This window comes from Meriones unguiculatus, chromosome 5 (genome assembly GCF_030254825.1).
Source record: "Meriones unguiculatus strain TT.TT164.6M chromosome 5, Bangor_MerUng_6.1, whole genome shotgun sequence".
NCBI lineage: Eukaryota > Metazoa > Chordata > Mammalia > Rodentia > Muridae > Meriones > Meriones unguiculatus.
In genome coordinates, this window is record NC_083353.1 from 66,851,385 (window position 1) to 67,139,742 (window position 288,358).

The window sequence follows — 288,358 nt, forward strand, 5'->3', positions numbered from 1 at the left end:
ATTTCCTTCGATCGAAAAAACCGGAGAACACAAAAAATTCTCTTCCATCGACATTACCCCGGAAGACAAAAAATTCTTTTCCAATGAAATCTCCTGAGAACACAAATATTCGCTTCCAAAGATATCGTCCCAGAGCACAAAAAAATCATTTCAACGAAATCACCCTAGAACTCAAAAATTCCCTTCCAACGAAATCACCTGAGAACACAAAAAATTCTCTTCCAATGAAATTACCCCAGAATACAAAAAATTCACTTGCAACGAAATCTCCTGAGAACACAAATATTCGCTTCCATCGAAATCATCCCAGAGCACAAAAAATTCTAATCCACCGAAATGAATCCAGAGGACAGAAAATATGCTTCCAACGAAATGACCACCTACTTCAAAAATTTGCTTCGATCGAAAAAACCGGAGAACACAAAAATTCTCTTCCAACGACATTACCCCAAAAGACAAAAAATTCTTTTCCAAAGAAATCTCCTGAGAACACAAATATTCGCTTCCAAAGATATCATCCCCGAGCACAAAAAATTTGCTTCCAAGGAAATCACCCTAGAACACAAAAATTCCCTTTCAACGATATCACCCGAGAACACAAAAAATTCGCTTCAAACGAAATCGCCCCAGAGCACAAAAAATTCGCTTCCAACGAAATGACCCCATACTTCAAAAAATTGCTTCCATCGAAAAAACCGGAGAACACAAACAATTCTTTACCAACAATATTACTCAGGAAGACAAAATATTCTTTTCCAAAGAAAACTCCTGAGAACACACATATTCACTTCCAAAGATATCATCCCAGAGCACAAAAAAATCAGTTCAATCAAATCACCCCAGAACACAAAAATTCCCTTTCAAAGAAATCACGTGAGAACACAAAAAATACGCTTCCAACGAACTTACCCCAGAACACAAAAAATTCACTTGCAACGAAATCTCCTGAGAACACAAATATTCGCTTCCAACTAAATCACCCCAGAGTACAAAAAATTTGCATCCAACGAAATGACTCCAGAGCACAGAAAACACGCTTCCAACGAAATGAAACACTACTTCAAAAATTTGCTTCCATCGAAAAAACAAGAGAACACAAAAAATTCTCTTCCAACGATATTACCCCAGAAGACAAAAATTCTTTTCCAACGAAATCTCCTGAGAACACAAATATTCGCTTCCAAAGATATCATCCCAGACCACAAAAAATTCGCTTCCAAAGAAATCACCCTAGAACACAAAAATTCCCTTTCAAGGAAATCACCCAAGAACACAAAAAATTCGCTTCCAACGAAATTACCCCAGAACACAAAACATTTGCTTGCAACGAATTCTCCTGAGAACACAAATATTTGCTTCCAAAGATATCATCCCAGAGCACAACAAATTCTCTTCCAACGAAATCACACTAGAACGCAAAAATTACCTTTCAACGATATCACGCGAGAACACAAAAAATTCGCTTCCAACGAAATGAGTCCAGAGCACCGAAAACATGCTTCCAACGAAATGACCCCCTACTTCAAAATTTGCTTCCATCGAAAAAACCGGAGAACACAAATAATTCTCTTCCAACGACATTACCCCAGAAGGCAAAAAATTCTTTTGCAACGAAATCTCCTGAGAACACAAATATTTGCTTCCAAAGTTATCATCCCAGAGCAAAAAAAATTCGCTTCCAACGAAATCACCCCAGAACACAAAAATTCCCTTTCAACGATATCACCCGAGAACACAAAAAATTCGCTTCCAACGAAATCACCCCAGAGCACAAAAAATTCGCTTACAACGAAATGACACCCTACTCCAAAAAATTGCTTCCATCGAAAAAACCGTAGATCACAAAAAATTCTCTTCCAACGTTATTACCCCAGAAGACAAAAAATTCTTTTCCAACGAAATCTCCTGAGAACACAAATATTTGCTTCCAAAAATATCATCCCAGAGCACAAAAAAATCGTTTCAACGAAATCACCCCAGAACACAAAAATTCCCTTCAAAAAATCACGTGAGAACACAAAAAATACGCTTCCAACGAAATTACCCCAGAACACAAAAAATTCACTTTCAAAGAAATCTCCTGAGAACACAAATATTCGCTTCAAATGAAATCACCCCAGAGTACAAAAAACTCGCTTCCAACAAAATGACTCCAGAGCACAGAAAACATGCTTCCAAAGAAATGACCCACAACTTCAAAAATTTGTTTCCATCAAAAAAAGCAGAGAACACAAAAAATTCTCTTCCAACGACATTACCCCAGAAGACAAAAAATTCTTTTCCAACGAAATCTCCTGAGAACACAAATATTTGCTTCCAAAGATATCATCCCAGAGCACAAAAAATTCGCTTCCAAAGAAATCACACTAGAACACAAAAATTCCCTTTCAAAGAAATCTCGCGAGAACACAAAAAATTAACTTCCAACGAAATGACTGCAAAGCACCGAAAACATGCTTCCAACGAAATGACCCCCTACTTAAAAAATTGCTTCCATCGAAAAAACCGGAGAACACAATAAATTCTCTTCCAACGACATTACACCATAAGACAAAACATTCTTTTCCAGCGAAATCTCCTAAGAACACAAATATTCGATTACAACCAAATCACCCCAGAGCACAAAAAATTCGCTTCAAACGAAATGACTCCAGAGCACAGAAAACATGCTTCCAATGAAATGACACCCTACTTCAAAATTTGCTTCCATCGAAAAAACAGGAGAACACAAAAAATTGTATCCAACGATATTACCCCAGAAGACAAAAAATTATTTTCCCAGAAATCTCCTGAGAACACAAAATTCGTTTCAAAAGATATCATCTTAGAGCACAAAAAATTCGCTTCCAACGAAATCACCCCAGAACACAAAAATTCCGTTTCAACGAAATCACGCTAGAACACAAAAAATTCGGTTCCAAAGAAATTACCCCAGAAAACAAAAAATTCGCTTGCAACGATATCACCCGAGAACACAAAAAATTCGCTTCCAACGAAATCACACGAGAACACAAAAAATTCGCTTCCAACGAAATGACTACAGAGCACAGAAAGCACGCTTCCAACGAAATGACCTCCTAATTCAAAAATTTCCTTCCATCGAAAAAACCAGAGAACACAAAAAATTCTCTTCCAACAATATTACCCCAGAAGAAAAAAAATTCTTTCCAACGAAATCTCCTGAGAACACAAATATTCGCTTCCAAAGATATCATCCCAGAGCTCAAAAAAATCATTTCAACAAAATCACCCTAGAAAGCAAAAATTCCTTTTCAACAAAATCACCCGAGAAACCAAAAAATTTGCTTCCAACGAAATTACCCTAGAACACAAAAATTCCCTTTCAATGAAATCACCCGAGAACACAAAAAATTCGCTTCCAACGAAATGACTCCAGAGCACAGAAAACATGCTTCCAACGTAATGACCCCCTACTTCAAAATTTTCTTCCATCGAAAAAACAGGAGAACACAAAAAATTGTATCCAACGATATTACCCCAGAAGACAAAAAATTCTTTTGCAACGAAATCTCCTGAGAACACAAATATTCGCTTCCAAACTTATCATCCCAGAGCAAAAAAAATTCGCTTCCATCGAAATCACCCCAGAACACAAAAATTCCCTTTCAACGATATCACCCGAGAACACAAAAAAGTCGCTTCCAACGATATGACCCCCTACTTCAAAAAATTGCTTCCATCGAAAAAACCGGAGATCACAAAAAATTCTCTTCCAACGATATTACCCCAGAAGACAAAAAATACTTTTCCAACGAAAACTCCTGAGAACACAAATATTCGCTTCCAAAGATATTATCCCAGAGCACAAAAAAATCATTTCAAAGAATTCACCCCAGAACACAAAAATTCCCTTTCAAGGAAATCACCCGAGAACACAAAAAATTCTCTTCCAACGACATTACCCCAGAAGACAAAAAATTCTTTTTCAACGAAATCTCCTGAGAAAACAAATATTCGCTTCCAAAAATGTCATCACAGAGCAAAAAAAAAATCATTTCAACAAAATCACCACTGAACACAAAAATTCCCTTTCAAAGAAATCACGTGAGAACGCAAAAAATACGCTTCCAACGAAATTACCCCCGAACACAAAAAATTCACTTGCAACGAAATCTCCTGAGAACACAAATATTCGCTTCCAACGAAATCACCCCAGAGTACAAAAAATTTGCTTCCCACGAAATGAGTCCAGAGCACCGAAAACATGCTTCCATCGAAATGACCCCCTACTTCAAAATTTGCTTCCATCGAAAAAATCGGAGAACACAAATAATTCTCTTCAAATGACATTACCCCAAAAGGCAAAAAATTCTTTTGAAACGAAATCTCCTGAGAACACAAATATTCGCTTCCAAAGTTATCAACCCAGAGCAAAAAACATTCGCTTCCAACGAAATCACCCCAGAGCACAAACAATTCGCTTACAACGAAATGACCCCCTACTTCAAAGAATTGCTTCCATCGAAAAAACCGGATATCACAAAAAATTCTCTTCCAACGATATTACCCCAGAAGACAAAAAATTCTTTTCCAACGAAATCTCCTGAGAACACAAATATTCGCTTCCAAATATATCATCCCAGAGCACAAAAAAATCATTTCAACGAAATCACCCCAGAACACAAAAATTCCCTTTCAAAGAAATCACGTGAGAACACAAAAAATACGCTTCCAACGAAATTACCCCAGAACACAAAAAATTCACTTGCAACGAAATCTCCTGAGAACACAAATATTCGCTTCAAATGAAATCACCCCAGAGTACAAAAAACTCGCTTCCAACAAAATGACTCCAGAGCACAGAAAACATGCTTCCAAAGAAATGACCCACTACTTCTAAAATTTGCTTCCATCGAAAAAAGCGGAGAACACAAAAAATTCTCTTCCAACGACATTACCCCAGAAGACAAAAAATTCTTTTCCAACGAAATCTCCTGAGAACACAAATATTTGCTTCCAAAGATATCATCTCAGAGCACAAAAAATTCGCTTCCAAAGAAATCACACTAGAACACAAAAATTCCCGTTCAACGGAATCACGCGAGAACACAAAAAATTAGCTTCCAACGAAATGACTCCAAAGCACCGAAAACATGCTTCCAACGAAATGACCCCCTACTTAAAAAATTGCTTCCATCGAAAAAACCGGAGAACACAAAAAATTCTCTTCCAACAACATTACCCCATAAGACAAAAAATTCTTTTCCAGCGCAATCTCCTGAGAACACAAATATTCGATTATAACGAAATCACCCCAGAGCACAAAAAATTCGCTTCCAACGAAATGACTCCAGAGCACAGAAAACATGCTACCAATGCAATGACACCCTACTTCAAAATTTGCTTCCATCGAAAAAACAGGAGAACACAAAAAATTGTATTCCAACGATATTACCCCAGAAGACAAAAAATTCTTTTCCAACGAAATATCCTGAGAACACAAATATTCGCTTCCAAAGATATCATCCCAGAGCACAAAAAAATCATTTCAACGAAATCACCCTAGAACTCAAAAATTCCCTTCCAACGAAATCACCCGAGAACACAAAAAATTCTCTTCCAATGAAATTACCCCAGAATACAAAAAATTGACTTGCAACGAAATCTCCTGGGAACACAAATATTCGCTTCCATCGAAATCATCCCAGAGCACAAAAAATTCGAATCCACCAAAATGACTCCAGAGGACAGAAAATACGCTTCCAACGAAATGACCACCTACTTCAAAAATTTGCTTCGATCAAAAAACCGGAGAACACAAAAATTCTCTTCCAACGACATTACCCCAAAAGACAAAAAATTCTTTTCCAAAGAAATCTCCTGAGAACACAAATATTCGCTTCCAAAGATATCATCCCAGAGCACAAAAAATTTGCTTCCAACGAAATCACCCTAGAACACAAAAAATTCGCTTCCAACGAAATGACTCCAGAGCACAGAAAACACGCTTCCAACGAAATGACCCCATACTTCAAAAAATTGCTTCCATCGAAAAAACCGGAGAACACAAACAATTCTCTTCCAACAATATTACCCCAGAAGACAAAATATTCTTTTCCAAAGAAAACTCCTGAGAACACACATATTCGCTTCCAAAGATATCATCCCAGAGCACAAAAAAATCATTTCAATGAAATAACCCCAGAATACAAAAATTCCCTTTCAAAGAAATCACGTGAGAACACAAAAAATACGCTTCCAACGAACTTACCCCAGAACACAAAAAATTCACTTGCAACGAAATCTCCTGAGAACACAAATATTCGCTTCCAACGAAATCACCACAGAACACAAAAAATTTGCTTCCAACGAAATGACTCCAGAGCACAGAAAACACGCTTCCAATGAAATGACCCCCTATTTCAAAAATTTGCTTCCATCGAAAAGTCCGGAGAACACAAAAAGTTCTCTTCCAACAATATTACCTCAGAACACAAAAAATTCGCTTCCAACGAAATCTCCTGAGAACACAAATGTTTGCTTACAAAAAATCATCCCAGAGCACAAAAAAATTTCCTTCCAACGAAATCACTCTAGAACACAAAAAATTCCCTTTCAACGAAATCTCCCGAGAACACAAAAAATTCGCTTCCAACGAAATCACCCCAGAGCACACAAAATTCGCTTCCAACGAAATGACTCCAGAGCACAGAAAACACGCTTCCAACGAAATGACCCCCTACTTCAAAAATTTGTTTCCATCGAAAAAACCGGCGAACACAAAAAATTCTCTTCCAACGACATTACCCCAAAAGACAAAAAATTCTTTTGCAACGAAATCTCCTGAAAACACAAATATTCGCTTCCAAATATATCATCCCAGAGCACAAAAAATTCGCTTCCAACGAAATCACCCTAGAACACAAAAATTCCCTTTAAACGAAATCACAAGAGAACACAAAAAATTTGCTTCCAACGATGTCTCCAGAGCACAGAAAACACGCTTCCAACGAACTGACCCCCTACTTCAAAAATTTGTTTCCATCGAAAAAACAGGAGAACACAAAAAATTCTCTTCCAACAATATTACCCCAGAAGACAAAAATTCTTTTCCCAAGAAATCTCATGAGAACACAAATATTCACTTCCAAAGATATCATCCCAGGGCACAAAAAATTCCCTTTCAACGAAATCTCCCGAGAACACAAAAAATTTCCTTCCTTCGAAATCACCCCAGAGCACAAAATATTCGCTTCCAACGACATCACCACAAAGCAGAAAAAATTTGCTTCCAACGAAATGACTCCAGAGCACAGAAAACACGCTTCCAACGAAAAGACCCCCTACTTCAAAAATTTGCTTCCATTGAAAAGTCCGGAGAACACAAAAAATTCTCTTTCAACAATGTTACCCCATAACACAAAAAATTCATTTCCAAAGAAATCCCCTGAAAACACAATAGTTTGCTTCCAAAAATCATCACAGAGCACAAAAAAATTCACTCCCGACAAAATCACCCTAGAACACAAAAAATTCCCATTCAAAGAATTCTCCCGAGAACACAAAAAATTCACGTGCAAAGAAATTACCACAGAACAGAAAAAATTTCCTTCCTTCGAAATCACCCCAGAACACAAAAAATTCGCTTCCAACGAAATAATGCTAGAACAGAAAAAAATAGTTTTCAACGAAATCACCCGAGAACACAAAAAATTCGCTTTCAACGAAATTACCCCAGAAGACAAAAAATTCGCTTCCAACGAAATCACCCCAGAACACAAAAAATTCACTTCCAACGATATGACTCCAGAGCACAGAAAACATGCTTTCAATGAAATGAAACCCTACTTCAAAAATTTGCTTCCATCGAAATCACCCGACAACACAAAAAATTCGCTTCCAACAATATTACCCCCGAAGACAAAAATTTCTTTTCCAACGAAATCTCCTGAGAACACAAATATTCGCTTCCAACGAACTCACCCCAGAGCACAAAAAATTCACTTCTAACGAAATCACCCTAGAACATAAAAATTCCCTTTCAACAAAATCACCCGAGAACACAAAAAATTCGCTTACAACGAAATGAACCCAGAACACAAAAAAATCGCTTGCAACGAAATCTCCTGAGAACACAAATATTCGCTTCCAACGAAATCACCCCAGAGCACAAAAAAATTTGCTTCCAACGAAATGAACGCCTACTTCAAAAATTTGCTTCCATCGAAAAAAAAGGAGAACACAAAAAATTCTCTTTCAACGATATTACCCCAGAAGACAAAAAATTTTTTCCAACGAAATCTCCTGAGAACACATATATTTGCTTCCAAAGATATCATCCCAGAGCACAAATAATTTGATTCCAACGAAATCACCATAGAACAAAAAAATTCCCTTTCAAAAAAATCACCTGAGAACACAAAAAATTCGCTTCCAACGAAATGACTTCAGAGCACAGAAAACATGCCTCCAACGAAATGATCACATACTTCAAAAATTTGCTTCCATGGAAATCACCCGAGAACACAAAAAATTAACTTCCAAAGAAATTACCCCAGAAGAGAAAAATTTCTTTTCCAACGAAAACTCCTGAGAACACAAATATTCACTTCCGAAGATATCATCCCAGACCACAAAAAAATTCGCTTCCAAAGAAATCACCCTAGAACACAAAAATTCCCTTTCAAGGAAATCACCCGAGAACATAAAAAATTTGCTTCTAACGAAATTACCCCAGAACACAAAACATTTGCTTGCAACGAATTCTCCTGAGAACACAAATATTTGCTTCCAAAGATATCATCCTAGAGCACAAAAAAATTCTCTTCCAACAAAATCACACTAGAACGCAAAAAATTCCCTTTCAACGATATCACGCGTGAACACAAAAATTTCGCTTCCAACGAAATGAGTCCACAGCACCCAAAGCATGTTTCCAACAAAATGACCCTCTACTTCAAAAAATTGCATCCATCGAAAAAAACGGAGAACACAAAAAATTCTCTTCCAACAACATTACCCCATAAGACAAAAAATACTTTTCCAGCGAAATCTCCTGAGAACACAAATATTCGATTACAACGAAATCACCCCAGAGCACAAAAAATTCGCTTCCATCGAAAAGACTCCAGAGCACAGAAAACGTGCTTCCAATGAAATGACCCCTACTTCAAAAATTTGCTTCGATCGAAAAAAACGGAGAACACAAAAAATTCTCTTCCAAGGACATTACCCCAGAAGACAAAAAATTCTTTTCCAACGAAATCTCCTGAGAACACAAATATTCGCTTCCAAAGATATCGTCCCAGAGCACAAAAAATCATTTCAACGAAATCACCCTAGAACTCAAAAATTCCCTTCCAACGAAATCACGTGAGAACACAAAAAATACGCTTCCAACGAACTTAACCCAGAACACAAAAAATTCACTTGCAACGAAATCTCCTGAGAACACAAATATTCGCTTCCAACTAAATCACCCCAGAGTACAAAAAATTTGCTTCCAACGAAATGACTCCAGAGCACAGAAAACACGCTTCCAACGAAATGACACACTACTTCAAAAATTTGCTTCCATCGAAAAAACCAGAGAACACAAAAAATTCTCTTCCAACGATATTACCCCAGAAGACAAAAATTCTTTTCCAACGAAATCTCCTGAGAACACAAATATTCGCTTCCAAAGATATCATCCCAGACCACAAAAAATTCGCTTCCAAAGAAATCACCCTAGAACACAAAAATTCCCTTTCAAGGAAATCACCCAAGAACACAAAAAATTCGCTTCCAACGAAATGACTCCAGAGCACAGAAAACACGCTTCCAACGAAATGACACACTACTTCAAAAATTTGCTTCCATCGAAAAAACCAGAGAACACAAAAAATTCTCTTCCAACGACATTACCCCAGAAGACAAAAAATTCTTTTGCAACGTAATCTCCTGAGAACACAAATATTCGCTTCCAAACTTATCATCCCAGAGCAAAAAATATTCGCTTCCATCGAAATCACCCCAGAACACAAAAATTCCCTTTCAACGATATCACCCGAGAACACAAAAAAGTCGCTTCCAACGATATGACCCCCTACTTCAAAAAATTGCTTCCATCGAAAAAACCGGAGATCACAAAAAATTCTCTTCCAACGATATTACCCCAGAAGACAAAAAATTCTTTTCCAACGAAAACTCCTGAGAACTCAAATATTCGCTTCCAAAGATATTATCCCACAGCACAAAAAAATCGTTTCAAAGAAATCACCCCAGAACACAAAAATTCCCTTTCAAGGAAATCACCCGAGAACACAAAAAATTCTCTTCCAACGACATTACCCCAGAAGACAAAAAATTCTTTTTCAACGAAATCTCCTGAGAACACAAATATTCACTTCCAAAGATATCATCACAGAGCACAAAAAATCATTTCAACGAAATCACCACTGAACACAAAAATTCCCTTTCAAAGAAATCACGTGAGAACGTAAAAAATACGCTTCCAACGAAATTACCCCAGAACATAAAAATTCGCTTGCAACGAAATATCCTGAGAACACAAATATTAGCTTCCAATCAAATGACCCCAGACAATAAAAAATTCGCTTCCAACGAAATTACCCCAGAACACAAAAAATTACTTCCATGAAAACACCCCAGAACACAAAAATACCCTTCCGATGAAATGACTCCAGAGCACAGAAAACACACTTCCAACGAAATGACCCCCTGCTTCAAAAATTTGCTTCCATCGAAAAAACCGGAGAAAACAAAATATTCGCTTCCAACGAAATTACCCCAGAACACAAAAAAATTCGCTTCCAACGAAATCTTCTGAGAACACGAATATTGGCTTCCAACGAAATCACCCCAGAACACAAAAAATTAGCTTCCAACATAATGACTCCAGAGCAGAGAAAACACGCTTCCAACGAAATGACCCCATATTTCAAAAATTTGCTTCCATCGAAATCACCCGAAAAAACAAAAAAATCGCTTCTAACGAAATTACCCCAGAACACAATAAATTCGCTTCCAACGAACCTCCTGAGAACACAAATATTTGCTTCCAAAGAAATCATCCCAGAGCACAAAAAAATTCGCTTCCAACGAAATCACCCTGGAACACAAAAAATTCCCTTTCAACCAAATCACCAGAGAACACAAAAAATTCACGTCCAACGAAATTACCACAGAACAGAAAAATTTTGCTTCCATCGAAATCACCCCTGAACACAAAAAATTCGCTGCCAACGAAATCACCCCAGAACACAAAAAATTTGCTACCCACGAAATCACCCCAGATCACAAAATATTCGCTTCCTACAAAATGACTCCAGAGCACAGAAAACATGCTTCCAACTAAAAGACCCCAGAACACTAAAAATTCGCGGCCAAAGAAATCACCCGAGAACACAAAAAATTCCCTTTCAACGAAATCATCCGAGAACAAAAAAATTTGCTTCCAACGAAATCATCCCAGAGAACAAAAAATTCCCTTCCAACGAAATGACTCCAGAGCACAGAAAACACGATTCCAACGAAATGACCTGCTACTTCAAAAATTTGCTTCGATCAAAAAAACCGGAGAACACAAAAAATTCACTTCCATCGAAATCACCCCAGGACACAGAAAATTCACTTTCAACGAAATCACCCTAGAACACAAAAAATTCCCTTTCAATGAAATCACCCGAGAACACAAAATATTCGCTTCCAGCGAAACCACCCCAGAGCACAAAAAATTCCCTTCCAACGAAATTACTCCAGAGCACAGAAAACACGCTTCCACCGAAATGAGCCCAGAACACAAAAAATTCCCTTTCAACAAAATTACCCGAGAACCCAAAAAATTTGCTTCCAACGAAATCACCCAAGAGCACCAAAAATTCGCTTCCAACGAAATGACTCCAGAGCACAGAAAACACGCTTCCAATGAAATGATGCCAGAACACTAAAAATTTCCTTTAAACAAAATCACCCGAGAACACAAAAAATTCGCTTCCAACGTAAATACCCCAGAAAACAAAAAATGTGCTTCCAACGAAATCACCCTAGAACACAAAAAATTCCCTTTAAATGAAATCACCCGAGAACACAAAAAATTCGCTTCCAACGAAATCAACCCAGAGCACCAAAAATTCTCTTCCAACTAAGTGACTCCAGAGCACAGAAAACACGCTTCCAACAAAATGACCCCCTACTTCAAAAATTTACTTCCATCGAAAAAACCGGAGAACACAAAATATTCGCTTCCAACAAAATTTCCACAGAACACAAAAAATTCGCTTCCAACGAAATGACTCGAGAGCACAGAAAACAGGCGTCCAAATAAATGACCCCAGAACACTAAAAATTCGCGGCCAACGAAATCACCCGAGAACACAAAAAATTCACTTGCAACGAAATATACACAGAGTACAAAAAATTGGCTTCCAACAAAATGACTCCATAGCACAGAAAACACGCTTCCAACGAAATGACCCCAGAACACTAAAAATTCACAGCCAACGAAATCACCCGAGAACACAAAAAAATTCGCTTCCAACGTAATTACCCCAGAACACAAAAAATTCGCTTCCAACGAAATCACCCCAGAGCACAAAAAATTCCCTTCCAACGAAATGACTCCAGAGCGCAGAAAACACGCTTCCAACGAAATGACCCCCTGCTTCAAAAATTTGCTTCCATCAAAAAAACCAGAGAAAACAAAAAATTCACGTCCAACGAAATTACCACAGAACAGAAAAAATTTGCTTCCAAAGAAATCACCACAGAACACAAAAAATTCGCTTCCAATGAAATCTCCTGTGAACACAAATAGTCGCTTCCAAAGAAATCATCCTAGAGCCCAAACAAGTTCGCTTACAATGAAATCACCCCAGAGCGCAAAAAATTCCCTTCCAACGAAATGACTCCAAAGCACAGAAAACACGATTATAACGAAATGACCCCCTACTTCAAAAATTTGCTTACATCGAAAAAACTGGAGAACACAAAAAATTCACTTCCATCGAAGTCACCCCAGAACAGAGAAAATACTCTTCCAACGAAATCACCCTCGAAAACAAAAACTTCCCTTTCAACGAAATCACCCGAGAACACAAAAAATTTGCTTCAAACGAAATTACCCCTGAACACAAGAAATTCGCTTCCAACGAAATCACCCCAAAGCACATAAAATAGCTTCCAACGAAATGTCCCCATACTTCAAAAATTTGCTTCCATCGAAATCACCTGAGAACACAAAATAATTCGCTTCCAACCAAATTACCCCAGAACACAAAACATTCGCTTCCAACGAAATAACCCCTGAACACAAAAAATTTCACTTCCAACGAGGTGACCCCCTACCATAAAAATTTGCTTCCATCAAAAAAACCAGAGAACACAAAAAAATTTGCTTCCAACGAAATTACCCCAGAACACAAAAAATTCACTTCCAACAAAATCTCCTGAGGACACAAATATTCGCTTCCATAGAAATCACCCCAGAGCACAAAAAATCTGCATCCAATGAAATCACCCTAAAGCAAAAAAAATTCACTTTCAACGAAATCACCTGAGAACAAAAAAAGTCACGTCCAACGAAATTACCCCAGAATAGAAAAAATTTACTTCCAACCAAATCAACCCAGAGCACAAAAAATTCCCTTCCAACAAAATCACCCGAGAACAAAAATATTGGCTTCTAAAGAAATTACCCCAGAAGAGAAAAAAATTGCTTCCAACAAAATCACCCCAGAGCACAAAAAATTCCCTTCCAATAAATCACCTGAGAACAAAAATATTGGCTTCAGACAAAATTACCCCAGAACGGAAAAAATTTCCTTCCATCGAAATCACCGCAGAACACAAAAAATTCGCTTCCAACGAAATGACTCCAGAGCACAGAAAACACGCTTCCAATGAAATCACCCCAGAATACAAAAAATTTGCTTCCAACGAAATTACCCCAGAACACAATAAATTCGCTTCCAAAGATATCTCCTGAGAACACAAATATTTGCTTCCAAAGAAATCATCCCAGAGCACAAAAAAATTCGCTGCCAACGAAATCACCCTAGAACACAAAACATTCCTTTTCAACGAAATCACCCGAGAACACAAAAAATTAGCTTCCAACGAAATCACCCCAGAACACAAAAAATTTGCTTCCTACGAAATGACTCCAGAGCACAGAAAACACGCTTCGAACGAAATGATACCATACTTCAAAAATTTGCTTCAATCGAAAAAACTGGAGAAAACAAAAAATTCTCTTCCAACGATATTACCCCAGAAGACAAAATATTTGCTTCCAACGAAATCTCCTAAGAACACAAATATTCGCTTCGAAAGAAATCATCACAGAGCACAAAAAAATTAGCTTCCAACGAAATCACAAAAGAACACAAAAAATTCTTTTTCAACGAAATCACCCAAGAACACAAAAAATTCATGTCCAAAGAAATTACCACAGAACAGAAAAAATTTGCTTCCATTGAAATCACCCCAGAACACAATAAATTCGCTTCCAACGAAATCACCCTAGAACAGAAAAACTCCCTTTAAACGAAATCACCCTAGAACACAAAAAATTCGCTCCAACGAAATGACTGCAGAGCACAGAAAACACGCTTCGAACGAATTGATACCATACTTCAAAAATTTGCTTCCATCGAAATCACCCGAGAACAAAAAAATTCGCTTCCAACGAAATTACCCCAGAACACAAAAAATTTGCTTCCAACAAAATCACCCAGAACACAAAAAATTTGCTTCCAACGAAATCACCCCAGAGCACAAAAAATTCGCTTCCATCGAAATGACTCCAAGCACAGAAAACACGCTTCCAACTAAATGACCCCAGAACACTAAAAATTCGCGGCCAAAGAAATCACCCGAGAACACAAAAATTCGCTTCCATCGAAATCTCTCCAGAGCACAGAAAACACGCTTCCAACTAAATGACCCCAGAACACTAAAAATTCGCGGCCAAAGAAATGACCCCAGAATACAAAAAATTCCCTTTCAACGAAATCACCCGAGAACACAAAAAATTCACTTCCAACGAAATCACCACAGAGTACCAAAAATTCGCTTCCAACAAAATGACTCCAGAATACAGAAAACATGCTTCCAATGAAATGACACACTATTTCAAAATTTGCTTCCATCGAAAAGACCGGAGAACAGAAAAAATTCTCTTCCAACGATATTACCCCTAGAAGACAAAAAAATTCTTTTCCAACGAAAACTCATGAGAACACAAATATTCGCTTCCAAAGATATCATGCCAGAGCACAAAAATATCTCTTTCACAAAAATATCGATTCCAATGAAATCACCCGAGAGCACAAAAAATTCGCTTCCAACGAAATGACTCCAGAGCACAGAAAACAATTTACCAATGAAATGACCCGAGAACACAAAAAATTCGCTTCAAAAGAAATCACCCTAGAACATAAAAAATTGGCTTCCATTGAAATAACCACAGAAGACAAAAAATTCCCTTCCAATAAATCACCTGAGAACAATAAAATTCACGTCCAACGAAATTACCCCAGAATAGAAAAAATTTGCTTCCAACGAAATCACCCCAGAGCACAAAAAATTCCCTTCCCATAAATCACCTGAGAACAAAAATATTGGCTTCCCACAAAATTACCCCAGAATGGAAAAAATTTCCTTCCATCGAAATCACCGCAGAACACAAAAAATTCGCTTCCAACGAAATGACTCCAGAGCACAGAAAACACCCTTCCAACGAAATCACCCCAGAACACAAAAAATTTGCTTCCAATGAAATCAACCCAGAACACAAAAAATTTGCTTCCAATGAAATGACTCCAGAGCACAGAAAACACGCTTTCAACAAAATCACCCCATACTTCCAAAAAATTCGCTTCCAACGAAATTGCCCCAGAACACAAAAAATTCTCTTCCAAAAAAAATCAACCCTGAACACAAAATATTCGCTTCCATCGAAATCATACCAGAACACAAAAAATTCGCTTCCAAAGAAATTACCCCAGAACAGAACAAATTCGCTTCCAAGGAAATCACCCCAGAACACAAAAAATTCGCTTCCAACAAAATGACTCCAGAGCACAGAAAACATGCTTCCAACGAAATGACCCCTACTTCAAAAATTTGCTTCCATCGAGAAAACCTGACAACAAAAAAAATACACTTCCAACGAAAATACCCTAGAACACGAAAAATTCGCCTCCACTGAAATCATCCCAGAACACAAAAAATTCGCTTCCAACGAAATCAACACAGAACACAAAAAATTTGCTTCCAACGAAATCACCCTAGAACACAAAACATTCCCTTTCAACGAAATCACCGGAGAACACAAAAAATTCGCTTCCAACGAAATGACTCCAGAGCACAGGAAACCCGCTTCGAACGAAATGATACCATATTTCAAAAATTTGCTTCCATCGAAATCACCCGAGAACACAAAAAATTCGCTTCCAACGAAATTACCCCCGAACACAAAAATTCGCTTCTAACGAAATCACCCCAGGACAGAAAAAATTCGCTTCCAACAAAATGACTCCAGAGCACAGAAAACACGCTTCCAACGAAATGACCCCAGAACACAAAAAATTCCCTTTCAACGAAATCACCCCAGACCACCAAAAATTCGCTTCCAACGAAATCACCCCAGAACACAAAAAATTTGCTTCCAAAGAAATGAATCCAGAGCACAGAATACACGCTTCCAACGAAATGACACCAGAACACTAAAAATTCCCTTTCAACGATATCACCCTAGAACACAAAAAATTCGCTTCCAACGTAATTACCCCAGAAAACAAAAAATTCGCTTCCAAAGAAATCACACCAAAGCACCAAAAATTCCCTTCCAATGAAGTGACTCCAGAGCACAGAAAACACGCTTCCAACGAAATGACCCCCTACATCAAAAATTTGCTTTCATCGAAAAAACCGGAGAACACAAAAAATTCGCTTCCAACGAAATTACCCCAGAACACAAAAAAAATTTGCTTGCAATGAAATCTTCTGAGAACATGAATATTCGCTTCCAACGAAATCACCCAATAACACAAAAAATTCGCTTCCAACGAAATCACCCAAGAACACAAAATATTCGCTTCCAACAAACTTGCCCCAGAGCACAAAAAATTAACTTCCAACGAAATGACTCCAGAGCACAGAAAACACGCTTCCAACAAAATGGCCCCCTACTTCAAAAATTTGCTTCCATCAAAATCACCATAGAACATAAAATAAATTTGCTTCCAACGAAATTACCCAAGAACACAAAAAATTCGCTTCCAACGAAATATCCTGAGAACACAAATATACGCTTCCAACGAAATCATCCCAGAGCACAAAAAAATTCACTTCCTCGAAATCACCCTGGAACACAAAAAATTCGCTTCCAACGAAATGACTCCTGAGCATAGAAAACACGCTACCAACGAAATGACCCCAGAACACAAAAAATTCGCTTCCATCAAAATCACCCTAGAACACAAATAGTTTGTTTCCAAAGAAATCACACCAGACCACAAAAAAATCGCTACCAACGAAATCACCCCAGATCACAAAATCTTCATTTCCAACGAAATCACACCAGAACAGAGAAAAATTCGCTTTTAACGAAATGACTCCAAAGGACATAAAACCCGCTTCCAACGAAATTACCCCAGATCACAAAAAATTCCCTTCCAATGAAATCACCCCAGAACACACACACAAAAAAAATTTGCTTCCAATGAAATTACCCCAGAACGCAAAACATTCTCTTACTACAAAAACATTCCAGAGCAAAAAAAAAAAAATGCGTTTCCAACAAAATCACACCAGAACAGAGAAAAATTCGCTTCCAATGAAATGACTACAAAGGACATAAAACCCTCTTCCAACAAAATTACCCCAGAACACCAAAAATTCGCTCCCACAGAAACCTCCCCAGAACACAAAAAAATCGCTTCGATAGAAATCAACCCAGAACACAAAAAATTCGCTTCCATCAAAATGACTCCAGAGCACAGGAAACACGCTTCCAAATAAATCACCCCATACTTCAAAAAATTCGCTAACAACAATATCATCCCAGACCACAAAAAATTCGCTTCCATCGAAATCACCCTAGAATACAAAAATTCCCTTTCAACGATATCACCCTAGAACACAAAAAATTCACGTCCGACGAAATTTCCCCAGAACACAAAAACTTCGCCTACAACGAAATCACCCCAGAACACAAAAAATTCGCTTCCAACGAAATGACTCCAGAGCACAGAAAACAGGCTTCCAACGAAATGACCATAGAACACAAAAATTCCCTTTTAACAAAATCACCCGAGAAAACAAAAAATTCGCTTCCAACGAAATGACTCCAGAGCACAGAAAACACGCTTCCAACGAAATGACTCCAGAGCACAGAAAACATGCTTCCAACGAAATGACCCCAGAACACAAAAAATTCCCTTTTAACGAAATCTCCCGAGAACACAAAAATTTCGCTTCCAACGAAATCACCCCAGAGCAACAAAAATTCCCTTCCAACGAAGTGAATCCAGAGCACAGAAAACACGCTTCCAACAAAATGACCCCCTACATCAAAAATTTGCTTCCATGGAAAAAACCTGAGAACACAAAAAATTCGCTTCCAACAACATTACCCCAGAACACAAAAAAATTCGCTTGCAACGAAATCTTCTTAGAACACAAATATTCGCTTCCAGGAAGTCACCCAAGAACACAAAAAATTTGCTTCCAACGAAATGACTCCAGAGCACAGAAAACACGCTTCGAACGAAATGATACCATACTTCAAAAATTTGTTTCCATTGAAATCACCCGAGAACACAAAATATTCGCTTCCAACGAAATCACCCCAGAACAAAAAAAATTCGCTTGCAAGGAAATCTTCTGAGAACACAAATATTCGCTTCCAAAGAAATCATCCCAGAGCACAAAAAAATTCGCTTCCAACAAAATCACCCTAGAACACAAAAAATTCACGTCCAACGAAATTACCCCAGAACACAAGAAAATCGCTTCCAACGAAATTACCCGAGAACACAAAAATTTCGCTTCCAACAAAATCACATCCAGAGCACAAAAAATTCGATTCCAACGAAATGACTCCAGAGCACAGAAAACACGCTTTCAAGGAAATGATCCATTACTTCAAAAATTGGCTTCCATCGAAATCACCCGAGAACACAAAAAATTCACTTTCAACGAAATTATCCCTGAACACAAAAAATGTGTCTCCAACGAAATCACCCCAGAGCACAAAAAATTTGTTTCCAAATTAGTGACTCCAGAGCACAGAAAACACGCTTCCAACGAAATGACTCCCTACTTCAAAAATTTGCTTCCATCGAAAAATCCTGAGAACACAAAAATTTCCATTCCAACGATATTACCCCAGAACAAAAAAAAATTGCTTCCAAAGAAATGCCTCTAGAGCACAGAAAACACACTTCCAACGAAATGACCCCATATTTCAAAAATTTTCTTCCATTGAAATAATATAAGAACACAGAAAATTCTCTTCCAAAGATATTACCCAAGAAGACCAAAAATTGTTTTCCCACGAAATCACTCGAGAACACAAAAAATTCGCTTCCAACGAAATCACCCTAGAACACAAAAAATTCTCTGTAAAATAAATCACCCGAGAACACAAAAAATGTGCTTCCAACGAAATCACACCTGAGCACCAAAAATTCCCTTCCCACGAAGTGACTCCAGAGCACAGAAAACACGCTTCCAACGAAATGAACCCCTACTTCAAAAATTTGCTTCCATCTAAGAAAAAGGAGAACAAAAAAATTCTCTTCCAACGATATTACCCCAGAAGAAAAAATTCTTTTCCAACGAAATCTCCTGAGAACACAAATATTCGCTTCCAAAGATATCATCCCAGAGCACAAAAAATTCGCTTCCAACGAAATCACCCTAAAACATAAAAAATTCGCTTCCATCGAAATTACCAGAGAAGACAAAAATTTCGCTTCCAACAAAATCACCCCATAGCACAAAAAATTGTCTTCCAACGAAATGACACCAGAGCACAGAAAACACGCTTCCAAGGAAATGATCCCATACTTCAAAAATTGGCTTCCATCGAAATCACCCGAGAACACAAAAAATTCACTTCCAACGAAATTATCCCAGAACACTAAAAATGTGCTTCCAACGAAATCACCCCAGAGCACAAAAAATTCGCTTCCATCGAAATGACTCCCTACTTCAAATATTTGCTTCCATCGAAAAATCCTGAGAGCACAAAAATTACTATTCCAACGAAATTACACCAGAACACAAAAAATTCGCTTCCAACGAAATCACCTGAGAACAAAAATATTCGCTTACAAAGAAAACATCCCAGAGCACAAAAAATTCGCTTCCAACGAAATCACCCTCGAACACAAAAAATTCCCTTTCAACGAAATCACCCGAGAATACAAAAAATTCGCTTCCAACATAATCAACACAGAGCACAAAAAATTCGATTCCGACAAAATGACTCCAGAGCACAGAAAATACCCTTCCAATGAAATGACCCCAGAACACCAAAAATTCGCTTTCAATGAAATCACCCTAGAACATAAAAAATTCGCTTCCATCGAAATCACCATAGAAGATAAAAAGTTCGCTTCCAACCAAATCACTCCAGAGTACAAAAAATTTGCTTCCAACGAAATCACCCTAGAACATAAAAAATTCGCTTTCAATGAAATTACCCCAGAACACAAAAAATTCGCTTCCAACGAAATCTCCTGAGAACACAAATATTCGCTTCCAAAGAAAACATCCCAGAGCACAAAAAATTCGCTTCCAACGAAATCACCCCAGAACACCAAAAATTTCTTTCAACGAAATGACCCCAGAACACAAAAAATTCCCTTTCATCGAAGTCACCCGAGAACACAAATATTCGCTTCCAAAGATATCATCCCAGAGCACAAAAAATTCGCTTCCAAAGAAATGTCTCCAGAGCTCCGAAAACATGCTTCCAATGAAATGACCTCCTACTTCAAAAATTTACTTCCGTCGAAAAAAACAGAGAACAGAAAAAATTCGCTTACAACGTAATCTTCTGAGAACACAAATATTCGCTTCCAACGAAATCTCCCCAGAACACAAAAAATTCGCTTCCAACAAAATGACACCAGAGCACAGAAAACAAGCTTCGAACGAAATGATACCATACTTCAAAAATTTGTTTCCATTGAAATCACCCGAGAACACAAAAAATTCGCTTCCAAAGAAATGACTCCAGAGCACAGAAAACACCCTTTCACGAAATGACCCCTTACTTCAAAAATTTGCTTCCATCGAAGAAACCGGAGAACACAAAAAATTCTCTTCCAACGATATTACCCCAAAACAGAAAAAATTCTTTTCCAACGAAATCTCCTGAGAACACATTTGCTTCCAAAGATATCATCCCAGAGCACAAAAAATTCGCTTCCAACGAAATCAAACTAGAACACAAAAAATTAGCTTACAACGAAATCTCCTGAGAATACAAATATTTGCTTTCAACGAAATCACCCCAGAGCACAAAAAATTCGCTTCCAATGAAAAGACTTCAGAGCACAGAAAACATGCTTACAACGATATGACCCCCTACTTCAAAAATTAGCTTCCATGGAAAAAAACGGAGAACACAAAAAATTCTCTTCCAACCATATTACCCCAGAAGACAAAAAATTCTTTTCCAATGAAATCTCCTGAGAACACAAATATTCGCTTCCAAAGTAAACACTCCAGACCACAGAAAACTTGCTTCCAACGAAATCACCCCAGACCACCAAAAATTCGCTTCCAACAAAAACACACCAAGACACAAAAAATTTGCTTCCCATGAAATTGCCACACGACACAAAAAATTTGCTTCCAACGAAATCACCCCATCCACAAAAAATTATCTTCCAAAGAAATGACTCCAGAGCACAGAAAACACGCTTCCAAGCAAATGATCCCATACTTCAAAAATTGCCTTCCATCGAAATCACCCGAGAACACAAATATTCACTTCCAACGAAATTATCCCAGAACACAGAAAATGCTCTACCAACGAAATCACATCAGAGCACAAAAAATTCGCTTCCAACGAAATGACTCCAGAGCACAGAAAACACGCTTCCAACGAAATGACTCCCTACTTCAAAAATTTGCTTCCATCGAAAAGTCCTGAGAGCACAAAAATTTATTTTCCATTGAAATTACCCCAGAACACAAAAAACTCGCTTCCAACGAAATCTCCTGAGAACAAAAATATTCGCTTCCAAAAAAAAGCATCCCAGGGCACAAAAAATTCGCTTCCAATGAAATGACTCCCTACTTCAAAAATTTGCTTCCATCAAAAAGTCCTGAGAGCACAAAAATTTCTATTCCATCGAAGTTACCCCAGAACAAAAAAAATTCGCTTCCAACGAAATCTCCTGAGAACACAAATATTCGCTTCCAAAGAAAACATCCCAGAACACAAAAAATTCTCTTCCAACAAAATGACTCCAGAGCACAGAAAACACGCTTCTAATGAAGTGACTCCAGAACACAAAACATTCGCTTTCAACGAAATCACCCTAGAACATAAAAAATTCGCTTCCATCGAAATCACCATAGAAGACAAAAAACTCGCTTCCAACCAAATCACTCCAGAGCACAAAATATTCGCTTCCAACAAAATCACCCCAGACCACAAAAAATTCTCTACCAACGAAATGACTCCAGAGCACAGAAAACATGCTTCTAAGGAAATGATCCCATACTTCAAAAATTGGCTTCCATCGAAATCACCCGAGAACACAAAAAATTCACTTCCAACGAAATTATCCCAGAACACAGAAAATGCGCTACCAACGAAATCACATCAGAGCACAAAAAAATCACTTCCAACGAAATGACTCCAGAGCACAGAAAACACGCTTCCAACGAAATTACTCCCTACTTCAAAACTTTGCTTCCATCGAAAAGTCCTAAGAGCACAAAAATTCTATTCCATCGAAATTACCACAGAACACAAAAAATTCGCTTCCAACGAAATCTCCTGAGAACAAAAATATTCGCTTCCAAAAAAAAGCATCCCAGAGCACAAAAAATTCGCTTCCAATGAAATGACTCCCTACTTCAAAAATTTGCTTCCATCAAAAAGTCCTGAGAGTACAAAAATTTTCGATTCCATTGAAATTACCCCAGAGCACAAAAAATTCGCTTCAAACAAAATGACTCCAGAGCACAGAAAACACGCTTCCAATGAAGTGACTCCAGAACACAAAACATTCGCTTCCAACGAAATCACCCCAGAACACAAAAAATTCGCTTCCAACTAAATGACCCCAGAACACAAAAAATTCCCTTTCAAGGAAATCACCCGAGAACACAAAAAATTCGCTTCCAACGAAATCTCTCCTGAGGAGAAAAAATTCACTTCTAATGAAATGACTCCAGAGCACAGAAAATATGCTTCCAATGAAATGACCCCCTCCTTCAAAAATTTGCTTCCATCAAACAAACCAGAGAAAACAAAAAATTCATTTCCAAAGAAATGACCCCAGAACACAAAAAAATTCGCTTCCAATGAAATCTTCTGAGAACACAAATATTCACTTCTAAAAAATTATCCCAGAGCACAAAAAATTCGCTTCCAACAACATCAACCTAGAACACAAAAAATTCTCTTTCAACGAAATCACCCGAGAATACAAAAAATTCGGTTCCAACATAATCAACCCAGAGCACAAAAAATTTACTTCCAACAAAATGACTCCAGAGCCCAGAAAACACGCTTCCAATGAAATGACCCCAGAACACAAAAAATTCGCTTTCAACGAAATCACCCTAGAACATCAAATATTCACTTCCATCGAAATCACCATAGAAGACAAAAAATTCCCTTTCAATTAAATTACCCAGAACACAAAAAATACGCTTGCAACGAAATGTCCTGAGAACACAAATATTCGCTTCCAAAGAAAACATCCCAGAGCACAAAAAATTCGCTGCCAACGAAATGACTCCAGAGCTCTGAAAACATGCTTCCAAAGAAATGACCTCCTACTTCAAAAATTTACTTCCATCGAAAAAACCGGAGAACACAAAAAATTCGCTTGCAACGAAATCTCCTGAGAACACAAAATATTCGCTTCCAACGAAATCACCCCAGAACACAAAAAATTCGCTTCCAATGAAATGACTAAAGAGCACAGAAAACACGATTCCAAGGAAATGATACAATACTTCAAAAATTGGCTCCCATCGAAATCACCCGAGAACACAAAAAATTCACTTCCAACGAAATTATCCCAGAACACAGAAAATGCGCTACCAACGAAATCACCCCAGAGCATAAAAAATTCGCTTCCAACGAAATTACTCCAGAGCACAGAAAACACGCTTCCAACGAAATGACTCCCTACTTCAACAATTTGCTTCCATCAAAAAATCTTGAGAGCATAAATATTTCTATTCCATCGAAATTACCCCAGAACACAACGAAATATCCTGAGAACACAAATATTCGCTTCCAAAGAAAACATCACAGAGCACAAAAAATTCGCTTCTAACAAAATGACTCCAGAGCACAGAAAACACGCTTCCAATGAAATGACCCCAGAGCACAAAAAATTTGCTTCCAACGAAATCACCCTAGAACATAAAAAATTCCCTTTCAATGAAATTACCCCAGAACACAAAACATTCGCTTCCAACGAAATCTCCTGAGAACACAAATATTCGCTTCCAAAGAAAACATCCCAGAGCACAAAAATTTCACTTCCAACGAAATCACCCCAGAACACCAAAATTTCCCTTTCAACGAAATCACCCCAGAACACAAAAAATTCGCTTCCAACGAAATTACTCCAGAGCTCTGAAAACATGCTTCCAACGAAATGACCTCCTACTTCAAAAATTTACTTCCATCGAAAAAACCGGAGAACAGAAAAAATTCGCTTGCAACGAAATCTTCTGAGAATACAAATATTCGCTTCCAACGAAATCTCCCCAGAACACAAAATATTCGCTTCCAACGAAATGACTCCAGAGCACAGAAAATACGCTTCGAACGAAATGATACCATACTTCAAAAATTTGTTTCCGTTGAAATCATCTGAGAACACAAAAAATTCGCTTCCAAAGAAATGACTCCAGAGCACAGAAAACTCGTTATGAATGAAATGACCCCTTATTTCAAAAATTTGCTTCCATTGAAGAAACCGGAGAACACAAAAAATTCTCTTCCAACGATATTACCCCAGAAGAGAAAAAAATCTTTTCCAACGAAATCTCCTGAGAACACAAATATTCGATTCCAAAGATATCATCCCAGAGCACAAAAAATTCGCTTCCAACGAAATCACCCCAGAACACAAAAATTCCCTTTTAGAGAAATCACCTGAGAAAACAAAAAATTCGCTTCCAACGAAATCACCCCATAGCACAAAAAATTTGCTTCCAATGAAATGACTTCAGAGCAAAGAAAACACGCTTCCAACGATATGACCCCCTACTTCAAAAATTTGCTTCCATCGAAAAAACCGGAGAACACAAAAAATTCTCTTCCAACCATATTACCTCAGAAGACAAAAAATTCTTTTCCAAAGAAATCTCCTGAGAACACAAATATTCGCTTCCAACGAAATCACCCTAGAACACAAAAAATTCCCTTTCAACTAAATCACCAGAGAACACAAAAAGGTTACGTCCAACGAAATTACTACAGAACAGAAAATATTTGCTTCCATTGAAATCAAAGCAGAACACAAAATATTCGATTCCAAAGAAATCACCCTAGAACACAAAAAAAATTCCCTTTCAACGAAATCACCGGAGAACACAAAAAATTCGCTTCCAACGAAATTACCCCAGAACACAAAAAATTCGCTTCCAACGAAATCACCAAAGAACACAAAAAATTTACTTCCAACGAAATGACTCCAGAGCACAGAAAACACGCTTCCAACGAAATGACCCCCTACTTCAAAAATTTGCTTCCATCGAAAAATCCTGAGCACACAAAAATTTCTATTCCAACGAAATCACCTCAGAACACAAATAAATTGCTTCCAACGAAATGACCCCATTCTTCAAAAATTTGCTACCATCTAAATCACCCGAGAACACAAAAAATTCGCTTCCTAAGAAATCAACCCAGAGCACAAAAAATTCGCATCCAACAAAATGACTCGAGGGCACAGAAAACAGGCTTCCAACGAAATGACTCCCTACTTCAAAAATTTGTTTCCATTGAAATCACCTGAGAACACCAAAAATTCGCACCAAAAAAATTAGCCCAGAAAACAAAAAATTCGCTTGCAACGAAATCTCCTGAGAACACCAATATTCGCTTCCAACAAAATCACCCCAGAGCACAAAAAATTCGCTTCCAAAGAAATGACTCCAGAGCATAGAAAACACGCGTCCAACAAAATGACCCCATACTTCAAAAATTTGCTACCATCGAAATCACCCCAGAACACAAACAATTTGCCTCCAACGAAATTTCCCCAGAAGACAAAATATTCTTTTGCAACGAAATCTCCTGAGAAAACAAATATTCGTTCTCAAAGATATCATCCCAGAGAACAAAAATTTCTCTTCCAAAGAAATCACCCTACAACACAAAAATTCCCTTTCATTGAAATCCCCCGAGAACACAAAAAATTCGCTTCCAAAGAAATCACCCCAGAACACAGAAAATTCGCTTGCAATGAAATCTCCTGAGAACACAAAAAATTCGCTTCCAACGAAATCACCCCAGAGCACAAAAAATTCGTTTCCAACGAAATGACTCCAGAGCACAGAAAACACGCTTCGAATGAAATGACCCGAGAACCCAAATTTTCCCTTCCAACGAAATCACCCTAGAACATAAAAAATCGCTTCCATCGAAATCAACACAGAGACAAAAAATTTGCTTCCAACGAAATCACCCCAGAGCACAATAAATTCGCTTCCAACAAAATCACCCCAAAGCAGAAAAAATTTGCTTCCAACGAAATGACCGTATACTTCAAAAATTTGCTTCCATTGAAATCACATGAGGACACAAAAAATTCGCTTCCAAACCAATTACCCCAGACTACAAAAAAGTCGCTTGCAAAGAAATCTTCTGAGAACACAAATATTTGCTTCCATCGAACTCACCCCAGAACACAAAAAATTCGCTTCAAAAGAAATGACTCCAGAGCACAGAAAACAAACTTCCAACGAAATGATCACATACTTCAAAAATTTCCTACAATCGAAATCACCCCAGAACACAAAAAATTCGCTTCCAACGAAATCACCCTAGAACACAAAAAATTCGCTTTCAACGCAATCTCCTGCGAACACATATATTCTCTACGAACGAAATCACCCCAGAGCACAAAATTTTGCTTCCAACAAAATGACTCTACAGCACAGAAAACACGCTTCCAACGAAATGACCCCCTATTTCAAAAATTTGCTTCCATCAAAAAAACCGGAGAACACAAAAAAATCTTCCAACAATATTACCCCAGAAGAGAAAAAATTCTTTTCCAACGAAATCTCCTGAGAACACAAATATTCGCTTCCAAAGATATCATCACAGAGTAGAAAAAAATCGCTTCCAAAGAAATCACCCTAGAACACAAAAATTCCCTTTCAACGAAATCCCCCGAGAACACAAAAAATTTGCTTCCAACGAAATCACCCCAGAGCACAAAAAATTCGCTTCCAAAAATATGTCTCCTGAGCACAGAAAGCATGCTTCCAATGAAATGACCCCTGAACACAAAAAAATTCGCCTCCAACGAAATCACCCTAAAACATAAAAAATTCGCTTCCATCGAAATCACCACAGAAGACAAAAAATTCGCTTCCAACCAAATCACCCCAGAGCACAAAAAATTCGTTTCCAACGAAATGACTCCAGAGCACAGAAAACACGCTTCGAATGAAATGACCCGAGAACCCAAATTTTCCCTTCCAACGAAATCACCCTAGAACATAAAAAATCGCTTCCATCGAAATCAACACAGAGACAAAAAATTTGCTTCCAACGAAATCACCCCAGAGCACAATAAATTCGCTTCCAACAAAATCACCCCAAAGCAGAAAAAATTTGCTTCCAACGAAATGACCGTATACTTCAAAAATTTGCTTCCATTGAAATCACATGAGGACACAAAAAATTCGCTTCCAAACCAATTACCCCAGACTACAAAAAAGTCGCTTGCAAAGAAATCTTCTGAGAACACAAATATTTGCTTCCATCGAACTCACCCCAGAACACAAAAAATTCGCTTCAAAAGAAATGACTCCAGAGCACAGAAAACAAACTTCCAACGAAATGATCACATACTTCAAAAATTTCCTACAATCGAAATCACCCCAGAACACAAAAAATTCGCTTCCAACGAAATCACCCTAGAACACAAAAAATTCGCTTTCAACGCAATCTCCTGCGAACACATATATTCTCTACGAACGAAATCACCCCAGAGCACAAAATTTTGCTTCCAACAAAATGACTCTACAGCACAGAAAACACGCTTCCAACGAAATGACCCCCTATTTCAAAAATTTGCTTCCATCAAAAAAACCGGAGAACACAAAAAAATCTTCCAACAATATTACCCCAGAAGAGAAAAAATTCTTTTCCAACGAAATCTCCTGAGAACACAAATATTCGCTTCCAAAGATATCATCACAGAGTAGAAAAAAATCGCTTCCAAAGAAATCACCCTAGAACACAAAAATTCCCTTTCAACGAAATCCCCCGAGAACACAAAAAATTTGCTTCCAACGAAATCACCCCAGAGCACAAAAAATTCGCTTCCAAAAATATGTCTCCTGAGCACAGAAAGCATGCTTCCAATGAAATGACCCCTGAACACAAAAAAAATTCGCCTCCAAAGAAATCACCCTAAAACATAAAAAATTCGCTTCCATCGAAATCACCACAGAAGACAAAAAATTCGCTTCCAACCAAATCACCCCAGAGCACAAAAAATTCGCTTCGAACGAAATGACTCCAGAGCACAGAAATCACGCTTCCAACGAAATGACCCAATATTTCAAAAATTTGCTTCCATTGAAATCACCCAAGAACACAAAAAATTTGCGTCCAAAGAAATTACCCCAGAACACAAAAAATTCGCTTCCAACGAAATCTCCTGAGAACACAAATATTCGCTTCCAAAGAAATCATCCCAGAGAACAAAAAAATTCGCTTCCAACAAAATCACCCTAGAACAAAAAAAATTCGCTTCCAACGAAATGACTCCAGAACACAGAAAACACGCTTCCAACGAAATGACCCCCTACTTCAAAAATTTGCTTCTATCGTAAAACCGGAGAACACAAAAAACTCTTTTTAACCGAAATCTCCTGAGAACACAAATATTCGCTTCCAAAGATATCATCCCAGAACACAAAAAATTCGCTTCCAACGAAATCACCCCAGAACACAAAAAATTCGCTTGCAACGAAATCTCCTGAGAACAAAAATATTCGCTTCCAAAGAAATCACCCCAGAGCACAAAAAAATTCGCTTCCAACGAAATGACCCCCTATTTCAAAAATTTGCTTCCATCGAAAAAAAACGGAGAACACAAAAAATTCTCTTCCAACAATATTACCCTAGAAGACAAAAAATTTTTTCCAACGAAATCTCCTGAGAACACATATATTCGCTTCCAAAGATATCATCCCAGAGAACAAAAAATTCGATTCCAACGAAATCACCCTAGAACAAAAAAATTCCCTTTCAAAAAAAATCACCTGAGAACACAAAAAATTCCCTTCCAACGAAATCACCCCAGAGCACACAAAATTCGCTTCCAACGGAATGACTCCAGAGCACAGAAAACACGCTTCCAACGAAGTGACCCCCTACTTCAAAAATTTGTTTCCATAGAAAAAACCGGAGAACACAAAAAATTCTCTTCCAACGACATTACACCAGAAGACAAATTCGCTTTCAACGAAATCACCCCGGAGCACAAAAAATTCGCTTCCAACGAAATCACCCTAGAACACAAAAATTCCCATTAAACGAAATCACAAGAGAACACAAAAAAATTCGCTTCCAACGAAATCAGCCCAGAACAAATAATTCGCTTGCAACGAAATCTTCTGAGAACACAAATATTCGCTTCCAAAGATATCATCCCAGAGCAGGAAAAATTCGCTACCAACGAAATCACCTCAGAAAACAAAATTTCCCTTTCAAAGAAATCACCCGAGAACAAAAAAAATTCGCTTCCAACGAAATCACCCCAGAACACAAAAATTTGCTTCCATCGAAATCACCCCAGAGTACAAAAAATTCGCTTCCAACGAAATGACTCCAGAGCACAGAAAACACGCTTCCAACGAAATCACCCGAGAACAGAAAAAATATGCTTTCAACCAAATCACCCGAGAACACAACAAATTCACTTCCAACGATATTACCCCAGAACACAAAAAATTCGCTTGCAACGATATCACCCTAGAACATAAAAAACTCGCTTCAAACGAAATCCCCCGAGAACACAAAAAATTCGCTTCCAACGAAATCACGCCAGAGCACAAAAAATTTGCTTCCAACGAAATGACTCCAGAGCACAGAAAACACGCTTCCAACGAAATCACCCGAGAACACAGAAAATTCGCTTCTATTGAAATCACCATAGAAGACAAAAAATTCGCTTCCAAACAAATCACCCTAGAGCACAAAAAATTCGCTTCCATCCGAATCACCCTAGAATATAAAAAATTTGCTTTCAACGAAATCACCTGAGAACACAACAAATTCGCTTCCAAAGAAATTACCGCAGAATACAAAAAAATTCGCTTCCAACGAAATCACCCCAGAACACAAAAATTCGCTTCCAACGAAATCTCCTGAGAACACAAATATTCGCTTCCAACGAAATCACCCCAGAGTACAAAAAATTCGCTTCCAACGAAATGACTCCAGAGCACAGAAAATACGCTTCCAACGAAATCACCCGAGAACAGAAAAAATTTGCTTTCAACGAAATCACCCGAGAACACAACAAATTCGCTTCCAAAGAAATTACCGCAGAATACAAAAAAATTCGCTTGCAACGAAATCACCCTAGACCATAAAAAACTCGTTTCAAACGAAATCACCCGAGAACACAAAAATTTCCTTTCAACGAAATCAGCCGAAAACACAAAAAATTCTCTTCCAACGAAATCACCTTAGAACACGAAAAATTTGCTTCCAACGAAATGATCCAATATTTCAAAAATTTGCTTCCATCGAAATCACCCGAGAACAGAAAAAAATTCCCTTCCAAAGAAATTACCTCAGAACACAAAAAATTCGCTTCCAAAGAAACGACTCCAGAGAACAGAAAACTCGCTTCCAACGAAATGACCCCCTACTTCAAAAATTTGCTTCCATCGAGAAGACTGGAGAACAAAAAAAAATTCTCTTCCAACGATATTACCCCAGAAGACAAAAAATTCTTTTCCAACGAAATCTCCTGATAACACAAATACTTGCTTCCAAAGATGTCATCCCAGCGCACAAAAACTTCGCTTCCAAAGAAATCACCCTAGAACACAAAAATTCCCATTCAAGGAAATCACCCGAGAACACAAAAAATTCGCTTCCAACGAAATCACCTCAGAAAACAAAAATTCCCTTTCAAAGAAATCACCCGAGAACAAAAAAATTCGCTTCCAACGAAATGACTCCAGAACACAGAAAACACGCTTCCAACGAAATGACACCCTACTTCAAAAATTTGTTTCTATCGTAAAATCGGAGAACACAAAAAACTCTTTTCCACCGAAATCTCCTGAGAACACAAATATTCGCTTCCAAAGATATCATCCCAGAACACAAAAAATTCGCTTCCAACGAAATCACCCTAGTACGCAAAAATTCCCTTTCAAGGAAATCACCCGAGAACACAAAAAATTCGCTTCCAACGAAATCACCCCAGAACACAAAAAATTCGCTTGCAACGAAATCTCCTGAGAACACAAATATTGGCTTCCAACGAAATGACTCCAGACCACAGAAAACACGCTTCCAAGGAAATGACCCCCTACTTCCAAAAATTGCTTGCATCGAAAAAACCAGAGAACACAAAAAATTCTCTTCCAACGACATTACCCCAGAAGACAAAAAATTCTTTTCCAACGAAATCTCCTGAGAACACAAATATTCGCTTCCAAAGATAACATCCCAGAGCACAAAAAATTCGCTTCCAACGATATTACCCCAGAAGACAAAAAATTCTTTTCCAACGAAATCTCCTGAGAACACAAATATTCACTTCCAAAGATATCATCCCAGAGCACAAAAAAATCATTTCAACAAAATCACCTTAGAACGCAAAAATTCCCTTTCAACGAAATCACCCGAGAACCCAAAAAATTCGCTTCCAACGAAATCACCCTAGAACACAAAAATTCCCTTTCAACGATATCACTCGAGAACACAAAAAATTCGCTTCCAACGAAATGACTCCTGAGCACAGAAAACATGCTTCCAACGAAATGACCCCCTACTTCAAAAAATTGCTTCCATCGAAAAAATCGGAGAACACAAAAAATTCTCTTCCAATGACATTACCCCAGAAGACAAAAAATTCTTTTCCAAGGAAATCACCTGACAACACAAATATTCGATTCCAAAGATATCATCCCAGAGCACAAATAATTCGCTTACTACGAAATGACTCCTGAGCACAGAAAACACACTTACAACGAAATGACCCCCTACTTCAAATATTTGCTTCCATCGAATAAACCAAAGAACACAAAAAATTCGCTTGCAACGAAATCTCCTGAGAACACAAATATTCGCTTCCAACGAAATGATTCCAGAGCACAGAAAACATGCTTCCAAAGAAATGACCCCCTACTTCAAAAAATTGCTTGCATCGAAAAAACCGGAGAACACAAAAAATTCTCTTCCAACGACATTACCCCAGAAGGCAAAAAATTCTTTTCCAACGAAATCTCCTGAGAACACAAATATTTGCTTCCAAAGATATCATCCCAGAGCACAAAAAATTCGCTTCCAACGAAATCACCCCAGAACGCAAAAATTCCCTTTTAAAGATATCACGCGAGAACACGAAAAATTCGCTTCCAAGGAAATTACTCCAGAACACAAAAAATTAGCTTGCAACGAAATCTCCTGAGAACACAAATATTCGATTCCAAAGAAATGAGCCCAGAGCACAAAAAATTCGCTTCCAACGACATGACTCCAGGAAACAGAAAACACGCTTCCAACGAAATGACCCCATAATTCAAAATTTGCTTCCATCGAAAAGACTGGAGAACACAAAAAATTCTCTTCTAACGATATTACCCCAGAAGATAAAAAATTCTTTTCCAACGAAATCTCCTGAGAACACAAATATTCGCTTCAAAGGATATCATCCCAGAGCACCAAAAATTCGCTTCCAATGAAATCACCCTAGTACACAAAAATTCCCTTTCAAAGAAATCACCCGAGAACACAAAAAATTCGCTTCCAACGAAATCACCCCAGAGCACAAAAAATTCGCTTCCAAAGAAATGACTACAGGACACAGAAAACACCCATCCAACGAAATGACCCCCTACTTCTAAAATTTGCTTCCATCGAAAAAATCGGAGAACACAAAAAATTCTCTTCCAACCATATTACCCCAGAAGACAAAAAATTCTTTTCCAATGAAATCTCCTGAGAACACAAATATGGGCTTCCAATCTTATCATCTCAGAGCACAAAAAATTCGCTTCCAAAGAAATCACCCTAGAACACAAAAATTCTCTTCCAACGAAATCACCCCAGAGTACCAAAAATTCGCTTGCAACGAAATCTCCTGAGAACACAAATGTTCGCTTCCAACGAAATTACCACAGAGTACAAAAAATTCGCTTCCAACAAAATGACTCCACAGCACAGAAAACATGATTCCAACGAAATGACCCCCTACTTCAAAAATTTGCTCCATCGAAAAGACTGGAAAACACAAAAAATTCGTTTCTAACGAAATTACACCAGAACACAAAAAATTCGCTTCCAACGAAATCTCCTGAGAACACAAATATTCGCTTCCAAAGATATCATCCCAGAGCACAAAAACTTCGCTTCCAAAGAAATCACCCTAGAACACAAAAATTCCCTTTCAACGAAATCACCAGAGAACACAAAAAATTCGATTCCAACAAAATCACCCCAGAACACAGAAAATTCGCTTGCAATGATATCTCCTGAGAGCACAAATATTCGCTTCCAACGAAATCACCCCAGAGCACAAAAAATTTGCTTCCAAAGAAATGACTCCAGAGCACAGAAAACAGGCTTCCAACGAAATGACCCCTTACTTCAAATATTTGCTTCCATCGAAAAGACGGGAGAACACAAAAAATTCTTTTCTAAGGATATTACACCAGAAGACAAAAAATTCTTTTCCAACAAAATCTCCTGAGAATACAAATATTCGCTTCCAAGGATATCATCCCAGAGCATAAAAAATTCGCTTCCAAAGAAATCACCCTAGAACACAAAAATTCCCTTCCAACGAAATCACCCCAGAACACCAAAAATTCGCATACAATGAATACTCCTGAGAACACAAATATTCGCTTCCAACGAAATCATCCCAGAGCACAAAAAATTCGCTTCCAACGAAATCACCCCAGAACACAAAAAATTCGCTTCCAACGAAATTACCCCCGAAGACAAAAATTTCTTTTCCAACGAAATCTCCTGAGAACACAAATATTCGCTTCCAAAGATATCATCCCTGAGCACAAAAAAATCATTTCAACCAAATTACCCTAGAACGCACAAATTCCTTTCAAAGAAATCACCCGAGAACACAAAAAATTCGCTTCCAACGAAATCACCCCAGAGTACAAAAAATTCGCTTCTAACAAAATGACTCCACAGAACAGAAAACACGCTTCCAATGAAATGACCCCATACTTCAAAAATTTCCTTCCTTCGAAAAGCCCAGAAAACACAAAAAATTCTTTTCCAACGAAATTACACGAGAACACATAAAATTCGTGTCCAACGAAATCTCCTGAGAACACAACTATTCTCTTCCAAAGAAATCACCCTAGAACACAAAAAATTCGTGTCCAACGAAATTGCCCCAGAACAGAAAATATGTACTTCCTACCAAATCAACCCCGAGCACAAAAAATTCCCTTCCAACAAAATCACCCGAGAACTAAAATATTGGCTTCCTAAGAAATTTCCCCAGAACGGAAGAAATTTGCTTCCATCTAAATCACTCAGGATCACAAATATGTGCTTCCAAAGAAATAACCCTAGAACATGAAAAATTCGCTTCCATCGAAATCACCCGAGAACACATTAAAAATCGCTTCCAACGAAATTACCCCAGTACACAAGAAATTCGCTTGCAACGAAATCTCCTGATAACACAAATATTCACTTCCAAAGAAATCACACCAGAGCACAAAAAATTCGCTTCTAACGAAATCACCCCAAAGCACAAAACATTTGCTTCCAACAAAATGTCCCCATACTTCAAAAATTGGCTTCCATCGAAATCACCTGAGAACACAAAAAATTCGCTTCCAAAGAAATTACCCAAGAACACAAAAAAAATCGCTTCCAAATAAATCACCCCAGAACACAAAAAATTCGCTTCCACCAAAATGACTCCAGAGCACCAAAACACGCTTCCAACAAAACAACCGCCTACTTCAAAAATTTGCTTCCATCGAAAAAATCAGAGAACACAATAATTTCGCTTCCAACGAAATTACCCCAGAACACAAAAAAATTCGCTTGCAACGAAATCTCCTGAGTACACAAATATTCGCTTCCACAGAAATCACCCCAGATCACAATAAATTCGCTCCCAATCAAATCACCCTAGAACACAAAAAATTCGCTTTCAACGAAATCACACGAAAACAAAAAAAATTCGCTTCCAACGTAATTACCCCAGAACACAAAAAAAATTGCTTCCAACAAAATCACCCAGGAACACAAATATTCGCTACCAAGGAAATCACCCCAGAGCACAAAAAATTAGCTTCCAACGAAATCACCCTAGAGCACAAAAAATTCCCTTACAACGAAATCACTCGAGAACACAAATATTGGCTTCCAACGAAATTACCCCATAAGAGAAAAAATTTGCTTCCAAAGATATCAACCAAGAGCACAAAAACTTCCCTTCCAACAAAATCACCCCAGAACACAAAAATTTGCTTCCAACGAAATCAACCGAGAATACAAATATTGGCTTCCAACGAAATTACCTCAGAACAGAAAAATTTTCTTCCAAAGAAATTACCCCAGAACACAAAAAAATTGCTTCCAACGAAATGATTCCAGAGCACAGAAAACACGCTTCCAACGAAATGAACCCCTACTTCAAAAATTTGCTTTCATCGAAAATACTGGAGAACACAAAAATTTCGCTTCCATCGAAATGACCCCAGACACAAAAAATTCGTTCCAACGAAATCTTCTGAGAACACAAATATTCGTTTCAAAAGAAATCACCCAGAGCACAAAAAATTCGCTTCCAACGAAATCACCCTAGAACACAAAAAATTCTCTTTCAACGAAATTACATGAAAAGACAAAAAAAATTTGCATCCTACGAAATTATCCCAGAATAGAAATAATTTACATCCAACCAAATTAACCCAGAGCACAAAAATTTCCCTTCCAACAAAATCACCCGAGAACACAAATATTGGCTTCCAAATAAATTACTCCAGAACAGAAAAAGTTTGCTTCCATCGAAATCACCCAAGAACACAAAAAATTCGCTTCCAAAGAAATTACACCAGAACACAAAAAATTTGCTTCCAAAAAATTACTCCAGAGAACAGAAGACACGTTTCCAACAAAATCACTCCATATTTAAAAAAAATTTTGCTTCCAACGAAATCAACCCAGGACACAAAATTTCGCTTCCAACGAAATGTCTCCAGAGCACAGAAAACACGCTTTCAAAGAAATGACCCGATATTTCAAAAATTTGCTTCCATCGAAATCACCCGAGAACACAAAAAAATCACTTTCAACAAAAATTACACCAGAACACAAAAAATTCGCTTCCAACGAAATCTCCTGAGAACACAAATATTCGCTTCCAAAGAAATCATCCCAGAGCACAAAAAAAATTTGCTTCCAATGAAATCACCCCAGAGCGCAAAAAATTCCCTTCCAACGAAATGACTCCAGAGCACAGAAAACACGATTCCAATGAAATGACCCCCTACTTCAACAATTTGCTTCCATTGAAAAAACCAGAGAACACAAAAAATTCGATTCCAACCAAATTACCCCAGAACACAAAAAATTCGCTTGCAACGTAATCTTCTGAGAACACAAATATTTGCTTCCAGCGAAATACCCTGAGAACACAAAAAATTCGCATCCAAAGAAATCGCCACAGAGCACAAAAAATTCGCTTCCAACGAAATGGCTCCAGAGCACAGAAAACACGCTTCCAACGCAATGACCTCGTATTTCAAAAATTTGCTTCCATCGAAATCACCCATGAACACAAAAAATTCGCTTCCAACGAAATTACCCCAGAACACAAAAAATTCGCTTCCAATGAAATCTCCTGATAACACAAATATGCGCTTCCAAAGAAATCATCCCAGAGAACAAACAAATTTGCTTCCAACAAAATCACCCGAGAACACAAAAAATTCACGTCAAACGAAATTACCACAAAACAGAAAAAATTGCTTCCATCGAAATCACCCCTGAACACAAAAAAAAATCGCTTACAACGACATCACCCCAACACACAAAAAATTTACTTCCAAAGAAATCAACCCAGAACACGAAAAATTTGCTTCTATCGAAATCACCCGAGAACAGAAAAAAATTTGCTTCCAACAAAAATACCCCAGAACATAAAAAATTAGGTTCCAACGAAATCACCAGGGAACACAAATATTTGCTTCCAACGAAATCACTCAGGAACATGAAAAATTCGCTTCCATCGAAATCACCCGAGAACACAAAAAATTCGCTTCCAACAAAATTACCCCAGAACACAAAAATTTCGCTTGCAAAGAAATCTCCTGAGGAGACAAATATTCGCTTCCAAAGAAATCACCCCAAAGCACAAAAAATTCGCTTCCAACGAAATCACCCCAAGCACAAAAAATTCGCTTTCAATGAAATTACCGCAGAACACAAAAATTCGCTTCCAAGGAAATCACCCCAGAACACAAAAAAATTGCTTCCAAAGAAATGACTCCAGAGCACAGAAAACACGCTTCCAATGAAATCACCCCATACTTCAGAAAAATTCACTTACAACTAAATTGCCCCAGAACACAAAATATTCTCTTCCAACGAAATCAACCCAGAACACAAAAAATTTGCTTCCATTGAAATCACCCGAGAACAGAAAAAATTCGCTTCTAACAAAATCACCCGGGAACACAAATATTAGCTTCCAATGAAATCACCCTAAAACCAAAAAATTCTTTCCAACGAAATCTCCTGAGAACACAAATATTCCCTTCCACAGAAATCACCCCAGAGCACCAAAAATTCGCTTCCAACGAAATTACCCTAAGGAAAAAAATTTCACTTTCAACGAAATCACCTGAGAACACAAAAAATTCGTGTCCAATGAAATCAACCCAGAACACAAAAAATTCGCATCCAAAGAAATCACTCAGAACACAAAAATTTCCCTTCCAACGAAATGACTCCAAAACACAGAAAACACGCTTCCAATGAAATCACCCCAGAGCACCAAAAATTCGCTTCCAACGAAATTACCCTAAGGAAAAAAATTTCACTTTCAACGAAATCACCTGAGAACACAAAAAATTCGTGTCCAATGAAATCAACCCAGAAAACAAAAAATTCGCATCCAAAGAAATCACTCAGAACACAAAAATTTCCCTTCCAACGAAATGACTCCAAAACACAGAAAACACGCTTCCAATGAAATCACCCCAGAGCACAAAAAATTCGCTTCCAACGAAATCAACCTAGAACACAAAAAATTTGCTTCTATCCAAATCACCTGAGAACAGAAAAAATTCGCTTCCAAAGAAATTACCCCAGAATACAAAAAATTCGCTTCCATCGAAATCCCCGCAGAGCACAAAAAATTGCTTCCAAAGAAATCACCTTAGAACACAAAAAATTTGCTTCCAACAAAATCACCCCAGAACACAAAAAATTTGCTTCCAAAGAAATGACTCCAATGCACAGAAAACACGCTTCCAACAAAATCACCCCATAATTAAAAAAAATTCGCTTTCAAAAAATTGCCCCAGAACACAAAAATTCTCTTCCAACGAAATCAACCCAGAACACAAAATATTCGCTTCCATCAAAATCACCCCAGAACACAAAAATTCACTTCCACGAAATTACCCCAGAACACAAAAAATTCGCTTGCAAAGAAATGTCCTGAGAAGACAAATATTCGCTTCCAATGAAATCACCCCAGAGCACAAAAAATTCGCTTCCAACAAAATCACACCAAGCACAAAAAATTCGCTTTCAACGAAATGAGCCCATACTTCAAAAATTTGCTTCCATCGAAATCACCTAAGAACACAAAAAATTCGCTTCCAACGAAATCACCCCAGAACACAAAAAAATGTGATTCCAAAGAAATGACTCCAGAGCACAGAAAATATGCTTCCAATGAAATCACCCCATACTTCAAAAAAATTCGCTTCCAACGAAATCAACCCAGAACACAAAAAATTTGCTTCCATCAAAATCACCCGAGAACAGAAAAAATTCGTTTCTAACGAAATCACCCGCGAACACAAATATTAGCTTCCAATGATCATCCTAAAGCACAAAAAATTCGCTTCCAACGAATTTAACCAAAGGCAAAAAAAAAAAAAAATCACTTTCAACGAAATCACCTGAGAACACAAAAAATTCGTATCCAACAAAATCAACCCAGAACACAAAAAATTCACATCCAAAGAAATCACCCAGAACACAAAAATTTCCCTTCCAACGAAATGACTCCAAAACACAGAAAACATGCTTCCAACAAAATCAACCCAGAACACAAAAAATGTGCTTCTACCCAAATCACCGGAGAACAGAAAAAATTCGCTTCCAAAGAAATTACCCCAGAATAGATAAACTTACTTCCACCCAAATCAAGCCAGAGCACAAAAAATTCCCTTCCAAAAAAATCACCCGAGAACACAAATATTGGCTTCCAACGAAATTAACCCAGAACGGAAAATTTTTACTTCCATCGAAATCACCCCAGAACAAAAAAAATTCGCTTCCAACGAAATTCCCGCAGAGCACAAAAAATTGCTTCCAAAGAAATCACCCTAGAACACAAAAAATTCGTTTCCAACAAAATCACCACAGAACACAAAAAATTTGCTTCCAAGGAAATGACTCCAATGCACAGAAAACATGCTTCCAACGAAATCACCCCATACTTCAAAAAAAAATCACTTTCAACAAAATTGCCCCAGAACACAAAAAATTCTCTTCCAACGAAATCAACCCAGAACACAAAATATTCTCTTCCATCAAAATCACCCAATTCGCTTCCATCAAAATCACCCCAGAAAACAAAAAATTCGATTCCAAAGTAATTACCCCAGAACACAAAAATTGCTTCTATTGAAATTACCCCAGAACACAAAAAAATTCGCTTCCAAAGAAATCAACACAGAACACAAAAATTTTGCATCCAACGAAATGACTCCAGAGCACAGAAAACACGCTTCCAACGAAATGACCCCCTACTTCAAAAACTTGCTTCCATCGAAAAAAAAAGGAGAAAACAAAAAATTCTCTTCCAACGATATTACCCCAGAAGACAAAAAATTCGCTTCCAACTAAATCTCCTGAGAACACAAATATTCGCTTCCAAAAATATCCCAGAGCACAAAAAATTCGCTTCCAACGAAATCACCATAGAACGCAAAAATTCCCTTTCAACGAAATCACCCGAGAACACAAAAAATTTGCTTCCAACGAAATCACCCCAGAGCACAAAAAATTGGCTTCCAACCAATGACTCCAGAGCATTGAAAACACGCTTCCAACGAAATGACCCCCTACTTCAAAAATTTGCTTCAATCGAAAAAACCAGAGAACACAAAAAATTCGCTTCCAACGAAATCACCCCAGAACACAAAAAATTTGCTTCCAACTAAATGACTCCAGAGCACAGAAAACACAATTCCAACGAAATGACCCCCTACTTCAAAAATTTGCTTCCATCGAAAAAACCGGAGAACACAAAAAATTCGCTTTCAACAAAATTACCCCAGAAGACAAAAAATTCTTTTCTAACAAAATCTCCTGAGAACACAAATATTCGCTTCCAACGAAATCACCCCAGAGCAGAAAAAACACGATTCCAGCGAAATGACTCCAGGGCACAGAAAACACGATTCTAATGATATGACCACCAACTTCAAAAATTTGCTTCAATCGAAAAAACCGGAGAACACAAAAACTTCGCTTCCACCGAAATTTACGCAGAACACAAAAAATTGCTTGCAATGAAATCTCCTGAGAACACCAATATTCGCTTCCAACGAAATCATCACAGCGCACAAAAAATTCGCTCTCATAGAAATGACTCCAGAGCACAGAAAACACACTTCCAACGAAATGACCCCATACTTCAAAAACTTGCTTCCATCGAAATCACCCGAGAACACAAAAAATTCGCTTCCAAAGGTATTAGCCCAGAAAAAAAAAATTCATTTTCAACGAAATCTCCTGAGAACACAAATATTCGCTTTCAAAGATATCATCCCAGAGCACAAATAATTCGCTTCCAACAAAATCACCCTAGAATACAAAAGATTCCCTTTCAACGAAATCACCTGAGAACACAAAAACTTCGTTTCCAACGAAATTATCCTAGAGCACAAAAAATTCGCTTCCAATGAAATGGCTCCAGAGCACAGAAAAAACGCTTCCAAAGAAATGACCCCCTACATCAAAATTTGCTTCCATCGAAAAAACCGGAGAACACAAAAAAGTCGCTTGCAATGAAATTGCCCCAGAAAAAAAAATTCGCTCGTAACGAAATCTTCTGAGAACACAAATATTCGCTTCCAACGAAATCACCCTAGAACACAAAAGATTCCCTTTCAACGAAATCACCTGAGAACACAAAAAATTCGCTTCCAACGAAATCACCCTAGAACACAAAAAATTCGCTTACAATGAAATCACCCGAGAACACAAAAAATTCGCGGCCAACGAAATTACCCGACAATAGAGAAAATTTACTTCCAACCATATCAACCCAGAGCACAAAAAATTCCCTTCCAATAAAATCACCCGAGTACGCAAATATTTGCTAACAACGAAATTACCCCAGAACAGAAAAAATTTGCTTCCATCGAAATCACCCCAGAACACAAAAATTTCACTTCCAACGAAATCACCCCAGAACACAAAAAATTCTCTTCCAACGCCATTACCCCAGAAGACAAAAAATTCGCTTCCAACGAAAGCTCCAGAAAACACAAATATTTGCTTCCAAAGAAATCACCCCAGAGCACAAAAAATTCGCTGCCAAAATAATCACCCTACAACACAAAACATTCGCTCTCAAAGAAATCACCCGTGAACACAAAAAATTTGCTTCCAACGTAATTACCACAGAATACAAAAAATTCGCTTCCAACAAAATCACCCGGAACACAAATATTCGCTTCCAACAAAATGACTTCAGAACACAGAAAACAAGCTACTAACGAAATCACCCCATACTTCAAAATCACTTCCAACGAAATTACCCCAGAACAGAAAAAAATTGCTTCCAACGAAATCAACCCAGAGCACAAAAAATTCCCTTCCAACGAAATCAACCTAGAGCACTCAAAATTCGCTTTCAACGAAATCACCCCAGAACAAAAAAATTCGTGTCCAACGAAATCAACCCAGAAAACAAAAAATTTCCTTCCAACGAAATTACCCCAGAACACAAAAAATTCGCTTCCAAGAAAATCACCCCAGAGCACAAAAAATTTGCTTCCAACGAAATGACTCCAGAGCACAGAAAACACGCTTCCAAATAAAGCCCTCCTGAGCACAAAAAATTCGCTTCCAACAAAATCACCCTAGAACATAAAAAATTCGCTTTCAAATAAATCACCCGAGAACACAAAAAATTCGCTTCCAACGAACTCACTCCAGAGCACAGAAAACACGTTTCGAACAAAATGATACCATACTTCAAAAATTTGCTTTCATCGAAATCACTTGAGAATACAAAATATTCTCTTCCAACGAAATTACCCCAGAACACAAAAAAATTCGCTTCCAACGAAATCACCATAGAACATAAAAAATTCGCTTTCAACGAAATCACCCGAGAACACAAAAAATTCGCTTCCAACGAAATTACCCCAGAACACAAAAAATTCGCTTGCAACGAAATCTTCTGAGCACACATATATTCGCTTCCACAGAAATCATCGCAGAGCACCAAAAAATTTGCTTCCAACGAAATCTCCCTAGAACACAAAAAATTCCGTTTCAACGAAATCACCCGAGAACACAAAAAATTCCCTTTCAACGAAATCACCTAAGAACACAAATAATTCGCTTGCAATGAAATCTCCTAAGAACACAAATATTCGCTTCAAACGAATTCACCCCAGAGCAAAAAGAATTCCCTTCCAACGAAATGACTCCAGAGCACAGAAAACATGCTTCAAAAGAAATGACCCCATACTTCAAAAATTTACTTCCATCCAAAAAACCGGAGAACACAAAAAATTCGCTTGCAACAAAATCTTCTGAGAACACAAATATTCGCTGCCAACGAAATGACCCGAGATCATAAAAAATTTGCTAGCAACGAAATCTCCTGAGAAGAAAATATTCGCTTCCAAGGAAATCACCCCAGAGCACAAAAAATTCGCTTCCAAAGGAATCACCCTTAAACATAAAAAATTCGGTGCCAACGAAATGACTCCAGAACACAGAAGACACGCTTCCAACAAAATGACCCCAAACTTCAAAAATTTGCTTCCATTGAAATCATCCGAGAACATGAAAAATTTGCTTCCAACGAAATTACCCCAGAACCCAAAAAATTCGCTTGCAACAAAATCGTCTGAGAACACATATATTCGCTTCCAACGGAATCACCCCAGAGCACAAAAAATTCGCTTCCAACCAAATGACTCCAGAGCACAGAAAACACGCTTCCAACGAAATGACCACATACTTCAAAAATTTGCTTCTATCGAAATCACCCCAGAACACAAAAAATTCGCTTCCAACGAAATCTCCTGAGAACACAAATATTCGCTTCCAACGAAATCACCCCAGAACACAAAAAATTCGCTTACAACGAAATCTCCTGAGAACACAAATATTCGCTTCCAACGAAATCATCGCAGAGCACAAAAAATTCGCTTCCAACGAAATGACTCCAGAGCACCGAAAACATGCTTCCAATGAAATGACCCCCTACTTCAAAAATTTGCTTCCATCGAAAAGACCGTAGTACACAAAAAATTCTCTTTTAAAGATATTACCCCAGAAGACAAAAAAATCTTTTCCAAGGAAATCTCCTGAGAACACCAATATTCACTTCCAAAGATATCCTCCCAGATCAGAAAAAAATTGCTTCCAATTAAATCACCCTAGAACACAAAAATTCCCTTCCAACGAAATCACCACAGAGCACAAAATATTCGCTTCCAAAGAAATGACTCCAGGGCACAGAAAACATGATTCCAACGAAATGACCCCATATTTCAAAAATTCGCTTCCATCGAAATCCCCAGAGAACACAAAAAATTCGCTTCAAACGAAATCACCCCAACACACAAAAAATTTACTTCCAAAGAAATCAACCCAGAACACGAAAAATTTGCTTCTATCGAAATCACCCGAGAACAGAAAAAAATTCGCTTCCAAGAAAAATACCCCAGAACATAAAAAATTAGCTTCAAACGAAATCACCAGGGAACACAAATATTTGCTTCCAACGACATCACCCAGGAACATAAAAAATTCGCTTCCATCGAAATCACCCGAGAACACAAAAAAATTCGCTTCCAACGAAATTACCCCAGAACACAAGAAATTCGCTTCCAATGAAATCACCCCAAAGGACAAAAAATTCGCTTCCAACAAAATGTCCCTATACTTCAAAAATTTGCTTCCATCGAAATTACCTGAGAAGACAAAAAATTCGCTTCCAACGAAATTACCCCAGAACACAAAAAAATTCGCTTGCAAAGAAATCTCCTGAGAAGACAAATATTCGCTTCCAAAGAAATCATCGCAGAGCACAAAAAATTCGCTTCCAACGAAATCACCCAAAGCAAAAAAAATTCGTTTTCAACGAAATGAGTCCATACTTGAAAAATTTGCTTCCATCGAAAAAACCAAAAACCGGAGAAAACAAAAATTTGATTCCAATGAAATTACCCCAGAACACAAAATTTCGCTTGCAACTAAATCTCCTGAGAGCACAAATATTCGCTTCCAAAGAAAACATCCCAGATCACAAAAAATTCACTTCCAACGAAATCACCCTAGAACACAAAAAAATCCCTTTCAACGAAATCACCCAAGAACACAAAATATTTGCTTCCAACGAAATCACCACAGAGCACAAAAAATTCGCTTCCAACGAAATGACTCCAGAGCACAGAAAAACGCTTCCAATGAAATGACCCCAGAACACAAAAAATTTGCCTCCAACGAAATCACCCTAGAACATAAAAAATTCACTTCCATCGAAATCACCACAGAAGACAAAAAATTCGCTTCTAACCAAATCACCCCAGAGCACAAAAAATTCGCTTCGAATGAAATCACCCTAGAACATAAAAAATTCCCTTTCAACGAAATCACCCGAGAACACAAAAAATTCGCTTGCAACAAAATCGTCTGAGAACACATATATTCGCTTCCAACGGAATCACACCACAACACAAAAAATTCGCTTCCAACGAACTGACTCGAGAGCACAGAAAACACGTTTCGAACGAAATGATACCATACTTCAAAAATTTGCTTTCATCGAAATCACTCGAGAATACAAAATATTCTCTTCCAACGAAATTACCCCAGAACACAAAAAAATTCGCTTCCAACGAAATCACCCCAGAACACAAAAAATTTGGTTCCAATGAAATGACTGCAGAGCACAGAAAACACGCTTCCAATGAAAGGACCCCAGAAGACAAAAAAAATCACTTCCAAAGAAATCACCATAGAACATAAAAAATTCGCTTTCAACAAAATCACCCGAGAACACATAAAATTCGCTTCCAACGAAATTACCCCAGAACACAAAAAGTTCGCTTGCAACGAAATCTCCTGAGAACACAAATATTCGCTTCAAACGAAATCACCGCGGAGCACAAAAAATTCGCTTCCAATGAAATGACTCCAGAGCACAGAAAAAATGCTTCCAACGAAATGACCCCCTACTTCAAAAGTTTGCATCCATCGAAAAAACCCGAGAACACAAAAAATTCGCTTCCAACCATATTACCCCAGAAGACAAAATATTCTTTTCCAACGAAATCTCCTGAGAACACAAATATTCTCTTCCAAAGATATCATCCCAGAGCACAAAATTTCGCTCCCAACGAAATCACCCTAGAACAAAAAAAATCCCTTCCAAAGAAATCACCCCAGAGCAGAAAAAATTTGCTTCCACCGAAATGACTCCAAAGCACAGAAAACACGCTTCCAGAAAAATGAATCCAGAACACAAAAATTATTCCAACGAAATCACCCTAGTACATAAAAAATTCGCTTCCATGGAAATCACCACAGAAGACAAAAAATTCGTTTCCAATGAAATCACCCCAGAGCACAAAGAATTCGCTTCCAACGAAATGACTCCAGAGCACAGAAAACAAGCTTCAAATGAAATTACCCCAGAACACAAAAAATTCGCTTCCAACGAAATCACCCTAGAACATTAAAAATTCGCTTCCTTCAAAATCACCACAGAAGATAAAAAATTCGCTTCCAACCAAATCAGCCCAGAGCTCAAAAAATTCGCTTTTACGAAATTACCCTAGAACATAAAAAATTTGCTTTCAACGAAATCACCCGAGAACACAAAATATTCGCTTCCAACGAAATCACCCGAGAGCACAAAAAATTCGCTGCCAACGAAATACTCCAGAGCACAGAAAACACGCTTCCAACGAAATGACCCCATACTTCAAAAATTTGCTTCCATCGAAATCACCCAAGAACACAAAAAATTCGCTTCCAACGAAATTACCCCAGAACACAAAGAATTCGCTTGCAACGAAATCTTCTGAGCACACATATATTCGCTTCCACAGAAATCATCGCAGAGCACCAAAAAATTTGCTTCCAACGAAATCTCCCTAGAACACAAAAAATTCCGTTTCAACGAAATCACCCGAGAACACAAAAAATTCCCTTTCAACGAAATCACCTAAGAACACAAATAATTCGCTTGCAATGAAATCTCCTAAGAACACAAATATTCGCTTCAAACGAATTCACCCCAGAGCAAAAAAAATTCCCTTCCAACGAAATTACTCCAGAGCACAGAGAACATGCTTCAAAAGAAATGACCCCATACTTCAAAAATTTACTTCCATCCAAAAAACCGGAGAACACAAAAAATTCGCTTGCAACGAAATCTTCTGAGAACACAAATATTCGCTGCCAACGAAATCACCCGAGAACACAAAGAATTTGCTAGCAACGAAATCTCCTGAGAAGAAAATATTCGCTTCCAACGAAATCACCCGAGAGCACAAAAAATTCGCTGCCAACGAAATGACTCCAGAGCACAGAAAACACGCTTCCAACGAAATGACCCCATACTTCAAAAATTTGCTTCCATCGAAATCACCCAAGAACACAAAAAATTCGCTTCCAACGAAATTACCCCAGAACACAAAGAATTCGCTTGCAACGAAATCTTCTGAGCACACATATATTCGCTTCCACAGAAATCATCGCAGAGCACCAAAAAATTTGCTTCCAACGAAATCTCCCTAGAACACAAAAAATTCCGTTTCAACGAAATCACCCGAGAACACAAAAAATTCCCTTTCAACGAAATCACCTAAGAACACAAATAATTCGCTTGCAATGAAATCTCCTAAGAACACAAATATTCGCTTCAAACGAATTCACCCCAGAGCAAAAAAAATTCCCTTCCAACGAAATTACTCCAGAGCACAGAGAACATGCTTCAAAAGAAATGACCCCATACTTCAAAAATTTACTTCCATCCAAAAAACCGGAGAACACAAAAAATTCGCTTGCAACGAAATCTTCTGAGAACACAAATATTCGCTGCCAACGAAATCACCCGAGAACACAAAGAATTTGCTAGCAACGAAATCTCCTGAGAAGAAAATATTCGCTTCCAAGGAAATCACCCCAGAGCACAAAAAATTCGCTTGCAAAGGAATCACCCTTAAACATAAAAAATTCGCTGCCAACGAAATGACTCCAGAGCACAGAAAACACTCTTCCAACAAAATGACCCCAAACTTCAAAAATTTGCTTCCATTGAAATCATCCGAGAACATAAAAAATTTGCTTCCAACGAAATTACCCCTGAACCCAAAAAATTGGCTTGCAACAAAATCGTCTGAGAACACATATATTCGCTTCCAACGGAATCACACCACAACACAAAAAAGTCGCTTCCAACGAAATGACTCCAGAGCACAGAAAACACGCTTCCAAAGAAAAGACCCCATACTTCAAAAATTTGCTTCCATCGCAATCACCCGAGAACACAAAAAATTCGCTTCCAAAGAAATCACCCCAGAGCACAAAAAATTCGCTTCCAACCAAATGACTCCAGAGCACAGAAAACACGCTTCCAACGAAATGACCACATACTTCAAAAATTTGCTTCCATCGAAATCACCCCAGAACACAAAAAATTCGCTTCCAACGAAATCTCCTGAGAACACAAATATTCGCTTCCAACGAAATCACCCCAGAACATAAAAAATTCGCTTGCAACGAAATCTCCTGAGAACACAAACATTCGCTTCCAACGAAATCACCGCAGAGCACAAAAAATTCGCTTCCAACGAAATGACTCCAGAGCACAGAAAACACGCTACAAACGAAATGACCCCCTACTTCAAAAATTTGCTTCGATCAAAAAAACCGGAGAACACAAAAAATTCTCTTCCAACGATATTACCCCAGAAGACAAAAAATTCTTTTCCAACGAAATCTCCTGAGAAAACAATTATTTGCTTCCAAAAATATCATCCCAGAGCACAAAATATTTGCTTCCAACGAAATCACCCTAGAACGCAAAAATTCCCTTTCAACGAAATCACGCGAGAACACAAAAAATTCGCTTCCAACGAAATCACCCCAGAGCACAAAAAATTTGCTTCCAACGAAGTGACTCCAGAGCACAGAAAACATGCTTCCAACGAAATGACCCCGTATTGCAAAAATTTGCTTCCATCGAAAAAACCGGAGAACAGAAAAAATTCTCTTCCAACGATATTACCCCAGAAGACAAAAAATTCGCTTCCAATGAAATCACCTGGGAACACAAATATTCGATTTCAACGAAATCACCAGAGAACACAAAAAATTTGCTTCCATAGAAATCACCCCAGAGCACAAAAAATTGGCTTCCAACAAATGACTCCAGAGCAATGAAAACACGCTTCCAACGAAAGACCCCCTACTTCAAAAATTTGCTTCAATTGAAAAAACCAGAGAACACAAAAAATTTGCTTCCAACAAAATCACCCCAGAGCACAAAAAATTTGCTTCCAAAGAAATGACTCCAGAGCACAGAAAACACGCTTCCAATGAAATGACCCCAGAAAACAAAAATTTCGCTTCCATCGAAATCACCACAAAACACAAAAATTCACATCCAATAAAAAGACTCCAGAGCACAGAAAACACGCTTCCAACGAAATGACCCCCTATTTCAAAAATTTGCTTCATTCGAAAAAACCGGAGACACAAAGAATTCGCCTCCAAAGAAATCACCCCAGAGCACAAAAAATTTGCTTCCAAAAAATTACTCTAGAGAACAGAAAACACCCTACCAACGAAAGAACCCCATACTTCAAAAAAATTCGCTTCCAACAAAATCACCCCAGAACAAAATCTTTTTCTTTCAACTAAATCACCCCAGAGCACAAAAAATTCGATTACAACAAAATTACCCCAGAACACAAGAAATACTCTTCCAAGAAAATCGCCCCAGAGCACAAAAAATTCGTTTCCAGCGAAATCACCCTGGAACACAAAAAACTGGCTTTCAACAAAATCACCCGAGAACACAAAAAATTTGCTTCCAATGAAATTACCCCAGAACACAAAAAATTCGCTTCCAACGAAATCAACTCAGAGCACAAAAAATTTGCTTCCAACGAAATGACTCCATAGCTAGAAAACACGCTTCGAACGAAATGACCCCCTACTTCAAACATTTGCTTCCATCGAAATCACCCGAGAACACAAAAAATTCGCTTCCAACGAAATCACCCCAGAACATAAAACATTCGCTTCCAACGAAATGACTCCTGAGCACAGAAAACACGCTTCTAACGAAATCACCCCATACTTAAAAATATTCTCGTCCAACGAAATTATCCCATAGCAGAAAACATTTGCTTCCAACGAAATCACCCCAAAGCACAAAAAATTCGCTTCCAACGAAATCACCCCAGAACATAAAACATTCGCTTCCAACGAAATGACTCCTGAGCACACAAAACACGCTTCTAACGAAATCACCCCATACTTAAAAATATTCTCGTCCAACGAAATTATCCCAGAGCAGAAAACATTTGCTTCCAACGAAATCACCCCAAAGCACAAAAAATTCGCTTCCAACGAAATCACCCTAAAGCACAAAAAATTCGATATCAACAAAATCATCCTAGAACACAAAAAATTCCCTTTCAACGAAATTACCCCAGGAGAGAAAAAATTTGCTTCTATCGTAGTCACCACAGGGCACGAAATATTCGTTCCCAATGTAATCACACCAGAACACAAAAAATTCGCTTCCAACGAAATCACGCTAGAACACAAAAAATTATCTTTTTCAACGAAATCACCCGAGAACACAAAAAATTCGCTTCCAATGAAATCACCCCAGAGCACAAAAAATTCGCTTGCAATGAAATCTCCTGAGAACATAAATGTTCGCTTCCAACGAAAGGACTCCAGAGCACAGAAAACACGCTTCCAACGAAATCACCGCAAAACACAAAACATTCTCTTCCAACGTAATTACATCAGAACACAAACATTCGCTTCCAAAGTTATAATCCCAGAGCACAAAAAATTCGCTTCCAACGAAATTACCCCAGAACACAAAAAATTCGTTTCAACGAAATCTCCTGAGAACACAAATATTCGCTTCCAAGGAAATCATCCCAGAGCACAAAAAAATTCGCTTCCTACGAAATCAACCAAGAACACATAAAATTCCCTTTCAACGAAATCATCCGATAACACAAAAAATTCATATCCAGCGAAATTATCACAGAACAGAAAAAATTCTCTTCCATCGAAAATTAGCTTTCAATGAAATCACCCCAGAGCACAAAAAATTCCCTTCGAACGAAATGACTTCAGAGCACATAAAACACGTTTCCAACGAAATGACACCCTACTTAAAAAATTTGCTTCCATCGAAAAACCGAACATAAAAAATTTGCTTCCCACGAAATTACCCCAGAACACAAAAAATTCGCTTGCAACGAAATCTTCTGAGAACACATATATTTGCTTCCAACGAAATCACCCCAGAGCACAAAAAAATCCCTTCGAATGAAATGACTCCATAGCACAGAAAACACGCTTCCAACGAAATGACCCCCTAACTCCAAAATTTGCTTCCATCGAAAAAACCGGAGAACATAAAAAATTCACTTCCAACGAAATGACTCCAGAGCACAGAAAACTTGCTTCCAATGAAATGAACCTGAAAACAAAAATTTCGCTTCCAACGAAATCACCCTAGAACATAAAAAATTCGCTTCCATCGAAATCACCACAAAACACAAAAATTCACCTCCAACGAAAAGACTCCAAAGCACAGAAAACAAGCTTCCAACGAAATGACCCCCTACTTGAAAAATATTCTTCCATCGAAAAAACCAGCGAACACAAAAAATTAGCTTCCAATGAAATTACCCCAAAACACAAAAAATTAGCTTGCAACGAAATCTCCTGAGAAAACAAATATTCGCTTCCGACGAAAACCAAAGAACACAAAAAATTCGCATCCAAAAAAATTAACCCAGAATAGAAAAAAATTACTTCCAACCGAATCAACCCAGAACACAAAAATTCCCTTCCAACAAAATCACACAAGAACACAAATATTTGCTAACAACGAAATTACCCCAGAACAGAAAAAATTTGCTTCCATCGAAATCACCCCAGAACACAAAAATTTCGCTTCCATCGAAATCACCCCAGAACACAAAACTTTGCTTCCAAAGAAATCACCCCAGAACACAAAAATTCGCTTCCAACAAAATCACCCCAGAACACAAAAAATTTGCTCCCAAAGAAATCACCGCAGAACACAAAAATTTCGCTTCCAATGAAATGACTCCAGAACACAGAAAAAACGCTACCAACAAAATCACTCGAGAAAACAAAAAATTCGCTTCCAACGAAATCATCCCAGAACACAAAAAATTCGCATCCAACGAAATGACTCCAGAGCACAGAAAACACACTTCCAATGAAATGACCCCAGAAAACAAATATTTCGCTTCCATCGAAATCACTGCAAACCACAAAAATTCACATCGAACGAAAAGACTCCAGAACAAAGAAAAAATGCTACCAACGAAATCACCTGAGAACACAAAAAATTCGATTCCAAAGAAATCATCCTAGAACACAAAAAATTCACATCCAACGAAATGACTCCAGATCACAGAAAACACGCTTCCAGTGAAATGACCCTAGAAAACAAAAATTTCGCTTCCATCGAAATCACCGCAAAACACTAAAATTCACGTCCAACGAAAAGACTCCAGAGCACGTAAAAAAACACGCTTCCAACGAAATGACCCCCTATTTCAAAAATTTGCTTCATTCGAAAAAACCGGAGACACAAAGAATTCGCCTTCCACGAAATCACCCCAGGACACAAAAAATTCGCTTCCAACGATATTACCCCAGAAGAAAAAAAATTTGCTTCCACGAAATCACCTAAGAACACAAATATTCACTTCCAAAGAAATCACCCTTAGCACAAAAAATTTGCTTCCAAAGAAATCACCCCAGAGTACAAAAATTCCCTTCCAACAAAATCAACCGAGAACACAAATATTGGCTTCCATTGAAATCACCCCAGAACACAAAAATTTCTCTTGCAACGAAATGACTCCAGAGCACAGAAAACACGCTTGCAATGAAATGACCCTTCTACTTCAAAAATTTCCTTCCATCAAAAAAACCGGAGAACACAAAAAATTCTCTTCCAACGATATTACCCCAGAAGACAAAAAATTCTTTTCCAATGAAATCTCCTGAAAACACAAATATTCGTTTCCAAAGATATCATCCCAGAGCACAAAAAAATTCGCTTCCAACAAAATCACCCGATGACACAAAAAATTCACGTCCAACGAAATTATCACAGAACAGAAAAATTTGCTTTCATCGAAATCACCCCATAATACAAAAAATTTGCTTCCAACCAAATCATGCTAGAACACAAAAAATTAGCTTTTTCAACGAAATCACCCGAGAACACAAAAAATTCACTTGCAATGAAATCACCCGAGAGCACAAAAAATTCCCTTGAAAGGAAATGACTCCAGAGCACAGAAAACACGCTTCCAACGAAATGACCCCCTACTTCAAAAATTTGTTTTCATCGAAATCACCTGAGAACACAAAAAATTCACTTCCAACGAAATCACCTCAGAACACAAAAAATTCGCTTGCAACGAAATCTCCTGAGAACACAAATATTCGCTTCCAGCGAAATCACACCAAAGCACAAAAAATTCGCATCCAACGAAGTGACTCCAGAGCACAGAAAACACGCTAGCAACGAAATGACCCCCTACTTCAAAAATTTGCTTCCATCGAATAAACCGGAGAACACAAAAAATTCTCTTCCAACGAGATTACCCCAGAAGACAAAAAATTCTTTTCCAATGAAATCTCCTGAGAACACAAATATTCGCTTCCAAAGAAATCATCCCCGAGTACAAAAAAATTCGCTTCCAACGAAAGCACCCGATAACACAAAAAATTCACGTCCAACGAAATTATCACAGAACAGAAAAAAATTTGCTTCCATCGAAATCACCCCAGAATAAAAAAAATTTGCTTCCAACGAAATCACGCTAGAACACAAAAAATTAGCTTTTTCAACGAAATCACCCGAAAACACAAAATTTCCTTTCAAAGAAATCACGTGAGAACACAAAAAAATTGCTTCCAATGAAATCACCCCAGAACACAAAAAATTCGCTTGCAATGAAATCTCCTGAGAACACAAAAATTCGCTTCCAACGAAATCGTCCCAGAGCACAAAAAATTCGCTTCCAACGAAATTACCCTAGAACACAAATATTCCCTTTCAATGAAATCACCCAAGAACACAAAAAATTCTCTTCCAATGAAAACACCATAGAACAAAAAAAAAAAATAGCTTCCATCGAAATCACCACAGAAGACAAAAAATTCTCTTCCAATGATATTACCCCAGAAGACAAAAACTTCTTTTCAAACGAAATCTCGTGAGAACACAAATATTCGCTTCCAAAGATATCATCCCAGAGCACAAAAAATTCCCTTCAAACGAAATCACCCAAGAGCACGAAAAATTCGCTTCCAAAGAAATGACTCCAGAGCACAGAAAATACGCTTCCAATGATATGACCCCATACTTCAAAAATTTGCTTCCATCGAAATCACCCCTGAACAGAAAAAATTAGCTGCCAACGAAATCACCCTAGAACACAAAACATTCCCTTTCAACGAAATCACCCGAGAACACAAAAAAATAGCTTCCAACGAAATGACTCCAGAGCACAGAAAATTCGCTTCCAAAGAATTCACCCTAGAACACAAAAAATTTCCTTTCAACAAAATCACCTGAGAACACAAAAAAGTCACGTCCAACGAAATTACCACAGAACAGAAAAAAATTGCATCCATCGAAATCACCCGAGAACACAAAAAATTCTCTTCCAAAGAAATTACGCTAGAACCCAAAAAATTAGCGTTCAATGAAATCACCCCTGAGCACAAAAAATTCTCTTCCAACGAAATGACTCCAGAGCACATAAAACACGAATCCAACGAAATGACCCCCTACTTAAAAAATTTGCTTCCATCGAAAAACCGGAGAACATAAAAAATTCGCTTTCAAAGAAATTACCCCAGAACACAAAAAATTCGCTTGCAACGAAATTTTCTGAGAACACAAATATTCGCTTCCAACGAAATCACCCCAGAACAAAAAAATTCGCTTGCAACGAAAATTTCTGAGAACACAAATATTCGCTTCCAACGAAATTACCCCAGAACACAAAAAATTCGCTTGCAACGAAATTTTCTGAGAACACAAAAATTTGCTTCCGACGAAATCACACCAGAACACAAAAAATTCGCTTCCAACGAAATTACTCCAGAGCACAGAAAACATGCTTTCAACAAAATGATCTTATACTTCAAAAATTTGCTTCCATCGAAATCACCAGAGAACACAAAAAATTTGCTTCCAACGAAATGACTCCAGAGCACAGAAAACACGCTTCAAACAAAATGACCCCCTACTTAAAAAATTCGCTTCCATCGAAAAAACCGGAGAACACAAAAATACGCTTCCAACGAAATTACCCCAGAACAGAAAAAATTCACTTGCAACGAAATCTCCTGAGAACACAAATATTCGCTTCCAAAGAAATCACCCCAGAGCACAAAAAATTCGCTTTCAACGAAATCTTCTGAGGACACATATATTCGCTTCCAACGAAAGCACCCGATAACACAAAAAATTCACGTCCAACGAAATTATCACAGAACAGAAAAAAATTTGCTTCCATCGAAATCACCCCAGAATAAAAAAAAATTTGCTTCCAACGAACTCACGCTACAACACAAAAAATTAGCTTTTTCAAATAAATCACCCGAAAACACAAAATTTCCTTTCAAAGAAATCACCCGAGAACACAAAAAATTCGCTTCCAATGAAATCACCCCAGAACACAAAAAATTCGCTTGCAATGAAATCTCCTGAGAACACAAATATTTGCTTCCAACGAAATCGTCCCAGAGCACAAAATATTCCCTTCCAACGAAAGGACTCCAGAGCACAGAAAACACGATTCCAACGAAATGTCCCCCATTTCATATATTTGCTTCCATCGAAATCACCCGAGAACACAAAAAATTCGCTTCCAACGAAATTACCCCAGAAGACAAAAAATTCTTTTCCAACGAAAACTCCTGAGAACACAAATATTCGCTTCCAAAGATATTATCCCAGAGCACAAAAAAATCATTTCAAAGAATTCACCCCAGAACACAAAAATTCCCTTTCAAGGAAATCACCCGAGAACACAAAAAATTCTCTTCCAACGACATTACCCCAGAAGACAAAAAATTCTTTTTCAACGAAATCTCCTGAAAACACAAATATTCGCTTCCAAAGATGTCATCACAGAGCACAAAAAAATCATTTCAACGAAATCACCACTGAACACAAAAATTCCCTTTCAAAGAAATCACGTGAGAATGCAAAAAATACGCTTCCAACGAAATTACCTCCGAACACAAAAAATTCACTTGCAACGAAATCTCCTGAGAACACAAATATTCGCTTCCAACGAAATCACCCCAGAGTACAAAAAATTTGCTTCCAACGAAATGAGTCCAGAGCACCGAAAACATGCTTCCAACGAAATGACCCCCTACTTCAAAATTTGCTTCCATCGAAAAAACCGGAGAACACAAATAATTCTCTTCAAACGACATTACCCCAAAAGGCAAAAAATTCTTTTGCAACGAAATCTCCTGAGAACACAAATATTCGCTTACAAAGTTATCATCCCAGAGCAAAAAAAAATTCGCTTCCAAAGAAATAACCCCAGAGCACAAAAAATTCGCTTACAACGAAATGACCCCCTACTTCAAAGAATTGCTTCCATCGAAAAAACCGGATATCACAAAAAATTCTCTTCCAACGATATTACCCCAGAAGACAAAAAATTCTTTTCCAACGAAATCTCCTGAGAACACAAATATTCGCTTCCAAATATATCATCCCAGAGCACAAAAAAATCATTTCAACGAAATCACCCCAGAACACAAAAATTCCCTTTCAAAGAAATCACGTGAGAACACAAAAAATACGCTTCCAACGAAATTACCCCAGAACACAAAAAATTCACTTGCAACGAAATCTCCTGAGAACACAAATATTCGCTTCAAATGAAATCATCCCAGAGTACAAAAACCTCGCTTCCAACAAAATGACTCCAGAGCACAGAAAACATGCTTCCAAAGAAATGACCCACTACTTCTAAAATTTGCTTCCATCGAAAAAACAGAACACAAAAAATTCTCTTCCAACGACATTACCCCAGAAGACAAAAAATTCTTTTCCAACGAAATCTCCTGAGAACACAAATATTCGCTTCCAAAGATATCATCCCAGAGCACAAAAAATTCGCTTCCAAAGAAATCACACTAGAACACAAAAATTCCCTTTCAACGGAATCACGCGAGAACACAAAAAATTAGCTTCCAACGAAATGACTCCAAAGCACCGAAAACATGCTTCCAACGAAATGACCCCCTACTTAAAAAATTGCTTCCATCGAAAAAACCGGAGAACACAAAAAATTCTCTTCCAACAACATTACCCCATAAGACAAAAAATTCTTTTCCAGCGCAATCTCCTGAGAACACAAATATTCGATTATAACGAAATCACCCCAGAGCACAAAAAATTCGCTTCCAAAGAAATGACTCCAGAGCACAGAAAACATGCTACCAATGAAATGACACCCTACTTCAAAATTTGCTTCCATCGAAAAAACAGGAGAACACAAAAAATTGTATTCCAACGATATTACCCCAGAAGACAAAAAATTCTTTTCCAACGAAATCTCCTGAGAACACAAATATTCGCTTCCAAAGATATCATCCCAGAGCACAAAAAAATCATTTCAACGAAATCACCCTAGAACTCAAAAATTCCCTTCCAACGAAATCACCTGAGAACACAAAAAATTCTCTTCCAATGAAATTACCCCAGAATACAAAAAATTGACTTGCAACGAAATCTCCTGGGAACACAAATATTCGCTTCCATCGAAATCATCCCAGAGCACAAAAAATTCGAATCCACCAAAATGACTCCAGAGGACAGAAAATACGCTTCCAACGAAATGACCACCTACTTCAAAAATTTGCTTCGATCAAAAAACCGGAGAACACAAAAATTCTCTTCCAACGACATTACCCCAAAAGACAAAAAATTCTTTTCAAAAGAAATCTCCTGAGAACACAAATATTCGCTTCCAAAGATATCATCCCAGAGCACAAAAAATTTGCTTCCAACGAAATCACCCTAGAACACAAAAATTCCCTTTCAATGATGTCACCCGAGAACACAAAAAATTCGCTTCCAACGAAATCACCCCAGAGCACAAAAAATTCGCTTCCAACGAAATGACTCCAGAGCACAGAAAACACGCTTCCAACGAAATGACCCCATACTTCAAAAAATTGCTTCCATCGAAAAACCCGGAGAACACAAACAATTCTCTTCCAACAATATTACCCCAGAAGACAAATTGTTCTTTTCCAAAGAAAACTCCTGAGAACACACATATTCGCTTCCAAAGATATCATCCCAGAGCACAAAAAAATCATTTCAATGAAATCACCCCAGAACACAAAAATTCCCTTTCAAAGAAATCACGTGAGAACACAAAAAATACGCTTCCAACGAACTTACCCCAGAACACAAAAAATTCACTTGCAACGAAATCTCCTGAGAACATAAATATTCGCTTCCAATGAAATCACCACAGAGCACAAAAAATTTGCTTCCAACGAAATGACCTCAGAGCACAGAAAACACGCTTCCAATGAAATGACCCCCTATTTCAAAAATTTGCTTCCATCGAAAAGTCCGGAGAACACAAAAAGTTCTCTTCCAACAATATTACCTCAGAACACAAAAAATTCGCTTCCAACGAAATCTCCTGAGAACACAAATGTTTGCTTCCAAAAAATCATCCCAGAGCACAAAAAAATTTCCTTCCAACGAAATCACTCTAGAACACAAAAAATTCCCTTTCAACGAAATCTCCCGAGAACACAAAAAATTCGCTTCCGACGAAATCACCCCAGAGCACAAAAAATTCGCTTCCAACGAAATGACTCCAGAGCACAGAAAACACGCTTCCAACGAAATGACCCCCTACTTCAAAAATTTGTTTCCATCGAAAAAACCGGCGAACACAAAAAATTCTCTTCCAACGACATTACCCCAGAAGACAAAAAATTCTTTTGCAACGAAATCTCCTGAAAACACAAATATTCGCTTCCAAAGATATCATCCCAGAGCACAAAAAATTCGCTTCCAACGAAATCACCCTAGAACACAAAAATTCCCTTTAAACGAAATCACAAGAGAACACAAAAAATTCGCTTCCAACGAAATCACCCCAGAACAAAAAATTCGCTTGCAACGAAATCTCCTGAGAACACAAATATTCGCTTCCAATGATATCATCCCAGAGCAGAAAAAATTCGCTTCCAACGAAATCACCTCAGAAAACAAAAATTCCCTTTCAAAGAAATCACCCGAGAACAAAAAAAATTCGCTTCCAACGAAATGACTCCAGAACACAGAAAACAGGCTTCCAACGAAATGACCCCCTACTTCAAAAATTTGCTCTTATCGTAAAACCGGAGAACACAAAAAACACTTTTACACCGAAATCTCCTGAGAACACAAATATTCGCTTCCAAAGATATCATCCCAGAGCACAAAAAATTCCCTTCCAACGAAATCACCCTAGAACACAAAAATTCGATTTCAAAGAAATCACCCGAGAACACAAAAAATTTGCTTCCAACGAAATCACCCCAGAGCACAGAAAATATGCTTCCAAAGAAATGACCCCATACTTCAAAAATTTGCTTCCATCGAAAAAACCGGAGAAATCAAAAAATTCTCTTCCAACGATATTACCCCAGAAGACAAAAATTCTTTTCCCAAGAAATCTCATGAGAACACAAATATTCACTTCCAAAGATATCATCCCAGAGCACAAAAAATTCCCTTTCAACGAAATCTCCCGAGAACACAAAAAATTTCCTTCCTTCGAAATCACCCCAGAACACAAAATATTCGCTTCCAACGACATCACCACAAAGCACAAAAAATTTGATTCCAACGAAATGACTCCAGAGCACAGAAAACACGCTTCCAACGAAATGACCCCCTACTTCAAAAATTTGCTTCCATTGAAAAGTCCGGAGAACACAAAAAATTCTCTTTCAACAATATTACCCCATAACACAAAAAATTCATTTCCAAAGAAATCTCCTGAGAACACAATAGTTTGCTTCCAAAAATCATCGCAGAGCACAAAAAAATTCACTCCCGAAAAAATCACCCTAGAACACAAAAAATTCCCATTCAACGAATTCTCCCAAGAACACAAAAAATTCACGTGCAAAGAAATTACCACAGAACAGAAAAAATTTCCTTCCTTCGAAATCACCCTAGAACACAAAAAATTCGCTTCCAACGAAATAATGCTAGAACAGAAAAAAATAATTTTCAACGAAATCACCCGAGAACACAAAAAATTCGCTTTCAACGAAATTACCCCAGAAGACAAAAAATTCGCTTCCAACGAAATCACCCCAGAACACAAAAAATTCACTTCCAACGATATGACTCCAGAGCACAGAAAACATGCTTTCAATGAAATGAAACCCTACTTCAAAAATTTGCTTCCATCGAAATCACCCGACAACACAAAAAATTCGCTTCCAACAATATTACCCCCGAAGACAAAAATTTCTTTTCCAACGAAATCTCCTGAGAACACAAATATTCGCTTCCAACGAACTCACCCCAGAGCACAAAAAATTCACTTCTAACGAAATCACCCTAGAACATAAAAATTCCCTTTCAACAAAATCACCCGAGAACACAAAAAATTCGCTTCCAACGAAATGAACCCAGAACACAAAAAAATCGCTTGCAACGAAATCTCCTGAGAACACAAATATTCGCTTCCAACGAAATCACCCCAGAGCACAAAAAAATTTGCTTCCAACGAAATGAACGCCTACTTCAAAAATTTGCTTCCATCGAAAAAAGGAGAACACAAAAAATTCTCTTTCAACGATATTACCCCAGAAGACAAAAAATTTTTTCCAACGAAATCTCCTGAGAACACATATATTTGCTTCCAAAGATATCATCCCAGAGCACAAATAATTTGATTCCAACGAAATCACCATAGAACAAAAAAATTCCCTTCAAAAAAAATCACCTGAGAACACAAAAAATTCGCTTCCAACGAAATGACTTCAGAGCACAGAAAACATGCCTCCAACGAAATGATCCCATACTTCAAAAATTTGCTTCCATGGAAATCACCCGAGAACACAAAAAATTAACTTCCAAAGAAATTACCCCAGAAGAGAAAAATTTCTTTTCCAACGAAATCTCCTGAGAACACAAATATTCACTTCCGAAGATATCATCCCAGACCACAAAAAAATTCGCTTCCAAAGAAATCACCCTAGAACACAAAAATTCCCTTTCAAGGAAATCACCCGAGAACATAAAAAATTTGCTTCTAACGAAATTACCCCAGAACACAAAACATTTGCTTGCAACGAATTCTCCTGAGAACACAAATATTTGCTTCCAAAGATATCATCCCAGAGCACAAAAAAATTCTCTTCCAACAAAATCACACTAGAACGCAAAAAATTCCCTTTCAACGATATCACGCGTGAACACAAAAAATTCGCTTCCAACGAAATGAGTCCACAGCACCCAAAACATGTTTCCAACGAAATGACCCTCTACTTCAAAAAATTGCATCCATCGAAAAAACCGGAGAACACAAAAAATTCTCTTCCAACAACATTACCCCATAAGACAAAAAATTCTTTTCCAGCGAAATCTCCTGAGAACACAAATATTCGATTACAACGAAATCACCCCAGAGCACAAAAAATTCGCTTCCATCGAAAAGACTCCAGAGCACAGAAAACGTGCTTCCAATGAAATGACCCCTACTTCAAAAATTTGCTTCGATCGAAAAAACCGGAGAACACAAAAAATTCTCTTCCAAGGACATTACCCCAGAAGACAAATATTCTTTTCCAACGAAATCTCCTGAGAACACAAATATTCGCTTCCAAAGATATCGTCCCAGAGCACAAAAAATCATTTCAACGAAATCACCCTAGAACTCAAAAATTCCCTTCCAACGAAATCACGTGAGAACACAAAAAATACGCTTCCAACGAACTTACCCCAGAACACAAAAAATTCACTTGCAACGAAATCTCCTGAGAACACAAATATTCGCTTCCAACTAAATCACCCCAGAGTACAAAAAATTTGCTTCCAACGAAATGACTCCAGAGCACAGAAAACACGCTTCCAACGAAATGACACACTACTTCAAAAATTTGCTTCCATCGAAAAAACCGGAGAACACAAAAAATTCTCTTCCAACGATATTACCCCAGAAGACAAAAATTCTTTTCCAACGAAATCTCCTGAGAACACAAATATTCGCTTCCAAAGATATCATCCCAGACCACAAAAAATTCGCTTCCAAAGAAATCACCCTAGAACACAAAAATTCCCTTTCAAGGAAATCACCCTAGAACACAAAAAATTCGCTTCCAACGAAATGACTCCTGAGCACAGAAAACATGCTTCCAACGTAATTACCCCCTACTTCAAAATTTTCTTCCATCGAAAAAACCGGAAAACACAAAAAATTCTCTTCCAACGACATTACCCCAGAAGACAAAAAATTCTTTTGCAACGAAATCTCCTGAGAACACAAATATTCGCTTCCAAACTTATCATCCCAGAGCAAAAAATATTCGCTTCCATCGAAATCACCCCAGAACACAAAAATTCCCTTTCAACGATATCACCCGAGAACACAAAAAAGTCGCTTCCAACGATATGACCCCCTACTTCAAAAAATTGCTTCCATCGAAAAACCGGAGATCACAAAAAATTCTCTTCCAACGATATTACCCCAGAAGACAAAAAATTCTTTTCCAACGAAAACTCCTGAGAACTCAAATATTCGCTTCCAAAGATATTATCCCACAGCACAAAAAAATCATTTCAAAGAAATCACCCCAGAACACAAAAGTTCCCTTTCAAGGAAATCACCCGAGAACACAAAAAATTCTCTTCCAACGACATTACCCCAGAAGACAAAAAATTCTTTTTCAACGAAATCTCCTGAGAACACAAATATTCGCTTCCAAAGATATCATCACAGAGCACAAAAAAATCATTTCAACGAAATCACCACTGAACACAAAAATTCCCTTTCAAAGAAATCACGTGAGAACGCAAAAAATACGCTTCCAACGAAATTACCCCAGAACATAAAAATTCGCTTGCAACGAAATATCCTGAGAACACAAATATTAGCTTCCAATCAAATGACCCCAGACAATAAAAAATTCGCTTCCAACGAAATTACCCCAGAACACAAAAAATTGCTTCCATGAAAACACCCCAGAACACAAAAATACCCTTCCGACGAAATGACTCCAGAGCACAGAAAACACACTTCCAACGAAATGACCCCCTGCTTCAAAAATTTGCTTCCATCGAAAAAACCGGAGAAAACAAAATATTCGCTTCCAACGAAATTACCCCAGAACACAAAAAAATTCGCTTCCAACGAAATCTTCTGAGAACACGAATATTGGCTTCCAACGAAATCACCCCAGAACACAAAAAATTAGCTTCCAACATAATGACTCCAGAGCACAGAAAACACACTTCCAACGAAATGACCCCCTGCTTCAAAAATTTGCTTCCATCGAAATCACCCGAGAACACAAAAAAATCGCTTCCAACGAATTCACCCCAGAACACAAAAAATCGCTTGTAACGAAATCTCCTGAGAACACAAATATTCGCTTCCAAAGATATCATCCCATAACACAAAAAATTCGCTTCCAACGAAATCACCCTATACGCAAAAATTCCCTTTCAAGGAAATCACCCCAGAACACAAAAAATTAGCTTCCAACATAATGACTCCAGAGCAGAGAAAACACGCTTCCAACGAAATGACCCCATATTTCAAAAATTTGCTTCCATCGAAATCACCCGAAAAAACAAAAAAATCGCTTCTAACGAAATTACCCCAGAACACAATAAATTCGCTTCCAACGAACCTCCTGAGAACACAAATATTTGCTTCCAAAGAAATCATCCCAGAGCACAAAAAAATTCGCTTCCAACGAAATCACCCTGGAACACAAAAAATTCCCTTTCAACCAAATCACCAGAGAACACAGAAAATTCACGTCCAACGAAATTACCACAGAACAGAAAAATTTTGCTTCCATTGAAATCACCCCTGAACACAAAAAATTCACTGCCAACGAAATCACCCCAGAACACAAAAAATTTGCTACCCACGAAATCACCCCAGATCACAAAATATTCGCTTCCTACAAAATGACTCCAGAGCACAGAAAACATGCTTCCAACTAAAAGACCCCAGAACACTAAAAATTCGCGGACAAAGAAATCACCCGAGAACACAAAAAATTCGCTTCCAATGTAATTACCCCAGAACACAAAAAATGTGCTTCCAACGAAATCAACCTTGAACACAAAAAATTCCCTTTCAACGAAATCACCTGAGAACAAAAAAATTCGCTTCCAACGAAATCATCCCAGAGAAAAAAAAATTCCCTTCCAACGAAAAGACTCCAGAGCACAGAAAACACGATTCCAACGAAATGACCTGCTACTTCAAAAATTTGCTTCGATCAAAAAAACCGGAGAACACAAAAAATTCACTTCCATCGAAATCACCCCAGGACACAGAAAATTCACTTTCAACGAAATCACCCTAGAACACAAAAAATTCCCTTTCAATGAAATCACCCGAGAACACAAAATATTCGCTTCCAACGAAATCACCCCAGAGCACTAAAAATTCCCTTCCAACGAAATTACTCCAGAGCACAGAAAACACGCTTCCACCGAAATGAGCCCAGAACACAAAAAATTCCCTTTCAACGAAATCACCCGAGAACCCAAAAAATTTGCTTCCAACGAAATCACCCAAGAGCACCAAAAATTCGCTTCCAACGAAATGAGTCCAGAGCACAGAAAACACGCTTCCAATGAAATGATGCCAGAACACTAAAAATTTCCTTTAAACAAAATCACCCGAGAACACAAAAAATTCGCTTCCAACGTAAATACCCCAGAAAACAAAAAATGCGCTTCCAACGAAATCACCCTAGAACACAAAAAATTCCCTTTAAATGAAATCACCCGAGAACACAAAAAATTCGCTTCCAACGAAATCAACCCAGAGCACCAAAAATTCTCTTCCAACTAAGTGACTCCAGAGCACAGAAAACACGCTTCCAACAAAATGACCCCCTACTTCAAAAATTTACTTCCATCGAAAAAACCGGAGAACACAAAATATTCGCTTCCAACGAAATTTTCACAGAACACAAAAAATTCGCTTCCAACGAAATCACCCCGGAACACAAAAAATTCACTTCCAATGAAATGACTCCAGAGCACAGAAAACAGGCGTCCAAAGAAATGACCCCAGAACACTAAAAATTCGCGGCCAACGAAATCACCCGAGAACACAAAAAATTCACTTGCAACGAAATATACACAGAGTACAAAAAAATTGGCTTCCAACAAAATGACTCCATAGCACAGAAAACACGCTTCCAACGAAATGACCCCAGAACACTAAAAATTCACAGCCAACGAAATCACCCGAGAACACAAAAAATTCGCTTCCAACGTAATTACCCCAGAACACAAAAAATTCGCTTCCAACGAAATCACCCCAGAGCACAAAAAATTCCCTTCCAACGAAATGACTCCAGAGCGCAGAAAACACGCTTCCAAAGAAATGAACCCCTGCTTCAAAAATTTGCTTCCATCAAAAAAACCAGAGAAAACAAAAAATTCACGTCCAACGAAATTACCACAGAACAGAAAAAATTGGCTTCCAAAGAAATCACCACAGAATACAAAAAATTCGCTTCCAATGAAATCTCCTGAGAACACAAATAGTCGCTTCCAAAGAAATCATCCTAGAGCCCAAACAAGTTCGCTTACAATGAAATCACCCCAGAGCGCAAAAAATTCCCTTCCAACGAAATTACTCCAAAGCACAGAAAACACGATTATAACGAAATGACCCCCTACTTCAAAAATTTGCTTACATCGAAAAAACTGGAGAACACAAAAAATTCACTTCCATCGAAGTCACCCCAGAACACAGAAAATTCTCTTCCAACGAAATCACCCTCGAAAACAAAAACTTCCCTTTCAACGAAATCACCCGAGAACACAAAAAATTTGCTTCAAACGAAATTACCCCTGAACACAAGAAATTCGCTTCCAACGAAATCACCCCAAAGCACATAAAATAGCTTCCAACGAAATGTCCCCATACTTCAAAAATTTGCTTCCATCGAAATCACCTGAGAACACAAAATAATTCGCTTCCAACCAAATTACCCCAGAACACAAAACATTCACTTCCAAAGAAATCACCCCTGAACACAAAAAATTTCGCTTCCAATGAGGTGACCCCCTACCATAAAAATTTGCTTCCATCAAAAAAACCAGAGAACACAAAAAAATTTGCTTCCAACGAAATTACCCCAGAACACAAAAAATTCACTTCCAACAAAATCTCCTGAGGACACAAATATTCGCTTCCATAGAAATCACCCCAGAGCACAAAAAATCCGCGTCCAATGAAATCACCCTAAAGCAAAAAAAATTCACTTTCAACGAAATCACCTGAGAACAAAAAAAGTCACGTCCAACGAAATTACCCCAGAATAGAAAAAATTTACTTCCAACCAAATCAACCCAGAGCACAAAAAATTCCCTTCCAACAAAATCACCCGAGAACAAAAATATTGGCTTCTAAAGAAATTACCCCAGAAGAGAAAAAAAATTGCTTCCAACAAAATCACCCCAGAGCACAAAAAATTCCCTTCCAATAAATCACCTGAGAACAAAAATATTGGCTTCCCACAAAATTACCCCAGAACGGAAAAAATTTCCTTCCATCGAAATCACCGCAGAACACAAAAAATTCTTTTGCAACGAAATCTCCTGAGAAAACAAATATTCGTTCTCAAAGATATCATCCCAGAGCTCAAAAATTTCCCTTCCAACGAAATCACCCTAGAACATAAAAAATCGCTTCCATCGAAATCAACACAGAGACAAAAAATTTGCTTCCAACGAAATCACCCCAGAGCACAATAAATTCGCTTCCAACAAAATCACCCCAAAGCAGAAAAAATTTGCTTCCAACGAAATGACCGTATACTTCAAAAATTTGCTGCCATTGAAATCACATGAGGACACAAAAAATTCGCTTCCAAACCAATTACCCCAGACTACAAAAAAGTCGCTTGCAAAGAAATCTTCTGAGAACACAAATATTTGCTTCCATCGAACTCACCCCAGAACACAAAAAATTCGCTTCAAAAGAAATGACTCCAGAGCACAGAAAACAAACTTCCAACGAAATGATCACATACTTCAAAAATTTCCTACAATCGAAATCACCCCAGAACACAAAAAATTCGCTTCCAACGAAATCACCCTAGAACACAAAAAATTCGCTTTCAACGAAATCTCCTGAGAACACATATATTCTCTACGAACGAAATCACCCCAGAGCACAAAAAATTTGCTTCCAACAAAATGACTCTACAACACAGAAAACACGCTTCCAACGAAATGACCCCCTATTTCAAAAATTTGCTTCCATCAAAAAAACCGGAGAACACAAAAAAATCTTCCAACAATATTACCCCAGAAGACAAAAAATTCTTTTCCAACGAAATCTCCTGAGAACACAAATATTCGCTTCCAAAGATATCATCACAGAGTAGAAAAAAATCGCTTCCAAAGAAATCACCCTAGAACACAAAAATTCCCTTTCAACGAAATCCCCCGAGAACACAAAAAATTTGCTTCCAACGAAATCACCCCAGAGCACAAAAAATTCGCTTCCAAAAATATGACTCCTGAGCACAGAAAGCATGCTTCCAATGAAATGACCCCTGAACACAAAAAAATTCGCCTCCAACGAAATCACCCTAAAACATGAAAAATTCGCTTCCATCGAAATCACCACAGAAGACAAAAAATTTGCTTCCAACCAAATCACCCCAGAGCACAAAAAATTCGCTTCCAACGAAATCACCCCAGAGCACAAAAAATTCGCTTCCAACGAAATGACTCCAGAGCACAGAAATCACGCTTCCAACGAAATGACCCAATATTTCAAAAATTTGCTTCCATTGAAATCACCCAAGAACACAAAAAATTTGCGTCCAAAGAAATTACCCCAGAACACAAAAAATTCGCTTCCAACGAAATCTCCTGAGAACACAAATATTCGCTTGCAAAGAAATCATCCCAGAGAACAAAAAAATTCGCTTCCAAAAAAATCACCCTAGAACAAAAAAAAATTCGCTTCCAACGAAATGACTAGAACACAGAAAACACGCTTCCAACGAAATGACCCCCTACTTCAAAAATTTGCTTCTATCGTAAAACCGGAGAACACAAAAAACTCTTTTTCACCGAAATCTCCTGAGAACACAAATATTCGCTTCCAAAGATATCATCCCAGAACACAAAAAATTCGCTTCCAACGAAATCACCCCAGAACACAAAAAATTCGCTTGCAACGAAATCTCCTGAGAACACAAATATTCGCTTCCAACGAAATCACCCCAGAGCACAAAAAAATTCGCTTCCAACGAAATGACCCCCTATTTCAAAAATTTGCTTCCATCGAAAAAAAACGGAGAACACAAAAAATTCTCTTCCAACAATATTACCCTAGAAGACAAAAAATTTTTTCCAACGAAATCTCCTGAGAACACATATATTCGCTTCCAAAGATATCATCCCAGAGAACAAAAAATTCGATTCCAATGAAATCACCCTAGAACAAAAAAATTCCCTTTCAAAAAAAATCACCTGAGAACACAAAAAATTCCCTTCCAACGAAATCACCCCAGAGCACACAAAATTCGCTTCCAACGAAATGACTCCACAGCACAGAAAACACGCTTCCAACGAAGTGACCCCCTACTTCAAAAATTTGTTTCCATAGAAAAAACCGGAGAACACAAAAAATTCTCTTCCAACGACATTATCCCAGAAGACAAATTCGCTTCCAACGAAATCACCCCGGAGCACAAAAAATTCGCTTCCAACGAAATGACTCCAGACCACAGAAAACATGCTTCCAATGAAATGACACCGTACTTCAAAATTTGCTTCCATCGAAAAAACCGGAGAACACAAAAAATTCGCTTTCAACGATATTACCCCAGAAGACAAAAAATTCTTTTCCAACGAAATCTCCTGAGAACAGAAATATTCGCTTCCAAAGATATCATCCCAGAGCACAAAAAATTCGCTTCCAACGAAATCACCCTAGAACACAAAAATTCCCTTTAAACAAAATCACAAGAGAACACAAAAAAATTCGCTTCCAACGAAATCAGCCCAGAACAAATAATTCGCTTGCAACGAAATCTTCTGAGAACACAAATATTCGCTTCCAAAGATATCATCCCAGAGCAGGAAAAATTCGCTACCAACGAAATCACCTCAGAAAACAAAATTTCCCTTTCAAAGAAATCACCCGGGAAGAAAAAAAATTCGCTTCCAACGAAATCACCCCAGAACACAAAAATTCGCTTCCATCGAAATCTCCTGAGAACACAAATATTCGCTTCCAACGAAATCACCCCAGAGTACAAAAAATTCGCTTCCAACGAAATGACTCCAGAGCACAGAAAACACGCTTCCAACGAAATCACCCGAGAACAGAAAAAATTTGCTTTCAACCAAATCACCCGAGAACACAACAAATTCACTTCCAACGATATTACCCCAGAACACAAAAAATTCGCTTGCAACGATATCACCCTAGAACATAAAAAACTCGCTTCAAACGAAATCCCCCGAGAACACAAAAAATTCGCTTCCAACGAAATCACGCCAGAGCACAAAAAATTTGCTTCCAACGAAATGACTCCAGAGCACAGAAAACACGCTTCCAACGAAATCACCCGAGAACACAGAAAATTCGCTTCTATTGAAATCACCATAGAAGACAAAAAATTCGCTTCCAAACAAATCACCCTAGAGCACAAAAAATTCGCTTCCATCCGAATCACCCTAGAATATAAAAATTTGCTTTTAACGAAATCACCTGAGAACACAACAAATTCGCTTCCAAAGAAATTACCGCAGAATACAAAAAAATTCGCTTCCAACGAAATCACCCCAGAACACAAAAATTCGCTTCCAACGAAATCTCCTGAGAACACAAATAATCGCTTCCAACGAAATCACCCCAGAGTACAAAAAATTTGCTTCCAACGAAATGACTCCAGAGCACAGAAAATACGCTTCCAATGAAATCATCCGAGAACAGAAAAAATTTGCTTTCAAAGAAATCACCCGAGAACACAACAAATTCACTTCCAAATAATTAAAGCAGAATACAAAAAAATTCGCTTGCAACGAAATCACCCTAGACCATAAAAAACTCGTTTCAAACGAAATCACCCGAGAACACAAAAAATTCTCTTCCAACGAAATCACCTTAGAACACGAAAAATTTGCTTCCAACGAAATGATCCAATATTTCAAAAATTTGCTTCCATCAAAATCACCCGAGAACAGAAAAAATTCCCTTCCAAAGAAATTACCCCAGAACACAAAAAATTCGCTTCCAAAGAAATGACTCCAGAGAACAGAAAACTCGCTTCCAACGAAATGAACCCCTACTTCAAAAATTTGCTTCCATCGAGAAGACTGGAGAACACAAAAAATTCTCTTCCAACGATATTACCCCAGAAGACAAAAAATTCTTTTCCAACGAAATCTCCTGATAACACAAGTACTTGCTTCCAAAGATGTCATCCCAGCGCACAAAAACTTCGCTTCCAAAGAAATCATCCTAGAACACAAAAATTCCCATTCAAGGAAATCACCCGAGAACACAAAAAATTCGCTTCCAACGAAATCACCTCAGAAAACAAAAATTCCCTTTCAAAGAAATCACCCGAGAACAAAAAAATTCGCTTCCAACGAAATGACTCCAGAACACAGAAAACACGCTTCCAACGAAATGACACCCTACTTCAGAAAATTGCTTCCATCGAAAAAACCAGAGAACACAAAAAATTCTCTTCCAACGACATTACCCCAGAAGACAAAAAATTCTTTTCCAACGAAATCTCCTGAGAACACAAATATTCGCTTCCAAAGATAACATCCCAGAGCACAAAAAATTCGCTTCCAACGATATTACCCCAGAAGACAAAAAATTCTTTTCCATGAAATCTCCTGAGAACACAAATATTCACTTCCAAAGATATCATCCCAGAGCACAAAAAAATCATTTCAACAAAATCACCTTAGAACGCAAAAATTCCCTTTCAACGAAATCACCCGAGAACCCAAAAAATTCGCTTCCAACGAAATCACCCTAGAACACAAAAATTCCCTTTCAACGATATCACTCGAGAACACAAAAAATTCGCTTCCAACGAAATGACTCCTGAGCACAGAAAACATGCTTCCAACGAAATGACCCCCTACTTCAAAAAATTGCTTCCATCGAAAAAATCGGAGAACACAAAAAATTCTCTTCCAATGACATTACCCCAGAAGACAAAAAATTCTTTTCCAAGGAAATCACCTGACAACACAAATATTCGATTCCAAAGATATCATCCCAGAGCACAAAAAATTCGCTTACTACGAAATGACTCCTGAGCACAGAAAACACACTTACAACGAAATGACCCCCTACTTCAAATATTTGCTTCCATCGAATAAACCAAAGAACACAAAAAATTCGCTTGCAACGAAATCTCCTGAGAACACAAATATTCGCTTCCAACGAAATGATTCCAGAGCACAGAAAACATGCTTCCAAAGAAATGACCCCCTACTTCAAAAAATTGCTTGCATCGAAAAAACCGGAGAACACAAAAAATTCTCTTCCAACGACATTACCCCAGAAGACAAAAAATTCTTATCCAACGAAATCTCCTGAGAACACAAATATTCACTTGCAAAGATATCATCCCAGAGCACAAAAAAATCATTTCAACAAAATCACCTTAGAACGCAAAAATTCCCTTTCAACGAAATCACCCGAGAACCCAAAAAATTCGCTTCCAACGAAATCACCCCAGAGCACAAAATATTCGCTTCCAACGAAATGACTCCTGAGCACAGAAAACACGCTTCCAACGAAATGACCCCGTACTTCAAAAATTTGCTTCCATCGAAAAAACCGAAGAACACAAAAAATTCGCTTGCAACGAAATGTCCTGAGAACGGAAATATTCGCTAGCACCAATCACCCCAGAGCACAAAAAATTCGCTTCCAACGAAATGACTCCAGAGCACATAAAACACGCTTCCAACGAAATGACCCCATACTTCAAAAAATTGCTTCCATCGAAAAAAACGGAGAACACAAAAATTCTCTTCCAACGACATTACCCCAGAGGACAAAAAATTCTTTTCCAACGAAATCTCCTGAGAACACAAATATTTGCTTCCAAAGATATCATCACAGAGCACAAAAAATTCGCTTCCAACGAAATCACCCAAGAACGCAAAAATTCCCTTTTAAAGATATCACGCGAGAACACGAAAAATTCGCTTCCAAGGAAATTACTCCAGAACACAAAAAATTAGCTTGCAACGAAATCTCCTGAGAACACAAATATTTGATTCCAAAGAAATGAGCCCAGAGCACAAAAAATTCGCTTCCAACGACATGACTCCAGGAAACAGAAAACACGCTTCCAACGAAATGACCCCATAATTCAAAATTTGCTTCCATCGAAAAGACCGGAGAACACAAAAAATTCTCTTCTAACGATATTACCCCAGAAGATAAAAAATTCTTTTCCAACGAAATCTCCTGAGAACACAAATATTCGCTTCAAAGGATATCATCCCAGAGCACAAAAAATTCGCTTCCAATGAAATCACCCTAGTACACAAAAATTCCCTTTCAAAGAAATCACCCGAGAACACAAAAAATTCGCTTCCAACGAAATCACCCCAGAGCACAAAAAATTCGCTTCCAAAGAAATGACTACAGGACACAGAAAACACCCATCCAACGAAATGACCCCCTACTTCTAAAATTTGCTTCCATCGAAAAAATCGGAGAACACAAAAAATTCTCTTCCAACCATATTACCCCAGAAGACAAAAAATTCTTTTCCAATGAAATCTCCTGAGAACACAAATATTGGCTTCCAATCTTATCATCCCGGAGCACAAAAAATTCGCTTCCAAAGAAATCACCCTAGAACACAAAAATTCTCTTCCAACGAAATCACCCCAGAATACCAAAAATTCGCTTGCAACGAAATCTCCTGAGAACACAAATGTTCGCTTCCAAAGAAATTACCACAGAGTACAAAAAATTCGCTTCCAACAAAATGACTCCACAGCACAGAAAACATGATTCCAACGAAATGACCCCCTACTTCAAAAATTTGCTCCATCGAAAAGACTGGAAAACACAAAAAATTCGTTTCTAACGAAATTACACCAGAACACAAAAAATTCGCTTCCAACGAAATGTCCCGAGAACACAAATATTCGCTTCCAAAGATATCATCCCAGAGCACAAAAACTTCGCTTCCAAAGAAATCACCCTAGAACACAAAAATTCCCTTTCAACGAAATCACCAGAGAACACAAAAAATTCGATTCCAACAAAATCACCCCAGAACACAGAAAATTCGCTTGCAATGAAATCTCCTGAGAGCACAAATATTCGCTTCCAATGAAATCACCCCAGAGCACAAAAAATTTGCTTCCAAAGAAATGACTCCAGAGCACAGAAAACAGGCTTCCAACGAAATGACCCCTTACTTCAAATATTTGCTTCCATCGAAAAGACGGGAGAACACAAAAAATTCTTTTCTAAGGATATTACACCAGAAGACAAAAAATTCTTTTCCAACAAAATCTCCTGAGAATACAAATATTCGCTTCCAAGGATATCATCCCAGAGCACAAAAAATTCGCTTCCAAAGAAATCACCCTAGAACACAAAAATTCCCTTCCAACGAAATCACCCCAGAACACCAAAAATTCGCATACAACGAATACTCCTGAGAACACAAATATTCGCTTCCAACGAAATCATCCCAGAGCACAAAAAATTCGCTTCCATCGAAATCACCCCATAACAGAAAAAATTCGCTTCCAACGAAATTACCCCCGAAGACAAAAATTTCTTTTCCAACGAAATCTCCTGAGAACACAAATATTCGCTTCCAAAGATATCATCCACGAGCACAAAAAAATCATTTCAACCAAATCACCCTAGAACGCACAAATTCCTTTCAAAGAAATCACCCGAGAACACAAAAAATTCGCTTCCAACGAAATCACCCCAGAGTACAAAAAATTCGCTTCTAACAAAATGACTCCACAGAACAGAAAACACGCTTCCAATGAAATGACCCCATACTTCAAAAATTTCCTTCCTTCGAAAAGCCCAGAAAACACAAAAAATTCTTTTCCAACGAAATTACACGAGAACACATAAAATTCGTGTCCAACGAAATCTCCTGAGAACACAACTATTCTCTTCCAAAGAAATCACCCTAGAACACAAAAAATTCGTGTCCAACGAAATTGCCCCAGAACAGAAAATATGTACTTCCTACCAAATCAAACCCGAGCACAAAAAATTCCCTTCCAACAAAATCACCCGAGAACTAAAATATTGGCTTCCTAAGAAATTTCCCCAGAACGGAAGAAATTTGCTTCCATCTAAATCACTCAGGATCACAAATATGTGCTTCCAAAGAAATAACCCTAGAACATGAAAAATTCGCTTCCATCGAAATCACCCGAGAACACATTAAAAATCGCTTCCAACGAAATTACCCCAGTACACAAGAAATTCACTTGCAACGAAATCTCCTGATAACACAAATATTCACTTCCAAAGAAATCACACCAGAGCACAAAAAATTCGCTTCTAACGAAATCACCCCAAAGCACAAAACATTTGCTTCCAACAAAATGTCCCCATACTTCAAAAATTGGCTTCCATCGAAATCACCTGAGAACACAAAAAATTCGCTTCCAAAGAAATTACCCAAGAACACAAAAAATTCGCTTCCAAATAAATCACCCCAGAACACAAAAAATTCGCTTCCACCAAAATGACTCCAGAGCACCAAAACACGCTTCCAACGAAACAACCGCCTACTTCAAAAATTTGCTTCCGTCGAAAAAACCAGAGAACACAATAATTTCGCTTCCAACGAAATTACCCCAGAACACAAAAAAATTCGCTTGCAACGAAATCTCCTGAGTACACAAATATTCGCTTCCACAGAAATCACCCCAGATCACAATAAATTCGCTCCCAATCAAATCACCCTAGAACACAAAAAAATTCGCTTTCAACGAAATCACACGAAAACAAAAAAAATTCGCTTCCAACGTAATTACCCCAGAACACAAAAAAAATTGCTTCCAACAAAATCACCCAGGAACACAAATATTTGCTACCAAGGAAATCACCCCAGAGCACAAAAAATTAGCTTCCAACGAAATCACCCTAGAGCACAAAAAATTCCCTTACAACGAAATCACTCGAGAACACAAATATTGGCTTCCAACGAAATTACCCCATAAGAGAAAAAATTTGCTTCCAAAGATATCAACCAAGAGCACAAAACTTCCCTTCCAACAAAATCACCCCAGAACACAAAAATTTGCTTCCAACGAAATCAACCGAGAATACAAATATTGGCTTCCAACGAAATTACCTCAGAACAGAAAAATTTTCTTCCAAAGAAATTACCCCAGAACACAAAAAAATTGCTTCCAACGAAATGATTCCAGAGCACAGAAAACACGCTTCCAACGAAATGAACCCCTACTTCAAAAATTTGCTTTCATCGAAAATACTGGAGAACACAAAAAATTCGCTTCCATCGAAATGACCCCAGACACAAAAAATTCGTTCCAACGAAATCTTCTGAGAACACAAATATTCGTTTCAAAAGAAATCACCCCAGAGCACAAAAAATTCGCTTCCAACGAAATCACCCTAGAACACAAAAAATTCTCTTTCAACGAAATTACATGAAAAGACAAAAAAAATTTGCATCCAACGAAATTATCCCAAAATAGAAATAATTTACATCCAACCAAATTAACCCAGAGCACAAAAATTTCCCTTCCAACAAAATCACCCGAGAACACAAATATTGGCTTCCAAATAAATTACCCCAGAACAGAAAAAGTTTGCTTCCATCGAAATCACCCAAGAACACAAAAAATTCGCTTCCAAAGAAATTACACCAGAACACAAAAAATTTGCTTCCAAAAAATTACTCCAGAGAACAGAAGACACGCTTCCAACAAAATCACCCCATATTTAAAAAAAATTTTGCTTCCAATGAAATCAACCCAGGACACAAAATTTCGCTTCCAACGAAATGTCTCCAGAGCACAGAAAACACGCTTTCAAAGAAATGACCCGATATTTCAAAAATTTGCTTCCATTGAAATCACCCGAGAACAGAAAAAAATCACTTTCAACAAAAATTACCCCAGAACACAAAAAATTCGCTTCCAACGAAATCTCCTGAGAACACAAATATTCGCTTCCAAAGAAATCATCCCAGAGCACAAAAAAATTTGCTTCCAATGAAATCACCCCAGAGCGCAAAAAATTCCCTTCCAACGAAATGACTCCAGTGCACAGAAAACACGATTCCAATGAAATGACCCCCTACTTCAACAATTTGCTTCCATTGAAAAAACCAGAGAACACAAAAAATTCGATTCCAACCAAATTACCTCAGAACACAAAAAATTCGCTTGCAACGTAATCTTCTGAGAACACAAATATTTGCTTCCAGCGAAATAACCTGAGAACACAAAAAATTCGCATCCAAAGAAATCGCCACAGAGCACAAAAAATTCGCTTCCAACGAAATGACTCCAGAGCACAGAAAACACGCTTCCAACGCAATGACCTCGTATTTCAAAAATTTGCTTCCATCGAAATCACCCAAGAACACAAAAAATTCGCTTCCAACGAAATTACCCCAGAACACAAAAAATTCGCTTCCAATGAAATCTCCTGATAACACAAATATGCGCTTCCAAAGAAATCATCCCAGAGAACAAACAAATTCGCTTCCAACAAAATCACCCGAGAACACAAAAAATTCACGTCAAACGAAATTACCACAAAACAGAAAAAAATTGCTTCCATCGAAATCACCCCTTAACACAAAAAAAAATCGTTTCCAACGACATCACCCCAACACACAAAAAATTTACTTCCAAAGAAATCAACCCAGAACAAGAAAAATTTGCTTCTATCGAAATCACCCGAGAACAGAAAAAAATTCGCTTCCAACAAAAAAACCCCAGAACATAAAAAATTAGGTTCCAACGAAATCACCAGGGAACACAAATATTTGCTTCCAACGAAATCATTCAGGAACATGAAAAATTCGCTTCCATCGAAATCACCCGAGAACACAAAAAATTCGCTTCCAACAAAATTACCCCAGAACACAAAAATTTCGCTTGCAAAGAAATCTCCTGAGAAGACAAATATTCGCTTCCAAAGAAATCACCCCAAAGCACAAAAAATTCGCTTCCAACGAAATCACCCCAAGCACAAAAAATTCACTTTCAATGAAATTACCGCAGAACACAAAAATTCGCTTCCAAAAAATCACCCCAGAACACAAAAAAATTGCTTCCAAAGAAATGACTCCAGAGCACAGAAAACACGCTTCCAATGAAATCACCCCATACTTCAGAAAAATTCACATACAACTAAATTGCCCCAGAACACAAAATATTCTCTTCCAACGAAATCAACCCAGAACACAAAAAATTTGCTTCCATTGAAATCACTCGAGAACAGAAAAAATTCGCTTCTAACGAAATCACCCGGGAACACAAATATTAGCTTCCAATGAAATCACCCTAAAACCAAAAAATTCTTTTCCAACGAAATCTCCCGAGAACACAAATATTCCCTTCCACAGAAATCACCCCAGAGCACCAAAAATTCGCTTCCAACAAAATTACCCTAAGGAAAAAAATTTCACTTTCAACGAAATCACCTGAGAACACAAAAAATTCGTGTCCAATGAAATCAACCCAGAACACAAAAAATTCGCATCCAAAGAAATCACTCAGAACACAAAAATTTCCCTTCCAACGAAATGACTCCAAAACACAGAAAACACGCTTCCAATGAAATCACCCCAGAGCACAAAAAATTTGCTTCCAACGAAATCAACCTAGAACACAAAAAATTTGCTTCTATCCAAATCACCTGAGAACAGAAAAAAATCGCTTCCAAAGAAATTACCCCAGAATACAAAAAATTCGCTTCCATCGAAATCCCCGCAGAGCACAAAAAATTGCTTCCAAAGAAATCACCTTAGAACACAAAAAATTTGCTTCCAACAAAATCACCCCAGAACACAAAAAATTTGCTTCCAAAGAAATGACTCCAATGCACAGAAAACACGCTTCCAACAAAATCACCCCATAATTAAAAAAAATTCGCTTTCAAAAAATTGCCCCAGAACACAAAAATTCTCTTCCAACGAAATCAACCCAGAACACAAAATATTCGCTTCCATCAAAATCACCCCAGAACACAAAAAATTCACTTCCACGAAATCACCCCAGAGCACAAAAAATTCGCTTCCAACAAAATCACACCAAGCACAAAAAATTCGCTTTCAACGAAATGAGCCCATACTTCAAAAATTTGCTTCCATCGAAATCACCTAAGAACACAAAAAATTCGCTTCCAACGAAATTACCCCAGAACACAAAAATTCCCTTCCAACGAAATCACCCCAGAACACAAAAAATGTGATTCCAAAGAAATGACTCCAGAGCACAGAAAACACGCTTCCAATGAAATCACCCCATACTTCAAAAAAATTCGCTTCCAACTAAATTGCCCCAGAACACAAAAAATTCGCTTCCAACAAAATCAACCCAGAACACAAAAAATTTGCTTCCATCAAAATCACCCGAGAACAGAAAAAATTCGTTTCTAACGAAATCACCCGCGAACACAAATATTAGCTTCCAATGATCATCCTAAAGCACAAAAAATTCGCTTCCAACGAATTTACCCAAAGGCAAAAAAAAAAAAATTCACTTTCAACGAAATCACCTGAGAACACAAAAAATTCGTATCCAACGAAATCAACCCAGAGCACAAAAAATTCGCATCCAAAGAAATCACCCAGAACACAAAAATTTCCCTTCCAACGAAATGACTCCAAAACACAGAAAACATGCTTCCAACAAAATCAACCCAGAACACAAAAAATGTGCTTCTACCCAAATCACCGGAGAACAGAAAAAATTCGCTTCCAAAGAAATTACCCCAGAATAGATAAACTTACTTCCACCCAAATCAAGCCAGAGCACAAAAAATTCCCTTCCAAAAAAATCACCCGAGAACACAAATATTGGCTTCCAACGAAATTACCCCAGAACGGAAAATTTTTACTTCCATCGAAATCACCCCAGAACAAAAAAAATTCGCTTCCAACGAAATTCCCGCAGAGCACAAAAAATTGCTTCCAAAGAAATCACCCTAGAACACAAAAAATTCGTTTCCAACAAAATCACCACAGAACACAAAAAATTTGCTTCCAAGGAAATGACTCCAATGCACAGAAAACATGCTTCAAACGAAATCACCCCATACTTCAAAAAAAATCACTTTCAACAAAATTGCCCCAGAACACAAAAAATTCTCTTCCAACGAAATCAACCCAGAACACAAAATATTCGCTTCCATCAAAATCACCCAATTCACTTCCATCAAAATCACCCCAGAAAACAAAAAATTCGATTCCAAAGTAATTACCCCAGAACACAAAAATTGCTTCTATTGAAATTACCCCAGAACACAAAAAATTTGCTTCCAAAGAAATCACAACAGAACACAAAAATTTTGCATCCAACGAAATGACTCCAGAGCACAGAAAACACGCTTCCAACGAAATGACCCCCTACTTCAAAAACTTGCTTCCATCGAAAAAAAAAGGAGAAAACAGAAAATTCTCTTCCAACGATATTACCCCAGAAGACAAAAAATTCGCTTCCAACTAAATCTCCTGAGAACACAAATATTCGCTTCCAAAAATATCCCAGAGCACAAAAAATTCGCTTCCAACGAAATCACCCTAGAACGCAAAAATTCCCTTTCAACGAAATCACCCGAGAACACAAAAAATTTGCTTCCAACGAAATCACCCCAGAGCACAAAAAATTGGCTTCCAACCAATGACTCCAGAGCATTGAAAACACGCTTCCAACGAAATGACCCCTACTTCAAAAATTTGCTTCAATCGAAAAAACCAGAGAACACAAAAAATTCGCTTCCAACGAAATCACCCCAGAACACAAAAAATTCGCTTCCAACTAAATGACTCCAGAGCACAGAAAACACAATTCCAACGAAATGACCCCCTACTTCAAAAATTTGCTTCCATCGAAAAAACCGGAGAACACAAAAAATTCGCTTTCAACGAAATTACCCCAGAAGACAAAAAATTCTTTTCTAACAAAATCTCCTGAGAACACAAATATTCGCTTCCAACGAAATCACCCCAGAGCACAAAAAACACGATTCCAGCGAAATGACTCCAGGGCACAGAAAACACGATTCTAATGATATGACCACCAACTTCAAAAATTTGCTTCAATCGAAAAAACCGGAGAACACAAAAACTTCGCTTCCACCGAAATTTACGCAGAACACAAAAAATTGCTTGCAATGAAATCTCCTGAGAACACCAATATTCGCTTCCAACGAAATCATCACAGCGCACAAAAAATTTGCTCTCATAGAAATGACTCCAGAGCACAGAAAACACGCTTCCAACGAAATGACCCCATACTTCAAAAACTTGCTTCCATCGAAATCACCCGAGAACACAAAAAATTCGCTTCCAAAGATATTACCCCAGAACAAAAAAATTCATTTTCAACGAAATCTCCTGAGAACACAAATATTCGCTTTCAAAGATATCATCCCAGAGCACAAAAAATTCGCTTCCAACGAAATCACCCTAGAATACAAAAGATTCCCTTTCAACGAAATCACCTGAGAACACAAAAACTTCGTTTCCAACGAAATTATCCTAGAGCACAAAAAATTCGCTTCCAATGAAATGGCTCCAGAGCACAGAAAAAACGCTTCCAAAGAAATGACCCCCTACATCAAAATTTGCTTCCATCGAAAAAACCGGAGAACACAAAAAAGTCGCTTGCAATGAAATTGCCCCAGAAAAAAAAATTCGCTCGTAACGAAATCTTCTGAGAACACAAATATTCGCTTCCAACGAAATCACCCTAGAACACAAAAGATTCCCTTTCAACGAAATCACCTGAGAACACAAAAAATTCGCTTCCAACGAAATCACCCTAGAACACAAAAAATTCGCTTACAATGAAATCACCTGAGAACACAAAAAATTCGCGGCCAACGAAATTACCCCACAATAGAGAAAATTTACTTCCAACCATATCAACCCAGAGCACAAAAAATTCCCTTCCAATAAAATCACCCGAGTACGCAAATATTTGCTAACAACGAAATTACCCCAGAACAGAAAAAATTTGCTTCCATCGAAATCACCCCAGAACACAAAAATTTCACTTCCAATGAAATCACCCCAGAACACAAAAAATTCTCTTCCAACGATATTACCCCAGAAGACAAAAAATTCGCTTCCAACGAAAGCTCCAGAAAACACAAATATTTGCTTCCAAAGAAATCACCCCAGAGCACAAAAAATTTGCTTTCAACGAAATGACTCCTTAACACAGAAAACACACTTCAAAAAGTCACCCAGGAACACAAAAAATTCGCTTCCAATGAAACAACTCCAGAGCACAAAATATTCTCTACCAACGAAATGACTCCAGAGCACAGAAAACACGCTTCCAAGGAAATAACCCCAGAACACAAAAAATTCGCTGCCAAAAAAATCACCGTACAACACAAAAAAATCGCTCTCAAAGAAATCACCCGTGAACACAAAAAATTTGCTTCCAACGTAATTACCACAGAACACAAAAAATTCGCTTCCAACAAAATCACCCGGAACACAAATATTCGCTTCCAACAAAATGACTTCAGAACACAGAAAACAAGCTACTAACGAAATCACCCCATACTTCAAAATCACTTCCAACGAAATTACCCCAGAACAGAAAAAAATTGCTTCCAACGAAATCAACCCAGAGCACAAAAAATTCCCTTCCAACGAAATCAACCTAGAGCACTCAAAATTCGCTTTCAACGAAATCACCCCAGAACAAAAAAATTCGTGTCCAACGAAATCAACCCAGAAAACAAAAAAATTTCCTTCCAACGAAATTACCCCAGAACACAAAAAATTCGCTTCCAACAAAATCACCCCAGAGCACAAAAAATTTGCTTCCAACGAAATGACTCCAGAGCACAGAAAACACGCTTCCAACTAAAGCCCTCCTGAGCACAAAAAATTCGCTTCCAACAAAATCACCCTAGAACATAAAAAATTCGCTTTCAAATAAATCACCCAAGAACACAAAAAATTCGCTTCCAACGAACTCACTCCAGAGCACAGAAAACACGTTTCGAACAAAATGATACCATACTTCAAAAATTTGCTTCCATCGAAATCACTTGAGAATACAAAATATTCTCTTCCAACGAAATTACCTCAGAACACAAAAAAATTCGCTTCCAACGAAATCACCATAGAACATAAAAAATTCGCTTTCAACGAAATCACCCGAGAACACAAAAAATTCGCTTCCAACGAAATTACCCCAGAACACAAAAAATTCGCTTGCAACGAAATCTTCTGAGCACACATATATTCGCTTTCACAGAAATCATCGCAGAGCACAAAAAAATTCGCTTCCAACGAAATCTCCCTAGAACACAAAAAATTCCCTTTCAACGAAATCACCCGAGAACACAAAAAATTCCCTTTCAACGAAATCACCTTAGAACACAAATAATTCGCTTGCAATGAAATCTCCTAAGAACACAAATATTCGCTTCAAACGAATTCACCCCAGAGCAAAAAGAATTCCCTTCCAACGAAATGACTCCAGAGCACAGAAAACATGCTTCAAAAGAAATGACCCCATACTTCAAAAATTTACTTCCATCCAAAAAACCGGAGAACACAAAAACTTCGCTTGCAACAAAATCTTCTGAGAACACAAATATTCGCTGCCAACGAAATCACCCGAGATCATAAAAAATTTGCTAGCAACTAAATGTCCTGAGAAGAAAATATTCGCTTCCAAGGAAATCACCCCAGAGCACAAAAAATTCGCTTCCAAAGGAATCACCCTTAAACATAAAAAATTCGCTGCCAACGAAATGACTCCAGAACACAGAAGACACGCTTCCAACAAAATGACCCCAAACTTCAAAAATTTGCTTCCATTGAAATCATCCGAGAACATGAAAAATTTGCTTCCAACGAAATTACCCCAGAACCCAAAAAATTCGCTTGCAACAAAATCGTCTGAGAACACATATATTCGCTTCCAACGGAATCACCCCAGAGCACAAAAAATTCGCTTCCAACCAAATGACTCCAGAGCACAGAAAACACGCTTCCAACGAAATGACCACATACTTCAAAAATTTGCTTCTATCGAAATCACCCCAGAACACAAAAAATTCGCTTCCAACGAAATCTCCTGAGAACACAAAAATTCGCTTCCATCGAAATCCCCAGAGAACACAAAAAATTCGCTTCCAACGAAATCACACCAACACACAAAAAATTTACTTCCAAAGAAATCAACCCAGAACACGAAAAATTTGCTTCCATTGAAATCACTCGAGAACAGAAAAAATTCGCTTCTAACGAAATCACCCGGGAACACAAATATTAGCTTCCAATGAAATCACCCTAAAACCAAAAAATTCTTTTCCAACGAAATCTCCCGAGAACACAAATATTCCCTTCCACAGAAATCACCCCAGAGCACCAAAAATTCGCTTCCAACAAAATTACCCTAAGGAAAAAAATTTCACTTTCAACGAAATCACCTGAGAACACAAAAAATTCGTGTCCAATGAAATCAACCCAGAACACAAAAAATTCGCATCCAAAGAAATCACTCAGAACACAAAAATTTCCCTTCCAACGAAATGACTCCAAAACACAGAAAACACGCTTCCAATGAAATCACCCCAGAGCACCAAAAATTCGCTTCCAACGAAATTACCCTAAGGAAAAAAATTTCACTTTCAACGAAATCACCTGAGAACACAAAAAATTCGTGTCCAATGAAATCAACCCAGAAAACAAAAAATTCGCATCCAAAGAAATCACTCAGAACACAAAAATTTCACTTCCAACGAAATGACTCCAAAACACAGAAAACACGCTTCCAATGAAATCACCCCAGAGCACAAAAAATTTGCTTCCAACGAAATCAACCTAGAACACAAAAAATTTGCTTCTATCCAAATCACCTGAGAACAGAAAAAAATCGCTTCCAAAGAAATTACCCCAGAATACAAAAAATTCGCTTCCATCGAAATCCCCGCAGAGCACAAAAAATTGCTTCCAAAGAAATCACCTTAGAACACAAAAAATTTGCTTCCAACAAAATCACCCCAGAACACAAAAAATTTGCTTCCAAAGAAATGACTCCAATGCACAGAAAACACGCTTCCAACAAAATCACCCCATAATTAAAAAAAATTCGCTTTCAAAAAATTGCCCCAGAACACAAAAATTCTCTTCCAACGAAATCAACCCAGAACACAAAATATTCGCTTCCATCAAAATCACCCCAGAACACAAAAAATTCACTTCCACGAAATCACCCCAGAGCACAAAAAATTCGCTTCCAACAAAATCACACCAAGCACAAAAAATTCGCTTTCAACGAAATGAGCCCATACTTCAAAAATTTGCTTCCATCGAAATCACCTAAGAACACAAAAAATTCGCTTCCAACGAAATTACCCCAGAACACAAAAATTCCCTTCCAACGAAATCACCCCAGAACACAAAAAATGTGATTCCAAAGAAATGACTCCAGAGCACAGAAAACACGCTTCCAATGAAATCACCCCATACTTCAAAAAAATTCGCTTCCAACTAAATTGCCCCAGAACACAAAAAATTCGCTTCCAACAAAATCAACCCAGAACACAAAAAATTTGCTTCCATCAAAATCACCCGAGAACAGAAAAAATTCGTTTCTAACGAAATCACCCGCGAACACAAATATTAGCTTCCAATGATCATCCTAAAGCACAAAAAATTCGCTTCCAACGAATTTACCCAAAGGCAAAAAAAAAAAAAAATTCACTTTCAACGAAATCACCTGAGAACACAAAAAATTCGTATCCAACGAAATCAACCCAGAGCACAAAAAATTCGCATCCAAAGAAATCACCCAGAACACAAAAATTTCCCTTCCAACGAAATGACTCCAAAACACAGAAAACATTCTTCCAACAAAATCAACCCAGAACACAAAAAATGTGCTTCTACCCAAATCACCGGAGAACAGAAAAAATTCGCTTCCAAAGAAATTACCCCAGAATAGATAAACTTACTTCCACCCAAATCAAGCCAGAGCACAAAAAATTCCCTTCCAAAAAAATCACCCGAGAACACAAATATTGGCTTCCAACGAAATTACCCCAGAACGGAAAATTTTTACTTCCATCGAAATCACCCCAGAACAAAAAAAATTCGCTTCCAACGAAATTCCCGCAGAGCACAAAAAATTGCTTCCAAAGAAATCACCCTAGAACACAAAAAATTCGTTTCCAACAAAATCACCACAGAACACAAAAAATTTGCTTCCAAGGAAATGACTCCAATGCACAGAAAACATGCTTCAAACGAAATCACCCCATACTTCAAAAAAAATCACTTTCAACAAAATTGCCCCAGAACACAAAAAATTCTCTTCCAACGAAATCAACCCAGAACACAAAATATTCGCTTCCATCAAAATCACCCAATTCACTTCCATCAAAATCACCCCAGAAAACAAAAAATTCGATTCCAAAGTAATTACCCCAGAACACAAAAATTGCTTCTATTGAAATTACCCCAGAACACAAAAAATTTGCTTCCAAAGAAATCACAACAGAACACAAAAATTTTGCATCCAACGAAATGACTCCAGAGCACAGAAAACACGCTTCCAACGAAATGACCCCCTACTTCAAAAACTTGCTTCCATCGAAAAAAAAAGGAGAAAACAGAAAATTCTCTTCCAACGATATTACCCCAGAAGACAAAAAATTCGCTTCCAACTAAATCTCCTGAGAACACAAATATTCGCTTCCAAAAATATCCCAGAGCACAAAAAATTCGCTTCCAACGAAATCACCCTAGAACGCAAAAATTCCCTTTCAACGAAATCACCCGAGAACACAAAAAATTTGCTTCCAACGAAATCACCCCAGAGCACAAAAAATTGGCTTCCAACCAATGACTCCAGAGCATTGAAAACACGCTTCCAACGAAATGACCCCTACTTCAAAAATTTGCTTCAATCGAAAAAACCAGAGAACACAAAAAATTCGCTTCCAACGAAATCACCCCAGAACACAAAAAATTCGCTTCCAACTAAATGACTCCAGAGCACAGAAAACACAATTCCAACGAAATGACCCCCTACTTCAAAAATTTGCTTCCATCGAAAAAACCGGAGAACACAAAAAATTCGCTTTCAACGAAATTACCCCAGAAGACAAAAAATTCTTTTCTAACAAAATCTCCTGAGAACACAAATATTCGCTTCCAACGAAATCACCCCAGAGCACAAAAAACACGATTCCAGCGAAATGACTCCAGGGCACAGAAAACACGATTCTAATGATATGACCACCAACTTCAAAAATTTGCTTCAATCGAAAAAACCGGAGAACACAAAAACTTCGCTTCCACCGAAATTTACGCAGAACACAAAAAATTGCTTGCAATGAAATCTCCTGAGAACACCAATATTCGCTTCCAACGAAATCATCACAGCGCACAAAAAATTTGCTCTCATAGAAATGACTCCAGAGCACAGAAAACACGCTTCCAACGAAATGACCCCATACTTCAAAAACTTGCTTCCATCGAAATCACCCGAGAACACAAAAAATTCGCTTCCAAAGATATTACCCCAGAACAAAAAAATTCATTTTCAACGAAATCTCCTGAGAACACAAATATTCGCTTTCAAAGATATCATCCCAGAGCACAAAAAATTCGCTTCCAACGAAATCACCCTAGAATACAAAAGATTCCCTTTCAACGAAATCACCTGAGAACACAAAAACTTCGTTTCCAACGAAATTATCCTAGAGCACAAAAAATTCGCTTCCAATGAAATGGCTCCAGAGCACAGAAAAAACGCTTCCAAAGAAATGACCCCCTACATCAAAATTTGCTTCCATCGAAAAAACCGGAGAACACAAAAAAGTCGCTTGCAATGAAATTGCCCCAGAAAAAAAAATTCGCTCGTAACGAAATCTTCTGAGAACACAAATATTCGCTTCCAACGAAATCACCCTAGAACACAAAAGATTCCCTTTCAACGAAATCACCTGAGAACACAAAAAATTCGCTTCCAACGAAATCACCCTAGAACACAAAAAATTCGCTTACAATGAAATCACCTGAGAACACAAAAAATTCGCGGCCAACGAAATTACCCCACAATAGAGAAAATTTACTTCCAACCATATCAACCCAGAGCACAAAAAATTCCCTTCCAATAAAATCACCCGAGTACGCAAATATTTGCTAACAACGAAATTACCCCAGAACAGAAAAAATTTGCTTCCATCGAAATCACCCCAGAACACAAAAATTTCACTTCCAATGAAATCACCCCAGAACACAAAAAATTCTCTTCCAACGATATTACCCCAGAAGACAAAAAATTCGCTTCCAACGAAAGCTCCAGAAAACACAAATATTTGCTTCCAAAGAAATCACCCCAGAGCACAAAAAATTTGCTTTCAACGAAATGACTCCTTAACACAGAAAACACACTTCAAAAAGTCACCCAGGAACACAAAAAATTCGCTTCCAATGAAACAACTCCAGAGCACAAAATATTCTCTACCAACGAAATGACTCCAGAGCACAGAAAACACGCTTCCAAGGAAATAACCCCAGAACACAAAAAATTCGCTGCCAAAAAAATCACCGTACAACACAAAAAAATCGCTCTCAAAGAAATCACCCGTGAACACAAAAAATTTGCTTCCAACGTAATTACCACAGAACACAAAAAATTCGCTTCCAACAAAATCACCCGGAACACAAATATTCGCTTCCAACAAAATGACTTCAGAACACAGAAAACAAGCTACTAACGAAATCACCCCATACTTCAAAATCACTTCCAACGAAATTACCCCAGAACAGAAAAAAATTGCTTCCAACGAAATCAACCCAGAGCACAAAAAATTCCCTTCCAACGAAATCAACCTAGAGCACTCAAAATTCGCTTTCAACGAAATCACCCCAGAACAAAAAAATTCGTGTCCAACGAAATCAACCCAGAAAACAAAAAAATTTCCTTCCAACGAAATTACCCCAGAACACAAAAAATTCGCTTCCAACAAAATCACCCCAGAGCACAAAAAATTTGCTTCCAACGAAATGACTCCAGAGCACAGAAAACACGCTTCCAACTAAAGCCCTCCTGAGCACAAAAAATTCGCTTCCAACAAAATCACCCTAGAACATAAAAAATTCGCTTTCAAATAAATCACCCAAGAACACAAAAAATTCGCTTCCAACGAACTCACTCCAGAGCACAGAAAACACGTTTCGAACAAAATGATACCATACTTCAAAAATTTGCTTCCATCGAAATCACTTGAGAATACAAAATATTCTCTTCCAACGAAATTACCTCAGAACACAAAAAAATTCGCTTCCAACGAAATCACCATAGAACATAAAAAATTCGCTTTCAACGAAATCACCCGAGAACACAAAAAATTCGCTTCCAACGAAATTACCCCAGAACACAAAAAATTCGCTTGCAACGAAATCTTCTGAGCACACATATATTCGCTTTCACAGAAATCATCGCAGAGCACAAAAAAATTCGCTTCCAACGAAATCTCCCTAGAACACAAAAAATTCCCTTTCAACGAAATCACCCGAGAACACAAAAAATTCCCTTTCAACGAAATCACCTTAGAACACAAATAATTCGCTTGCAATGAAATCTCCTAAGAACACAAATATTCGCTTCAAACGAATTCACCCCAGAGCAAAAAGAATTCCCTTCCAACGAAATGACTCCAGAGCACAGAAAACATGCTTCAAAAGAAATGACCCCATACTTCAAAAATTTACTTCCATCCAAAAAACCGGAGAACACAAAAACTTCGCTTGCAACAAAATCTTCTGAGAACACAAATATTCGCTGCCAACGAAATCACCCGAGATCATAAAAAATTTGCTAGCAACTAAATGTCCTGAGAAGAAAATATTCGCTTCCAAGGAAATCACCCCAGAGCACAAAAAATTCGCTTCCAAAGGAATCACCCTTAAACATAAAAAATTCGCTGCCAACGAAATGACTCCAGAACACAGAAGACACGCTTCCAACAAAATGACCCCAAACTTCAAAAATTTGCTTCCATTGAAATCATCCGAGAACATGAAAAATTTGCTTCCAACGAAATTACCCCAGAACCCAAAAAATTCGCTTGCAACAAAATCGTCTGAGAACACATATATTCGCTTCCAACGGAATCACCCCAGAGCACAAAAAATTCGCTTCCAACCAAATGACTCCAGAGCACAGAAAACACGCTTCCAACGAAATGACCACATACTTCAAAAATTTGCTTCTATCGAAATCACCCCAGAACACAAAAAATTCGCTTCCAACGAAATCTCCTGAGAACACAAAAATTCGCTTCCATCGAAATCCACAGAGAACACAAAAAATTCGCTTCCAACGAAATCACACCAACACACAAAAAATTTACTTCCAAAGAAATCAACCCAGAACACGAAAAATTTGCTTCTATCGAAATCACCCGAGAACAGAAAAAAATTAGCTTCCAAGAAAAATACCCCAGAACATAAAAAATTAGCTTCAAACGAAATCACCAGGGAACACAAATATTTGCTTCCAACGACATCACCCAGGAACATAAAAAATTCGCTTCCATCGAAATCACCCGAGAACACAAAAAAATTCGCTTCCAACGAAATTACCCCAGAACACAAGAAATTCGCTTCCAATGAAATCACCCCAAAGGACAAAAAATTCGCTTCCAACAAAATGTCCCTATACTTCAAAAATTTGCTTCCATCGAAATTACCTGAGAAGACAAAAAATTCACTTCCAACGAAATTACCCCAGAACACAAAAAATTCGCTTGCAAAGAAATCTCCTGAGAAGACAAATATTCGCTTCCAAAGAAATCACCGCAGAGCACAAAAAATTCGCTTCCAACGAAATCACCCAAAGCAAAAAAAATTCGTTTTCAACGAAATGAGTCCATACTTGAAAAATTTGCTTCCATCGAAAAAACCGGAGAAAACAAAAATTTGATTCCAATGAAATTACCCCAGAACACAAAATTTCGCTTGCAACTAAATCTCCTGAGAGCACAAATATTCGCTTCCAAAGAAAACATCCCAGATCACAAAAAATTCACTTCCAACGAAATCACCCTAGAACTCAAAAAATCCCTTTCAACGAAATCACCCAAGAACACAAAATATTTGCTTCCAACGAAATCACCACAGAGCACAAAAAATTCGCTTCCAACGAAATGACTCCAGAGCACAGAAAAAACGCTTCCAATGAAATGACCCCAGAACACAAAAAATTTGCCTCCAATGAAATCACCCTAGAACATAAAAAATTCACTTCCATCGAAATCACCACAGAAGACAAAAAATTCGCTTCTAACCAAATCACCCCAGAGCACAAAAAATTCGCTTCGCATGAAATCACCCTAGAACATAAAAAATTCCCTTTCAACGAAATCACCCGAGAACACAAAAAATTCGCTTGCAACAAAATCGTCTGAGAACACATATATTCGCTTCCAACGGAATCACACCACAACACAAAAAATTCGCTTCCAAAGAACTGACTCCAGAGCACAGAAAACACGTTTCGAACGAAATGATACCATACTTCAAAAATTTGCTTTCATCGAAATCACTCGAGAATACAAAATATTCTCTTCCAACGAAATTACCCCAGAACACAAAAAAATTCGCTTCCAACGAAATCACCCCAGAACACAAAAAATTTGGTTCCAATGAAATGACTGCAGAGCACAGAAAACACGCTTCCAATGAAAGGACCCCAGAAGACAAAAAAAATCACTTCCAAAGAAATCACCATAGAACATAAAAAATTCGCTTTCAACGAAATCACCCGAGAACACATAAAATTCGCTTCCAACGAAATTACCCCAAAACACAAAAAGTTCGCTTGCAACGAAATCTCCTGAGAACACAAATATTCGCTTCAAACGAAATCACCGCGGAGCACAAAAAATTCGCTTCCAATGAAATGACTCCAGAGCACAGAAAAAATGCTTCCAACGAAATGACCCCCTACTTCAAAAGTTTGCATCCATCGAAAAAACCCGAGAACACAAAAAATTCGCTTCCAACCATATTACCCCAGAAGACAAAATATTCTTTTCCAACGAAATCTCCTGAGAACACAAATATTCTCTTCCAAAGATATCATCCCAGAGCACAAAATTTCGCTCCCAACGAAATCACCCTAGAACAAAAAAAATCCCTTCCAAAGAAATCACCCCAGAGCAGAAAAAATTTGCTTCCACCGAAATGACTCCAAAGCACAGAAAACACGCTTCCAGAAAAATGAATCCAGAACACAAAAATTATTCCAACGAAATCACCCTAGTACATAAAAAATTCGCTTCCATGGAAATCACCACAGAAGACAAAAAATTTGTTTCCGATGAAATCACCCCAGAGCACAAAGAATTCGCTTCCAACGAAATGACTCCAGAGCACAGAAAACAAGCTTCAAATGAATTTACCCCAGAACACAAAAAATTCGCTTCCAACGAAATCACCTTAGAACATTAAAAATTCGCTTCCTTCGAAATCACCACAGAAAATAAAAAATTCGCTTCCAACCAAATCAGCCCAGAGCTCAAAAAATTCGCTTTTACGAAATTACCCTAGAACATAAAAAATTTGCTTTCAACGAAATCACCCGAGAACACAAAATATTCGCTTCCAACGAAATCACCCGAGAGCACAAAAAATTCGCTGCCAACGAAATGACTCCAGAGCACAGAAAACACGCTTCCAACGAAATGACCCCATACTTCAAAAATTTGCTTCCATCGAAATCACCCAAGAACACAAAAAATTCGCTTCCAACGAAATTACCCCAGAACACAAAGAATTCGCTTGCAACGAAATCTTCTGAGCACACATATATTCGCTTCCACAGAAATCATCGCAGAGCACCAAAAAATTTGCTTCCAACGAAATCTCCCTAGAACACAAAAAATTCCGTTTCAACGAAATCACCCGAGAACACAAAAAATTCCCTTTCAACGAAATCACCTAAGAACACAAATAATTCGCTTGCAATGAAATCTCCTAAGAACACAAATATTCGCTTCAAACGAATTCACCCCAGAGCAAAAAAAATTCCCTTCCAACGAAATTACTCCAGAGCACAGAGAACATGCTTCAAAAGAAATGACCCCATACTTCAAAAATTTACTTCCATCCAAAAAACCGGAGAACACAAAAAATTCGCTTGCAACGAAATCTTCTGAGAACACAAATATTCGCTGCCAACGAAATCACCCGAGAACACAAAGAATTTGCTAGCAACGAAATCTCCTGGGAAGAAAATATTCGCTTCCAAGGAAATCACCCCAGAGCACAAAAAATTCGCTTGCAAAGGAATCACCCTTAAACATAAAAAATTCGCTGCCAACGAAATGACTCCAGAGCACAGAAAACACGCTTCCAACAAAATGACCCCAAACTTCAAAAATTTGCTTCCATTAAAATCATCCGAGAACATAAAAAATTTGCTTCCAACGAAATTACCCCTGAACCCAAAAAATTGGCTTGCAACAAAATCGTCTGAGAACACATATATTCGCTTCCAACGGAATCACACCACAACACAAAAAAGTCGCTTCCAACGAAATGACTCCAGAGCACAGAAAACACGCTTCCAAAGAAAAGACCCCATACTTCAAAAATTTGCTTCCATCGAAATCACCCGAGAACACAAAAAATTCGCTTCCAAAGAAATCACCCCAGAGCACAAAAAATTCGTTTCCAACCAAATGACTCCAGAGCACAGAAAACACGCTTCCAACGAAATGACCACATACTTCAAAAATTTGCTTCCATCGAAATCACCCAAGAACACAAAAAATTCGCTTCCAACGAAATCTCCTGAGAACACAAATATTCGCTTCCAACGAAATCACCCCAGAACATAAAAAATTCGCTTGCAACGAAATCTCCTGAGAACACAAACATTCGCTTCCAACGAAATCACCGCAGAGCACAAAAAATTCGCTTCCAACGAAATGACTCCAGAGCACCGAAAACACGCTTCCAATGAAATGACCCCCTACTTCAAAAATTTGCTTCCATCGAAAAGACCGTAGTACACAAAAAATTCTCTTTTAAAGATATTACCCCAGAAGACAAAAAAATCTTTTCCAAGGAAATCCCCTGAGAACACCATTATTCACTTCCAAAGATATCATCCTAGATCAGAAAAAAATTGCTTCCAATTAAATCACCCTAGAACACAAAAATTCCCTTTCAACGAAATCACCCGAGAACACAAAAAATTCGCTTCCAACGAAATCACCACAGAACACAAAAAATTCGCTTCCAAAGAAAAGACTCCAGGGCACAGAAAACATGATTCCAAAGAAATGACCCCATATTTCAAAAATTTGCTTCCATCGAAATCCCCAGAGAACACAAAAAATTCGCTTCCAACGAAATCACCCCAACACACAAAAAATTTACTTCCAAAGAAATCAACCCAGAACACGAAAAATTTGCTTCTATCGAAATCACCCGAGAACAGAAAAAAATTCGCTTCCAACAAAAATACCCCAGAACATAAAAAATTAGGTTCCAACGAAATCACCAGGGAACACAAATATTTGCTTCCAACGAAATCACCCAGGAACATAAAAAATTCGCTTCTATCGAAATCACCCGAGAACACAAAAAAATTCGCTTTCAACCAAATTACCCCAGAACACAAGAAATTCGATTCCAATGAAATCACCCCAAAGGACAAAAAATTCGCTTCCAACAAAATGTCCCTATACTTCAAAAATTTGCTTCCATCGAAATTACCTGAGAAGACAAAAAATTTGCTTCCAACGAAATTACCACAAAACACAAAAAATTCGCTTGCAAAGAAATCTCCTGAGAAGACAATATTCGCTTCCAATGAAATCACCCCAGAGCACAAAAAATTCGCTTCCAACGAAATCACCCCAAGCACAAAAAATTCGTTTTCAACAAAATGAGTCCATACTTGAAAAATTTGCTTCCATCGAAAGAACCGGAGAAAACAAAAATTTGATTCCAACGAAATTACCCCAGAACACAAAATTTCGCTTGCAACTAAATCTCCTGAGAACACAAATATTCGCATCCAAAGAAAACATCCCAGATCACAAAAAATTCGCTTCCAACGAAATCACCCTAGAACACAAAAAATTCTCTTTCAACGAAATCACCCAAGAACACAAAATATTTGCTTCCAACGAAATCACCCTAGAACATAAAAAATTCACTTCCATCGAAATCACCACAGAAGACAAAAAATTCGCTTCTAACCAAATCACCCCAGAGCACAAAAAATTCGCTTCGAATGAAATCACCCTAGAACATAAAAAATTCCCTTTCAACGAAATGACCCGAGAACACAAAAATGCACGTCCAACGAAATTACCACAGTACAGAAAAAACTTGCTCCCATCGAAATCATCCCAGAACACAAAAAATTCGCTTCCAACGAAATCACGCTAGAACACAAAAAAATTAGCTTTTAAGGAAATCACCTGAGAAAACAAAAAATTCGCATCCAACGAAATCACACCAGAGCACAAAAAATTCACTTCCAACGAACTGACTCCAGAGCACAGAAAACACGTTTCGAACGAAATGATACCATACTTCAAAAATTTGCTTCCATCGAAATTACCCGAGAATACAAAATATTCTCTTCCAACGTAATTACCCCAGAACACAAAAAAATTCGCTTCCAAAGAAATCAACCCAGAACACAAAAAATTTGGTTCCAATGAAATGACTGCAGAGCACAGAAAACACGCTTCCAATGAAAGGACCCCAGAAGACAAAAAAAATCACTTCCAAAGAAATCACCATAGAACATAAAAAATTCGCTTTCAACGAAATCACCCGAGAACACAAAAAATTCGCTTCCAACGAAATTACCCCAGAACACAAAAAGTTCGCTTGCAACGAAATCTCCTGAGAACACAAATATTCGCTTCAAACGAAATCACCGCGGAGCACAAAAAAATCGCTTCCAATGAAATGACTCCAGAGCACAGAAAACATGCTTCCAACGAAATGACCCCCTACTTCAAGAATTAGCATCCATCGAAAAAACCCGAGAACACAAAAAATTCGCTTCCAACCATATTACCCCAGAAGACAAAATATTCTTTTCCAACGAAATCTCCTGAGAACACAAATATTCTCTTCCAAAGATATCATCCCAGAGCACAAAATTTCGCTCCCAACGAAATCACCCTAGAACAAAAAAAATCCCTTCCAAAGAAATCACCCCAGAGCAGAAAAATTTGCTTCCACCAAAATGACTCCGAAGCACAGAAAACACGCTTCCAAAAAAATGAATCCAGAACACAAAAATTATTCCAACGAAATCACCCTAGTACATAAAAAATTCGCTTCCATGGAAATCACCACAGAAGACAAAAAATTCGTTTCCAATGAAATCTCCCCAGTGCACAAAGAATTCGCTTCCAACGAAATGACTCCAGAGCACAGAAAACAAGCTTCAAATGAAATTACCCCAGAACACAAAAAATTCGCTTCCAACGAAATCACCCTAGAACATTAAAAATTCGCTTCCTTCAAAATCACCACAGAAGATAAAAAAATTCGATTCCAACCAAATCACCCCAGAGCTCAAAAAATTCACTTTTACGAAATTACCCTAGAACATAAAAAATTCGCTTTCAACGAAATCACCCGAGAACACAAAATATTCGCTTCCAACGAAATCACCCGAGAGCACAAAAAATTCGCTGCCAACGAAATACTCCAGAGCACAGAAAACACGCTTCCAACGAAATGACTCCCTACTTTAAAAATTTGCTTCCATCGAAAAATCCTGAGCACACAAAAATTTCTCTTCCAACGAAATTACCCCAGAACACAAAAAATTTGCTTCCAACGAAATTTCCTGAGAACACAAATATTCGCTTCCAAAGAAAACATCCTGGAGCACAAAAAATTTGCTTCCAACGAAATCACCCCAGACACAAAAAATTCCATTTCAACGACATCACCCCAGAACACAAAAAATTCGCTTCCAACGAAACCAACCCAGAGCACAAAAAATTCGCTTCCAACGAAAAAACTCCAGAGCACAGAAAACATGCTTCCAACGAAATGACCACCTACTTCAAAAATTTACTCCCATTGAAAAAACCGGAGAACACAAAAGTTCTCTTCCAACGATATTACCCCAGAACACAAAAAATTCACTTGCAACGAAATCTCCTGAGAACACCAATATTCGCTTCCAACGAAATCACCCCAGAGCACAAAAAATTCGCTTCCAACGAAATGACTCCAGAGCACAGAAAACACACTTCTAACGAAATGACCCCCTACTTCAAAAATTTGCTTCCATCGAAAAAACTGGAGAACACAAAAATTTCTCTTCCAATGATATTACCCCAGAAGACAAAAATTCTTTTCCAACGAAATCTCCTGAGAACACAAACATTCGCTTCCAAAGATATCATCCCAGAGCACAAAAAATTCCCTTCCAACGAAATCACCCTATAGCACAAAAATTCCCTTCCAACGAAATCACCCGAGAACAAAAAAATTCGCTTCCAACGAAATCACCCCAGAACACAAAAAATTCGCATGCAACGTAATCTCCTGAGAACACAAATATTCGATTCCAACGAAATCACCCCAGAGCACAAAAAATTTGCTTCCAACGAAATGACTCGAGAGCACGGAAAACGAAATATCGTTGAGAACACAAATATTTGCTTCAAAAGATATCATTCCAGAGTAGAAAAAATTCGCTTCCAACGAAATCACCCTAGAACATAAAAAATTCGCTTCCATCGAAATCACCACAGAAGACAAAAAATTCGCTTCCAACCAAATCACCCCAGAACACAAAAAATAAGCTTGGAACGAAATCAGCCTAGAACATAAAAAATTCGCTTTCAACGAAATCACCCGAGAACACAAAAAATTCGCTTCCAACGAAATCACCCCAGAGCACAAAAAATTCCCTTCCAACGAAATGACTCCAGAGCACAGAAAACACATTCCAATGAAATGACCCCAGAACACAAAAAATTCCCTTCCAACGAAATCACCCTAGAACATAAAAAAATCGCTTCCATCGAAATCACCACAGAGACAAAAAATTCGCTTCCAACCATATCACCCCAGAGCACAATAAATTCGCTTCCAACAAAATCACCCCACAGCAGAAAAAATTTGCTTCCAACGAAATGACCTTAAACTTCAAAAATTTGCTTCCATCGAAATCACATGAGGACACAAAAAATTCGCTTCCAAATCAATTTCCCCAGACCACAAATAAGTCTCTAGCAACGAAATCTTCTGAGAACACAAATATTTGCTTCCATCGAACTCACCCCAGAACACAAAAAATTCGCTTCAAACGAAATGACTCTAGAGCACAGAAAACACACTTCCAACGAAATGATCCCATACTTCAAAAATTTCCTACAATCGAAATCACCCCAGAACACAAAAAATTCGCTTCCAACGAAATGACTCCAGAGCACAAAAACACGCTTCCAAGGCAATGACCCCATATTTTAAAAATTTGCTTCCATCGAAATACCGGAGAACACAAAAAATTCTCTTCCAACAAGATTACCCCAGAAGACAAAAAATTCTTTTCCAACGAAATCTCCTGAGAACAAAAATATTCGCTTCCAAAGATATCATGCCAGAGCACAAAAAAATCGCTTCCAACGAAAGCACCCTTGAATACAAAAATTCCCTTTCAAAGAAATCATCCGAGAACAAAAAAAATTCGCTTCCAACGAAATTACCCCAGAACACAAAAAATTCGCTTGCAACGAAATCACCCGAGAACACAATAAATTCGCTTCCAACGAAATTACCCCAGAACACAAAAAATTCGCTTCCAACGAAATGACTCCAGAGCACAGAAAACATGCTTCCAACGCAATGACCCCCTACTTCAAAATTTGCTTCCATCGAAATACCGGAAAACACAAAAAAAATTCTTTTCTAATGATATTACCCCAGAAGACAAAAAATTCTTTTCCAACGAAATCTCCTGAGAGCACAAATATTTGCTTCCAACGATATCATCCCAAAGCACAAAAAATTCGCTTCCGACGAAATCACCCTAGAACACAAAAAATTCGCTTGCAACGAAATCTCCTGAGAACACATATATTCGCTTCCAACGAAATCACCCCAGAGCACAAAAAAATTCGCTTCCAACAAAATGACTCTAGAGCACAAAAAACAGGCTTCCAACGAAATGACCCCCTACTTCCAAAATTTGCTTCCATCGAAAAAACCGGAGAATACAAAAATTCGCTTCCAAAGAAATTACCCCAGAACACAAAAAATTCGCAACCAACCCAATGACCCCGGAAAACAAAAAATTCGCTTGCAACGAAATCTTCTGAGAACACATATTCACTTCCCAAGACATCATCCCAGAGCACAAAAAATGAGCTTCCAACGAAATCACCCTAGTACACAAAAATTCCCTTTTAACGAAATTACCCCAGAACACAAAAAATTCGCTTCCAACGAAATTACCCCAGAACACAAAAAATTTGATTCCAACGAAATTACCCCAGAACACAAAAAATTCGCATGCAACGTAATCTCCTGAGAACACAAATATTCGATTCCAACGAAATCACCCCAGAGCGCAAAAAATTTGCTTCCAACGAAATGACTCGAGAGCACGGAAAATGAAATATCGTGAGAACACAAATATTTGCTTCAAAGATATCATTCCAGAGTAGAAAAAATTCGCTTCCAACGAAATCACCCCAGAACATAATAAATTCGCTTCCATCGAAATCACCACAGAAGAAAAAAAATTCGCTTCCAACCAAATCACCCCAGAGCACAAAAAATAAGCTTGGAACGAAATCAGCCTAGAACATAAAAAATTCGCTTTCAACGAAATCACCCGAGAACACAAAAAATTCCCTTCCAACGAAATGACTCCAGAGCACAGAAAACACACTTCCAATGAAATGACCCCAGAACACAAAAAATTCCCTTCCAACGAAATCACCCTAGAACATAAAAAAATCGCTTCCATCGAAATCACCACAGAGACAAAAAATTCGCTTCCAACCAAATCACCCCAGAGCACAATAAATTCGCTTTCAACAAAATCACCCCACAGCAGAAAAAATTTGCTTCCAACGAAATGACCATATACTTCAAAAATTTGCTTCCATCGAAATCACATGAGGACACAAAAAATTCGCTTCCAAATCAATTTCCCCAGACCACAAAAAAGTCGCTAGCAACGAAATCTTCTGAGAACACAAATATTTGCTTCCATCGAACTCACCCCAGAACACAAAAAATTCGCTTCAAACGAAATGACTACAGAGCACAGAAAACACACTTCCAACGAAATGATCCCATACTTCAAAAATTTCCTACAATCGAAATCACCCCAGAACACAAAAAATTCGCTTCCAACGAAGTTACCCCAGAACACAAAAAATTTGCTTGCAACGAAATCACCCGAGAACACAATAAATTCGCTTCTAACGAAATTACCCCAGAACACAAAAAATTCGCTTCCAACGAAATGACTCCAGAGCACAGAAAACATGCTTCCAACGCAATGACCCCCTACTTCAAAAATTTGCTTCCATCGAAATACCGGAAAACACAAAAAAATTCTTTTCTAATGATATTACCCCAGAAAACAAAAAATTCTTTTCCAACGAAATCTCCTGAGAGCACAAATATTTGCTTCCAAAATTATCATCCCAAAGCACAAAAAATTCGCTTCCGACGAAATCACCCTAGAACACAAAAAATTCGCTTGCAACGAAATCTCCTGAGAACACATATATTCGCTTCCAACGAAATCACCCCAGAGCACAAAAAAATTCGCTTCCAACAAAATGACTCTAGAGCACAGAAAACAGGCTTCCAACGAAATGAACCCCTACTTCAAAAATTTGCTTCCATCGAAAAAACCGGAGAACACAAAAAAATCTTCCAACAATATTACACAAGAAGACAAAAAATTCTTTTCCAACAACATCTCCTGAGAACACGAATATTTGTTTCCAAAGATATCATCACAGAGCAGAAAAGAATCGCTTCCAAAAAAATCACCCTAGAACACAAAAATTCCCTTTCAACAAAATCCCCCGAGAACACAAAAAATTTCCTTCCAACGAAATCACCCCAGAGCACAAAAGTTCGCTTCCAAAGATATGACTCCAGATCACAGAAAGCACGCTTCCAATGAAATGACCCCTGAACACAAAAAATTCGCTTCCAACGAAATCACCCTAAAACATAAAAACTTCGCTTCCACCGAAATCACCACAGAAGACAAAAAATTCGCTTCCAACCAAATCACACCAGAGCACAAAATTCGCTTCGAACGAAATCACCCCAGAGCATGAAAAATTTGCTTCCAACGAAATGACTCCAGAGCACAGAAAACACGCTTCCAATGAAAAGACCATCTACTTCAAAAATTTGCTTCCATTGAAAAAACAGGAGAACACAAAAAATTCTCTTCCAAAGATATTACCCCTGAAGACAAAAATTCTTTTCCTACAAAATCTCCTGAGAACACAAATATTCACTTCCAAAGATATCATCCCAAAGCACAAAATATTTGCTTCCAACAAAATCACCCTAGAACAAAAAAATTCCCTTTCATGAAATCACCCGAGAACACAAAAAATTCACGTCCAACGAAATTACCACAGAACAGAAAATATTTGCTTCCATCGAAATCACCTGAGATCACAAAAAAATTGCTTTCAACGGAATCAAGACAGAGCACAAAATATTCGCTTCCAATGAAATTACTCCAAAGCACAGCAAACACGCTTCCAATGAGAGGACCCCAGAACACAAAAAATTCGCTTGCAACGAAATCTTCTGAGAACACATATATTCACTTCCAACCAAATCACCCCAGAAAACAAAAAATTCACTTCCCACAAAATGACTCTAGATCACAGAAAACACGCTTCCAACGAAATGACCCCCTACTTCAAAAATTTGCTACCATCGAAAAAACCGGAGAACACAAAAAAATCTTCCAACAATATTACCCCAGAAGACAAAAAATTCCTTTCCAACGAAATCTCCTGACAACAAAAATATTCACTTCCAATGATATCATCACAGAATAGAAAAAAATCGCTTCCAACGAAATCACCTTAGAACACAAAAATTCCCTTTCAATGAAATCCCCCAAGAACACAAAAAATTACTTCGAAAGAAATCACCCCAGAACAGAAAAAATTTGCTACCATGGAAATCACCCCAGAACACAAAAAATTCGCTTCCAACGAAATTACCCCAAAACACAAAAAATTCGATTCCAACCAAATCACCGCAGAACACAAAAAATTCATTTCGAACGGAATGACTCCAGAGCAGAGAAAACACGCGTCCAACGAAATGACCCTTAACTTCAAAAATTTGCTTCCATCGAAAAGACCGGAGAACACAAAAATGTCTCTTCCAACGATATTACCCCAGAAGAAAAAAAAATTCTTTTCCAACGTAATCTCCAGAAAACACAAATATTCGCTTCCAAAGATATCATCCCAGAGTGCAAAAAATTCGCTTCCAACGAAATCACCCTAGAACACAAAAATTCCCTTTCAAGAAAATCACCCGAGAACAAAAAAATTCGCTTCCAACGAAATCTCCCCAGAACACAAAAAATTCGCTTTCAACAAAATCAACCCAGAACACAAAAAATACGCTTGCAATGAAATCTCCGGAGAACACAAAAATTCGCTTCCAACGAAATCACCACAGAGCACAAAAAATTCGCTTCCAACGCAATCACGCTAGAGCACAAAAAATTAATTTTAAACGAAATCACCTGAGAACACAAAAAATTCGCTTCCAACGGAATCACCACAGAGCACAAAAAAATTCACTTCCTCGAAATCACCCTGGAACACAAAAAATTTGCTTCCAATGAAATGACTCCATAGCACAGAAAACATGCTTCCAACGAAATGACCCCCTACTTCAAAAATTTGCTTCCATCGAAAAGACCGGAGAACACAAAAAATTCTCTTCCCACAATATTACCCCAGAAGATAATAAAATCTTTTCCAACGAAATCTCCTGAGAACACAAATATTCGCTTCCAAAGATATCATCCCAGAGCACAAAAAATTTGCTTCCAACAAAATCACCCTAGAACACAAAAATTCCCTTTCCACGAAATCACCCGTGAACACAAAAATTTTGCTTCCAAGGAAATCAACCCAGAACACAAAAAATTCGCTTGCAACGAAATCTCTTGAGAACACAAATATTGGCTTTCAACGAAATCACCCCAGAGCACAAATATTCGCTTCCAAATATTTCATCCCAGAGCACAAAAAATTTGCTTCCAACGAAATCTCCCCAGAGCACAAAAAATTCGCTTCCAACGAAATGACTCCAGAGCACAGAAAACACGCTTCCAACGAAATATCCCCCTACTTCATAAAATTGCTTCCATCGAAAAAACCGGAGAACACAAAAAATTCTCTTCCAAGGACATTACCCCAGAAGACAAATAATTCTTTTCCAAAGAAATCTCCTGAGAACACAAATATTCGCTTACAAAGATATCATCCCAGAGCACAAAAAATTCGATTCAAACGAAATCACCCTAGAACACAAAAAATTCGCTTGCAACGAAATCTTCTGAGAACACATATATTCACTTCCAACCAAATCACCCCAGAACACAAAACATTCGCTTCCATAGAAATGACTCCAGAGCACAGAAAACACGCTTCCAACGAAATGACCCCCTACTTCAAAAATTTGCTTCCATCGAAAACACCGGAGAACACAAAAACTCTCTTCCAACGATATTACCCCAGAAGACAAAAAATTCTTTTCCAACGAAATCTCCTGAGAACACAAATATTCGCTTCCAAATATATCATTCCCTAGTACAAAAAATTTGCTTCCAAAAAAATCACCCTAGAACACAAAAATTCCCTTTCAACGAAATCACCTGAGAACAGAAAAATTTCGCTTCCAACGAAATCACCCCAGAACACAAAAAATTCGCTTGCAACGAAATCTCCTGAGAACACAAATATTCGCTTCCAAAGATATCATCCCAGAGCACAAAAATTTGTTTCCAACGAAATCACCCTAGAACACAAAAATTCCCTTTCAAAGAAATCACCCGAAAACACAAAAAAAATCGCTTCTAACGAAATTACCACAGAAGAGAAAAAATTTGCTTCCATTGAAATCACCCGAGAACACAAAAAATTCGCTTCCAACAAAATCACCCTAGAACACAAAAATTCCCTTTCAACGAAATCACCTGAGAACACAATAAAATCGCTTCCAACGGAATCACCTAAAAACAAAAAAAAATTCGTTTGCAACGAAATCTCCTGAGAACACAAATATTCGCTTCCAACGAAATCACCCCAGAGCACAAAAAATTCGCTTCCAACGAAATGACTCCAGAGCACAGAAAACACGCTTCCAACGAAATATCCGCCTACTTCATAAAATTGCTTCCATCGAAAAAACCGGAGAACACAAAAATTCTCTTCCAAGGACATTACCCCAGAAGACAAAAATTCTTTTCCAACGAAATCTCCTGAGAACACAAATATTCGCTTACAAAGATATCATCCCAGAGCACAAAAAATTCGATTCAAACGAAATCACCCTAGAACACAAAAATTCCCTTTCCAAGAAATCACCCGAGAACAGAGAATATTAGCTTGCAACGAAATTAGCACAGAACAGAAAAAATTTGCTTCCATCGAAATCACCCGAGAACACAAAAAATTCGCTTCCAATGAAATCACGCTAGACACAAAAAATTAGCTTTCAATGAAATCACCGAAGAACACAAAAAATTCGCTTCCAACGAAATCACCCCAGAGCACACAAAATTCGCTTCCAGCGAAATGACTCCAGAGCACAGAAAACACGCTTCCAACGAAGTGACCCCCTACTTCAAAAATTTGTTTCCATCGAAAAAACCGGAGAACACAAAAAGTTCTCTTCCAACGACATTACCCCAGAAGACAAAAAAATTCTTTTGCAACGAAATCTCCTGAGAACACACATATTCGCTTCCAAAGATATCATCCAAGAGCACAAAAAATTCGCTTCCAACGAAATCACCCTAGAACACAAATATTCCCTTTAAACGAAATCTCCTGAGAACACAAATATTCGCTTCCAAAGATATCATCCCAGAGCAGAAAAAATTCGCTTCCAACGAAATCACCTGAGAAAACAAAAATTTCTTTTCAAAGAAATCACCCGAGAACAAAAAAGATTCGCTTCCAACGAAATGAATCCAGAACACAGAAAACACGCTTCCAACGAAATGACCCCCTACTTCAAAAATTTGCTTCTATCGTAAAACCGGAGAACACAAAAAAATCTTTTCCACCGAAATCTCCTGAGAACACAAATATTCCCTTCCAAAGATATCATCCCAGAGCACAAAAAATTCCCTTCCAACGAAATCACCCTAGAACACAAAAATTCGATTTCAAAGAAATCACCCGAGAACACAAAAAATTCGCTTCCAAAGAAATCACCCCATAGCACAGAAAATATGCTTCCAACGAAATGACCCCCTACTTCAAAAATTTGCTTCCATCGAAAAAACCGGAGAACTCAAAAAATTCTCTTCCAACGATATTACCCCAGAAGACAAAAATTCTTTTCCCAAGAAATCTCCTGAGAACACAAATATTCACTTCCAAAGATATCATCCCAGAGAACAAAAAAATTCCCTTTCAACGAAATCTCCCGAGAACACAAAAAATTCACGTCCAACAAACTTACCAGAGAACATAAAAAAATTTCTTTCCTTCGAAATCACCCCAGAACACAAAAAATTCGCTTCCAACGAAATCATGCTAGAACACAAAAAATTAGTTTTCAACGAAATCACACAAGAACACAAAAAATTCGTTTGCAACGAAATCTCCTGAGAACACAAATATTCGCTTCCAACGAAATCACCACAGAGCACAAAAAATTTGCTTCCAACGAAATGACTCCAGAGCACAGAAAACATGCTTCCAATGAAATGATCCCATACTTTAAAAATTTGCTTCCATCGAAATCCCCTGAGAACAGAAAAAATTGGCTTCCAACGAAATTACCCCAGAACACAAAAAATTCGAGTCCAACGAATTCACCCCAGAACACAAAAAAATCGCTTCCAACGAAATGACTGCAGAGCATAGAAAACACGCTTCCAATGAAATGACCCCATACTTCAAAAATTTGCTTCCATCGAAAAGACCGGAGAACACAAAAAATTCTCTTCTAACGATATTACCCCAGAAGACAAAAAATACTTTTCCAACGAAATCTCCTGAGAACACAAATATTCGCTTCCAAAGATATCATCCCAGAGCACTAAAAATTCGATTCCAAAGAAATCACCCTAGAACACAAAAATTCCCTTTAAAAGAAATCACCCAAGTACACAAAAAATTCGCTTCCAATGAAATCACCCGAGAACACAAAAAATTCGCTTCCAACGAAATGACCCCACAGCACAAAAAATTTGCTTCCAACGAAATGACTCCAGAGCACAGAAAACATGCTTCCAACAAAATGACCCCCTACTTCAAAAATTTGCTTCCATCGAGAAGACTGGGGAACACAAAAAATCTCTTCCAACGATATTACCTCAGAAGACAAAAAATTCTATTCCAACGAAATCTCCTGATAACACAAATACTTGCTTCCAAAGATATCATCCCAGCGCACAAAAACTTCGCTTCCAAAGAAATCACCCTAGAACACAAAAATTCCCTTTCAAGGATATCACCCGAGAACCCAAAAAATTCGCTTCTAACGAAATCACCCCAGAACCCAAAAAATTCGCTTGCAACGAAATCTCCTGAGAACACAAATATTCGCTTCCTACGAAATCACCACAGAGCACAAAAAATTTGCTTCCAACGAAATGACTCCAGAGCACAGAAAACACGCTTCCAACTAAATGACCCCTATTTCAAAAATTTGCTTCCATTGAAAAGTCCGGAGAACACAAAAAATTCTCTTACAAAGACATTACCCCAGAAGATAAAAAATTCTTTTGGAACGAAATCTCCTGAGGACCCAAATATTCGCTTCCAAAGATATCATCCCAGAGCACAAAAAATTCGCTTCCAACGAAATCACCCTGGAACACAAAAATTCCCTTTCAACGAAATCACAGGAGAACACAAAAAATTCGCTTCCAACGAAATCACCCTAGAACAAAAAATTCACTTGCAACGAAATCTCCTGAGAACACAAATATTCGCTTCCAAAGATATCATCCCAGAGCAGAAAAAAATTACTTCCAACGAAATCACCGCAGAACACAAAAATTCCCTTACAAAGAAATCACCCGAGAACACAAAAAATTCGCTTCCAACTAAATGACTCCAGAACACAGAAAACACGCTTCCAACGAAACGACGCCCTACTTTAAAATTTGCTTCTATCGTAAAACCGGAGAACATAAAAAATTATCATCCATCGACATTACCCCAGAAGACAAAAAATTCTTTTCCAACGAAATCTCCTGAGAACACAAATATTAGCTTCCAAAGATATCATCCCAGAGCATTAAAAATTAGATTCCAACGAAATCACCCTAGAACACAAAAATTCACTTTCAATGAAATCATCCGAGAACACAAATATTCGCTTGCAACGAAATCTCCTGAGAACACAAATATTCGCTTCCAACGAAATCACCCCAGAGCACAAAAAATTCGCTTCCAACTAAATGACTCCAGAGCACAGAAAACACGCTTCCAACGATATGACCCCCTACTTCAAAAATTTGCTTCCATCGAAAAAACCAGAGAACACAAAAAAATTCTCTTCCAACGAAATCACCCTAGAACATAAAAAATTCGCTTCTATCGAATTTACCACAGAAGACAAAATATTCGCTTCCAACCAAATCACCCCAGAGTACAGAAAATTCGCTTCCAACGAAATCACCGTAAATCACAAAAAATTCGTTCTCAAAGAAATCACGCCAGAGCACAAAAAATTCGCTTCCAAAGAAATGACTGCAGAGCACAGAAAATATGCTTCCAACGAAATGACACCCTACTTCAAAAATTTGCTTCCATCGAAATAACCGGAGAACTCAAAAAATTCTCTTCCAACGATATTACCCCACAAGACAAAAATTCTTTTCCCACGAAATCTCTTGAGAACACCAATATTCGCTTCCAGAGATATCATCCCAGAGCACAAAATATTCCCTTCCGACGAAATCACCCTAGAACACAAAAATTCCCTTTCAAAGAAATCACCCGAAAACACAAAAAATTCGCTTCCAAAGATATCATCCCAGAGCACAAAAAATTCGCTTCTAACGAAATCACCCTAGAACGCAAAAATATCCTTTCAACGAAATCACACGAGAACACAAAAATTCGCTTCCAACGAAATTACCTCAGAACACAAAAAATTCCCTTTCAACGAAATCACCTGAGAACACAAAAAATTCGCATCCAACGAAATTACCCCAGAACACAAAAAAATTCGCTTGTAACGAAATCTCCTGAGAACACAAATATTCGTTTCCTACGAAATCACCCGAGAGCACACAAAATTCGCTTCCAACGAAATCACCCGAGAACACAAAAAATTCTCTTCCAACAAAATGATTTCAGAGCACAGAAAATACGCTTCCAACGAAATCACCCGAGAACACAGAAAATTCGCTTCTATTGAAATCACCACAGAAGACAAAAAAGTTGCTTACAACTAAATCACCCTAGAACATAAAAAATATGCTTTCAACGAAATCACCCGAAAACACAACAAATTTGCTTCCAACGAAATTACCCCAGAACACATAAAATTCGCTTGCAACGAAATCACCCTTGGACATAAAAAACTCGCTTCAAACGAAATCACCCGAGAACACAAAAAATTTGCTTCTAACGAAATCACGCCAGAGCACAGAAAACACGACTTCAAGGAAATGATCCCATACTTCAAAATTTTTCTTCCATCGAAATCACCCAAGAACACAAAAATTCACTTCCAACGAAATTACCCCGAAGACAAAAATTTCTTTCCCAACAAAATCTCCTGAGAACACAAATATTCGCTTCCAAAGAAATCACCCTAGAGCATAAAAAACTCGTCTGCAACGAAATGAATCCAGGGCACAGAAAACATGCTTCCAACGAAATGATCCCATACTTCAAAGTTGCTTCCATCAAAATCACCCGAGAATACAAAAAATTCGCTTCCAACAAAATGATCCCCTATTCAAAAATTTGTTTCCATCGAAATCACCTGAGAACCCAAAAAATTCGCTTCCAATGAAATTACCCAAGAATTCAAAAAATTCGCTTCCAACGAAATCACCCTAGAACACAAAAATTCCCTGTCAAAGTAATCACCCGAAAACACAAAAAATTCGCTTCCAACGAAATCACCCCAGAGCACAAAATTTCGCTTCCAACGAAATGACTCCAGAGCACAGAAAACATGCTTCCAACGAAATGATCCCATACTTCAAAAATTTGCTTCCATCAAAATCACCCGAGAATACAAAAAATTCGCTTCCAACGAAATTACCCCCTAAGACAAAAGTTTCTTTTCCAACGAAATCTCCTGAGAACACAAATATTCGCTTCCAAAGATATCATTCCAGAGCACAAAAAATTCGCTTCCAACGAAATCACCCTAGAACACAAAAATTCCCTTTCAACGAAATCACCCGAGAACACAAAAAATTCGCTTCCAACGAAATCACCCCAGAACACAAAAAATTCGCTTGCAACGAAATCTCCTGAGAATACAAATATTCGCTTTCATCGAAATCACCCCAGACCACAAAAAATTCGCTTACAACGAAATGACTCCAGAGCACAGAAAACACACATCCAACGAAATGACCCGCTAATTCAAAAATTTGCTTCCATCGAAAAGTCCGGAGAACACAGAAAATTCTCTTCCAACAATATTACCCCAGAACACAAAAAATTCGCTTCCAACGAAATCTCCTGAGAACACAAATATTCGCTTCCAAAGACATCATCCCAGAGCACAAAAAAATTCGCTTCCAAGGAAATCACCCTAGAACAAAAAAAAATTCACTTTTGACGAAATCACCCGAGAACACAAAAAACTCACATTCAACGAAATTACCACAAAACAGAAAAATTTCCTTCCATCGAAATTACCCCAGAACACAAAAAAATTTGCTTCCAACAAAATAATGCTAGAACACAAAAAATTACCTTTCAACGAAATCACCTGAGAACACAAAAAATTCGCTTCCAACAAAATTACCCCAGAAGACAAAAAATTCGCTTCCAACGAAATCACCCCAGAACACAAAAAATTCACTTCCAACGAAATGACTCCAGAGCACAGAAAACATGCTTCCAACGAAATGATCCCATATTTCAAATATTTGCTTCCATCGAAATCACCTGAGAACAGAAAAAATTTGCTTCCAACGAAATTACCCCAGAAGACAAAAAATTCGCTTCCAACGAAATCACCCGAGAACACAAAAAATTCGCTTCCAACAAAATCACCCCACAGCACAAAAAATTTGCTTCCAACGAAATGACTACAGAGCACAGAAAACACGCTTCCAACGAAATGACTCCCTACTTCAAAAATTTGCTTCCATCGAGAAGACTGGAGAACACAAATAATTCTCTTCCAACGATATTACACCAGAAGACAAAAAATTCTTTTCCAACGAAATCTCCTGATTACACAAATACTTGCTTCCAAAGATATCATCCCAGCGCATAAAAACTTCGCTTCCAAATAAATCACCCTAGAACACAAAAATTCCCTTTCAAGGAAATCACCTGAGAACACAAAAAATTCGCTTGCAACGAAATCTCCTGAGAACACAAATATTCGCTTTCAACAAAATCACACCTGAGCACAAAAAATTCGCTTCCAACGAAATGACTCCAGAGCACAGAAAACACGCTTCCAACGAAATCACCCGAGAACACAGAAAATTTGCTTCTATTGAAATCACCACAGAAGACAAAAAAATCGCTTCCAAACAAATCACCCCAGAACACAAAAAAATCGCTTGCAACGAAATGACTCCAGAGCACAGAAAACATGCTACCAACGAAATGACCCACTATTTCAAAAATTTGCTTCCATCCAAAAGTCCGGAGAACACAAAAAATTCTCTTCCAACAATATTACCCCAGAACACAAAAAATTCTCTTCCAACGAAATCTCCTGAGAACACATATGTTTGCTTCCAAAAAATCATCCTAGAGCACAAAAAAATTTGCTTCCAAAGAAATCACCCTAGAACACAAAAAATTCCCGTTCAACGAAATCTCCCGAGAACACAAAAAATTCACGTCCAACGAAATTACCAGAGAACAGAAAAAATTTCCTTCCATCGAAATCACCCCAGAACAGAAAAAATTCGCTTCCAAGGAAATCATGCTAGAACACAAAAAATCAGTTTTCAACGAAATCACCCAAGAACACAAAAAATTCGCTTCCAACGAAATTACCCCAGAAGACAAAAAATTCGCTTCCAACGAAATCACCTCAGAACACAAAAAATTCACTTCCAACGAAATGACTAGAGCACAGAAAACATGCTTCCAACGAAATGATCCCATACTTCAAAAATTTGATTCCATCGAAATCACCCGAGAACACAAATAACTCGCTTCCCAGAAGCGAGAAGACAAAAAATTCTTTTCCCACGAAATCTCCTGAGAACAGAAGACCAAAAATTCTTTTCCCATGAAATCTCCTGAGAACACAAATATTTGCTTCCAAAGATATCATCCCAGAGCACAAAAAATCGCTTCCAAAGAAATGACCCTAGACTGCAAAAATTCCCTTTCAAGGAAATCATCGGAGAACACAAAAAAATCGCTTCCAACGAATTAACCCCAGAACAAAAAAAAATCGCTTGCAACAAAATCTCCTGAGAACACAAATATTCGCTACCAAAGATATCATCCCATAACACAAAAAATTCGCTTCCAACGAAATCACCCTAGTACGCAAAAATTCCCTTTCAAGGAAATTACCCGAGAACACAAAAAATTCACTTCCAACGAAATCATCCCAGAAGACAAAAAATTCGCTTGCAACGAAATCTCCTGAGAACACAAATATTCGGTTCCAACGAAATCACCCCAGAGCACAAAAAAATTCGCTTCCAACGAAATGAACCCCTACTTCAAAAATTTGCTTCCATCGAAAAAAACGGAGAACACAAAAAATTCTCTTCCAACAATATTACCCTAGAAGACAAAAAAATTTTTTCCAAAGAAATCTCCTGAGAACACATATATTCGCTTCCAAAGATATCATCCCAGAGCCCAAAAAATTCGATTCCAACGAAATCACCCTAGAACAAAAAAATTCCCTTTCAAAGAAAACACCCGAGAACAAAAAAAATTCGCTTCCAACGAAATGACTCCAGAACACAGAAAACACGCTTCCAACGAAATGACCCCCTACTTCAAAAATTTGTTTCTATCGTAAAACCGGAGAACACAAAAAACTCTTTACCACCGAAATCTCCTGAGAACACATATATTCGCTTCCAATGATATCATCCCAGAGTACAAAAAGTTCAATTCCAAAGAAATCACCCTAGAACAAAAAAATTCCCTTTCAAAAAAATCTCCTGAGAAAAACAAATATTCGCTTCCAACGAAATCACCTCAGAGCACAGAAAATATGCTTCCAACGAAATGACCCCCTACTTCAAAAATTTGCTTCCATCGAAAAAACCGGAGAACTCAAAAAATTCTCTTCCAACAATATTACCCCAGAAGACAAAAATTCTTTTCCCACGAAATCTCCTGAGAACACAAATGTTTGCTTCCAAAAAGTCATCCTAGAGCACAAAAAAATTCGCTTCCAACGAAATCACCCTAGAACACAAAAAATTCCCGTTCAACGAAATTACCACAGAACAGAAAAAATTTCCTTCCATTGAAATCACCCCAGAACACCAAAAATTCGCTTCCAAGGAAAACATGCTAGAACACAAAAAATTAGCTTTCAAGGAAATCACCTGAGAACACAAAAAATTCGCTTCCAACGAAATTTGCCCAGAAGAAAAAAATTCGCTGCCCACGAAATCACCCCAGAAAACAAAAAATTCACATCCAACGAAATGACTCCAGAGCACAGAAAACATGCTTCCAACGAAATGTTCCCATACTTCAAAAATTAGCTTCCATCGAAATCACCCAAGAACACAAAAAATTCGCTTCCAACGAAATTACCCCCGAAGACAAAAATTCTCTTCGAACGAAATAATCTCAGAACCCAAATTTTCGCTTCCAAAGATATAAACCCAGAGCACAAAATTCGCTTCCAACGAAATGATTCCAGAGCACAGAAAACACGCTTCCAACGAAATGACCCCCTACTTCAAAAATTTGCTTCTATCGTAAAACCGGAGAACACAAAAAATTCTCTTCTAATGATATTACCCCAGAAGACAAAAAATTCTTTTCCAACGAAATCTCCTGAGAACACAAATATTCGCTTCCAAAGATATCATCCCAGAGCAAAAAAAAAAATTCGCTTCCAACAAAATCACCCTAGAACACAAAAATTCCCTTTCAACGAAATCACCTGAGAACACAAAAAATTCGCTTCCAACGAAATTACCCCAGAACACAAAAAAATTCGCTTGTAACGAAATCTCCTGAGAACACAAATATTCGTTTCCTACAAAATCACCCCAGAGCACACAAAATGCGCTTCCAACGAAATGACTCCAAAGCACAGAAAACACGCTTGCAACGAAGTGACCCCCTACTTCAAAAATTTCTTTAAATCGAAAAAACCAGAGAACAAAAAAATTCTCTTCCAATGACATTTCCCAAGAAGACAAAAAATTCTTTTGCAACGAAATCTCCTGAGAACACAAATATTCGCTTCCAAAGATATCATCCCAGAGCAAAAAATTCGCTTCCAACGAAATGACCCCCTACTTCAAAAATTTGCTTCCATCGAACACAAAAATTCCCTATTACCCTAGAACACAAAAATTCCCTTTCAAAGAAATCACCCGAGAACACAAAAAATGCGCTTCCAAATAAATGACTCCAGAACACAGAAAACACCCTTCCAACGAAATGACCCCCTACTTCAAAAATTTGCTTCTATCATAAAACCGGAGAACACAAAAAATTCTTTTCCACCGAAATCTCCTGAGAACACAAATATTCGCTTCCAAAGATAGCATCCCAGAGCACAAAAAATTACCTTCCAACAAAATCACCCCAGAGCACAAAAAATTCGCTTCCAACGAAATGATTCCAGAGCACAGAAAACACGCTTCCAACGAAATGACCCCCTACTTCAAAAATTTTCTTCCATCGAAATCACCCAAGAACACAAAAAACTCGCTTCCAACAAAATTACCCCAGAAGACAAAAATTTATTTTCAAACGAAATCTCCTGAGAACACAAATATTCGCTTCCAACGAAATCACCCTAGAGCACAAAAAACTCGTTTCCAACGAAATGAATCCAGGGCACAGAAAACAAGCTTCCAACGAAATGACCCCCTATTCAAAAATTTGTTTCAATCGAAATCACCTGAGAACACAAAAAATTCGCTTCCAACGAAATTACCCAAGAATTCAAAAAATTCGCTTCCAACGAAATCACCCTAGAACACAAAAATTCCCTTTCAAAGAAATCACACGAAAACAAAAAAAATTCGCTTCCAACGAAATCACCACAGAGCACAAAATATTCGCTTCCAACGAAATGACTCCAAAGCACAGAAAACATGCTTCCAACGAAATGATCCCATACTTCAAAAATTTGCTTCCATCAAAATCACCCGAGAATTTCTTTTGTTCTGGGTAATTTCCTTGGAAGCGAATTTTTTGTGTTCTCGGGTGATTTCGATGGAAGCAAATTTTTTATGTTCTAGGGGGATTTCGTTGGAAGCTCTGGAGTGATTTCATTGGAAGCGAATATTTGTGTTCCTGAGTAATTTTGTTGGAAGCGAATTTTTTGTGTGCTCCGGTTTTTTCGATGGAAGCAAATTTTTGAAGTAGGGGGTCATTTCGTTGGAAGCGTGTTTTCTTTGCTCTGGAGTCATTTCGTTGGAAGCAAAATTTTGGGGTTCTGGAGTCATTTCGTTGGAAGCGAATATTTTGTGTTCTGGGGTGATTTCGTTGGAAGCAAATTTTTTGTGTTCTTAGGTGATTTCGATGGAAGCAAATTTTTGAAGTATGGGGTCATTTCGTTGGAAGCGAATTTTTTGTGCTTTGGCGTGATTTCGTTGGAAGCGAATTTCTTGTGTTCTGGGTAATTTCCTTGGAAGAGAATTTTTTGTGTTCTCGGGTGTTTTCGATGGAAGCAAATTTTTTATGTTCTAGGGGAATTTCGTTGGAAGCGAATTTTTTGTGCTCTGGAGTGATTTCATTGGAAGCGAATATTTGTGTTCCTGAGTAATTTTGTTGGAAGCGAAATTTTTGTGTTTTCTGGTTTTTTCGATGGAAGCAAATTTTTGAAGTAGGGGGTCTTTTCGTTGGAAGCAAATAGTTTGTGCTCTTGGGTGATTTCGTTGGGAAGTGAATTTCTTGTGTTCTGGGGTGATTTCTTTGGAAGCGAATTTTTTGTGCTCTGGAGTGATTTCATTGGAAGCGAATATTTGTGATCCTGAGTAATTGTATTGGAAGCGAATTTTTTTTGTTCTGGGGTCATTTCGTTGGAAGCGTGTTTTCTGTGCTCTGGAGTCATTTCGTTGGAAGCGAATTTTTTGTGTTCTGGGGTGATTTCGTTGGAAGCGAATATTTGTGTTCTCATTAGATTTCTTTGCAAGCGAATTTTTTGTGTTCTGGGGTAATTTTGTTGGAAGCAAATTTTTTGTGCTCTGGGTGATTTCTTTGGAAGCGAATATTTGTGTTCTCAGGAGATTTCGTTGCAAGCGAATTTTTTGTTTTCTGGGGTGATTTCGATGGAAGCGAAAATTTATGTTCTAGGGTGATTTCTTTGGTAGCGCATTTTTTGTGCTCTAGGGTGATTTCCTTGGAAGCGAATTTTTTGTGTTCTGGGGTAATTTCGTTGGAAGCGAATTTTTTGTGTTCTCGGGGTATTTCGTTGGAAGCGAATTTTTTGTGCTTTGGGGTGATTTCTTTGGAAGCGAATTTCTTGTGTTCTGGGGTAATTTCGTTGGAAGCGAATTTTTTGTGTTCTCGGGTGATTTCGTTGGAAGCGTTTTTTCAGTGTTATGGAGTCATTTCTTTGGAAGCGAAATTTTTGTGTTCTAGGGTGATTTCTTTGGAAGCGAATTTTTTGTGTTCTGGGGTGATTTTGTTGGAAGCAAATTTTTGAAGTAGGGGGTCATTTCATTGGAAGCATGTTTTCTGTGCTCTGGAGTCATTTCTTTGGAAGGGATTTTTTGTGTTCTGGTGTGATTTCGTTGGAAGCGAATTTTTGTCTTCTGGGGTAATTTCTTTGGAAGCAAATTTTTTTGTTCTGGGGTGATTTCGTTGGAAGCGAATTTTTTGTGCTCTGGGGTGATTTCGTGGAAGCGAATATTTGTCTTCTCAGGAGATTTCGTTGCAAGCGAATTTTTTTGTGTTCTGGGGTAATTCGTTGGAAGCGAATTTTTTGTGTTCTCTGGTGATTTCGATGGAAGCAAATTTTTCAAGTAGGGGGTCATTTCATTGGAAGCGTGTTTCTGTGCTCTGGAGTCATTTCGTTGGAAGCGAATTTTTTGTGTTCTTGGGTGATTTGGTTGAAAGCGAATTTTTTTGTATTAGGGTGATTTCGTTGGAAGCGATTTTTTGTATTTTGGGGTGATTTCATTGGAAGCGAATATCCTGTCTTTTGGGGTAATTTTGTTGGAAGCGAATTTTTTGTGTTCTTGGGTGATTTCGATGGAAGCGAATTTTTTATGTTCTAGCGGGATTTCGTTGGAAGCGAATTTTTTGTGCTCTGGTGTGATTTCGTTGGAAGCGAATTTTTTGTGTTCTCGGGTGATTTCGATGGAAGCAAATTTTTTATGTTCTAGGGGGATTTCGTTGGAAGCGCATTTTTTGTGCTCTGGAGTGATTTCATTGGAAGCGAATATTTGTGCTCCTGAGTAATTTTGTTGGAAGCGAATTTTTGTGTTCTCTGGTTTTTTCGATGGAAGCAAATTATTGAAGTAGGGGGTCATTTCGTTGGAAGCGTGTTTTCTTTGCTCTGGAGTCATTTCGTTGGAAGCAAAATTTTGGGGCTCTGGGGTCATTTCGTTGGAAGCAAATTTTTTGTGTTCTGGGGTAATTTCCTTGGAAGCGAATTTTTTGTGTTCTTAGGTGATTTCGATGGAAGCAAATTTTTGAAGTATGGGGTCATTTCATTGGAAGCAAATAGTTTGTGCTCTTGGGTGATTTTGTTGGAAGCGAAATTCTTGTGTTCTGGGGTAATTTCTTTGGAAGCGAATTTTTTTGTGCTCTGGAGTGATTTCATTGGAAGCGAATATTCGTGTTCGTGAGTAATTTTGTTGGAAGTGAATTTTTTGTGTTCTCGGGTCATTTCGTTGGAAGCATGTTTTCTGCGCTCTGGAGTCATTTCATTGGAAGCGAATTTTTTTGTTCTGGGGTGATTTCGTTGAAAGCGAATATTTGTGTTCCCATTAGATTTTTTTGCAAGCGAATTTTTTGTGTTCTGTGGTAATTTCGTTGGAAGCGCATTTTTTGTGTTCTCCGGTTTTTCGATGGAAGCAAATTTTTGAAGTATGGGATCATTTCGTTGGAAGCCAATATTTGTGTTTTCGGGTGATTTTGATGGAAAGGAATTTTTTGTGCTCTGGGGTGATTTCATTGGAAGCGAATATTCGTGTTCGTGAGTAATTTTGTTGGAAGTGAATTTTTTGTGTTCTCGGGTCATTTCGTTGGAAGCATGTTTTCTGCGCTCTGGAGTCATTTCGTTGGAAGCGAATTTTTTTGTTCTGGGGTGATTTCGTTGGAAGCGAATATTTGTGTTCTCATTAGATTTCTTTGCAAGCGAATTTTTTGTGTTCTGGGGTAATTTCTTTGGAAGCGAATTTTTTTGTTCTGGGGTGATTTCTTTGGAAGCGAATTTCTTGTGTTCTGGGGTAATTTCTTTGGAAGCGAATTTTTTTGTGTTCTGGGGTAATTTCTTTGGAAGCAAATTTTCTTGTGTTCTGGGGTAATTTTTTTGGAAGCGAATTTTTTGTGTTCTGGGATGATTTTGCTTGAAGCCTGTTTTCTGTGTTCTGGAGTCATTTCGTTGGAAGCGAAATTTTTGTGTTATGGGGTGATTTCTTTGGAAGCGAATTTTTTGTGTTATGGGGTGATTTAGTTTCAAGCGAATTTTTTGTATTCTGTTGTAATTAAGTTGGAAGCCAATTTTTTGTGTTCTCAGGTCATTTAGTTGAAAGAGAATTTTTTGTGTTCTAGGGTGATTTTGTTGGCAGCGAATTTTTTGTGTTCTGGGGTCATTTCTTTGGAAGCGTGTTTTCTGTGCTATGGAGTCATTTCGTTGGAAGCTAATTTTTTGTGTTCTGGGGTGATTTTGTTGGAAGCGAATATTTGTGTTCTCATTAGATTTTTTTGCAAGCGAATTTTTTGTGTTCTGGGGTAATTTCGTTGGAAGCGCATTTTTTGTGTTCTCCGGTTTTTCGATGGAAGCAAATTTTTGAAGTATGGGATCATTTCGTTGGAAGCCAATATTTGTGTTTTCGGGTGATTTTGTTGGAAAGGAATTTTTTGTGCTCTGGGGTGATTTCTTTGGAAGCAAATTTTTTCTGTCCTGGGTAATTTTGTTGGAAGCTAATATTTGTGTTCTCGGGTGATTTTGTTGGAAGGGAATTTTTTGTGCTCTGGGTTGATTTGGTTGGAAGCAAATTTTCTCTATTCTGTGGTAATTTCGTTGGACGCGAATTTTTTTGTTTTTGGGTGATTTTGTAGAAAGGGAATTTTTTGTGTTCTAGAGTGATTTTGTTGGAAGCGAAGTTTTTGTGCTCTGGGGTGATTTCGTTGGAAGCGATTTTCTTGTGTTCTGGGGTAATTTCGTAGGAAGTGAATTTTTTGTGTTCTGGGGTAATTTCGTTGGAAGCGAATTTTTTTTTGTTCTCAGGTGATTTCGATGGAAACAAAGTTTTGAAGTATGGGGTCATTTCGTTGGCAGCAAATTTTTTTGTGCTTTGGGGTGATTTCGTTGGAAGCGAATTTCTTGTGTCTGGGGTAATTTCGTTGTAATTGAATTTTTCTGTGTTCTCAGGTGATTTCGATTGAAGCGAATTTTTTCTGTTCTCGGGTGATTTCGATGGAAGCAAATTTTTTTGTTTTCTTGGGTGATTTCGTTGGAAGCGAATTTTTTGTATTCTGGGGTAATTTCCTTGGAAGAGAAATTTTTGTGTTCTGGGGTGATTTTGTTGGAAGCAAATTTTTTTGTTCTTGGTTGATTTCGAAGGAAGCGAATTTTTTATGTTCTACGGTGATATTTATGGAAGCGAATTTTTTGTGCTTTGTGGTGATTTTGTTGGAAGCAAATTTCTTGTGCTCTGGGGTAATTTCTTTGGAAGCGAATTTTTTGATTTCTGGGGTGATTTCCATGGAATCAAATTTTTTCTGTTCTGGGGTAATTTTGTTGGTAGCCAATATTTGTGTTCTCTGGTGATTTTGTTGGAAGGGAATTTTTTGTGCTCTGGGGTGATTTTGTTGGAAGCGAATTTTTTGTGTTCTGGGGTCATTTCTTTGGAAGTCTATATTTGTGTTCTCGAGTGATTTTGTTGGAAGGGAATTTTTTGTGCTCTGGGGTGATTTCCTTGGAAGCGAATTATTTGTGTTCTCTGGTGATTTTGATGGAAGCAAATTTTTCAAGTAGGGGGTCATTAAGTTGGAAGCGTGTTTTCTGTGCTCTGGAGTCGTTTCGTTGGAAGCGAATTTTTTGTGTTCTGGGGTGATTTCGTTGGAAGCAAATTTTTTGTGTTCTGGGGTGATTTTGTAGGAAGCGAATTTTTTGTGCTCTTGGATGATTTCGTTGGAAGCGAATGTTTGTCTTCTCAGTAGATTTCGTTGCAAGCAAATTTTTTTGTGTTCTGGGGTAATTTCGTTGGAAGCGAATTTTTTGTGTTCTCTGGTGATTTCGATGGAAGCAAATTTTTCAAGTAGGGGGTCATTTCGTTGGAAGCGTGTTTTCTGTGCTCTGGAGTCATTTCTTTGGAAGGGATTTTTTTGTGTTCTGGGGTGATTTCGTTGGAAGCGAATTTTTTGTGCTCTGGGGTGATTTCGTTGGAAGCGAATGTTTGTGTTCCCGGGTGATTTTGTTGGAAGCGAATTTTTTATGTTTTGGGCTGATTTCATTGGCAGAGAAGTTTTTGTGTTCTCTGGTGATTTCGATGGAAGCAAATTTTTCAAGTAGGGGGTCATTTCGTTGGAAGCGTGTTTTCTGTGCTCTGGAGTCGTTTCGTTGGAAGCGAATTTTTTGTGCTCTGGGGTGATTTCGTTGGAAGCGAATTTTTTGTGTTCTGGGGTAATTTCTTTGGAAGTCTATATTTGTGTTTTCGAGTGATTTTGTTGGAAGGGAATTTTTGTGCTCTGGGCTGATTTCCTTGGAATCGAATTATTTGTGTTCTCTGGTGATTTCGATGGAAACAAATTTTTCAAGTAGGTGGTCATTTCGTTGGAAGTGTGTTTTCTGTGTTCTGGAGTCGTTTCGTTGGAAGCGAATTTTTTGTGCTCTGGGGTGATTTCATTGGAAGCGAATTTTTTGTCTTCTGGGGTTATTTCGACGGAAGCAAATTTTTTCTGTTCTGGGGTAATTTCGTTGGACACCAATATTTGTGTTCTCGGGTGATTTTGTTAGAAGGGAATTTTTTGTGCATGAGTTGATTTGGTTCGAAGTAAATTATTTCTATTCTGGGGTAATTTCGTTGGAAGCGTGTTTTCTGTGCTCTGGAGTCATTTCGTTGGAAGCGAATTTTTTGTGTTCTGGGGTGATTTCCTTGGAAGCGAATATTTGTGTTCTAAGGAGATTTTGTTGCAAGCAATTTTTTTGTTCTGGGGTAATTTCTTTGGAAGCGAATTTTTTGTGTTCTCTGGTTTTTTCGACGGAAGCATATTTTTTAAGTAGGGGGTCATTTCGTTGAAAGCGTGATTTCTGTGCTCTGGAGTCATTTCGTTGGTAGCGAATTTTTTGTGTTCTGGGGTAATTTCATTGGAAGCGAATTTTTATGTTCTCAGGTGATTTCGATGGAAGCAAATTTTTGGAGTATGGGTCATGTAGTTAGAAGCGAATTTTTTCTGTTCTCGGGTGATTTCAATGGAAGCAAATTTTTTGGTTTCTGGGATGATGTGGTTGGAAGAGAATTTTTTGTGTTCTTAGGTTTTTTTGGTGGAAGCAAATTTTTGAAGTAGGGGGGTCATTTCGTTGGAACCGTTTTTTCTGTGCTCTGGAGTCATTTCGTTGGAAGTGAATTTTTTGTGTTCTGGGGTGATTTCTTTGGAAGCGAATTTTTTGTGTTTGCGGTGATTTCGTTGGAAGCGAATTTTTGTGTTCTGTGGTAATTTCTTTGGAAGCGAATTTTTTGTGTTGTGGGGCAATTTTGTTGGAAGCGAGATTTCTCTGCTCTGGAGTCATTTCTTTGGAAGCAAATTTTTTGTGTTCTGGGGTGATTTTTTTGGAATCGAATTTTTTGTATTTTAGGGTGATTTCATTGGAAGTAATTTTTTTTGTGCTCTGCGGGGATTTTTTGGAAGCGAATTTTTTGTATTCTGGGGTAATTTCTTTGGAAGCGAATATTTCTCTTCTGGGGTAATTTCGTAGGAAGCTAATGTTTTGCGTTCTGGGTTGATTTCGTTGGAAGCGAATCTTTGTGTTCTGGCGTGATTTGGTTTGAAGCACATTTTTTGTGCTCTGCGTGATTTCTTTGGAAACGAATATTTGTGTTCTCTGGAGATTTCTTTGGAAGCGAATTTTTGGTGTTCTGGGGTAATTTCTTTGGAAGCAAATTTTTTTTGTTTTGGGGTAATTTCGTTGGAAGCTAATGTTTTGTGTTCTCCGGTTTTTTCGATGGAAGCAAATTTTTGAAGTAGAGGGTCATTTCGTTGGAAGCGTGTTTTCTGTGCTCTGGAGTCATTTAGTTGGAAGCCAATTTTTTGTGTTTTGGGGTGATTTCTTTGGAAGCGAATTTTTTGTGCTCTGGAGTGATTTCATTGGAAGCGTATATTTGTGTTCCTTAGTGATTTTGTTGGAAGCGAATTTTTTGTGTTCTGGGGTCATTTCGTTGGAAGCGAATTTTTTGTGGTTTGGATGATTTCTTTGGAAGCGAATATTTGTGTTCTCAGGAGATTTCATTGCAAGCAAATTTTTTGTTTTCTGGGGTGATTTCCATGAAAGCGAAAATTTATGTTCTAGGGTGATTTCTTTGGAAGCGCATTTTTTGTGCTCTGGGGTGAATTCCTTGGAAGCGAATTTTTTGTGTCCTTAGGTGATTTGGTTGGAAGCAATTTTTTTTGTGCTTTGGGGTGATTTCGTTGGAGGCGAATTTTTTGTGTTCTGGGGTAATTTCGTTGGAAGCGAATTTTTTGTGTTCTCGGGTGATTTCGTTGGAAGCATTTTTTCAGTGTTATGGAGTCATTTCGTTGGAAGCGAAATTTTTGTGTTCTGGGGTAATTTCATTGGAAGCGAATTTTTTGTGTTCTTAGGTGACTTCGATGGAAGCAAATTTTTGAAGTATGGGGTCATTTCGTTGGAAGCAAATAGTTTGTGCTCTTGGGTGATTTCGTTGGAAGCGAATTTCTTGTGTTCTGGGGTAATTTCTTTGGAAGCGAATTTTTTTGTGCTCTGGAGTGATTTCATTGGAAGCGAATATTTGTGTTCCTGAGTAATTTTGTTGGAAGCGAATTTTTTGTGTTCTGGGGTCATTTCGTTGGAAGCGTGTTTTCTGTGCTCTGGAGTCATTTCGTTGGAAGCGAATTTTTTGTGTTCTGGGGTGATTTCGATGGAAGCGAAAATTTATGTTCCTAGGTGATTTCTTTGGAAGCGCATTTTTTGTGCTCTGTTGTGATTTCCTTGGAAGCGAATTTTTTGTGTTCTTAGGTGATTTGGTTGGAAGCAAATTTTTTTGTGCTTTGGTGTGATTTCGTTGGAAGCGAATTTCTTGTGTTCTGGGGTAGTTGCTTTGGAAGCGAATTTTTTGTGTTCTCGGGGTATTTCGTTGGAAGCGAATTTTTTGTGCTTTCGGGTGATTTCTTTGGAAGCGAATTTCTTGTGTTCTGGGGTAATTTCGTTGAAAGCGAATTTTTTGTGTTCTCGGTTTATTTCGTTGGAAGCGTTTTTTCAGTGTTATGGAGTCATTTCTTTGGAAGCGAAATTTTTGTGTTCTAGCGTGATTTCGTTGGAAGCGAATTTTGTGTGTTCTGGAGTGATTTCGTTGGAAGCAAATTTTTGAAGTAGGGGGTCATTTCATTGGAAGCATGTTTTCTGTGCTCTGGAGTCATTTCTTTGGAAGGGATTTTTTTGTGTTCTGGGGTGATTTCGTTGGAAGCGAATTTTTGTGTTCTGGGGTAATTTCTTTGGAAGCAATTTTTTTTGTTCTGGGTGATTTCCTTGGAAGCGAATTTTTTGTGCTCTGGGGTGATTTTGTTGGAAGCGAATGTTTGTGTTCCCTGGTGATTTTGTTGGAAGCGAATTTTTTGTGTTTTGGTCTGATTTCGTTTGCAGCGAATTTTTTGTGTTCTCTGGTGATTTCGGTGGAAGCAAATTTTTCAAGTAGGGGGTCATTTCGTTGGAGGCGTGTTTTCTGTGCTCTGGAGTCGTTTCGCTGGAAGCTAATTTTTTGTGTTCAGGGGTGATTTCGTTGGAAGCGAATTTTTTGTGTTCTGGGGTGATTTCATTGGAAGCGAATTTTTTGTGCTCTGGGGTGATTTTGTTGGAAGCGAATATTTGTCTTCTCAGGAGATTTCGTTGCAAGCAAATTTTTTTGTGTTCTGGGGTAATTCGTTGGAAGCGAATTTTTTGTGTTCTCTGGTGATTTCGATGGAAGCAAATTTTTCAAGTAGGGGGTCATTTCGTTGGAAGCGTGTTTTCTGTGCTCTGGAGTCGTTTCATTGGAAGCGAAGTTTTTGTGCTCTGGGGTGATTTCGTTGGAAGCGAATTTTTTTTGTTCTGGGGTAATTTCTTTGGAAGTCTATATTTGTGTTTTCGAGTGATTTTGTTGAAAGGGAATTTTTGTGCTCTGGGGTGATTTCCTTGGAATTGAATTTTTTGTGTTCTCGTGTGATTTGGTTGAAAGCCAATTTTTTGTGTTTTAGGGTGATTTCGTTGTAAGCGAATTTTTTATATTTTGGGGTGATTTAATTGGAAGCGAATTTTTTGTCTTCTGGGGTAATTTTGTTGGAAGCGAATTTTTTGTGTTCTTGGGTGATTTCGATGGAAGCAAATTTTTCAAGTAGGGGGTCATTTCATTGGAGGCGTGTTTTCTGTGTTCTGGAGTCGTTTCGTTGGAAGCGAATTTTTTGTGTTCTGGGGTGATTTCGTTGGAAGCGTGTTTTCTGTGTTCTGGAATCACTTCGTTCGAAGGGAAATTTTTGTGTTCTGGGGTGATTTCTTTGGAAGGGAATTTTTTGTGTTCTGGGGTGATTTCGATGGAAGCACACCTTTTCCGTTCTGGGGTAATTTCGTTTGAAGCCAATATTTGTGTTCTCGGGTGATTTTCTTGGAAGGGAATTTTTTGTGCTCTGGGTTGATTTGGTTGGAAGTAATTTTTTTCTATTCTGGGGTAATTTCGTTGGACGCGAAATTTTGTGTTCTCGGGTGATTTCTTTGGAAGCGAATTTTTTGTGTTCTTTTGTGATTTCCTTGGAAGCGAATTTTTTCTGTTCTCGGGTGATTTCGAGGGAAGCAAATTTTTTGTGTTCTGCCTTGATTTTGTTGGAAGCAAATTTTTCGTGTTCTGATGTAATTACGTTGGAAGAGAATGTTTTGTGTTTTCGGGTGATTTCGTTGGAATTGTCTTTTCTGTGCTCTGGAGTCATTTCATTGGAAGCGATTTTTTTGTGTTTTGGAGTGATTTCTTTGGAAGCGAACTTTTTGTGTTCTGGGGTGATTTCGATGGAAGCGAATATTTTGTGTGCTGGGTTGATTTTGTTGGAAGAGAATTTTTTGTGTTCTGGGGCATTTTCGTTGGAATCGAATTTTTCGTGTTCTCAGGTGATTTCGATGGAAGCAAATTTTTGAAATATGGGTTCATTTCGTTAGAAGCGAATTTTTTGTGCTTTGGGGTGATTTCTTTGGAACAAATATTTGTCTTCTCAGGAGATTTCGTTGCAAGCGAATTTTTTGTGTTCTGGGGTAATTTCGTTGGAAGCGAATATTTTGTGTTCTCCGTTTTTTTCGATGGAAGCAAAATTTTGAAGTATAGGGTCATTTCGTTGAAAGCGAATTTTTTTTGTGCTTTGGGGTGATTTCGTTGGAAGCGAATATCTTGTGTTCTGGGGTAATTTCGTTGGAAGCGAATATTTTCTGTTCTGGGGTAATTTCGTTGGAAGCTAATGTTTTGCTTTCTGGGGTGATTTCGTTGGAAGCGAATATTTGTGTTCCGTGGTGATTTTGTTGGAAGCGAATTTTTTTGTGTTCTGGGGTAATTTTGTTGGAAGCAAATTTTTTCTGTTCTTGGGTGATTTCGACAGAAGGAAATTTTTTGTGTTCTGGGTTGATTTCGTTGGAAGCGAATTTTTTGTGTTCTGGGGTGATTTCTTTGGAAGCGTGTTTTCTGTGTTCTGGAATCACTTCGTTGGAAGGGAAATTTCTGTGTTCTGGGGTGATTTCTTTGGAAGCGAATTTTTTGTGTTCTGGGGTGATTTTGATGGAAGCAAACTTTTTCCGTTCTGGGGTAATTTCATGGGAAGCCAATATTTGTGTTCTCGGGTGGTTTTGTTGGAAGGGAATTTTTTGTGCTCTGGGTTGATTTGGTTGGAAGTAAATTTTTTCTATTCAGGGGTAATTTCGTTGGACGCGAATTTTTTGTGTTCTCGGGTGATTTCTTTGGAAGCGAATATTTTGTGTTCTTTTGTGATTTCTTTGGAAGCGAATTTTTTGTGTTCTGGGGTGATTTCTTTGGAAGCAAATATTTGTGTTCTCAGGCGATTTCGTTGGAAGCGAATTTTTTGTATTCTGTGGTAATTTCGTTGGAAGCGAATTTTTTGTGTTGTTCGGTGATTTCGGTGGAAGTGAATTTTTTGTGTTCTGGGGTAATTTCATTGGAAGCGAATTTTTTGTGTTCTCGGGTGATTTCGATGGAAGCAAATTTTTGAAGTATTGGGTCATTTCGTTGCAAGCGTGTTTTCTGTGCTCTGGAGTCATTTCATTGGAAGCGATTTTTTGTGCTCTGGGGTGATTTCGTTGGAAGCGAATATTTGTGTTCTCAGAAGATTTCGTTGCAAGCTAATTTTTTGTGTTCTGGGGTAAATTCGTTGGAAGCGATTTTTTTGTGTTCTCCGTTTTTTTTTGATGGAAGCAAATTTTTTAAGTAGGTGGTCATTTCGTTGGAAGCGTGTTTTCTGTGCTATGGAGTCATTTCGTTGGAAGCGAATTTTTTGTGTTCTGGGGTAATTTTGTTGGAAGTGAATTTTTTTTGTTCTCCGGTTTTTTCGATGGAAGCAAATTTTTGAAGTAGGGGGTCATTTCATTGGAAACGTGTTTTCTGTGCTCTGGAGTCATTTGGTTGGAAGCGAATTTTTTGTGCTCTGGGGTGATTTAAATGGAAGCGAATATTTGTGTTCTCAGGAGATTTAGTCGCAAGCGAATTTTTTTTGTTCTGGGGTAATTTCGCTGGAAGCGAATTTTTTGTGTTCTCCGTTTTTTTCGATGGAAGCGAATTTTTTGTTTTCTGGGGTAATTACTTTCGAAGCGAATTTTTTGTTTTCTGGGGCGATTTCGTTGGAAGAGTGTTTTCTGTGCTCTGGAGTCATTTCGTTGGAAGTGAATTTTTTGTGCAATGGGGTGATTACGTTGGAAGCGAATTTTTTGTGTTCTGGGGTGATTTCGTTGGAAGCCATTTTTTTTGTTCTCGGGTGATTTCGATGGAAGCGAATCTTTTGTGTTTTGGGTTGATTTCGTTGTAAGCAAATTTTTTGTGTTCTGCTGTGATTTCGTTAGGAATGAATATTTTGTGCTCTGGGGTGATTACGATAGAAATGAATTTTTTCTGTTCTGGGGTAATTTCGTTGGAAGCGTGTTTGATGTGCTATGGTGTCATTTCGTTGGAAGCAAATTTTTTGTGTTCTGGGGTGATTTGTTGGAAGCGAAATTTTTGTGTTCTGGGGTAATTTCGTTGGAAGCCAATATTTGTGTTCTTGGGTGATTTTGTTTTAAGGGAATTTTTTCTGCTCTGGGTTGATTAGTTGGAAGTAAATTTTTTCTATTCTGGAGTAATTTCGTTGGACCCGAACTTTTTGTGTTCTCAGGTAATTTTGTTGAAAGGGAATTTTTTTGTTCTAGGGTGATTTCGTTGGAAAGGAATTTTTTGTGCGCTGGGGTATTTTCTTTGGAATCGAATATTTGTGTTCTCAGGAGATTTCCTTGGAAGCGAATTTTTTTTTGTTTTGGCGTGATTTCTTTGGAAGCATGACTCTAGAGTCATTTCTTTTGAAGGAAAATTTTTGTGTTCTGGGGTGATTTCGTTAGAAGCGAATTTTTTTGAAGTATTGGGTGATTTCGTTGGAAGCTTGTTTTCTCTTCTCTGGAGTCATTTCTTTGGAAGCAAATTTTTTTGTGTTCTGGGGTGATTTCGTTGGAAGCGAATATTTTGTGTGCTGGGTTGATTTTGTTGGAAGAGAATTTTTTGTGTTCTGGGGCATTTTCGTTGGAATCGAATTTTTCGTGTTCTCAGGTGATTTCGATGGAAGCAAATTTTTGAAATATGGGTTCATTTCGTTAGAAGCGAATTTTTTGTGCTTTGGGGTGATTTCTTTGGAACAAATATTTGTCTTCTCAGGAGATTTCGTTGCAAGCGAATTTTTTGTGTTCTGGGGTAATTTCGTTGGAAGCGAATATTTTGTGTTCTCCGTTTTTTTCGATGGAAGCAAAATTTTGAAGTATAGGGTCATTTCGTTGAAAGCGAATTTTTTTTGTGCTTTGGGGTGATTTCGTTGGAAGCGAATATCTTGTGTTCTGGGGTAATTTCGTTGGAAGCGAATATTTTCTGTTCTGGGGTAATTTCGTTGGAAGCTAATGTTTTGCTTTCTGGGGTGATTTCGTTGGAAGCGAATATTTGTGTTCCGTGGTGATTTTGTTGGAAGCGAATTTTTTTGTGTTCTGGGGTAATTTTGTTGGAAGCAAATTTTTTCTGTTCTTGGGTGATTTCGACAGAAGGAAATTTTTTGTGTTCTGGGTTGATTTCGTTGGAAGCGAATTTTTTGTGTTCTGGGGTGATTTCTTTGGAAGCGTGTTTTCTGTGTTCTGGAATCACTTCGTTGGAAGGGAAATTTCTGTGTTCTGGGGTGATTTCTTTGGAAGCGAATTTTTTGTGTTCTGGGGTGATTTTGATGGAAGCAAACTTTTTCCGTTCTGGGGTAATTTCATGGGAAGCCAATATTTGTGCTCTCGGGTGGTTTTGTTGGAAGGGAATTTTTTGTGCTCTGGGTTGATTTGGTTGGAAGTAAATTTTTTCTATTCAGGGGTAATTTCGTTGGACGCGAATTTTTTGTGTTCTCGGGTGATTTCTTTGGAAGCGAATATTTTGTGTTCTTTTGTGATTTCTTTGGAAGCGAATTTTTTGTGTTCTGGGGTGATTTCTTTGGAAGCAAATATTTGTGTTCTCAGGCGATTTCGTTGGAAGCGAATTTTTTGTATTCTGTGGTAATTTCGTTGGAAGCGAATTTTTTGTGTTGTTCGGTGATTTCGGTGGAAGTGAATTTTTTGTGTTCTGGGGTAATTTCATTGGAAGCGAATTTTTTGTGTTCTCGGGTGATTTCGATGGAAGCAAATTTTTGAAGTATTGGGTCATTTCGTTGCAAGCGTGTTTTCTGTGCTCTGGAGTCATTTCATTGGAAGCGATTTTTTGTGCTCTGGGGTGATTTCGTTGGAAGCGAATATTTGTGTTCTCAGAAGATTTCGTTGCAAGCTAATTTTTTGTGTTCTGGGGTAAATTCGTTGGAAGCGATTTTTTTGTGTTCTCCGTTTTTTTTTGATGGAAGCAAATTTTTTAAGTAGGTGGTCATTTCGTTGGAAGCGTGTTTTCTGTGCTATGGAGTCATTTCGTTGGAAGCGAATTTTTTGTGTTCTGGGGTAATTTTGTTGGAAGTGAATTTTTTTTGTTCTCCGGTTTTTTCGATGGAAGCAAATTTTTGAAGTAGGGGGTCATTTCATTGGAAACGTGTTTTCTGTGCTCTGGAGTCATTTGGTTGGAAGCGAATTTTTTGTGCTCTGGGGTGATTTAAATGGAAGCGAATATTTGTGTTCTCAGGAGATTTAGTCGCAAGCGAATTTTTTTTGTTCTGGGGTAATTTCGCTGGAAGCGAATTTTTTGTGTTCTCCGTTTTTTTCGATGGAAGCGAATTTTTTGTTTTCTGGGGTAATTACTTTCGAAGCGAATTTTTTGTTTTCTGGGGCGATTTCGTTGGAAGAGTGTTTTCTGTGCTCTGGAGTCATTTCGTTGGAAGTGAATTTTTTGTGCAATGGGGTGATTACGTTGGAAGCGAATTTTTTGTGTTCTGGGGTGATTTCGTTGGAAGCCATTTTTTTTGTTCTCGGGTGATTTCGATGGAAGCGAATCTTTTGTGTTTTGGGTTGATTTCGTTGTAAGCAAATTTTTTGTGTTCTGCTGTGATTTCGTTAGGAATGAATATTTTGTGCTCTGGGGTGATTACGATAGAAATGAATTTTTTCTGTTCTGGGGTAATTTCGTTGGAAGCGTGTTTGATGTGCTATGGTGTCATTTCGTTGGAAGCAAATTTTTTGTGTTCTGGGGTGATTTGTTGGAAGCGAAATTTTTGTGTTCTGGGGTAATTTCGTTGGAAGCCAATATTTGTGTTCTTGGGTGATTTTGTTTTAAGGGAATTTTTTCTGCTCTGGGTTGATTAGTTGGAAGTAAATTTTTTCTATTCTGGAGTAATTTCGTTGGACCCGAACTTTTTGTGTTCTCAGGTAATTTTGTTGAAAGGGAATTTTTTTGTTCTAGGGTGATTTCGTTGGAAAGGAATTTTTTGTGCGCTGGGGTATTTTCTTTGGAATCGAATATTTGTGTTCTCAGGAGATTTCCTTGGAAGCGAATTTTTTTTTGTTTTGGCGTGATTTCTTTGGAAGCATGACTCTAGAGTCATTTCTTTTGAAGGAAAATTTTTGTGTTCTGGGGTGATTTCGTTAGAAGCGAATTTTTTTGAAGTATTGGGTGATTTCGTTGGAAGCTTGTTTTCTCTTCTCTGGAGTCATTTCTTTGGAAGCAAATTTTTTTGTGTTCTGGGGTGATTTCGTTGGAAGCGAATATTTTGTGTGCTGGGTTGATTTTGTTGGAAGAGAATTTTTTGTGTTCTGGGGCATTTTCGTTGGAATCGAATTTTTCGTGTTCTCAGGTGATTTCGATGGAAGCAAATTTTTGAAATATGGGTTCATTTCGTTAGAAGCGAATTTTTTGTGCTTTGGGGTGATTTCTTTGGAACAAATATTTGTCTTCTCAGGAGATTTCGTTGCAAGCGAATTTTTTGTGTTCTGGGGTAATTTCGTTGGAAGCGAATATTTTGTGTTCTCCGTTTTTTTCGATGGAAGCAAAATTTTGAAGTATAGGGTCATTTCGTTGAAAGCGAATTTTTTTTGTGCTTTGGGGTGATTTCGTTGGAAGCGAATATCTTGTGTTCTGGGGTAATTTCGTTGGAAGCGAATATTTTCTGTTCTGGGGTAATTTCGTTGGAAGCTAATGTTTTGCTTTCTGGGGTGATTTCGTTGGAAGCGAATATTTGTGTTCCGTGGTGATTTTGTTGGAAGCGAATTTTTTTGTGTTCTGGGGTAATTTTGTTGGAAGCAAATTTTTTCTGTTCTTGGGTGATTTCGACAGAAGGAAATTTTTTGTGTTCTGGGTTGATTTCGTTGGAAGCGAATTTTTTGTGTTCTGGGGTGATTTCTTTGGAAGCGTGTTTTCTGTGTTCTGGAATCACTTCGTTGGAAGGGAAATTTCTGTGTTCTGGGGTGATTTCTTTGGAAGCGAATTTTTTGTGTTCTGGGGTGATTTTGATGGAAGCAAACTTTTTCCGTTCTGGGGTAATTTCATGGGAAGCCAATATTTGTGTTCTCGGGTGGTTTTGTTGGAAGGGAATTTTTTGTGCTCTGGGTTGATTTGGGTGGAAGTAAATTTTTTCTATTCAGGGGTAATTTCGTTGGACGCGAATTTTTTGTGTTCTCGGGTGATTTCTTTGGAAGCGAATATTTTGTGTTCTTTTGTGATTTCTTTGGAAGCGAATTTTTTGTGTTCTGGGGTGATTTCTTTGGAAGCAAATATTTGTGTTCTCAGGCGATTTCGTTGGAAGCGAATTTTTTGTATTCTGTGGTAATTTCGTTGGAAGCGAATTTTTTGTGTTGTTCGGTGATTTCGGTGGAAGTGAATTTTTTGTGTTCTGGGGTAATTTCATTGGAAGCGAATTTTTTGTGTTCTCGGGTGATTTCGATGGAAGCAAATTTTTGAAGTATTGGGTCATTTCGTTGCAAGCGTGTTTTCTGTGCTCTGGAGTCATTTCATTGGAAGCGATTTTTTGTGCTCTGGGGTGATTTCGTTGGAAGCGAATATTTGTGTTCTCAGAAGATTTCGTTGCAAGCTAATTTTTTGTGTTCTGGGGTAAATTCGTTGGAAGCAATTTTTTTGTGTTCTCCGTTTTTTTTGATGGAAGCAAATTTTTTAAGTAGGTGGTCATTTCGTTGGAAGCGTGTTTTCTGTGCTATGGAGTCATTTCGTTGGAAGCGAATTTTTTGTGTTCTGGGGTAATTTTGTTGGAAGTGAATTTTTTTTGTTCTCCGGTTTTTTCGATGGAAGCAAATTTTTGAAGTAGGGGGTCATTTCATTGGAAACGTGTTTTCTGTGCTCTGGAGTCATTTGGTTGGAAGCGAATTTTTTGTGCTCTGGGGTGATTTAAATGGAAGCGAATATTTGTGTTCTCAGGAGATTTAGTCGCAAGCGAATTTTTTTTGTTCTGGGGTAATTTCGCTGGAAGCGAATTTTTTGTGTTCTCCGTTTTTTTCGATGGAAGCGAATTTTTTGTTTTCTGGGGTAATTACTTTCGAAGCGAATTTTTTGTTTTCTGGGGCGATTTCGTTGGAAGAGTGTTTTCTGTGCTCTGGAGTCATTTCGTTGGAAGTGAATTTTTTGTGCAATGGGGTGATTACGTTGGAAGCGAATTTTTTGTGTTCTGGGGTGATTTCGTTGGAAGCCATTTTTTTTGTTCTCGGGTGATTTCGATGGAAGCGAATCTTTTGTGTTTTGGGTTGATTTCGTTGTAAGCAAATTTTTTTGTGTTCTGCTGTGATTTCGTTAGGAATGAATATTTTGTGCTCTGGGGTGATTACGATAGAAATGAATTTTTTCTGTTCTGGGGTAATTTCGTTGGAAGCGTGTTTGATGTGCTATGGTGTCATTTCGTTGGAAGCAAATTTTTTGTGTTCTGGGGTGATTTGTTGGAAGCGAAATTTTTGTGTTCTGGGGTAATTTCGTTGGAAGCCAATATTTGTGTTCTGGGGTAATTTCGTTGGAAGCCAATATTTGTGTTCTTGGGTGATTTTGTTTTAAGGGAATTTTTTCTGCTCTGGGTTGATTAGTTGGAAGTAAATTTTTTCTATTCTGGAGTAATTTCGTTGGACCCGAACTTTTTGTGTTCTCAGGTAATTTTGTTGAAAGGGAATTTTTTTGTTCTAGGGTGATTTCGTTGGAAAGGAATTTTTTGTGCGCTGGGGTATTTTCTTTGGAATCGAATATTTGTGTTCTCAGGAGATTTCCTTGGAAGCGAATTTTTTTTTGTTTTGGCGTGATTTCTTTGGAAGCATGACTCTAGAGTCATTTCTTTCGAAGGAAAATTTTTGTGTTCTGGGGTGATTTCGTTAGAAGCGAATTTTTTTGAAGTATTGGGTGATTTCGTTGGAAGCTTGTTTTCTCTTCTCTGGAGTCATTTCTTTGGAAGCAAATTTTTTTGTGTTCTGGGGTGATTTCGTTGGAAGCGAATATTTTGTGTGCTGGGTTGATTTTGTTGGAAGAGAATTTTTTGTGTTCTGGGGCATTTTCGTTGGAATCGAATTTTTCGTGTTCTCAGGTGATTTCGATGGAAGCAAATTTTTGAAATATGGGTTCATTTCGTTAGAAGCGAATTTTTTGTGCTTTGGGGTGATTTCTTTGGAACAAATATTTGTCTTCTCAGGAGATTTCGTTGCAAGCGAATTTTTTGTGTTCTGGGGTAATTTCGTTGGAAGCGAATATTTTGTGTTCTCCGTTTTTTTCGATGGAAGCAAAATTTTGAAGTATAGGGTCATTTCGTTGAAAGCGAATTTTTTTTGTGCTTTGGGGTGATTTCGTTGGAAGCGAATATCTTGTGTTCTGGGGTAATTTCGTTGGAAGCGAATATTTTCTGTTCTGGGGTAATTTCGTTGGAAGCTAATGTTTTGCTTTCTGGGGTGATTTCGTTGGAAGCGAATATTTGTGTTCCGTGGTGATTTTGTTGGAAGCGAATTTTTTTGTGTTCTGGGGTAATTTTGTTGGAAGCAAATTTTTTCTGTTCTTGGGTGATTTCGACAGAAGGAAATTTTTTGTGTTCTGGGTTGATTTCGTTGGAAGCGAATTTTTTGTGTTCTGGGGTGATTTCTTTGGAAGCGTGTTTTCTGTGTTCTGGAATCACTTCGTTGGAAGGGAAATTTCTGTGTTCTGGGGTGATTTCTTTGGAAGCGAATTTTTTGTGTTCTGGGGTGATTTTGATGGAAGCAAACTTTTTCCGTTCTGGGGTAATTTCATGGGAAGCCAATATTTGTGCTCTCGGGTGGTTTTGTTGGAAGGCAATTTTTTGTGCTCTGGGTTGATTTGGTTGGAAGTAAATTTTTTCTATTCAGGGGTAATTTCGTTGGACGCGAATTTTTTGTGTTCTCGGGTGATTTCTTTGGAAGCGAATATTTTGTGTTCTTTTGTGATTTCTTTGGAAGCGAATTTTTTGTGTTCTGGGGTGATTTCTTTGGAAGCAAATATTTGTGTTCTCAGGCGATTTCGTTGGAAGCGAATTTTTTGTGTTGTTCGGTGATTTCGGTGGAAGTGAATTTTTTGTGTTCTGGGGTAATTTCATTGGAAGCGAATTTTTTTGTGTTCTCGGGTGATTTCGATGGAAGCAAATTTTTGAAGTATTGGGTCATTTCGTTGCAAGCGTGTTTTCTGTGCTCTGGAGTCATTTCATTGGAAGCGATTTTTTGTGCTCTGGGGTGATTTCGTTGGAAGCGAATATTTGTGTTCTCAGAAGATTTCGTTGCAAGCTAATTTTTTGTGTTCTGGGGTAAATTCGTTGGAAGCGATTTTTTTGTGTTCTCCGTTTTTTTTGATGGAAGCAAATTTTTTAAGTAGGTGGTCATTTCGTTGGAAGCGTGTTTTCTGTGCTATGGAGTCATTTCGTTGGAAGCGAATTTTTTGTGTTCTGGGGTAATTTTGTTGGAAGTGAATTTTTTTTGTTCTCCGGTTTTTTCGATGGAAGCAAATTTTTGAAGTAGGGGGTCATTTCATTGGAAACGTGTTTTCTGTGCTCTGGAGTCATTTGGTTGGAAGCGAATTTTTTGTGCTCTGGGGTGATTTAAATGGAAGCGAATATTTGTGTTCTCAGGAGATTTAGTCGCAAGCGAATTTTTTTTGTTCTGGGGTAATTTCGCTGGAAGCGAATTTTTTGTGTTCTCCGTTTTTTTCGATGGAAGCGAATTTTTTGTTTTCTGGGGTAATTACTTTCGAAGCGAATTTTTTGTTTTCTGGGGCGATTTCGTTGGAAGAGTGTTTTCTGTGCTCTGGAGTCATTTCGTTGGAAGTGAATTTTTTGTGCAATGGGGTGATTACGTTGGAAGCGAATTTTTTGTGTTCTGGGGTGATTTCGTTGGAAGCCATTTTTTTGTTCTCGGGTGATTTCGATGGAAGCGAATCTTTTGTGTTTTGGGTTGATTTCGTTGTAAGCAAATTTTTTGTGTTCTGCTGTGATTTCGTTAGGAATGAATATTTTGTGCTCTGGGGTGATTACGATAGAAATGAATTTTTTCTGTTCTGGGGTAATTTCGTTGGAAGCGTGTTTGATGTGCTATGGTGTCATTTCGTTGGAAGCAAATTTTTTGTGTTCTGGGGTGATTTGTTGGAAGCGAAATTTTTGTGTTCTGGGGTAATTTCGTTGGAAGCCAATATTTGTGTTCTTGGGTGATTTTGTTTTAAGGGAATTTTTTCTGCTCTGGGTTGATTAGTTGGAAGTAAATTTTTTCTATTCTGGAGTAATTTCGTTGGACCCGAACTTTTTGTGTTCTCAGGTAATTTTGTTGAAAGGGAATTTTTTTGTTCTAGGGTGATTTCGTTGGAAAGGAATTTTTTGTGCGCTGGGGTATTTTCTTTGGAATCGAATATTTGTGTTCTCAGGAGATTTCCTTGGAAGCGAATTTTTTTTGTTTTGGCGTGATTTCTTTGGAAGCATGACTCTAGAGTCATTTCTTTCGAAGGAAAATTTTTGTGTTCTGGGATGATTTCGTTAGAAGCGAATTTTTTTGAAGTATTGGGTGATTTCGTTGGAAGCTTGTTTTCTCTTCTCTGGAGTCATTTCTTTGGAAGCAAATTTTTTTGTGTTCTGGGGTGATTTCGTTGGAAGCAAATATATGTGTTCTCAGAAGATTTCGTTGCAAGCGAATTTTTTGTGTTCTGGGGTAATTTCGTTGGAACCGAATTTTTTGTGTTCTAGGGTTGTTTCGTTGGTATCGAATTTTTGGTGTTCTTCGGTTTTTTCGATAGAAGCAAATTTTTGAAGTTGGGGGTCATTTCGTTGGAAGCGTATTTCATGTGCTGTGGAGTCATTTCGTTGGAAGCGAATTTTTTGTGTTCGGGGGTGATTTTGTTTGAAGCGAATTTTTTGTGTTCTGGGGTAATTTAGTTTGTAGCGAGTTTTTTGTGTTCTCAGGTGATTTCGATGGAAACAAATTTTTGAAGTGTGTTGTCATGTCGTTTGAAGCGTGTTTTCTGTGCTCTGGAGTCATTTCGTTGGAAGCAAATTTTTTATGTTCTCGAGTGATTTCGTTGAAAGCGAATTTTTTTGTGTTCTCAGGTAATTTCGTTGAAAGTGAATTTTTTTTTGCTTTAGTGTGATTTCGTTGTAAGCGAATTTTTTGTGCTCTGTGGTGATTTCTTTGGAAGCGAATAATTGTGTTCTCAGGAGATTTTGTTGGAAGCGAATTTTTTGTTTTCAGGGGTGATTTTTTTGGAAGCGAATTTTTTGTGTTCTAGGGTGATTTTGTTGGAAGCAAATTTTTTGTTCTCAGGTTTTTTCGATGGAAGCAAATTTTTGAAGTAGGGGGTCATTTTTTTGGAAGCGTGTTTTCTGTGCTCTGACTCATTTCGTTGGAAGCGAATTTTTTATTTTCTGGGGTGATTTCGTTGGAAGTGAATTTTTTGTGATCTGGGTTGATTTGGTTGGAAGTAAATTGTTTCTATTCTGGGGTAATTTCGCTGGAAGCGAATTTTTTGTGTTCTGGGGCTATTTCGTTGGAAGCGAATTTTTATGTTCTTGGTGATTTCGATGGAAGCAAATTTTTGAAGTATGGGGTCATTTCCTTGGAAGCATGCTTTCTGGGATCTAGAGTTATTTCGTTGGAATCGAATTTTTTGTACTCTGGTGTGATTTCGTAGGAAGCGAATCTTTTGTTTTCTTGGGTGATTTCGATGGAAGCGTATTTTTTATGTTCTAGCATGATTTTGTTGGAAGCAAATTTTTTGTACTCTGGGATGATTTCATTAGAAGCAAATTTTTTGTAGTATGGGGTGATTTCGTTGGAAGTCTGTTTTCTGTGCTCTGGAGTTTTTTTGTTGGACGCGAAATTTTGTTTTCTGGGGTGATATCATTGGAAGCGAATTTTTTGTGTTCTGTGTTGATTTCTTTGGAAGCGAATATTTGTGTTCTCAGGAGATTTCAGTGCAAGCGAATTTTTTGTGTTCTGGGGTAATTTCAGTGGAAGCGAATTTTTTGTGTTCTAGTGTGATTTCATTGGAAGCGAATTTTTTGTGTTCTGGGGTGATTTCGTTGGAAGTCTGTTTTCTGTGCTCTAGAGTTTTTTTTGTTGGACGCAAAATTTTGTTTTCTGGGGTGATATCATTGGAAGCGAATTTTTTGTGTTCTGGGGTGATTTCGTGGGAAGTGAATTTTTTTGATCTGGGTTGATTCAGTTGGAAGTAAATTATTTCTATTCTGGGGTAATTTCGTTTGAAGCGAATTTTTTGTGTTCTGGGGTGATTTCGTTGGAAGCGAATTTTTTGATTTCTCGGGTGATTTCGATGGAAGCAAATTTTTGAAGTATGGGGTCATTTCCTTGGAAGCATGCTTTCTGGGATCTAGAGTCATTTCGTTGGAAATGAATTTTTTGTACTCTGAGGTGATTTCTTAGGAAGCGAATATTTGTGTTCTCAGAAGATTTCATTGCAAGCAAAATTTTTGTATTCTAGTGTGATTTCTTTGGAAAAAAATTTTTTGTGCTTTTGGGTGATTTTGTTGGAAGCAAATTTTTTCTGTTCTTGGGTAATTTCCTTGGAAGGCAATATTTGTGTTCTTCGGTGATTTTGTTGGAAGCGTATTTTTTGAGTTCTGGGTTTAATTTCGTTTGAAGCGAATTTTTTCTATTCTGGGGTGATTTTGATGGAAGCAAATTTTTTGTGTTCTGACGTAATTTCTTTGGAAGCGAATTTTTTGTGTTCTGGGGTGATATCGTTGGAAGCATGTTTTCTGTTTTCTGGAGTCATTTCTCTGGAAGCAAATTTTTTGTGTTCTGGGGTGATTTCAGTGGAATCGAATTTTTTGTGTTCTCGGGTGATTTCGATGGAAGCAAATTTTTGAAGTAGGGGGTCATTTCGTTGGAAGCTAATTTTTTGTGCTCTGGGGTGATTTCTTTGGTAGCGAATATTTGTGTTCTCAGGAGATTTCGTTGAAAGCAAATTTTTTGTGTTCTGGGGTAATTTCGTTGGAAGCGAACTTTTTTGGGTTCTCCGGTTTTTTCGATGGAAGAAAATTTTTGAAGTAGGGGGTCATTTCGTTGGAAGCTAATTTTTTGTGTTCAGGGGTGATTTCATTTGAAGCGAAATTTTTGTGTTCTGGGGTAGTTTCTTTGGAAGCGAATTATTTTGTGTTCTGTGTTGATTTCTTTGGAAGCGAATATTTGTGTTCTCAGGAGATTTCGGTGCAAGCGAATGTTTTGTGTTCTGGGGTAATTTCGTTGGAAGCGAATTTTTTTTGTTCTAGGGTGATTTCGTTGGAAGCAAATTTTTGAATTATGGGGACATTTCGTTGGAAGCGATTTTTTTGTGCTTTGCTGTGATTTCGTTGGAAGCGAATTTCTTGTGTTCTGGGTTAATTTTGTTGGATGCGAATTATTTTGTGTTCTGGGGTGATTTTGATGGAAGCGAATATTTTGTGTTCTGTGTTGATTTCTTTGGAAGCGAATATTTGTGTTCTCAGGAGATTTCGGTGCAAGCGAATTTTTTGTGTTCTGGGGTAATTTCGTTGGAAGCGAATTTTTTGTGTTCTAGGGTGATTTCGTTGGAAGCGAATTTTTTGTGTTCTGGGTTTATTTCGTTGGAAACCTGTTTTCTGTGTTCTGGAGTAATTTTTTTGGAAGCGAATTTTTGTGTTCTGGGGTGATTTCGTTGGAAGCATGTTTTCTGGAGTCATTTCTCTGGAAGCAAATTTTTTTGTGTTCTGGGGCGATTTCAGTGGAATCGAATTTTTTGTGTTCTCGGGTGATTTCGATGGAAGCAAATTTTTGAAGTATGGGGTCATTTCTTTGGAAGTGTGTTTTCTGTGCTCTCGAGTCATTTCTTTGCAAACAAATTTTTTTGTGTTCTGGGGTGATTTTGTGGGAAGCGAATTTTTTGAGTTCTAGGGGGATTTCGTTGGAAGCAATTTTTTCTGTGCTCTGCGGAGATTTTGTTGGAAGCGAATTTTTTGTATTCTGGGGTAATTTCTTTGGAAGCAAATTTTTTCTGTTCTGGGGTAATTTCGTTGGAAGCTAATGTTTTGCGTTCTGGGGTGATTTCGTTGGATGCGAATATTTGTGTTCTAGAGTAATTGTGTTGGAAGCGAAGTTTTTGTGCCCAGGGATGATATCTTTGGAAGTGAATATTTTGTGTTCTCCAGTTTTTTCGATGGAAGCAAATTTTTGAAGTAGGGTGTCATTTCTTTGGAAGCTTGTTTTCTGTGCTCTGGAGTCATTTCATTGGAAGCGAATTTTTTATGTTCTAGGGTGATTTCGTTGGAAGCTAATATTTGTTTTCCCGGGTGATTTCCTTGGAAGCGAATTTTTTGTGTTCTGGGGTAATATGTTTGGAAGCGAGTTTTATGTCCTTTGGAGTCATTTAGTTAGAAGCGAATTTTTCTCTGTTCTGTTGTGATTTCTTTGGAAATGAAGTTTTGTGATCTGGGGTGATTTCATTGGAAATGAAGTTTTTGTTTTCTGGGGTGATTTCATTGGAAGCTAATTTTTTGTGGTCTGCGGTGATTTCGTTGGAAGCGAATTTTTTGAAGTATGGGGTGATTTTGTTGGAAGCGTGTTTTCTGTGCTCTGGAATCTTCGATGGAAGCAAATTTTTTGTGTTCTGGGTTGATTTCGTTCGAAGCTAATTTTTTGTGTTTTGGGCTGAATTCGGTGGAAGAGAATTTTTGGTGTTCTGGGGTAATTTTTTTGGAGGCAAATTTTTGGTGTCCTGGTGTAATTTCTTGGAAGCAGGTTTTATGTCCTTTGGAGTCATTTCGTTAGAAGAGAATATTTCTCTGTTCTGGTGTGATTTCGTTGGAAAAGAATTTTTTTGTGCTCTGGGGTGATTTCTTTGGAAGCGAATGTTTTTGTGTTCTGGGGTAATTTTGTTGGAAGCGAATTTTTCTGTTCTCGAGTGATTTCAATGGAAGAGAATTTTTTGTGTTCTGGGTTTATTAAGTTGGAAACAAATTTTTTGTTTTCGGGGATAATTTCATTGGAAGTAAATTTTTTTCTGTTTTGGGGTAATTTCTTTGGAAGCCAATATTTTTGTTCTCGGGTGATTTTGTTGGAAGGGAATTTTTGTGCTCTGGTTTGATTTGGTTGGAAGTAAATTTTTTCTATTCTGGGGTAATTTTGTTGGACGCCAATTTTTTTGTTCTCAGGTGATTTCGTTGAAAGTGAATTTTTTTTTGCTTTAGGGTGATTTCGTTGGAAGCGAATTTTTTGTGCTCTGGGGTGATTTCTTTGGTAGCGAATATTTGTGTTCTCAGGAGATTTCGTTGAAAGCAAATTTTTTGTGTTCTGGGGTAATTTCGTTGGAAGCGAACTTTTTTGGATTCTCCGGTTTTTTCGATGGAAGAAAATTTTTGAAGTAGGGGGTCATTTCGTTGGAAGCTAATTTTTTGTATTCAGGGGTGATTTCTTTGGAAGCGAAATTTTTGTGTTCTGGGGTAGTTTCTTTGGAAGCGAATTATTTTGTGTTCTGTGTTGATTTCTTTGGAAGCAAATATTTGTGTTCTCAGGAGATTTTTGTGCAAGCGAATTTTTTGTGTTCTGGGGTAATTTCATTGGAAGCGAATTTTTTGTGTTCTCGGGTGATTTCGTTGGAAGCAAATTTTTGAATTATGGGGACATTTCGTTGGAAGCGATTTTTTTGTGCTTTGCTGTGATTTCGTTGGAAGCGAATTTCTTGTGTTCTGGGGTAATTTTGTTGGATGCGAATTTTTTTTTTGTTCTGGGGTGATTTTGATGGAAGCGAATATTTTATGTTCTGTGTTGATTTCTTTGGAAGCGAATATTTGTGTTCTCAGGAGATTTCAGTGCAAGCGAATTTTTTGTGTTCTGGGGTAATTTCAGTGGAAGCGAATTTTTTGTGTTCTAGGGTGATTTTATTGGAAGCGAATTTTTTGTGTTGTGGGGTGATTTCGTTGGAAGCCTGTTTTCTGTGTTCTGGAGTAATTTTTTTGGAAGCGAATTTTTGTGTCTGGGGTGATTTCTTTGGAAGCAATTTTTATGTGTTCTTGGGTAATTTCTTTGGAGGCGAATTTTTTGTGTTCTGGGGTGATTTCGATGGTAGCAAATTTTTTCCGTTCTGGGGTCATTTCTTGGCAAGCCAATATTTGTGTTCTTGGGTGATTTTGTTGGAAGGGAATTTTTTGTGCTCTGAGGTGATTTTGTTGGAAGCAAATTTTTTCTGTTCTGGAGTAATTTCTTTGGAAGCCAATATTTTTGTTCTCTGGTGATTTTGTTGGAAGGGAATTTTTTTGTGCTCTGGGTTAATGTCTTTTTAAGCGGGTTTTATGTCCTTTGAAGTCATTTAGTTAGAAGCCAATTTTTCTCTGTTCTGGTGTGATTTCTTTGGAAATGATGTTTTTGTGATCTGGGGTGATTTCGTTGGAAGCGAATTTTCTGTGTTCTCGGTTGATTTCGATGGAATCAAATTTCTTGTGATCTGGGTTGATTTCGTTGGAAATGAAGTTTTTGTGATCGGGGTGATATCGTTGGAAGCGAATTTTTTGTGTTCTGGGGTGATTTCTTTGGAAGCGAATTTTTGGTGGTCTGGGGTGATTTCGTTGGAAGCGTGTTTTCTGTGCTCTGGAGTCATTTCGATAGATGCGAAATTCTTCTGCTCTGGGCTGATTTCGTTGGAAGCGAATTTTTTTTGTTCTAGGGTGATTTCTTTGGAAGCGAATTTTTTGTTTTCTGGGGTGATTTCGTTGGAAATGAATTTTTGTGGTCTGGGGTGATTTGGTTGTTAGCGAATTTTTTGAAGTATGGGGTGATTTCGTTGGAAGCGTGTTTTCTGTGCTCTGGAGTCATTTCCATGGAAGCAAATTTTTTGTGTTCTGGGTTGATTTCGTTCGAAGCTAATTTTTTGTGTACTGGGGTGATTTCGATTGAAGCGAATTTTTTGTTTTCTGGGTTGATTTTTTTGGAAGCGAATTTTTGGTGGTCTGGGGTGATTTCTTTGGAAGCAATTTTTTTGAAGTATGGGGTGATTTCGTTGGAAGCGTGTTTTCTGTGTTCTGGAGTCCTTTCGTTGGACGCAAATTTTTTGTGTTCTGGGCTGATTTCGGTGGAAGCGAATTTTTGGTGTTTGGGGTAATTTGGTAGTAAGCGGGCTTTATGACCTTTGGAGTTATTTCGTTAGGAGCGAGTTTTTCTCTGTTCTGGTGTGATTTTGTTGGAAATGAATTTTTCGAAATCTGGGGTGATTTTGTTGGAAACCAATTTTCTGTGCTCTGGGGTGATTTCATTGGAAGCGAATATTTTGTGTTCTGGGGTAATTTCGTTGGAAGCAAATTTTTTGTGTTTTTGGGTGATTTCGATGGAAGCGAATTTTTTGTGGTCTGGGTTGATTTCAAGGGAAGCGAATTTTTTGTGGTCTGGGTTGATTTCCTCAGAAGAGAATTTTTTGTGTTCTGGGGTAATGCCTTTGGAAGCTAATTTTTTGTTTTCGGGGGTGATTTTGTTGGAAGTGAATTTTTTGTGTTCTGGGTTGATTTCGTTCAAAGCAAATTTTTTATGATCTGGTGTAATTTCAAAGAAGAGATTTTTTGTGCTCTGGGGTGATTTCGTTGGAAGCGAATATTTGTGTTCTCAGGAGATTTCATTGGAAAAGAATTTTTTATCTTCTGGGGTAATATCGTTGGAAGAGCATTTTTTGTTTTCTCCGGTTTCTTCCATTGAAGCAAATTTTCGAAGTATGGTATCATTTCGTTGGAAGCGTGTTTTCTGTGCTCTGGTGTCATTTCGTTGGAAGCGAATTTTTTGTGCTCTGGGGTGATTTCGTTGGAAGGGAATATTTGTGTACTCAGGAGATTTCGTTGCAAGCGAATTTTTTGTGTTCTGGGGTGATTTCTTTGGACGCGAATTTTTTGTGTTCTCGGGTGATTTAAATGGAAGCTAATTTTTTCTGCTCTGGGATGATATCTTTGGAAGCGAATATTTGTGTTCTCAGGAGATTTCTTTGGAAAAGAATTTTTTGTCTTCTGGGGTAATCTCGTTGGAAGAGAATTTTTTTGATCTCCGGTTATTTTCAACAGAAGCAAATTTTTGATGTAGGGGTTCATTTTGTTGCAAGCGTGTTTTCTGTGCCCTGCAGTCATTTTGTTGGAAGCGAATTTTTGTGCTCTGGGGTGATTTCGTTGGAAGCGAATTTTTTGTGTTCTCTGGTGATTTCGTTGAAAGGGAATTTTTGTGTTTTAGGGTGATTTCTTTGGAAGCGACTTTTTGTGCTCTGGGATGATATCTTTGGAAGCGAATATTTGCGTTCTCAGGAGATTTCGTCGGAAAAGAATTTTTTGTATTCTGGTATAATATCGTTGGAATATAATTTTTTGTGTTCTTGGGATTTTTCAATGGAAGCAAATTTTTGAAGTATGGGGTCATTTCGTTGGAAGTGTGTTTTCTGTGCTCTGGAGTCATTTCGTTGGAAGCGAATTTTTTGTGCTCAGTGTTGCTTTCTTTGGAAGCGAATTTTTTGTGTTCTCGGGTGATTTCGTTGAAAGCGAATATTTGTGTTCTCAGGAGATTTCGTTGGAAAAGAATTTTTTGTCTCCTGGGGTAATGTCATTGCAAGCAAATCATTTGTGTTCTCGGGTGATTTCGATGGAAGCAAATTTTTGAAGTATGGGATCATTCCGTTGGAAACGTGTTTTCTGTGCCCTGGAGTCATTTCGTTGGAAGCGAATTTTTTGTGTTCTCCGGTTTTTTTGATGGAAGCACATTATTGAAATAGGGGGTCATTTCGTTGGAAGCGTGTTTTCTGTGCTCTGGAGTCATTTCGTTGCACGCGAATTTTTTGTGTTCTGGGGTAATTTCGTTGGAACCGAATATTTTGTGTTCTCCGGTGATTTCATTGGAAGCGAATTTTTTATGTTCTAGGGTGATTTCGTTGGAAGCGAATTTTTTGTGCTCTGGTGTGATTTGGTTGGAAGCGAATTTTTTGTCTTCTGTGGTGATTTCAATGGAAGAGATTTTTTTATGTTCTAGGGTGATTTCGTTGGAAGGGAATTTTTTGTGTTCTGGGGTCATTTCATTGGAAGCGTATTTTCTGTGCTCTGGAGTCATTTCGTTGAAAGCGAATTTTTTGTGTTCTCGGGTGATTTCGTTGGAAGCGAATTTTTTCTGCTCTGGGATGATATCTTTGGAAGCGAATATTTGTGTTCTCAGGAGATTTCTTTGGAAAAGAATTTTTTGTCTTCTGGGGTAATATCGTTGGAAGAGAATTTTTTGTGTTCTCCGGTCTTTTCGATGGAAGCAAATTTTTGAAGTAGGGGGTCATTTCGTTGGAAGCGTGTTTTCTGTGCTCTGGAGTCATTTCTTTGGAAGCGTGTTTTCTTTGCTCTGGAGTCATTTCGTGGGAAGCGAATTTTTTGGGTTCTGGGTAATGTCGTTGGAAGCGAATTTTTTGTGTTCTAGGGTGATTTCGTAGGAAGCGAATATTTGTGTTCTCATGAGATTTCGTTCTAAAAGAATTTTTTGTCTTCTGGGGTAATTTTGTTGCAAGCGAATTTTTTGTGTTCTTGGTTGATTTCGATGTAACCAAATTTTTGAAGTATCGGATCATTTCGTTGGAAGCGTGTTTTCTGTGCTCAGGCGTCATTTCTTTGGAAGTGAATATTTTGTGCTCTGGGCTGATTTCATTGGAAGCGAATTTTTTGTGTTCTCGGGTGATTTTGTTGAAAGGAAATTTCTGTGTTCTAGGGTCATTTAGTTGGAAGCGAATTTTTTGTGCTCTGGGATGATATCTTTGGATGCAAATAATTGTGTTCCCAGGAGATTTCGTTGGAAAAGAAGTTTTTGTCTTCTGGGGTAATATCCTTGGAAGAGAATTTTTTGTGTTCTCCGGTTTTTTCGATGGAAGCAAATTTTGATAGTAGGGGGTTATTTCTTTGGAGGCGTGTTTTCTGTGCTCTGGAGTCATTTCGTTGGAAGCAAATTTTTTGTGTTCTGGGGCAATTGGGTTGGAAGCGAATTTTTTGTTTTCTCCGGTTTTTTTGATGGAAGCAAATATTTGAAGTATGGGATCATTTCGTTGGAAGCGTGTTTTCTGTGCTCTGGAGTCATTTCGTTGGAAGTGAATTTTTTGTGTTCTGGGGTAATTTCTTTGGAAGCGAATTTGTTGTGTTCTTGGGTGATTTCGTTGAAAGCAAATTTTTTATATTCTAAGGTGATTCCGTTGGAAGCGAATTTTTTGTGCTCTGGGTTGATTTGTTTGGAAGCGAATTTTTTGTCTTCTGTGGTGATTTCAATAGAAGCGAATATTCTGTGTTCTCGGGTGATTTCGTTGGAAGCGTGTTTTCTGTGCTCTGGAGACATTTCGTTGGAAGCGAATTTTTTGTGCTCTGGCGTGATTGCGTTGGAAGCGAATTTTTTGTGTTCTCGGGTGATTTTGTTTGAAGCGATTATTTTATGTTCTAGTATGATTTCGTTGGAAGCAAATTTTTTGTGTTCTGGGTTAATTTCGTTGGAAGCGAATTTGTTGTGTTCTCGGGTGATTCCGTTGAAAGCAAATTTTTTATGTTCTAGGGTGATTTCGTTGGAAGCAACTTTTTTGTGCTCTGGGGTGATTTGTTTGGAAGCGCATTTTTTTGTCTTCTGTGGTGATTTCAATAGAAGCAATTTTTCTGTGTTCTCAGGTGATTTCGTTGGAAGCGTGTTTTCTGTGCTCTGGAGTCATTTCTTTGGAAGCTAATTTTTTGTGTTCTCGGGTGATTTCTTTGAAAGGGAATTTTTGTGTTCTAGGGTGATTTCGTTGGAAGCAAAGTTTTTGTGCTCTGGGATGATATCTTTGGAAGCGAATATTTGTGTTCTCAGGAGATTTCGTTGAAAAAGAATTTTTGTCTTCTGGGGTAATATCGTTAGAAGAGAATTTTTTGTGTTCTCCGGTCTTTCCGATGGAAGCAAATTTTTGGAGTATGGGGTCATTTCGTTGGAAGCGTGTTTTCTGTGCTCTGGAGTCATTTCGTTGGAAGCAAATTTTTTGTGTGCTAGGGTGATTTTCTTGGAAGCGAATTTTTTGTGTTCTGGGGTAATTTCGTTGGAAGCAAATTTTTTCTGTTCTCAGGTGATTTCGATAAAAGCAAGTATTTGAAGTATGGGATCATTTCGTTGGAAGCATGTTTTCTGTGCTCTGGAGTCATTTCGGTGGAACTGAATTTTTTGTGTTCTGGGGTGATTTCTTTGGAAGCGAATTTTTTGTCTTCTGGGGTAATTTAGTTGGAAGCAAATTTTTTGTGTTCTCAGGTGATTTCGTTGAAAGGTAATTTTTTGTGTTCTAGCATGATTTCTTTGGAAGCAAATTTTTTTGTGTTCTGGGGTAATTTCGATGGAAGGAAATTTTTTCTCTTCTGTGGTAATTTCGTTGAACGTGAATTTTTTGTGTTCTCGGGTGATTTCGCTGAAAGTGAATTTTTTTTTTGTTCTACGGTGATTTCGTTGGAAGCGAATTTTTTGTGTTCTGGGGTAATATTGTTGGAAGAGAATTTTCTTTGTTCTCCGGACTTTTCGATGGAAGCAAATTTTTGAAGTAGGGGGTCATTTCATTGGATGTGTGTTTTCTGTGCTCTGGAGTCATTTCGTTATAAGCGAATTTTTGTGGTCTGGGGTGATTTCGATGAAAGCGAATATTTGTATTCTCAGGAGATTTCGTTGCAAGCGAATATTTTGTGTTCTGGGGTGTTTTCGTTGGAAGCGAATTTTTTGTGTTCTCGGGTGATTTCGTTGCAAGCGAATTTTTTGTGTTCTCCGGTTTTTTCGATGGAAGCAAATTTTTGAAGTAGGGGCCATTTCGTTGGAAGCTCGTTTTCTGTGCTCTGGAGTAATTTCGTTGGAAGGGAATTTTTTGTGCTTTGGGCTGATTTCGTTGGAAGCAAATTTTTTGTGTTCTGGTGTGATTTCGTTGAAAGGGAATTTTTTGTGTTCTAGGGTGATTTTGTTGGAAGCGAATTTTTTGTGTTCTGTGGTGATTTCGATGGAAGCAATTTTTTTCTGTTCTGTGGTAATTTGGTTGGACATGAATTTTTGGTTTTCTCCGGTTTTTTTGATGGAAGCAAATTTTTGAAGCAGGGTGTCATTTCGTTGGAAGCGTGTTTTCTGTGCTCTGGAGTCATTTCGTTGGAAGCGAATTTTTTGTGTTCTGGGGTGATTTCGTTGGAAGCGAATTTTTGGTGCTCTGGGGTGATTTGATTGGAAGCTAATATTTGTGTTCTCAGGATATTTCATTGCAAGCAAATTTTTTGTGTTCTGGGGTCATTTCGATGGAAGCAAATTTTTGAAGTAGGGGGACATTTCGTTGGAAGCTTGTTTTCTGTGCTCTCGAGTCAGATCGTTTGAAGGGAATTTTTTGTGCTTTGGGGTGATTTCGTTGGAAGCGAATTTTTTGTGTTCTAGTGTGATTTCGTTGAAAGGAAATTTTTTGTGTTCTAGGGTGATTTCGTTGGACATGAATTTTTTGTTTTCTCGGGTGATTTCATCGAAAGGGAATTTTTTGTGTTCTAGGGTGATTTCGTTGGAAGCGAATATTTGTGTTCTCAGGAGATTTCGTTGCAAGTAAATTTTTTGTGTTCTCATGTGATTTCGATGGAAACAAATTTTTGAAGTAGGGGGGTCATTTCATTGGAAGCGTGTTTTCTGCGCCCTGGAATCATTTCGTTGGAAACGAGTTTTTTGTGCTCTGGGGTGATTTTGTTGGAAGCGAATTTTTTGTATTCTGGGTTAATTTCGTTGGAAGCGAATTTTTTGTGCTCTGTGGTGATTTCGGAGGAAGCGAATTTTTTGTGTTCTGGGATAATTTTGTTGGAAGCGAATATTTTGTGTTCTGGGGTGATTTTGTTGAAAGAGAATTTTTTATGTTCTAGGGTGATTTCATTGGAAGCGAATTTTTTGTGCTCTGGGGTGATTTGGTTGGAAGCAAATTTTTTGTCTTCTGTGGTGATTTTGTTGGAAGCGAATTTTTTGTGTTCTGGGATGATATCTTTGGAAGCGAATATTTTTGTTCTCGGGTTTTCTTCGATGGAAGCAAATTTTTGAAGTGTGGGGTCATTTCGTTGGAAGCGAATTTTTTGTGCTTTGGGGTGATTTCGTTGGAAGCAAATTTTTTTGCTCTGTGGTGATTTCGTTGGAAGGAATTTCTTGTGTTCTGAGGTAATTTTGGTGGAATCGAGTTTTTTGTGTTCTCGGGTGATTTCGTTGAAAGGGAATTTTTTTTGTGCTATATTGTGATTTGTTTGGAAGCGAATTTTTTGTGTTCTGGGGTGATTTTGTTGGAAGCGAATATTTGTGTTCTCAGAAGATTTCGTTGCAAGCGAATTTTTTCTCTTCTGGGGTAATTTCGTTGGAAGTGAATTTTTTGTGTTGTCCGGTTTTTTCGATGGAAGCAAATTTTTGAAGTATGGGGTCATTTCGTTGGAAGCGTGTATTCTGTGCTCTGGAGTCATTTCGTTGGAAGCGAATTTTTTTGTGCTCTGGGGTGATCTCGTTGGAAGCAAATATTTGTGTTCTCAGTAGATTTCGTTGCAAGCGAATTTTTTGAGTTCAGGGGTAATTTCGTTGGAAGCAAATTTTTTGTGTTCTCGTGATTTCGATAGAAACTAATTTTTGAAGTAGGGGGTCATTTCATTTGAAGCGTGTTTTCTGTGCCCTGGAGTCATTTCGTTGGAAACGAGTTTTTTGTGCTCTGGGGTGTTTTCGTTGGAATCGAATATTTGTGTTCTCAGGAGAATACGTTGGAAAAGAAATTTTTGTTTTCTGGGTAATTTCGTTGGAAGCGAATTTTTTGTGTTCTGTGGTGATTTCTATGGAAGCAAATTTTTTCTGTTCTGTGGTAATTTCGTTGGACATGAATTTTTTGTGTTCTCGGGTCAGTTCGTTGGAAGCGTGTTTTCTTTGCTATGGAGTCATTTTGTTTCAAGGGAATTTTTTGTACTCTGTGGTGATTTCGTTGGAAGTGAATTTTTTGTGTTCTCTTGTGATTTCGTTGAAAGGGAATTTTTTGTGTTCTGGGGTCATTTCGTTGGAAGCCTGTTTTCTGTGCTCTAGAGTCATTTTTTTGGAAGCGAATTTTTTGTGTTCTGGGGTGATTTCGTTGGAAGCTAATTTTTTGTGTTCTCGGGTGATTTCGTTGAAAGGGAATGTTTTGTGTTCTAGGGTTATTTTGTTGGCAGCGAATTTTTTGTATTCAGGGGTGATTTCGATGGAAGCAAAATTTTTCTGTTTTGTGGTAATTTCCTTGGACGTGAATTTTGTGTGTTCTCGGGTGATTTCGTTGAAAGGGAATTTTTTGTGTTCCAGGGTGATTTCGTTGGAAGCTAATTTTTTTGTGCTCTGGGATGATTTCTTTGGAAGCAAATATTTGTGTTCTCAGGAGAGATCGATTGAAGCGAATTTTTTGTGTTCTGGGGCAATTTTGTTGGAAGCGAATTTTTTTGGAAGTATGGGGTGATTTCGTTGAAAGCGTGTTTTCTGTGCTCTGGAGTCATTTCTTTGGAAGCAAATTTTTTGTGTTCTGGGTTGATTTCATTGGAAGCGTATTTTTTGTGTTCTGGGGTGATTTCATGGAAGCAAATTTTTTGTGTTCTGGGGTAATTTCGTTGGAAGCGAATTTTTTGTGTTCTGGGGTCATTTCGTTGGAAGCAATTTTTTTGTGTTCTGGGGTAATTTCGTTGGAAGTGAATTTTTTGTGTTCTCGGGTCATTTCAATGGAAGCAAATTTTTGAAGTATGGTATCATTTCATTCGAAGCGTGTTTTCTGTGCTCTGGAGTCATTTCGTTGGAAGCGAATATTTGTGTTCTCAGACGATTTCGTTGCAAGCGAATTTTTTGTGTTCTCCGGTTTTTTCGATGGAAGCAAATTTTTGAAGTAGGGGCCATTTCGTTGGAAGCTCGTTTTCTGTGCTCTGGAGTAATTTCGTTGGAAGGGAATTTTTTGTGCTTTGGGCTGATTTCGTAAGAAGGGAATTTTTTGTGTTCTGGTGTGATTTCGTTGAAAGGGAATATTTTGTGTTCTAGGGTGATTTTGTTGGAAGCAAATTTTTTGTGTTCTGTGGTGATTTCGATGGAAGCAATTTTTTTCTGTTCTGTGGTAATTTGGTTGGACATGAATTTTTGGTTTTCTCCGGTTTTTTTGATGGAAGCAAATTTTTGAAGCAGGGTGTCATTTCGTTGGAAGCGTGTTTTCTGTGCTCTGGAGTCATTTCGTTGGAAGCGAATTTTTTGTGTTCTGGGGTGATTTCGTTGGAAGCAAATTTTTGGTGCTCTGGGGTGATTTGATTGGAAGCTAATATTTGTGTTCTCAGGATATTTCATTGCAAGCAAATTTTTTGTGTACTGGGGTAATTTCGTTGGAAGCGAATTTTTTGTGTTCTCCGGTCTTTTCGATGGAAGCAAATTTTTTAAATAGAGGGTCATTTCGTTGGAAGCGTGTTTTCTGTGCTCTGGAGTCATTTCTTTGGCAGTGAATATTTAGTGCTCTGGGGTGATTTTGTTGGAAGCGAAATTTTTGTGTTCTCGGGTGATTTCGTTGAAAGGGAATTTTTTGTGTTCCAGGGTGATTTCGTTGGAACCGAATTTTTTTGTGCTCTGGGATGATTTCTTTGGAAGCAAATATTTGTGTTCTCAGGAGAGATCGTTTGAAGCGAATTTATTGTGTTCTGGGGTAATTTCATGGAAGCGAATTTTTTGTGTTTTCGGGTGATTTCGATAGAAGCAAATTTTTGAAATATGGGGTCATTTCGTTGGAACCGTGTTTTCTCTGCTCTGGAGTCATAATGTTGGAAACTAATTTTTTGTGTTCTGGGGTGGTTTCGTTGGAAGCGAATTTTTTGTGTTCTCCGGTTTTTTCGATGGAAGCAAATTTTTTAAATAGAGGGTCATTTCGTTGGAAGCGTGTTTTCTGTGCTCTGGAGTCATTTCTTTGGCAGTGAATATTTTGTGCTCTGGGGTGATTTTTTTGGAAGCGAAATTTTTGTGTTCTCGGGTGATTTCGTTGAAAGGGAATTTTTTTTGTTCCAGGGTGATTTCGTTGGAAGCAAATTTTTTGTGCTCTGGGACGATTTCTTTGGAAGCAAATATTTGTGTTCTCAGGAGAGATCGTTTGACGCGAATTTATTGTGTTCTGGGGTAATTTCGTTGGAAGCGAATTTTTTGTGTTTTCGAGTGATTTCGATAGAAACAAATTTTTGAAATATGGGGTCATTTCGTTGGACCGTGTTTTCTCTGCTCTGGAGTCATTATGTTGGAAACTAATTTTTTGTGCTCTGGAGTCATTCCGTTTAAAAGCGAATTTTTTGTGTTCTGGGGTTTTTTCGTTGGAAGGGAATATTCGTGTTCTCAGAAGATTTCGTTGGAAGCGAATTTTTTGTTTTCTCCGGTTTTTTCAATGGAAGCAAATTTTTGAAGCCGGGGGTCATTTCGTTGGAAGTGTGTTTTCTATGCTCTGGAGTCATTTCGTTGGAAGCGAATTTTTTGTGTTTTGGGGTGATTTCATGGAAGCAAATTTTTTGTGTTCTGGGGTAATTTCGTTGGAAGCAATTTTTTGTGTTCTGGGGTCATTTCGTTGGAAGTAAATTTTTTGTGTTCTGGGGTCATTTCATTGGAAGTAAATTTTTTGTGTTCTGGGGTCATTTCGTTGGAAGTGTGTTTTCTATGCTCTGGAGTCATTTCGTTGGAAGCGAATTTTTTGTGTTTTGGGGTGATTTCATGGAAGCAAATTTTTTGTGTTCTGGGGTAATTTCGTTGGAAGCAATTTTTTGTGTTCTGGGGTCATTTCGTTGGAAGTAAATTTTTTGTGTTCTGGGGTCATTTCATTGGAAGTAAATTTTTTGTGTTCTGGGGTCATTTCGTTGGAAGTGTGTTTTCTATGCTCTAGAGTCATTTCGTTGGAAGCGAATTTTTTGTGTTCTGGGGTAATTTCGTTGGAAGTGAATTTTTTGTGTTCTCAGGTTTTTTCGATGGAAGCAAATTTTTGAAGTAGGGGGTCATTTCGTTGGAAGCTTGTTTTTTGTGCTCTGGAGTAATTTCGTTGGAACGGAATTTTTTGTGCTTTGGGCTGATTTCGTTGGAAGCGAATTTTTTGTGTTCTAGTGTGATTTCGTTGAAAGGGAATTTTTTGTGTTCTAGGGTGATTTTGTTGGAAGCAAATTTTTTGTGCTCTGTGGTGATTTCGATGGAACCAATTTTTTTTTGTACTGTGGTAATTTTGTTGGACCTGAATTTTTGGTTTTCTCCGTTTTTTTTGTTGGAAGCAAATTTTTGAAGCAGGGGGTCATTTCGTTGGAAGCGTGTTTTCTGTGCTGTGGAGTCATTTCGTTGGAAGCGAATTTTTTGTGTTCTGGGGTCATTTAGATGGAAGCTAATTTTTGAAGTAGGGTGACATTTCGTTGGAAGCTTGTTTTCTGTGCTCACGAGTCAGATCGTTGGAAGGGAATTTTTTGTGCTTTGGGGTGATTTCGTTGGAAGTGAATTTTTTTGTGTTCTAGTGTGATTTCGTTGAAAGGAAATTTGTTGTGTTCTAGGGTGATTTCGTTGGACATGAATTTTTTGTTTTCTCGGGTGACTTCATCGAAAGGGAATTTTTTGTGTTCTAGGGTGATTTCGTTGGAAGCGAATATTTGTGTTCTCAGGAGATTTCGTTGCAAGTAAATTTTTTGTGTTCTCATGTGATTTCGATGGAAAGAAATTTTTGAAGTAGGGGGTCATTTCATTGGAAGCGTGTTTTCTGCGCCCTGGAGTCATTTCTTTGGAAACGAGTTTTTTTGTGCTCTGGGGTGATTTTGTTGGAAGCGAATTTTTTGTGTTCTGGGTTAATTTCGTTAGAAGCGAATTTTTTGTGCTCTGTGGTGATTTCGGAGGAAGTGAATTTTTTGTGTTCTGGGATAATTTTGTTGGAAGCAAATATTTTGTGTTCTGGGGTGATTTCGTTGAAAGAGAATTTTTTATGTTCTAGGGTGATTTCCTTGGAAGCGAATTTTTTGTGCTCTGGGGTGATTTGGTTGGAAGCAAATTTTTTGTCTTCTATGGTGATTTCGATGGAAGCAATTTTTTTATGTTCTAGGGTGATTTCGTTGGAAGCGAATTTTTTGTGTTCTGGGATGATATCTTTGGAAGCGAATATTTTTGTTCTCGGGTGACTTCGATGGAAGCAAATTTTTGAAGTGTGGGGTCATTTCGTTGGAAGCGAATTTTTTGTGCTTTGGGGTGATTTCGTTGGAAGATAATTTTTTTGCTCTGTGGTGATTTCGTTGGAAGGAATTTCTTGTGTTCTGAGGTAATTTTGGTGGAATCGAATTTTTTGTGTTCTCGGGTGATTTCGTTGAAAGGGAATTTTTTTTGTGCTATATTGTGATTTGTTTGGAAGCGAATTTTTTGTGTTCTGGGGTGATTTTGTTGGAAGCGAATATTTGTGTTCTCAGAAGATTTCGTTGCAAACGAATTTTTTCTCTTCTGGGGTAATTTCGTTGGAAGTGAATTTTTTGTGTTGTCTGGTTTTTTCGATGGAAGCAAATTTTTGAAGTATGGGATCATTTCTTTGGAAGCGTGTTTTCTGTGCTCTGGAGTCATTTCGTTGGAAGCGAATTTTTTGTGCTCTGGGGTGTTCTCGTTGGAAGCAAATATTTGTGTTCTCAGGAGATTTCTTTGCAAGTAAATTTTTTGTGTTCTCATGTGATTTCGATGGAAACAAATTTTTGAAGTAGGGGGTCATTTCATTGGAAGCGTGTTTTCTGTGCCCTGGAGTCATTTGGTTGGAAACGAGTTTTTTGTGCTCTGGGGTGATTTCGTTGGAAGCGAATATTTGTGTTCTCAGGAGAATACGTTGGAAAAGAAATTTTTGTTTTCTCGGTAATTTCGTTGGAAGCAAATTTTTTGTGTTCTCCGGTTTTTTCGATGGAAGCAAATTATTGAACTAGGGGGGCATTTTTTTGGAATCGTGTTTTCTGTGCTCTGTAGTCATTTCTTTGGAAGCGAATTTTTTGTGTTCTGGGGTGATTTCATTGGAAGCGAATATATGTGTTCTCATAATATTTCTTTGCAAGCAAATTTTTTCTGTTCTGTGGTAATTTCGTTTTACGTGAATTTTTTGTGTTCTCGGGTGATTTCTTTGAAAGGGAATTTTTTGTGTTCTAGGGTGATTTCGTTGGAAGTGAATTTTTTTGTGCTCTGGGATGATTTCCTGGGAAGCGAATATTTGTGTTCTCAGGACTTTTCATTGGACGCAAATTTTTTGTGTTCTGGGGTAATTTCGTTCGAAGCGAATATTTTCTGTTCTCGGGTGATTTCGTTGAACGCGAATTTTTTATGTTCTAGGGTGATTTCGTTGGAATCGAATTTTTTGTGCTCTGGGGTGATTTGGTTGAAAGGGAATTTTTTGTGCTCTGGGATCACATCTTTGGGAGCGAATATTTGTGTTATCAGGAGATTTCATAGCAAGCAATTTTTTTGTGCTCTGGGGTGATTTGGTTGGAAGCAAATTTTTTGTCTTCTGTGGTGTTTTCGATGAAAGCGATTTTTTATGTTCTAGGGTGATTTCGTTGGAAGGGAATTTTTTGTGTTCTGGGGTCATTTCATTGGAAGCGTCTTTTCTGTGCTCTGGAGTCATTTCTTTGGAAGCAAATTTTTTGCGCTCTGGGGTGATTTCGTTGGAAGCGAATATTTGTGTTCTGAGGAGATTTTGTTGCAAGTGAATTTTTTGTGTTCAGGGGTAATTTCGTTGGAAGCGATTTTTTTGTGTTCTCAGGTGATTTTGACGGAAACAAATTTTTGAAATTGGGGGTCATTTCCTTGGAAGCGTGTATTCTGTGCCCTGGAGTCATTTCGTTGGAAATGAGTTTTTTGTGCTCTGGGGTGATTTCGTTGGAAGCGAATATTTGTGTTCTCAGGAGATTTCGTTGCAAGTAAATTTTTTGTGTTCTCATGTGATTTCGATGGAAACAAATTTTTGATGTAGGGGGTCATTTCATTGGAAGCGCGTTTTCTGCGCCCTGGAGTCATTTTGTTGGAAACGAGTTTTTTGTGCTCTGGGGTGATTTTGTTGGAAGCAAATTTTTTGTATTCTGGGTTAATTTTGTTGGAAGCGAATTTTTTGTGCTCTGTGGTGATTTCAGAGGAAGCGAATTTTTTGTGTTCTGGGATAATTTTGTTGGAAGCGAATATTTTGTGTTCTGGGGTGATTTCGTTGAAAGAGAATTTTTTATGTTCTAGGGTGATTTCCTTGGAAGCGAATTTTTTGTGCTCTGGGGTGATTTGGTTGGAAGCAAATTTTTTGTCTTCTGTGGTGATTTCGATGGAAGTGATTTTTTTATGTTCTGGGATGATATCTTTGGAAGCGAATATTTGTGTTCTCGGGTGACTTCGATGGAAGCAAATTTTTGAAGTATGGGGTCATTTCGTTGGAAGCAAATTTTTTGTGCTTTGGGGTGATTTCGTTGGAAGGAATTTCTTGTGTTCTGAGGTAATTTCGTTGGAATCGAATTTTTTGTGTCCTCGGGTGATTTCTTTGAAAGGGAATTTTTTTGTGTTATAGTGTGATTTGTTTGGAAGCAAATTTTTTCTGTTCTGGGGTAATTTCGTTGGAAGCTAATGTTTTGCGTTCTGGGGTGATTTCGTTGGATGCGAATATTTGTGTTCTAGAGTAATTGTGTTGGAAGCGAAGTTTTTGTGCCCAGGGATGATATCTTTGGAAGTGAATATTTTGTGTTCTCCAGTTTTTTCGATGGAAGCAAATTTTTGAAGTAGGGTGTCATTTCTTTGGAAGCTTGTTTTCTGTGCTCTGGAGTCATTTCATTGGAAGCGAATTTTTTATGTTCTAGGGTGATTTCGTTGGAAGCTAATATTTGTTTTCCCGGGTGATTTCCTTGGAAGCGAATTTTTTGTGTTCTGGGGTAATATGTTTGGAAGCGAGTTTTATGTCCTTTGGAGTCATTTAGTTAGAAGCGAATTTTTCTCTGTTCTGTTGTGATTTCTTTGGAAATGAAGTTTTGTGATCTGGGGTGATTTCATTGGAAACGAAGTTTTTGTTTTCTGGGGTGATTTCATTGGAAGCTAATTTTTTGTGGTCTGCGGTGATTTCGTTGGAAGCGAATTTTTTGAAGTATGGGGTGATTTTGTTGGAAGCGTGTTTTCTGTGCTCTGGAATCTTCGATGGAAGCAAATTTTTTGTGTTCTGGGTTGATTTCGTTCGAAGCTAATTTTTTGTGTTTTGGGCTGAATTCGGTGGAAGAGAATTTTTGGTGTTCTGGGGTAATTTTTTTGGAGGCAAATTTTTGGTGTCCTGGTGTAATTTCGTTGGAAGCAGGTTTTATGTCCTTTGGAGTCATTTCGTTAGAAGAGAATATTTCTCTGTTCTGGTGTGATTTCGTTGGAAAAGAATTTTTTTGTGCTCTGGGGTGATTTCTTTGGAAGCGAATGTTTTTGTGTTCTGGGGTAATTTTGTTGGAAGCGAATTTTTCTGTTCTCGAGTGATTTCAATGGAAGAGAATTTTTTGTGTTCTGGGTTTATTAAGTTGGAAACAAATTTTTTGTTTTCGGGGATAATTTCATTGGAAGTAAATTTTTTTCTGTTTTGGGGTAATTTCTTTGGAAGCCAATATTTTTGTTCTCGGGTGATTTTGTTGGAAGGGAATTTTTGTGCTCTGGTTTGATTTGGTTGGAAGTAAATTTTTTCTATTCTGGGGTAATTTTGTTGGACGCCAATTTTTTTGTTCTCAGGTGATTTCGTTGAAAGTGAATTTTTTTTTGCTTTAGGGTGATTTCGTTGGAAGCGAATTTTTTGTGCTCTGGGGTGATTTCTTTGGTAGCGAATATTTGTGTTCTCAGGAGATTTCGTTGAAAGCAAATTTTTTGTGTTCTGGGGTAATTTCGTTGGAAGCGAACTTTTTTGGATTCTCCGGTTTTTTCGATGGAAGAAAATTTTTGAAGTAGGGGGTCATTTCGTTGGAAGCTAATTTTTTGTATTCAGGGGTGATTTCATTGGAAGCGAAATTTTTGTGTTCTGGGGTAGTTTCTTTGGAAGCGAATTATTTTGTGTTCTGTGTTGATTTCTTTGGAAGCAAATATTTGTGTTCTCAGGAGATTTTTGTGCAAGCGAATTTTTTGTGTTCTGGGGTAATTTCATTGGAAGCGAATTTTTTGTGTTCTCGGGTGATTTCGTTGGAAGCAAATTTTTGAATTATGGGGACATTTCGTTGGAAGCGATTTTTTTGTGCTTTGCTGTGATTTCGTTGGAAGCGAATTTCTTGTGTTCTGGGGTAATTTTGTTGGATGCGAATTTTTTTTTTGTTCTGGGGTGATTTTGATGGAAGCGAATATTTTATGTTCTGTGTTGATTTCTTTGGAAGCGAATATTTGTGTTCTCAGGAGATTTCAGTGCAAGCGAATTTTTTGTGTTCTGGGGTAATTTCAGTGGAAGCGAATTTTTTGTGTTCTAGGGTGATTTTATTGGAAGCGAATTTTTTGTGTTGTGGGGTGATTTCGTTGGAAGCCTGTTTTCTGTGTTCTGGAGTAATTTTTTTGGAAGCGAATTTTTGTGTCTGGGGTGATTTCTTTGGAAGCAATTTTTATGTGTTCTTGGGTAATTTCTTTGGAGGCGAATTTTTTGTGTTCTGGGGTGATTTCGATGGTAGCAAATTTTTTCCGTTCTGGGGTCATTTCTTGGCAAGCCAATATTTGTGTTCTTGGGTGATTTTGTTGGAAGGGAATTTTTTGTGCTCTGAGGTGATTTTGTTGGAAGCAAATTTTTTCTGTTCTGGAGTAATTTCTTTGGAAGCCAATATTTTTGTTCTCTGGTGATTTTGTTGGAAGGGAATTTTTTTGTGCTCTGGGTTAATGTCTTTTTAAGCGGGTTTTATGTCCTTTGAAGTCATTTAGTTAGAAGCCAATTTTTCTCTGTTCTGGTGTGATTTCTTTGGAAATGATGTTTTTGTGATCTGGGGTGATTTCGTTGGAAGCGAATTTTCTGTGTTCTCGGTTGATTTCGATGGAATCAAATTTCTTGTGATCTGGGTTGATTTCGTTGGAAATGAAGTTTTTGTGATCGGGGTGATATCGTTGGAAGCGAATTTTTTGTGTTCTGGGGTGATTTCTTTGGAAGCGAATTTTTGGTGGTCTGGGGTGATTTCGTTGGAAGCGTGTTTTCTGTGCTCTGGAGTCATTTCGATAGATGCGAAATTCTTCTGCTCTGGGCTGATTTCGTTGGAAGCGAATTTTTTTTGTTCTAGGGTGATTTCTTTGGAAGCGAATTTTTTGTTTTCTGGGGTGATTTCGTTGGAAATGAATTTTTGTGGTCTGGGGTGATTTGGTTGTTAGCGAATTTTTTGAAGTATGGGGTGATTTCGTTGGAAGCGTGTTTTCTGTGCTCTGGAGTCATTTCCATGGAAGCAAATTTTTTGTGTTCTGGGTTGATTTCGTTCGAAGCTAATTTTTTGTGTACTGGGGTGATTTCGATTGAAGCGAATTTTTTGTTTTCTGGGTTGATTTTTTTGGAAGCGAATTTTTGGTGGTCTGGGGTGATTTCTTTGGAAGCAATTTTTTTGAAGTATGGGGTGATTTCGTTGGAAGCGTGTTTTCTGTGTTCTGGAGTCCTTTCGTTGGACGCAAATTTTTTGTGTTCTGGGCTGATTTCGGTGGAAGCGAATTTTTGGTGTTTGGGGTAATTTGGTAGTAAGCGGGCTTTATGACCTTTGGAGTTATTTCGTTAGGAGCGAGTTTTTCTCTGTTCTGGTGTGATTTTGTTGGAAATGAATTTTTCGAAATCTGGGGTGATTTTGTTGGAAACCAATTTTCTGTGCTCTGGGGTGATTTCATTGGAAGCGAATATTTTGTGTTCTGGGGTAATTTCGTTGGAAGCAAATTTTTTGTGTTTTTGGGTGATTTCGATGGAAGCGAATTTTTTGTGGTCTGGGTTGATTTCAAGGGAAGCGAATTTTTTGTGGTCTGGGTTGATTTCCTCGGAAGAGAATTTTTTGTGTTCTGGGGTAATGCCTTTGGAAGCTAATTTTTTGTTTTCGGGGGTGATTTTGTTGGAAGTGAATTTTTTGTGTTCTGGGTTGATTTCGTTCAAAGCAAATTTTTTATGATCTGGTGTAATTTCAAAGAAGAGATTTTTTGTGCTCTGGGGTGATTTCGTTGGAAGCGAATATTTGTGTTCTCAGGAGATTTCATTGGAAAAGAATTTTTTGTCTTCTGGGGTAATATCGTTGGAAGAGCATTTTTTGTTTTCTCCGGTTTCTTCCATTGAAGCAAATTTTCGAAGTATGGTATCATTTCGTTGGAAGCGTGTTTTCTGTGCTCTGGTGTCATTTCGTTGGAAGCGAATTTTTTGTGCTCTGGGGTGATTTCGTTGGAAGGGAATATTTGTGTACTCAGGAGATTTCGTTGCAAGCGAATTTTTTGTGTTCTGGGGTGATTTCTTTGGACGCGAATTTTTTGTGTTCTCGGGTGATTTAAATGGAAGCTAATTTTTTCTGCTCTGGGATGATATCTTTGGAAGCGAATATTTGTGTTCTCAGGAGATTTCTTTGGAAAAGAATTTTTTGTCTTCTGGGGTAATCTCGTTGGAAGAGAATTTTTTTGATCTCCGGTTATTTTCAACAGAAGCAAATTTTTGATGTAGGGGTTCATTTTGTTGCAAGCGTGTTTTCTGTGCCCTGCAGTCATTTTGTTGGAAGCGAATTTTTGTGCTCTGGGGTGATTTCGTTGGAAGCGAATTTTTTGTGTTCTCTGGTGATTTCGTTGAAAGGGAATTTTTGTGTTTTAGGGTGATTTCTTTGGAAGCGACTTTTTGTGCTCTGGGATGATATCTTTGGAAGCGAATATTTGCGTTCTCAGGAGATTTCGTCGGAAAAGAATTTTTTGTATTCTGGTATAATATCGTTGGAATATAATTTTTTGTGTTCTTGGGATTTTTCAATGGAAGCAAATTTTTGAAGTATGGGGTCATTTCGTTGGAAGTGTGTTTTCTGTGCTCTGGAGTCATTTCGTTGGAAGCGAATTTTTTGTGCTCAGTGTTGCTTTCTTTGGAAGCGAATTTTTTGTGTTCTCGGGTGATTTCGTTGAAAGCGAATATTTGTGTTCTCAGGAGATTTCGTTGGAAAAGAATTTTTTGTCTCCTGGGGTAATGTCATTGCAAGCAAATCATTTGTGTTCTCGGGTGATTTCGATGGAAGCAAATTTTTGAAGTATGGGATCATTCCGTTGGAAACGTGTTTTCTGTGCCCTGGAGTCATTTCGTTGGAAGCGAATTTTTTGTGTTCTCCGGTTTTTTTGATGGAAGCACATTATTGAAATAGGGGGTCATTTCGTTGGAAGCGTGTTTTCTGTGCTCTGGAGTCATTTCGTTGCACGCGAATTTTTTGTGTTCTGGGGTAATTTCGTTGGAACCGAATATTTTGTGTTCTCCGGTGATTTCATTGGAAGCGAATTTTTTATGTTCTAGGGTGATTTCGTTGGAAGCGAATTTTTTGTGCTCTGGTGTGATTTGGTTGGAAGCGAATTTTTTGTCTTCTGTGGTGATTTCAATGGAAGAGATTTTTTTATGTTCTAGGGTGATTTCGTTGGAAGGGAATTTTTTGTGTTCTGGGGTCATTTCATTGGAAGCGTATTTTCTGTGCTCTGGAGTCATTTCGTTGAAAGCGAATTTTTTGTGTTCTCGGGTGATTTCGTTGGAAGCGAATTTTTTCTGCTCTGGGATGATATCTTTGGAAGCGAATATTTGTGTTCTCAGGAGATTTCTTTGGAAAAGAATTTTTTGTCTTCTGGGGTAATATCGTTGGAAGAGAATTTTTTGTGTTCTCCGGTCTTTTCGATGGAAGCAAATTTTTGAAGTAGGGGGTCATTTCGTTGGAAGCGTGTTTTCTGTGCTCTGGAGTCATTTCTTTGGAAGCGTGTTTTCTTTGCTCTGGAGTCATTTCGTGGGAAGCGAATTTTTTGGGTTCTGGGTAATGTCGTTTGAAGCGAATTTTTTGTGTTCTAGGGTGATTTCGTAGGAAGCGAATATTTGTGTTCTCATGAGATTTCGTTCTAAAAGAATTTTTTGTCTTCTGGGGTAATTTTGTTGCAAGCGAATTTTTTGTGTTCTTGGTTGATTTCGATGTAACCAAATTTTTGAAGTATCGGATCATTTCGTTGGAAGCGTGTTTTCTGTGCTCAGGCGTCATTTCTTTGGAAGTGAATATTTTGTGCTCTGGGCTGATTTCATTGGAAGCGAATTTTTTGTGTTCTCGGGTGATTTTGTTGAAAGGAAATTTCTGTGTTCTAGGGTCATTTAGTTGGAAGCGAATTTTTTGTGCTCTGGGATGATATCTTTGGATGCAAATAATTGTGTTCCCAGGAGATTTCGTTGGAAAAGAAGTTTTTGTCTTCTGGGGTAATATCCTTGGAAGAGAATTTTTTGTGTTCTCCGGTTTTTTCGATGGAAGCAAATTTTGATAGTAGGGGGTTATTTCTTTGGAGGCGTGTTTTCTGTGCTCTGGAGTCATTTCGTTGGAAGCAAATTTTTTGTGTTCTGGGGCAATTGGGTTGGAAGCGAATTTTTTGTTTTCTCCGGTTTTTTTGATGGAAGCAAATATTTGAAGTATGGGATCATTTCGTTGGAAGCGTGTTTTCTGTGCTCTGGAGTCATTTCGTTGGAAGTGAATTTTTTGTGTTCTGGGGTAATTTCTTTGGAAGCGAATTTGTTGTGTTCTTGGGTGATTTCGTTGAAAGCAAATTTTTTATATTCTAAGGTGATTCCGTTGGAAGCGAATTTTTTGTGCTCTGGGTTGATTTGTTTGGAAGCGAATTTTTTGTCTTCTGTGGTGATTTCAATAGAAGCGAATATTCTGTGTTCTCGGGTGATTTCGTTGGAAGCGTGTTTTCTGTGCTCTGGAGACATTTCGTTGGAAGCGAATTTTTTGTGCTCTGGCGTGATTGCGTTGGAAGCGAATTTTTTGTGTTCTCGGGTGATTTTGTTTGAAGCGATTATTTTATGTTCTAGTATGATTTCGTTGGAAGCAAATTTTTTGTGTTCTGGGTTAATTTCGTTGGAAGCGAATTTGTTGTGTTCTCGGGTGATTCCGTTGAAAGCAAATTTTTTATGTTCTAGGGTGATTTCGTTGGAAGCAACTTTTTTGTGCTCTGGGGTGATTTGTTTGGAAGCGCATTTTTTTGTCTTCTGTGGTGATTTCAATAGAAGCAATTTTTCTGTGTTCTCAGGTGATTTCGTTGGAAGCGTGTTTTCTGTGCTCTGGAGTCATTTCTTTGGAAGCTAATTTTTTGTGTTCTCGGGTGATTTCTTTGAAAGGGAATTTTTGTGTTCTAGGGTGATTTCGTTGGAAGCAAAGTTTTTGTGCTCTGGGATGATATCTTTGGAAGCGAATATTTGTGTTCTCAGGAGATTTCGTTGAAAAAGAATTTTTGTCTTCTGGGGTAATATCGTTAGAAGAGAATTTTTTGTGTTCTCCGGTCTTTCCGATGGAAGCAAATTTTTGGAGTATGGGGTCATTTCGTTGGAAGCGTGTTTTCTGTGCTCTGGAGTCATTTCGTTGGAAGCAAATTTTTTGTGTGCTAGGGTGATTTTCTTGGAAGCGAATTTTTTGTGTTCTGGGGTAATTTCGTTGGAAGCAAATTTTTTCTGTTCTCAGGTGATTTCGATAAAAGCAAGTATTTGAAGTATGGGATCATTTCGTTGGAAGCATGTTTTCTGTGCTCTGGAGTCATTTCGGTGGAACTGAATTTTTTGTGTTCTGGGGTGATTTCTTTGGAAGCGAATTTTTTGTCTTCTGGGGTAATTTAGTTGGAAGCAAATTTTTTGTGTTCTCAGGTGATTTCGTTGAAAGGTAATTTTTTGTGTTCTAGCATGATTTCTTTGGAAGCAAATTTTTTTGTGTTCTGGGGTAATTTCGATGGAAGGAAATTTTTTCTCTTCTGTGGTAATTTCGTTGAACGTGAATTTTTTGTGTTCTCGGGTGATTTCGCTGAAAGTGAATTTTTTTTTTGTTCTACGGTGATTTCGTTGGAAGCGAATTTTTTGTGTTCTGGGGTAATATTGTTGGAAGAGAATTTTCTTTGTTCTCCGGACTTTTCGATGGAAGCAAATTTTTGAAGTAGGGGGTCATTTCATTGGATGTGTGTTTTCTGTGCTCTGGAGTCATTTCGTTATAAGCGAATTTTTGTGGTCTGGGGTGATTTCGATGAAAGCGAATATTTGTATTCTCAGGAGATTTCGTTGCAAGCGAATATTTTGTGTTCTGGGGTGTTTTCGTTGGAAGCGAATTTTTTGTGTTCTCGGGTGATTTCGTTGCAAGCGAATTTTTTGTGTTCTCCGGTTTTTTCGATGGAAGCAAATTTTTGAAGTAGGGGCCATTTCGTTGGAAGCTCGTTTTCTGTGCTCTGGAGTAATTTCGTTGGAAGGGAATTTTTTGTGCTTTGGGCTGATTTCGTTGGAAGCAAATTTTTTGTGTTCTGGTGTGATTTCGTTGAAAGGGAATTTTTTGTGTTCTAGGGTGATTTTGTTGGAAGCGAATTTTTTGTGTTCTGTGGTGATTTCGATGGAAGCAATTTTTTTCTGTTCTGTGGTAATTTGGTTGGACATGAATTTTTGGTTTTCTCCGGTTTTTTTGATGGAAGCAAATTTTTGAAGCAGGGTGTCATTTCGTTGGAAGCGTGTTTTCTGTGCTCTGGAGTCATTTCGTTGGAAGCGAATTTTTTGTGTTCTGGGGTGATTTCGTTGGAAGCGAATTTTTGGTGCTCTGGGGTGATTTGATTGGAAGCTAATATTTGTGTTCTCAGGATATTTCATTGCAAGCAAATTTTTTGTGTTCTGGGGTCATTTCGATGGAAGCAAATTTTTGAAGTAGGGGGACATTTCGTTGGAAGCTTGTTTTCTGTGCTCTCGAGTCAGATCGTTTGAAGGGAATTTTTTGTGCTTTGGGGTGATTTCGTTGGAAGCGAATTTTTTGTGTTCTAGTGTGATTTCGTTGAAAGGAAATCTTTTGTGTTCTAGGGTGATTTCGTTGGACATGAATTTTTTGTTTTCTCGGGTGATTTCATCGAAAGGGAATTTTTTGTGTTCTAGGGTGATTTCGTTGGAAGCGAATATTTGTGTTCTCAGGAGATTTCGTTGCAAGTAAATTTTTTGTGTTCTCATGTGATTTCGATGGAAACAAATTTTTGAAGTAGGGGGGTCATTTCATTGGAAGCGTGTTTTCTGCGCCCTGGAATCATTTCGTTGGAAACGAGTTTTTTGTGCTCTGGGGTGATTTTGTTGGAAGCGAATTTTTTGTATTCTGGGTTAATTTCGTTGGAAGCGAATTTTTTGTGCTCTGTGGTGATTTCGGAGGAAGCGAATTTTTTGTGTTCTGGGATAATTTTGTTGGAAGCGAATATTTTGTGTTCTGGGGTGATTTTGTTGAAAGAGAATTTTTTATGTTCTAGGGTGATTTCATTGGAAGCGAATTTTTTGTGCTCTGGGGTGATTTGGTTGGAAGCAAATTTTTTGTCTTCTGTGGTGATTTTGTTGGAAGCGAATTTTTTGTGTTCTGGGATGATATCTTTGGAAGCGAATATTTTTGTTCTCGGGTTTTCTTCGATGGAAGCAAATTTTTGAAGTGTGGGGTCATTTCGTTGGAAGCAAATTTTTTGTGCTTTGGGGTGATTTCGTTGGAAGCAAATTTTTTTGCTCTGTGGTGATTTCGTTGGAAGGAATTTCTTGTGTTCTGAGGTAATTTTGGTGGAATCGAGTTTTTTGTGTTCTCGGGTGATTTCGTTGAAAGGGAATTTTTTTTGTGCTATATTGTGATTTGTTTGGAAGCGAATTTTTTGTGTTCTGGGGTGATTTTGTTGGAAGCGAATATTTGTGTTCTCAGAAGATTTCGTTGCAAGCGAATTTTTTCTCTTCTGGGGTAATTTCGTTGGAAGTGAATTTTTTGTGTTGTCCGGTTTTTTCGATGGAAGCAAATTTTTGAAGTATGGGGTCATTTCGTTGGAAGCGTGTATTCTGTGCTCTGGAGTCATTTCGTTGGAAGCGAATTTTTTTGTGCTCTGGGGTGATCTCGTTGGAAGCAAATATTTGTGTTCTCAGTAGATTTCGTTGCAAGCGAATTTTTTGAGTTCAGGGGTAATTTCGTTGGAAGCAAATTTTTTGTGTTCTCGTGATTTCGATAGAAACTAATTTTTGAAGTAGGGGGTCATTTCATTTGAAGCGTGTTTTCTGTGCCCTGGAGTCATTTCGTTGGAAACGAGTTTTTTGTGCTCTGGGGTGTTTTCGTTGGAATCGAATATTTGTGTTCTCAGGAGAATACGTTGGAAAAGAAATTTTTGTTTTCTGGGTAATTTCGTTGGAAGCGAATTTTTTGTGTTCTGTGGTGATTTCTATGGAAGCAAATTTTTTCTGTTCTGTGGTAATTTCGTTGGACATGAATTTTTTGTGTTCTCGGGTCAGTTCGTTGGAAGCGTGTTTTCTTTGCTATGGAGTCATTTTGTTTCAAGGGAATTTTTTGTACTCTGTGGTGATTTCGTTGGAAGTGAATTTTTTGTGTTCTCTTGTGATTTCGTTGAAAGGGAATTTTTTGTGTTCTGGGGTCATTTCGTTGGAAGCCTGTTTTCTGTGCTCTAGAGTCATTTTTTTGGAAGCGAATTTTTTGTGTTCTGGGGTGATTTCGTTGGAAGCTAATTTTTTGTGTTCTCGGGTGATTTCGTTGAAAGGGAATGTTTTGTGTTCTAGGGTTATTTTGTTGGCAGCGAATTTTTTGTATTCAGGGGTGATTTCGATGGAAGCAAAATTTTTCTGTTTTGTGGTAATTTCCTTGGACGTGAATTTTGTGTGTTCTCGGGTGATTTCGTTGAAAGGGAATTTTTTGTGTTCCAGGGTGATTTCGTTGGAAGCTAATTTTTTTGTGCTCTGGGATGATTTCTTTGGAAGCAAATATTTGTGTTCTCAGGAGAGATCGATTGAAGCGAATTTTTTGTGTTCTGGGGCAATTTTGTTGGAAGCGAATTTTTTTGGAAGTATGGGGTGATTTCGTTGAAAGCGTGTTTTCTGTGCTCTGGAGTCATTTCTTTGGAAGCAAATTTTTTGTGTTCTGGGTTGATTTCATTGGAAGCGTATTTTTTGTGTTCTGGGGTGATTTCATGGAAGCAAATTTTTTGTGTTCTGGGGTAATTTCGTTGGAAGCGAATTTTTTGTGTTCTGGGGTCATTTCGTTGGAAGCAATTTTTTTTGTGTTCTGGGGTAATTTCGTTGGAAGTGAATTTTTTGTGTTCTCGGGTCATTTCAATGGAAGCAAATTTTTGAAGTATGGTATCATTTCATTCGAAGCGTGTTTTCTGTGCTCTGGAGTCATTTCGTTGGAAGCGAATATTTGTGTTCTCAGACGATTTCGTTGCAAGCGAATTTTTTGTGTTCTCCGGTTTTTTCGATGGAAGCAAATTTTTGAAGTAGGGGCCATTTCGTTGGAAGCTCGTTTTCTGTGCTCTGGAGTAATTTCGTTGGAAGGGAATTTTTTGTGCTTTGGGCTGATTTCGTAAGAAGGGAATTTTTTGTGTTCTGGTGTGATTTCGTTGAAAGGGAATATTTTGTGTTCTAGGGTGATTTTGTTGGAAGCAAATTTTTTGTGTTCTGTGGTGATTTCGATGGAAGCAATTTTTTTCTGTTCTGTGGTAATTTGGTTGGACATGAATTTTTGGTTTTCTCCGGTTTTTTTGATGGAAGCAAATTTTTGAAGCAGGGTGTCATTTCGTTGGAAGCGTGTTTTCTGTGCTCTGGAGTCATTTCGTTGGAAGCGAATTTTTTGTGTTCTGGGGTGATTTCGTTGGAAGCAAATTTTTGGTGCTCTGGGGTGATTTGATTGGAAGCTAATATTTGTGTTCTCAGGATATTTCATTGCAAGCAAATTTTTTGTGTACTGGGGTAATTTCGTTGGAAGCGAATTTTTTGTGTTCTCCGGTCTTTTCGATGGAAGCAAATTTTTTAAATAGAGGGTCATTTCGTTGGAAGCGTGTTTTCTGTGCTCTGGAGTCATTTCTTTGGCAGTGAATATTTAGTGCTCTGGGGTGATTTTGTTGGAAGCGAAATTTTTGTGTTCTCGGGTGATTTCGTTGAAAGGGAATTTTTTGTGTTCCAGGGTGATTTCGTTGGAACCGAATTTTTTTGTGCTCTGGGATGATTTCTTTGGAAGCAAATATTTGTGTTCTCAGGAGAGATCGTTTGAAGCGAATTTATTGTGTTCTGGGGTAATTTCATGGAAGCGAATTTTTTGTGTTTTCGGGTGATTTCGATAGAAGCAAATTTTTGAAATATGGGGTCATTTCGTTGGAACCGTGTTTTCTCTGCTCTGGAGTCATAATGTTGGAAACTAATTTTTTGTGTTCTGGGGTGGTTTCGTTGGAAGCGAATTTTTTGTGTTCTCCGGTTTTTTCGATGGAAGCAAATTTTTTAAATAGAGGGTCATTTCGTTGGAAGCGTGTTTTCTGTGCTCTGGAGTCATTTCTTTGGCAGTGAATATTTTGTGCTCTGGGGTGATTTTTTTGGAAGCGAAATTTTTGTGTTCTCGGGTGATTTCGTTGAAAGGGAATTTTTTTTGTTCCAGGGTGATTTCGTTGGAAGCAAATTTTTTGTGCTCTGGGACGATTTCTTTGGAAGCAAATATTTGTGTTCTCAGGAGAGATCGTTTGACGCGAATTTATTGTGTTCTGGGGTAATTTCGTTGGAAGCGAATTTTTTGTGTTTTCGAGTGATTTCGATAGAAACAAATTTTTGAAATATGGGGTCATTTCGTTGGACCGTGTTTTCTCTGCTCTGGAGTCATTATGTTGGAAACTAATTTTTTGTGCTCTGGAGTCATTCCGTTTAAAAGCGAATTTTTTGTGTTCTGGGGTTTTTTCGTTGGAAGGGAATATTCGTGTTCTCAGAAGATTTCGTTGGAAGCGAATTTTTTGTTTTCTCCGGTTTTTTCAATGGAAGCAAATTTTTGAAGCCGGGGGTCATTTCGTTGGAAGTGTGTTTTCTATGCTCTGGAGTCATTTCGTTGGAAGCGAATTTTTTGTGTTTTGGGGTGATTTCATGGAAGCAAATTTTTTGTGTTCTGGGGTAATTTCGTTGGAAGCAATTTTTTGTGTTCTGGGGTCATTTCGTTGGAAGTAAATTTTTTGTGTTCTGGGGTCATTTCATTGGAAGTAAATTTTTTGTGTTCTGGGGTCATTTCGTTGGAAGTGTGTTTTCTATGCTCTAGAGTCATTTCGTTGGAAGCGAATTTTTTGTGTTCTGGGGTAATTTCGTTGGAAGTGAATTTTTTGTGTTCTCAGGTTTTTTCGATGGAAGCAAATTTTTGAAGTAGGGGGTCATTTCGTTGGAAGCTTGTTTTTTGTGCTCTGGAGTAATTTCGTTGGAACGGAATTTTTTGTGCTTTGGGCTGATTTCGTTGGAAGCGAATTTTTTGTGTTCTAGTGTGATTTCGTTGAAAGGGAATTTTTTGTGTTCTAGGGTGATTTTGTTGGAAGCAAATTTTTTGTGCTCTGTGGTGATTTCGATGGAACCAATTTTTTTTTGTTCTGTGGTAATTTTGTTGGACCTGAATTTTTGGTTTTCTCCGTTTTTTTTGTTGGAAGCAAATTTTTGAAGCAGGGGGTCATTTCGTTGGAAGCGTGTTTTCTGTGCTGTGGAGTCATTTCGTTGGAAGCGAATTTTTTGTGTTCTGGGGTCATTTAGATGGAAGCTAATTTTTGAAGTAGGGTGACATTTCGTTGGAAGCTTGTTTTCTGTGCTCACGAGTCAGATCGTTGGAAGGGAATTTTTTGTGCTTTGGGGTGATTTCGTTGGAAGTGAATTTTTTTGTGTTCTAGTGTGATTTCGTTGAAAGGAAATTTGTTGTGTTCTAGGGTGATTTCGTTGGACATGAATTTTTTGTTTTCTCGGGTGACTTCATCGAAAGGGAATTTTTTGTGTTCTAGGGTGATTTCGTTGGAAGCGAATATTTGTGTTCTCAGGAGATTTCGTTGCAAGTAAATTTTTTGTGTTCTCATGTGATTTCGATGGAAAGAAATTTTTGAAGTAGGGGGTCATTTCATTGGAAGCGTGTTTTCTGCGCCCTGGAGTCATTTCTTTGGAAACGAGTTTTTTTGTGCTCTGGGGTGATTTTGTTGGAAGCGAATTTTTTGTGTTCTGGGTTAATTTCGTTAGAAGCGAATTTTTTGTGCTCTGTGGTGATTTCGGAGGAAGCGAATTTTTTGTGTTCTGGGATAATTTTGTTGGAAGCAAATATTTTGTGTTCTGGGGTGATTTCGTTGAAAGAGAATTTTTTATGTTCTAGGGTGATTTCATTGGAAGCGAATTTTTTGTGCTCTGGGGTGATTTGGTTGGAAGCAAATTTTTTGTCTTCTATGGTGATTTCGATGGAAGCAATTTTTTTATGTTCTAGGGTGATTTCGTTGGAAGCGAATTTTTTGTGTTCTGGGATGATATCTTTGGAAGCGAATATTTTTGTTCTCGGGTGACTTCGATGGAAGCAAATTTTTGAAGTGTGGGGTCATTTCGTTGGAAGCGAATTTTTTGTGCTTTGGGGTGATTTCGTTGGAAGATAATTTTTTTGCTCTGTGGTGATTTCGTTGGAAGGAATTTCTTGTGTTCTGAGGTAATTTCGTTGGAATCGAATTTTTTGTGTCCTCGGGTGATTTCTTTGAAAGGGAATTTTTTTGTGTTATAGTGTGATTTGTTTGGAAGGGAATTTTTTGTGTTCTGGGGTGATTTTGTTGGAAGCGAATATTTGTGTTCTCAGAAGATTTCGTTGCAAACGAATTTTTTCTCTTCTGGGGTAATTTCATTGGAAGTGAATTTTTTGTGTTGTCCGGTTTTTTCGATGGAAGCAAATTTTTGAAGTATGGGGTCATTTCTTTGGAAGCGTTTTTTCTGTGCTCTGGAGTCATTTCGTTGGAAGCGAGTTTTTTGTGCTCTGGGGTGATCTCGTTGGAAGCAAATATTTGTGTTCTCAGTAGATTTCGTTGCAAGCGAATTTTTTGTGTTCAGGGGTAATTTCGTTGGAAGCAAATTTTTTGTGTTCTCAGGTGATTTCGATGGAAACAAATTTTTGAAGTAGGGGGTCATTTCCTTGGAAGCGTGTTTTCTGTGCCCTGGAGTCATTTCGTTGGAAACGAGTTTTTTGTACTCTGGAGTGATTTCGTTGGAATCGAATATTTGTGTTCTCAGGAGAATACATTGGAAAAGAAATTTTTGTTTTCTGGGTAATTTCGTTGGAAGCGAATTTTTTGTGTTCTCCGGTTTTTTCCATGGATGCAAATTATTGAAATAGGGGGTCATTTTGTTGGAATCGTGTTTTCTGTGCTCTGGAGTCATTTCCTTGGAAGCGAATTTTTTGTGTTCTTGGGTGATTTCTTTGGAAGCGAATATATGTGTTTTCAGAAGATTTCTTTGCAAGCAAATTTTTTCTGTTCTGTGGTAATTTCGTTGGACGTGAATTTTTTGTGTTCTCGGGTGATTTCTTTGAAAGGGAATTTTTTGTGTTCTACGGTGATTTCGTTGGAAGTGAATTTTTTTGTGCTCTGGTATGATTTCTTTGGAAGTGAATATTTGTGTTCTCAGGACATTTCGTTGGAAGCAATTTTTTTGTCTTTCGTGGTAATTTCGTTGGAAGCGAATTTTTTCTGTTCTCGGGTGATTTCGTTGAAAGCGAATTTTTTATGTTCTAGGGTGATTGCGTTGGAAGCAAATTTTTTTATGCTCTGGGGTGATTTGGTTGGAAGCGAATTTTTTGTGTTCAGGGGTAATTTCTTTGGAAGCGAATTTTTTGTGTTCTCAGGTGATTTCGATGGAAACAAATTTTTGAAGTAGGGGGTCATTTCCTTGGAAGCGTGTTTCTGTGCCCTGGAGTCATTTCGTTGGAAACGAGTTTTTTGTGCTCTGGGGTAATTTCTTTGGAAGCGAATATTTTGTGTTCTAGCGTGATTTCGTTGAACGCTAATTTTTTGTGTTCTAGCGTGATTTCGTTGGAAGCGAATTTTTTATGCTCTGGGGTGATTTGGTTGTAAGCGAATTTTTTGTCTTCTGTGGTGATTTCGATGGAAGCGATTTTTTATGTTCTAGGGTGATTTCATTGAAAGCGAAATTTTTGTGTTTGGGGTCATTTCATTGGAAGCTTGTTTTCTGTGCGCTGGAGTCAATTCGTTGCAAACAAATTTTTTGTGTTCTCATGTGATTTCGATGGAAACAAATTTTTGAAGTAGGGGGTCATTTCGTTGGAAGCATGTTTTCTGTGCCCTGGAGTCATTTCGTTGGAAGCGAATTTTTTGTGTTTTGGGGTGATTTCATGGAAGCAAATTTTTTGTGTTCTGGGGTAATTTCGTTGGAAGCAATTTTTTGTGTTCTGGGGTCATTTCGTTGGAAGTAAATTTTTTGTGTTCTGGGTCATTTCATTGGAAGTAAATTTTTTGTGTTCTGGGGTCATTTCGTTGGAAGTGTGTTTTCTATGCTCTAGAGTCATTTCGTTGGAAGCGAATTTTTTGTGTTCTGGGGTAATTTCGTTGGAAGTGAATTTTTTGTGTTCTCAGGTTTTTTCGATGGAAGCAAATTTTTGAAGTAGGGGGTCATTTCGTTGGAAGCTTGTTTTTTGTGCTCTGGAGTAATTTCGTTGGAACGGAATTTTTTGTGCTTTGGGCTGATTTCGTTGGAAGCGAATTTTTTGTGTTCTAGTGTGATTTCGTTGAAAGGGAATTTTTTGTGTTCTAGGGTGATTTTGTTGGAAGCAAATTTTTTTGTGCTCTGTGGTGATTTCGATGGAACCAAATTTTTTTTGTTCTGTGGTAATTTTGTTGGACCTGAATTTTTGGTTTTCTCCGGTTTTTTTGTTGGAAGCAAATTTTTGAAGCAGGGGGTCATTTCGTTGGAAGCGTGTTTTCTGTGCTGTGGAGTCATTTCGTTGGAAGCGAATTTTTTGTGTTCTGGGGTCATTTCGATGGAAGCTAATTTTTGAAGTAGGGTGACATTTCGTTGGAAGCTTGTTTTCTGTGCTCTCGAGTCAGATCGTTGGAAGGGAATTTTTTGTGCTTTGGGGTGATTTCGTTGGAAGTGAATTTTTTTGTGTTCTAGTGTGATTTCGTTGAAAGGAAATTTTTTGTGTTCTAGGGTGATTTCGTTGGACATGAATTTTTTGTTTTCTCGGGTGACTTCATCGAAAGGGAATTTTTTGTGTTCTCATGTGATTTCGATGGAAAGAAATTTTTGAAGTAGGGGGTCATTTCATTGGAAGCGTGTTTTCTGCGCCCTGGAGTCATTTCGTTGGAAACGAGTTTTTTGTGCTCTGGGGTGATTTTGTTGGAAGCGAATTTTTTGTGTTCTGGGTTAATTTCGTTGGAAGCGAATTTTTTGTGCTCTGTGGTGATTTCGGAGGAAGCGAATTTTTTGTGTTTTGGGATAATTTTGTTGGAAGCAAATATTTTGTGTTCTGGGGTGATTTCGTTGAAAGAGAATTTTTTATGTTCTAGGGTGATTTCCTTGGAAGCGAATTTTTTGTGCTCTGGGGTGATTTGGTTGGAAGCAAATTTTTTGTCTTCTATGGTGATTTCGATGGAAGCAATTTTTTTATGTTCTAGGGTGATTTCGTTGGAAGCGAATTTTTTGTGTTCTGGGATGATATCTTTGGAAGCGAATATTTTTGTTCTCGGGTGACTTCGATGGAAGCAAATTTTTGAAGTGTGGGGTCATTTCGTTGGAAGCGAATTTTTTGTGCTTTGGTGTGATTTCGTTGGAAGATAATTTTTTTGCTCTGTGGTGATTTCGTTGGAAGGAATTTCTTGTGTTCTGAGGTAATTTTGGTGGAATCGAATTTTTTGTGTTCTCGGGTGATTTCGTTGAAAGGGAATTTTTTTTGTGCTATATTGTGATTTGTTTGGAAGCGAATTTTTTGTGTTCTGGGGTGATTTTGTTGGAAGCGAATACTTGTGTTCTCAGAAGATTTCGTTGCAACCGAATTTTTTCTCTTCTGGGGTAATTTCGTTGGAAGTCAATTTTTTGTGTTGTCCGGTTTTTTCGATGGAAGCAAATTTTTGAAGTATGGGGTCATTTCTTTGGAAGCGTGTTTTCTGTGCTCTGGAGTCATTTCGTTCGAAGCGAATTTTTTGTGATCTGGGGTGTTCTCGTTGGAAGCAAATATTTGTGTTCTCATTAGATTTCGTTGCAAGCGAATTTTTTGTGTTCAGGGGTAATTTCGTTGGAAGCAAATTTTTTGTGTTCTCATGTGATTTCGATAGAAACTAATTTTTGAAGTAGGGGGTCATTTCATTTGAAGCGTGTTTTCTGTGCCCTGGAGTCATTTCCTTGGAAACGAGTTTTTTGTGCTCTGGGGTGTTTTCGTTGGAATCGAATATTTGTGTTCTCAGGAGAATACATTGGAAAAGAAATTTTTGTTTTCTGGGTAATTTCGTTGGAAGCGAATTTTTTGTGTTCTCCGGTTTTTTCATGGAAGCAAATTATTGAAATAGGGGGTCATTTTGTTGGAATCGTGTTTTCTGTGCTCTGGAGTCATTTTGTTGGAAGCGAATTTTTTGTCTTCTGGGGTGATTTCTTTGGAAGCGAATATATGTGTTTTCAGAAGATTTCTTTGCAAGCAAATTTTTTCTGTTCTGTGGTAATTTCGTTGGATGTGAATTTTTTGTGTTCTCGGGTGATTTCTTTGAAAGGGAATTTTTTGTGTTCTAGGGTGATTTCTTTGGAAGTGAATTTTTTTGTGCTCTGGGATGATTTCTTTGGAAGCGAATATTTGTGTTCTCAGGACATTTCTTTGGAAGCAATTTTTTTGTCTTTCGGGGTAATTTCGTTGGAAGCGAATTTTTTCTGTTCTCGGGTGATTTCGTTGAAAGCAAATTTTTTATGTTCTAGGGTGATTTCGTTGGAAGAAAATTTTTTTGTGCTCTCGGGTGATTTGGTTGGAAGCGAATTTTTTGTGTTCAGGGGTAATTTCGTTGGAAGCGAATATTTTTGTTCTTGGGTGACTTCGATGGAAGCAAATTTTTGAAGTGTGGGGTCATTTCGTTGGAAGCGAATTTTTTGTGCTTTGGGGTGATTTCGTTGGAAGATAATTTTTTTGCTCTGTGGTGATTTCGTTGGAAGGAATTTCTTGTGTTCTGAGGTAATTTTGGTGGAATCGAATTTTTTGTGTTCTCGGGTGATTTCGTTGAAAGGGAATTTTTTTTGTGCTATATTGTGATTTGTTTGGAAGCGAATTTTTTGTGTTCTGGGGTGATTTTGTTGGAAGCGAATACTTGTGTTCTCAGAAGATTTCGTTGCAAACGAATTTTTTCTCTTCTGGGGTAATTTCGTTGGAAGTGAATTTTTTGTGTTGTCTGGTTTTTTCGATGGAAGCAAATTTTTGAAGTATGGGATCATTTCTTTGGAAGCGTGTTTTCTGTGCTCTGGAGTCATTTCGTTGGAAGCGAATTTTTTGTGCTCTGTGGTGTTCTCGTTGGAAGCAAATATTTGTGTTCTCATTAGATTTCGTTGCAAGCGAATTTTTTGTGTTCAGGGGTAATTTCGTTGGAAGCAAATTTTTTGTGTTCTCATGTGATTTCGATAGAAACTAATTTTTGAAGTAGGGGGTCATTTCATTTGAAGCGTGTTTTCTGTGCCCTGGAGTCATTTCGTTGGAAACGAGTTTTTTGTGCTCTGGGGTGTTTTCGTTGGAATCGAATATTTGTGTTCTCAGGAGAATACGTTGGAAAAGAAATTTTTGTTTTCTGGGTAATTTCGTTGGAAGCGAATTTTTTGTGTTCTCCGGTTTTTTCCATGGAAGCAAATTATTGAAATAGGGGGTCATTTTGTTGGAATCGTGTTTTCTGTGCTCTGGAGTCATTTTGTTGGAAGCGAATTTTTTGTCTTCTGGGGTGATTTCTTTGGAAGCGAATATATGTGTTTTCAGAAGATTTCTTTGCAAGCAAATTTTTTCTGTTCTGTGGTAATTTCGTTGGACGTGAATTTTTTGTGTTCTCGGGTGATTTCTTTGAAAGGGAATTTTTTGTGTTCTAGGGTGATTTCTTTGGAAGTGAATTTTTTTGTGCTCTGGGATGATTTCTTTGGAAGCGAATATTTGTGTTCTCAGGACATTTCTTTGGAAGCAATTTTTTCGTCTTTCGGGGTAATTTCGTTGGAAGCGAATTTTTTCTGTTCTCGGGTGATTTCGTTGAAAGCAAATTTTTTATGTTCTAGGGTGATTTCGTTGGAAGAAAATTTTTTTGTGCTCTGGGGTGATTTGGTTGGAAGCGAATTTTTTGTGTTCAGGGGTAATTTCGTTGGAAGCAAATTTTTTGTGTTCTCAGGTGATTTCGATGGAAACAAATTTTTGAAGTAGGGGGTCATTTCCTTGGAAGCGTGTTTTATGTGCCCTGGAGTCATTTCGTTGGAAACGAGTTTTTTGTGCTCTGGGGTAATTTCTTTGGAAGCGAATATTTTGTGTTCTAGCGTGATTTCGTTGAACGCTAATTTTTTGTGTTCTAGCGTGATTTCGTTGGAAGCGAATTTTTTGTGCTCTGGGGTGATTTGGTTGGAAGCGAATTTTTTGTCTTCTGTGGTGATTTCGATGGAAGCGATTTTTTTATGTTCTAGGGTGATTTCATTGAAAGCGAATTTTTTGTGTTTGGGGTCATTTCATTGGAAGCTTGTTTTCTGTGCGCTGGAGTCAATTCGTTGCAAGCAAATTTTTTGTGCTCTGGGGTGCTTTCGTTGGAAGCGAATATTTGTGTTCTCAGGAGATTTCTTTGCAAGTAAATTTTTTGTGTTCTCATGTGATTTCGATGGAAACAAATTTTTGAAGTAGGGGGTCATTTCATTGGAAGCGTGTTTTCTGTGCCCTGGAGTCATTTGGTTGGAAACGAGTTTTTTGTACTCTGGGGTGATTTCGTTGGAAGCGAATATTTGTGTTCTCAGGAGAATACGTTGGAAAAGAAATTTTTGTTTTCTCGGTAATTTCGTTGGAAGCAAATTTTTTGTGTTCTCCGGTTTTTTCGATGGAAGCAAATTATTGAACTAGGGGGGCATTTTTTTGGAATCGTGTTTTCTGTGCTCTGTAGTCATTTCTTTGGAAGCGAATTTTTTGTGTTCTGGGGTGATTTCATTGGAAGCGAATATATGTGTTCTCATAATATTTCTTTGCAAGCAAATTTTTTCTGTTCTGTGGTAATTTCGTTGGACGTGAATTTTTTGTGTTCTCGGGTGATTTCTTTGAAAGGGAATTTTTTGTGTTCTAGGGTGATTTCGTTGGAAGTGAATTTTTTTGTGCTCTGGGATGATTTCCTGGGAAGCGAATATTTGTGTTCTCAGGACTTTTCATTGGACGCAAATTTTTTGTGTTCTGGGGTAATTTCGTTCGAAGCGAATATTTTCTGTTCTCGGGTGATTTCGTTGAAAGCGAATTTTTTATGTTCTAGGGTGATTTCGTTGGAATCGAATTTTTTGTGCTCTGGGGTGATTTGGTTGGAAGCGAATTTTTTGTGCTCTGGGATCACATCTTTGGGAGCGAATATTTGTGTTATCAGGAGATTTCATAGCAAGCAATTTTTTTTGTGCTCTGGGGTGATTTGGTTGGAAGCAAATTTTTTGTCTTCTGTGGTGTTTTCGATGAAAGCGATTTTTTATGTTCTAGGGTGATTTCGTTGGAAGGGAATTTTTTGTGTTCTGGGGTCATTTCATTGGAAGCGTCTTTTCTGTGCTCTGGAGTCATTTCTTTGGAAGCAAATTTTTTGCGCTCTGGGGTGATTTCGTTGGAAGCGAATATTTGTGTTCTGAGGAGATTTTGTTGCAAGTGAATTTTTTGTGTTCAGGGGTAATTTCGTTGGAAGCGATTTTTTTGTGTTCTCAGGTGATTTTGACGGAAACAAATTTTTGAAATTGGGGGTCATTTCCTTGGAAGCGTGTATTCTGTGCCCTGGAGTCATTTCGTTGGAAATGAGTTTTTTGTGCTCTGGGGTGATTTCGTTGGAAGCGAATATTTGTGTTCTCAGGAGATTTCGTTGCAAGTAAATTTTTTGTGTTCTCATGTGATTTCGATGGAAACAAATTTTTGATGTAGGGGGTCATTTCATTGGAAGCGCGTTTTCTGCGCCCTGGAGTCATTTCGTTGGAAACGAGTTTTTTGTGCTCTGGGGTGATTTTGTTGGAAGCAAATGTTTTGTATTCTGGGTTAATTTTGTTGGAAGCGAATTTTTTGTGCTCTGTGGTGATTTCAGAGGAAGCGAATTTTTTGTGTTCTGGGATAATTTTGTTGGAAGCGAATATTTTGTGTTCTGGGGTGATTTCGTTGAAAGAGAATTTTTTATGTTCTAGGGTGATTTCCTTGGAAGCGAATTTTTTGTGCTCTGGGGTGATTTGGTTGGAAGCAAATTTTTTGTCTTCTGTGGTGATTTCGATGGAAGTGATTTTTTTATGTTCTGGGATGATATCTTTGGAAGCGAATATTTGTGTTCTCGGGTGACTTCGATGGAAGCAAATTTTTGAAGTATGGGGTCATTTCGTTGGAAGCAAATTTTTTGTGCTTTGGGGTGATTTCGTTGGAAGGAATTTCTTGTGTTCTGAGGTAATTTCGTTGGAATCGAATTTTTTGTGTCCTCGGGTGATTTCTTTGAAAGGGAATTTTTTTGTGTTATAGTGTGATTTGTTTGGAAGGGAATTTTTTGTGTTCTGGGGTGATTTTGTTGGAAGCGAATATTTGTGTTCTCAGAAGATTTCGTTGCAAACGAATTTTTTCTCTTCTGGGGTAATTTCATTGGAAGTGAATTTTTTGTGTTGTCCGGTTTTTTCGATGGAAGCAAATTTTTGAAGTATGGGGTCATTTCTTTGGAAGCGTTTTTTCTGTGCTCTGGAGTCATTTCGTTGGAAGCGAGTTTTTTGTGCTCTGGGGTGATCTCGTTGGAAGCAAATATTTGTGTTCTCAGTAGATTTCGTTGCAAGCGAATTTTTTGTGTTCAGGGGTAATTTCGTTGGAAGCAAATTTTTTGTGTTCTCAGGTGATTTCGATGGAAACAAATTTTTGAAGTAGGGGGTCATTTCCTTGGAAGCGTGTTTTCTGTGCCCTGGAGTCATTTCGTTGGAAACGAGTTTTTTGTACTCTGGAGTGATTTCGTTGGAATCGAATATTTGTGTTCTCAGGAGAATACATTGGAAAAGAAATTTTTGTTTTCTGGGTAATTTCGTTGGAAGCGAATTTTTTGTGTTCTCCGGTTTTTTCCATGGATGCAAATTATTGAAATAGGGGGTCATTTTGTTGGAATCGTGTTTTCTGTGCTCTGGAGTCATTTCCTTGGAAGCGAATTTTTTGTGTTCTGGGGTGATTTCTTTGGAAGCGAATATATGTGTTTTCAGAAGATTTCTTTGCAAGCAAATTTTTTCTGTTCTGTGGTAATTTCGTTGGACGTGAATTTTTTGTGTTCTCGGGTGATTTCTTTGAAAGGGAATTTTTTGTGTTCTACGGTGATTTCGTTGGAAGTGAATTTTTTTGTGCTCTGGTATGATTTCTTTGGAAGTGAATATTTGTGTTCTCAGGACATTTCGTTGGAAGCAATTTTTTTGTCTTTCGGGGTAATTTCGTTGGAAGCGAATTTTTTCTGTTCTCGGGTGATTTCGTTGAAAGCGAATTTTTTATGTTCTAGGGTGATTGCGTTGGAAGCAAATTTTTTTATGCTCTGGGGTGATTTGGTTGGAAGCGAATTTTTTGTGTTCAGGGGTAATTTCTTTGGAAGCGAATTTTTTGTGTTCTCAGGTGATTTCGATGGAAACAAATTTTTGAAGTAGGGGGTCATTTCCTTGGAAGCGTGTTTCTGTGCCCTGGAGTCATTTCGTTGGAAACGAGTTTTTTGTGCTCTGGGGTAATTTCTTTGGAAGCGAATTTTTTGTGTTCTAGCGTGATTTCGTTGAACGCTAATTTTTTGTGTTCTAGCGTGATTTCGTTGAAAGGGAATTTTTTGTGTTCTAGGGTGATTTTGTTGGAAGCAAATTTTTTGTGCTCTGTGGTGATTTCGATGGAACCAAATTTTTTTTGTTCTGTGGTAATTTTGTTGGACCTGAATTTTTGGTTTTCTCCGGTTTTTTTGTTGGAAGCAAATTTTTGAAGCAGGGGGTCATTTCGTTGGAAGCGTGTTTTCTGTGCTGTGGAGTCATTTCGTTGGAAGCGAATTTTTTGTGTTCTGGGGTCATTTCGATGGAAGCTAATTTTTGAAGTAGGGTGACATTTCGTTGGAAGCTTGTTTTCTGTGCTCTCGAGTCAGATCGTTGGAAGGGAATTTTTTGTGCTTTGGGGTGATTTCGTTGGAAGTGAATTTTTTTGTGTTCTAGTGTGATTTCGTTGAAAGGAAATTTTTTGTGTTCTAGGGTGATTTCGTTGGACATGAATTTTTTGTTTTCTCGGGTGACTTCATCGAAAGGGAATTTTTTGTGTTCTAGGGTGATTTCGTTGGAAGCGAATATTTGTGTTCTCAGGAGATTTCGTTGCAAGTAAATTTTTTGTGTTCTCATGTGATTTCGATGGAAAGAAATTTTTGAAGTAGGGGGTCATTTCATTGGAAGCGTGTTTTCTGCGCCCTGGAGTCATTTCGTTGGAAACGAGTTTTTTGTGCTCTGGGGTGATTTTGTTGGAAGCGAATTTTTTGTGTTATGGGTTAATTTCGTTGGAAGCGAATTTTTTGTGCTCTGTGGTGATTTCGGAGGAAGCGAATTTTTTGTGTTCTGGGATAATTTTGTTGGAAGCAAATATTTTGTGTTCTGGGGTGATTTCGTTGAAAGAGAATTTTTTATGTTCTAGGGTGATTTCCTTGGAAGCGAATTTTTTGTGCTCTGGGGTGATTTGGTTGGAAGCAAATTTTTTGTCTTCTATGGTGATTTCGATGGAAGCAATTTTTTTATGTTCTAGGGTGATTTCGTTGGAAGCGAATTTTTTGTGTTCTGGGATGATATCTTTGGAAGCGAATATTTTTGTTCTCGGGTGACTTCGATGGAAGCAAATTTTTGAAGTGTGGGGTCATTTCGTTGGAAGCGAATTTTTTGTGCTTTGGGGTGATTTCGTTGGAAGATAATTTTTTTGCTCTGTGGTGATTTCGTTGGAAGGAATTTCTTGTGTTCTGAGGTAATTTTGGTGGAATCGAATTTTTTGTGTTCTCGGGTGATTTCGTTGAAAGGGAATTTTTTTTGTGCTATATTGTGATTTGTTTGGAAGCGAATTTTTTGTGTTCTGGGGTGATTTTGTTGGAAGCGAATACTTGTGTTCTCAGAAGATTTCGTTGCAACCGAATTTTTTCTCTTCTGGGGTAATTTCGTTGGAAGTCAATTTTTTGTGTTGTCCGGTTTTTTCGATGGAAGCAAATTTTTGAAGTATGGGGTCATTTCTTTGGAAGCGTGTTTTCTGTGCTCTGGAGTCATTTCGTTCGAAGCGAATTTTTTGTGATCTGGGGTGTTCTCGTTGGAAGCAAATATTTGTGTTCTCATTAGATTTCGTTGCAAGCGAATTTTTTGTGTTCAGGGGTAATTTCGTTGGAAGCAAATTTTTTGTGTTCTCATGTGATTTCGATAGAAACTAATTTTTGAAGTAGGGGGTCATTTCATTTGAAGCGTGTTTTCTGTGCCCTGGAGTCATTTCCTTGGAAACGAGTTTTTTGTGCTCTGGGGTGTTTTCGTTGGAATCGAATATTTGTGTTCTCAGGAGAATACGTTGGAAAAGAAATTTTTGTTTTCTGGGTAATTTCGTTGGAAGCGAATTTTTTGTGTTCTCCGGTTTTTTCATGGAAGCAAATTATTGAAATAGGGGGTCATTTTGTTGGAATCGTGTTTTCTGTGCTCTGGAGTCATTTTGTTGGAAGCGAATTTTTTGTCTTCTGGGGTGATTTCTTTGGAAGCGAATATATGTGTTTTCAGAAGATTTCTTTGCAAGCAAATTTTTTCTGTTCTGTGGTAATTTCGTTGGATGTGAATTTTTTGTGTTCTCGGGTGATTTCTTTGAAAGGGAATTTTTTGTGTTCTAGGGTGATTTCTTTGGAAGTGAATTTTTTTGTGCTCTGGGATGATTTCTTTGGAAGCGAATATTTTTGTTCTCAGGACATTTCTTTGGAAGCAATTTTTTTGTCTTTCGGGGTAATTTCGTTGGAAGCGAATTTTTTCTGTTCTCGGGTGATTTCGTTGAAAGCAAATTTTTTATGTTCTAGGGTGATTTCGTTGGAAGAAAATTTTTTTGTGCTCTGGGGTGATTTGGTTGGAAGCGAATTTTTTGTGTTCAGGGGTAATTTCGTTGGAAGCGAATTTTTTGTGTTCTCAGGTGATTTCGATGGAAACAAATTTTTGAAGTAGGGGGTCATTTCCTTGGAAGCGTGTTTTATGTGCCCTGGAGTCATTTCGTTGGAAACGAGTTTTTTGTGCTCTGGGGTAATTTCTTTGGAAGCGAATATTTTGTGTTCTAGCGTGATTTCGTTGAACGCTAATTTTTTGTGTTCTAGCGTGATTTCGTTGGAAGCGAATTTTTTGTGCTCTGGGGTGATTTGGTTGGAAGCGAATTTTTTGTCTTCTGTGGTGATTTCGATGTAAGCGATTTTTTTAAGTTCTAGGGTGATTTCATTGAAAGCGAATTTTTTGTGTTTGGGGTCATTTCATTGGAAGCTTGTTTTCTGTGCGCTGGAGTCAATTCGTTGCAAGCAAATTTTTTGTGCTCTGGGGTGCTTTCGTTGGAAGCAAATATTTGTGTTCTCAGGAGATTTCGTTGCAAGTAAATTTTTGTGTTCTCATGTGATTTCGATGGAAACAAATTTTTGAAGTAGGGGGTCATTTCATTGAAAGCGTGTTTTCTGTGCCCTGGAGTCATTTCGTTGGAAACGAGTTTTTTGTGCTCTGGGGTGATTTCGTTGGAAGCGAATATTTGTGTTCTCAGGAGAATACGTTGGAAAAGAAATTTTTGTTTTCTCGGTAATTTCGTTGGAAGCAAATTTTTTGTGTTCTCCGGTTTTTTCGATGGAAGCAAATTATTGAACTAGGGGGGCATTTTTTTGGAATCGTGTTTTCTGTGCTCTGTAGTCATTTCTTTGGAAGCGAATTTTTTGTGTTCTGGGGTGATTTCATTGGAAGCGAATATATGTGTTCTCATAATATTTCTTTGCAAGCAAATTTTTTCTGTTCTGTGGTAATTTCGTTGGACGTGAATTTTTTGTGTTCTCGGGTGATTTCTTTGAAAGGGAATTTTTTGTGTTCTAGGGTGATTTCGTTGGAAGTGAATTTTTTTGTGCTCTGGGATGATTTCCTGGGAAGCGAATATTTGTGTTCTCAGGACTTTTCATTGGACGCAAATTTTTTGTGTTCTGGGGTAATTTCGTTCGAAGCGAATATTTTCTGTTCTCGGGTGATTTCGTTGAAAGCGAATTTATTATGTTCTAGGGTGATTTCGTTGGAATCGAATTTTTTGTGCTCTGGGGTGATTTGGTTGGAAGCGAATTTTTTGTGCTCTGGGATCACATCTTTGGGAGCGAATATTTGTGTTATCAGGAGATTTCATAGCAAGCAATTTTTTTGTGCTCTGGGGTGATTTGGTTGGAAGCAAATTTTTTGTCTTCTGTGGTGTTTTCGATGAAAGCGATTTTTTATGTTCTAGGGTGATTTCGTTGGAAGGGAATTTTTTGTGTTCTGGGGTCATTTCATTGGAAGCGTCTTTTCTGTGCTCTGGAGTCATTTCTTTGGAAGCAAATTTTTTGCGCTCTGGGGTGATTTCGTTGGAAGCGAATATTTGTGTTCTGAGGAGATTTTGTTGCAAGTGAATTTTTTGTGTTCAGGGGTAATTTCGTTGGAAGCGATTTTTTTGTGTTCTCAGGTGATTTTGACGGAAACAAATTTTTGAAATTGGGGGTCATTTCCTTGGAAGCGTGTATTCTGTGCCCTGGAGTCATTTCGTTGGAAATGAGTTTTTTGTGCTCTGGGGTGATTTCGTTGGAAGCGAATATTTGTGTTCTCAGGAGATTTCGTTGCAAGTAAATTTTTTGTGTTCTCATGTGATTTCGATGGAAACAAATTTTTGATGTAGGGGGTCATTTCATTGGAAGCGCGTTTTCTGCGCCCTGGAGTCATTTTGTTGGAAACGAGTTTTTTGTGCTCTGGGGTGATTTTGTTGGAAGCGAACTTTTTGTATTCTGGGTTAATTTTGTTGGAAGCGAATTTTTTGTGCTCTGTGGTGATTTCGGAGGAAGCGAATTTTTTGTGTTCTGGGATTATTTTGTTGGAAGCGAATATTTTGTGTTCTGGGGTAATTTTTTTGAAAGCGAATTTTTTATGTTCTAGGTTGATTTCATTGGAAGCGAATTTTTTGTGCTCTGGGGTGATTTGGTTGGAAGCAAATTTTTTGTCTTCTGTGGTGATTTCGATGGAAGTGATTTTTTTATGTTCTAGGGTGATTTCGTTGGAAGTGAATTTTTTGTGTTCTGGGATGATATCTTTGGAAGCGAATATTTGTGTTCTCGGGTGACTTCGATGGAAGCAAATTTTTGAAGTATGGGGTCATTTCGTTGGAAGCAAATTTTTTGTGCTTTGGGGTGATTTCGTTGGAAGGAATTTCTTGTGTTCTGAGGTAATTTCGTTGGAATCGAATTTTTTGTGTCCTCGGGTGATTTCTTTGAAAGGGAATTTTTTTGTGTTATAGTGTGATTTGTTTGGAAGGGAATTTTTTGTGTTCTGGGGTGATTTTGTTGGAAGCGAATATTTGTGTTCTCAGAAGATTTCGTTGCAAACGAATTTTTTCTCTTCTGGGGTAATTTCATTGGAAGTGAATTTTTTGTGTTGTCCGGTTTTTTCGATGGAAGCAAATTTTTGAAGTATGGGGTCATTTCTTTGGAAGCGTTTTTTCTGTGCTCTGGAGTCATTTCGTTGGAAGCGAGTTTTTTGTGCTCTGGGGTGATCTCGTTGGAAGCAAATATTTGTGTTCTCAGTAGATTTCGTTGCAAGCGAATTTTTTGTGTTCAGGGGTAATTTCGTTGAAAGCAAATTTTTTGTGTTCTCAGGTGATTTCGATGGAAACAAATTTTTGAAGTAGGGGGTCATTTCCTTGGAAGCGTGTTTTCTGTGCCCTGGAGTCATTTCGTTGGAAACGAGTTTTTTGTACTCTGGAGTGATTTCGTTGGAATCGAATATTTGTGTTCTCAGCAGAATACGTTGGAAAAGAAATTTTTGTTTTCTGGGTAATTTCGTTGGAAGCGAATTTTTTGTGTTCTCCGTTTTTTTCCATGGATGCAAATTATTGAAATAGGGGGTCATTTTGTTGGAATCGTGTTTTCTGTGCTCTGGAGTCATTTCCTTGGAAGCGAATTTTTTGTGTTCTGGGGTGATTTCTTTGGAAGCGAATATATGTGTTTTCAGAAGATTTCTTTGCAAGCAAATTTTTTCTGTTCTGTGGTAATTTCGTTGGACGTGAATTTTTTGTGTTCTCGGGTGATTTCTTTGAAAGGGAATTTTTTGTGTTCTACGGTGATTTCGTTGGAAGTGAATTTTTTTGTGCTCTGGTATGATTTCTTTGGAAGTGAATATTTGTGTTCTCAGGACATTTCGTTGGAAGCAATTTTTTTGTCTTTCGGGGTAATTTCGTTGGAAGCGAATTTTTTCTGTTCTCGGGTGATTTCGTTGAAAGCGAATTTTTTATGTTCTAGGGTGATTGCGTTGGAAGCAAATTTTTTTATGCTCTGGGGTGATTTGGTTGGAAGCGAATTTTTTGTGTTCAGGGGTAATTTCTTTGGAAGCGAATTTTTTGTGTTCTCAGGTGATTTCGATGGAAACAAATTTTTGAAGTAGGGGGTCATTTCCTTGGAAGCGTGTTTCTGTGCCCTGGAGTCATTTCGTTGGAAACGAGTTTTTTGTGCTCTGGGGTAATTTCTTTGGAAGCGAATTTTTTGTGTTCTAGCGTGATTTCGTTGAACGCTAATTTTTTGTGTTCTAGCGTGATTTCGTTGAAAGGGAATTTTTTGTGTTCTAGGGTGATTTTGTTGGAAGCAAATTTTTTGTGCTCTGTGGTGATTTCGATGGAACCAAATTTTTTTTGTTCTGTGGTAATTTTGTTGGACCTGAATTTTTGGTTTTCTCCGGTTTTTTTGTTGGAAGCAAATTTTTGAAGCAGGGGGTCATTTCGTTGGAAGCGTGTTTTCTGTGCTGTGGAGTCATTTCGTTGGAAGCGAATTTTTTGTGTTCTGGGGTCATTTCGATGGAAGCTAATTTTTGAAGTAGGGTGACATTTCGTTGGAAGCTTGTTTTCTGTGCTCTCGAGTCAGATCGTTGGAAGGGAATTTTTTGTGCTTTGGGGTGATTTCGTTGGAAGTGAATTTTTTTGTGTTCTAGTGTGATTTCGTTGAAAGGAAATTTTTTGTGTTCTAGGGTGATTTCGTTGGACATGAATTTTTTGTTTTCTCGGGTGACTTCATCGAAAGGGAATTTTTTGTGTTCTAGGGTGATTTCGTTGGAAGCGAATATTTGTGTTCTCAGGAGATTTCGTTGCAAGTAAATTTTTTGTGTTCTCATGTGATTTCGATGGAAAGAAATTTTTGAAGTAGGGGGTCATTTCATTGGAAGCGTGTTTTCTGCGCCCTGGAGTCATTTCGTTGGAAACGAGTTTTTTGTGCTCTGGGGTGATTTTGTTGGAAGCGAATTTTTTGTGTTCTGGGTTAATTTCGTTGGAAGCGAATTTTTTGTGCTCTGGGGTGATTTTGTTGGAAGCGAATTTTTTGTGTTCTGGGTTAATTTCGTTGGAAGCGAATTTTTTGTGCTCTGGGGTGATTTGGTTGGAAGCAAATTTTTTGTCTTCTATGGTGATTTCGATGGAAGCAATTTTTTTATGTTCTAGGGTGATTTCGTTGGAAGCGAATTTTTTGTGTTCTGGGATGATATCTTTGGAAGCGAATATTTTTGTTCTCGGGTGACTTCGATGGAAGCAAATTTTTGAAGTGTGGGGTCATTTCGTTGGAAGCGAATTTTTTGTGCTTTGGGGTGATTTCGTTGGAAGATAATTTTTTTGCTCTGTGGTGATTTCGTTGGAAGGAATTTCTTGTGTTCTGAGGTAATTTTGGTGGAATCGAATTTTTTGTGTTCTCGGGTGATTTCGTTGAAAGGGAATTTTTTTTGTGCTATATTGTGATTTGTTTGGAAGCGAATTTTTTGTGTTCTGGGGTGATTTTGTTGGAAGCGAATACTTGTGTTCTCAGAAGATTTCGTTGCAACCGAATTTTTTCTCTTCTGGGGTAATTTCGTTGGAAGTCAATTTTTTGTGTTGTCCGGTTTTTTCGATGGAAGCAAATTTTTGAAGTATGGGGTCATTTCTTTGGAAGCGTGTTTTCTGTGCTCTGGAGTCATTTCGTTCGAAGCGAATTTTTTGTGATCTGGGGTGTTCTCGTTGGAAGCAAATATTTGTGTTCTCATTAGATTTCGTTGCAAGCGAATTTTTTGTGTTCAGGGGTAATTTCGTTGGAAGCAAATTTTTTGTGTTCTCATGTGATTTCGATAGAAACTAATTTTTGAAGTAGGGGGTCATTTCATTTGAAGCGTGTTTTCTGTGCCCTGGAGTCATTTCCTTGGAAACGAGTTTTTTGTGCTCTGGGGTGTTTTCGTTGGAATCGAATATTTGTGTTCTCAGGAGAATACGTTGGAAAAGAAATTTTTGTTTTCTGGGTAATTTCGTTGGAAGCGAATTTTTTGTGTTCTCCGGTTTTTTCATGGAAGCAAATTATTGAAATAGGGGGTCATTTTGTTGGAATCGTGTTTTCTGTGCTCTGGAGTCATTTTGTTGGAAGCGAATTTTTTGTCTTCTGGGGTGATTTCTTTGGAAGCGAATATATGTGTTTTCAGAAGATTTCTTTGCAAGCAAATTTTTTCTGTTCTGTGGTAATTTCGTTGGATGTGAATTTTTTGTGTTCTCGGGTGATTTCTTTGAAAGGGAATTTTTTGTGTTCTAGGGTGATTTCTTTGGAAGTGAATTTTTTTGTGCTCTGGGATGATTTCTTTGGAAGCGAATATTTTTGTTCTCAGGACATTTCTTTGGAAGCAATTTTTTTGTCTTTCGGGGTAATTTCGTTGGAAGCGAATTTTTTCTGTTCTCGGGTGATTTCGTTGAAAGCAAATTTTTTATGTTCTAGGGTGATTTCGTTGGAAGAAAATTTTTTTGTGCTCTGGGGTGATTTGGTTGGAAGCGAATTTTTTGTGTTCAGGGGTAATTTCGTTGGAAGCGAATTTTTTGTGTTCTCAGGTGATTTCGATGGAAACAAATTTTTGAAGTAGGGGGTCATTTCCTTGGAAGCGTGTTTTATGTGCCCTGGAGTCATTTCGTTGGAAACGAGTTTTTTGTGCTCTGGGGTAATTTCTTTGGAAGCGAATATTTTGTGTTCTAGCGTGATTTCGTTGAACGCTAATTTTTTGTGTTCTAGCGTGATTTCGTTGGAAGCGAATTTTTTGTGCTCTGGGGTGATTTGGTTGGAAGCGAATTTTTTGTCTTCTGTGGTGATTTCGATGGAAGCGATTTTTTTAAGTTCTAGGGTGATTTCATTGAAAGCGAATTTTTTGTGTTTGGGGTCATTTCATTGGAAGCTTGTTTTCTGTGCGCTGGAGTCAATTCGTTGCAAGCAAATTTTTTGTGCTCTGGGGTGCTTTCGTTGGAAGCGAATATTTGTGTTCTCAGGAGATTTCGTTGCAAGTAAATTTTTGTGTTCTCATGTGATTTCGATGGAAACAAATTTTTGAAGTAGGGGGTCATTTCATTGGAAGCGTGTTTTCTGTGCCCTGGAGTCATTTCGTTGGAAACGAGTTTTTTGTGCTCTGGGGTGATTTCGTTGGAAGCGAATATTTGTGTTCTCAGGAGAATACGTTGGAAAAAAAATTTTTGTTTTCTCGGTAATTTCGTTGGAAGCAAATTTTTTGTGTTCTCCGGTTTTTTCGATGGAAGCAAATTATTGAACTAGGGGGGCATTTTTTTGGAATCATGTTTTCTGTGCTCTGTAGTCATTTCTTTGGAAGCGAATTTTTTGTGTTCTGGGGTGATTTCATTGGAAGCGAATATATGTGTTCTCATAATATTTCTTTGCAAGCAAATTTTTTCTGTTCTGTGGTAATTTCGTTGGACGTGAATTTTTTGTGTTCTCGGGTGATTTCTTCGAAAGGGAATTTTTTGTGTTCTAGGGTGATTTCGTTGGAAGTGAATTTTTTTGTGCTCTGGGATGATTTCCTGGGAAGCGAATATTTGTGTTCTCAGGACTTTTCATTGGACGCAAATTTTTTGTGTTCTGGGGTAATTTCGTTCGAAGCGATTATTTTCTGTTCTCGGGTGATTTCGTTGAAAGCGAATTTTTTATGTTCTAGGGTGATTTCGTTGGAATCGAATTTTTTGTGCTCTGGGGTGATTTGGTTGGAAGCGAATTTTTTGTGCTCTGGGATCACATCTTTGGGAGCGAATATTTGTGTTATCAGGAGATTTCATAGCAAGCAATTTTTTTGTGCTCTGGGGTGATTTGGTTGGAAGCAAATTTTTTGTCTTCTGTGGTGTTTTCGATGAAAGCGATTTTTTATGTTCTAGGGTGATTTCGTTGGAAGGGAATTTTTTGTGTTCTGGGGTCATTTCATTGGAAGCGTCTTTTCTGTGCTCTGGAGTCATTTCTTTGGATGCAAATTTTTTGCGCTCTGGGGTGATTTCGTTGGAAGCGAATATTTGTGTTCTGAGGAGATTTTGTTGCAAGTGAATTTTTTGTGTTCAGGGGTAATTTCGTTGGAAGCGATTTTTTTGTGTTCTCAGGTGATTTTGACGGAAACAAATTTTTGAAATTGGGGGTCATTTCCTTGGAAGCGTGTATTCTGTGCCCTGGAGTCATTTCGTTGGAAATGAGTTTTTTGTGCTCTGGGGTGATTTGGTTGGAAGCGAATATTTGTGTTCTCAGGAGATTTCGTTGCAAGTAAATTTTTTGTGTTCTCATGTGATTTCGATGGAAACAAATTTTTGATGTAGGGGGTCATTTCATTGGAAGCGCGTTTTCTGCGCCCTGGAGTCATTTTGTTGGAAACGAGTTTTTTGTGCTCTGGGGTGATTTTGTTGGAAGCGAATTTTTTGTATTCTGGGTTAATTTTGTTGGAAGCGAATTTTTTGTGCTCTGTGGTGATTTCGGAGGAAGCGAATTTTTTGTGTTCTGGGATTATTTTGTTGGAAGCGAATATTTTGTGTTCTGGGGTAATTTTTTTGAAAGCGAATTTTTTATGTTCTAGGTTGATTTCATTGGAAGCGAATTTTTTGTGCTCTGGGGTGATTTGGTTGGAAGCAAATTTTTTGTCTTCTGTGGTGATTTCGATGGAAGTGATTTTTTTATGTTCTAGGGTGATTTCGTTGGAAGTGAATTTTTTGTGTTCTGGGATGATATCTTTGGAAGCGAATATTTGTGTTCTCGGGTGACTTCGATGGAAGCAAATTTTTGAAGTATGGGGTCATTTCGTTGGAAGCAAATTTTTTGTGCTTTGGGGTGATTTCGTTGGAAGGAATTTCTTGTGTTCTGAGGTAATTTCGTTGGAATCGAATTTTTTGTGTCCTCGGGTGATTTCTTTGAAAGGGAATTTTTTTGTGTTATAGTGTGATTTGTTTGGAAGGGAATTTTTTGTGTTCTGGGGTGATTTTGTTGGAAGCGAATATTTGTGTTCTCAGAAGATTTCGTTGCAAACGAATTTTTTCTCTTCTGGGGTAATTTCATTGGAAGTGAATTTTTTGTGTTGTCCGGTTTTTTCGATGGAAGCAAATTTTTGAAGTATGGGGTCATTTCTTTGGAAGCGTTTTTTCTGTGCTCTGGAGTCATTTCGTTGGAAGCGAGTTTTTTGTGCTCTGGGGTGATCTCGTTGGAAGCAAATATTTGTGTTCTCAGTAGATTTCGTTGCAAGCGAATTTTTTGTGTTCAGGGGTAATTTCGTTGAAAGCAAATTTTTTGTGTTCTCAGGTGATTTCGATGGAAACAAATTTTTGAAGTAGGGGGTCATTTCCTTGGAAGCGTGTTTTCTGTGCCCTGGAGTCATTTCGTTGGAAACGAGTTTTTTGTACTCTGGAGTGATTTCGTTGGAATCGAATATTTGTGTTCTCAGCAGAATACGTTGGAAAAGAAATTTTTGTTTTCTGGGTAATTTCGTTGGAAGCGAATTTTTTGTGTTCTCCGTTTTTTTCCATGGATGCAAATTATTGAAATAGGGGGTCATTTTGTTGGAATCGTGTTTTCTGTGCTCTGGAGTCATTTCCTTGGAAGCGAATTTTTTGTGTTCTGGGGTGATTTCTTTGGAAGCGAATATATGTGTTTTCAGAAGATTTCTTTGCAAGCAAATTTTTTCTGTTCTGTGGTAATTTCGTTGGACGTGAATTTTTTGTGTTCTCGGGTGATTTCTTTGAAAGGGAATTTTTTGTGTTCTACGGTGATTTCGTTGGAAGTGAATTTTTTTGTGCTCTGGTATGATTTCTTTGGAAGTGAATATTTGTGTTCTCAGGACATTTCGTTGGAAGCAATTTTTTTGTCTTTCGGGGTAATTTCGTTGGAAGCGAATTTTTTCTGTTCTCGGGTGATTTCGTTGAAAGCGAATTTTTTATGTTCTAGGGTGATTGCGTTGGAAGCAAATTTTTTTATGCTCTGGGGTGATTTGGTTGGAAGCGAATTTTTTGTGTTCAGGGGTAATTTCTTTGGAAGCGAATTTTTTGTGTTCTCAGGTGATTTCGATGGAAACAAATTTTTGAAGTAGGGGGTCATTTCCTTGGAAGCGTGTTTCTGTGCCCTGGAGTCATTTCGTTGGAAACGAGTTTTTTGTGCTCTGGGGTAATTTCTTTGGAAGCGAATTTTTTGTGTTCTAGCGTGATTTCGTTGAACGCTAATTTTTTGTGTTCTAGCGTGATTTCGTTGGAAGCGAATTTTTTGTGCTCTGGGGTGATTTGGTTGTAAGCGAATTTTTTGTCTTCTGTGGTGATTTCGATGGAAGCGATTTTTTATGTTCTAGGGTGATTTCATTGAAAGCGAAATTTTTGTGTTTGGGGTCATTTCATTGGAAGCTTGTTTTCTGTGCGCTGGAGTCAATTCGTTGCAAGCAAATTTTTTGTGCTCTGGGGTGCTTTCGTTGGAAGCGAATATTTGTGTTCTCAGGAGATTTTGTTGCAAGTAAATTTTTTGTGTTCTCATGTGATTTCGATGGAAACAAATTTTTGAAGTAGGGGGTCATTTCAATGGAAGCGTGTTTTCTGTGCCCTGGAGTCATTTCTTTGGAAACGAGTTTTTTGTGCTCTGGGGTGATTTCGTTGGAAGCGAATATTTGTGTTCTCAGGAGAATACGTTGGAAAAGAAATTTTTGTTTTCTGGGTAATTTCGTTGGAAGCGAATTTTTTGTGTTCTCCGGTTTTTTCGATGGAAGCAAATTATTGAAATAGGGGGTTATTTTGTTGGAATTGTGTTTTCTGTGCTCTGGAGTCATTTCGATGGAAGCGAATTTTTTGTGTTCTGGGGTGATTTCGTTGGAAGCGAATATATGTGTTCTCAGAAGATTTCGTTGCAAGCAAATTTTTTCTGTTCTGTGGTAATTTCGTTGGACGTGAATTTTTTGTGTTCTCGGGTGATTTCTTTGAAAGGGAATTTTTTGTGTTCTAGGGTGATTTCGTTGGAAGCAAATTTTTTGTTTTCTGGGGTAATTTCGTTCGAAGCGAATTTTTTCTGTTCTCGGGTGATTTCGTTGAAAGCGAATTTTTTATATTCTAGGGTGATTTCGTTGGAAGCGAATTTTTTGTGCTCTGGGGGATTTGGTTGGAAGCGAATATTGGTGTTCTCAGGAGATTTCGTTGCAAGCGAATTTTTTTGTGTTCTCGGGTGATTTCAAAGCACAGAAAACACGCAAACACAAATATTCTCTTCCAACGAAATTACCCCAGAACACAAAAAATTTGCCTGCAACGAAATCTCCCCAGAGCACAAAAAATTCACTTCCAACGAACTCACCCTAGTGCACAAAAATTCCCTTTCAAAGAAATCACCCCAGAAGACAAAAAATTCGTGTCCAACGAAATCACCCAAGAACAGAAAAAATTCGCTTCCAACAAAAAGACCCCAAAGACAAAAAATTCCCTTACAAAGAAATCACCAGAGAACACAAAAAATTCGCTTCCAACGAAATCACCCCAGAGCACAAAAAATTCGCCTCCAACGAAATGACTCCAGAGCACAGAAAACATGCTTCCAACGTAATTACCCCAGAACACAAAAATTTTGCTTCCAAAAAAATCACCCAGAACAAAAATATGCGCTTCCAAAGAAATCACGCCAGAGCACAAAAAATTAGATTCCAAAAAAATCACCCGGGAACAAAAACATTCACTTCCAACAAAATCACCCCAGAACACAAAAAAATTCGCTTCCAACAAAATCACCCCAGAACAAAAAAAATTCGCTTTCAACAAAATCACCCGAGAAAACAAAAGTTTCGCTTCCAACGAAATCACCCTAGATCATAAAAATTTTGCTTCCATCGAAATCACCAGAGAAGACAAAAAATTTGCTTCCAAAGGAAATCACATCAGAGCACAAAAAATTAGCTTCCAACGAAATCACCCTAGAACACAAAAAATTCCCTTTCAACCAAATCACCCGAGAACAAAAAAATTCGTGTCCAACGAAATTACCCCAGAATAGAAAAAAATTACTTCCAACCAAATCAACCCAGGGCAAAAAAAAAAATCCCTTCCAACAAAATCACGCAGGAACACAAATATTGGCTTCCAAGGAAATTACCCCAGAACAGAAAAAAATTGCTTCCATCAAAATCACACCAGAACACAAAAGAATTGCTTCCAATGAAATTAGCCCAGAACACAAAAATTTGCTTCCAACGAAATCACACCAGAACATAAAAAATTCACTTCCAAAGAAATCACCCCAGAACACAAAAATTTTGCTTCCAACGAAATGACTTCAGAGCACAAAAAACACGCATTTAACGAAATCACCCCATTCTTCAAAAAATTCACTTCCAACGAAATTACCCCAGAACAGAAAAAATTTGCTTCCACCGAAATCACCCCAGAGCACAAAAATTTCACTTCCAACGAAATCACCGTAGAGCACAAAAAATTCGCTTTCAACAAAATCACCCTAGAACACAAAAAATTCGTGTCCAACGAAATCAACAGAATAGTAAAAATTTGCCCTGAAGAAATCACACCAGAGCACAAAAAATTCCCTTCCAACAAAATCATCGAGGAACACAAATATTGGCTTCCAACGAAATTACCCCAGAACAGAAAAAAATTGCTTCCATCGCAATCACCCCAGAACACAAAACAATTGCTTCCAAAGAAATTAGCCCAGAACACAAAAATTCCCTTCCAATGAAATCACACCAGAACACAAAAATTCACTTCCAAAAAAATCAGACCAGAACACAAAAATTTCGCTTCCAACGAAATGACTCCATAGCACAAAAAAACACGTTTGTAACGAAAATACCCCATTCTTCAAAAAATTCACTTCCAACGTAATTACCCCGACAGAAAAAATTTGCTTCCTTCAACGAAATCACCCCAGAACACAAAAAATTCGCTTCCAACGAAATGACCCCAGAGCACAAAAAATTGCTTTCAAAGAAATCACCCCAGAACACAAAAAGTTCGCTTCCAACGAAATCACCCCAGAACACTAAAAATTCGCTTCCAACAAAATAACCCTAGAACACAAAAAATTCCCTTCCAACAAAATCACCCAGTAACACAAATATTGGCTTCCAAAGAAATTACCCCAGAACACAAAAATTTGCTTCCGAAGAAATCACACCAGAACTCAAAAATTGGCTTCCAACGAAATTACCCCAGAAGAGAAAAAATTTGCTTCCAACGAAATGACTCCAGACCACAGAAAACACGCTACCATCGAAATCACCCGAGAACACAAAAAATGTGCTTCCAACGAAATTACCCCAGAAGAAAAAGAATTGCTTCCAAAGAAATGACTCCAGAGCACGGAAAACACGCTTCTAACGAAATCACCCCATACTTCAAAATATTCTCTTCCAACGAAATTAACCCAGAACAGAAAAAATTCGCTTCTATCCTAATCACCCCAGAGCACAAAAAATTCGTTCCCAATGAAATCACACCAGAACACAAAAAATTCGATTCCAACGAAATTACCCCAGAACACAAAAAATTTGCTTCCAACGAAATCACCCGAGAACACAAATATTCGCTTCCAACGAAATCAACCCACAACACAAAAAATTCGCTTCCAACGAAATCACCCGAGAATACAAATATTAGCTTCCAAAGATATCTCCCTAGAACATAAAAAATTCGCTTCCAACAAAATCACCCTAGAAAAAGAAAAATTCACTTTCAACGAAATCACCCGAGAACACAAAAAATTGGTGTCCAACGAAATTACTGCAGAATAGAAAAAATTTACTTCCAACCAAATCAATCCAGAACACAAAAATTCCCTTCCAACAAAATCACCCGAAAACACATATATAGGCTTCCAAAGAAATCACCCCGGAACACACAAAATTTGCTTCCAAAGAAATCACCCCAGAACACAAAAATTTCGCTTCCAACGAAATTACTCCAGAAGACAAAAAATTGGCTTCCAAAGAAATGACTCCAGAGCACAGAAAACACGATTCCAACGAAATGATCCCGTACATCAAAACTTTGCTTCCATCGAAATCACCCGAGAACACAAAAAATTCGCTTTCAACGAAATGACTCCAGAAGACAAAAAATTCGCTTCCAAAGAAGTGACTCCAGAGCACAGAAAACACGATTCCAACGAAATGATCCCGTACTTCAAAAATTTGCTTCCATCGAAATCACCCGAGAACACAAAAAATTCGCTTCCAACGAAATTACCTCAGAAGACAAAAAATTCTTTTCCAACGAAATCACCTGAGAACACAAATATTTGCTTCCAAAGATATCATCCCAGAGCACAAAAAATTCGCCTCCAACGAAATCACCCTAGAACACAAAAATCCCTTTCAACGAAATCACCAGAGAACACAAAAAATTCGGTTCCAACGAAATCACCCCAGAGCACAAAAAATTCGCTTCCAACAAAATCACCCTAGAGCACAAAAATTCGTTTTCAACGAAATCACCCTAGAAGACAAAAAATTCGCTTCCAACGAAATTACCCCAGAACACAAAAAAATTTGCTTGCAACGAAATCACCCTAGAACATAAAAAATTTGCTTCCATCGAAATCACCCGAAAACACTAAATTGGCTTCCAATGAAATTACCCCAGAACACAAATTTTGATTCCAACGAAATCACCCCAGAACACAAAAAATTCGCTTCCAAAGAAATCACCCCAGAACACAAAAATTTCGCCTCCAATGAAATGACTCCTGAACACAGAAAACACGCTTCCAACGAAATAACCCGAGACACAAAAAATTCGCTGCCAACGAAATTACCCCAGAAGAGAAAAAATTTGCTTCCAACGAAATGCCTCCAAAGCACAGAAAACATGCTTCTAACGAAATCACCCCATACTTCAAAATATTCACTTCCAACGAAATTACCCCAGAACAGAAAAAATTTGCTGGCAATGAAATCTCCTGAGAACACAAATATACTCTACCAACAAAATCACCCAAGAACAAAAAATATTCTCTTCTAACGTAATTACCCCAGAACACAACTATTTGCTTCCAACGAAATCAACCCAGAGCACAAAAAATTTACTTCCAACAAAATCACCCCAGAGCACAAAAAATTCGCTTTCAACGACATCAACCCAGAACACAAAAAATTCACTTCCAACGAAATTACCCCAGAACAGAAAAAATTCGCTTCTGTCCTAATAACCCCAGAGCACAAAAATTCGTTCCCAATGAAATCACACCAGAACACCAAAAATTCGCTTCCAATGAAATCAACCCAGAACACAAAAAATTCGCTTCCTTCGAAATTACCCAAGAACACAAAAAACTCGCTTCCAACGAAATTACTCCAGAGCACAAAAATTGCTTTCAAAGAAATCACCCCAGAACACAAAAATTCACTTCCAACGAAATCACCCCAGAACACGAAAAATTTGCTTCCAACAAAATAACCCTAGAACACAAAAAATTCCCTTCCAACAAAATCACGCAGGAACACAAATATTGGCTTCCAATGAAATTACCCCAGAACACAAAAATTTGCATCCAAAGAAACAACCCAGAACTCAAAAATTTGCTTCCAACGAAATTACCCCAGAAGAGAAAAAATTTGCTTCCAAAGAAATGACTCCAGACCACAGAAAACACGCTACCATCGAAATCGCCCGAGAACACAAAAGAATGTGCTTCCAACGAAATTACCCCAAAAGAGAAAAAAATTGCTTCCAACGAAATGACTCCAGAGCACGGAAAACACGCTTCTAACGAAATCACCCCATTCTTCAAAATATTCACTTCCAACGAAATTACCCCAGAACAGAAAAAAATTTGTTTCCAACGAAATCACCCCAGAGCACAAAAAATTCGATTCCAACGAACTCACCCTAGAGCACAAAAATTCGCTTTCAACGAAATCACCCTAGAAGACAAAAAATTCGCGTCCAACAAAATCAACCCAGAACACAAAAAATTCGCTTCCAACGAAATTACCCCAGAACACAAAAAAATTAGCTTGCAACGAAATCACCCTTTGAACATAAAAAATTTGCTTCCATCGAAATCACACGAAAACACTAAATTGGCTTCCAACGAAATTACCCCAGAACACAAAAATTTGCTTCCAACGAAATCACCCCAAAACACAAAAAATTCATTCCAAAGAAATCACCCCAGAATACAAAAATTTTGCCTCCAATGAAATGACTCCTGAACACAGAAAACACCCTACCAACGAAATCACCCAAGATACAAAAAAATTCGCTTCCAAAGAAATTACCCCAGAAGAGAAAAAATTTGCTTCCAATGAAATGCCTCCAGAGCACAGAAAACATGCTTCTAACGAAATTACCCCATACTTCAAAACATTCACTTCCAACGAAATTACCCCAGAACAGAAAAAATTAGCTTCTATCGTAAACACCCCAGAGCACAAAAAATTCATTCCCAATGAAATCACACCAGAACACAAAAAATCGCTTCCAATGAAATCAACCCAGAACACAAAAAATTCGCTTCCTTCGAAATCACCCAAGAACACAAAAAACTCGCTTCCAACGAAATCACCCGAGAATACAAATATTAGCTTCCAACGAAATCACCCTAGAACATAAAAAATTCGCTTCCAACGAAATCACCCAAGAACAAGAAGAATTCATTTTCAAAGAAATCACCCGAGAACACAAAAAACTCGTGTCCAACGAAATTACTGCAGAATAGAAAAATATTTACTTCGAACCAAATCAACCCAGAACACAAAAATTCCCTTCCAACAAAATCACCCGAAAACACATATATTGGCTTCCAACGAAATCACCCGAGAACACAAAAAATTGGCTTCCAACAAAATCACCCCAGAGCACAAAAACTTTGCTTCCAACGAAATGACTACAGAGCACAGGAAACACGCTTGCAACGAAATGACCCCCTACTTCAAAAATTTGCTTCCATCGAAAAAACCGGAGAACACAAAAAATTCTATTCCAACGATATTACCCAGAATACAAAAAATTCTTTTCCAAAAAAATCTCCTGAGAACACAAATATTCGCTTCCAAACATATCTTCCAAGAGCACAAAAAATTTGCTTCCAACGAAATCACCCTAGAAAACAAAAATTCCCTTTCAACGAAATCATCCGAGAACACAAAAAATTTGCTTCCAACGAAATCACCCCAGAGCACAAAAAATTCGCTTCCAACGAAATGACTCCAGAGCACAGAAAACACGCTTCCAATGAAATGACCCAAGAACACAAAAAATTCCCTTCCAATGAAATCACCCTAAAACATAAAAAAATCGCTTCCATTGAAATCACCACAGAAGACAAAAAATTCGCTTCCAACCAAATCACCCCAGAGCACAAAATGTTCGCTTCCAACGAAATCACCCTAGAACATAAAAAATTCGCTTCCAACGAAATCTCCTGAGAACACAAATATTTGCTTCCAACGAAATCACCCCAGAGCACGAAAAATTCGCTTCCAACGAAATCACCCTAGAACACAGAAAACACGCTTCCAACGAAATGACCCCATACTTCAAAAATTTGCTTCCAACGAAATCACCCGAGAACACAAAAAATTCGCATCCAACGAAATCACCCCAGAACACAAAAAAATTCCCTTTCAACAAAATCACCCAAGAACAAAAAAATTCGCGTCCAAAGAAATTACCACAAATAGAGAAAATTTACTTCCAACCAAATCAACCCAGAGCACAAAAAATTCCCTTCCAACAAAATCACCTGAGAACACAAATATTGGCTTCCAATGAAATTACCCCAGGACAGAAAAAATTTGCTTCCATCGAAATCACCCCAGAACACAAAAAATTCACTTCCAAAGAAATTACCCCAGAACACAAAAATTCCCTTTCAAAGAAATCACCCTAGAACACAAAAAATTTTCTTTCAACGAAATCAACCGAGAACACAAAAAATTGGCTTCCAAGTTAATTACAACAGAATACAAAAAATTCGCTTCCAACGAAATCATCCCAGAACAGAAAAATTTGCTTCCAAAGAAATCACCCCAGAACACAAAAATTCCCTTTCAACGAAATCACCCTAGAACACAAAAAATTCTCTTTCAACTAAATCAACCGAGAACACAAAATCACCCCAGAGCACAAAAAATTCACTTCCAACGAAATGACTCCAGAGCACAGAAAACACGCTTCCAATGAAATGACCCCAGAACACAAAAAATTCGCTTCCAACGAAATCACCCTAGAACATAAAAAAATCCCTTCCATCGAAATCACCACAGAAGACAAAATATTCGCTTCCAACCAAATCACCCCAGAGCACAAAATATTCGCTTCCAACGAAATCACCCTAGAATATAAAAAATTCGCTTTCAACGAAATCACCCGAGAACACAAAAAATTCGATTTCAACAAAATTATCCCAAAAGACAAAAATATCTTTTCCAATGAAATCTCCTGAGAACACAAATATTCGTTTCCAAGGAAATCACCCCAGAGCACAAAAAACTTGTTTCCAACGAAATGACTCCAGGGCACAGAAAACATGCTTCCAACGAAATGACCCCCTACTTCAAAAATTTGTTTTTATCGAAATCACCTGAGAACACAAAAAATTCGCTTCCAACGAAATTACCCCAGAACACAAAAAAATCGCTTGCAAAAAAATCTCCTGAGAACACAAATATTCGCTTCCAACAAAATCACAACAAAGCACAAAAAATTCGCTGCTTACGAAATCACCCTAAAACACAAAATATTTGCTTTCAACCAAATCACCCGAGAACACAATAAATTCACTTCCAAGGAAATCACCCCAGAGCACAAAAAATTCTTTTCCAACGAAACGACTAAAGAGGACAGAAAACACGCTTCTAACTAAAGCCCTCCAGAACACAAAAAATCGCTTCCAACAAAATCACCCGGGAACACAAATATTCGCTTCCAACGAAATCATCCCAGAGCACAAAAAATTCGCTTCCAAAGAAATCACCCTAGAACAAAAAAATTTGCTTCCAAAGAAATTACCCCAGAACACAAAAATTCGCTTCCAAAGCAAACACCCTAGAACACAAAAATTTTGCTTCCAACTAAATCACCCCAGAGAACAAAAAATTCGCTTCCAACGAAATGTCTCTAGAGCACAGAAAACACACTTCCAACGAAATGACCCCATATTTCAAAAATTTGCTTCCAACGATATCACCCGAGTACACAAAAAATTCGCCTCCAACGAAATCACCCCAGAGCACAAAAAATTAGCTTCCAAAGAAATCACCCTAGAACATAAAAAATTCGCTTCCATCGGAATCACCCCAGAACAAAAAAAAAAATTGCTTCCAAAGAAATTACCCCAGAACACAAAAATTCGCTTCCAAAGAAAACACCCTAGAACACAAAAATTTCGCTTCCAACTAAATCACCCCAGAGAACAAAAAATTCGCTTCCAACGAAATGTCTCTAGAGCATAGAAAACACGCTTCCAAAGAAATGACCCCATATTTCAAAAATTTGCTTCCAACGATATCACCCGAGTACACAAAAAATTCGCCTCCAAGGAAATCACCCCAGAACACAAAAAATTCCCTTTCAACAAAATCACCCGATAACAAAAAAATTCGCATCCAAAGAAATTACCACAAATAGAGAAAATTTACTTCCAACCAAATCAACCCAGAGCACAAAAAATTTCCTTCCAACAAAATCACCCGAGAACACAAATTTTGGCTTCCAATGAAATTACCCCAGGACAGAAAAAATTTGCTTCCATCGAAATCACCCCAGAACACAAAAAATTCACTTCCAAAGAAATTACCCCAGAACACAAAAATTCCCTTTCAACGAAATCAACCGAGAACACAAAAAATTGGCTTCCAAGTTAATTACAACAGAATACAAACAATTCGCTTCCAACGAAATCATCCCAGAACAGAAAAATTTGCTTCCAAAGAAATCACCCCAGAACACAAAAATTCCCTTTCAACGAAATCACCCTAGAACACAAAAAATTCTCTTTCAACGAAATCAACCAAGAACACAAAAAATTGGCTTCCAAGTTAATTACAACAGAATACAAAAAATTCCCTTCCAACGAAATCATCCCAGAACAGAAATATTTGCTTCCAAAGAAATCACCCCAGAACACAAAAATTTCCATTCCATCGAAATGAATCCAGAACAGAGAAAACAGGCTTCCAATGAAATCATCCCAGAACACAAAAAATTCGCTTCCAACGAAATCATCCCAGAACACAAAAAATTTGCTTCCAAAGAAATCACCACAGAACACAAAAATTTCCATTCCATCGAAATGAATCCAGAACAGAGAAAACAGGCTTCCAACGAAATCATCCCAGAACACAAAAAATTTGATTTCAACAAAATTACCCCAGAACACAAAAAAATTCGCTTCCAAAGAAATTACCCCAGAACAAAAGAAATTCGCTTCCAACGAAATCACCCCAGAACACCAAAAATTTGCTTCCAACGAAATGACTCCAGAGCACAGAAAACACGCTTCCAACGAAATTACCCCAGAACACAAAAAATTCGCTGCCACGACATCATTGTAGAACACAAAAAATTTGCCTCCAACAAAATCACCCCAGAACACAAAAAAATTCCCTTTCAACTAAATCACCCGAGAACAAAAAAAATTCACGTCCAAAGAAATTACCACAAATAGAGAAAATTTACTTCCAACCAAATCAACCCAGAGCACAAAAAATTCCCTTCCAACAAAATCACCCGAGAACACAAATATTGGCTTCCAATGAAATAACCCCAGAACAGAAAAAATTTGCTTCCATCGAAATCACACCAGAACACAAAAAATTCGCTTCCAAGAAATTACCCCAGAACACAAGAAATTTGCTTCCAACAAAATCACCACAAAGCACAAAAAAATTTGCTTCCAACAAAATGACCCCAGAACACATAAAATTCGCTTGCAACGAAATCTTCTGAGAACAGAAATATTCGCTTCCAACGAAATCACCCCAGAACACAAAAAATTTGCTTCCAACGTAATGACTCCAGAGCACAGAAAACAGGCTTCCAACGAAATGACCGCCGAACACGAAAAAATTCGCTGCCAACAAAATCACCCTAAAACACAAAAAATTCGCTTCCAACGAAATCATCCCGAAACACAAAAAATTTGCTTCCAAAGGAATCACCCCAGAACACAAAAATTCCCTTTCAACGAAATCACCCTAGAACACAAAAAATTCTCTTTCAACGAAATACACCGAGAACACAAAAAATCGGCTTCCAAGTTAATTACAACAGAATACAAAAAATTCGCTTCCAATGAAATCATCCCAGAACACAAAAAATTTGCTTCCAAAGAAATCACCCCAGAACACAAAAATTTCCATTCCATCAAAATGAATCCAGAACAGAGAAAACAGGCTTCCAACAAAATCATCCCAGAACACAAAAAATTTGCTTCCAACAATATTACCCCAGAACACAAGAAATTTGCTTCCAACAAAACTACCCCAGAACACAAGAAATTCGCTTCCGACGAAATCACCCCAGAACCCCAAAAATTTCCTTCCAACGAAATAACTCCAGAGCAAAGAAAACATGCTTCCAATGAAATGACCCCCTACTTCAAAAATTTGCTTCCATCGAAAAAACCGGAGAACACAAAAAATTCTCTTCCAACGATAATACCCCAGAAGACAAAAAATTCTTTTCCAACGAAATCTCCTGAGAAAACAAATATTTGCTTCCCATGAAATCACCCCAGAGCACAAATATTCGCTTCAAACGAAATCCACCTAGAACATAAAAAGTTCGCTTCCATCGAAATTACCCGAGAACACAAAAAAATTCGCTTCCAACGAAATTACCGCAGAACACAAGAAAATTGCTTCCAACGAAATCACCCCAAAGCACAAAAAATTCACTTCCAACGAAATCCCCCTAGAAAATAAAAAAATTGCTTACATCGAAATCACCCGAGAACACAAAAAATTCGCTTCCAACGAAATTACCCCAGAAGACAAGAAATTTGCTTCCAACGAAATCACACCAAAGCACAAAAAATTCGCCGCTTACGAAATCACCCTAAAACACAAAAAATTTGCTTTCAACCAAATCACCCGAGAACACAATAAATTCACTTCCAAGGAAATCACTCCAGAGCACAAAAAATTCCCTTCCAACGAAACGACTAAAGAGCACAGAAAACACGCTTATAACTAAAGCCCTCCAGAACACAAAAAATTCGCTTCCAACAAAATCACCCGGGAACACAAACATTCGCTTCCAACGAAATCACCCCAGAGCACAAAAAATTTGCTTCCAAAGAAATCACCCTAGAACATAAAAAATTCGCTTCCATCGAAATCACCCCAGAACACAAAAATTTGCTTCCAAAGAAATTACCCCAGAACACAAAAATTCGCTTCCAACAAAATCACCCCAGAACACAAAAAATCGCTTCCAAAGAAATCACCCCAGAACACAGAAAATTCCCTTTCAACAAAACCACCTGAGAACAAAAAAAATTCACGTCTAAAGAAATTACCACAAATAGAGAAAATTTACTTCCAACCAAATCAACCCAGAGCACAAAAAATTCCCTTCCAACAAAATTACCCCAGAACACAAAAAAATTCGCTTCCATAGAAATTACCCCAGAACACACGAAACTCCATTCCAACGAAATCACCCCAGAGCACAAACTATTCGCTTCCAACGAAATGACCCCATACTTCAAAAATTTGCGTCCATCGAAATCACCTAAGAACACAAAAAATTCGCTTCCAACAAAATTACCCCAGAACACAAAAATTTTGCTTCCAATGAAATCACCCCAGAGCACAAAAAATTCACCTCCAACGAAATCTCCCTAGAACATAAAAATTCACTTCCATTGAAATCAACCGAGAACAAAAAAATTCGCTTCCAACGAAATTACGCAAGAACACAAAAATTCGCTTCCAACGAAATTATCCCAGAAGACAAGAAATTCGCTTCCAACAAAATCACACCAAAGCACAAAAAATTCGCTTCCAAAGAAATCACCCTAAAACACAAAAAATTCGCTTTCAATCAAATCACCCGAAAACACAAAAAATTCGCTTCCGAAAAAATCCGCGAGAACATAAAAAATTCGCTTGCAACGAAACGACTCTAGAGCACAGAAAACATGCTTCCAACGAAATGACCCCCTACTTCAAAAATTTCCTTCCATCGAAGAAAACGGAGAACAAAAAAATTCGCTTCCAACAAAATTACTCAGGAACACAAATATTCGCTTCCAATGAAATCACCGCAGAGCACAAAAAATTCGCCTCCAACGAAATCCCCCTAAAACATAAAAAAATCGCTTCCATCGAAATCAACCGAGAACACAAAAAATTCGCTTCCAAAGAAATTACGCAAGAACACAAGAAATTCGCTTCCAACGAAATCACCCCAAAGCAAAAAAATTCGCTTCCAACGAAATCCCCCTAGAACATAAAAAATTCGTTTCCATCGAAATCACCAGAGAACACAAAAATTTCGCTTCCAAAGAAATTAACCCAGAAGTCAAGAAATTCGCTTCCAACAAAATCACACCAAAGCACAAAAAATTCGCTTCCAACGAAATAACCCTAAAACAAAAAAATTCGCTTTCAATCAAATCACCCGAAAACACAATAAATTTGCTTCCAAAGAAATCACCCCAGAGCAAAAAAAAATTCCCTTCCAACAAAATCACTCGAGAACACAAATATAGACTTCCAACGAAATCACCCCAGAACACAAAAAATTCGCTTCCAACGCAACGACTCCAGAGCACAGAAAACACGCTTCCAACAAAATGACCCCCTACTTGAAAAATTTGCTTCCATCGAAATCACCCGAGAACACAAAAAATTCGCTTCCAAAGAAATTACCCCAGAACACAAAAAATTCGCTTTCAACGAAATCACCCGAGAATACAAAAAAATTTGCTTCCAACGTAATTACCTCAGAACACAAAAAATTCACTTCCGACAAAATCACCTGGGAACACAAACATTCGCTTCTAACGAAATCACCGAAAGCACAAAAAATTCGCTTCCAAAGAAATCACCCTAGAACATAAAAAATTATCTTCCATCGAAATCACCCCAGAACAAAAAAATTTGCTTCCAAAAAATTACCCAGAACACAAAAATTCGCTTCCAACGAAACCTCCCCAGAACACAAAAAATTTGCTTCCAAAGAAATCACCCTAAAACACAAAAATTTCGCATCCAACAAATGACTCCAGAACACTAAAAACATGCTTCCAACGAAATCACCCCAGAACACAAAAAATTCGCTTCCAACGCAACGACTCCAGAGCACAGAAAACACACTTCCAACAAAATGACCCCCTACTTGAAAAATTTGCTTCCATCGAAATCACCCGAGAACACAAAAAATTCGCTTCCAAAGAAATTACCCCAGAACACAAAAAATTCGCTGCCAACGACATCATTGTAGAACACAAAAAATTCGCTTCTATCGAAATCACCCGAGAACACAAAAAATTCGCTTCCAAAGAAATTACCCCAGAACACAAAAAATTCGCTTCCAAAGAAATCACCCTAGAAATAATAAATTATCTTCCATCGAAATCACCCCAGAACAAAAAAATTTGCTTCCAAAAAATTACCCCAGAATACAAAAATTCGCTTCCAACGAAACCTCCCCAGAACACAAAAAATTTGCTTCCAAAGAAATCACCCTAGAACACAAAAATTTCGCATCCACCAAAATGACTCCAGAACACTGAAAACATGCTTCCAAAAAAATGAACCCCTACTTGAAAAATTTGCTTCCATCGAAATCACCCGAGAACACAAAAAATTCGATTCCAAAGAAATCACCCTAGAAAATAAAAAATTATCTTCCATCGAAATCACCCCAGAACAAAAAAATTTGCTTCCAACGAAATTAACCCAGAACACAAAAAAATTCGCTTCCTTAGAAATTACCCCAGAAGACAAGAAATTCGCTTCCAATGAAATCACCCCAGATCACAAATTATTCGCTTCCAACGAAATGACCCCAACTTCAAAAATTTGCTTCCATCGAAAAAAATGGAGAACACAAAAAATTCGCTTCCAACAAAATTACTCAGGAACACAAATATTCGCTTCCAACGAAATGACGCCAGAGCACAAAAAATTCGCTTGCAATGAAATCCCCCGAGAACATAAAAAATTCGCTTGCAATGAAACGACTCTAGAGCACAGAAAACATGCTTCCAACGAAATGACCCCCAACTTCAAAAATTTGCTTCCATCGAAGAAACCGGAGAACACAAAAAATTCGCTTCCAACAAAATTACTCATGAACACAAATATTCGCTTCCAACGAAATCACCCCAAAGCATAAAATTCGCTTCCAACGAAATCCCCCTAGAATATAAAAAATTCGCTTCCATCGAAATCACCCGAGAACACAAAAAATTCACTTCCAAAGAAATTACCCCAGAAGTCAAGAAATTCGCTTCCAACAAAATCAAACCAAACCACAAAAAATTCGCTTCCAACGAAATAACCCTAAAACATAAAAAATTTGCTTTCAAACAAATCACCCGAAAACACAATAAATTCGCTTCCAAAGAAATCACCCCAGAGCAAAAAAAATTCTCTTCCAACAAAATCACCTCGAGAACACAAATATAGACTTCCAACGAAATTACCCCAGAACACATAAAATTCGCTTCCAAAGAAATCACCCCAGAACACAAAAAATTCGCTCCCAACGCAATGACTCCAGAGCACAGAAAACATGCTTCCAACAAAATGAACCCCTACTTGAAAAATTTGCTTCCATCGAAATCACCCGAGAACACAAAAAATTCGCTTCCAAAGAAATTACCCCAGAACACAAAAAATTCGCTTCCAAAGAAATCACCCTAGAAAATAAAAATTTATCTTCCATCGAAATCACCCCAGAACAAAAAAATTTGCTTCCAACGAAATGACCCCAGAATCCCAAAAATTTGCTTCCAACGAAATGAATCCAGAGCACAGAAAACATGCTTCCAACGAAATGACCCCCTACTTCAAAAATTTGCTTTCATCGAGAAAAATGGAGAACACAAAAAATTCGCTTCCAACAAAATCACCTGGGAACACAAACATTCGCTTCCAACGAAATCACCGCAGAAAAAAAAATTGCTTCCAAAGAAATTACCCCAGAACACAAAAATTCGCTTCCAAAGAAATCACCCTAGAACACAAAAATTTCTCTTCCAACGAAATGAATCCATAACACTGAAAACACGCTTCCAACAAAATCACCCCAGAACACAAAAAATTCTCTTCCAAGGAAATTACCCCAGAACACAAAAAATTCGCTTCCAACGAAATCAATCCAGAAAACAAAAAAATTTCCTTCCATTGAAATCACCTGAGAACAGAAAAAATTCGCTTCAATCGAAATCACCAGAGAACACAGAAAAATTCAATTCCAACGAAATTACCCCAGAACACAAGAAATTCGCTTCCAACGAAATGACCCCATACTTCAAAACTTTGTTTCCATCGAAATTACCTGAGAACACAAAAAATTCGCTTCCAACGAAATTACCCGAGAACACAAAAAATTCGCTTCCAACGAAATTACCCCAGAAGACAAGAAAATCGCTTCCAATGAAATCACCCCAGAGCACAAAAAATTCGCTTCCAATGAAATCACCCTCGAACACAAAAAATTCGCTTTCAATGAAATCACCCAAGAAAACAAAAAATTCGTTTCCAAATAAATCACCCCAGGGCACAAAAAATTTGCTTCCAACGAAATGACTCCAGAGCACAGAAAACACGCTTCCAACGAAATGACCCCCTACTTCAAAAATTTGCTGCCATCGAAAAAAACGGCGAACACAAAAAATTCGCTTCCAACGAAATTACCCCAGAACACAAAAAATTCGCTTGCAACGAAATCTCCTGAGAACACAAATATTCGCTTCCAACGAAATCACCCCAGAGAACAAAAAATTCGCTTCCAACGAAATGTCTCCAGAGCACAGAAAACACGCTTCCAACGAAATGACCCCATACTTCAAAATTTTGCTTCCATCGAAATCACGCGAGAACACAAAAAATTCGCTTCCAACAAAATTACCGGAAACACAAATATTCGCTTCCAACGAAATCACCAGAGAACACAAATATTGCCTTCCATCGAAATCACCCCAGAACACAAAAAAATTCGCTTCCAAAGAAATTACCCCAGAACACAAAAATTCACTTCCAACGTAATAGCCCCAGAAATCAAAACTTTCGCTTCCAACGAAATTACCACAAAACACAAAAAATTTGCTTCCAACGAAATCAACGGTGAACACAAATATTTGCTTGCAAAGAAATCACCGCAGAACACAAAAATTTAGCTTCTAATGACATGACTCCAGAGCACAGAAAACACGCTTCCAAGGAAATCACCCCAGAACACAAAAAATTCACTTCCAACGACATTACCCCAGAAGACAAAAAATTCTTTTCCAACGAAATCTCCTAAGAACACAAATATTCGCTTCCAACGATATCACCCCAGAGCACAAAAATTTAGCTTACAACTAAATGACTCCAGAGCACAGAAAACACGCATCCAAGGATATCACCCCAGAACCAAAAAATTCACTTCCAACGAAATTAACCCAGAAGACAAAAAATTCCCTTCCAACGAAATCACCCCAGAACACAAAAAATTCGCTTCCAACGAAATGACTCCAGAGCACAGAAAACACGCTTCCAAGGAAATCACCCCAGAACACAAAAAATTCACTTCCAACGAAATCACCCCAGAACACAAAAAATTTGCTTCCAACGAAATGACTCCAGAGCACAGAAAACACGCTTCCAATGAAATGACCCCATACTTCAAAAATTTGCTTCCAACGAAATCACCCGAGAACACAAAAAATTCGCATCCAAAGAAATCACCCCAGAACACAAAAAATTGGCTTCCAACGTAATTATCCCATAAAAGAAAAATTTGCTTCCATCCAAAACAAAACAGAACACAAAAAATTTGCTTCCAAAGAAATCACCCCAGAACACAAAAATTGGCTTCCAACGAAATCACCCCAGAACACAAAAAATTCGCTTCCAAAGAAATCACCCCAGAACACAAAAATTTCGCTTCCAACGAAATGAATCCAGAACACAGAAAACACGCTACCAACGAAATCACCAGAGAACACAAAAAATTTACTTCCAACTAAACGACTCCAGAGCACAGAAAACACGCTTCTAATGAAATCACTCCATACTTCAAAATCACTTCCAACGACATTACCACAGAACAGAAAAAATTCGCTTCCAACAAAATCACTCGGGAACAGAAATATTCGCTTCCAATGAAATCACCCCAGAACACAAAAAATTCGCTTCCAACAAAATCACCCCAGAGCACAAAAAATTTCACTTCCAACGAAATGACTCCAGAGCACAGAAAACACGCTTGCAACAAATGACCCCATACTTCAAAAATTTGCTTCCATTGAAAAAAACCGGAGAATATAAAAAATTCGCTTTCAATGAAATCACCAAAGAACACAAAAAATTCACGTTCAACGAAATTACCCCAGAATAGAAAAGAATTACATCCAACCAAATCAACCCAGAGCACAAAAAACTTCCCTTCCAACAAAATCACCCAGGAACACAAAAATGGGCTTCCAAAGAAATTACCCCAGAAGAGAAAAAATTCGCTTCCAGTGAAATCACCCCAGAGCACAAAAAAATTCTTTCTAACAAAATGACTCCAGAACACAGAAAACACGCTTCCAATGAAATGACCCCAGAACACAAAAAATTCCCTTCCAACGAAATCACCCTAAAACATAAAAAACTCGATTCCATCGAAATCACCATAGAAGACAAAAAATTCGCTTCCAAAGAAATCACCCTAGAACATAAAAAATTCGCTTTCAACGAAATCACCCAAGAACACAAAAAATTCGTTTCCAAAAAATCACCCCAGAACACAAAAAATTCACTTTCAACGAAATTACTCCAGAGCACAGAAAACACGCTTCCAACGAAATGACCCCCTACTTCAAAAATTTGCTTCCAACGAAATCACCAGAGAACACAAAAAATTCGCGTTCAATGAAATTACCCCAGAATAGAAAAGAATTACATCCAACCAAATCAACCCAGAGCACAAAAAATTCCCTTCCAACAAAATCACCCAGGAACACAAATATTGGCTTCCAAAGAAATTACCCCAGAATAGAAAAAATTCGCTTCCAGTGAAATCACCCCAGAGCACAAAAAATTCTTTCTAACGAAATGACTCCAGAACACAGAAAACACGCTTCCAATGAAATGACCCCAGAACACAAAAAATTCCCTTCCAACGAAATCACCCTAGAACATAAAAAACTCGCTTCCATCGAAATCACCATAGAAGACAAAAAATTCGCTTCCAAAGAAATCACCCTAGAACATAAAAAATTCGCTTTCAACGAAATCACCCAAGAACACAAAAAATTCGTTTCCAAATATCACCCCAAAACACAAAAAATTCGCTTTCAACGAAATTACTCCATAGCACAGAAAACACGCTTCCAACGAAATGACCCCCTACTTCAAAAATTTGCTTCCAACTAAATCACCCGAGACCACAAAACATTCGCATCCAACGAAATCACCCCAGAACACAAAAAAATTCCCTTTCAACAAAATCACCTGAGAACAAAAAAAATCGCTTCCAACAAAATCACCCCAGAGCACAAAAAATTCGCTTTCAACAAAATCACCATAGAACACCAAAATTCCCCTTCAACGAAATCACCCGAGAACACAAAAATTTCTCTTCAACAAAATCACGCCAGAAGACAAAAAATTCGCTTGCAACGAAATCTCCTGAGAGCACAAATATTCGCTTCCAAAGAAATCACACCAGAGCACAAAAAATTCGCTTTCAACGAAATGACTCCAGAGCACAGAAAACATGCTTCCAACGAAATGACCCCCTACTTCAAAAATTTGCTTCCATCGAAAAAACCGGAGAACACAAAAAATTCTGTTCCAACGATATTACCCCAGAGGACAAAAAATTCTTTTCCAACGAAATCTCCTGAGAACACAAATATTCGCTTCCAAAGATATCATCCCAGAGCACAAAAAAATTCGCTTCCAACGAATTCACCCTAGAACACAAAAATTCCCTTTCAGCGAAATCACCCTAGAACACAAAAAATTCTCTTTCAAGGAAATCAACTGAGAACACAAAAAACTGGCTTCCAAGTTAATTACAACAGAATACAAAAAATTCGCTTCCAACGAAATCATCCCAGAACACAAAAAATTTGCTTCCATAGAAATTACCTCAGAAAACAAAAATTTCCATTCCATCGAAATGAATCCAGAACAGAGAAAACAGGGTTCCAACGAAATCATCCCAGAACACAAAAAATTCGCTTACAACAATATTACCCCAGAACACAAAAAATTTGCTTCCAACAAAATTACCCCAGAACACAAAAAAATTCGCTTCCAAAGAAATTACACCAGAGCACAAAAAATTCCCTTAAAACAAAATTATTCGAGAACACAAATATAGACTTCCAATGAAATGACCCCAGAACACATAAAATTCGCTTCCAAAGAAATCTCCCCAGAACACAAAAAATTCGCTTCCAACGCATCGACTCCAGAGCACAGAAAACACGCTTCCAACGAAATGACCCCCTACTTGAAAAATTTGCTTCCATCGAAAAAACCGGAGAACACAAAAAATTCGCTTCCAACAAAATCACCGGGGAACACAAACATTCGCTTCCAACGAAGTCACCCCAAAGCACAAAAAATTCGCTTCCAAAGAAATCACCCTAGAACACAAAAATTTCGCTTCCAACTAAATCACCCCAGAGAACAAAAAATTTGCTTCCAACGAAATGTCTCTAGAGCACAGAAAACACGCTTCCAACGAAATGACCCCATACTTCAAAAATTTGCTTCTAACGAAATCACCCGAGAACACAAAAAATTCGCCTCCAACGAAATCACCCGAGAACAAAAAAATTCGCGTCCAAAGAAATTACCACAAATAGAGAAAATTTACTTCCAACCAAATCAACCCAGAGCACAAAAAATTCCCTTCCAACAAAATCACCCGAGAACACAAATATTGGGTTCCAATGAAATTACCCCAGGACAGAAAAAATTTGCTTCCATAGAAATCACCCCAGAACACAAAAAATTCGCTTCCAAAGAAATTACCCCAGAACACAAGAAATTTGCTTCCAACAAAATCACCACAAAGCACAAAAAAATTGCTTCCAACAAAATGACCCCATACTTCAAAAATTTTCTTCCATCAAAAAAACCGGAGAATAGCAAAAATTCGCTTCCAACGAAATTACCCCAGAACACATAAAATTCGCTTGCAACAAAATCATCTGAGAACACAAATATTCGCTTCCAATGAAATCACCCCAGAAAACAAAAAATTCGCTTCCAACGTAATGACTCGAGAGCACAGAAAACACGCTTCCAACGAAAGGACCGCCGAGCACAAAATTTCCCTGCCAACAAAATCACCCTAGAACACAAAAAATTCTCTTTCAACGAAATCAACCGAGAACACAAAAAATTGGCTTCCAAGTTAATTACAACAGAATACAAAAAATTCGCTTCCAACGAAATCATCCCAGAACCCAAAATATTTGCTTCCAACAAAACTACCCCAGAACACAAGAAATTCGCTTCCAACAAAATCACCCCAGACCCCAAAAATTTGCTTCCAACGAAATGACTCCAGAACAAAGAAAACATGCTTCCAATGTAATGACCCCCTACTTCAAAAATTTGCTTCCATCAAAAAAACCCGAGAACACAAAAAATTCTCTTCAAACGATATTACCCCAGAAGACAAAAAATTCTTTTCCAACGAAATCTCCTGAGAACACAAATATTCGCTTCCCATGAAATCACCCCAGAGCACAAATATTCGCTTCAAACGAAATCCCCCTAGAACATTGAAAATTCGCTTCCATAGAAATCACCCGAGAACACAAAAAATTCGCTTCCAACGAAATTACCCCAGAAGACAAGAAATTCGCATCCAACGAAATCACACCAAAGCACAAAAAATTCGCTGCTTACGAAATCACCCTAAAAAACAAAAAATTTGCTTTCGACCAAATCACCCGAGAACACAATAAATTCACTTCGAAGGAAATCACCCCAGTGCACGAAAAATTCCCTTCCAACGAAACGACTAAAGAGCACAGAAAACACGCTTCTAACTAAATCCCTCCAGAACACAAAAAATTCGCTTCCAACAAAATCACCCGGGAACACAAACATTCGCTTCCAACGAAATCACCCAAGAGCACAAAACATTCGCTTCCAATGAAATCACCCTAGAACATAAAAAATTCGCTTCCATCGAAATCACCCCAGAACAAAAAAATTTGCTTCCAAAGAAATTAACCCAGAACACAAAAATTTGCTTCCAACGAAATCACCCCAGAACACAAAAATTCGCTTCCAAAGAAATCACCCTAGAACACAAAAATTTCGCTTACAACTAAATCACCCCAGAGAACAAAAAATTTGCTTCCAACGAAATGTCTCTAGAGCACAGAAAACACGCTTCCAACGAAATGACCCCATACTTCAAAAATTTGCTTCCAACGAAATCACCAAGAACACAAAAAAATTCGCCTACAACGAAATCACCCCAGAACACAAAAAAATTCCCTTTCAACTAAATCACCCGAGAACAAAAAAATTCACGTCCAAAGAAATTACCACAAATAGAGAAAATTTACTTCCAACCAAATCAACCCAGAGCACAAAAAATTCCCTTCCAACAAAATCACCCGAGAACACAAATATTGGCTTCCAATGAAATTACCCCAGAACAGAAAAAATTTGCTTCCATCAAAATCACTCCAGAACACAAAAAATTCGCTTCCAAGAAATTACCCCAGAACACAAGAAATTTGCTTCCAACAAAATCACCACAAAGCACAAAAAATTTGCATCCAACGAAATCCCCCGAGAACATAAAAAATTCGCTTGCAACGAAACGACTCTAGAGCACAGAAAACATGCTTCCAACCAAATGACCCCCTACTTCAAAAATTTCCTTCCATCGAAAAAACCGGAGAACACAAAAAATTCGCTTCCAACAAAATTACTCAGGAACACAAATATTTGCTTCCAATGAAATCACCCCAGAGCACAAAAAATTCGCCTCCAACAAAATCCCCCTAAAACATAAAAAATTCGCTTCCATCGAAATCACCTGAGAACACAAAAAATTCACTTCCAAAGAAATTACCCCAGAAGTCAAGAAATTCGCTTCCAAAAAGTCACACCAAAGCACAAAAAATTCGTTTCCAACGAAATAACCCTAAAACACAAAAAATTCGCTTTTAATCAAATCACCCGAAAACACAATAAATTAGCTTCCAAAGAAATAACCCCAGAGCACAAAAAATTCCCTTCCACCAAAATCACTCGAAAACACAAATATAGACTTCCAACGAAATTACCCCAGAACACATAAAATTCGCTTCCAAAGAAATCATCCCAGAACACAAAAAATTCGCTTCCAACGCAACGATTCCAGAGCACAGAAAACACGCTTCCAAAAAAATGACCCCCTACTTGAAAAATTTGCTTCCATTGAAATCACCCGAGAACACAAAAAATTCGCTTCCAAAGAAATTACCCCAGAACACAAAAAATTCGCTGCCAACGACATCATTGTAGAACACAAAAAATTAGCTTTCAACGAAATCACCCGAGAATACAAAAAAATTTGCTTCCAACGTAATTACCTCAAAACACAAAAAATTTGCTTCCGACAAAATCACCCAGGAACACAAACATTCGCTTCTAACGAAATCAACCCAAAGCACAAAAAATTCGCTTCCAAAGAAATCACCCGAGCACATAAAAAAATATCTTCCATCGAAATCACCACAGAACAAAAAAATTTGCTTCCAAAAAATTACCCCAGAACACAAAAATTCGCTTCCAACAAAACCTCCCCAGAACACAAAAAATTTGCTTCCAAAGAAATCACCCTAGAACACAAAAACTTCACGTCCAACGAAATGACTCCAGAACACTGAAAACACGCTTCCAACGAAATCACGCCAGAACACAAAAAATTCGCTTCCAACGAAATCACCCCCGAGCACAAAAAATTTGCTTCCAACAAAATTAACCCAGAACACAAAAAATTCGCTTCCTTAGAAATTACTCCAGAAGACAAGAACGATATTTAAAAAAATACAAAAAATTATTTTCCAATGAAATCTCCTGAGAACGCAAATATTCGTTTCCAAAGATATCATCACAGAGCAAAAAAAAAAATTCGCTTCCAATGAAATCACCCTAGAACACAAAAATTCCCTTTCAACGAAATAACCGGAGAACACAAAAAATTCGCTTGCGAAGAAATCTCCCAAGAGCACAAAAAATTCACTTCCAACAAAATGAATCCAGGGAACAGAAAACACGCTTGCAACGAAATGACCCGCTACTGCAAAAATTTGCCTCCGTTGAAAAAACCGGAGAACAAAAAAATTCTCTTCCAAAGAGATTACCCCAGAAGACAAAAAATTCTTTTCCAATGAAATCTCCTGAGAACACAAATATTGGCTTCCAAAGATATCATCCCAGAGAACGAAAAATTCGCTTCCAACGAAATCACCCTAGAACACAAAAAATTCGCTTCCAACGAAGTTACCCAGAAAACAAAAAAATCGCTTCCGACCAAATGACTCCAGAGCACAGAAAACACGCTTCCAAAGAAATGACCCCCTACTTCAAAAATTTGCTTCCATCGAAAAGACCGGAGAACACAAAAATTCTCTTCCAACGATATTATCCAGGAAAATTCGCTTTCAACCAAATCACGCTAGAACACAAAAATTCCCTTTCAACGAAATCTCCCGAGAACACAAAAATTCGCTTCCAACGAAATCACCCCAGAACACAAAAAAATTCGCTTGCAACGAAATCTCCTGAGAACACAAATATTCACTTCCAACAAAATCACCCCAGAGCACAAAAAATTCGCTTCGAACGAAATGACTCCAGAGCACAGAAAACATGCCTCCAAAGAAATGACCCCCTACTACCAAAATTTGCTTCCATCGAAAAAACCTGAGAACACAAAAAATTCTCTTCCAACGAGATTACCCCAAAAGACAAAAACTTCTTTTCCAACGAAATCTCCTGAGAACACAATTATTCGCTTCCAAATATATCATCCCAGAGCAGAAAAAATTCGCTTCCAATGAAATCACCCGAGAACACAAAAAATTCACTTTCAACGAAATGACTCCAGAGCACAGAAAATACGCTTCCAATGAAATGACCCCAGAACACAAAAAATCCCTTCCAAAGAAATCACCCTAGAACATAAAAAAATCTCTTCCATCGAAATCACCACAGAAGACAAAAAATACGCTTTCAACCAAATCACCCCAGAGCACAAAAAATTTGCTTCCAACGAAATCACCCTAGAACATCAAAAATTCGCTTCCAACGAAATCACACGAGAACACAAAAAATTCGGTTCCAAAGAAATTACCCCAGAACACAAAAAATTCGCTTCCAACTGAATGACTCCAGAGCAAAGAAAACATGCTTCCAACGAAATGACTCCCTATTTCAATAATGTGCTTCCATCGAAAAAACCGGAGAACACAAAAAATTCGCTTCCAACGATATTACCCAGAAGACAAAAAATTCGATTCCAACGAAATGACTCCAGGGCACAGAAAACACGCTTCCAACGAAATGATCCCATACTTCAAAAATTTGCTTCCATCGAAATCACACGAGAACACAAATGATTCGCTTGCAACGATATTACCCCAGAAGACAAAAAATTCTTTTCCAACGAAATCTCCTGAGAACACAAATATTCGCTTCCAACGAAATCACCCGAGAACACAAAAAATTCGCTTCCAACGATATCAACCCGGAGCACAAAAAATTCGCTTCCAACGAAATGACTCCAGAGCACAGAAAACACGCTTCCAACGAAATGACCCCATACTTCAAAAATTTGCTTCCATTGGAAAAACCCAAGAACACAAAAAATTATATTCAAACGATATTAAACCAGAATACAAAAAATTCTTTTCCGACGAAATCTCCTGAGAACGCATATATTCGCTTCCAAAGATATCATCCCAGAGCACAAAAAGTCGCTTCCAAAGAAATCACCATGGAACACAAAAATTCCCTTTCAACGAAATCACCAGAGAACACAAAAAATTCGCTTCCAACGAAATAACCCCAGAGCCCAAATTTCGCTTCCAACTAAATGACTGCAGGGCACAGAAAACAGGCTTGCAACAAAATGAAACCCTACATCAAAAATTTGCTTTTGTTGAAAAAAACCGGAGATCGAAAAAATTCTCTTCCAACGAGATTACCCAAGAAGACAAAAAATTCTTTTCCAAAGAAATCTCCTGAGAACACAAATATTCGCTTCCAACAAAATCACCCGAGAACACAAAAAATTCGCTTCTATGGAAATTACTCCAGAGCACAGAAAACACGCTTCCAACGAAATGACCCCATACTTCAAAAATTTGCTTCTTTGAGAAAACCCAAGAACACAAAAAATTATATTCCAACGATATTAAAAAAAATACAAAAACTTCTTTTCCAATGAAATCTCCTGAGAACGCAAATATTCGCTTCCAAAGATATCATCCCAGAGCACAAAAAGTCGCTTCCAAAGAAATCACCCTGGAACACAAAAATTCCCTTTCAACGAAATCACCAGAGAACACAAAAAATTCGCTTCCAACGAAATAACCCCAGAGCCCAAAAATTCGCTTCCAACAAAATGACTGCAGGGCACAGAAAACACGCTTGCAACGAAATGAACCCCTACATCAAAAATTTGCTTTTGTTGAAAAAAACCGGAGATCGAAAAAATTCTCTTCCAACGAGATTACCCAAGAAGACAAAAAATTCTTTTCCAACGAAATCTCCTGAGAACACAAATATTCGCTTCCAACAAAATCACCCGAGAACACAAAAAATTCGCTTCTATCGAAATTACTCCAGAGCACAGAAAACACGCTTCCAACGAAATGACCCCATACTTCAAAAATTTGCTTCTTTGAGAAAACCCAAGAACACAAAAAATTATATTCCAACGATATTAAAAAAAATAATACAAAAAATTCTTTTCCAATGAAATCTCCTGAGAACGCAAATATTCGCTTCCAAAGATATCATCACAGAGCAAAAAAAAATTTGCTTCCAACGAAATCACCCAAAAACACAAAAAATTTGCTTCCAACAAAATGAATCCAGGGCACAGAATACACGCTTGCAACGAAATGACCCGCTACTTCAAAAATTTGCCTCAGTTGAAAAAACCAGAGAACAAAAAAATTCTCTTCCAAACGAGATTACCCCAGAACACAAAAAATTCGTTTCCAACGAAATCTCCTGAGAACACAATTATTCGTTTCCAAAGAAATCATCCCAAGCACAAAAAATTTGCTTCCAACGAAATTACCCTAGAACACAGAAATCCCCTTTCAACAAAATCACCCGAGAACACAAAATATACGCTTCCAACGAAATCACCCCAGAGCACAAAATATTCACTTCCAACGAAATGACGCCTGAGCACAGAAAACACGCTCCAATGAAATAACCCCCTATTTCAAAAATTTGCTTCCATCAAAAAGACCGGAGAACACAAAAAATTCTCATCCAACGATATTACCCCAGAAGACAAAAAATTCTTTTCCAAGGAAATCTCCTGAGAACACAAATATTCTATTCCAAAGATATCATCACAGAGAACAAAAAATTCGCTTCCAAAGAAATCACCCCAGAGCTCAAAAAATTCGCTTCTATCGAAATGACTCCAGAGCACAGTAAACATGCTTCCAAAGAAATGACCCCCTACTTCAAAAATTTGCTTCCATTGAAAAAACCCTAGAACACAAAAAATTATATTCCAACGATATTAAACCAGAATACAAAAAATTCTTTTCCAATGAAATCTCCTGAGAACGCAAATATTCGCTTATAAAGATATCATCGCAGAGCACAAAAACTTTGCTTCCAATGAAATCACCCTAGAACACAAAAATTCCCTTTCAACGAAATCAACGGAGAACACAAAAAAATTCGCTTCCAACAAAATCACCCCAGAGCACAAAAATTCGCTTCCAACAAAATGACTCCAGGGCACAGAAAACAGCTTGAAACGAAATGACCCCCTACTTCAAAAATTTGCTTCCTTTGAAAAAAGCGGAGAACAAAAAAATTCTCTTCCAACGAGATTACCCCAGAAGACATAAAATTCTTTTCCAATGAAATCTCCTGAGAACACAAATATTCGATTCCAAAGATATCATCCCAGAGCACGAAAAATTCGCTTCCAACGAAATCACCCGAGAACACAAAAAATTCGCTTCCAACGAAATCACCCCAGAACACAAAAAATTTGCTTCCAACGATATCTCCTGAGAAAACAAATATTCGCTTCCAACGAAATCACCGCAGAGTACAAAAAATTCGCTTCCAACGAAATGACTCCAGAGCACAGAAAAAACGCTTCCAACGAAATGACCCCCTACTTCAAAAATTTGCTTCCATCGAAAAGACCGGAGAACACAAAAAATTCTCTTCCAACGATAATAACCCAAAAGACAAAAAATTCTTTTCCAAAGAAATAACCTGAGAACACAAATATTCGCTTCCAAAGATATCGTCCCAGAGCACAAAAAATTCGCTTCCAACTAAATGAGTCCAGAGCACAGAAAATACGCTTCCAATGAAATGACCTCAGAATACAAAATCTTCCCTTCCAACGAAATCACCCTAGAACGTAAAAAAAAATGCTTCCATCGAAATCACCACAGAAGACAAAAAATTCGCATCCAACCAAATCACCCCAGAGCACAAAAAATTCGCTTCCAACGAAATCACCCTAGAACACAAAAAATTCGCTTCCAACGACATTACCCAGAACCCAAAAAATTCGCTTCCCACAAAATGACTCCAGAGCAAAGAAAACACGCTTCCAACAAAATGACTCCAGAGCACAGAAAACACGCTTCCAACGAAATGACCCCTACTTCAAAAATTTGCTTCCATCGAAAAGACCGGAGAACACGAAAAATTCTCTTCCAACAATATTACCCCAGAAGACAAAATATTCTTTTCCAAGGAAATCTCCTGAGAACACAAATATTCGCTTCCAAAGATATCATCCCAGAGCACAAAAAATCGCTTCCAACGAAATCACCCTACAACACAAAAATTCCCTTTCTACGAAATCACCCGAGAACACAAAAAATTCGCTTCCAACAAAATAAACCCTCGAAAACAAAAATTCCCTTTCAACGAAATCACCCTAGAACACAAAAAATTCGCTTCCAACGAAATTACCCCAGAGCACAAAAAATTCGCTTCGAACGAAATGACTCCAGAGCACAGAAAACATGCCTCCAAAGAACTGACCCCCTACTACCAAAATTTGCTTCCATCGAAAAAACCGGAGAACACAAAAAATTCTCTTCCAACGATATTACCCCAGAAGATAAAAACTTCTTTTCCAACGAATTCTCCTAAGAACACAATTATTCACTTCCAAATACATCATCCCAGAGCAGAAAAAATTCCCTTCCAACGAAATCACCCGAGAACACAAAAAATTCGCTTTCAACGAAATGACTCCAGAGCACAGAAAACATGCTTCCAAAGAAATGACCCCCTACTTCAAAAATTTGCTTCCATTGAAAAAATCCAAGAACACAAAAAATTATATTCCAACGATATTAAACCAGAATACAAAAAATTCTTTTCCAATGAAATCTCCTGAGAACACAAATATTCGCTTATAAAGATATCATCCCAGAGCACAAAAACTTTGCTTCCAATGAAATCACCCTAGAACACAAAAATTCCCTTTCAACGAAATCACCGGAGAACACAAAAAATTAGCTTCCAACAAAATCACCGCAGAGCACAAAAAATTCGCTTCCAACGAAATGACTCCAGAGCACAGAAAAAACGCTTCCAACGAAATGACCCCTTACTTCAAAAATTTGCTTCCATCGAAAAGACAGGAGAACACAAAAAATTCTCTTCCAACGATAATAACCCAGAAGACAAAAAATTCTTTTTCAAAGAAATATCCTGAGAACACAAATATTCGCTTCCAAAGATATCATCCCAGAGCACAAAAAATCGCTTCCAACGAAATCACCCTAGAACACAAAAATTCGCTTTAAACGAAATCACCCCAGAACACAAAAAATTCGCTTCCAACAAAATAACCCTCGAACACAAAAATTCCCTTTCAACGAAATCACCCTAGAACACAAAAAATTCGCTTCCAACGAAATTACCCCAGAGCACAAAAAATTCGCTTTGAACGAAATGACTCCAGAGCACAGAAAACATGCCTCCAAAGAAATGACCCCCTACTACCAAAATTTGCTTCCATCGAAAAAACCAGAGAACACAAAAAATTCTCTTCCAACGAAATGACCCCCTATTTCAATAATGTGCTTCCATCGAAAATACCGGAGAATACAAAAAATTCGCTTCCAACGAAATGACTCCAGGGCACAGAAAACACGCTTCCAACGAAATGATCCCATACTTCAAAACTTCGCTTCCATCGAAATTACCCGAGAACACAAATGATTCGCTTGCAACGACATTACCCCAGAAGACAAAAAATTCTTTTCCAACGAAATCTCCTGAGAACACAAAAATTCGCTTCCAACGAAATCACCCGAGAACACAAAAAATTCGCTTTCAACGAAATGACTCCAGAGCACAGAAAATACGCTTCCAATGAAATGACCCCAGAACACAAAAAATTCCCTTCCAACGAAATCACCCTAGAACATAAAAAAATCTCTTCCATCGAAATCACCACAGAAGACAAAAAATTCGCTTCCAACCAAATCACCCCAGAGCACAAAAAATTCGCTTCCAACGAAATCACCCGAGAACACAAAAAATTCGCTTCCAACGAAATCAACACTGAGCACAAAAAATTCGCTTCCAACGAAATGACTCCAGAGCACAGAAAACATGCCTCCAAAGAAATGACCCCATACTACAAAAATTTACTTCCATTGAAAAAAACTCAAGAACACAAAAAATTATATTCCAACGATATTAAACCAGAATACAAAAAATTCTTTTCAGACTAAATCTCCTGAGAACGCAAATATTCGCATCCAAAGATGTCATCCCAGAGCACAAAAAGTCGCTTCCAAATAAATCACCCTAGAACACAAAAATTCCCTTTCAACGAAATCACAAGACAACACAAAAAATTCCCTTCCAACGAAATCACCCCAGAGCACAAAAATTCGCTTCCAACAAAATGACTGCAGGGCACAGAAAACACGCTCCAATGAAATAACCCCCTATTTCAAAAATTTGCTTCCATCAAAAAGACCGGAGAACACAAAAAATTCTCATCCAACGATATTACCCCAGAAGACAAAAAATTCTTTTCCAAGGAAATCTCCTGAGAACACAAATATTCTATTCCAAAGATATCATCACAGAGAACAAAAAATTCGCTTCCAAAGAAATCACCCCAGAGCTCAAAAAATTCGCTTCTATCGAAATGACTCCAGAGCACAGTAAACATGCTTCCAAAGAAATGACCCCCTACTTCAAAAATTTGCTTCCATTGAAAAAACCCTAGAACACAAAAAATTATATTCCAACGATATTAAACCAGAATACAAAAAATTCTTTTCCAATGAAATCTCCTGAGAACGCAAATATTCGCTTATAAAGATATCATCGCAGAGCACAAAAACTTTGCTTCCAATGAAATCACCCTAGAACACAAAAATTCCCTTTCAACGAAATCAACGGAGAACACAAAAAAATTCGCTTCCAACAATATCACCCCAGAGCACAAAAATTCGCTTCCAACAAAATGACTCCAGGGCACAGAAAACAGCTTGAAACGATATGACCCCCTACTTCAAAAATTTGCTTCCTTTGAAAAAAGCGGAGAACAAAAAAATTCTCTTCCAACGAGATTACCCCAGAAGACATAAAATTCTTTTCCAATGAAATCTCCTGAGAACACAAATATTCGATTCCAAAGATATCATCCCAGAGCACGAAAAATTCGCTTCCAACGAAATCACCCGAGAACACAAAAAATTCGCTTCCAACGAAATCACCCCAGAACACAAAAAATTCGCTTCCAACGATATCTCCTGAGAAAACAAATATTCGCTTCCAACGAAATCACCGCAGAGTACAAAAAATTCGCTTCCAACGAAATGACTCCAGAGCACAGAAAAAACGCTTCCAACGAAATGACCCCCTACTTCAAAAATTTGCTTCCATCGAAAAGACCGGAGAACACAAAAAATTCTCTTCCAACGATAATAACCCAAAAGACAAAAAATTCTTTTCCAAAGAAATAACCTGAGAACACAAATATTCGCTTCCAAAGATATCGTCCCAGAGCACAAAAAATTCGCTTCCAACTAAATGAGTCCAGAGCACAGAAAATACGCTTCCAATGAAATGACCTCAGAATACAAAATCTTCCCTTCCAACGAAATCACCCTAGAACGTAAAAAAAATGCTTCCATCGAAATCACCACAGAAGACAAAAAATTCGCATCCAACCAAATCACCCCAGAGCACAAAAAATTCGCTTCCAACGAAATCACCCTAGAACACAAAAAATTCGCTTCCAACGACATTACCCAGAACCCAAAAAATTCGCTTCCCACAAAATGACTCCAGAGCAAAGAAAACACGCTTCCAACAAAATGACTCCAGAGCACAGAAAACACGCTTCCAACGAAATGACCCCTACTTCAAAAATTTGCTTCCATCGAAAAGACCGGAGAACACGAAAAATTCTCTTCCAACAATATTACCCCAGAAGACAAAATATTCTTTTCCAAGGAAATCTCCTGAGAACACAAATATTCGCTTCCAAAGATATCATCCCAGAGCACAAAAAATCGCTTCCAACGAAATCACCCTACAACACAAAAATTCCCTTTCTACGAAATCACCCGAGAACACAAAAAATTCGCTTCCAACAAAATAAACCCTCGAAAACAAAAATTCCCTTTCAACGAAATCACCCTAGAACACAAAAAATTCGCTTCCAACGAAATTACCCCAGAGCACAAAAAATTCGCTTCGAACGAAATGACTCCAGAGCACAGAAAACATGCCTCCAAAGAACTGACCCCCTACTACCAAAATTTGCTTCCATCGAAAAAACCGGAGAACACAAAAAATTCTCTTCCAACGATATTACCCCAGAAGATAAAAACTTCTTTTCCAACGAATTCTCCTAAGAACACAATTATTCACTTCCAAATACATCATCCCAGAGCAGAAAAAATTCCCTTCCAACGAAATCACCCGAGAACACAAAAAATTCGCTTTCAACGAAATGACTCCAGAGCACAGAAAACATGCTTCCAAAGAAATGACCCCCTACTTCAAAAATTTGCTTCCATTGAAAAAATCCAAGAACACAAAAAATTATATTCCAACGATATTAAACCAGAATACAAAAAATTCTTTTCCAATGAAATCTCCTGAGAACACAAATATTCGCTTATAAAGATATCATCCCAGAGCACAAAAACTTTGCTTCCAATGAAATCACCCTAGAACACAAAAATTCCCTTTCAACGAAATCACCGGAGAACACAAAAAATTAGCTTCCAACAAAATCACCGCAGAGCACAAAAAATTCGCTTCCAACGAAATGACTCCAGAGCACAGAAAAAACGCTTCCAACGAAATGACCCCTTACTTCAAAAATTTGCTTCCATCGAAAAGACAGGAGAACACAAAAAATTCTCTTCCAACGATAATAACCCAGAAGACAAAAAATTCTTTTTCAAAGAAATATCCTGAGAACACAAATATTCGCTTCCAAAGATATCATCCCAGAGCACAAAAAATCGCTTCCAACGAAATCACCCTAGAACACAAAAATTCGCTTTAAACGAAATCACCCCAGAACACAAAAAATTCGCTTCCAACAAAATAACCCTCGAACACAAAAATTCCCTTTCAACGAAATCACCCTAGAACACAAAAAATTCGCTTCCAACGAAATTACCCCAGAGCACAAAAAATTCGCTTTGAACGAAATGACTCCAGAGCACAGAAAACATGCCTCCAAAGAAATGACCCCCTACTACCAAAATTTGCTTCCATCGAAAAAACCAGAGAACACAAAAAATTCTCTTCCAACGAAATGACCCCCTATTTCAATAATGTGCTTCCATCGAAAATACCGGAGAATACAAAAAATTCGCTTCCAACGAAATGACTCCAGGGCACAGAAAACACGCTTCCAACGAAATGATCCCATACTTCAAAACTTCGCTTCCATCGAAATTACCCGAGAACACAAATGATTCGCTTGCAACGACATTACCCCAGAAGACAAAAAATTCTTTTCCAACGAAATCTCCTGAGAACACAAAAATTCGCTTCCAACGAAATCACCCGAGAACACAAAAAATTCGCTTTCAACGAAATGACTCCAGAGCACAGAAAATACGCTTCCAATGAAATGACCCCAGAACACAAAAAATTCCCTTCCAACGAAATCACCCTAGAACATAAAAAAATCTCTTCCATCGAAATCACCACAGAAGACAAAAAATTCGCTTCCAACCAAATCACCCCAGAGCACAAAAAATTCGCTTCCAACGAAATCACCCGAGAACACAAAAAAATTCGCTTCCAACGAAATCAACACTGAGCACAAAAAATTCGCTTCCAACGAAATGACTCCAGAGCACAGAAAACATGCCTCCAAAGAAATGACCCCATACTACAAAAATTTACTTCCATTGAAAAAAACTCAAGAACACAAAAAATTATATTCCAACGATATTAAACCAGAATACAAAAAATTCTTTTCAGACGAAATCTCCTGAGAACGCAAATATTCGCATCCAAAGATGTCATCCCAGAGCACAAAAAGTCGCTTCCAAATAAATCACCCTAGAACACAAAAATTCCCTTTCAACGAAATCACCAGACAACACAAAAAATTCCCTTCCAACGAAATCACCCCAGAGCACAAAAATTCGCTTCCAACAAAATGACTGCAGGGCACAGAAAACACGCTCCAATGAAATAACCCCCTATTTCAAAAATTTGCTTCCATCAAAAAGACCGGAGAACACAAAAAATTCTCATCCAACGATATTACCCCAGAAGACAAAAAATTCTTTTCCAAGGAAATCTCCTGAGAACACAAATATTCTATTCCAAAGATATCATCACAGAGAACAAAAAATTCGCTTCCAACGAAATCACCCAAGAACACAAAAAATTCGCTTTCAACGAAATGACTCCAGAGCACAGAAAATACGCTTCCAATGAAATGACCCCAGAACACAAAAAATTCCCTTCCAACGAAATCACCCTAGAACATAAAAAAATCTCTTCCATCGAAATCACCACAGAAGACAAAACATTCGCTTCCAACCAAATCACCCCAGAGCACAAAAAATTCGCTTCCAACGAAATCACCCGAGAACACAAAAAATTCGCTTCCAACGAAATCAACACTGAGCACAAAAAATTCGCTTCCAACGAAATGACTCCAGAGCACAGAAAAAACGCTTCCAACGAAATGACCCCATACTACAAAAATTTACTTCCATTGAAAAAAACTCAAGAACACAAAAAATTATATTCCAACGATATTAAACCAGAATACAAAAAATTCTTTTCAGACGAAATCTCCTGAGAACGCAAATATTCGCATCCAAAGATGTCATCCCAGAGCACAAAAAGTCGCTTCCAAATAAATCACCCTAGAACACAAAAATTCCCTTTCAATGAAATCACCAGAGAACACAAAAAATTCCCTTCCAACGAAATCACCCCAGAGCACAAAAATTCGCTTCCAACAAAATGACTGCAGGGCACAGAAAACACGCTTGCAACGAAATGAACCCCTACTTCAAAAATTTGCTTCTGTCGAAAATAACCGGAGATTGAAAAAATTCTCTTCCAACGAGATTACCCCAGAAGACAAAAAATTCTTTTCCAACGAAATCTCCTGAGGACACAAATATTCGCTTCCAAAGATATCATCCCAGAGCAGAAAAAATTCGCTTCAAACGAATTCACCGCAGAGCACAAAAAATTTGCTTCCAACAAAATGACTCCAGAGCACAGAAAACATGCTTCCAAAGAAAAGACCCCCTACTACAAAAATTTGCTACCATCGAAAAAAACGGAAAACACAAAAAATTCTCTTCCAACGATATTACCACAGAAGACAAAAAGTTCTTTTCCAACGAAATCTCCTGAGAACACAATTATTCGCTTCCAAAGAAATCATCCCAGAGCACGAAAAATTCGCTTTAAACGAAATCACCCGAGAACACAAAAAAATTCGCGTCCAAAGAAATCACCCCAGAACACAAAAAATTCGCTTACAACGAAATCTCCTGAGTACACAAATATTCGCTTCCAACGAAATCACCCCAGAGCACAAAAAATTCGCTTCCAACGAAATGACACCAGAGCACAGGAAACACGCCTCCAAAGAAATAATCCCCTACTACCAAAATTTGCTTCCATCGAAAAAAACGGAGATCACAAAAAATTCTCTTCCAAGGATATTACCCCAGAAGACAAAAACTTCTTTTCCAACGAAATCTCCTGGGAACACAATTATTTGCTTCCAAAGATATCATCCCAGAGCACAAAAAATTCGCTTCCAACGAATTTACCCTAGAACACAGAAATTTCCTTTCAACAAAATCACCCAAGAACACAAAAAATTCGCTTCCAACGAAATGACTCCAGAGCCCAGAAAACACTCTTCCAACGAAATGATCCGATACTTCAAAAATTTGGTTCCATTGAAATCAACCAAGAACAGAAAAAATTCGCTTGCAACAAAATTACCCCAGAAGACAAAAAATTCTTTTATAACGAAATCTCAAGAGAACACAAATATTCGCTTCCAATGAAATCACCTGAGAACACAAAAAATTTGCTTCCAACGAAAACACCCCAGAGCACAAAAAATTCGCTTCCAACGAAATCACCCCAGAGCACAAAAAATTTGGTTCCAACGAAATTACCCCAGAACAAAAAAAATTCGCTTGCAACGAAATCTTCTCAGAACACATATATTTGCTTCCAACGAAATCACCCCAGAACACAAAAAATTCGCTTCCAACGAAATGACTCCAGAGCACAGAAAACACGCTTCCAACGAAATGACCCCCTATTTCAATAATGTGCTTCCATCGAAAAAACCGGAGAACACAAAAAATTCGCATCAAACGATATTACCCAGAACACAAAAAAATTCGCTTCCAAAGAAGTGACTCCAGGGCACAGAAAACACGCTTCCAACGAAATGATCCCATACTTCAAAAATTTACTTCCATCGAAATCACCCGAGAACACAAATAATTCGCTTGCAACGAAATTTCCCCATAAGACAAAAAATTCTTTTCCAACGAAATCTCCTGAGAACACAAATATTCGCTTCCAAAGATAACATCCCAGAGCAGAAAAAATTCGCTTCCAATGAAATCACCCGAGAACACAAAAAATTCGCCTCCCAGGTAATCAACCCAGATCACAAAAAATTCGCTTCCATTGAAATCAACCCAGACCACAAAAAATTCGCTTCCATCGAAATCACCCAAATCACAACAAATTTACTTCCAACGAAATTACCCCAGAACACAAAAAAATTCGCTTCCAATAAATCACCCCAGAGCACAGAAAATTTGTTTCCAACAAAATCACCCTAGATCTCGAAAAATTCATTTCCAATGAAATCACACCAGAACAGAGAAAAACTCGCTCCTAACGAAATAACTCCAAAGGTCATAAAACCCGCTTGCTACCAAATTACCCCAAACACCAAAAATTCGCTTCCACCGAAATCAGCCCAGAACACAAAAAAATTGCGTCCAACGAAAGGACTCCAGAACACAGAAAACACGCTTCCAACGAAATCACCCCATACTTCAAAAAATTTGCTTCCAAAGAAATCACCCCAGACCACAAAAAATTCGCTTCGAACAAAATCAACCCAGAACACAAAAAATTCACTTCCATCAAAATGACTCCAGAGCACAGGAAAAACGCTTCCAACGAAATCACCCCAGACCACCAGAAATTCGCTTCCATAAAAATCAACCCAGAAAACAAAAAGTTCGCTTCAATCGAAATCACCCCAGTACACAAAAAATTAGCTTCGAACGAAATCAACCCAGAACACAAAATTTTGCTTCCATGGAAATGACTCCAGAGCACAGAAAACACGCTTCCAACGAAATCACCCGAACCACCAAAAATTCGCTTCCATAAAAATCAACCCAGAAAACAAAAAGTTCGCTTCAATCGAAATCACCCCAGTAAACAAAAAATTAGCTTCGAACGAAATCAACCCAGAACACAAAATTTTGCTTCCATGGAAATGACTCCAGAGCACAGAAAACACGCTTCCAACGAAATCACCCCATACTTCAAAAAATTCGCTAACAACGAAATCACCCCAGACCACAAAAATTCATTTCCAACGAAATCACCCCAGAAAACAAAAAATTCGCTTCCAAAGAAATCACCCTAGAACACAAAAAATTCGCTTCCAACGAAATCAGCCCAGAGCAGAAGAATTTCGCATCCATCGAAATGACTCCAGAGCACAGAAAACACGCTTCCAATGAAATCACCCCAGACCAACAAAAATTCGCTTCCAAAGAAATCACCCCAGGACACAAAAAATTCGCTTCCAATGATATCACCCCGATCACAAAAACTTCATTTCCAAAGAAATCAACCCAGATCACAAGAAATTTGCTTCCATCGAAATCACCCGAGAACACAGAAAATTCGCTTCCAACGAAATCACCCCAGATCACAAAAACATCATTTCCAAAGAAATCACACCAGAACAGAGAAAAATTGGCTTCTAACTAAATGACTTCAAAGGACATAAAACCCGCTTCCAAAGACATTAACCCAGAGCACAAAAAAATTCCCTTCCAACAAAATCACCAGAGAACAAAAATATTGGCTTCCAAAGAAATTACTCCAGAACAGAAAAAATTTGCTTCCAACAAAATCACCTCAGAGCACAAAAAATTCCCTTCCAACAAAATCACCCAAGAACACAAATATTGGCTTGCCAAGAAATGACCCCAGAACGGAAAAAATTTGCTTCCATCGAAATCACCCGAGAACACAAAAAATTCGACTCCAAAGAAATTACCCAAGAACACATAAAAATTGCTTCCAAAGAAATCACCCCAGAACACAAAAATTCGCTTCCAAAAAAATTACTCCAGAACACAGAAAACAGGCTTCCAACGAAATCACCCCAGAACACAAAAAATTCGCTTCCAACGAACTCACCCTAGAACACAAAAAATTCGCTTCCAACGAAATTAACCCAGAACACAAAAAATTCGCTTGCACTCAAATCTCCTGAGAACACAAATATTTGCTTCCAAAGAAATCAACACAGAACACAAAATATTCGCTTCCATCAAAATCACCCCAGAACACAAAAAAAATTCGCATCAAACAAAATTACCCCAGAACACAAGAAATTCGCTTCCAACGAAATCACAGCAAAGCACAAAAAAATCGCTTCCAACGAAATGTCCCCATAATTCAAAAATTTGCTTCCAACGAAATCACCCTAGAACACAAAAAATTCGCTTCCAACGAAATTACCCCAGAACACAAAAAATTCGCTTGCACCAAAATCTCCTGAGAACACAAATATTCGCTTCCAAAGAAATCAACACAGAACACAAAATAATTCGTTTCCAACGAAACTACCCCAGAACACAAAAATTTTGCTTCCAATGAAATCACCCCTGAACCCAAAAAGTAGCTTCCAACGAAATGACCCCCTACTTCAAAAATTTTCTTCCATCGAAAAAACCGGAGAACCCAAAAAAGTTCGCTTCCAACGAAATTACCCCAGAACACAAAAAATTTGCTTTCAACGAAATCTCCTGAGAACACAAATATTCGCTACCAAAGAAATCACCCCAGAACACAAAAAATTCGCTTCCAACGAAATCACCCTAAAGCAAAAAAAATTCACTTTCAACGAAATCACCTGAGAACAAAAAAATTCGCGTCCAACAAAATTACCCCAGATTAGAAAAAATTTACTTCCAACCAAATCAAACCAGAGCACAAAAATTCCCTTCCAACAAAATCACCCGAGAACAAAAATATTGGCTTCCAAAGAAATTACCCCAAAACAGAAAAAAATTTACTTCCAATGAAATTATTCCCGAAAACAAAAAATTTGTTTCTAACTTAATAAACCCAGAACACAAAAAATTCGCTTCCATCGAAATCACTCGAGAACAGAAAAATTCGCTTCCAACAAAATTACCCCAGAACACAAAAACATTCGCTTCCAAAGAAATCACCCCAGAGCACAAAAAAAATTCTTTTCCAACAAAATCACACCAGAACAGAGAAATATTCTCTTCTAACGAAATTACTCCAAAGGACATAAAACCTGCTTCCAACGAAATTACACCAGGACACCAAAAATTTGCCTCCAACAAAATTACCCCAGAACACCAAAAATTCTCTTCCACCGAAATCAGCTCAGAACACAAAAAATTAGCTTCGAATGAAATCAACCCAGAACACAAAGAATTTGCTTCCATCGAAGATTCCAGAGCACAGAAAACACGCTTCCAACAAAATCACCCCATACTTCAAAAAATTCGCTTCCAACGAAATCACCGCAGACCACAAAAAATTAGCTTCCAATGAAATCACCCCAGAAAACAAAAACTTCGTTTCCAATGAAAGCACCCCAGATCACAAAACTTCATTTCCAAAGAAATCACAACAGAACAGAGAAAAATTCGCTTCTAACTAAATGACTCCAAAGGACATAAAACTCGCTTCCAAAGATATTACCCCAGAAAACAAAAAATTCGCTTCCAAGGAAATCACCCGGGAACACAAATATTAGCTTCCAACGAAATCACCCTAGAACATAAAAAATTCGCTTCCAATGAAATGACTCCAGAGCACAGAAAACAAGCTTCCAAAGAAATGACCCCCTACTTCAAAAATTTGCTTCCATCGAAAAAACTGGAGAACACAAAATATTCACTTCCAAAGATATCATCCCTGAGCACAAAAACTTCGCTTCCAACACAATTACTCTAGAACACAAATGTTCGCATCTAACTGAATCACCCCAGAACGCAAAACATTAGCTTCCAACGAAATTACCCCAGAACAGAAAAAATTTGCTTCCAAAGAAATTACCCCAGAATACAAAAAATTCGCTTCCAACAAAATCTCCGCAGAGCACAGAAAAAATTGCTTCCAACGAAATCCCCCTAGAACTCAAAAAATTCGCTTCCCACAAAATCACCCCAGAACACAAAAAATTTTTTTGCAAAGAAATGACTCGAGAGCACAGAAAACACGCTTCCAACGAAATGACCCCATACTTCATAAATTTGCTTCCATCGAAATCACCCGAGAACACAAAAAATTCGATTCCACTGAAATCGCCCCAGAACACAAAAAATTTGCTTCCAGAGAAATGACTCCAGAAAACAGAAAACATGCTTCCAACAAAATCACCCCAGAACACAAAAATTCGCTTCCAAAAAATTACTCCAGAACACAGAAAACAGGCTTCCAACGAAATCACCCCAGAACACAAAAATTCGCTTCCAAAAAATTACTCCAGAACACAGAAAACACACTTCCAACGAAATCACCCCAGAACACAAAAAAATTCGCTTCCAACGAAATGACTCCAGAGCACAGAAAACACGCTTCCAATGAAATCACCCCAAAACACAAAACATTCTCTTCCAACGTAATTACATTAGAACACAAAAAATTTGCTTCCCTCGAAATCACCCGAGAACAGAAAAAATTCGCTTCCAACGAAATCACAAAAGAACACAAAAAATTCGCTTCCAAAGAAATCACCCGAGAACACAAAATTTCGCGTCCAACGAAATTACCCCAGAATAGAAAAAAATTAATTCAAAAAAAAAAAATCAACCCAGATCACAAAAAATTCCCTTCCAACAAAATCACCCGAGAACAAAAATATTGGCTTCCCACAAAATTACCCCAGAACGGAAAAAGTTTGCTTCCATCGAAATCACCCCAGAACACAAAAAATTTGCTTCCAACGAAATGACTCCAGAGCACAGAAAAAACGCTTCCAACAAAATGACCCCCTACTTCAACAATTTGCTTCCATGGAAAAACCGGAAAACACAAAAAATTCTCTTAAAACGAAATCAACCCAGAACACAAAAAATTTGCTTCTGTCGAAATCACCCAAGAACAAAAAAATTTGCTTCCAACAAAATTACCCCAGAACACAAAACATTCGCTTCCAAGGAAATCACCGGGGAACACAAATATTCGCTTCCATCGAAATCACCCCAGAAAACAAAAAATTCGCTTCCAAAGAAATTACCCCAGAACACAAAAATTCTCTTCCAACGAAATCATACCAGAACACAAAAAATTCGCTTCCAAAGAAATCACTCCAAAACACAAAAAATCGCTTCCAATGAAATGACTCCAGAGCACAGAAAACACACTTCCAACGAAATCACCCCAGAACACAAAAAATTCGCTTCCAACGAAATGACTCCAGAGCACAGAAAACACGCTTCCAATGAAATCACCCCAAAACACAAAACATTCTCTTCCAACGTAATTACATTAGAACACAAAAAATTTGCTTCCCTCGAAATCACCCGAGAACAGAAAAAATTCGCTTCCAACGAAATCACAAAAGAACACAAAAAATTCGCTTCCAAAGAAATCACCCGAGAACACAAAATTTCGCGTCCAACGAAATTACCCCAGAATAGAAAAAAATTAATTCAAAAAAAAATCAACCCAGATCACAAAAAATTCCCTTCCAACAAAATCACCCGAGAACACAAATATTGGCTTCCCACAAAATTACCCCAGAACGGAAAAAGTTTGCTTCCATCGAAATCACCCCAGAACACAAAAAATTTGCTTCCAACGAAATGACTCCAGAGCACAGAAAAAACGCTTCCAACAAAATGACCCCCTACTTCAACAATTTGCTTCCATGGAAAAACCGGAAAACACAAAAAATTCTCTTAAAACGAAATCAACCCAGAACACAAAAAATTTGCTTCTGTCGAAATCACCCAAGTACAGAAAAAATTTGTTTCCAACAAAATTACCCCAGAACACAAAACATTCGCTTCCAACGAAATCACCGGGGAACACAAATATTTGCTTCCATCGAAATCACCCCAGAAAACAAAAAATTCGCTTCCAAAGAAATTACCCCAGAACACAAAAATTCTCTTCCAACGAAATTACCCCAGAACACAAAAAATTCGCTTCCACCGAAATCACCGAACAACACAAAAAATTCGCTTCCAAAGAAATGACTCCAGAGCACAGAAAACAAGCTTCCAACGAAATGACCCCATACTTGAATAATTTGCTTCCATCAAAATCACCCGAGAACACAAAAAATTCGCTTCCAACGAAATTACCACAGAATACAAAAAATTCGCTTCCAACGAAATCGCCTGAGAACACAAATATTTGCTTCCAAAGAAATCACCCCAGAGCACAAAAAATTCGCTTCCAAAGAAATCACAAAAGAACACAAAAAATTCGCTTCCAAAGAAATCACCCGAGAACACAAAAAATTCGCGTCCAACGAAATTACCCCTGAATAGAAAAAATTTACTTCCAACCAAATCAACCCAGAGCACAAAAAATTCCTTTCCAACAAAACCACCCGAGAACACAAATATTGGCTTCCCACGAAATTACCCCAGAACGGAAAAAGTTTGCTTCCATCAAAATCACCCAAGAACACAAAAAATTTGTTTCCAAAGAAATCACCCCAGAACACAAAAATTTCCCTTCCAACGAAGTGATTCCAGAACACAGAAAACACGCTTCCAACGAAATCACCCCAGAACACAAAACATTCGCTTCCAACGAAATCCACCCAGAACACAAAAAATTTCCTTCTGTCGAAATCACCCAAGAACAGAAAAAATTTGCTTCCAACAAAATTACCCCAGAACACAAAAAAATTTGCTTCCAACAAAATCATCACAGAACACAAATATTGGCTTCCCACAAAATTACCCCAGAACGGAAAAAGTTTGCTTCCATCGAAATCACCCCAGAACAGAAAATATTCACTTCCAAAGAAATTACCCCAGAACACAAAAATTTTCTTCCAACAAAATCACTCCAGAACACAAAAAATTCGCTTCCAAAGAAATCACCCCAAAACACAAAATAATCGCTTCCAATGAAATGACTCCAGAGCACAGAAAACACGCTTCCAATGAAATCACCCCAAAACACAAAATATTCTCTTCCAACGTAATTACATTAGAACACAAAAAATTTGCTTCCCTCGAAATCACCCGAGAACAGAAAAAATTCGCTTCCAACGAAATCACAAAAGAACACAAAAAATTCGCTTCCAAAGAAATCACCCGAGAACACAAAATTTCGCGTCCAACGAAATTACCCCAGAATAGAAAAAAATTAATTCAAAAAAAAAAAATCAACCCAGATCACAAAAAATTCCCTTCCAACAAAATCACCCGAGAACAAAAATATTGGCTTCCCACAAAATTACCCCAGAACGGAAAAAGTTTGCTTCCATCGAAATCACCCCAGAACACAAAAAATTTGCTTCCAACGAAATGACTCCAGAGCACAGAAAAAACGCTTCCAACAAAATGACCCCCTACTTCAACAATTTGCTTCCATGGAAAAACCGGAAAACACAAAAAATTCTCTTAAAACGAAATCAACCCAGAACACAAAAAATTTGCTTCTGTCGAAATCACCCAAGAACAAAAAAATTTGCTTCCAACAAAATTACCCCAGAACACAAAACATTCGCTTCCAAGGAAATCACCGGGGAACACAAATATTCGCTTCCATCGAAATCACCCCAGAAAACAAAAAATTCGCTTCCAAAGAAATTACCCCAGAACACAAAAATTCTCTTCCAACGAAATCATACCAGAACACAAAAAATTCGCTTCCAAAGAAATCACTCCAAAACACAAAAAATCGCTTCCAATGAAATGACTCCAGAGCACAGAAAACACACTTCCAACGAAATCACCCCAGAACACAAAAAATTCGCTTCCAACGAAATGACTCCAGAGCACAGAAAACACGCTTCCAATGAAATCACCCCAAAACACAAAACATTCTCTTCCAACGTAATTACATTAGAACACAAAAAATTTGCTTCCCTCGAAATCACCCGAGAACAGAAAAAATTCGCTTCCAACGAAATCACAAAAGAACACAAAAAATTCGCTTCCAAAGAAATCACCCGAGAACACAAAATTTCGCGTCCAACGAAATTACCCCAGAATAGAAAAAAATTAATTCAAAAAAAAATCAACCCAGATCACAAAAAATTCCCTTCCAACAAAATCACCCGAGAACACAAATATTGGCTTCCCACAAAATTACCCCAGAACGGAAAAAGTTTGCTTCCATCGAAATCACCCCAGAACACAAAAAATTTGCTTCCAACGAAATGACTCCAGAGCACAGAAAAAACGCTTCCAACAAAATGACCCCCTACTTCAACAATTTGCTTCCATGGAAAAACCGGAAAACACAAAAAATTCTCTTAAAACGAAATCAACCCAGAACACAAAAAATTTGCTTCTGTCGAAATCACCCAAGTACAGAAAAAATTTGTTTCCAACAAAATTACCCCAGAACACAAAACATTCGCTTCCAACGAAATCACCGGGGAACACAAATATTTGCTTCCATCGAAATCACCCCAGAAAACAAAAAATTCGCTTCCAAAGAAATTACCCCAGAACACAAAAATTCTCTTCCAACGAAATTACCCCAGAACACAAAAAATTCGCTTCCACCGAAATCACCGAACAACACAAAAAATTCGCTTCCAAAGAAATGACTCCAGAGCACAGAAAACAAGCTTCCAACGAAATGACCCCATACTTGAATAATTTGCTTCCATCGAAATCACCCGAGAACACAAAAAATTCGCTTCCAACGAAATTACCACAGAATACAAAAAATTCGCTTCCAACGAAATCGCCTGAGAACACAAATATTTGCTTCCAAAGAAATCACCCCAGAGCACAAAAAATTCGCTTCCAAAGAAATCACAAAAGAACACAAAAAATTCGCTTCCAAAGAAATCACCCGAGAACACAAAAAATTCGCGTCCAACGAAATTACCCCTGAATAGAAAAAATTTACTTCCAACCAAATCAACCCAGAGCACAAAAAATTCCTTTCCAACAAAACCACCCGAGAACACAAATATTGGCTTCCCACGAAATTACCCCAGAACGGAAAAAGTTTGCTTCCATCAAAATCACCCAAGAACACAAAAAATTTGTTTCAAAAGAAATCACCCCAGAACACAAAAATTTCCCTTCCAACGAAGTGATTCCAGAACACAGAAAACACGCTTCCAACGAAATCACCCCAGAACACAAAACATTCGCTTCCAACGAAATCCACCCAGAACACAAAAAATTTCCTTCTGTCGAAATCACCCAAGAACAGAAAAAATTTGCTTCCAACAAAATTACCCCAGAACACAAAAAAATTTGCTTCCAACAAAATCATCACAGAACACAAATATTGGCTTCCCACAAAATTACCCCAGAACGGAAAAAGTTTGCTTCCATCGAAATCACCCCAGAACAGAAAATATTCACTTCCAAAGAAATTACCCCAGAACACAAAAATTTTCTTCCAACAAAATCACTCCAGAACACAAAAAATTCGCTTCCAAAGAAATCACCCCAAAACACAAAATAATCGCTTCCAATGAAATGACTCCAGAGCACAGAAAACACGCTTCCAATGAAATCACCCCAAAACACAAAACATTCTCTTCCAACGTAATTACATTAGAACACAAAAAATTTGCTTCCCTCGAAATCACCCGAGAACAGAAAAAATTCGCTTCCAACGAAATCACAAAAGAACACAAAAAATTCGCTTCCAAAGAAATCACCCGAGAACACAAAATTTCGCGTCCAACGAAATTACCCCAGAATAGAAAAAAATTAATTCAAAAAAAAATCAACCCAGATCACAAAAAATTCCCTTCCAACAAAATCACCCGAGAACACAAATATTGGCTTCCCACAAAATTACCCCAGAACGGAAAAAGTTTGCTTCCATCGAAATCACCCCAGAACACAAAAAATTTGCTTCCAACGAAATGACTCCAGAGCACAGAAAAAACGCTTCCAACAAAATGACCCCCTACTTCAACAATTTGCTTCCATGGAAAAACCGGAAAACACAAAAAATTCTCTTAAAACGAAATCAACCCAGAACACAAAAAATTTGCTTCTGTCGAAATCACCCAAGAACAAAAAATTTGCTTCCAACAAAATTACCCCAGAACACAAAACATTCGCTTCCAAGGAAATCACCGGGGAACACAAATATTCGCTTCCATCGAAATCACCCCAGAAAACAAAAAATTCGCTTCCAAAGAAATTACCCCAGAACACAAAAATTCTCTTCCAACGAAATCACACCAGAACACAAAAAATTCGCTTCCAAAGAAATCACTCCAAAACACAAAAAATCGCTTCCAATGAAATGACTCCAGAGCACAGAAAACACACTTCCAACGAAATCACCCCAGAACACAAAAAATTCGCTTCCAACGAAATGACTCCAGAGCACAGAAAACACGCTTCCAACAAAATCACCCCATACTTCAAAAAATTCGCTTCCAACGAAATCACCGCAGACCACAAAAAATTAGCTTCCAATGAAATCACCCCAGAAAACAAAAACTTCGTTTCCAATGAAAGCACCCCAGATCACAAAACTTCATTTCCAAAGAAATCACAACAGAACAGAGAAAAATTCGCTTCTAACTAAATGACTCCAAAGGACATAAAACTCGCTTCCAAAGATATTACCCCAGAAAACAAAAAATTCGCTTCCAAGGAAATCACCCGGGAACACAAATATTAGCTTCCAACGAAATCACCCTAGAACATAAAAAATTCGCTTCCAATGAAATGACTCCAGAGCACAGAAAACAAGCTTCCAAAGAAATGACCCCCTACTTCAAAAATTTGCTTCCATCGAAAAAACTGGAGAACACAAAATATTCACTTCCAAAGATATCATCCCTGAGCACAAAAACTTCGCTTCCAACACAATTACTCTAGAACACAAATGTTCGCATCTAACTGAATCACCCCAGAACGCAAAACATTAGCTTCCAACGAAATTACCCCAGAACAGAAAAAATTTGCTTCCAAAGAAATTACCCCAGAATACAAAAAATTCGCTTCCAACAAAATCTCCGCAGAGCACAGAAAAAATTGCTTCCAACGAAATCCCCCTAGAACTCAAAAAATTCGCTTCCCACAAAATCACCCCAGAACACAAAAAATTTTTTTGCAAAGAAATGACTCGAGAGCACAGAAAACACGCTTCCAACGAAATGACCCCATACTTCATAAATTTGCTTCCATCGAAATCACCCGAGAACACAAAAAATTCGATTCCACTGAAATCGCCCCAGAACACAAAAAATTTGCTTCCAGAGAAATGACTCCAGAAAACAGAAAACATGCTTCCAACAAAATCACCCCAGAACACAAAAATTCGCTTCCAAAAAATTACTCCAGAACACAGAAAACAGGCTTCCAACGAAATCACCCCAGAACACAAAAATTCGCTTCCAAAAAATTACTCCAGAACACAGAAAACACACTTCCAACGAAATCACCCCAGAACACAAAAAAATTCGCTTCCAACGAAATGACTCCAGAGCACAGAAAACACGCTTCCAATGAAATCACCCCAAAACACAAAACATTCTCTTCCAACGTAATTACATTAGAACACAAAAAATTTGCTTCCCTCGAAATCACCCGAGAACAGAAAAAATTCGCTTCCAACGAAATCACAAAAGAACACAAAAAATTCGCTTCCAAAGAAATCACCCGAGAACACAAAATTTCGCGTCCAACGAAATTACCCCAGAATAGAAAAAAATTAATTCAAAAAAAAAAAATCAACCCAGATCACAAAAAATTCCCTTCCAACAAAATCACCCGAGAACAAAAATATTGGCTTCCCACAAAATTACCCCAGAACGGAAAAAGTTTGCTTCCATCGAAATCACCCCAGAACACAAAAAATTTGCTTCCAACGAAATGACTCCAGAGCACAGAAAAAACGCTTCCAACAAAATGACCCCCTACTTCAACAATTTGCTTCCATGGAAAAACCGGAAAACACAAAAAATTCTCTTAAAACGAAATCAACCCAGAACACAAAAAATTTGCTTCTGTCGAAATCACCCAAGAACAAAAAAATTTGCTTCCAACAAAATTACCCCAGAACACAAAACATTCGCTTCCAAGGAAATCACCGGGGAACACAAATATTCGCTTCCATCGAAATCACCCCAGAAAACAAAAAATTCGCTTCCAAAGAAATTACCCCAGAACACAAAAATTCTCTTCCAACGAAATCATACCAGAACACAAAAAATTCGCTTCCAAAGAAATCACTCCAAAACACAAAAAATCGCTTCCAATGAAATGACTCCAGAGCACAGAAAACACACTTCCAACGAAATCACCCCAGAACACAAAAAATTCGCTTCCAACGAAATGACTCCAGAGCACAGAAAACACGCTTCCAATGAAATCACCCCAAAACACAAAACATTCTCTTCCAACGTAATTACATTAGAACACAAAAAATTTGCTTCCCTCGAAATCACCCGAGAACAGAAAAAATTCGCTTCCAACGAAATCACAAAAGAACACAAAAAATTCGCTTCCAAAGAAATCACCCGAGAACACAAAATTTCGCGTCCAACGAAATTACCCCAGAATAGAAAAAAATTAATTCAAAAAAAAATCAACCCAGATCACAAAAAATTCCCTTCCAACAAAATCACCCGAGAACACAAATATTGGCTTCCCACAAAATTACCCCAGAACGGAAAAAGTTTGCTTCCATCGAAATCACCCCAGAACACAAAAAATTTGCTTCCAACGAAATGACTCCAGAGCACAGAAAAAACGCTTCCAACAAAATGACCCCCTACTTCAACAATTTGCTTCCATGGAAAAACCGGAAAACACAAAAAATTCTCTTAAAACGAAATCAACCCAGAACACAAAAAATTTGCTTCTGTCGAAATCACCCAAGTACAGAAAAAATTTGTTTCCAACAAAATTACCCCAGAACACAAAACATTCGCTTCCAACGAAATCACCGGGGAACACAAATATTTGCTTCCATCGAAATCACCCCAGAAAACAAAAAATTCGCTTCCAAAGAAATTACCCCAGAACACAAAAATTCTCTTCCAACGAAATTACCCCAGAACACAAAAAATTCGCTTCCACCGAAATCACCGAACAACACAAAAAATTCGCTTCCAAAGAAATGACTCCAGAGCACAGAAAACAAGCTTCCAACGAAATGACCCCATACTTGAATAATTTGCTTCCATCAAAATCACCCGAGAACACAAAAAATTCGCTTCCAACGAAATTACCACAGAATACAAAAAATTCGCTTCCAACGAAATCGCCTGAGAACACAAATATTTGCTTCCAAAGAAATCACCCCAGAGCACAAAAAATTCGCTTCCAAAGAAATCACAAAAGAACACAAAAAATTCGCTTCCAAAGAAATCACCCGAGAACACAAAAAATTCGCGTCCAACGAAATTACCCCTGAATAGAAAAAATTTACTTCCAACCAAATCAACCCAGAGCACAAAAAATTCCTTTCCAACAAAACCACCCGAGAACACAAATATTGGCTTCCCACGAAATTACCCCAGAACGGAAAAAGTTTGCTTCCATCAAAATCACCCAAGAACACAAAAAATTTGTTTCCAAAGAAATCACCCCAGAACACAAAAATTTCCCTTCCAACGAAGTGATTCCAGAACACAGAAAACACGCTTCCAACGAAATCACCCCAGAACACAAAACATTCGCTTCCAACGAAATCCACCCAGAACACAAAAAATTTCCTTCTGTCGAAATCACCCAAGAACAGAAAAAATTTGCTTCCAACAAAATTACCCCAGAACACAAAAAAATTTGCTTCCAACAAAATCATCACAGAACACAAATATTGGCTTCCCACAAAATTACCCCAGAACGGAAAAAGTTTGCTTCCATCGAAATCACCCCAGAACAGAAAATATTCACTTCCAAAGAAATTACCCCAGAACACAAAAATTTTCTTCCAACAAAATCACTCCAGAACACAAAAAATTCGCTTCCAAAGAAATCACCCCAAAACACAAAATAATCGCTTCCAATGAAATGACTCCAGAGCACAGAAAACACGCTTCCAATGAAATCACCCCAAAACACAAAATATTCTCTTCCAACGTAATTACATTAGAACACAAAAAATTTGCTTCCCTCGAAATCACCCGAGAACAGAAAAAATTCGCTTCCAACGAAATCACAAAAGAACACAAAAAATTCGCTTCCAAAGAAATCACCCGAGAACACAAAATTTCGCGTCCAACGAAATTACCCCAGAATAGAAAAAAATTAATTCAAAAAAAAAAATCAACCCAGATCACAAAAAATTCCCTTCCAACAAAATCACCCGAGAACAAAAATATTGGCTTCCCACAAAATTACCCCAGAACGGAAAAAGTTTGCTTCCATCGAAATCACCCCAGAACACAAAAAATTTGCTTCCAACGAAATGACTCCAGAGCACAGAAAAAACGCTTCCAACAAAATGACCCCCTACTTCAACAATTTGCTTCCATGGAAAAACCGGAAAACACAAAAAATTCTCTTAAAACGAAATCAACCCAGAACACAAAAAATTTGCTTCTGTCGAAATCACCCAAGAACAAAAAAATTTGCTTCCAACAAAATTACCCCAGAACACAAAACATTCGCTTCCAAGGAAATCACCGGGGAACACAAATATTCGCTTCCATCGAAATCACCCCAGAAAACAAAAAATTCGCTTCCAAAGAAATTACCCCAGAACACAAAAATTCTCTTCCAACGAAATCATACCAGAACACAAAAAATTCGCTTCCAAAGAAATCACTCCAAAACACAAAAAATCGCTTCCAATGAAATGACTCCAGAGCACAGAAAACACACTTCCAACGAAATCACCCCAGAACACAAAAAATTCGCTTCCAACGAAATGACTCCAGAGCACAGAAAACACGCTTCCAATGAAATCACCCCAAAACACAAAACATTCTCTTCCAACGTAATTACATTAGAACACAAAAAATTTGCTTCCCTCGAAATCACCCGAGAACAGAAAAAATTCGCTTCCAACGAAATCACAAAAGAACACAAAAAATTCGCTTCCAAAGAAATCACCCGAGAACACAAAATTTCGCGTCCAACGAAATTACCCCAGAATAGAAAAAAATTAATTCAAAAAAAAATCAACCCAGATCACAAAAAATTCCCTTCCAACAAAATCACCCGAGAACACAAATATTGGCTTCCCACAAAATTACCCCAGAACGGAAAAAGTTTGCTTCCATCGAAATCACCCCAGAACACAAAAAATTTGCTTCCAACGAAATGACTCCAGAGCACAGAAAAAACGCTTCCAACAAAATGACCCCCTACTTCAACAATTTGCTTCCATGGAAAAACCGGAAAACACAAAAAATTCTCTTAAAACGAAATCAACCCAGAACACAAAAAATTTGCTTCTGTCGAAATCACCCAAGTACAGAAAAAATTTGTTTCCAACAAAATTACCCCAGAACACAAAACATTCGCTTCCAACGAAATCACCGGGGAACACAAATATTTGCTTCCATCGAAATCACCCCAGAAAACAAAAAATTCGCTTCCAAAGAAATTACCCCAGAACACAAAAATTCTCTTCCAACGAAATTACCCCAGAACACAAAAAATTCGCTTCCACCGAAATCACCGAACAACACAAAAAATTCGCTTCCAAAGAAATGACTCCAGAGCACAGAAAACAAGCTTCCAACGAAATGACCCCATACTTGAATAATTTGCTTCCATCGAAATCACCCGAGAACACAAAAAATTCGCTTCCAACGAAATTACCACAGAATACAAAAAATTCGCTTCCAACGAAATCGCCTGAGAACACAAATATTTGCTTCCAAAGAAATCACCCCAGAGCACAAAAAATTCGCTTCCAAAGAAATCACAAAAGAACACAAAAAATTCGCTTCCAAAGAAATCACCCGAGAACACAAAAAATTCGCGTCCAACGAAATTACCCCTGAATAGAAAAAATTTACTTCCAACCAAATCAACCCAGAGCACAAAAAATTCCTTTCCAACAAAACCACCCGAGAACACAAATATTGGCTTCCCACGAAATTACCCCAGAACGGAAAAAGTTTGCTTCCATCAAAATCACCCAAGAACACAAAAAATTTGTTTCAAAAGAAATCACCCCAGAACACAAAAATTTCCCTTCCAACGAAGTGATTCCAGAACACAGAAAACACGCTTCCAACGAAATCACCCCAGAACACAAAACATTCGCTTCCAACGAAATCCACCCAGAACACAAAAAATTTCCTTCTGTCGAAATCACCCAAGAACAGAAAAAATTTGCTTCCAACAAAATTACCCCAGAACACAAAAAAATTTGCTTCCAACAAAATCATCACAGAACACAAATATTGGCTTCCCACAAAATTACCCCAGAACGGAAAAAGTTTGCTTCCATCGAAATCACCCCAGAACAGAAAATATTCACTTCCAAAGAAATTACCCCAGAACACAAAAATTTTCTTCCAACAAAATCACTCCAGAACACAAAAAATTCGCTTCCAAAGAAATCACCCCAAAACACAAAATAATCGCTTCCAATGAAATGACTCCAGAGCACAGAAAACACGCTTCCAATGAAATCACCCCAAAACACAAAACATTCTCTTCCAACGTAATTACATTAGAACACAAAAAATTTGCTTCCCTCGAAATCACCCGAGAACAGAAAAAATTCGCTTCCAACGAAATCACAAAAGAACACAAAAAATTCGCTTCCAAAGAAATCACCCGAGAACACAAAATTTCGCGTCCAACGAAATTACCCCAGAATAGAAAAAAATTAATTCAAAAAAAAATCAACCCAGATCACAAAAAATTCCCTTCCAACAAAATCACCCGAGAACACAAATATTGGCTTCCCACAAAATTACCCCAGAACGGAAAAAGTTTGCTTCCATCGAAATCACCCCAGAACACAAAAAATTTGCTTCCAACGAAATGACTCCAGAGCACAGAAAAAACGCTTCCAACAAAATGACCCCCTACTTCAACAATTTGCTTCCATGGAAAAACCGGAAAACACAAAAAATTCTCTTAAAACGAAATCAACCCAGAACACAAAAAATTTGCTTCTGTCGAAATCACCCAAGAACAAAAAAATTTGCTTCCAACAAAATTACCCCAGAACACAAAACATTCGCTTCCAAGGAAATCACCGGGGAACACAAATATTCGCTTCCATCGAAATCACCCCAGAAAACAAAAAATTCGCTTCCAAAGAAATTACCCCAGAACACAAAAATTCTCTTCCAACGAAATCACACCAGAACACAAAAAATTCGCTTCCAAAGAAATCACTCCAAAACACAAAAAATCGCTTCCAATGAAATGACTCCAGAGCACAGAAAACACACTTCCAACGAAATCACCCCAGAACACAAAAAATTCGCTTCCAACGAAATGACTCCAGAGCACAGAAAACACGCTTCCAACAAAATCACCCCATACTTCAAAAAATTCGCTTCCAACGAAATCACCGCAGACCACAAAAAATTAGCTTCCAATGAAATCACCCCAGAAAACAAAAACTTCGTTTCCAATGAAAGCACCCCAGATCACAAAACTTCATTTCCAAAGAAATCACAACAGAACAGAGAAAAATTCGCTTCTAACTAAATGACTCCAAAGGACATAAAACTCGCTTCCAAAGATATTACCCCAGAAAACAAAAAATTCGCTTCCAAGGAAATCACCCGGGAACACAAATATTAGCTTCCAACGAAATCACCCTGGAACATAAAAAATTCGCTTCCAATGAAATGACTCCAGAGCACAGAAAACAAGCTTCCAAAGAAATGACCCCCTACTTCAAAAATTTGCTTCCATCGAAAAAACTGGAGAACACAAAATATTCACTTCCAAAGATATCATCCCTGAGCACAAAAACTTCGCTTCCAACACAATTACTCTAGAACACAAATGTTCGCATCTAACTAAATCACCCCAGAACGCAAAACATTAGCTTCCAACGAAATTACCCCAGAACAGAAAAAATTTGCTTCCAAAGAAATTACCCCAGAATACAAAAAATTCGCTTCCAACAAAATCTCCGCAGAGCACAGAAAAAATTGCTTCCAACGAAATCCCCCTAGAACTCAAAAAATTCGCTTCCCACAAAATCACCCCAGAACACAAAAAATTTTTTTGCAAAGAAATGACTCGAGAGCACAGAAAACACGCTTCCAACGAAATGACCCCATACTTCATAAATTTGCTTCCATCGAAATCACCCGAGAACACAAAAAATTCGATTCCACTGAAATCGCCCCAGAACACAAAAAATTTGCTTCCAGAGAAATGACTCCAGAAAACAGAAAACATGCTTCCAACAAAATCACCCCAGAACACAAAAATTCGCTTCCAAAAAATTACTCCAGAACACAGAAAACAGGCTTCCAACGAAATCACCCCAGAACACAAAAATTCGCTTCCAAAAAATTACTCCAGAACACAGAAAACACACTTCCAACGAAATCACCCCAGAACACAAAAAAATTCGCTTCCAACGAAATGACTCCAGAGCACAGAAAACACGCTTCCAATGAAATCACCCCAAAACACAAAACATTCTCTTCCAACGTAATTACATTAGAACACAAAAAATTTGCTTCCCTCGAAATCACCCGAGAACAGAAAAGATTCGCTTCCAACGAAATCACAAAAGAACACAAAAAATTCGCTTCCAAAGAAATCACCCGAGAACACAAAATTTCGCGTCCAACGAAATTACCCCAGAATAGAAAAAAATTAATTCAAAAAAAAAATCAACCCAGATCACAAAAAATTCCCTTCCAACAAAATCACCCGAGAACAAAAATATTGGCTTCCCACAAAATTACCCCAGAACGGAAAAAGTTTGCTTCCATCGAAATCACCCCAGAACACAAAAAATTTGCTTCCAACGAAATGACTCCAGAGCACAGAAAAAACGCTTCCAACAAAATGACCCCCTACTTCAACAATTTGCTTCCATGGAAAAACCGGAAAACACAAAAAATTCTCTTAAAACGAAATCAACCCAGAACACAAAAAATTTGCTTCTGTCGAAATCACCCAAGAACAAAAAAATTTGCTTCCAACAAAATTACCCCAGAACACAAAACATTCGCTTCCAAGGAAATCACCGGGGAACACAAATATTCGCTTCCATCGAAATCACCCCAGAAAACAAAAAATTCGCTTCCAAAGAAATTACCCCAGAACACAAAAATTCTCTTCCAACGAAATCATACCAGAACACAAAAAATTCGCTTCCAAAGAAATCACTCCAAAACACAAAAAATCGCTTCCAATGAAATGACTCCAGAGCACAGAAAACACACTTCCAACGAAATCACCCCAGAACACAAAAAATTCGCTTCCAACGAAATGACTCCAGAGCACAGAAAACACGCTTCCAATGAAATCACCCCAAAACACAAAACATTCTCTTCCAACGTAATTACATTAGAACACAAAAAATTTGCTTCCCTCGAAATCACCCGAGAACAGAAAAAATTCGCTTCCAACGAAATCACAAAAGAACACAAAAAATTCGCTTCCAAAGAAATCACCCGAGAACACAAAATTTCGCGTCCAACGAAATTACCCCAGAATAGAAAAAAATTAATTCAAAAAAAAATCAACCCAGATCACAAAAAATTCCCTTCCAACAAAATCACCCGAGAACACAAATATTGGCTTCCCACAAAATTACCCCAGAACGGAAAAATTTGCTTCCATCGAAATCACCCCAGAACACAAAAAATTTGCTTCCAACGAAATGACTCCAGAGCACAGAAAAAACGCTTCCAACAAAATGACCCCCTACTTCAACAATTTGCTTCCATGGAAAAACCGGAAAACACAAAAAATTCTCTTAAAACGAAATCAACCCAGAACACAAAAAATTTGCTTCTGTCGAAATCACCCAAGAACAGAAAAAATTTGTTTCCAACAAAATTACCCCAGAACACAAAACATTCGCTTCCAACGAAATCACCGGGGAACACAAATATTTGCTTCCATCGAAATCACCCCAGAAAACAAAAAATTCGCTTCCAAAGAAATTACCCCAGAACACAAAAATTCTCTTCCAACGAAATTACCCCAGAACACAAAACATTCGCTTCCACCGAAATCACCGAACAACACAAAAAATTCGCTTCCAAAGAAATGACTCCAGAGCACAGAAAACAAGCTTCCAACGAAATGACCCCATACTTGAATAATTTGCTTCCATCGAAATCACCCGAGAACACAAAAAATTCGCTTCCAACGAAATTACCACAGAATACAAAAAATTTGCTTCCAACGAAATCGCCTGAGAACACAAATATTTGCTTCCAAAGAAATCACCCCAGAGCACAAAAAATTCGCTTCCAAAGAAATCACAAAAGAACACAAAAAATTCGCTTCCAAAGAAATCACCCGAGAACACAAAAAATTCGCGTCCAACGAAATTACCCCTGAATAGAAAAAATTTACTTCCAACCAAATCAACCCAGAGCACAAAAAATTCCCTTCCAACAAAACCACCCGAGAACACAAATATTGGCTTCCCACGAAATTACCCCAGAACGGAAAAAGTTTGCTTCCATCAAAATCACCCAAGAACACAAAAAATTTGTTTCCAAAGAAATCACCCCAGAACACAAAAATTTCCCTTCCAACGAAGTGATTCCAGAACACAGAAAACACGCTTCCAACGAAATCACCCCAGAACACAAAACATTCGCTTCCAACGAAATCCACCCAGAACACAAAAAATTTCCTTCTGTCGAAATCACCCAAGAACAGAAAAAATTTGCTTCCAACAAAATTACCCCAGAACACAAAAAAATTTGCTTCCAACAAAATCATCACAGAACACAAATATTGGCTTCCCACAAAATTACCCCAGAACGGAAAAAGTTTGCTTCCATCGAAATCACCCCAGAACAGAAAATATTCACTTCCAAAGAAATTACCCCAGAACACAAAAATTTTCTTCCAACAAAATCACTCCAGAACACAAAAAATTCGCTTCCAAAGAAATCACCCCAAAACACAAAATAATCGCTTCCAATGAAATGACTCCAGAGCACAGAAAATACGCTTCCAATGAAATCACCCCAAAACACAAAATATTCTCTTCCAACGTAATTACATTAGAACACAAAAAATTTGCTTCCCTCGAAATCACCCGAGAACAGAAAAAATTCGCTTCCAACGAAATCACAAAAGAACACAAAAAATTCGCTTCCAAAGAAATCACCCGAGAACACAAAATTTCGCGTCCAACGAAATTACCCCAGAATAGAAAAAAATTAATTCAAAAAAAAAATCAACCCAGATCACAAAAAATTCCCTTCCAACAAAATCACCCGAGAACACAAATATTGGCTTCCCACAAAATTACCCCAGAACGGAAAAAGTTTGCTTCCATCGAAATCACCCCAGAACACAAAAAATTTGCTTCCAACGAAATGACTCCAGAGCACAGAAAAAACGCTTCCAACAAAATGACCCCCTACTTCAACAATTTGCTTCCATGGAAAAACCGGAAAACACAAAAAATTCTCTTAAAACGAAATCAACCCAGAACACAAAAAATTTGCTTCTGTCGAAATCACCCAAGAACAAAAAAATTTGCTTCCAACAAAATTACCCCAGAACACAAAACATTCGCTTCCAAGGAAATCACCGGGGAACACAAATATTCGCTTCCATCGAAATCACCCCAGAAAACAAAAAATTCGCTTCCAAAGAAATTACCCCAGAACACAAAAATTCTCTTCCAACGAAATCACACCAGAACACAAAAAATTCGCTTCCAAAGAAATCACTCCAAAACACAAAAAATCGCTTCCAATGAAATGACTCCAGAGCACAGAAAACACACTTCCAACGAAATCACCCCAGAACACAAAAAATTCGCTTCCAACGAAATGACTCCAGAGCACAGAAAACACGCTTCCAACAAAATCACCCCATACTTCAAAAAATTCGCTTCCAACGAAATCACCGCAGACCACAAAAAATTAGCTTCCAATGAAATCACCCCAGAAAACAAAAACTTCGTTTCCAATGAAAGCACCCCAGATCACAAAACTTCATTTCCAAAGAAATCACAACAGAACAGAGAAAAATTCGCTTCTAACTAAATGACTCCAAAGGACATAAAACTCGCTTCCAAAGATATTACCCCAGAAAACAAAAAATTCGCTTCCAAGGAAATCACCCGGGAACACAAATATTAGCTTCCAACGAAATCACCCTAGAACATAAAAAATTCGCTTCCAATGAAATGACTCCAGAGCACAGAAAACAAGCTTCCAAAGAAATGACCCCTACTTCAAAAATTTGCTTCCATCGAAAAAACTGGAGAACACAAAATATTCACTTCCAAAGATATCATCCCTGAGCACAAAAACTTCGCTTCCAACACAATTACTCTAGAACACAAATGTTCGCATCTAACTAAATCACCCCAGAACGCAAAACATTAGCTTCCAACGAAATTACCCCAGAACAGAAAAAATTTGCTTCCAAAGAAATTACCCCAGAATACAAAAAATTCGCTTCCAACAAAATCTCCGCAGAGCACAGAAAAAATTGCTTCCAACGAAATCCCCCTAGAACTCAAAAAATTCGCTTCCCACAAAATCACCCCAGAACACAAAAAATTTTTTTGCAAAGAAATGACTCGAGAGCACAGAAAACACGCTTCCAACGAAATGACCCCATACTTCATAAATTTGCTTCCATCGAAATCACCCGAGAACACAAAAAATTCGATTCCACTGAAATCGCCCCAGAACACAAAAAATTTGCTTCCAGAGAAATGACTCCAGAAAACAGAAAACATGCTTCCAACAAAATCACCCCAGAACACAAAAATTCGCTTCCAAAAAATTACTCCAGAACACAGAAAACAGGCTTCCAACGAAATCACCCCAGAACACAAAAATTCGCTTCCAAAAAATTACTCCAGAACACAGAAAACACACTTCCAACGAAATCACCCCAGAACACAAAAAAATTCGCTTCCAACGAAATGACTCCAGAGCACAGAAAACACGCTTCCAATGAAATCACCCCAAAACACAAAACATTCTCTTCCAACGTAATTACATTAGAACACAAAAAATTTGCTTCCCTCGAAATCACCCGAGAACAGAAAAGATTCGCTTCCAACGAAATCACAAAAGAACACAAAAAATTCGCTTCCAAAGAAATCACCCGAGAACACAAAATTTCGCGTCCAACGAAATTACCCCAGAATAGAAAAAAATTAATTCAAAAAAAAAATCAACCCAGATCACAAAAAATTCCCTTCCAACAAAATCACCCGAGAACAAAAATATTGGCTTCCCACAAAATTACCCCAGAACGGAAAAAGTTTGCTTCCATCGAAATCACCCCAGAACACAAAAAATTTGCTTCCAACGAAATGACTCCAGAGCACAGAAAAAACGCTTCCAACAAAATGACCCCCTACTTCAACAATTTGCTTCCATGGAAAAACCGGAAAACACAAAAAATTCTCTTAAAACGAAATCAACCCAGAACACAAAAAATTTGCTTCTGTCGAAATCACCCAAGAACAAAAAAATTTGCTTCCAACAAAATTACCCCAGAACACAAAACATTCGCTTCCAAGGAAATCACCGGGGAACACAAATATTCGCTTCCATCGAAATCACCCCAGAAAACAAAAAATTCGCTTCCAAAGAAATTACCCCAGAACACAAAAATTCTCTTCCAACGAAATCATACCAGAACACAAAAAATTCGCTTCCAAAGAAATCACTCCAAAACACAAAAAATCGCTTCCAATGAAATGACTCCAGAGCACAGAAAACACACTTCCAACGAAATCACCCCAGAACACAAAAAATTCGCTTCCAACGAAATGACTCCAGAGCACAGAAAACACGCTTCCAATGAAATCACCCCAAAACACAAAACATTCTCTTCCAACGTAATTACATTAGAACACAAAAAATTTGCTTCCCTCGAAATCACCCGAGAACAGAAAAAATTCGCATCCAACGAAATCACAAAAGAACACAAAAAATTCGCTTCCAAAGAAATCACCCGAGAACACAAAATTTCGCGTCCAACGAAATTACCCCAGAATAGAAAAAAATTAATTCAAAAAAAAATCAACCCAGATCACAAAAAATTCCCTTCCAACAAAATCACCCGAGAACACAAATATTGGCTTCCCACAAAATTACCCCAGAACGGAAAAAGTTTGCTTCCATCGAAATCACCCCAGAACACAAAAAATTTGCTTCCAACGAAATGACTCCAGAGCACAGAAAAAACGCTTCCAACAAAATGACCCCCTACTTCAACAATTTGCTTCCATGGAAAAACCGAAAAACACAAAAAATTCTCTTAAAACGAAATCAACCCAGAACACAAAAAATTTGCTTCTGTCGAAATCACCCAAGAACAGAAAAAATTTGTTTCCAACAAAATTACCCCAGAACACAAAACATTCGCTTCCAACGAAATCACCGGGGAACACAAATATTTGCTTCCATCGAAATCACCCCAGAAAACAAAAAATTCGCTTCCAAAGAAATTACCCCAGAACACAAAAATTCTCTTCCAACGAAATCACCCCAGAACACAAAAAATTCGCTTCCAAAGAAATCACCCCAAAACACAAAAAATCGCTTCCAATGAAATGACTCCAGAACACAGAAAACACACTTCCAACGAAATCACCCCAGAACACAAAAAATTCGCTTCCAAAGAAATTACCCCAGAACATAAAAATTCTCTTCCAACGAAATCACCCCAGAACACAAAAAATGCGCTTCCAACGAAATCACCCCAGAACACAAAAAATTCGCTTCCAACGAAATCGCCTGAGAACACAAATATTTGCTTCCAAAGAAATCACCCCAGAGCACAAAAAATTCGCTTCCAAAGAAATCACAAAAGAACACAAAAAATTCGCTTCCAAAGAAATCACCCGAGAACACAAAAAAATTCGCGTCCAACGAAATTACCCCTGAATAGAAAAAATTTACTTCCAACCAAATCAACCCAGAGCACAAAAAATTCCCTTCCAACAAAACCACCCGAGAACACAAATATTGGCTTCCCACGAAATTACCCCAGAACGGAAAAAGTTTGCTTCCATCAAAATCACCCCAGAACACAAAAAATTCGTTTCCAAAGAAATCACCCCAGAACACAAAAATTTCCCTTCCAACGAAGTGATTCCAGAACACAGAAAACACGCTTCCAACGAAATCACCCCAGAACACAAAACATTCGCTTCCAACGAAATCCACCCAGAACACAAAAAATTTCCTTCTGTCGAAATGACCCAAGAACAGAAAAAATTTGCTTCCAACAAAATTACCCCAGAACACAAAAAAATTTGCTTCCAACAAAATCACCACGGAACACAAATATTGGCTTCCCACAAAATTACCCCAGAACGGAAAAAGTTTGCTTCCATCGAAATCACCCCAGAACAGAAAATATTCGCTTCCAAAGAAATTACCCCAGAACACAAGAATTTTCTACCAACAAAATCACTCCAGAACACAAAAAATTCGCTTCCAAAGAAATCACCCCAAAACACAAAAAAATCGCTTCCAATGAAATGACTCCAGAGCACAGAAAACACGCTTCCAATGAAATCACCCCAAAACACAAAATATTCTCTTCCAACGTAATTACATTAGAACACAAAAAATTTGCTTCCCTCGAAATCACCCGAGAACAGAAAAATTTCGCTTCCAACGAAATCACAAAAAAACACAAAAAATTCGCTTCCAAAGAAATCACCCGAGAACACAAAATTTCGCGTCCAACGAAATTACCCCAGAATAGAAAAAAATTAATTCAAAAAAAAATCAACCCAGATCACAAAAAATTCCCTTCCAACAAAATCACTCGAAAACACAAATATAGACTTCCAAAGAAATTACCCCAAAACACAAAAAATTCGCTTCCAACGAAATCACCCCAGAGCACAAAAAATTCGCTTCCAACGAAACGACTCCAGAGCACAGAAAACACGCTTCCAACGAAATGACCCCCTACTTGAAAAATTTGCTTCCATCGAAATCACCAGAGAACATAAAAAATTCGCTTCCAACGAATTACCCCAGAACACAAAAAAATTTGCTTGCAACGAAATCTCCTGAGAAGACAAATATTCGCTTCCAACAAAATCACCCCAGAGCACAAAAAATTCGCTTCGAACGAAATCACCCTATAACACAAAAAATTCGCTTCCAACGAAATCACCCCAGAATACAAAAAATTAGCTTCCAGCGAAACAACTCCAGAGCACAGAAAACACGCCTCCAACGAAATGACCCCGACTTGAAAAATTTGCTTCCACCGAAATCACCAGAGAACACAAAAAATTCGCTGCCGACGAAATCAGCCCAAAACACAAAAAATTCGCTTACAACGAAATCTCCTGAGAAGACAAATATTCGTTCCAAAGAAATCACCCCAAAGCACAAAAAATTCGCTTCTAAGGAAATGAACCCATATTTCAAAAATTTGCTTCCATCGAAATCACCTGAGAACACAAAAATTCTATTCCAACGAAAATGCCCCAGAACACAAAAATTCTCTTCCAAAGAAATCAACCCAGCACACAAAATATTCGCTTCCATCGAAATCACCCCAGAACACAAAAAGTTCGCTTCCAAAGAAATTACACCAGAACACAAAAATTCTCTTCCAACGAAATCACCCCAGAACACAAAAAATTCGCTTCCAATGCAATGACTCCAGAGCACAGAAAACACACTTCCAACAAAATCACCCCAGAACACAAAAAATTCGCTTCCAAAGAAATCACCCCAGAACACAAAAATTCTCTTCCAACGAAATCACCCCAGAACACAAAAAATTCGCTTCCAAAGAAATCACCCCAAAACACAAAAAATCGCTTCAAATGAAATGACTCCAGAGCACAGAAAACACACTTCCAACGAAATCACCCCAGAACACAAAAAATTTGCTTCTGTCGAAATCACCCAAGAACAGAAAAAATTTGCTTCCAACAAAATTACCCCAGAACACAAAACATTCACTAACAACGAAATCACCAGGGAACACAAATATTCGCTTCCATAGAAATCACCCCAGAAAACAAAAAATTCGCTTCCAAAGAAATTACCCCAGAACACAAAAATTCTCTTCCAACGAAATCACCCCAGAACACAAAAAATTCGCTTCCAACGAAATCACCCCAGAACACAAAAAATTCGCTTCCAACGAAACGACTCTAGAACACAGAAAACACGCCTCCAATGAAATGACCCCCTACTTGAAAAATTTGCTTCCATCGAAATCACCCAAGAACACAAAAAATTCACTTCCAACAAAATTACCCCAGAAGACAAGAAATTCACTTCCAATTAAATCACCCCAAAATACAAAAAATTCGCATACAACGACATCACCCTAAAACACAAAAAATTCGCTATCAACCAAATCACCCGAGAACACAAAAAATTCGATTCCAAGGAAATCACCCCAGAGCACAAAAATTCCCTTCCAACAAAATCACTCGAAAACACAAATATAGACTTCCAAAGAAATTACCCCAGAACACAAAAAATTCGCTTCCAACGAAATCACCCCAGAGCACAAAAAATTCGCTTCCAACGAAACGACTCCAGAGCACAGAAAACACGCTTCCAACGAAATGACCCCCTACTTGAAAAATTTGCTTCCATCGAAATCACCAGAGAACATAAAAAATTCGCTTCCAACGAATTACCCCAGAACACAAAAAAATTTGCTTTCAACGAAATCTCCTGAGAAGACAAATATTCGCTTCCAACAAAATCACCCCAGAGCACAAAAAATTCGCTTCCAAAGAAATCACCCCAGAACACAAAAAATTCGCTTCCAACGAAATCACCCCAGAATACAAAAAATTAGCTTCCAGCGAAACAACTCCAGAGCACAGAAAACACGCCTCCAACGAAATGACCCCCGACCTGAAAAATTTGCTTCCACCGAAATCACCAGAGAACACAAAAAATTCGCTGCCGACGAAATCAGCCCAAAACACAAAAAATTCGCTTACAACGAAATCTCCTGAGAAGACAAATATTCGTTCCAAAGAAATCACCCCAAAGCACAAAAAATTCGCTTCTAAGGAAATGAACACATATTTCAAAAATTTGCTTCCATCAAAATCACCTGAGAACACAAAAAATTCTATTCCAACGAAAATGCCCCAGAACACAAAAATTCTCTTCCAAAGAAATCAACCCAGCACACAAAATATTCGCTTCCATCGAAATCACCCCAGAACACAAAAAGTTCGCTTCCAAAGAAATTACACCAGAACACAAAAATTCTCTTCCAACGAAATCACCCCAGAGCACAAAAAATTCGCTTCCAATGCAATGACTCCAGAGCACAGAAAACACACTTCCAACAAAATCACCCCAGAACACAAAAAATTTGCTTCCAATGAAATGACTCCAGAGCACAGAAAACACACTTCCAACGAAATCACCCCAGAACACAAAAAATTCGCTTCCAAAGAAATTACCCCAGAACACAAAAATTATCTTCCAACGAAATCACCCCAGAACACAAAAAATTCGCTTCCAACGAAATCACCCCAGAACACAAAAAATTCGCTTCCAACGAAATCTCCTGAGAAGACAAATATTCGTTCCAAAGAAATCACCCCAAAGCACAAAAAATTCGCTTCTAAGGAAATGAACCCATATTTCAAAAATTTGCTTCCATCGAAATCACCTGAGAACACAAAAAATTCCATTCCAACGAAAATGCCCCAGAACACAAAAAATTCTCTTCCAAAGAAATCAACCCAGCACACAAAATATTCGCTTCCATCGAAATCACCCCAGAACACAAAAAGTTCGCTTCCAAAGAAATTACACCAGAACACAAAAATTCTCTTCCAACGAAATCACCCCAGAACACAAAAAATTCGCTTCCAAAGAAATCACCCCAAAACACAAAAAATCGCTTCCAATGCAATGACTCCAGAGCACAGAAAACACACTTCCAACAAAATCACCCCAGAACACAAAAAATTTGCTTCCAAAGAAATCACCCCAGAACACAAAAATTCTCTTCCAACGAAATCACCCCAGAACACAAAAAATTTGCTTCCAAAGAAATCACCCCAAAACACAAAAAATCGCTTCCAATGAAATGACTCCAGAGCACAGAAAACACACTTCCAACGAAATCACCCCAGAACACAAAAAATTCGCTTCCAACGAAATCACCCCAGAACACAAAAAATTCGCTTCCAACGAAACGACTCCAGAACACAGAAAACACGCCTCCAATGAAATGACCCCCTACTTGAAAAATTTGCTTATATCGAAATCACCCAAGAACACAAAAAATTCGCTTCCAACGAAACGACTCCAGAACACAGAAAACACGCCTCCAATGAAATGACCCCCTACTTGAAAAATTTGCTTATATCGAAATCACCCAAGAACACAAAAAATTCGCTTCCAACAAAATTACCCCAGAAGACAAGAAATTCGCTTACAATTAAATCAACCCAAAATACAAAAAATTCGCTTACAAAGAAATCACCCTAAAACACAAAAAATTCGCTTTCAACCAAATCACCCGAGAACACAAAAAATTCGCTTCCAACCACATCATCCCAGAACCCAAAAAATTTGCTTCCATTGAAATCACCCGAGAAAAGAAAAAAATTCGCATCTAACTACATGACCCATACTTCAAAAATTTGCTTCCATCGAAATCACCTGAGAACATAAAAAATTCGCTTCCAAAGAAATTACCCCAGAACACAAGAAATTCGCTTCCAACGAAATCACCCCAAAGCACAAAAAAATTTGCTTCCAACCAAATCACCTGAGAACACAAAAAATTCGCTTTCAAGGAAATGACCCCAGAGTACAAAAAATGTGCTTCCAAAGAAATCACCTTGGAACATAAATTTTCGCTTCCATCGAAATCACCCCAGAACACAAAAAATTCGCTTCCAATGAAATGACTCCAGAGCACAGAAAACACGCTTCCAACGAAATGACCCCAGAACACAAAAAATTCGCTTCCAACAAAATTACTCAGGAACACAAATATTCGCTTCCAATGAAATCACTCCAGAGCACAAAAAAATTCGCTTCCAAAGAAATTACCCCAGAACACAAGAAATTCGCTTCCAACGAAATCACCCAAGAGCACAAACTATTTGCTTCCAACGAAATGACCCCATACTTCAAAAATTTGCTTACATCGAAATCACCTAAGAACACAAAAAATTCGCTTCCAATGAAATTACCCCAGAACACAAAAATTTCGCTTCCAAAGAACTGACTCCATAACACTGAAAAAACGCTTCCAACGAAATCACCCGAGAACACAAAAAATTCGCTTCCAACGAAATTACCCCAGAACACAAGAAATTCGCTTCCAACGAAATCACCCCAAAGCACAAAAAAATCGCTTCCAACGAAATACTCCGAGAACACAAAAAATTCGCTTCCAATGCAATTACCCCAGAACACAAGAAATTCGCTTCCAACGAAATCACCCAAAAGCACAAAAAAATTTGCTTCCAACCAAATCACCTAAGGACACAAAAAATTCGCTTCCAAGGAATTCACCCCAGAGCACGAAAAATGCGCTTCCAAAGAAATCACCCTAGAACATAAATTTTCGCTTCCATCGAAATCACCCCAGAAAACAAAAAATTCGCTTGCAATGAAATCTCCTGAGAACACAAATATTCGCTTCCAAAGAAATCACCCAGAGCACAAAAAATTCGCTTCCAACGAAATCACCCCAGAACACAAAAAATTCGCTTCCAACGAAATCACCCCAGAACACAAAAAATTCGCTTCCAACGAAACGACTCCAGAGCACAGAAAACACGCTTCCAACGAAATGACCCCAGAACACAAAAAATTCGCTTCCAACAAAATTACTAAGGAACACAAATATTCGCTTCCAATGAAAAAACTCCAGATCACAAAAAAATTCGCTTCCAAAGAAATCACCCCAAAACACAAAAAATCGCTTCCAATGAAATGACTCCAGAGCACAGAAAACACGCTTCCAACGAAATCACCCCGAAACACAAAAAATTTGCTTCCCTCGAAATCACCCGAGAACAGAAAAAATTCGCTTCCAACGAAATCACCCGGGAACACAACTATTAGCTTCCAACGAAATCACCCTAAAACACAAAAAATTGGCTTCCAACTAAATGACTCCATAGCACAGAAAACACGCTTCCAACGAAATGACCCCCTACTTCAAAAATTTGCTTCCATCGAAAAAACTGGAGAACACAAACATTAGCTTCCAACGAAATTACCCCAAAACAAAAAAAAAATTTGCTTCCAAAGAAATTACCCCAGAACACCAAAAATTCGCTTCCAAAGAAATCTCCTGAGAACTCAAATATTCGCTTCCAAAGAAATCACCCAGAGCACAAAAAATGCGCTTCAAACCAAATCACCCCAGAACACAAATATTCGCTTCCAACGAAATCAACCCAGAACGCAAAATATTAGCTTCCTACGAAATTACCCCAGAAGAGAAATATTCGCTTCCAAAGAAATTACCCCAGAATACAAAAAATTCGCTTCCAAAAAATCCCCGCAGAGCACAAAAAAAATTACTTCCAATGAAATCACCCTAGAATACAAAAAAATTGATTCCAACGAAATCACCCCAGAACACAAAAAATTTGCTTCCAAAGAAATGACTCCAGAGCAGAGAAAACACACTTCCAACGAAATCAACCCATACTTAAAAAAATTCGCTTCCAACAAAATAGCCCCAGAACACAAAAAATTCGCTTCCAAAGAAATTAACAGAGAACACATAAATTCGCTTCCAACGAAATCACCGCAAACACAAAAAATTCGCTTCCAAAGGAATCACCCCAGAACACGAAAAAATTCACTTCCAACGAAATGACTCCAGAGCACAGAAAAAACGGTTCCAACGAAATGACCCCCTACTTCAAAAATTTGCTTCCACCAAAAAAACCTGAGAACACAAAAAATTCGCTTCCAACCACATCATCCCAGAACCCAAAAAATTTGCTTCCATTGAAATCACCCGAGAAAAGAAAAAAATTCGCATCTAACTACATGACCCATACTTCAAAAATTTGCTTCCATCGAAATCACCTGAGAACAAAAAAATTCGCTTCCAAAGAAATTACCCCAGAACACAAGAAATTCGCTTCCAACGAAATCACCCCAAAGCACAAAAAAATTTGCTTCCAACCAAATCACCCGAGAACACAAAAAATTCGCTTTCAAGGAAATGACCCCAGAGTACAAAAAATGCGCTTCCAAAGAAATCACCTTGGAACATAAATTTTCGCTTCCATCGAAATCACCCCAGAACACAAAAAATTCGCTTCCAATGAAATGACTCCAGAGCACAGAAAACACGCTTCCAACGAAATGACCCCAGAACACAAAAAATTCGCTTCCAACAAAATTACTCAGGAACACAAATATTCGCTTCCAATGAAATCACTCCAGAGCACAAAAAAATTCGCTTCCAAAGAAATTACCCCAGAACACAAGAAATTCGCTTCCAACGAAATCACCCAAGAGCACAAACGATTTGCTTCCAACGAAATGACCCCATACTTCAAAAATTTGCTTACAACGAAATCACCTAAGAACACAAAAAATTCGCTTCCAATGAAATTACCCCAGAACACAAAAATTTCGCTTCCAAAGAACTGACTCCATAACACTGAAAAAACGCTTCCAACGAAATCACCCGAGAACACAAAAAATTCGCTTCCAACGAAATTACCCCAGAACACAAGAAATTCGCTTCCAACGAAATCACCCCAAAGCACAAAAAAATCGCTTCCAACGAAATACTCCGAGAACACAAAAAATTCGCTTCCAATGCAATTACCCCAGAACACAAGAAATTCGCTTCCAACGAAATCACCCAAAAGCACAAAAAAATTTGCTTCCAACCAAATCACCTAAGGACACAAAAAATTCGCTTCCAAGGAATTCACCCCAGAGCACGAAAAATGCGCTTCCAAAGAAATCACCCTAGAACATAAATTTTCGCTTCCACCGAAATCACCCCAGAAAACAAAAAATTCGCTTGCAATGAAATCTCCTGAGAACACAAATATTCGCTTCCAAAGAAATCACCCAGAGCACAAAAAATTCGCTTCCAACGAAATCACCCCAGAACACAAAAAATTCGCTTCCAACGAAATCACCCCAGAACACAAAAAATTCGCTTCCAACGAAACGACTCCAGAGCACAGAAAACACGCTTCCAACGAAATGACCCCAGAACACAAAAAATTTGCTTCCAACAAAATTACTAAGGAACACAAATATTCGCTTCCAATGAAAAAACTCCAGATCACAAAAAAATTCGCTTCCAAAGAAATCACCCCAAAACACAAAAAATCGCTTCCAATGAAATGACTCCAGAGCACAGAAAACACGCTTCCAACGAAATCACCCCGAAACACAAAAAATTTGCTTCCCTCGAAATCACCCGAGAACAGAAAAATTTCGCTTCCAACGAAATCACCCGGGAACACAACTATTAGCTTCCAACGAAATCACCCTAAAACACAAAAAATTGGCTTCCAACTAAATGACTCCATAGCACAGAAAACACGCTTCCAACGAAATGACCCCCTACTTCAAAAATTTGCTTCCATCGAAAAAACTGGAGAACACAAACATTAGCTTCCAACGAAATTACCCCAAAACAAAAAAAATTTGCTTCCAAAGAAATTACCCCAGAACACCAAAAATTCGCTTCCAAAGAAATCTCCTGAGAACTCAAATATTCGCTTCCAAAGAAATCACCCAGAGCACAAAAAATGCGCTTCAAACCAAATCACCCCAGAACACAAATATTCGCTTCCAACGAAATCAACCCAGAACGCAAAATATTAGCTTCCTACGAAATTACCCCAGAAGAGAAATATTCGCTTCCAAAGAAATTACCCCAGAATACAAAAAATTAGCTTCCAAAAAATCCCCGCAGAGCACAAAAAAAATTACTTCCAATGAAATCACCCTAGAATACAAAAAATTTGATTCCAACGAAATCACCCCAGAACACAAAAAATTTGCTTCCAAAGAAATGACTCCAGAGCAGAGAAAACACACTTCCAACGAAATCAACCCATACTTAAAAAAAATTCGCTTCCAACAAAATTGCCCCAGAACACAAAAAATTCGCTTCCAAAGAAATTAACAGAGAACACAAAAATTCGCTTCCAACGAAATCACCGCAAACACAAAAAATTCGCTTCCAAAGGAATCACCCCAAAACACAAAAAATTCACTTCCAACGAAATGACTCCAGAGCACAGAAAAAACGGTTCCAACGAAATGACCCCCTACTTCAAAAATTTGCTTCCACCAAAAAAACCTGAGAACACAAAAAATTCGCTTCCAACCACATCATCACAGAACCCAAAAAATTTGCTTCCATTGAAATCACCCGAGAAAAGAAAAAATTCGCATCTAACTACATGACCCATACTTCAAAAATTTGCTTCCATCGAAATCACCTGAGAACATAAAAAATTCGCTTCCAATGAAATTACCCCAGAACACAAAAAATTCGCTACCAACGAAATGACTCCAGAGCACAGAAATCACGCTTTCAACGAAATGACCCCCTACTTAAAAAATATGCTTCCGTCGAAAAAACCAGAGAACACAAAAAATTCGCTTCCAAAGAAATTACCCCAGAACACAAAAAATTGCTTGCAACAAAATCTCCTTAGAACACAAATATTCGCTTCCAAGGAAATCACCCCAGAACACAAAAAATTCGCTTCCAACAAATTGACTCCAGAGCACAGAAAACACGCTTCCAACGAAATTACCCCAGAATAGAAATAATTTACTTCGAACCAAATCAACTCAGAGCACAAAAAATTCCCTTCTAACAAAATCACCCGAGAACACAAATATTGGTGTCCAACGAAATTACCCCAGAACAGAAAAAATTTGCTTCCATCGAAATCACCCCAGAACACAAAAAATTCGCTTCCAACGAAATCACCCCAGAGCACAAAAAATTCGCTTCCAACGAAACGACTCCAGAACACAGAAAACACACTTCCAACGAAATGACCACCTACTTGAAAAATTTGTTTCCATCGAAATCACCAGAGAACAAAAATAATTCGATTCCAAGGAAATCAGCCCAGAGCACAAAAATTCCCTTCCAACAAAATCACTCGAAAACACAAATATAGACTTCCAAAGAAATTACCCCAGAACACAAAAAATTCGCTTCCAACGAAATCAACCCAGAGCACAAAAAATTCGCTTCCAACGAAACAACTCCAGAGCACAGAAAACACGCTTCCAACGTAATGACCCCCTACTTGAAAAATTTGCTTCCATCGAAATCACCAGAGAACACAAAAAATTCGCTGCCAATGAAATCAGCCCAAAACATAAAAAATTCGCTTCCAACATAATCACCCGGGAACACAAACATTCGCTTCCAACGAAATCACCCCAGAGCACAAAAAATTCGCTTCCAAGGAAATCACCCCAGAACAAAATTTTGCTTCCAAAGAAATTACCCCAGAACACAAAAATTCTCTTCCAACGAAATCACCCCAGAACACAAAAAAAATCCCTTCCAAAGAAATGACTCCAGAGCACAGAAAACACGCTTCCAACGAAATGACGCCCTACTTGAAAAATTTGCTTCCATCGAAATCACCAGAGAACACAAAAAATTCGCTGCCAATGAAATCAGCCCAAAACATAAAAAATTCGCTTCCAACATAATCATCCGGGAACACAAACATTCGCTTCCAACGAAATCACCCCAGAGCACAAAAAATTTGCTTTCAATAAAATCACCTCAGAACAAAAAAATTTGCTTCCAAAGAAATCACCCCAGAACACAAAAATTCGCTTCCAACGAAATCACCCCAGAACACAAAAAAATCCCTTCCAAAGAAATGACTCCAGAGCACAGAAAACACGCTTCCAACGAAATGACGCCCTACTTGAAAAATTTGCTTCCATCCAGAGAACACAAAAAATTCGCTTCCAACGAAATTACCCCAGAACACAAAAAAATTTGCTTGCAACGAAATCTCCTGAGAAGACAAACATTCGCTTCCAAAGAAATCACCCAAAAGCACAAAAAATTCGCTTCCAACGAAATCACCCCAGAACACAAAAAATTCGCTTCCAAAGAAATCACCCCAGAACACAAAAAATTCGCTTCCAACGAAACGACTCCAGAGCACAGAAAACACGCTTCCAACTTAATGACCCCCTACTTGAAAAATTTGCTTCCGTCGAAATCACCAGAGAACACAAATATTCGCTTCCAAGGAAATCACCCCAGAGCACAAAAAATTCCCTTCCAACAAAATCACCTGAGAACACAAATATAGACTTCCAAAGAAATGACCCCAGAACACAAAAAATTCGCTTCCAACAAAATCACCCCAGAGCACAAAAAATTCCCTTCCAACAAAATCACCAGAGACCACAAATATTGGCTACCAACAAAATTACCCCAGAACAGAAAAAATTTGATTCCATGGAAATCACCCCAGAAAACAAAAAATTCGCTTCCAAAAAAATTACCCCAGAGCACAAGAAATTTGCTTCCAACAAAATCACCCCAAAGCACAAAAAATTCGCTTCCATAAATATCACCGTAGAACATAAAAAATTCGCTTCCATCGAAATCAACCAAGAACAAAAAAATTTGCTTCCAACAAAATTACCCCAGAACACAAAAAATTCGCTTGCAAAGAAATCTAATGAGAACACAAATATTCGCTTCCAACGAAATCACCCCAGAACACAAAAATTCGCTTCCAACGAAATGACTCCAGAGCACAGAAAACACGCTTCCAACGAAATGACCCCAGAACAAAAAAAATTCGCTTCCAATACAATTACTCAGGAACACAAATATTCGCTTCCAATGAAATCACTCCAGAGCACAAAAAAATTCGCTTTCAAAGAAATCACCCCAGAACACAAGAAATTTGCTTCCAATGAAATCACCCAAGAGCACAAACTATTTGCTTCCAACGAAATGACCCCATACTTCAAAAATTTGCTTCCATCGAAATCACCTAATAACACAAAAAATTCGCTTCCAAAGAAATGACGCCAGAACCCCAAAATTTTGCTTCCAACGAAATGACTCCAGAGCAAAGAAAACACGCTTCCAACGAAATGATCCCCTACTTCAAAAATTTGCTTCCATCGAAAAAACCGGAGAACACAAAAATTTCGCTTCCAACAAAATTACTCAGGAACACAAATATTCGCTTCCAATGAAATCACTCCAGAGCACAAAAAATTCGCTTCCAACGAAATTCCCCTAGAACATAAAAAATTTGCTTCCATCGAAATCACCCGAGAAAACAAAAAATTCTCTTCCAAGGAAATTACCCAGAACACAAGAAATTCGCTTCCAACGAAATCACGCCAGAGCACAAAAAATTTTGCTTCCAACGAAATGACCCCATACTTCAAAAATTTGCTTCCATCGAAATCACCTAAGAACACAAAAAATTCGCTTCCAAGGAAATTACCCCAGAACACAAAAAATTCGCTTCCAACGAAATGACTCCAGAACCCCAAAATTTTGCTTCCAACGAAATGACTCCAGAGCAAAGAAAACACGCTTCCAATGAAATGACACCCTACTTCAAAAATTTGCTTCCATCGAAAAGACCGGAGCACACAAAAAATTCGCTTCCAACAAAATTACTCAGGAACACAAATATGCGCTTCCAATGAAATCACTCCAGAGCTTCCAACGAAATCCCCCTAGAACATAAAAAATTTGCTTCCATCGAAATCACCCGAGAACACAAAAAATTCGCTTGCAAGGAAATTACCCAGAACACAAGAAATTCGGTTCCAACGAAATCACGCCAGAGCACAAAAAATTCGCTTCCAACGAAATCACCCTAGAACATAAAAAATTCGCTTCCATCGAAACCACCCAAGAACACAAAAAATTCGATTCCAACAAAATTACCCCAGAAGACAAGAAATTCGCTTCCAATGAAATCACCCCAAAATACAAAATATTCGCTTCCAACGAAATCACCCTAAAACACAAAAATTTCGCTTGCAACCAAATCACCCGAGAACAAAAAAAAATCGATTCCAAGGAAATCACCCCAGAGCACAAAAAATTCCCTTCCAACAAAATCACTCGAGAACACAAATATAGACTTCCCAAGAAATCACCCCAGAACACAAAAAATTTGCTTCCAACGAAACAACTCCAGAGCACAGAAAACACGCTTCCAACGAAATGGCCCCCTACTTGAAAAATTTGCTTCCATCGAAATCACCAGAGAACACAAAAAATTTGCTTCCAACGAAATTACCCCAGAACACAAAAAAAAATTTGCTTACAACAAAATCTCCTGAGAACACAAATATTCGCTTCCAACGAAATCACCCCAGAGCACAAAAAATTCGCTTCCAACGAAATCACCCCAGAACACAAAAAATTCGCTTCCAACGAAATCACCCCAGAACACAAAAAATTCGCTTCCAACGAAACGACTCCAGAGCACAGAAAACACGCTTCTAACGAAATGACCCCAGAACACAAAAAATTCGCTTCCAACAAAATTACTAAGGAACACAAATATTCGCTTCCAATGAAAAATCTCCAGATCACAAAAAAATTCGCTTCCAAAGAAATCACCCCAAAACACAAAAAATCGCTTCCAATGAAATGACTCCAGAGCACAGAAAACACGCTTCCAACGAAATCACCCCGAAACACAAAAAATTTGCTTCCCTCGAAATCACCCGAGAACAGAAAAAATTCGCTTCCAACGAAATCACCCGGGAACACAACTATTAGCTTCCAACGAAATCACCCTAAAACACAAAAAATTGGCTTCCAACTAAATGACTCCATAGCACAGAAAACACGCTTCCAACGAAATGACCCCCTACTTCAAAAATTTGCTTCCATCGAAAAAACTGGAGAACACAAACATTAGCTTCCAACGAAATTACCCCAAAACAAAAAAAATTTGCTTCCAAAGAAATTACCCCAGAACACCAAAAATTCGCTTCCAAAGAAATCTCCTGAGAACTCAAATATTCGCTTCCAAAGAAATCACCCAGAGCACAAAAAATGCGCTTCAAACCAAATCACCCCAGAACACAAATATTCGCTTCCAACGAAATCAACCCAGAACGCAAAATATTAGCTTCCTACGAAATTACCCCAGAAGAGAAATATTCGCTTCCAAAGAAATTACCCCAGAATACAAAAAATTCGCTTCCAAAAAATCCCCGCAGAGCACAAAAAAAATTACTTCCAATGAAATCACCCTAGAATACAAAAAATTTGATTCCAACGAAATCACCCCAGAACACAAAAAATTTGCTTCCAAAGAAATGACTCCAGAGCAGAGAAAACACACTTCCAACGAAATCAACCCATACTTAAAAAAAAATCGCTTCCAACAAAATTGCCCCAGAACACAAAAAATTCGCTTCCAAAGAAATTAACAGAGAACACAAAAATTCGCTTCCAACGAAATCACCGCAAACACAAAAAATTCGCTTCCAAAGGAATCACCCCAGAACACAAAAAATTCACTTCCAACGAAATGACTCCAGAGCACAGAAAAAACAGTTCCAACGAAATGACCCCCTACTTCAAAAATTTGCTTCCACCAAAAAAACCTGAGAACACAAAAAATTCGCTTCCAACCACATCATCACAGAACCCAAAAAATTTGCTTCCATTGAAATCACCCGAGAAAAGAAAAAATTCGCATCTAACTACATGACCCATACTTCAAAAATTTGCTTCCATCGAAATCACCTGAGAACATAAAAAATTCGCTTCCAATGAAATTACCCCAGAACACAAAAAATTCGCTACCAACGAAATGACTCCAGAGCACAGAAATCACGCTTTCAACGAAATGACCCCCTACTTAAAAAATATGCTTCCGTCGAAAAAACCAGAGAACACAAAAAATTCGCTTCCAAAGAAATTACCCCAGAACACAAAAAATTGCTTGCAACAAAATCTCCTTAGAACACAAATATTCGCTTCCAAGGAAATCACCCCAGAACACAAAAAATTCGCTTCCAACAAATTGACTCCAGAGCACAGAAAACACGCTTCCAACGAAATTACCCCAGAATAGAAATAATTTACTTCGAACCAAATCAACTCAGAGCACAAAAAATTCCCTTCTAACAAAATCACCCGAGAACACAAATATTGGTGTCCAACGAAATCACCCCAGAGCACAAAAAATTCGCTTCCAACGAAACGACTCCAGAACACAGAAAACACACTTCCAACGAAATGACCACCTACTTGAAAAATTTGTTTCCATCGAAATCACCAGAGAACAAAAATAATTCGATTCCAAGGAAATCAGCCCAGAGCACAAAAATTCCCTTCCAACAAAATCACTCGAAAACACAAATATAGACTTCCAAAGAAATTACCCCAGAACACAAAAAATTCGCTTCCAACGAAATCAACCCAGAGCACAAAAAATTCGCTTCCAACGAAACGACTCCAGAGCACAGAAAACACGCTTCCAACGTAATGACCCCCTACTTGAAAAATTTGCTTCCATCGAAATCACCAGAGAACACAAAAAATTCGCTGCCAATGAAATCAGCCCAAAACATAAAAAATTCGCTTCCAACATAATCACCCGGGAACACAAACATTCGCTTCCAACGAAATCACCCCAGAGCACAAAAAAATTCGCTTCCAAGGAAATCACCCCAGAACAAAATTTTGCTTCCAAAGAAATTACCCCAGAACACAAAAATTCTCTTCCAACGAAATCACCCCAGAACACAAAAAAAATCCCTTCCAAAGAAATGACTCCAGAGCACAGAAAACACGCTTCCAACGAAATGACACCCTACTTGAAAAATTTGCTTCCATCGAAATCACCAGAGAACACAAAAAATTCGCTGCCAATGAAATCAGCCCAAAACATAAAAAATTCGCTTCCAACATAATCATCCGGGAACACAAACATTCACTTCCAACGAAATCACCCCAGAGCACAAAAAATTTGCTTACAAGGAAATCACCCCAGAACAAAAAAATTTGCTTCCAAAGAAATCACCCCAGAACACAAAAATTCGCTTCCAACGAAATCACCCCAGAACACAAAAAAATCCCTTCCAAAGAAATGACTCCAGAGCACAGAAAACACGCTTCCAACGAAATGACGCCCTACTTGAAAAATTTGCTTCCATCGAAATCACCAGAGAACACAAAAAATTCGCTTCCAACGAAATTACCCCAGAACACAAAAAAATTTGCTTGCAACGAAATCTCCTGAGAAGACAAACTTTCGCTTCCAATGAAATCACCCAAGAGCACAAAAAATTCGCTTCCAACGAAATCACCCCAGAACACAAAAAATTCGCTTCCAATGAAATCACCCCAGAACACAAAAAATTCGCTTCCAACGAAATGACTCCAGAGCACAGAAAACACGCTTCCAACTTAATGACCCCCTACTTGAAAAATTTGCTTCCGTCGAAATCACCAGAGAACACAAAAAATTCGCTTCCAACGAAATGACACCAGAACACAAAAAATTCACTTCCAACAAAATTACTCAGGAACACAAATATTTGCTTCCAATGAAATCACTCCAGAGCACAAAAAAATTCGCTTCCAAAGAAATTACCCAAGAGCACAAACTATTTGCTTCCAACGAAATGACCCCCTACTTCAAAAATATTCGCTTCTAAAAATATCATCCCAGAGCACAAAAAATTTGCTTCCATCGAAATCACCCAAGAACACAAAAAATTCGCTTCCAACGAAATCACCCCAGAACATAAATTTCGTTGGAAGGTTGGAAGCGAATTTTTTGTGTTCTCGTGTGATATCGTTGAAAGGGAATTTTTGTGTTCTAGGGTGATTTCTTTGGAGGCGAATATTTGTATTCTCAGGAGATTTCGTTGCAAGCGAATATTTGTGTTCTAGGGTGATTTTGTTGGAAGTGAATTTTTTGTACTCTAGGATGATATCTTTGGAAATGAATATTTGTGTTCTCAGGAGATTTCGTTGGAAAAGAATTTTTTGTCTTCTGGGGTAAAGTCTTTGGAAGAGAATTTTTTGTGTTCTCCGGTTTTTTCGATGGAAGCTATTTTTTGAAGTATGGGGTCATTCCATTGGAAGCGTGTTTTCTGTGCTCTGGAGTCATTCCGTTGGAAGCGAATTTTTTGTGCTCTGGGGTGATTTCCTTGGAAGCGAATATTTTGTGTTCTCGGGTGTTTTCTTTGAAAGGGAATTTTTGTGTTCTAGGGTGATTTCGTTGGAAGGGAATTTTTGTGCTCTGGGATGATATCTTTGGAAGCGAATATTTGTGTTCTCAGGTGATTTTGTTGGAAAATAATTTTTTGTCATCTGGGGTAATATCATTAGAAGAGAATTTTTTGAGTTCTCCAGTTTTACGATAGAAGCAAATTTTTGAAGTAGGGGGTCATTTCGTTGGAAGTGTGTTTTCTGTGCTCTGGAGTCATTTCGTTTGAAGCGAATTTTTTGCTCTGGGATTATATCTTTGGAAGCGAAAATTTGGGTTCTGAGGTGATTTCGTTGGAAGCAAATTTTTTGTCTTCTGGGGTATTTTCGTTGGAAGTGAATTTTTTGTGTTCTTGGGTGATTTCTCTGAAAGCTAATTTTTTGTGTTCTAGCATGATTTCGTTGGAAGCGAATTTTTTGTGTTCTCGGTTGATTTCGATGGATGGAAATTTTTTCTGTTCTGTCGTAATTTCGTTGGAAGAGAATTTTTTGTGTTCTCCGTTTTTTTCGAAGGAAGCAAATTTTTGTAGTAGGGGTCAGTTCATTGGATGCGTGTTTTCTGTGCTCTGGAGTCATTTCTTTGGAAGCGAATTTTTTGTGCTCTGAGGTGATTTCGTTGCAAGCGAATTTTTTGTGTTCTAGCATGATTTCGTTAGAAGCGAATTTTTTTTGGGTTCTGGGGTGATTTCGATGGAAGGAAATTTTTTCTGTTCTGTGGTAATTTTGTTGGACGTGAATTTTTTGTGTTCTCAGGTCATTTCGTTGAAAGGGAATTTTTTGTTTTCTAGGGTGATTTAGTTGGAAGCGAATTTTTTTGTGCTCTGGGATGATTTCTTTGGAAGCAAATACTTGTATTCTCAGGAGAATTCGTTGGAAGCGAATTTCTTGTGTTCTGGGGTAATATTGTTGGAAGAGAATTTTTTGTGTTCTCCGGACTTTTCGATGGAAGCAAATTTTTGAAGTAGGGGGTCATTTCATTGTAAGCGTGTTTTCTGTGTTCTGGAGTCATTTCGTTGGAAGCGGATTTTTTGTGCTCTGGGGTGATTTCGTGGGAAGCGAATATTTGTGTTCTCAGGAGATTTCATTGAAAAAGAATTTTTTGTCTTCTGGGGTAATATCATTAGAAGAGAATTTTTTGATTTCTCCGGTCTTTTTGATGGAAGCAAATTTTTGAAGTAGGGGGTCATTTCGTTGGAAGCGTGTTTTCTGTGCTCTGGAGTCGTTTCGTTGGAAGCGAATTTTTGTGTTCTGGGGTGATTTCGTTGGAAGCGAATTTTTTGTGTTCTCGGGTGATTTTTTTGAAAGGGAATTTTTGGTTTCTAGGGTGATTTCATTGGAAGCGAATTTTTTGTGCTCTGGGATGATATCTTTGGAAGCGAATATTTGTGTTCTCAGGAGATTTCGTTGGAAAGGAAATTTTTGTCTTCCGGGGTAATATCGTTGGAAGCGAATTTTTTGTGTTCTCGGGTGATTTCCATGGAAGCAAATTTTTGAAGTATGGGATCATTTCGTTGGAAGCATGTTTTCTGTGCTCTGGAGTCATTTCGTTGGAAGCGAATTTTTAGTGTTCTGGGGTGATTTCGTTGAAAACTGATTTTTTGTGTTCTAGCATGATTTCGTTGGAAGCGAATTTTTTGTACTCTGGGGTGATTTTGTTGGAAGCGAATATTTGTGTTCTCAGGAGATTTCGTTGCAAGCAAATTTTTTGTGTTCTCGGGTGATTTCGTTGAAAGGGAATTTTTGTGTTCTAGGGTGATTTCTTTGGAAGAGAAGTTTTTGTGCTCTGGGATGATATCTTTGGAAGCGAATATTTGTGTTCTCAGGAGATTTCCTTGGAAAAGAATTTTTGTCTTCTGGGGTAATATCGTTGGAAGAGAATTTTTTGTGTTCTCCGGTTTTTTCGATGGAAGAAAATTTTTGAAGTAGGGGGTCATTTCGTTGGAAGCATATTTTCTGTGCTCTGGAGTCATTTCGTTGGAAGCGAATTTTTTGTGCTGTGGCGTGATTTCGTTGGAAGCGAATTTTTTGTGTTCTCGGGTGATTTCGTTTGAAGCGAGTTTTTTATGTTCTAGGGTGATTTTGTTGCAAGCAAATTTTTTGTGTTCTGGGGTAATTTCTTTGGAAGCGAATTTGTTGTGTTCTCGGGTGATTTCGTTGAAAGCAAATTTTTTATGTTCTAGGGTGATTCCGTTGGAAGCGAATTTTTTGTGCTGTGGGGTAATTTGTTTGGAAGCGAATTTTTTGTCTTCTGTGGTGAATTCAATAGAAGCGAATTTTCTGTGTTCTCGGGTGATTTCGTTGGAAGCGTGTTTTCTGTGCTCTGGAGTCATTTCGTTGGAAGCGAATTTTTTGTGTTCTTGGGTGATTTCGTTTGAAGTGAGTTTTTTATGTTCTAGGGTGATTCCGTTGGAAGCGATTTTTTTGTGCTCTGGGGTGATTTGTTTGGAAGCGAATTTTTTGTCTTCTGTGGTGATTTCAATAGAAGCGAATTTTCTGTGTTCTCGGGTGATTTCGTTGGAAGCGTGTTTTCTGTGCTCTGGAGTCATTTCGTTGGAAGCGAATTTTTTGTGCTCTGGGATGATATCTTTGGAAGCGAATATTTGTGTTCTCAGGAGATTTCGTTGGAAAAGAATTTTTTGTCTTCTGGGGTAATGTCGTTGGAAGAAAATTTTTTGTGTTCTCCGGTTTTTTCGATGGAAGCAAATTTTGGAAGTAGGGGGTCATTTCGTTGGAAGCATGTTTTCTGTGCTATGGAATCATTTCGTTGGAAGCGAATTTTTTGTGTTCTGAGGTGATTTTGTTGGAAGCGAATTTTTTGTCTTCTGGGGTGATTTCGTTGAAAGCAAATATTTGTGTTCTCAGGAGATTTCTTTGCAAGCGAATTTTTTGTGTTTTGTGGTAATTTCGCTGAAAGCGAATTTTTGTGTTCTCGTGTGAATTCGTTGAAAGGGAATTTTTGCGTTCTAGGGTGATTTCGTTGGAAGCGAATTTTTTGTGCTCTGCGATGATTTCGTTGGAAGCGAATTTTTTGTGATCTCGGGTGATTTCTTTGGAAGGGAATTTTTGCGTTATAGGGTGATTTCGTTGGAAGCGAATTTTTTGTGCTCTGGGATGATTTCTTTGGAAGCGAATTTTTTGTGATCTCGTGTGAATTCGTTGAAAGGGAATTTTTGCGTTCTAGGGTGATTTCTTTGGAATCGAACTTTTTGTGAACTGGGATGATATCGTTGGAAGCGAATATATGTGTTCTCAGGAGATTTCGGTGGTAAAGAGTTTTTTCTGTTCTCCGGTTTTACGATAGAAGCAAATTTTTGAAGTAGGGGGTCATTTCGTTGGAAGCGTGTTTTCAGTGTTCTGGAGTCATTTCGTTGGAAGCGAATTTTTTTGTTCTCGGGTGATTTCTTTGAAAGGGAATTTTGGTTTTCTGAAGTGATTTCGTTGGAAGCGAATTTTTTCTGCTCTGGGATGATATCTTTGGAAGCGAATATTTTTGTTCTCGGGAGATTTCGTTGCAAAAGAATTTTTTGTCTTCTGGGGTAATGTCGTTGTAAGAGAATTTTTTGTGTTCTCCGGTTTTTTCGATGGAAACAAATTTTTGAAGTAGGGGTTCTCTTCGTTGGAAGCGTGTTTTCTGTGCTCTGGAGTCATTTCGTTGGAAGCGAATTTTGTGTGCTCTGGGGTGAATTCGTTGGAAGTGAATTTTTTGTTTTCTCAGGTGATTTTTTTGAAAGGGAATTTTTTTGTTCTAGGGTGATTTCGTTGGAATCGAATTTTTTGTGCTCTGGGATGATATCTTTGGAAGCGAATATATGTGTTCTCAGGAGATTTCGTTGGAAAAAATTTTTTGTCTTCTAGGGTAATATTTTTGGAAGAGAATTTTTGTGTTCTCCATTTTTTTCGATGGAAGCATATTTTTGAAGTAGGGGTTCATTTCGTTGGAAGTGAATTTTTTTGTGCTCTGGGGTGATTTCGTTGGAAGCGAATATTTGTGTTGTCAGGAGATTTCGTTCAAAGCGAATTTTTTGTGTTCTGGGGTGATTTCCTTGAAAGGGAATTTTTGCGTATAGGGTGATTTCGTTGGAAGCGAATTTTTTGTGTTATGGGATGATATCTTTGGAAGCGAATATTTGTGTTCTCAGGAGATTTCGTTACAAGCGATTTTTTGTGTTCTGGGGTGAATTCGTTGGAAGCGATTTTTTTGTGTTCTCGGGTGATTTCCTTGAAAGGGAATTTTTGCGTTCTAGGGTGATTTCTTTGGAAGCGATTTTTTGTGCTCTGGGATGATATCTTTGGAAGCGAATATTTGTGTTCTCAGGAGATTTCGTTGGAAAAGAAATTTTTTTCTTCGGAGGTAATATCGTTGGAAGCGAATTTTTTGTGTTCCCGGGTGATTTCGATGGAAGCAAATTTTTGAAGTAGGGTTTCATTTCGTTGGAAGCATGTTTTCTGTGCTCTGGAGTCATTTCGTTGGAAGTGAATTTTTTGTGTTCTGGGGTGATTTCGTTGGAAGCGAATTTTTTGTCTTCTGGGGTAATTTCGTTTGAAGCGAATTTTTTGTGTTCTCGGGTGATTTCGTTGAAAACTAATTTTTTGTGTTCTAGCATGATTTCACTGGAAGCGATTTTTTGTGTTCTGGGGTGATTTCGAAGGAAGGAAATTTTTTCTGTTCTGTGGTAATTTCTTTGGACGTGAATTTTTTGTGTTCTCGGGAGAATTCGTTGAATGGGAAATTTTTGTGTTCTAGGGTGATTTTGTTGGAAGTGAATTTTTTGTGCTCTGGGATGATTTTTGGACGCAAACATTTGTGTTCTCAAGAGATTTTTTTGGAAATGAATTTTTTGTGTTATAGGGCAATATTGTTGGAAGAGAATTTTTTGTGTTCTCCGGACTTTCGATGGTAGCAAATTTTTGATGTAGGGGGTCATTTCGTTGGAAGCATGTTTTCTGTGCTCTGGAGTCATTTTGTTGGAAGCAAATTTTTTTTGCTCTGTGGTGATTTTGTTGGAAGCGAATATTTGTGTTCTCAGGAGATTTCGTTGCAAACAAATTTTTTGTGTTCTGGGTTGATTTCGTTGAAAACTAATTTTTTGTGTTCTAGCATGATTTCGTTGGAAGCAAATTTTTTGTATTCTGGGGTGATTTCGAAGGAAGGAAATTTTTTCTGTTTTGTGGTAATTTCGTAGGACGTGAATTTTTTGTGTTCTCGGGAGATTTCGTTGAAAGGGAATTTTTTGTGCTCTGGGATGATCTCTTTGGAAGTAAATATTTTTGTTCTCAGGAGATTTCTTTGGAAAAGAATTTTGGTATTCTGGGGTAAAATCGTTGGAAGAGAATTTTTTGACTTCTCCGGTTTTTTCGATGGAAGCAAATTTTTGAAGTAGGGGATCATTTCTTTGGAAGCATGTTTTCTGTGCTCTGGAGTCATTTCATTGGAAGTGAATTTTTTGTGTTCTGAGATGATTTCGTTGGAAGCGAATTTTTTTGTCTTCTGGGGTAATTTCGTTGGAAGCGAATTTTTTGTGTTCTTGGGTGATTTCGTTGAAAACTGATTTTTTGTGTTCTAGCATGATTTCCTTGGAAGCGAATTTTTTGTGTTCTGGGGTGATTTCGATGGAAGGAAATTTTTTCTGTTCTGTGATAATTTCGTTGGACGTGAATTTTTTGTGTTCTTGGGAGATTTCGTTGAACGGGAATTTTTTGTGTTCTAGGGTGATTTCTTTGGAAGCAAATTTTTTTGTGCTCTAGGATGATTTTTTGGAAGCAAACATATGTATTCTCAGGAGATTTCATTGGAAGAGAATTTTTTGTGTTCTGGGGTAATATTGTTGGAAGAGAATTTTTTGTGTTCTCCGGACTTTTGGATGGAAGCAAATTTTTGAAATAGTGGGTCATTTCGTTGGTAGCGTGTTTTCTGTGCTCTGGAGTCATTTCGTTGCAAGCGATTTTTTTGTGTTCTGGGGTGATTTGTTTGGAAGCGATTTTTTGTCTTCTGTGGTGATTTCAATAGAAGCAAATTTTCTGTGTTCTCGGGTGATTTCGTTGGAAGCGTGTTTTCTGTGCTCTGGAGTCATTTCGTTGGAAGCGAATTTTTTGTACTCTGGGGTGATTTTGTTGGAAGCGAATATTTGTGTTCTCAGGAGATTTCGTTGCAAGCAAATTTTTTGTGTTCTCGGGTGATTTCGTTGAAAGGGAATTTTTGTGTTCTAGGGTGATTTCTTTGGAAGAGAAGTTTTTGTGCTCTGGGATGATATCTTTGGAAGCGAATATTTGTGTTCTCAGGAGATTTCTTTGGAAAAGAATTTTTTTGTCTTCTGGGGTAATATCGTTGGAAGAGAATTTTTTGTGTTCTCCGGTTTTTTCGATGGAAGCAAATTTTTGAAGTAGGGAGTCATTTCGTTGGAAGCGTGTTTTCTGTGCTCTGGAGTCATTTCTTTGGAAGCGAATTTTTTTGTGTTCTGGGTTGATTTCGTTGGAAGCGAATTTTTTGTGTTCTCGGGTGATTTCGTTGGAAGCAAATTTTTTGTGTTCTCAGGAGATTTCGTTGCAAGCGAATTTTTTTGTTTTGTGGTAATTTCGTTGAAAGCGAATTTTTGTGTTCTCGTGTGAATTCGTTGAAAGGGAATTTTTGCGTGCTAGGGTGATTTCGTTGGAAGCGAATTTTTTGTGCTCTGCGATGATTTCGTTGGAAGCGAATTTTTTGTGATCTCGGGTGATTTCTTTGAAAGGGAATTTTTGTGTTCTAGGGTGATTTCATTGGAATCGAATTTTTTGTGCTCTGGGATGATATATTTGGAAGCGAATATTTGTGTTCTCAGGAGATTTTGTTGGAAAGGAATTTTTTCTCTTCGGGGTAATATCGTTAGAAGAGAATTTTTTGTGGTCTCCGGTCTTTTCGATGGAAGCAAATTTTTGAAGTATGGGGTCATTTCGTTGGAAGCGTATTTTCTGTGCTCTGGAGTCATTTCGTTGGAAGCGAATTTTTTGTGTTCTGGGGTGATTTCTTTGGAAGCGAATTTTTGCGTTCTAAGGTGAGTTCGATGGAAGCAAATTTTTGAAGTATGGGATCATTTCGTTGGAAGCGAATTATTTGTGTTCTGGGGTGATTGCGTTGAAAGGGAATTTTTGTGTTCTAGGGTGATTTCGTTGAAAGCGAATTTTTTGTGCTCTGTGGTGGTATCTTTGGAAGCGAATATTTGTGTTCCCAGGAGATTTCGTTGGAAAAGAATTTTTGTCTTCTGGGGTAATATCGTTGGAAGAGAATTTTTTGTGTTCTCCGGTTTTTTCGATGGAAGCAAATTTTTGAAGTAGGGGGTCATTTCGTTCGAAGCATATTTTCTCTGCTCTGGAGTCATTTCGTTGGAAGCGAATTTTTTGTGCTGTGGCGTGATTTCGTTGGAAGCGAATTTTTTGTGTTCTCGGGTTATTTCGTTTGAAGCGAGTTTTTTATGTTCTAGGGTGATTTCGTTGCAAGCAAATTTTTTGTGTTCTGGGGTAATTTCTTTGGAAGCGAATTTGTTGTGTTCTCGGGTGATTTCGTTGAAAGCAAATTTTTTATGTTCTAGGGTGATTCCGTTGGAAGCGAATTTTTTGTGCTCTGGGGTAATTTGTTTGGAAGCGAATTTTTTGTCTTCTGTGGTGATTTCAATAGAAGCGAATTTTCTGTGTTAACGGGTGATTTCGATGGAAGCGTGTTTTCTGTGCTCTGGAGTCATTTCGTTGGAAGCGAATTTTTTGTGTTCTTGGGTGATTTCGTTTGAAGCGAGTTTTTTATGTTCTAGGGTGATTCCGTTGGAAGCGATTTTTTTGTGCTCTGGGGTGATTTGTTTGGAAGCGAATTTTTTGTCTTCTGTGGTGATTTCAGTAGAAGCGAATTTTCTGTGTTCTCGGGTGATTTCGTTGGAAGCGTGTTTTCTGTGCTCTGGATTCATTTCGTTGGAAGCGAATTTTTTGTGGTCTGGGATGATATCATTTGAAGCGAATATTTGTGTTCTCAGGAGATTTCGTTGGAAAAGAATTTTTTGTCTTCTGGGGTAATGTCGTTGGAAGAAAATTTTTTTGTGTTCTCCGGTTTTTTCGATGGAAGCAAATTTTGGAAGTAGGGGGTCATTTCGTTGGAAGCATGTTTTCTGTGCTATGGAATCATTTCATTGGAAGCGAATTTTTTGTGCTCTTGGGTGATTTCGTTGAAAGCGAATATTTGTGTTCTCAGGAGATTTCGTTGCAAGCGAATTTTTTGTGTTTTGTGGTAATTTCGTTGAAAGCGAATTTTTGTGTTCTCGTTTGAATACGTTGAAAGGGAATTTTTGCGTTCTAGGGTGATTTCGTTGGAAGCAAATTTTTGTGCTCTGGGATGATTTCGTTGGAAGCGAATTTTTTGTGATCTCGGGTGAATTCATTGAAAGGGAATTTTTGTGATCTAGGGTGATTTCGTTGGAAGGGAATTTTTTTGTTCTAGGGTGATTTCTTTGGAATCGAATTTTTTGTGCTCTGGGATGATATCGTTGGAAGCGAATATATGTGTCCTCAGGAGATTTCGTTGGAAAAATTTTTTTGTCTTCTGGGGTAATATTGTTGGAAGAGAATTATTTGTGTTCTCCAGTCTTCTCGACGGAAGCAAATTTTTGAAGTAGGGAGTCATTTCGTTGGAAGCGTGTTTGCTGTGCTCTGGAGTCATTTCTTTGGAAGCAAATTTTTTGTGCTGTCGGGTGATTTTGTTGGAAGCGAATTTTTTGTGTTCTCAGGTGATTTCGTTGGAAGCGAATTTTTTGTGTTCTAGGGTGATTTCGTTGGAAGGGAATTTTTTTGTTCTAGGGTGATTTCTTTGGAATCGAATTTTTTGTGCTCTGGGATGATATATTTGGAAGCGAATATTTGTGTTCTCAGGAGATTTCATTGGAAAAGAATTTTTTCTCTTCTGGGGTAATATTGTTAGAAGAGAATTTTTTGTGTTCTCCGGTCTTTTCGATGGAAGCAAATTTTGGAAGTAGGGGGTCATGTCGTTGGAAGCATGTTTTCTGTGCTCTGGAGTCATTTCATTGGAAGCGAATTTTTTGTGTTCTGGGGTGATTTCGTTGGAAGCGAATTTTTGTGTTCTCAGGTGATTTCGATGGAAGCAAATTTTTGAAGTATGGGATCATTTCGTTGGAAGCGAATTTTTTATGTTCTGAGGTGATTTCGTTGGAAGCGAATTTTTTGTGTTCTCGGGTGATTGCGTTGAAAGGGTAATTTTTGTGTTCTAGGGTGATTTCGTTGGAAGGGAATTTTTGTGTTCTGGGGTAATTTCGTTGGAAGCGAATTTTTGTGTTCTCGTGTGATTTCGTTGAAAGGGAATTTTTGTGCTCTAGGGTGATTTCGTTGGAAGGGAATTTTTTGAGCTCTGGGATGATATCTTTGGAAGTGAATATTTGTATTCTCAGGAGATTTCGTGGGAAAAGAATTTTTGTCTTCTGGGTTAATATCGTTGGAAGAGAATTTTTTGAGTTCTCCGGTTTTTTCGATGGAAGCAAATTTTTGAAGTAGGGGGTCATTTCGTTGGAAGCATATTTTCTGTGCTCTGAGGTGATTTCGGTAGAAGCGAATATTTGTTTTTTCAGGAGATTTTTTTGAAAGGGAATTTTTTTGTTCTAGGGTGATTTCTTTGGAATCGAATTTTTTGTGCTCTGGGATGATATCGTTGGAAGCGAATATATGTGTTCTCAGGAGATTTCGTTGGAAAAAATTTTTTGTCTTCTAGGGTAATATTGTTGGAAGAGAATTTTTTGTGTTCTCCGTTTTTTTCGATGGAAGGAAATTATTGAAGTAGGGGGTCATTTCTTTGGAAGCGAATTTTTTTGTGCTTTGGGGTGATTTCGTTGGAAGCGAATATTTGTGTTCTCAGGAGATTTCGTTGCAAGCGAAGTTTTTGTGTTCTCGGGTGATTTCCTTGAAAGGGAATTTTTGCGTACTAGGGTGTTTTCGTTGGAAGCGAATTTTTTGTGTTCTGGGATGATATCTTTGGAAGCGAATATTTGTGTTCTCAGGAGATTTCGTTGCAAGCGATTTTATTGTGTTCTGGGGTAATTTCATTGGAAGCGAATTTTTTGTGTTCTTGCTTGATTTCGTTGAAAGGGAATTTTTGTGTTCTGGGGTGATTTCATTGGAAGCGAATTTTTTGTGCTCTGGGATGGTATCTTTGGAAGTGAATATTTGTGTTCTCAGGAGATTTCGTTGGAAAAGAAATTTTTGTCTTCGGGGGTAATTTCGTTGGAAGCGAATTTTTTGTGTTCTTGGGTGATTTCGATGGAAGCAAATTTTTGAAGTATGGGATGATTTCATTGGAGGCGTGTTTTCTGTGCTTTGGAATCATTTCATTGGAAGCGAAATTTTTGTGTTTTGGGTGATTTCGTTGGAAGCGAATTTTTTGTGTTTTCGGGTGATTTCGTTTGAAGCGAGTTTTTTATGGTCTAGGATGATTTCGTTGCAAGCAAATATTTTGTGTTCTGGGGTAATTTCTTTCGAAGCGAATTTGTTGTGTTCTCGGGTGATTTCATTGAAAGCAAATTTTTTATGTTCTAGGGTGATTATGTTGGAAGGGAATTTTTTGTGCTCTGGGATGATATCTTTGGAAGCGAATATTTGTGTTCTCAGGAGATTTCGTTGGAAAAGAAATTTTTGTCTTCGGGGGTAATTTCGTTGGAAGCGAATTTTTTGTATTCTCAGGTGACTTTGATGGAAGGAAATTTTTGAAGTGTGGGATCATTTCGTTGGATGCAGGTTTTCTGTGCTCTGGAGTCATTTCGTTGGAAGCGAATTTTTTGTGCTCTGGGGTGATTTCGTTGGAAGCGAATTTTTTGAATTTTTGGGTAATTTCGTTGGAAGCGAATTTTTTGTGTTCTCAGGCGATTTCGATTGAAATAAATTTTTGAATAGGGGGTCATTTCGTTGGAAGCTTGTTTTCTGTGCCCTGGATTCATTTCGTTGGAAACGAGTATTTTGTGCTCTAGGATGATATCGTTGGAAGCGAATATATGTGTTCTCAGGAGATTTCGTTGGAAAAAATTTTTTGTCTTCTAGGGTAATATTGTTGGAAGAGAATTTTTTTTGTTCGCCGGTTTTTTCGATGTAAGCAAATTTTGGAAGTAGGGGGTCATTTCGTTGGAAGCGTGTTTTCTGTGCTCTGGAATCATTTCGTTGGTAGCGAATTTTTTGTGCTCTGGGGTGATTTCGTTGGAAACGAGTTTTTTGTGTTCTCGGATGATTTCTTTGAAAGGGAATTTTTGTGTTCTAGGGTGATTTCGTTGGAAGGGAATTTTTTGCGCTCTGGGATGATATCTTTGGAAGCAAATATTTGTGTTCTCAGGAGATTTCGTGGGAAAAGAATTTTTGTGTTCTGGGGTAATATCGTTGGAAGAGAATTTTTTGTGTTCTCCGGTTTTTTCGATGGAAGCAAATTTTTGAAGTAGGGGATCATTTCTTTGGAAGCATATTTTCTGTGCTCTGGAGTCATTTCGTTGGAAGCGAATTTGTTGTGTTCTCGGGTGATTTCGTTGAAAGCAATTTTTTTCTGTTCTCGGGTGATTTCGTTGGAAGCGTTTTTTCTGTGCTCTGGAGTCATTTCGTTGGAAGCGAATTTTTTGTGCTCTGGGGTGATTTCGTTGGAAGCGAATATTTGTGTTCTCAGGAGATTTCGTTGCAAGCGAATTTTTTGTGTTCTGGGGTTATTTCGTTGGAAGTGAATTTTTTGTGTTCTCAGGTCATTTCGTTGGAAGCGAATATTTGTTTTCTCAGGAGATTTCGTTGGAAAAGAAATTTTTGTCTTCTGGGGTAATTTCGTTGGAAGCGAATTTTTTGTGTTCTTGGGTGATTTCGATGGAAGCAAATTTTTGAAGTATGCGATCATTTCGTTAGAGGCGTCTTTTCTGTGCTTTGGAGTCATTTCATTGGAAGAAAAATTTTTGTGTTTTGGGTGAGTTCGTTGGAAGCGAATTTTTTGTGTTCTAGGTTGATTTCGTTGGAAGCAACTTTTTTGTGCTCTGGGGTGATTTGTTTGGAAGCAAATTTTTTGTCTTCTGTGGTGATTTCAATAGAAGCGAATTTTCTGTGTTCTCGGGTGATTTCGTTGGAAGTGTGTTTTCTGTGCTCTGGAGTCATTTAGTTGGAAGCGAATTTTTTTTACTCTGGGGTGATTTCGTTGGAAGCGAATATTTGTGTTCTCAGGAGATTTCGTTGCAAGCGAATTTTTTGTGTTCTCTGGTGATTTCGTTGAAAGGGAATTTTTGTGTTCTAGGGTGATTTCTTTGGAAGAGAAGTTTTTGTGCTCTGGGATGATATCTTTGGAAGCGAATATTTGTGTTCTCAGGAGATTTCGTTGGAAAAGAAATTTTTGTCTTCTGGGGTAATGTAGTTTGAAGAGAATTTTTTGTGTTCTCCGGTCTTTTCGATGGAAGCAAATTTTTGGAGTATGGGGTCATTTCGTTGGAAGCGTGTTTTCTGTGCTCTGGAGTCATTTCGTTGAAAGCAAATTTTTTGTGTGCTAGGGTGATTTCCTTCGAAGCGAATTTTTTGTGTTCTGGGGTAATTTCGTTGGAAGCGAATATTTGTGTTTGAAGTGAATTTTCATTTGAAGTGAATTTTTTGTGTTCTCGTGTGATTTCGATAGAAGCAAATTTTTGAAGTATGGGATCATGTCGCGTGCAATCCTTCGCCGATAAGGAAGACGCGGCAACCGAAGATTTGTCCAGCAGAATCTTTATTGTAGAGCTCTTGTAGGTAGATGGAGAAGGACCCCAAACCCCAAGCGCGCTCTGCTTAAATAGCCTGCAGGGCGGCGTGCTCGTCTGTGATTGGTGCTCCGCACAATACCCAATTAGCATGTGTTCTCTGATACTGAGAGCACTCAAATCCGTATTAGCATCATGTGGCGCATGCGCCGCTGTAAGGCGAGTTCTAGCAAGAAGAACCAGGAAGCAGGAAGCCAGCGCCATCTCGTAATGGCGAATGCGGCTCCCGATATCTCCCCCTTTCTTAAAAATTACAAGCAAAGCCAAACGGTACACTATGAGATTTCCGATCAGCTCACTGACTCAACAGTATAAGCGATCGAGGAGGTTACATAGTATAAGAGACCCTTTGCACCTTGAACCCCGTGCAATGGGAACCTGAGCCCTGGGAGATGCAAAGGTCTGTTCAGAACAGCATCCCGGTGCAATGGGAACCTGTGCCCGTCAGGAGTGCCATGAGTTCTGACAGTGTCTCAACGGCTAAGCATGTTTAACCAAACTTGAGGGGAAGATCCCTGTTCGACAGCCAGCATAGCCTGAACGATGGCCACATTTTTTGCATGTTGTTGTCTTTTGAATTTGCGCAGCAACCAAAAACAGAGGAGCAGTCCCGCAAACAAGGTTACTCCAAACATTCTCACCCCCACCCAATCTGAAGTAAGAAAAGGCAGAATGAATAGAATTAGTGGTCCTCCTCGCTGTCCTTGATTCTTCAGCTGTCACGAGCTTTCGCGTGAGGCACTCCGGTACCCAGAATGGATTGTTTTCTTCCTGTGGAAAAACACAGACAGCTCCCCTGGATCTTATTAAAATAGGATCCGGTCCTTTCAGCGAGTTAGAAGTCTTAACATTTTCTTTATCTTTACTCTGGCTCTTCTCCTCAAGCAGAGGCGCTGTCGCACCATACCCTGGCGCATAAGGCGGAGGAGGGTTTGGGCCATATATTTGGCCGCTTCCTCATCTAATTCTGCTTGTTCAGCAGGATCAAGCCCTGTTTCCTCCTCAGAGTCAGATGACTCTTGCTGATCCTCTCCTTTGGAGGACGTCTCCTCCTCGGAAGAGGATGATATTGTATAATTCTTAAACTCAGTGAGGAGAGGATACAATTTAGGGTCCTCCTCACCTTTACTTACCCCTTTCTCAGAGGCAGGCAACAGCTTTAAGTTTTTTGCTCGCTGTTTGAGCTCTTCTTCCTTCTTTGCAAGTTGCTTTGCCCTTTTTTCAAGTTCAGCTAGCTTATCTTTACCTTTTACTTTCTTTTTTATTGGCTTTCTTTTCTGCTTAGCCTTTTTTCCCTTTTCAGCTTCTGATAGACTATCCTGATGATCTGACAATGCCCGTTGGCCTTCCTTGATTTTTTCCTTACATCTTTCATCCTTAATGCAAGATTTTAACAGTTTGTATAGTGGCCACACCCCTGGTTTCAGGGTTCCCTGTTCTTTCTCTCGTATCAAATCTCCTCCTAACTTATCCCATGATCCCTTAGAAAGGGAACCAGAGACCACAAACCAGGGAGCTACTCGATCAACCTCCTTAAGAAAGTTCCGCAACACCCTGTCAGGGATTTTTAAGTCCTTTTGCCTAAGCAGCGCCTGCGCTGCTTCCAAGATCGGTTTAGTTGGTTGGTTACCCATCGCTCCTTTATCTACAGGAGAGAGCGCGGCGGCTCAGCTATCTACCTGAGTCTTATGGCCAATTATTCAAAATTGCAAAAAGGACAGATGTAAGTTTTATCCCGTTTTTCACAATTAAGACACAGACAACACAGTAAAACAAAAACGAAACTAACAACGAGAAACGGAATACACCAGACCACAGAAATCATACCTTGCTGAAAAGTGCTGCAGCTTTTCACTCTGCTGGCTTGAATCTTCCTCCGACGAGCAGTCGGGGGTCCTTCGAGTCGTTCCTCTGCCCGGGGTCGGCGGTTCCCGGGTTTCGGCACCACTTGTCGCGTGCAATCCTTCGCCGATAAGGAAGACGCGGCAACCGAAGATTTGTCCAGCAGAATCTTTATTGTAGAGCTCTTGTAGGTAGATGGAGAAGGACCCCAAACCCCAAGCGCGCTCTGCATAAATAGCCTGCAGGGCGGCGTGCTCGTCTGTGATTGGTGCTCCGCACAATACCCAATTAGCATGTGTTCTCTGACAGGGAGAGCACTCAAATCCATATTAGCATCATGTGGCGCATGCGCCGCTGTAAGGCGAGTTCTAGCAAGAAGAACCAGGAAGCAGGAAGCCAGCGCCATCTCGTAATGGCGAATGCAGCTCACGACAGGATCATTTCGTTGGAGGCGTGTATTCTGTGCTCTGGAGTCATTTCGTTGGAAGCGAATTTTTTGTTTTCTGGGGTAATTTCGTTGGAAGCGAATTTTTTGTGTTCTCAGGTTTTTTCGATGGAAGTAAATTTTTGAAGTAGGGGGTCATTTCATTCGAATCGTGTTTTCTGTACTCTGGAGTCATTTCGTTGAAACGGAATTTTTTGTGCTCTGGGGTGATTTCGTTGGAAGCGAATTTTTTTGCGTTCTTAGGTGATTTCGTTGAAAGCTAATTTTTTGTGTTCTAGCGTGATTTTGTTGGAAGCGAATTTTTTGTGTTCTCGGGTGATTTCTTTGAAAGGGAATTTTTCTGTTCTAGGGTGATTTCGTTGGAAGCGAATTTTTTGTGCTCTGGGATGATATCTTTGGAAGCGAATATTTGTGTTCTCAGGAAATTTCATTGGAAAGAATTTTTTGTCTTCTGGGGTAATATCGTTGGAAGAGAATTTTTTGTGTTCTCCGGTATTTTCGATGAAAGCAAATTTTTGAGGTAGGGGGTCATTTCATTGGAAGCGTGTTTTCTGTGCTCTAGAGTCATTTCGTTGGAAGCGAATTTTTTGTGCTCAGGTGTGATTTTGTTGAAAGCGAATATTTGTGTTCTCAGGAGGTTTCGTTGCAAGCGAATTTTTTGTGTTCTTCGGTATTTTCGATGGAAGCAAATTTTTGAGGTAGGGGGTCATTTCATTGGAAGCGTGTTTTCTGTGTTCTAGAGTCATTTCGTTGGAAGCGAATTTTTTGTGCTCAGGTGTGATTTTGTTGAAAGCGAATATTTGTGTTCTCAGGAGATTTCGTTGCAAGCGAATTTTTTGTGTTCTGGGGTGATTTCGTTGGAAGCGAAATTTTTCTGTTCTCAGGTGATTTCGTTGAAAGGGAATTTTTGTGTTCTAGGGTGATTTTTTTGGAATCAATTTTTTTGTACTAGGGAATGATATATTTGGAAGTGAATATTTGTGTTCTCAGGAGATTTCGTTGGAAAAGAATTTTTTGTCTTCTGGGGTAATATTGTTGGAAGAAAATTTTTTGTGATCTCCGGTCTTTTCGAAGGAAGCAAATTTTTGAAGTAGGGGGTCATTTCTTTGGAAGCGTGTTTTCTGTGCTCTGGAGTCATTTCGTTGGAAGGGTATTTTTTTCGCTCTGGGGTGAATTTTTGGAAAGGAATTTTTTGCGCTCTGGGGTGATTTCGTTGGAAGCGAATTTTTTGTGTTCTTCGGTGATTTCGTTGAAAGCTAATTTTTTGTGTCTAGCGTGATTTCGTTGGAAGAGAATTTTTTGAGTTCTCGGGTGATTTCGATGGAAGCAAATTTTTTCTATTCTGTGCTAATTTCGTTGAAAGCCAATATTCTCTGTTCTCGGGTGATTTCTTGGAAAGGGAATTTTTGTGTTCTAGGGTGATTTCATTTTAATCGAATTTTTTGTGCTCTGGGATGATATCTTTGGAAGCGAATATTTGTGTTCTCAGGAGATTTCGTTGCAAGCGAATTTTTTGTGTTCAGGGGTAATTTCGTTGAGAGAGAATTTTTTGTGTTCTCAGGTGATCTCGATGGAAACAAATTTTTGAAGTAGGGGGTCATTTCTTTGGAAGCATGTTTTCTGCTCTCTGGAGTCATTTCGTTGGAAGCGAATTTTTTGTGCTCTGGGGTGATTTTGTTGGAAGAAAATTTTTTGTGTTGTCGGGTGATTTCGTTGAAAGGGAATTTTTGTGTTCTAGGGTGATTTCATTGGAAGCAAATTTATTGTGCTCTGGGATGATATCTTTGGAAGCGAATATTTGTGTTCTCAGGAGATTTCATTGGAAAAGAATTTTTTGTCTTCTGGGGTAATATCGTTGGAAGAGAATTTTTTGTGTTCTCCAGTCTTTTCGATGGAAGGAAATTTTTGAAGTAGTGGGTCACTTCGTATGAAGCGTGTTTTCTATGCTCTGGTGTCATTTCTTTCGAAGCGAATTTTTTGTGTTTTGGGGTGATTTCGATGGAAGCAAATTTTTTTTTCTGTGGTAATTTCGTTTTACGTGAATTTTTTGTGTTCTGGGGTGATTTAGTTGAAAGGGAATTTTTTGTGTTCCAGGGTGATTTTGTTGGAAACGAATTTTTTTGTGCTTTGGGATGATTTCTTTGGAAGCGAATATTTGTGTTATCAGGAGATTTCATTGGAAGCGAATTTTTGGTGTTCTTGGGTAATTTCAATGGAAGCGAATTTTTTGTGTTCTGGGGTGATTTCTTTGGAAGCGAATATTTGTGTTCTCAGAAGATTTATTTGCAAGCGAATTTTTTGTGATTTGGGGGAATTACGTTGGAAGTGAATTGTTAGTGTTCTCGGGATATTTCGATGGAAGCAAATTTTTGAAGTAGGAGGTCATTTTGTTGGAATCATGTTTTCTGTGCTCTGGAGTCATTTCGTTGGAAGGGAATTTTTTGCGCTCTGGGGTGATTTTGTTGGAAGCGAATTTTTTGTTTTCTCGGGTAATTTCGTTGAAAGATAATTTTATGTCCTCTGGGATGATATTTTGGAAGCGAATATTTGTGTACTTAGGAGATTTTTTTGGAAAAGAAATTTTTGTCTTCTGGGGTAATTTCGTTTGAAGTGAATTTTTTGTGTTCTCGGGTGATTTCGTTGAAAGGGAATTTTTGTGTTCTAGGGTGATTTTTTTGGAAGCAAATTTTTTGTACTAGGGAATGATATATTTTGAAGCGAATATTTGTGTTCTCAGGAGATTTCGTTGGAAAAGAATTTTTTGTCTTCTGGGGTAATATCGTTGGAAGAAAATTTTTTGTGATCTCCGGTCTTTTCGAAGGAAGCAAATTTTTGAAGTAGGGGGTCATTTCTTTGGAAGCATGATTTCTGTGCTCTGGAGTCATTTCGTTGGAAGGGAATTTTTTGTGCTCTGGGGTGATTTCGTTGGAAGCAAATTTTTTGTATTTTCGGATGATTTCGTTGAAAGGGAATTTTTGTGTTCTAGGGTGAATTTGTTGGAAGCAAATTTATTGTGCTCTGGGA